Here is a 288,358-nt window from a genome sequence, read left to right on the forward strand (position 1 = left end):
ACATTTATAATAACCCAAGAGACTGGTATAACAGGTTTCAATGCCAAGAAGAAATGAGGAAAGAAGGAAGCTGAAATGCACAGTCAGGCTCAAGAGCTTCTACCAACAGTCCAAGGACCTCCTGTAAGTCGTTCCCCACTGAGGTTTCTCAGTCTCATGCATTGAGTCAATACATCCAAATATAGGTCATTATACTAAAACACACAAATGTAGATATTTCATAAAGTTATGAAAACGAAAAGTCCAATGTATTCAACTACTGGTGATTGGGTAAAGTAGTCTTATTTGAAGGAAATTTGCTGCTTTCATTATGCCTATTCCAATGTCATGTATTAAAACTACAAAATCGCTCAGCTCTCCAACTCACAAAGCCAATAAGGACTAAGGTCTATTGTCCTCATTTTCAGTAGTAAAACCGGAACCAAATGTACCTAGTCGATGTGTCTATTCCAAACGTTGTTTGAGCTGGAAATATGCAAACTGATGTTTTTACCTATGGTGCTGCAAACTAAATTTTGAAGAACCAATGACAAAACAGGTATGTGCTGAAAATCAAGAAGATGCTTCTCTTGAGTCATCAGGCCTCCAAATGGTTGATAGAAATGACCTGTACCAAAAACTCAGGAAAAAATAAAGCATAATTATTGGAATAAGGATGCCTGTATCACACGAGGAAAAAGGGAATTATGGGGCTATAGACTCCTATGAAGTAGGCATGGGTTGGATGGCAATACACACCAGTGTGTCAGGGTGCATTTGTGTAACAATGTACAGGAGTCAATCTGTCTCTGTGTCTGTATTTGTCTTTGTATATTTGTCTTTCTATCTCTCAGTGTATGTTTATTTTCTATCTTCTCTCTGTCTCTGTCTCTGTCTCTGTCTCTGTCTCTGTCTCTCTCTCTCTCTCTCTCTCTCTCTATCTATCTATCTATCTTTCTCTCCCTCTCTCTGGACCTTTATTTATTTTAATATTACAAAATAGAGAAATACAAAAGATATTTCTACTTAGCTCCAGGCATACATGGTGAAAAAGCAGGTCTGTGTTTATAGTGTTTTAACTATACCAGGAGGTCTAATGTGTACCTTCATTTAAAGATGATATCCAGTCAGAACTAGTGCCTCTGTTGGTTAGATTTAGTTATCTCTAAGCACTTGTCCACTTTAAATTTCTACAATGATCACCCAGTAGAATATTCATTTATTATCACTGAAACCATTGTTGCATTTTTAAAAAGGTTTGCCTATATGTTCTTTACATATGAAAAATAGCTCTCAAGAATAAACTCAATGTTGCATACTTAAGTATATGTGATACTAAGAGCATGTAAAGATGCTAGAAAACCACTTTCTTCAGGAAAAGCCTCCTTTTTTGCATTTTAACTTGACTTTGCTTTATATATATTTAATTAGTTATTATTTTGGAGTACAAATTCTCAGTTATACTTTTTTTGTTTTGGATTATATTAGTAAGAAATTGTTGTTCAAGTATAACTTAGAGTAAGTAAAAGTACATTGTGTTTCTTAACTCCTTGTAAAAACCCTTTTAATAAAATTTTACAGTTCATTAGTATTTAAGAATAACACCCTGCTATCCTCTAACATTAAAGTATCTCTAAAGAGTGTCAGCTACTGCATGAGTTAAGGAAAAATTACAAGTTTATTAGGACTCTAATATAGATTTATGGACTTTATTTAAGCCTTCTATTTCACAATGCCAGCCATGATAAATGCAAAGTGTGCTGTATACTTTTGTTATTAACTTGGTTCTTCTTGTTATCTCCATGTTCGTTATTAATAGGCAAAGATTATGCCTTTTATGTAGAGGGGTGGCTTTGTTGAATATTTAACCTAGGAAGAACAGAATCCCTTTTATTGGTATGTAGCAAACGTCAACTATTCTGGAGTGCATGTATTCACAGTATCAAATTCATCAGACTGCATGCAATGGGATACAAACTAATGGGAAACTCTGCATCTCCCCGGGAGAACAATGATGTTTTAGGAAAACTTGTGACTTGTTAATATTTGTGATAGGTATTAAAAGGTAATTCCAATTCACAATACAAGCACTGGTGAGACAGAGCCTTAACAGACAGCCTTACATTGTGAAGGCTTTATTGTTGAGTGTATATATCAGATCCTAATGAGTTCTGATACTTCTCCTTATGTCTTCTGCAGTAAGCATCTGTCAGTTTTGTTCCTTGTATTCCGAAATCTATATACTGTCTTATAAGTGAATTTTAGATGTAAAGAGTAATAATGCTCTAATCCACAGACTGGGAGGACTAAATAACAGGGGAGCTGCTAATAGGATGCATGCCATCTCCCTGGGAAAGAAAAAGAGAATACTTTTTTTTTTTTTTATGTGTGTGGGCAGACTGGGACAGGAACAGGAGGATCAGGTCCTTAGCTATGGATGGAGGGAGTACAGAGAGAGATGATATGCAAATGAGCAACAATAAACTGACTCAGCAGATCATAACTATGTATATGTGTGTGTGTGTGTGTATGTCTGTGCATGTGTGTGTGTATGTGTGCATGTGTGCCTGTACGTGTGTATGTGTGCGTGTGTGTGACAATAATACTGAAAGGCAAAGGGGCCTTACATTTGGGCAAACAGGTGGACATTGGAAGTGAAGGAAAAAAGAATAATATGATACAATTATATATTAATTAAAAATTAAAGCTCATTTCTACAATTAAAATGTCTATGACTTCATTATTTTTTCCATGAACAAATGTAATTATATGGATGTCTTACAATTATGTAGATATTTTAACTTTTATCTGTTTAAATACTGAAACCTCATGTCAAATCTCTAACCTAGAAAAAAACTCTTCAAGGAAGAATATTTGAGTGACTGATTAATATAACTAAAATATTATTATTGGAATATGTGCATAGTATTAGTATAAATATACTTCAAATAAATGTGTGCTTATGTGCACATTATTCGTTAAATGTGTATGTGTATATATTGTAGAGTAAATATATGTGTATGTTTGCTTATATTGAGTATAAATACTTAGATCTTTAGAAATATGCTTTTTTAATGAGACACTTTTCAAAACACGGATATATTAAATAATATTTGAAGAAATGAAGAACATAGGACAAAAGAAAGTAATCCTGAAAATAAATTGAACTTATTAAACATAGCTTATAAATTATCTTCCCATCAAGTAAGTGATAAATGCACATGGATGTTTACTTGTTCATTTCTCATTATATGCCTATTTTTATACATTCTTAATTTAAAAGAGGAAGCAGGCCGTATTTCACAAAGGATGCGACTTAAGCTGCATTCTCCCTAGGGATCTTTGAATGCATGATTTTTCTGAACAACAATCAGAGCAGAACATTTTCTTTCAAACATGCTGTGTGTTAGGTATCGATTTGCTACATTTTAATGAACTAAATGTTTTGAGGATATGTTGCTTTTTCTTAAGAATTCACCAGTGTGAATTATTTTGTAGTTACAGAAATTTGGATTCTAAAGGAAAACAGAGAACTGGGAGCTCATTGCCTTCGTATTGGGAATTCTTTCTTCATAATATCTGATAGTTGTTAATTCTGTGTGGTTTATGTTGAAACACAGTGATTTTATTCATTCTGTCTCTTATTCTCCTACGTCCCAGTTTCATTTCTCCAAGTGTTTAAAATTGTTATGTCTTTTAAACAGAAGCTAAATTTTACTCACTTCATGATGTTTGGAGATACACTTAGCTTATAGCTCACTGCCATTTTATGTTGGAAGCCAGGGAATAAATCAACCAGATTGAAGAGTGTGTAATGAATGTTACAAGGGGTCTGATCCACAGAGCATCGTGGCATTTTCTATACCTAACAAAAGGAAAATCTCAGAATGCTTTTCTTCAATTTCTTCTTCTACTTTATTAATTCCCTTTCTTTATAAAACAGAAGAATGTAAACCGCTATTAGTTAAAAATAAACTCTTTTTGATATGAGTTCTCATGGAGCTGAAGACATAAATTATCATCTTTGGCTTAAAATTTATCTTATAATAAAGACAGGCAAAGCTCATTACTATTTAAGAATAAACCTCAGGGTTTTTGGTTTTTGATTGCTTGTTTTGTTGTTTTTTTTTGGGGGGGGGTTGGGCTATACCTCATAAGTCACATTACCTCCACATAATTCTGGACTGCCTATTCGAGAAATGGCAATCATGTCTTTTTCTATTTCCAAAACAGTTTTTTTTTTATAACCATCTTGAAATTTTACATTGTTTCAAATGGTTAGATCGTCACCTATGACTACCTCATTTTGCCCACCAGAAAAGCATGTTTTTGTTTCAGGAGGGACTATCTCACCACACTTATGCCTTGCTCCATCAACCCAACTGATTTTTCCCACCAAATCCCTTTTTGCAAACCCCTTACACTTGCGTTATAAAAAAACCTAAATTCTTCACATTCAATGCAGACTTTGAGCCTCACATTAAGGGAAAACAAGATGTGTACATAAGTAAAAATGCTTGCTCAAAATAATAGCTTGCTTTAATTAATTTGAACATAATAGTTTTGTCCATGGTCCTTCTCCTTCCATGTTTGGAATTCAGAGTATTCCAGGCTAGTCTCAAACATGTTGTCATATCAATACTAGCAGTTTTCAACTTTCAGAATTACACTGATGAGCCTCAGCACACAGCTAAAACCTAATTCAAATTGTAGAATCTAATTTGCACTGTGGTAATATCTACACTTGAAATCTTCATGTTCTCAAGTTGTTGTGCTGGGGTAATCCAGAAGTGAATATACTGTGTAAAATGATATCTGTGTTATGTATTTTTAAATTATTTTTACACTCCAGACACACACACACACCACAGATGTGCACACATGTACACACACACAAACACACACACATGAATGGGACATATTTATATACTAAAATATATCAGTTAAATAGGAGATAAAATGAAATTTAATGGCCAAATAGGAAACTTTGTATATCCAGATGGAACAATACTAGACTTTCAACAATGGGTAAAATAAGAATTGAAGAATTTAGACTAATATAACAAATGTTAACTATATGAATAAAGCTTACAGAGGATTTCAGTCTATGTTTTCATGCACAACATTAAAGTTAATTATATATAGATTTTCCCCAAAAATATGATCACTTTTTTTCTTGTGCTTCAGAAGTTAAATAAAATGCTTAAAGCATAATAGAAAGTTAATATTTTTCTCAGGAAAGTGAAGCATGACGCCTTCAGTGCTGCTTGGACATTGGTACTTATTTCCCATGAAGAATGAAAAAGATGAGAGGAGAAATAGCAGAGTAATGCTTGCAAAACGCCTGAGCAGTTCTTTCCAATACTTATACCATAAACTTGTACCTCTGGAAATTTCAGAATACACATGCCTATGAAATAAGATTAGACTTAACAACTGTCAAATGAATGGAATCTTAAAAAATGGAAATAAGAAAATATCTAGAAAAACAATTTTTCAGTAAATCTTACAATCAGATACGTCGATTATGGATATATAGTCTTTGTTTTTATGTTAACACGGTGTATATCTACACACAGATGCAAATACATATCACACATACTCATAGAAATTTAGACACATGGTAAATTTTACACAAACATTCTTCAGTGTATGCATAACAGTAATTTCAATAGTCGAACAAAGCAGAGGTGTTCTAATCTAAGAAGAGGTCTAAGATTGAAGAAAATTAGTGTAAATCTGACTACAGAAGCATTTTGAGATTTTGTTAATTTTCAGATCTAGGGAGAAAATAAATTAGTCTTCAAAATCCAATACAATCAACTGTTTCCTCTCTGCTCCCCTGATAAAGTATGTACACAGCCATGATTTACAAAGCTAATGAGCTATGAAGACGGAGGCTCATTTTAAAACAGCCTTTGTACTCTGTCTAACTTCATTCCTAGGAGGATAGACCTAATATGCATGAAGAATAACCGATTTCCAGAAAACATGCTTACTAAGTCTTACTAAGTGAAAACAAGTTTATGGCATTTATTGCATTTATTTATAATTGTGACTATCATATGCTGTGAAACTTGGATATATATTTAACCATCCTCTGTCTATATATAAAGAATACCAATGATATAGAGTGTTTTCAGTTTTGAGTGAATTTCTTTTTTTTTTTTAAACTTTATTTTAAAAAACAAAGGTAAAAGAAAAAACTTGTAAATATTTTTGCATAAATGTATACAAATACAATTGTGTTAGTGCTTGGCTTTTTTTTTTCCTTTTTTATAAGGGTTGATATTCTGCATTAAGGTCTTGCTAGTTACAATGAGCAAAAAGTACATGTAATACAGGATGTAACCCAGAATTAGTCAATGTTTTCTAGGTGTGTAAGGATTGAGCATGACTTTTTGTGTGTGTGTGTGTGTGTTTTCTTTTCTTTCTTTCTTTCTTTCTTTCTTTTTTTTTTTTTTTTTGAACTTCACACAGTCTGTGAGTTGTTTCTGGGATAGTTCGAGCCTCTGGGGTTAGCATCCCACTATTAGTGACTGCATATTATGTCTGTTCTTTTGTGACTGGGTTATCTCACTCGGGATGATATTCTCTAGATGCAGCCATTTTCTTAAGAATTTGGTTAAGTCATTTTTTTTCTGATGGCTGAGTAGTATTCCATTGTGTAAATGTACCACAATTTTTGTATCCATTCATCTACTGAAGGACATCTGGTTTTTTTCCACCTTCTGGCTATTATAAATATTGCTGCTATGAACATTGTGGGGCATGTATCTATGTTGTATATTAAAGTGTCTCTGGGGCATATGCCCAGAAGTAGAATAACTGGATCTTCAGGTAGTACTATGTCTAATTTTCTGAGGAATCATCAGACTGATATCCAGAGAGGTTGTATCAGTTTGCAACCCCACCAACAGTGGAGAAGTGTTCCTTTTTCTCTGCAACCTCGCCAGCATCTGCTGTCATCTGAGTTTTGGATCTTGGCCAATCTGACTGGTGTGAGGTGGAATCTTTGAGTGAATTTCTAAATAGGTGTTTGTTAAAACAACTCGGAGCACATAATAAGAAAAGCAAAGACCATTTAACTCTCTGATATTACCACACTGTCTAGTGCTCAGCCACAACTTCTCTTTCTGATGATGTAATACAGTCTTAGTAACTATTTAATGTACTTTTAAATATTAGTTAGTCTTAGTTCTTTTATACAAAACTAGTTGTCTTTTTGACATCTTTGTATGTATTGCGTCTATGTGTGGATTATGTGTTTTACATATAAGTTTACATATACACAGATATAGTAATTGTTCTGCTCATATTATTTGTCCCTTCTACCATCCCACATTAATCCTTTCTTCAATTCAAAATGCCTCTTTTATCGTTTCATGTGATGAATATATATGAGATATGATATGTGCATATATAGTACTGTGAAAATATGCAGCAATTCTTTTTCCTATTATAAGAGTTTTCATTTAATATGATTTATAGTTCTATTTATGTTCCTAAAATAATATATTCATTTTTTCTTATAGCTGAATAAGTTTCAACTGCATATGTATGTAATGTTTTTCTACTCATCCATCCTCCCTTGGATATCTATGTTGTTCCAATATCTTAGATATCTTGGATATTGTAGCTTTAAACACACATGTACAAGTGTCTGGGGTATGCCCATTCTTGAACATAAACACATAATGGTGTATCTCCCTCGTATGGTCATTCTATTTTACTTGTTTTATTTTCCTTGCTGGGTTTTACAGTTTACATTCCTCTGATCAACAGCTTAAGAACAGAATTTTTCCCCAAATTGTTAAAAATCATTTGGATTCTATTTTCTTTAGATTCATCATTTTAAATTATATTTGCATGTGTTTTCTTTAAATGCATATATAGACACCATGTACATCACAATACTACATGTTAGCTACTACATGTGTGCTGAGAACTGGACCTGATCTTTTCCAGAAAAAGCAAGTGCTAATAATCAATTAGCATTCATTCCAGGCTACAATTTGGTTTCTTGATATCATTATCAAATGGTTAAGATTGAATGTTAAAACACTTTAAATTTGAATGTCATTGTAGATGCCATTGGAATATATATATGAAATAAATCACGTACATCTACATATCTTTTTAAACATAGGCAATTCATTTTTATGTATTTATTAGAAAGTGTAGGGTTTGCTGTTGTTGCTTTTGTGATTGTCTGTCTACTGTAGAAGAATAATGAGTAAGGTACACACTGATGTCCATATTAAAGGTCTAGGTTTACTTAGGACATTAAATCTGAACACATTCATCTGCGAAGCAGTTTCTAAAATCATACCAATTGAAAGCAAAAAGAAAACTATTGATGTCACCATTCTCTCACTGGTAGGCTAGACCTAACAAAGACAGAAGTGTTGGAAAATCACATTCATCCCCATGTTTTCTGACTACAGTGGCAATGTGACAGTACCTTCAGCGTTTGTTCCCATGATGTCTCTAGAATCATGGAATGTAATTTTAAACTATGAACCAAAATAATTATGAATGATCATGAATTTTTCTTCTTACATTCTTTTATTTTGCTATGAATTCAAAAGTCTTAATTTAATCTAAAGAAAAATTATTAGCTATATATATTCTTCTAGTGTACATTTTATTTTCACCCAATCTGTGTAATTTCCTTTTTTCATTTCTAATAAATTTAAGTCTTCTTACTTTGCTAATCCACTGAGATGATTGGGCTATTTCTGAGAACTTTCTCACATTTTAACGTAAGAAGTTGCACCTGTAACCTTTCCTATTAGACTTACTTTGCTCCAATCCAGCTGACCTGCTATATTGTGCGGTTGGTTTCCCAGGTCTTAAGAAATGTTGTAATTTCTACCCTAATATTTCATCATCAATGAGCACTCTGCTCAATCTCTATTTGTGTGGTATCTGTAATTCATCTTCCCATTTACTTCATGTTTTATTTCACTGTGCTCTGATAAGATGCAATGTTACTTTTATTCTTTTATATGATATACCTTAGAAAAGTTCCAAGGTACTAGTCCTCCACAAGTGGGTTGCAACTCTGTTGGAAGAGTTTAATAACCCTTACACAGGGGTCATATAATACTGTAGGAAAACACAGATGTTTGTATTATAATTCATAACAAATAGCAAAACTTCAGTTATGTGATTGGAGACACCACAACATGAGGAACTGTACTAAAGAACTAGGAAGGCTGAGAACCACAGCTCTCAGAAATCTGTGAAGAAGATATACAGCAACTATTGCATAAAATATTTTTTAAGATCAGAATTCATATTAATAATAAAAATGTTGTAAATTAATATATTTCTATAAAATTAAATGTATATATTTTTAATGAATTATTTCTTTTATTAATATATAACAAGACTTTTATGCCTTTTGATTAAGTTTGTCTTAAAACCTACTTACAGGATTACCATTTAAATGCTTTATGATCGGCAGAAAATTCAGTGAAATTGCCTATTTATATTAATCACTGTGTTTTGACCACTTATTTAATGATATTGAGAGAGCATTGCTAGTTTCTGTGATTTGAGGACTGCTGCATTTTAAATCTTCTTGAGCTGTAGCCATAACATTTTTAGTTTTTTATTTTATCTTTTTCTGTTTGAAAGTATTGCATAGAGGAATTCTATACCAGAAACAGGACTGTTCTGGCAAGGTATCACAACCATAAAAAAATAGTCTACTGGGATTGCAGACATACAATTGAAAACCATCTGATCTGGCTGGGATACAGAAAAGTTCTTCAGACAAACCTTTAATCCTGAACAATAAAGGTTATGTTCGTTCAAAAAAGAAAGCAGCCATATTTGAATTTGAAGGCTAAGTGAGGGGCAGACAAAGTGACGCATCAGAGAAATACTTGGCAGCATGAATCAGAGATAGGAAAAGACCAACTCACATGAGGACAGGACAGGTAGGAGAGGCTACTTGATAGAGAGAGGAAGGGAGTGATGTGTATGCATGGCAATTTTACTAGGAGAGGCTGTTTTTTGTCCCCTGAGGCAGGTTGCAGAGAGAATAAGCTAGACACAGGTGAATACCTAACAATCCAGAGAGTGGAAAGAACATGTTGCAAAAGATCGTATTGAGGCCAAGCATTGCATTTCTGGTAAAAATCTGGGAAAATGGGCCTGAACAAGTCATCTTGGAATCATAAACTGTATGGAGGTTAGAGGCTTCCAGGCCTAGGTTGAATGATAGATAAATAGAAAAAGATATGCCCTGGTCTAAGCTAAAGCTGCATAGTAAAACAGCTTGGGTAAAGATCTTACCTCATCTCTTCACTGAGGAAATAAAAGTGACATTTGTGTTATTGGATATTAGACTCTTTTTTATTTTGTTCCAGATAATCTGTTCTTAAAATACCAATGTTCTTTATGAAGTTCTTATAACTAAAACAGTCTCTTCTTTGGTGTTAACAATGTCTTTGGGGCTATTACTGTTAAATTGCTAGTGTTTTATCTGCAGCAAAAGCAATTTGGAGATCTATTGTAAAACCCAATGAATAGTATGAATCATGAGGATTGTTTTTGAAGAATAAATCAAAGGTATCCAAGTTTCTTTTCACTTCTCCCATTCAACCTTACTTCCTTTCTCTTTCTTGTTAGAAAAGAACAGGCTTCTAAGAGACAACAACCAAACATGACAAAATAAATTTGTACCATCAAATTCGGACATGGCAAACCAGCAGAATGAAAAGAGGCCAAAAGAAGACACAAGAATCAAACATGCACCGCTAACATAAAAGCTCAAATATATATTTGAAAGACCTGGTACAGGCCAGTGCAGGACCAGTTTATCCATCATACAGCTTTGTGTCTGTAAATTTATATGAGCTTTCTCAGTTGAGTTAGAGGGCCATGCTTTTTGATGCCTTCGATTCTCACAAACTTTTTATTAATTAAAATGTGTTTATTTTTTTTTTTCTTACAATCTTTTCTGTCTCTTTTTCTCATGGGGTTCTATTCTGAGCAATATAATAAGAAACTTGACAAAGGCATCAATTTTAGGGAAGAATGTTTCAAAGTCTCCAATTCTCTACATAATGCCTGGTTGTGTTTCTCTATATATTTTCTGTATGTGCTGCAGAAGTAAACTTGTCTGTTGATGGTTGAACAAGCAGGGATTTATGAATTTGACATAATATCATTAAGAATCATTTATCAGATTTTGTGTACTTGTATGTTCCTGTCTGTGTGCAAGTCCATGTGTGTGTGTGGTACTAATTGACTTTACCCATTCTACAGAATATAGAGTTGCTTGGTTACCAAACAATTATTAGGTAGAGGGTTCCATCTTTTTTTATAGTTTATGCATTTGCATTAAAATGTTATTCTTTTTCCAGGGTTCTCCCCTCTCTCATGACTCCTCCTCTGTTTCTTTGAGCATGGCCTCACTCCTATATACCCATTCTCAAGTCAACATCCTGGCATTCCACTACACTGGGGAAAGGAGCTGTCACAAGACCAAGGGCTTGTATTCCTGTTGATTACAGACAATGCAATCCTCTGCTACTTGTGAAGCTGGAGCCATGGGTACTTCTATGTGTACTCTTTGGTTGGTGGTTTAGTCCCTGGGAGCTCTGGGGCATCTGGGGTTGATATTGAGTTCTTCTTATGAAGTTGCAAACTCCTTCAACTTCTTCAGTTCTTTCTCTAACTCCTCCATTGAGGTCCTCATGGCCAGTCCCATATTTAGCTGCAAGCATCCTCCTCTGTATCAGTAAGGCACTGAAAAATCCTCTCAGGAAACATCTATAGCAGGCTCTTGTCAGCAAGCACTTCTTGGCTAGAGTAAGAGTAAATGAGTTTGGAGGCTGCATAAGAGATAGATCCCCAGATGGGGCAATCTCTGGATGAGCCTTTGCTTCAGTCTCTGCCCCACTCTTTGTTCTTGTATTTTCTTCTTTGAGTATTTTATTTTTTCATCTAAGAAGGACTGAACTTTCACATTTTGGTCTTTCTTCTTGAGCTGCTGTGGTCTGTAAATTATATCTTGGTTAATCTGAGCATTTGGGCTAAAATATACTCATCAGTGAGTGCATTCCATATGTGTTCATTTGTGATTAGGTTACTTCACTCATAATGATATTTTCTAGTTGTATATAATTGTCTAAGAATTCCATAAGTCATTGTTTTCATTAGCTGAGTAGCACTCCAGTGTGTAGGAATTTTCTGTATCCATTCCTTTGTTGAAGGACATCTGGCTTTTCGCTATTATAAATAAGGCTATTATGAACATAGTGGAGCATGTGTCCCTCTTATATGTTGCAACATATTTTGGGTAAATGTCTAGGTGTGGGGGAATTGGCAGTGAAGAGTAACCTGATTCTTGGTACAGATAAGTAGAAGCCCCATGACCCTAAGTGATGGCAGGAGTTCCCTAGTCTTCCAGGAGTCAGCCCCCACCCCCATGCAGCCACAGCCTTCTGTAAAGTAGAATAAATCATGCCCCAAGTCCCTACTGTGCATATGAGGTTGTGATTCTTAGGACAAAACCATCACATTCTAAGACACTCTTCTGCAGGCGAGATTATGACGACACATCACAAAGACTGAAGATAGAAGCAGGAACATACCCCCAAATATTTAGATAAATTATTCCCAAACCCTCAGGCCAAGCCAAGAGGAAGCAACATCCCAAAACAGTATATATGAGGCCTGCCTGAAATTAAAGGAGTGCAGGAATTATTCCATCGATTGAGAGCTTCTGTCATAAGAGCTATAACATCTTCACTTGGGTAGAGCTCTGCTCTTCTGAATTCACCATCACCGAAAGCTCTCCTGTGCACTTTACCATCTAGCCTGTGCCCTGCTGGTTTGGCCCAGTCTGTCATTTTGGGGCAACAGCAGAAATAGAGATGGGCATCACCAGCAGTGGAGGCAGCAGAAGCCATTTCCCCTTTCCTGACAACGGATCTTAATGTGGAGGCCTCTTGTGCGAAATCAAACACCCAGGAGTTGTATAGCTGGGTCCTCAGGTAGTACTATTTCCAACTTTCTGAGAAACTGCCCAACTGATTTCCAGAGTAGTTGTACCAGAGTGCAATCTCACCAACAATGGAGGAGTGTTTATTTTTCTCCACATCCTTGCCAGCATCTGCTGTCATCTGAGTGTTTTTTTTTTTTTTTTTTCTTTTTTAATCTTTGACATGATTACTGGTGTGAAGTGGAATCTCAGGGTTGTTTTGATTTGCATTTCCCCATGACAAAAGGTTTTGAACTTTTCTGTTGGTGCTCCACAGCCATTCAATATTCATCAGTCAAGAGTTCTTTGTTTAGCTTGTACACAATTAATAATAGGGTTATTTGTTGCTCTGAGGTCTTACTTACTGTGTTCTTTTTATATATTAACTGTCTATCGAATGTAGAGTTGGTAAATATCTTTTCCTAATCTGTTGGTTGTTGTTTTACCTTATTAAAAGTGTCATTCCCTTGCAGAAGCTTTCCAGTTTTATGAGGTCCCATCTGTTGATTCTTGATATTAGAGCATAAGGAATTGGTGTTCTTTTTGGGAAATTTTTCCCTGGGCCCATGTATTCAAGGCTCTTCCCCAATTTCTCTTCTATTATATTCAGTGCATCTGGTTTTATGTGCAGGTCAGTGATCTACTTGGACTTGAGATCTATACAAGGAGATAAGGATAGGTCAATATGCATTCTTCCATATGCTGACCCTCAGATGAATCATCACCATTTGTTGAAATACTGTCTTTTTCCACTGTGATTTTAGCTCCTTGGTCAAAAATCAAGTGACAATAGTTATGTGGGTTCATTTTTGTGTCTTCAAATTTATTCTACTGATCTACCTGTCTATCTCTGTACCAGTACAATGCAGTTTGTACCTTGATTGCTCTGTAATTATGGAGTTTGTTTTAAGCCAAGACAGAAGTTATTTGGTAGGGTTTTAAAATTAACTAACATAGCATTAATTTGAGTATTGCTAAAAGTGTCTTCTGGGAGTTCATAAACTGCTTTAGTTTATAACTCTCTCAATTATTTTTACTTCTCTAACAATTTTATGTATTTAGTTTTTGTAAGAATAGAATATTGGTTGTCAATTTTGTTTTTGCTCAAACCTGGTAATAAATTCTCTCATGCTCTCTTGGCTTTTAAAGTTAATTTCCAGAGGTATGGTTTTGTTCTAATGTGTTAATTCTTGTAGGTGGTTTTATTTTGTGGGTTGATGTTAAGGTTATAGATGTTTGGAAAGTGGAGAACTAGGTGTGGAAAGGCTAGGAAAACAGAGCAGGAGGAGAGGAGGAGGAGATTGCAGGAGGAATAAAAATGGAGACAGATGCTTATGATTCTCTCTGTGCATCTCTTCATGAATAAAATTGTAATCATTGTTTCATAAGGGATGGGATTTTCCAAGAACATGTGACATACAAAAGTTGCCAAACTATGTTATACCTGTTGAGTCAGAGTAGTTTGGTGTGTTCTTTGATGTAAATACTTGATTGAGTTCAGAGGGCATAGTGGCAGAACACATAAAGCCCACCATGGAGCTGGGATGTGTGTGTGTAAGGCTTGGGTACACATGCCAATGGGAAATATGTGAAAACAACATGCCGGAGTGGTTGTATCATCCAGGAGCAGTAGAGTGAACCACACCAGAGTTGCCAAAGACCCTGTAAGGCCACCAAGTTAGAGATCCCATGGGAGCTGGCACAAGCACGAAATCAAAGGTTAAAAGCCACGTATTAATATTTACCACAACAGTTTTAAAAGTCAATCTAAGAAGAATGAAGAACAACTAAAATAAAAAATCACCACTACCCTTTTGATTGTGTTTCTTGGTCGGAGAGTACATGGAGTACCAAGAGTCAGAGTGTATTACCACAGCCAAAGCTACTGTGACTATGAGTTAGGTTTTGTGTATTTCTTTCCAATTTTAAACAGCACTTTTTCACCATATTCTCTATTAACTACATTTGTTTGGTAGGACCTAACATATGCCAATATTCTCTTGATATTTTCATTTAAAAATACAGAACCATAAGTTTTAAAAATAAGAATGAAATGGAAGTCTCATCTTACAATATTTATTCTGTTTTGAATGAAAGTAGTTTTTGTTGTCACTGTTGTTGCTGTTGTTTGTTTAGCACCAAAATCCCTGTTAAGAAACAGGGTTATCACTCACCTTGTAGAAAGAAGGATTCTGCATTCCTGTGACTTCAACCTGGCTAAACCAGATTGGCTTATCTACTGGCCTTGGGTCCTAAACCTAAAAATCTAGCTCTTCAGAGGTATTTCCTTATCCTAAACATGTGATGTCCCCCTTCTCCCATCTACCACCATTCTTCACTTATACTATACTTCCCTCTCTTCCATCTGTGGAAATCAAACTCTAAATGTTTTGAAGAAAGGAAAACGCACTGGTCCTGCATTTGAATTTGTTTCTGGCCTCCTCTCTTTCCATTATGACCCCCACCTGTGTGGTGTGCTCACTAAAAAGACCCACAAGCTTCACCTCAGTGTGTTTCAACCCACACATCTGTTTCAGATTCAGATTACTTCTTTTACTGTGACTCACAGCATCTTCACCTTGCTAGTATATGGATGATGTGGTACTTTGAAATGGTAAAGAGCCAACTTTCCTCTTCTTCTAGAATAGCTTCATAGTTTCAACTAGAGTATTCCTCCCTCCCTCTTACTCACCCTCCCTCCCTCCCTCTCTTCTTCTCTCCCTCCCTCCCTCTCTCCTTTCCCTCCCACTCACCTTCCCTCCCTCCCTCCCTTACTTTATCCCTCCCTGCTCTGTGTGTGTGTGTCTATCTGTCTCTGTCTCTCTGTCTCTCTCTGTCTCTTACACACATACATACACACACATCCCCTCCTTTATTCTAGTCTGAGAGGCAGTCACAGCTTTAGTGAAAAATTTAGAAAAACATGAAGATGAAATTACAATATTCTGTATGAAGAATATGATTAGTTTCAAAAGAAAAGAAAAAGAAAAGAAAACCAAAGTTGACATTGTGTTTCCCATCACGTGCTACATAAAGACTCCTATGTCTCAAGTTTCATTCCAGATGTTTTGGACAGGTGTCTTGTTTCTGGCTCACAGTGGAGGCTGATGTATGATCTTCTGCCTTTCCTTTGATTTTTTCCAAAGCCATTAGAGTCAGTTGTTTCCTTTGTCAATATAAAACTCAATCTTGCTTTATCTGTCTCCTTTCTCTTTTTTATTGTTTACTTCTTTATTGTTTCTTCTTAATATCAATTGGCTGTAGACACTTTTTTCATGTTCTCTGAGATTCACAAAGACACAGCAGAATGGTGATTGTCTTCTCAGAGCATCAGATCATTTATCCTAAGGGAATGTGAAGAGGGCTTTATGATTTTAAAAATTGAGATACACACACAATGTGAATCTGAGGTACAGAGTTACTTTGCTGCATTCATATGATAGTGGTATTTGTAGAAAGTACCTAAGTATTTCTAGTCCTTGCATTGCAAAAAATTAAAAAGACTGTAAATATATTTGTTTCCCAAAAATCTGGCAGTTCTGGGAGTCTTTAGAATGCATACATTGGAAATATCCAGGATATAGTCTCCAGAAACCAGATATTCTACATTAAACTAATTGCCTTGCTCTTTTGGGGCTTGATAATATATAGCAAGTGATTCTCTTCCTTGTTCAAGTTTCTTATTTGAAGATAAAATAAAATAAATTTTTGATTATCTATATAAGTTAATCTTTATGAAACAATTTATTGATTTCTGGAAGTCAAGTATAATGTAATCTATGATTAACATTATACATTTTTCTTATTTTATGTGACTGAAATGAATATTTAATGTATTCACTAGGGAATTGCTAACAGAACAGAACAACAAAGCCTTCCTTTCTGCAATTTGTCCCATACTCAGGTGCATCTATTTTTTATGTCCTAGTGTATGGTCTGTTTGTCACTGATGATCCCTTCATCCTTGCCTTTCTGTATCTCTCTTGTGTAATCATCAGCTAGCTATTCTGTTGTATTCTGTTATGCTATGTTATTTTAAAGAATTCACAAAGTTTATACACACAAAGATTCTAAGTAATTCATATATTTTGGCACTTCAGTGTTGTTTACATTGCTTATTGTTCTTAAAATATTTCAATACCCTTGTTTCTCTCCTTAAATTTTAACTAAGTATTATAAAGACAGAAATAAATCTTCATAAACATCGTGTTTTGTAGATTGCATATGGAAGCTGAGTACTTAAAATTCCAAGCTAACATTGACTGTTAAGTCTTATGTTTGTAGTGTTAAAATCAAGAGACTTAGATATTTATTTAACCTAATTTATTGTAGCAATTATTGTTGATATGCCTATAAAATAATAAGTTATTGATAGTAGAGATGTGCTTTTCTCTGTTTATTGCTGAAATTGACAGAAATTATTGCTAGAATCTTTCAGATACCCATCTAAAAAGAGAGAAGTTCTGTTGTCTCTAGGCTGGGAAGATCCTCAAATGGCTTCGGCAATCAAGCTTTTTCACTACTCTGTGCTTGGAATTTGAAATCTCAAACACAAGCATGAAAGACAAGAATGAGGACTCATATTGAGATAAGGAAGAACTTTCTAGAACTGTCTAGTCTTTGTCATTCTCTTCCTCCCTAGTTCATAAAGACCTAAAATATTTTAATGCATACTGTCAATAAACACCAGAGCAATGAAACCAAGATTAAAGTGGATTTCACAATCCTGGGGAAAGATACCATGAGCAATATGTGTAGACAAGGCTCAGCCTATTCCAGACTAATTTGATGTCCCTATCATATTTGAGGATTCAATAACAATAAATGCAAAAATGTGTCACCATTTGTTTCCTATGTGCAAATGATTAAATTACTCACTTTTATTAATACACTCCTCTCCTTGATTCATGCTCTTGGTTGATAATGGCCCAAGGTGTTTTGAACAGGGTTAGATAAATGTTCTTATAAACCCTGTTGTACATTATCTATCATGATATAAAAATAAGAATAAATGTCTCAGTGTTTGGTAAGTAAGAATGATATCAGTATTTTAAATTACAAGTAATAAGCTATAAGTAGTATATAAATATATTTACATACATACGTAGTAATATAAAACCATTAGAAAAAAAACTATATTCAACATTAAAAATAACAGATAATGTGATTGAAAAGGAAATTGATAGGAGAAAAAGCCGTTGGTTCTGTGTAGGGGAATGCCAGGGCAGAGAGGTGGGAATGAATGGCTAGGAGTGGGAGCACCTTCACTGAAGCAAGGGGAGGGGAGAGAGGCAATGGGAGAGGAGAGAAAAGTGATTAACATTTGAGTACATAAAATATACTTTAAAAGATTTTTAAAAATGAACATGCAATTTTATGAACTAAAATTTTTATAATAATGTTACATCATTTACCCAATGAACGTTATACACTTTTTATTCAATGAAGTGATTTTCATAGGAGCACTATTCTGTCATTACAAAATGAAGGGCTTTGCAAATGTGATTGTCTTTTGCCTTAATGACATTTTGTTATCTTAAAATCAATATAATTGCTATTTTGTTTATAAATTGCTTTTTTTGTATTTGGAACAACCCCATTAGTATCAGTGACATACACTAAGATTCTTATAAACTTGAGTGTTTCATAAAAACGGGGTATTGAAACTTGTAAGCTCATGAAAGCAGATCTTCTTGCAAAGTCAAAGATGCTCATGACATGAATAAAGCCATCTGTATTTGGGATTGATTAATTTCTTTCTGTGTTTCATATCTTCTTGTAATGATGATCATATTTGTTTTAACCCCTTCTGCATAAAATATCCCACGACACATTCATATTTATATCATTCTTTGGTGTTAAAAGGATAAAAGGAAAACCCACACTGCATTCAGTGCTCATCTAGTATCATGGATACACTGTAAGTTAATTAAATGCCACCATAATCTAAAATACACCCTGAAGGATAAGGAAATATATGCCTTGTCCTTAAACAGTTTGAGAGAGGTTGACAGGCCACTGCTCCTGTCAGTATGTCAGCTTTCGTAGATTCCTGAACTGCATATAAATTAGTGTAGAAGCTTTGGTCTAAAAATCTATTTTGAGTAAAGACAGGCATTACTATGGTCTACAAATCAAACTTTTGAGAAAGACTCATTCTTTCATATTTGTTTTCACTTTAACTATATCATGGAAAACTATATACTATCTCTTTTAACAATATGTAGCTTCAGTAAAAAAATATTCGATTTATGTAACATGCTCGTGGACATTATTTCAAACAAAATGAGGTAATTCCTAGTAAATAATTTCTAAGCGATTAGAATCCCTCATTACTTTTATGATCACATAGTCGTCTCCCAAGAGACTCTAACTTTCAGAGGAAGGCAGCACGCAAGAGTGGGACAATTCAATCGTGGTAGTAAGCAAATTGACCAGGACAGCATATATCCATGCCATGTAGTACCTGATGGAATGTAAAATGAGCAATAAGAGGATTAAATGCTCGCACATTTCTGAATCAAATGCTTTATGGTTGAAGCATTACTTTGACCTCTATCACTCTTTGAAAACTCTGATGCTAAACATTTATCAGATTATTTGAGATTTGGTAATGTGAAAGTGGTATAATTGTCACCATATGAAATGACACAAGAAAGTTAAAACGTGTTTTCAGATAATCTCTGATAATTTATATATCTAGATTAGGGGTCTACATGTTTGATTTGATCAAAAGTATGGTATGTGCTATTGAAATTTTATATACATTTTTTACTGGATATAATGAACCTATATTAGGCAAATGATAAACCAAAGACAAAATTTCATTAGATTTTGGCTGATCCTTATAAGCAATCAGGACATTTTAAATATATCTTTAAGATATATATCACAAAGCAGAGTATCATTGCAACTTGATTTTTATTTTTGTACAGACTTTACCAGCTAAGATTTGTGATACAAGCTAATTTCACAAATGAAAAGTTTACAATACAATCATAGAATTAGAAATAGTAGAATCGTATTTGTCTGATAAACTTTGTTAACACTGAGAAAATTCTATTATTCATATTTCAGTGGGCCTAAATTCCACCCAAGAGACCTGATTCCATGGCAAGACAGACTTGCCAATCTTACACTTCCCTTTACCCCAGGAGATGTGGAATTACTTCTACATGTTGACTTTAATTCTAAATGTACTATCTCTTTATAGATCCAATTAGTTAAAATGTATGTCTCCTTCTACTTTAATTCACCTACAATACTAGTTAATTAGACCTGGTTATCTAAACATTACTCAGAACAAAAATACACTAGTAGTATTAGCCTACTTGACTACTTTATAAACCCTGTGATATAACCTTTAACAAAATTCTGTTTTTAATGTGATATAAGAGTAGAACACCTGTATCTGCATTATTGAGTAACTAAGGACAGTATTTTCATGAACCTAAATGAAAATAAGTTTCCAATGAACCAACAAATGACAATATTTCCTATGTTTCACAATTCATGGGATTTGCACTGTATATATTGATATTTTTTCTGTAACAAAATCAAAACATTCTAAGAAAAATAATGGTTTACTCAATTTCTCACACAACCCTTTCAAATAAATATTTACAAAGGTAACACATGCCATCTATATACCTATGGAACAAAATATATAATAAACCGATATAGAGTATCCACATATAAAATCTTATATTTTGTGTATAGGAGAGCTGATCAAAAGCATAATCATGTATCAAAAAACAGAATAAATGTGGTTCAAAATGTTGCATGTAGTAGTATAAGGCTTTGTTTGTAAATTCAAAGAGGACTCTGGACTGATATTATGCATTATACCAACCATTTATTTTCTGAAATAATACATGGTATAATTTATTACTTATGGAGCTTATACTTTGTAGGGACAAGTATAGGTCATAAGTTCAATTACCTATTACTGTATAACAGCACCGGAAAATTAAGTATTTTCACAGGAATGGCAAAATGATAATCACTTAATAGGCTCTTAAACATACATTTGGTAGGTTTTATAAAGAATAGTTCATATATTTTCCATGTAATTGAAGAAACATTTTTTTGACTGGATGTTGCACTTCTCACAGTGATGTACAATGTCTGGAACAAGGGTCTGACTTTGTCTTACAATCTTTCTCTGAAGCCTTCGTACGTTTCCTTGTAAAATGATGGCTACAGGTGAATTACAAGCACACCCCATTCCACCCACTGCCAAGCCTTTCCACTCTCCAAATCTCTTGAGGTGATGGTGCCTCTTCTCTCACTAAAGGCAGGCCAGGCAGTCAGTCCTCTGCTGTATATGTGTCTGGGACCTTGTTTGCTGCTTGCTTGGTGGCTCAGTGTTTGGGAGATCTCAGAGGTCTAGGTTGGCAGAGACTGCTGGTCTTCTTATAGGGTTGTGCTTCTCCTCAGCTTAGTCCAGCTTTCTCCTAAATCAACCAGAGGAGTTCCCAGCTTCTATTCACTGGTTGAGTGTACCTGCTTTTGCCTCAGTCAGCTGCTTGTTGGGACTCTTGGAGGACAGCCATTCTAGGCTCCTGTCTTTAAGCACACCATAACATCAGTAATAGTGTCAGTCCATTAAGCCTCCACTGAGAAGGATCCCAAGGTAGTCCAGGTGTTTAATTTCATATCTGAAATCTAAATACTAAAAACCTTACATCAGGCCCATTGTATTGATAAAAGTGGTTTGGAGTTTGGAATTATAAAACAATATCATCGAGATCATCTATATGTGTGGAATGCATTTTCCCTTTTGTCATACTGTCTCGTTTATCCCAGAGAACACTGATGCTGGATCATACCTGTTCTTGTTTACACTTCTTCCCAACATATAACATGCAGATTAGAGATTATTCATTCATTTTAAAATGATACACATTATAAAAATATTTTTTATTTTTATTAATGAAATAATTGACAGAATAAAATTTTATCTAATTAAGAGAAAATTTCACCAAATTAACTAAAATTGCTACATTGTGTTTTAATGTCAATCCATAAACCACACACATGATACAAGTAATCAATTATTTTTTTCAATTCTTTCTTTGGTTTGCTTTCAATCCATACATATCTGTTTAAACACATATATATTTTTTTCAATTTTATTGGATATTCACTTTATTTACATTTAAACTGTTATATTCTTCCTCTCCACTATTCTCCCTCCTCCCTCTAAACTTGATTCCATGAAGGTGCTCCCTCTCCCAATCACCCTCTCTACTCTAGTGACTTGGATGTTGATATTTTTCTTCCCATGAGGGTGCAAACCTCTCAGGTATTTTATTCATTTCTCTAGCTGTTTCTCTGGTGTTCCCGTGTTCAGTCTGATGCTTAGCTGCAAGCATCCTCATTGTTCTCTGTATGACTCTTAAGAATATATACAGAGTGTCACAAAAAAATTGAATATTTTGAACTTGTTAAAATATTTTCTTAAATTGGGCAAATTTTAAAATGTAGACAAATAGTAGAATTAAGCAATAAAATTAGTAATAAGTTAATCAATAAACTAATTTCATCATTTCTTCCTTTTCTTCTACCCATCTTATACCTTGCTCTCTATTCCCTCCTATAGTTTTGGACTACTAGTATATTTTTGTTGAATAGTTTATGTATTTACATTTGATATGTTATCCCCTTACCCCCTCTTCTCTTCTCCCTCCCCATGCTTCAGTGAAGGTGCTTTCACCCTCACCTTCAACCTACTCCTCTCTCTTCAACTCTTACCTCAACCACTTAGCATTCCCCTACACTGGGGAAACCAGCCTTAAGGGGACCAAGGGTTTCTCCTATTGATGGCAGACATTGCCATCTACGGCTTCATATGCAGCTGCAGCCATGAGTCCCTTCATGTATACTCTTTGGTTGGTAGTTTAGTTCCCAGGAGCTCTGGGGAGTCTGGTTTGGTTGATATTGTTGTTCCTCCTATGGAGCTACAAACCCTTTTAGCTCCTTCAGTCCTTTTTCTAACTCCTCTATTGGGGTCCCTGTGGTCAGTCCCATAGTTAGTTGCAAGCATCCTCCTCTGTATCAGTAAGGTTCTGGCAGAGGCTCTCAGGAGACAACCATATCAGGCTCCTCTCAGAAAGTACTTTTTGGCATCAGCAATAGTGACAGAATTTGGTGGGTGGATATGGAATGGATCCCCTGACAGGACAGTCTCTGAATGACCTTTGCTTCAGTCCCTGCTCCACTCTTAGTGTCTGTGTTGCCTCTAATGATTATTTTGTTCTCCCTTCTAGGAAGGTCTGAAGCATTTTGATCTTCCTACTTCCTGAGCTTCATATAGACTGAGCTTAATATGGTCTGTGACTTGTTTTTTGGGCATTCTGAGATTTGGTGCTAATAGCCATTTATCAGTGAGTGCATATCCTGTGTATTCTATGGTGACTACATGACCAAACTCAGGATGACCTCATAAAATTGCAAAGCTTATGTAAGACAAAGAATATTGTCAGTAAGGCAAACCAGCAACCAACAGATTGGGAAAAGATCTTTACCAATCCTGTATCTGATATAGGGCTAATGTGTAATATATACAAATAAGTTAAGAAGTTAGAGTCTAGAAAATCATGTAATCCTGTTAAAATTGGAGTACAGAGTTAAACAAAGCATTCTCAAAAGAAGAAGACTGAATGGCAATGAAGCACCTAAAGACATATTCACTAACCTTAGTCATCAGGGAACTGCAAATTAAAAGAACCCTGAAATTCCATCTCACAGCAGCCTCAATGGCTAAGATCAAAATTTCAGGTAACAGCTGATGCTGGTGAGGATATGGAGAAAGAGGAACACTTCTCCATTGTTGGTGGGATTGCAAGCTAGTACAACCTGTCTGGAAATCAGTATAGTGGTTCTTCAGAGACCCACTGAGGGTCCAGATATACTACTCCTGGGCATATACCCAAAAGATTCTCCAACATTTAACCAGGGTACATGCTCTTCTCTTTTTATAGCAGTCTTATTTATAATAGCCAGAAGCTACAAAGAACCTACATGTCCTTCAACAGAGAAATGGATACAGAATTTGTGATATATTTACACAATAAAGTACTACTCAGCTAATAAAATCCATGATTTCATGAAATTTTTAGACCTACTATCCTTCAAACAGTGGTGTAACATATACATCAAAATATATTATCTTGTTATACATTATTATTTTTTCTTTTCTTTTACCTCTCAAAAATACCCGTAACTTCTATTTTCTTAACATTCATTTCTAAAAGCTCTTTGAAGAAAAATTTGATGATGCCTCAAATGCATAAATCATCCATCACTAGAACACTATAGTCAAGGTCTTTGGACATTTGTAACAATCCAGAAATGTAAAGATAGAAATTGGGAAAAATTAAGAAATGCGTGTTTTGCAAATTTTCCATAAAGGGGTATTCAGGTCCTTTAATCCTAATTTCAGAAGCCAAGTGTTTTAAAATTATACTTTACTATTGTGTTCTTCCTAATTCAGTTTTTCTATCTTCTTTTTTATTTATATAACTTCATTTAAAAAACAGAGTAGAATATAATGATTTTAAAAGCATTTTTGCATAAAACTATATGAATATATTTTTGTCAGAATCTTACTAGTTACAATGAGCTTAGAGTACATGTAAAACAAAATTTATTTTATTCTTAGATGGGAACAATCATAAAGCCAGTGTCAGAGATGGAATTTATTGTACCAAGAAAACAGAAACATTACTCTATATGATGATGCAGACTTCATATTGCAGCTATTCATAAGAAATAAAGAGCCTATTATATAGCAATACAATGAACAATCTATGAAGACACAAAATTTAGAATCCTATATGTACAAAATCAAACAGGAAATAACATTGAAAATTGCATATGCCCTGGCAAATTATAATGAGACACCTAATTTCCTAATCGTTAATATAGATGTTATCTAGGTAGGTTCTCCAAATTGAAACTCAACACAACTATAATTTAGCTAAATTTTATTATAGATAAACTTGATTTAATGAATATTTTTGTAATATATTCAAGATGAAAGCAATATACATTCACATATATTACTATACAGGAAAATTACTCCAAAATTGATTATAGCATAAGGCACAAATTGTTTAATAAATATAAAAACATCTAGACAATTTATTTTATATTAAAATGCCAGAATGAAGAAAAATAGAAAATAAAAACATAGTGGTCATTATAAAGCACATAATTTCATGATGTGTGAATAATATTGTTTCAAATGAACAGTAGTTAACTGAGAAAACAAAGATTGGCTCTATGATAATCATGAATGAGAACTCAACTTGAAGTGAACAGATCATAAAGTCCCAGTAATACTAAGTCTTCCCTTGATACAGAACAGACTACATGTTGAAGTATATGGCAGAATGACAAGAAAATCTACATGTTTTGCCCAATGAAGTTGAGAACTACTCTTGCAAGGTTTGTAAAGAATTGTGTTGGAAGTTTGTTGGGGAGTAAATTGAATCTGTAGATTGCCTTTGGTAAGCTGATCATTTTTATTATCTTAATCCTACTGATCCATGATCACTGGAGATCTCTCCAACTTCTGACATCGTCCTCCATTTCTTTTGTCACAGACTTAAACTCCATTTAAGAGATAGAGAGTGGGCATCCTTGCCTTGTCCCTGATTGTAGTGGAATTGCTTTAGAATTATCTCCATTTAATTTAATCCATTTCCCAATACCTGCACTGCTTGGTTGAGCTTCAGTGAGAAAGGATGTGCTTTGTGTGCTCTATTTGTGAGTGAGTGTGTGTGATTGTGTGTGTGTGTGTGTGTGTGTGTGTGTTTCTGTGTTTTATGGTTCATGCCAATATGTCTAAACATAATGTGAAGCACTTCTTTCTTATAGTTATGAATTTGGTTTAATTCTCCTACTATGCTATTTGGGTTCCCACTATTACACTTGAATCCACATGTAAGATGCTGAGGGTTCCTGCTCCCAGTTGCTTCTGTTCATAAACAAAGTTTCCAGCATATAACGGTTGGCAGAGAGAGAGAGGCAAGACTTTAGGATTATCAGGCCAGGGAAATAAGATGAAGAAGGATTGAGAATCAGTATGGTAGGAAAGGACAAAGAATAAGCCAAAGAAGTATAGCACAGAGAGACCTCTAACATGTAAGGGTGAAGAAAGGTCATTGTCCAGAAGGGCTAAAGGCCTCGGTCTGGGGGTTCAGAATATAATCTAGGTTTTAGTACATAATAATGTAGGAATATTAGAGAGGAGAGTGTGTTAGATGTGTTGAAGATTAGAGTGGCCTAGCTATTTAGATGATTAAGGCATATTAAAACAGAAGCCTGCATTGGTGTGTGAGGCTGCATTGGTGTGTGAGGCTGCATTGGTGAGTGAGTCTGCATTGGTATGTGCCTTTTACTCAGGAATTCAGAACATTTTGGAAGGCAGCTAGAAACCCATGCTCTCATGCCACTGTGGGGGTGATTTGATGAGGATTAATCACCTACTGAAACAAGAAATAATCTAGAATATATAATATATGAATCAGATAACATATGACACTTTAGTACTTTCTTCTGTTCTCGTTAAACATCTGAATACTTAATGAAAATAATTTTAGATTGTGTTTGCATATATGTGTGGGAGACATGTCTGAGCAAGCAAGCTATTGAGAGAGGGGAAATGAAGGAGGGATGGAAGGAAGGAGAGAAAGACACAGAGAGACACAACACTCACACAGACAAAGAGAGAGAAAGGAGAGAGAGAGAGAGAGAGAGAGAGAGAGAGAGAGAGAGAGAGAGAGAGAGAGAGAGAGAGAGAGAGAGAGAGAGAGGGAGGAGGTGCACATACCAGAGTTTGACATGATCATTCTCCATTGTAATTTTTCAGATATGATCTCTCACTGAACATGGAGTTCACCAATTAAACAAGGCTGGATGTCTAGTTAAGCCCAAAAATTTTTCTGTCTAAATCACCACTGTGCTGGGATTATAAGTACCATTACTATGTCCAGCTTTTTGTTTGAATGCCTGGAATCGAGTCAAACATCCTCATACTTTTGTGGCAAATACTTCAATGAATTCATCTCCTTAACTCCTGACAGAAATAATTTAAAGAAAGATGAAAATAAAGAAAGGAGAAAAGAGGAAAGGAAAGTACAGCAGAAAGAGAGAACATTCTACAGAGAAAATAGCATTCAGTATACTTAACTCTATTTAATGCATTAAAAAATAATATAAACTGTGCACATTTTTAGTTCATGTACACCATTTATAAACCATCCTTGGATGAATATAGATATAAATATCATGATAATAAAATCATGTAAGAAGAGTGCTAGCAAAGCTAAGAAGAGCAATTAGGAAGAGAAAACACTAGGCAAAATATATTGGGGAGCAACACATGGAAGATGGCTCCGGTGGTATACAGAGTACCCCCAGTAAACCAATAGAAGGTATAGTGCTTTAACATACAGTCATCATTCAAGTATTATTAGTAGATGGACAGTTAACTATTTACATGTGCAAGTCTACAGTTGTATATATTTATCAAGTTTTCATGTGAAAATATTGTTACAATGGCACAGAGTACTTCAATAATGAAGTCTGTAGTATTGTAATAAAATTAGTTGAGAGGATTTTGATAATGTCTATGTTTATTAAAAGTTCAATTGGAAAATTTATAGAAAAACTTTCGTTTTTTCCTATACATAATGAGACTTTAAGATATTTTTAAACTTGACAGCATTATCTATAAACTTATAGACCATATGGCAAAAAGTCATTAAATTAAATTCATTTTATTTAGTTTATAAGAATTTATAATTTTTTGATTATTTAAATCTAGAGCAGAATTATAAGATTGTAAACCGATACATTATAGATAGAATCATGTTTCATAATTTTCAGATATAGCTGATTTTCTTCCTAAAATTTACAAAAGAAATAATGCTCTTTTATTAAAAGTCATTCATATGAGACAAAAATATTGATCCATATATTTTTTCAGTGAAAGGTATTTTACCAACTTTTCTTTACTCACTATGTTCCCCATCTTTCCCAACTTCTAGTAATTACCACTTTACAATCAAAATGACATATTTTAAACTTTCACATATGAGAGAGAACATGCAGTACTTTTCTTTCTGTGTCTGGTATATTCAATTAACATAATGTCCCCCAGTTCATCCATTTTGCTACAAATGAGAGGATATCATTCTTTTTTATGGCTGAATAAATTTTAATGAGGACACAAAACTTTTATTTTTAATGAGAATCACTAAAAAGTCTTGATGAAATGGACTTCATTAAGATTTTGAATTTATGTTCATTCATAGACACTACACTGTTAAGGAGTAGAAAAAGAATCCAGGCATAAGAGTACACACTTAAAATCTTAGAACTTAAGAGTTTGCAGAAGAGTACTGTACATGTGAAACCATCTGCAATATAGAAAAGGATCTTGTCTCAAAGAAGAGTGGTAAAATAGTAAGAAAAGCTAAATAAATAAGAAAATATTAATATGCATAAATCAAATTATAGCAAAATGATAAACCTAATTATATACAGAGACATTTTGTATTATAAAAACTTTGTAGACTACCATACCAACTTATTATCTAATAAGTGCTTACAAATGCAATAGTGGTATGCCTATCTTGGAGATAATCAATATATTTCTGATTGAATTTGTGGCCCAATCTCTATAGAGAAATATTTATTTTCAGGACTGTAGGCCTTGTCAAATATTTATATTTGAGTCAGTTTAAACATGAGGAATTATTTGCTAACCTTATTTTATTTTACAAAGAGATAGTAGTCAAACCAACATTTAAGTGTTTCTCTACCCATTGAATAGAGAAATATTCTCCTTCACTAAAAATATTCTTTTGATAGTAAAAGCAGTTAATAAAGAGAATCATGACTGATCAAATAACTGAAACAAATAATTTTTGAAATGTTTTCTAATAAATCAACTCTAAAATTTGGAAATGCCTTGGAAGAAGAAATAACGTTTGTAAGGAACAATTAAGTGACCTATGATATATAATTGCCTTAAGTGCATAACTGTAGGAATCATGAAATTACAACATCTGTGGTTGTCTGTATAGCAGTACAGGACTGATCTAGTAAATATTCAGCTATAGGTTAGGGATGGACTCATCGGGTCCTGTCTATACATACATTAGACAATGGTGATTTGGGGGTTAAAGAAGGCCAGAAGTTGGATGCCTCAGTCCCTTAGAAGTGAGAACAAAACACTCATGGTAGAAAATAATGGGACAAATAAAGGAACAGGGATTCGAGAAAAGATTATCTACAGACTGCTTCACCTGGGGATCCATCCCACATGAAGCCACTAAACCCAAGCACTATTGCTGATGCCAAGTAGTGCTTCCTAGCAAGAACCTGATATGGATGGCTCCTCAGAGGCTCTCCCAGAGCCAAACTGAAATAGAGGAGGATGCTTGTAGTTAACTATCAGACTGAACATGAAGATAGCAATGAAGAAACTAGAGAAAGAACTGAAGGAGCTGCCCAAATCCATCACAGCTCCCAGAGACTAAAACACCAGCCAATGAGTTTGCATGGAGAGACATATACAACGGAGGATAACATTTTCTGGCATCAATGGGAGGAGAGGCCTTTGGTTCAGCTGAGGCTCACTTTTCCAGGGTAGGAGAATGCCAAGTTGTTGAGGTGGAAGAGGATGGTTTAGAGAGGGAGCACCTTCATGGAGGCAATGGGAGAAGGAGGGGAAGGGGATTGGGGAAAGGGGATATCATTTGAAATGTAAATACAAAGAATATCCAATAAAAAGAAATTAAAAAGTAGACTTTGAAAAAGAATAAAAAGGAGAAAGAAAAGTAGAAAAACATGTATAATCAATTTAAAACTAGACAGTGCCATCTGTTGCTTAGAAACAAACAAACAAGCAAAAATTTAAATGCAGATCAACCATTGAAAAGTTACTTTATGTCAGGCCACTCATTGGCCAATTCTAGCTTAAATTACTATTATCATAAAGGGCTACTTGAAGTTCTTTTTTTCCTGCACATGCCTGCTGCTACAGAAAAAATAAATTCTATTACAGTTATTATGTAGGCTCTGAATATTAAAAATCACTAAATATGATGTTCTACAAAATGTAAAATATTTGAATCCCATGGTTCTATAAAAGGACAGTTGGAAAGAACACTTGGGATTATGTGTGCAAAGTTTGCTTGTAAAAGCTCTGATGATTAATATTATGGATTCAGAATTCAGTATAAATCAGCAGCACTGTAACCAAGCTGATTTTGGACTACTATAAACCTACAAAAATTATCCAGATGATGCTATCTACAAAACAGGAAAAGCACTTTCAAATAAAATGTTGAATCATATTAGGCAGACAACAGAGAGCACACTATTTTCTATCTATGTGAAATGTGTGTTGCAGGACAGTGATTACAATACAACACAGGAGAGTAATTTTATGTGAAGACCTTTTTTGATTCTCTTTTTTCTTTATGGTTATTAGAAAACATACGCTACCATTAGAAGCTATGTGGTATTTCTTGAATATTGTGTCCAGTATTAAGGCATAATAATAGATTACTTTAGTTATCATATTCATTGATTAATTTATGAGAATTTTCTAGAAGGAATCACTTCCCTCAAAGTGTGAACTTTCCATTGAGAGCTAAGAAGTTTGTAATAAACTTGTCTGGCCTTTAAAAGGTCTTCCTGATTTTACTCTTCCTATTGAACAATTTGCTATTTTGTTAATGAGTGCCACTTTCTTTTCTCTAGCACATATTTCTTCTGATTTACTCACTCAAAGTGAGATTAAGAATCAACCTGTAGAAAATTCAACCTGGGAATATACTCATATTTAAACAGTATCCAAGTGTTATATAATGCAGATTTGTACTAACAAAAATGTATTAAATATAACAAGCCAAGATTTTACCATATATTATAGTGCAAAGAAATATAAGTGTAGTTGGGAGCCAATTTTTTACACTTAACTTGCTTTTATGCCAATCTATAAGATGAATAGCATAGTCTGTTGAACTAATTAACAATGGTCTCTAACACAAGTTGGCCCAAACTCTGTGCATGAATGATTTGTTGTGATAATGTAGTAGTGAAAAAAAAATCGACTCTTCAGATATACTCTTTAATTTACCTATCTGAGATCTTGTAGAATACATAAAGCTGAAAAATGAAAGCTGAGAGCATAGCAGTTAATCAAACATCAATTTTATTTTATTTTTAACTAAAAGTTTTTGTTCCTTGCAATATGATTTCTTGTGGTAACCCACATTTTATTTCATTGATCCTTCTGAAAATAATTTCGAGTCTAGAATAGATGTTTCATTTTATAAAGAGTAAAAAATAAAACTGTTCAAAGTTCTGCAATGAATAGCTAACTTCATGGTGAACAATAAAGTAGATACTCAATTGAACATGCATTTGTGCTTACTCAAAAAAAATACTCTCATCAGGTATTTGTCATTACTAGACAGAGGCATGAGAGGATCAGGCTAAATAGCTTTTTAGAGAAATATGAAGCCCAGTGAAATACAGGTTAATTAAAAAAAAATCTAGCTTCTCTACCCAATATTTCTGTGCTGAAGAAATGAACATACTTATGTTTGTCATTAGCATATTATCTAATTTTATGCAGCTATTACCTACCAGGAAGTTGAAAGAAGTATTCCCATTAACTTATCTAGAAAAAATTACCTTTAACTGTTATTTTGCCAGCATATGGTCTACAGATTAGCAAATAAATGAACAATGGCAATTGCAAAACTCTTTAGACTGAAAATCCCAATTAGTATATGAAAAATGTTTACAAATAGAAGATGAATACGGCATGTAAAAGAAAATAAAATTTCTAGACTATTTTAATGTCTATATACCTTATATTAAATCTACAATATATTCTGAGTATGCTGTATATGATAGACAACAGGGAATTATCATAAGCCAGTAGCTCTTTCATGCTCACAACTTGCAATGAGATGTAGGAATAACATATTATTTCCTGTGCTGTACATAGAACTGTAACAATTTTAATAGCACTATCAGATACAGCTTTTTTTTCAGTTTTTTTGTTTTTATTATTGGATATATTTATTTACATTTCAAATGTTATCCTCTTAGCCAGATTACCCTCCAAACTCCCTATCCTACCCATCTCCCCTGCTTCCATCCACCAATTTCTTTATGTTTCCCAGCCCTGACATTCCCTACATTGGGACATTGAGCCATGGTAAGACCAAGGGCTTCTCCTCCCATTGATGCTCCACAAGGCCATTCTCTAGTACATACGCAGGTGGAGCCATGGGTTTGTCCATGTGTACTCTTTGGATGGTGGTTTACTTCCTGGAATATCTAGATCTTATTTAGTTGCAAACCTCTTCAGCTCCTTCAATTCTATCTCTAACTGCTCCATTGAGGACCCCATTCTTATTACAGTGGTTGAATGCAAGAATCCATATCTTTTTGTCATGTTCTAGCAGAGCCTCTCAGGAGGCAGTTATATCAGGTTCCTGTCAGCATGTACTTCTTGGAATTAGCAATATTTCCTGGGTTTCATGGATGTATATGGGATTGATCCCCAGATGGGAAAGACTCTAAATGGCCTTTCCATCAGTTTCCGCTGAATTTGTCTCCTTATTTCATCCTGTGAATATTTTTTTTCACCTTCTAAGAAGGACTGGAACATCCCCACTGTGGTTGTCCTTTTTCTTGTGCTTCATGTGGTCTGTGAATTGTATATTAGGTTTTCTGAAATTTGGGCTAATATCAACTTATCAATGAGTGCATACCATGGGTGTTATTGTTGTTGTTGTTTTTATTGTTTGTTTTGTTATGATTGGGTTATTTAACTCACGATGATATTTTTGAGTTCATTTGCCAAAAATTTTTGTGAAGTCATTGGTTTTAATAGCTGAGTAGTACGTCATTGTATAAATGGGCCATATTTTTCTGTATTATTTCCTCTGTTGAAGCACAGCTGAATCCTTTGAGCTTCTGGCTATTATAAATAAGGCTGCTATGAGCATAATGGAGCATGTGTCCTTGTGATATGTTAGAACATTTTCGGGTACATACCAAGGAGTGGTATAGCTGGTCCTCAGGTAGAACTATGTCCAGTTTTATGAAGAACATCCAGACTTATTCCCAGAATAATTGTACCAGCTTGGAATCCCAGCAACTAATGGATGATTATTTCTCTTTATCTACAAGATTGCCAGAATCTGTTGTCACATGAGATCTCAATTGTTACCATTCTGACTGGTGTGAGGTGGAATCTCAGGGTTGTTTTGAATTATAATTCCCTGATGACTAGGGATGTTGAGTATTTCTTTAGGTGCTTCTCAGGGATTCAATATTTCTCAGTTAGGAATTCTTTTTTTTTCCTCTGTCCCTCATCTTTAAAAGGATTATTTGATTCTCTGGAGTCTAGCTTCTTGACTTCTTTGTATATATTGGATATTAGGCCTCTTTCAGATGTAAGATTGGAAAAGATATTTTCTTAAACTGTAGGTTACCATTTTTGTCCTAATGACAGTGTTCTCTCTTTGCAGTTTTATGAGGTCACATTTGTTGATACTTGTTCTAAAACATAAGCCATTAGTGCTCTACTCAGGATTTTTTTTTTCCATTTCCAGTGCTCAGTGCTCTTTCCCAATTTCTGTTCTATTACTTTGAGTTTATCTGGTTTTATGTGGAGATATTCGATTTATCTTGACTTGAGGTTTTTATTGAGCAATAACAAAGAATCATTTGCATTCTTCTACATCCTGACTGCCAGTAGAACCAGCACCATTTATTAAAATATGCCACAGGTTTTTCTTTGGTTTAAGCTCCTTCGTCAAAGATAAAGTGACCATAGGTGTGTGGGTTCATTTCTGGTTCTTCAATATTATTTCATTGATCTACCTGCTTGTTTTTGTACGAATACCACATAGGTTTTATCACTATTGTTCTGTCATATAGCTTGAGGTTAGGGATGGGGATTCAACAGAAGTTCTTTGATTGTTAAGAATAGTTTTTTCTATCCTAGTTATTTTTTTTTCTTCTATTTTTGTTGTTGTTGTTATTCCAAATGAATTGCAAATTGCTCTTACTAGTTCTATGAAGAGTTGAGTTGTAATTTTGGTGGGGATTGCATTGAATCTCTATAGTGTTTTTGGTAAAGTTGCCAGTTTTACTATATTAATCCTGTAAATAAATGAGCATGGGTGATCTTTCCATCTTCTGAGATCTGCCTCAATTTTTTTTTTCTTCAGAGACTGAAAGTTCTTGTCATACAGATCTTTCACTTGCTTTATTAGAGTCACACCAAGGTATTTTACATCATTTGTGATTATTGTGGAGGATATCTTTGCTCCAATTTTGTTCTCATCATGTTTATCCTTTGAAATTTTTGGGGTCACAAAATTATGCTGTCATATCAACTGAAGATAGTGATATTTTGAATTCTTCTATTTCAATGTGTATCCCTTTGAAACACTTTTATTTTTTAATTGCTCTAGTTAGGATTTCAATTACCATATTGAATAATAAAGTAAGAAGAGAGTGGTCAGCCTTGTCTAGTCCTTGCATTTAATGGGATTGTTTCAAGTTTCTCACCATTTGGTTTGATGTTTGCTACTTGCATGCTGTGTATTTCTTTTACTATGTTTAAGTATAGACCTTGCATTCTGATGTTTTCAGGTTTTTAAGATGAAGGGGTATTGACTTTTGTCAAGTGCTTTCTCAGCTTTTAATGAAACAAAAATGATTTTTTGCATAGTGATTCCCACAGATGGTTTCTATTGAATAGAAGATCCAGAAATGAGCCCTCACATATATGGTCACTTGATTTTTGACAAAGGAGCTGTAAACATTTAATGCAGAAAGGACAACCTATTCAACAAATGGTGTTGGTCCAACTGGCACTAAGCATGCAAAAGAATGAAAATAGACCCTTTCTTATCTCCTTGTAAAAGACTCTAGTATAAGTGGATCAAAGATCTCCACATTAAACCATGTACACTGAAACTATTAGATGAGAAAGTAGGGAATACCTTAGAACACATAGGCATAGGAGAAAATTTCCTGAATAAAACACCAATGGCTAGTGCTCTAAGGTCAAAGATTGACAAGTGGGACTTAATGAGTTTGCAAAGTTTCTGTACGGCTAAGGAACCATCAAGAAAACAAAGTGGCAGTCAACAGAGTATGAAAAGATCTTTACCAATCCCACAACAGATAGAGGCCTAATATCCAAGGTATACAAAGAACTCAAGAAGCTAGAAACCAGAGAATCAAACAACCCTATTAAAAATGGGGTACAAAGCTAAACAAAAAGTTCTCAATTGAGGAATATCGAATGGCTGAGAAACATCTAAGGAAGTACTTGGCATCCTTAGCCATCAGGGAAATGCAAATCAAAACAACCCAGAGATTGCAACTCACACCAGTCAGATTGACCGATATCAAAAATTCAGATGACAGCAGATGCTTACAAGGATGTAAAGGAAGAGGAACACTTCACTGTTGGTGGGGTTGTAAACTGACATAACCACTCTGGAAATCAGTCTGGAGATACCTCACAAAAATGGTCATAATACTACCTGAAGATCCAACTATTCCACTTCTGGGCATATACTCCAGAGAAACTCCAATATACAACAAAGACACATGTACCAAAATGTTTATAGGAGCTTTATTCATAATAGTCAGAAGCTAGAAAGAACCCACATGTTCTTCAGTAGATGAATGTATACAAAAATTGTGGTACATTTACACAATGGAGTACTATTCAGCTACCAGAAACAATGACTTAACAAAATTCTTAAGAAAATGGCTGCATCTAGAGAATATCTTCCTGAGTGAGATAACCCAGTCACAAAATAACAGACATAATATGCAGTCACTGATAATAGGATACTAACCCCAGAAAGCTCTGAACACCCCAGAAACAACTCACAGACTGTGAAGTTCAAAAAAAAAAAAAAAAAAAAAAAAGAAAGAAAGAAAAAAAAAAAGAAAAAGAAAAGAAAAAGAAAAAAACATTATGCTCAATCCTTACACACCAAGAAAACATTGACCAGTTCTGGGTTACATCCTGTTTTACATGTACTTTATGTTCATTGTAACTAGTAAGACCTTAATGCACACTATTAAACCTTTGAAAAATAAGAAGCCAAGCACTGACAAAAATGCATTTGTATACTTTAATGCAAAAATGTTTAAAATTTGTTCATTTGTCTTTGGTTTTTAAAATAAAGATGTTCAAAAATATTAAATAAAAAATAAATAAAAAATTTAAAAAGTGTTTTTTGGGGATCTTTATTGTTTTGGATTTATAATTTTCTTATACAGTGGATTAAGTTGATGGATTTACATATATTATACCCTCCGTGCATCCCTCGGATGAAGCCTACTTGATCGTGTTGAATTATTATTTTGATGTGTTTTTGGATTTGGTTTTTGAGAATTTATTTGAGTATCTTTGCATCGACATTCATAATAGAAATTCTTTCCTTTTTTGGATATTTGTGTGGTTCAGGCATAATTTGTTTTATGAAGTCATAGTTATATTTACTAGTAACTGCTATTTTTCATTGTTCCAGTTACTATTAAAAGATCAGCTTTGGCAATGCTAATCGGCATATTTTGAAGAATAAAAATTTGCTTAAAAACCAAAATAATTTTTAATATGCATTTTTTGTTTTCATTATATTTTTGGTGTTTTGGTAGGAAGTCTGACACATTCTATACATTTTATATATACATATATAAAATTGGTTATTGAAATTATAGCACACAGTCCATGTTATTTAAGACTTCTGATGTCTAAATAAGAGATCTGAGAAACCTCTATACTCATCTTTCTTTTCTGCTACTTTCAATAAGACAAGTTGTAATTTTCTGTGACCTATTCTGTGACATACCCACATTGTGTGGATTATCACTAAATGCAGACAATGTTTTAAGGGCCCTTGTAACTTAAGTTGGATTTATGTGTATTCTGGCTGGGACCTTTTATTCAACTATTTTCATTACTACAACCAAATACTTAACTGAATACATCTGTAAAGGATAGGCACTTATTTGATTCAAGATATTCAAGGGTATGAAACCAGCATAACTTTGCCTCTGGTGAAGGTCCTGTAGCAGATATTATCCCAGTGGTGGTAATATTTGCAAGAAAAGAATGATAGGAAAGGGAAAGGCAAGAAAAACAAAAACTCGTCTTCTCCTAACAAATCAAACTCCTGAGCACTAAATATAAGTCTGTGAAGATCTATTAACTGTTCACTATGGCCTCAGACTCTACAGCGAACTGATCTCCTTGCAGTTTCTACTTAGAGATCTCATAAACTACAGCATCATAAAGGACCTGAATGCTAGATTATTTGGGAACAAGCTGTATGCAAACCAGTGTGTGTGTGTGTGTGTGTGTGTGTGTGTGTGTGTGTGTATGTGTGTGTGAGTATGTATGTGTATGTGTTTGTGTGTGTGTTAATGGTGGTGGAGGTGAAGTTGTGTTAGTATGCACACACACATTTGATCTTATATAGTGCATCATAGATGCTATGAACTATAAAGAGAGATAGATACAATGTACCCTGAATCTTGTTTAGAAACATGGATATTAATAAATAGCATCACCTATAAAACATAATCCTCAAGCTAAAGGCAGTTAAAGATGTTAAAAATTTAGTTCTTATCATTATATCAGATGTAGATCTAAGAAATTAGTTAGAAAAATGCCAAATTTATGAACATTGATATCTCTTCAGATCATTGAAGATATTTCCAAAAAGCATTCATGCTTCCTTAGAACCTGTACTTTCTGTTAATTCCCAGCATATTAAAAGGGTTAAAGATTGAAAACAGACCCAGAGCTAGTATCCACCAATGGAAAGCCTTCAATGCTTAAAAATGCATTGTAATTAAAATGTAATTATAAAACCCTGTAACTTTTTTTTCCTCCTTCAAGCCTCTCTGAATTCTTCTCATGAGGAATTCAATGTTACAGACTCTCTCTCTCTCTCTCTCTCTCTCTCTCTCTCTCTCTCACACACACACACACACACACACACACACACACACTTACTGGGCTTATTCGTGGGAAACCTCAATTCTACTGAATTGCACAATCTCAACAGCCATTACTTTTTTGTAGTTCTTTTCTAGGATAAAGCAAGTGTCATTTTTTTCTCTTCTACATTAACATATCTATTGATCCTATCATTTTTAGATGTATATTCTAGGATTAATGTTTGCACAGCCAATTGAGACTGATTTGTATTTTGGCTGTAATATTTCTTCTAGTCTTTCACAATATTCCCTTAACCATATTGCAGTAGTTCTGATGATTTGGTAATTTTAGACTCACCTTTCCCATAATTCATTGATTTCAGAATTGTGTGTAATTAGTTTTCTATGATCAACTTTATTGTCATAAAGTCTAGTTCCTTTCAAGAGAAATGATAGCTACACTTATCACTTGGAATTAGGAAAAACTTTGGAATGTAAATAGGGTTTACATTGGTCTATCAAAGTAGCAGTAGTAAATCCTCTTCTGTTTCATGACCCCACTAGCCAAACAAGTTGCTTAGTTATTAGTACCAGCCACAATTTTCCTCCTCTTGAGAGATCTTTAGTCCCCTTAGACAGATGATGGTTATGATCTTAGAGACACATATTGCATTTTTATGCATATTCTGCTTTTCTGGTCATTGCTGTAGTCCATAGGAGCAAGCAGCTGAATGGCAAGTTTAATGACTTCTCTTCTGTGGCAGCTTACAGAGCATTTTCTGGTACTATGAAGCACGATCACAGTAAGAAGGCTTTCATGTTAGATCAAGCCTGAAAACATTTAATCTCAATTTTTATTCTTCAGCATCATCAGGGAGCAAGGGATCAACCAATTCCACTAATGAATAAAAAGAAAATTGATAACCTACTTATGACAGTAGTCACAGGACTTTTTACAAGTGAACTCAATTAACAGGGAAAGCGTCACAGAGACAAGATATTTGATTTTGTAGTTACATCATGTGGCATTAATTAACTAGTCACATTGTGTACAAATAGAATGTTTTTTTTTTTTTGGCAAAGGGAAAATTTGCAATGGAATTTGAATTTCTATTCATCATTCTTTCTCTGAATCTCACATAATATATCAATTATTTTATCAGCAAAATGTTTTTATTTTTGGGTAAGAGTGATTAGTTTTATGCAGTACCAACCTATTTATTACTCTTTTACAGTAGATTTTAATAATTAATATTACCAACTTAATAGAAAATCTATCCAGAGGATATCTCATTTACTTTTCTTTGTTTTTACACTCCAGATTTTATTCCTCTCTCAGTCCACACTCCAAATGTTACACATCCCATATCTCCTCCCCACCCCCACCCCTATTACACCCCTGTCTCCAGGAGGATGTCCCAAGCCCCCCTACTTAGCCAGACTTCTAAACTTTCTGGGACCTCCAGTCTCTTTAGGGCTAGGTGCATCTTTCCTGATTAAACCCAGACCTCTGCTGGATAAGTGTTGGGGGCCTCATATCATCTGGTATATGCTGTCTGGGGAATCCAGTGTCAGAGAGATCTCAGGACTTGAGGTAAATTGACATTGCTGGTCCTCCTACAGGGCTGCCCTCCTCCTCAGCTTCTTCCAATTTTACCTAATTCAAATACAGGAGTCAGCAGTTTCTTCTATTCATTGGTTTGTTGTAAATATCTGCATTTGACACTTCTAGCTGCTTGTTGGGTCTTTCAGAGAGGGCAGTCATGATAGGACTCTTTTTGTGAGGGCTCCATAGTCTCACTAATATTTAGCCTATAGGATAATTTTTTTAATGTGCTCAAAGTTGTGGTCCTTCAATAGTCAAATTTGTGTTTGATCAACCTATTTAATATAATATTGAAGACAGATTCTTCCCTTAGCTCTAAATATTCTAATTTATGAATATAATATTTCCTTTTGTATTTTCGGGAGTGGGCAATTTTTATAAAAAGTTGTATAGGGAATCTCGTTAAATTATATACTGAGAGGCTTTTCTAGAGCTTGACCAATGGAGATGTTGATACTCGCAGCTAACCATTGGACTGAGCATGGGGATCCCAGTGTACATATTAGGGGAAGGACTAGAGGTCCTGAAAGAGTTTGCAACCCCAAAGGTAGAAGAAAAATATCAACCAACAAAACTAGAGCTCCCAAGGAACAACAACCAAAGAGTAGACATAGGGGGACCCATGGGACCATGTCTTCAGCTGTATATGTAGCATAGGATGGCATTATCTGGCATCAATGGGAGGGGAGGCCCTTGGTTCTGAGAAAGCTCAATTGCCCAGTGTAGGAGAATGCCACAGTTGGGAGGTGGCAAGAAGTGGGTATATGGGTGGGGGAGCATCCTCATAGAAGCAGGGTAAAGGACAATAGAATAGGAGATTTGCAGAGGGGAAACCAGGGAGAGGGAATAACATTTGAAATGTAAATAAAAGAAATATGCAATATAAAAATGCAAACATATCTAAGTTTGTTAACTTTCCAAGAAAAGCAGATCATTTCTTTTACAAAGACAACTAAAGCTTTTAACATTTAATCAAATTTATCAACTAATTAATAGTCTTATTTGTTTTTTAAAATATTTTTCTTCATTATTGCTGAGTTTTTAATCCTTAAATCTTGAGATATAAGTACATAATTTATGAACTATGCAAGTTATTTTAACAGTTAAAACCTCCACAGACTATTGTAGAAATAGGGTGAAAGGAGTGACTGCACCTTTGTGAAGGACACATTGAAGTGGAGGGAGAAGGAAGAGGGGTGGGAGAAGGGAATAACATCTCAAATGTTAATATAGAGAATATCCAATAAAAAATTAAAAATAAAAAGAACAATAAAATAAAATAAATAGCTCAGTGGCTAATATAATTTGATAGATAACCATAAGGACCTGACTCAAATATCTAACAGAAGCTGGAATTCACTTTTGGTTCCTGTATTACAGTACTGAGACACCAAGACAGTGGATCCTGTCCAGGGCCTGCTCACTGAGCAAAATGAAGCTTCATGGAGCTGTCTTGAGGGTATCTGACTAAATTCAAGTAGAAACAAAGAGCACTTTTCTTGTCCTCCACATGTGTGAGTTCATGAGTGTAAACACACATAATTTACAGGCATTTTAATAAAATTTAAGTGTGCTGTTGAATTAGTTAACATAAACACAGCATATATTATTCTCTGTCAATTTTTATTTGTAGAGAAGGATAATTTTTCCCTGAGCTCAAAATAATCAAATATCAAATATAATAATAATAATATATTTGATATATTATTATACCAAATAATAATACCAAAATAATCAAGAAAGGTTATCTACAAATTTGTTTGTGATCAACCTATTTTATATCATATGCAGGCAAATTTTGTGTGAACCATTTGATGTATATTAAGTATGGTGAGCCAAAGCAAGCTCAAAATTTCACTGGCTTTGCTATGGTGTGAATTACAGACTATTCAAAACTAATAGTTGAGATTTAGGTGGTTTGTGGAAGTATTTTAAATCAGTGTTCCTCTAGAAATACTTTTTTAAAAATTCCTAAGCAATCTTTGTTAGAAGTCAAAAAATAAATGTTCTCTGAGTTTTCCTTTTGTGTTCTATCTTGAGGCAATAAAAACTATAAACATAGATTGTGTATGTGGCAAACTGTTTAAAATGTTACCATCAGAAGATGTTTCCCTAGTGTTTACTTTGGTATTTACTCTGTAGCTAGTACAAACAAGCTGGCAAGAAATGATCTTGGATGGATTTAATATGAATATTACAACAGCTGTGCCAGGAAAATTACAGGACAGTGTTCTGACAATGCCTTCCAATTTTTACAGACAGAGAATTTCTGAAATATAAAATATAAAATCTCATACAATGAAATCAGTGATAGTAAGCATTAAATGCTAAGTCAAGTTGTAACTTTATCAAAGATTTGTAAATGTCTATGTCATGACATAATAGGCAATACTTTTGAGAAATTTATATTGTAGACAGAATAGTTCTAAGCAATTAGCATATGTCACTACCTCATTTGAGTTTCATAGAATTTATTTTTTTACGCCAGATAAAGGTTAGAAATCATGGTGGAAGCCACATAATTGAAACAAAAAGCCAATAATATTGTCTCTCATGCGATGGTAGTCTGCAGCTTCCTCTCCCTGTCCATGGATTTCACATCTGCCGATCTGAGCAACCATGAAATCCATCTCTCATCTCTCTCTCTCTCTCTCTCTCTCTCTCTCTCTCTCTCTCTCTCTCTCTCTCTCTCTCTCTCTCTCTCTCTCTCTCTCTCTTTCTCTCTCTCTCTCTCTCTCTTTCTCTCTCTCTCTTTCTCTCTCTCTCTCTCTTTCTTTCTCTCTCTCTCTCTCAACTCTGTGTGTGTCTCTTTTTTCTCTGTGTCTCTCTCTGTGTCTCTGTCTCTCTCTCTCTGTGTGTGTGTGTGTGTGTTTTGTTAAACTTGCTTAGAATTTGGATCTTGTCCTTTCTTTCTAAATGATACCATTTAAGTTTTATAACAAGTGGTCTGGAGACAATTTAAATATACGAGAGATAATATAAATTATATGCAGATAATTTTGTCAGTATAACTAGAGAATCCTTAGCTCTGCTCCTCAATGTACCCTGTAGCCATTTCTCTGGAGAAACTGAACAGCAGAGAGTATATGTCACCTCCCATTAGCTAATATAGTGATATTCATTCACACTCAGAACTAATGAATAGTAAGATGTTTTTATTAACTCTACTAATAAAAATTTTATCATACCTTGAGAATTTTAAACGTGGAGTTAACTATGACTGATTGAGAGTGAGACAATCAGAAACGAAGGCAGAAAGATGTGTTCTTATTCACGGGATTTCTCAATATCCAACCATTCCTGAAGAAGCAAGTGACTATTTACTCTTTTGTACTGAAAAAGCTGGAAATAATGAAAGTTAAATTTCAAAGGGGATCTTTTGCCTTTTACTGAAAAACAATATAGTAGCTTCATATACTTTATTTTACTTCTTATCATTTATGTAAATATTACATTTTCATTTTCTTTGAAATCCTTATCAGGTATATAAATACTTCATCCATCCCCTTTAAACATTTTATAGTTTATAATATCAGGAGCTCCAACCATATACATAGAGAACCTGCTACACAAACATATGTGCTCTGATTACAGCTAAAGCATCTGCTATTGAACTTTTGAAAATATACATTTTAATAGATTTGGATAACTCATCTGAGTTCTTTCCTTTTTGTGGACTTTTAGGTAGCAAATGAATATAAAAACAGCAATATAAAACTGTATTGGTATAACCGATTGTTAAATCAAACACCTGGATACCTGACATAATTGCAGAAGAGAGATTATTTCAATAAAGGCACACGATCTTAAAAATTGTGATAGACCATGACTTAGGTGTTTGTAATTAAATGCCATATTTCTCTTAAAAGAACAATACTCATCAATACTAATGAATATTAAAAATTAAGAGAGGAAAGCAAAAAAAAACATAATTTAACAAATAAAACATACTATATGTTGCTATAATTGTTTTGAAAAGAGTGAGTATTCAATTGTTCCTCATCAACTAAAAGAGGCACATAATACTTTGTTTTCTGTAAAATATAGTAAACTTTTATATTAAATGTAATTTTTGTTTTAATTAATTATTTCCTGTCCAAATATTGCAGGAAACTAAAGAATTCAGAGAACATAAATAAATAGTCTTTTGTACCAAACACTGGCACAAAACAACAGATCATTCCTGAGTACATAGATTCGATTAGTTTTAGGCTGAGTAGGAAATTAGTATTTGTTCTTTTTTTTTCTTTTCTATTCTTTTTCTTGATCTTAACACGGACTGTGAGCTGTTTCTGGGGTGTTCAGAGCTTTCTGGGGTTAGTATCCTATCATCAGTGACTGCATATTATGCCTGTTCTTTTGTGACTGGGTTATCTGGCTCGGGATGATATTCTCTAGATGCATCCATTTTCTTCAGAATTTCATAAGGTCATTTTTTCTGATACCTGAGTAGTACTGCATTGTGTAAATTTACCACATTTTTTTGTATCCATTCATCTACTAATGAACATTTGGGTTCATTCCAGCTTCTGGCTATTATAAATAGAGTTGCTAGGAACATTGTGGTGCATGTGTCTTTATTGTATGTTGGAGCTTCTCTGGGGTAAATGCCCAGAAGTAGAATAACTGGATATTTGGGTAGTACTATGTCCAATTTTCTAAGGAATTGCGAGACTGATTTTCAGAGTGGTTGTACAAGTTTACAACTCCACCAACAATGGAGAAATGTTACTCTTTCTCCACATCCTCAACAGCATCTGCTGTCTTCTAAATTTTAGATCTTGGCCAATCTGACTGGTGTGAGGTGGAATCTCATGGTTGCTTTGATTTGCATTTCCCTGATGGATAATGATGTTGAGCACTTCCTTAAACACTTCTCAGCCATTCAATTATCCTCAATTGAGAAGTTTTTGTTTAGTTCTGTACCCCATTTTTTAATAGGGTTGTTTAATTTTCTGGTGTCTAGCTTTTTGAGTTCTTTGTATATCTTGAATAGTAGGCCTCTATCTGATGTTGGGTTGGTAAAAATCTTCTCCTACTCTGTTCGCTGCCATTTTGTTTTCTTGACAGTGTCCTTAGTCTTACAGAAACTTTGCAATCTCATTAAGTCCCATTTGTCAATCTTTAACCTTAGAACAAGAGACATTGGTGATATGTTGAAGAAATTTTCTCCTATGTCTGTGTGTTCTAAGGTTATCCCTACTTTCTCATCTAATAGTTGCAGTTAACCTGGTTTAATGTGGAGATCTTTGACCTTCTTTTACTTGAGCTTTGAACAAGAAGATAAGAAAGGGTCTATTTTCATTCCTCTCCATGCTGAGTGCAAGTGGGACCAACACCATTTGTTGAATAGGCTGTCATTTATCCATTGAATGTTTACAGCTCCTTTGTCAAAAATCAGATGATCATATATGTCAGGGCTCATTTCTGGATCTTCTATTCTATTCCGGTGATCTATGTGCTTATCTCTGTACCAGTACCATGCAGTTTTCTGCACAATTGCCTTGTAATATAGCTTGCGTTAGGGATAGTGATTCCCTCAGATGTTTTCTTATTGTTGAGGATGGATTTCACTATTCTAGGTCTTTTGTTATTGCAAATGAAATTAAACATTGCTTTTTCCAACTCAAGAATTGTGTTGGTATTTTGATGGACATTGTATTGAATCTGTAGACTGCGTTTGGTAAGATGGCCATTTTTATTATGTTGATCCTTCCTATCCATGAGTATGGGAGATCTTTCCATTTTCTGAGATCTTCCTCGATTTCCTTTTTTAGAGTTTTGAAGTTCTTGTCATACAGGTCCTTCACTTGCTTCATTAGAGTCACAGGAAGGTATTTCATATTGTCTGTGATTATTGTGTAGGGTACCTTTCCCTAATTACTTTCTCCACATGTTTGTCCTTTGAGTAGAGGACAGCTACTGATTTATTTGAGTAAATTTTATATCCAGTCACTTTGCTGAAGTTGTTTATCAGCTGTAGAAGTTCTATGGTGGAATTTGTGGAGTCACTTAAGTATACTCACATGTCATCTGCAAATAGTGATATTTTTACTTCTTCCTTTCCAATTTGTATCCCTTTGATTTTCTGTTTTTGTCTAGTTGCTCCGGCAAGGACTTCCGGTACTATGTTGAATAGGCAGGGGGAGAATGGGCAGCTTTGTCAAATTCCTGATTTTAGTGGGATTAATTAAAATTTCCTACCCTTAAGTTTGATGTTGGCTGTTGGTTTGCTATATGTTTTTATTGTGTTTAAGTATGGGGCCTTGGATTCCTGTTCTTTCCAAGTCTTTTAACATGAAGAGGTTTTCAACTTTGTCAAATGCTTTCTCAGCATGTAGCGAGATAACCATATTTTTTTTTCCGTTTGAGCTTGTTTATATGGTGGATTATATTGATGGATTTTGGTATATTAAACCCTCCCTTCATTACAGGGATCAAAACCTACTTGATTTTGGTGAATGATAATTTTGATGTGTTCTTGGATTCGGTTTGCAAGGATTTTGTTGAGTATTTTTGCATCAATGTTCATAACTGTGATTGGTCTGCAGTTCTCTTTCCTTGTAGGGTCTTTGTGTGGTTTAGGAAGGAGAGTTATTATAGCCTCAAAAAATGTGTTAGGTAGTGTTCCATCTGATTCTATCTTGTGGAATAGTTTTGAGAGTATTATTTTTAGGTCGCCAATAAATGTTTGATAAAATTCTGCACTGAACCCATCTAGACATGAGCTTTTTTTGGTTCTGAGGCTTTTTATGACTGCTTCTATTTCTTTTGGTGATATGTGATTATTTAGATGGTTTACCTGGTCCTGATTTACCTTTAGTATCTGGAATCTGTCTAGGAATTCATCCATTTCCTCCTAATTTTTCAGGCTTGTTGAGTATAGGATTTTATAGTAGGATCTGATAATATCTTGAATTTCTTCAGGTTCAGTAATTATGTCTCCACTTTAATTTCTGATTTTGTTATTTTGGATACTCTTTCTTTGCCCTGTAGATAGTCTGGCTAAGTGTTTATCAATCTTGTTAATTTTCTCAAAGAACCAGCTCTTGGTTTTGTTGATACTTTGAATGGTTTTTTGTTTCTATTTGGTATATTTCTGCCCTACATTTGATTATTTCTTGCTGTCTACTCCTTTTGGGTGTATTTTCTGCCTTTGTTCTAGAGCTTTCAACTGTGCTGTCAGGTTGCCAGTGTATCCTTTCCCCGGTTTCTTTTTGGAACCACTCAGAGCTATTAGTTTTCCTATCAGTACTTTTTTCAGTGCATCCCATAGGTTTGGGTATGTCCTGTTTTCATTTTCATTGAATTCTAGAAAATCCTTAATTTCTTTCTTTATTTCTTTTTTAACCCTGATACTGTTTAATAGAGCATTGTTTAGTTTCCATGTATATATGGGCTTTTTTTGCTGTCTTTGTTGTTATAAAGACCAGTCTTAGGCCATGGTGAGGATGTATGGGAGTATTTCAATCTTATATCTATTGAGGCTCGTTTTGTGACTGATTATGTGGTCAGTTTTAGAGAAGATGCTGTGAGGTGCTGAGAAGAAGGTGTATTCTTTTGTTTTAGGATGATATGTTCGGTAGATATCTATTATTTCCAGTTGGTTCAAAACCTCCGCTAGTTTTACAGTTTCCTTGTTAAGTTTTTGTTTCCCTGATGTGTCCATTGGAGTGAGTTTGGTATTGAGGTCTCCCACTATTATTGTGTGGGACACAATATATTTTTTGAGCTTTACTAGGGTTTCTTTTATGAATATAGGTGCTTTTGTATTTGGAACATATACATTAAAGATTGGAGTTCCTCCTGACAAATTTCCCCTGTAATGAATAAAAAGTGTTTTTCCTTAACTTTTTTGATAACTTTAGGTTCAAAATATACTTTATTCGATATTAGAATGGCCACTCCAGCTTGCTTCTTGGGACTGCTTGCTTGGAAGGTTTTTTTCCCAACCTTTTACTATGAGATAGTGTCTGTCTTTGTCTCTGACATGAGTTTCCTGTATGCAGCAAAATGCTGGGTTTTGTTTATGTATCCAGTTCTATAGCCTCTACCTTTTTATTAGGGAATTGAGTTCATTTATATTAACAGATATCAAGTAATAGTGGTTGCTCTTTCCTGCCTTTTTTTTTTTTTTTTTTTTGGAGGTTGAATTGTGCCTGTATGTCTTTCTTCTTTTGGTTTACTTGCTTAGGAGTTTTCTTGTTTTTATTTGGATGTAGTTCCCCTCATAGTAATGGGTTTTCCACCTATAATTCATTGTAGTGATGGGTTCGTGATCAGACATTGTGTAAATTTAGTTTTGTCTTGGAATATCTTAGTCTCTCCATCTATGGTGATTGTGAGTTTTGCTGGGTATAGCAGCTTGGGCTAACACTTGTGCTCTCTTAGGGTCTGCATGATGTCTGTCCAGGCCCTTCCAGCTTTCATAGTCATTGTTGATAAGTTGGGTGTAATTCTGATTGGTCTGCCTTTATGTGTTACATGACCTTTATCCCTTACTGCTTTTAGTATTTTTTCTTTGCTTTGGACACTTCGCAGTTTGAATATTATGTGTCAGGAGGAATTTCTTTTCTGGTCGATCCTATTTGGATTCCTATAAGCTTGTTTTATGCTCATGGTCATCTCATTCTTAAGGGTAGGGAAGTTTTCTTCTAGAATTTTGTTGAAGATATTTACTGTGCATCTTAGTTGATATTATTCACCCTCTTCTATTCCTATGATCCTTATCCTCATTGTGCCCTGGATTTCCTGGACATTTTGGGTTAGAAGCTTTTTGGTTTTTACATCTTCTCTGATTTTTTTGTCTATGTTTTCAATGTTCTCTTTGGCCCCAGAGATACTTTCTTCCATGTCTTGTTGACTGTTGGAAATGCTTGCATCTGTGACTCCTGATTTCTTTTTTATGTTTTCTACCTCTAGGGTTGTCTCTTTAAGTGTTTTATTTATTGTATCCATTTCTGTTTTCAATTCCTTCTTCCATTCCTTCATCTCTTTGGTTCTGTTTTACTTTAGTTCTTTGAGTTCTTTGAGTGTTTTTCTTGCTTCCTTTTTCAAAGCTTCTAATTCTTTATGCTTTCCTCCCATTCTTGTTTAAAGAATCTCTATCATCATCTTGAGGTATGATTACAGGTCTGAGTTTTCTTCTTCTGGAGTGTTTTGCATGCTGCTGTTTGCTGTGATGGGAGATCTGGGTGCTGGTGTTGCCAGGTTTTCTTGGTTTCCCTGGGGTACATTCTTTTGCTTTCCTCTTGCCATCTTATTCTCTATGATTATACGTGATCTTGTTATCAGTGATTGGTTCCTGCCTCTCCCATGTACCTGCCCTGTGTCCCTGGATCTCCTACTTTCCAGCTACTCAGAATGCTTTTTCACTAGGCCTGTGTTTCTGCATCTCTGCTGTTGCTGGTGGCAGATGATCTGAGGGCCCCTATTTGTTCATTTTTAAATAGAAATGAATTCTAACTTATGTATATGGGAGTTACAACATTTAATGTGAAATATAACATGAATTTGTGAGATAACAAATAAAGATATAGAGGAGGCTTTGGTGAATAGAAAATAAAAGAGAAAATGGTGGAGCTCTATTTAAAATATCAAAAAATTAAAATATAAAAATTATTAATTTTTTTTCACAAGATTATTAATATACAATTGGCAACCAATAGATATGAATGCAGTGTTTAGTTGATATAATAAACTACTAAAACATATAGCATACATTTTATTAATGTATCATTTAATTTTTCAGACATATGCCCATATTAGTAACAAAAACTTATTATATAAGACACCCTAATTTTCAGAAAAGTTGGTGACTGTCCCTTTTTTCTTCAACTTTATTTTACAAAGATATACATGTACAAATTTGTAAAGCATTTTGGCATGACACTATATGGATATAGTTTGACAGCACTTAATTCTTTTTGGGGTGTGATACTATGAATTGAAATATTACTAATTACCATAAGCATAAAGTACATGTAGAAAAAGAATGTAACATGGAAACACTCAGTGTTTTCTTGGTGTGTATAGATTAAACATAATGATTTTTGAATACCAAAGTTGCCACAAGGCTATATTCTTAGCTCTAGAATTATAAATGATTTAAAGTCCAGGTATACCACACTCTGAGAGGGTGTTATATACTTATATTTTTTTCCTAAGAAGGGTTGAGGCTTTCACTCCATTCATCTACTAAAGGACAACTGGGTTCTTTCCAGCTTCCAGCTATTATAAATAGGGCTTCTATGATCACTGTGGTGCATGTGCCCTAACTGTATGTTGGAGCATCTCTGGTGTATATGCCCAAAAGTAGAATAAGTGGGTCTTCAGGTAGGACTATGTCCAATTTTCTGAGGAACCGCCAGACTGATTTCCAGAGTGGTTGTATCAGTTTACAACCCCACCAACAGTGCAGGATTGCTCTTCTTTTTATGCATCCTCACAAGCATCTTCTTCATCTGAGTTTTTGATCCTAGCCATTCTAACTGTTATGAGGTGGAATCTCAGAGTTGTTTTGTCCTGTATTTCTCTGCTGAGTAGGGCTGTGGAGCACTTCCTTAGATGCTTCTCAGCCATTCAATATTCCTCAACTTAGTAGATATTGTTCAGCTTCCATGTGTTTATGGGCTTTTTGTTGTTTTTGTTACTATTATAGACCAGCCTTGGTCCATGGTGATCTGATAGGATGCATGGAAGTATTTCAATATTCTTATATCTATTGAGGTTTGTTTTGTGACCAACTATATGGTCAATTTTGGAAAAGGTGTCATGAGGTGCATAGAAGAAGGAGTATTCTTTTGTTTTAGGGTCAAATGTTCTGTAGATGTCTATTAATTCCAATTGGATCATAGGCCCAGGGAGAGCACACTGGGAGTTCTAAGAGAGCAGACTGTTCTGTGCTATCTGGAAAAGGGTCTGTTTTGCCCTACAGAAATTCCCAGGTCCCTGCCAGTAGTACTGAGGACCTGTGGGCAAAAGGCTGAGTTACCAAAACAGCCTTACAAGTGCTCCCACACCCCAGCACGAACACAGAGCTGAGTCATTGCTACCAGAATTCACTGCTTGCCCACTAAAAGTCAAACACTCAGGAGCAATTTATTTTCCTGAGCCCACAGACCTTCTGATTCACAGGAGAGACAGGTGCCAATCACTGACAAGCAGACCATATATAATCACAGATAAAAAGATGGCAAGAGGCAAAGGAAAGATCTTAAGCAATGGAAACCAAGACAACTTGGCAACATCAGAACACAGCTCTCCCACCACAGCAAGAATGGAGTGCCAAATACTCCAGAGAAGGAAGATTTAGACTGAAATCACACCTCAAGATAATGATGGAGACCTTCAAGAAGAGTGTGAATAACTCAGTTAAACAAGTACAGGAGGACAAACATAAAAAAATAGAAGCTTATAATGAGGAAACACTAAAATCACTCAAAGAACTCAAAGAATAACAAGAAAACACAGCCAAAGAGATGAAGGAGTTGAAAATAGAAATAGAAAAAATAAAGAAATCACCAAAGGAGACCACCCTAGAGATGGAAAAACTGAAAAATAAATCAGGTGTCACAGATGCAACCATCTCTAACAGTCGACAAGAGATGGAAGAGAGAATCTCAGGGGCTGAAGATAACATTGAGAACATAGACAAAACATTCAGAGAAGATGCAAAAACTGAAATGTTCCTAATATCCAGGAGATCCAGGACACAATTAGAAGACCAAACGTAAGGATAATAGGGATAGAAGAGGGAAAAGAATATCAACTAAGAGGCACAATAAATGTCTTCAATAAAATCATAGAAGGAAACTGCCATACCTTTTAGAACAAGATAACCATTAACATAAAAGAAGCTCACAGAACTCCAAATAGATTAGACCAGAAAATAAATTCTTCCTGACACATAAAAATCAAAATGCTAAGTGTTCAAAACAAAGAAAGATTACTAAAAGCAATAAGGGATAAAGGTCATGTAACATAAAGGCAGACCAATTAGAATTACATCCGACTTTTCAACAGAGACTATGAATACTAAAAGAACCTGGACAGATTTCCTACAGACCCTAAGAGAACACAAATGTCAGCCGAGCTTACTATGCCCAGCCAAACTCTCAATCACCATAAATGGAGAGAAAAAGATATTCCAGAAAAAAAAAATCTAAATTTACACACTATATGACCACAAATCCATCCCTACAAAGAATAATAGATGGAAAACCCAACACAAGGAAGGAAACTACATCCTCTAAAAAGCAAGAAAGTAACTAAGGAAGAAAATCATAAGAAAGACACACAGATATAATTCTACCTCTAAAAGCAAAATTAGCAGGAAATTGCAACCAATATTCCTTAATATCTGTTAACAAAAATGGACTCATTTCTCCAATAAATAGACATAGAGTAACAGACTGGATACATAAATAGAATCCAGCATTTTGCTGCATACAAGAAACTCATCTCAGAGACAAGGACAGACACTATCTCAGAGTAAAAGCCTGGGAAAAAAACGTCCAAGCAAACGTCCCCAAGAAACAAGCTAGAGTAGCCAGTCTATTATCGAATAAAGTAGATTTTGAACCAAAAGATATTAAAAAAGATAAGGAAGGACACTTTTTATTCATTACAGGGAAATTTTATCAGGATGAATTCTCAATCCATAACATACATGCTCTGAATACAAGTGCACCCGTATTTATAAAAGAAACTATGCCATAGCTCAAAACATGCATAATATATATGCAAACACACATACACACTTACACTTCTCAAAAGTATAAATGAGTATAAATGACAGCTAACATTTCAATGGTTTTAAATGTGAATCTGTGAGAAGCTTCTTTCTTAAACTGTTAGGCACAAATTAAAGTACTAATACATCAAGATGGTGTGCACCCAGTTTCACAGTAATATGTCTGTGCTCTAGGCTGAGCAGCTATAATCAGGATATAGTCTAAAATAGAAAAATGAACATTCTTAAACAGGTATTAAGCTGCGGAAGAATAATTCAAAGAAGGTTAAACCTTGTCACTTCTTGTAAGAGGCTCTGAATAGAAATATTTTCACAGAGCACAGTTAATTTAATTTGAATTTAAAATCTTGACTTTTCATTGACCCCCTTACTCTAAAACAGATGAACTAAAGACTTAATGGATTTCTTTAAAGTTAATTAAAATCTGGTTTAAACCGGACACCCAATCTCAGAAGAAAAACTTTAGCAGGTGTTACAGTCAAATCCTTATTAAATACTGGATACCAGAGTAGAAATATTCTCCATACAAAGAATATGCACGACAGAACATGTTTCTTGCTCTTACTGCAGTTTCTAGGTTAGAAGACAAAGCTCCTTAAAACAAAAGTCTAATTTAATCTTATATAAATCTATATAACCTATAGGCATACAATATATGGATATATATGTGTGCAAATATATGTGTATACATACTTATATGTGTGTAATTACTACACCAAGAAAAATATCACACATCTAGTAATCACAGAAACTTGCAATTAATTAATATCTAAAACTTAAATGATAAATAAATTTTACAAATATTCCAAAGTTTGACTGTTTTGCTCCAAACTGTTTCTTTAATATCTTAGGTTTTCTTGCTCATCTTGAAAGGACATTTTCTGACTGGTAGCTAGGAAACATCACACGACTGCCTTATGAATGTTAATAGACTTAATTTTATTAACATTTTCTGATGCTGGTAAGTAATAAACTCATTTCCAAAATTCTAAAAAATATAATTTAGTAGGATAAAATATTCATCAGTAGTGCAAACATTGTGTCACTCAGCTTTCTGAGGTATATTGTGAGCATGTTATCCACAAATACAATTTTTAGAGTTCCCATGGAAAGACAGTGGGTTTCTCAGTTTCCATCAGACAATGCAGCATTGAATACCAATGAAAAGTTCCAGACTTCTGATCTGCTCTGGGAAAGGGTAAACCAAATGTACATTTCTCCCTCTTCCCTAGAGAACCACTGAAGTGTAGAACATTATTTTGCTTTTATACCCCCATCAGCTCAGGAGGCCTTATTACTGATCAGCTGTGCTGGCCATGGTCTGACTTTAACCTGTCCTTTCTCAAGGTTGTATTGCTTCTTTGGACATTAGAGTCCAAAATACTATTTCATACCAGAAGTAAATTCTACTTAAGAAACAAACAAACAAACAACAACAACAAAAATTGAATGGAAATAGAAAATCTAGGCAGAAAGTTTCACCTCAAACTAAGGGATCCATGATAGTAAGAACCTGAAAATCACATAGACTTTAGGACAGAAAGTAAAGACATTTTTCTTTTGAGTTTAGTAAATAAGCTCATCTGCAGGTGATGTTTAATCAGACTAGACAATCATTCTGAGGAAAAGGACCTGAGTCCTACATGACTGAATGAATTTGTACAACAGTTTAAATCTTTCTTCATCATTTTATAAAAATTTCTGTCTCATCAGTTGTCCCATACAAGAAACAAGATTTATTAGGTCATATAAGGGAAAAATCCCAACATTATTGTAAGTTTCTGGTTTGACATTAGGCTCTCTATTTTATAATGAAGGCTTGGTGTCCTTCACAGACCTGTGAGAACATCTTCTGTCAATGCCATCCTAGACTCAGCTTGGTTCTTCTCCTCTAATTTAGGACCGTGGCCTGTGAAAGGTTCCCTGAATCCCAGTCGAGATAAGTTGAAGTCCCCGGGTACCCTAACGGAAGGCAGGCAGCTTCCTAGTTTCCTAGGAGATCAGGTCCCTCTCAAGTAGCTACAATCCCCCACATACCCTGTAGAGAGGTTCGAGTCATGTAGTCACACATAGGTTTGAAATCAGGACCACACCCACAAATATATAGATGAAGCATTCCCAAGCTTTTAGGCCAAGACAATATGAAGTACCTGTTTCCAGACTCTGAACCATCCCAAAACTGTGTATAAGAAGCCTATCCAGAAATATTAAACATGTTTGCAGGAATTAATTATTTCATCGTCTGAGAGCTTCTGTCATAAGAGCTGTAACACCACGGACATTTGGGAAGAGATCTGATCTCCCATAATTGCTACCATAGAAGCTCCCCTGCACCCTCTCCCCCACTTCCCCATACCCCGCTGAGTGTCCTGCTCTGAGGGGAAGCATCAGAAGTGGAGGCAGCAGAAGGGGTTTCCCAACCCTCTCCAAGCTCTCGTCCCTTTGCCTGAACCCATGCACCTAGCCGGACCATAGATCTCCATGTGAGGCCTCCAGAATACAGGCACACACTTCAATGGTGGGACTTAGATTGTAGCCATTAAAGGAGATGTTTCTGGAGAGAAAGGAGGAAAAGAAATGAAGCAGAAAACAAAGGGTGTTTATGGAGAGGATGTAGGAATAAGAAATGGGAATGGAAGGAAATGGAAAGTAGAAGCAGAAGAAATGGGGCAATCAGGAATTTTGAAAAATGAAGAACACATAGTTTTCAATATTTTCACATCAGAAAACTAAAATTGTAGAAGCTAGGGTTCTGTTGTGAGCAGAATAACAACAACAACAAAACCTTTGAAAACTTCATGCACAAAAATAATGTTGTCATGTTCTCATCTATTTTATTATTTAAAATAAAGGCATAGAATGATGGTGTTTCAATACTCCAGTACATAAACTCAATAGAATTTGAGAAAAGTGTTCAGGTTTGATTTGAGCAATATTCAAGTACTGGCAATACTCACCAATATAAACTGTACTCTTGGTCTTTTATTAATTTGCTCGTTAGCTGTATAGGCTTTTCTTCAGTTATCAAGTTTCACTGTGAATCAAGTCATCCATATTCATTCCTTCCAATTGAAATGGTTTGATATACTTGTCACTATGAATATAAGTACTTAAATAAATAAAATATTCTTAGTTACTAAAGAATTATGCCCCACATTTCTTTTTGTTTGGTAAGGTTGATGTATTTAGTCTGACTAAATGTATGCAGGTATAATATAGATAAAATTTGGATAATCTTATTTTTCCTTTCTAAGTTAGTTTAAATAAATACTGAACATGTAAATGACCTTTGCAGCAGATCAATCACAGGCTTCCTTTGTCATCCACATCTATCACCATTCCAACTGTGTTCATGGCGGTGTAGTTGGCCTTGGCTCAAAGGTATTAGTCTCTCTGCTGGGACTCTGTGTTGACAGCATCCTCCTGTTGCTTGTCCAGTTGCTTTGCTTGGCAAATGTCCAGGTTCATGAGAAGTTATGTTAACATTTTTTCTCATACTGTGATCTGGGGACAAATCACCATGCAGACAGAATGGCAGGATGGGCTTTTCAATATATATATTTAAGCTTTATTGCTATATGAATCAGAAAGTTTACTTTTAGAGTATTGTATCTTGCATTCTTAGAAATGTTCATTTTACAATTTAGTTTCACATACAACCAGAATCTTGAGACTGAGAGCTACTAAACTGCAGTGTGAGTGAAGAAATGCTAGGTCATGCAGATGCAGAAATAACAGGTACACTTCTCCAGAAGTGCAGAGTCCATAATTTTCTGTAAAAATCCCTCATGCTTGTAAATTATCAAGTCCAAAACAATCTAGTGTTACTCATTGGACCGTTACTTATTCACCACAACAAGGCACTGAAAAGCTCAGATCTCGAAACACAACGATCAGGCTAAAATAATATTTTTTCAGAGCTCATTTATGTAAATTTCTTGGCAACATCAAACTACCAAAAATAAAAATCATTTTTCCCATATGAAATTTACATTGGCTTTAACCTTCTTAGGTGCAAAATAAAATTGCCAAGTATATATAGTAATATACAATTGCCGGTTTTTTTTTGGAGAAAAGAAAGTAAATATCTTGTTTTTACTTTTTATCTTCCAGTAATAAAGGCATGTTTGGCTCTGGAGAAATGTGTAGTCTTTCACAATTAAAAATGTTGATTAAATGTTTAAATTATAGCACCTATTTGTACATGACAACAGTTTGCTTATTAAGTTTTCCTCATGAACACCTTCCAATTCATATGTTATGTTTTCAAGTTTTTATAATTTGAACTTACGTTACAGCATAACTTTCTTTTATTATAAACTTCAAGTGACTTTGAAATTTAAACTGTCCTCCCTCCACCTCCCAAGTGCTACATTGATAAGCATATACATATTTAGCCACTGTATGCAGAGTTTGTGACCTATCTCAAAATAAGCATTTTATCAAGAAAGCTAATACACAGCGTCATATTTTTTACATGACCTGAGATCATTTAGGCTTTGGAGACAACATCCTTTTGTTAACTTACTGAGGACTTTATTAGTTGCAATGTCTAAAACATGGAGACACAGTCTATTATTTCATGTATATTTTCCTGATATCACATTGCCAGATACATCCCAGTTGATATGAGAACAATTAAAATACAACAAAAGATAAAAATTACTAGAAAATAAAGTTTCAAAGAAGGAAAGAAAGAACTGCATTGATATGTTATCAATTAATAATTATAAATAAAGAATAAAATGACAACTCACTTTCTATTTCCCTCCTAATAATTCATAAATCTGACAATGCTATATATTTTGGGTGGGGCATGTGGATAGAACAGCTAACGCTGATCATGGATGGACTATTCCTTATGAGATTGTGAAGAGTTATCTGACAATATTACCCCATAGTGCATCTTATTAACATTTCCAGAAGTCATATATATATATATATATATGGAGAGAGATATATTGATATAAATATATTTGCTGGAGCATATTTGTTGAGAAAAATCACAATATTTTATAAGCATAATAAAGAACATATTCATCATGAAATTCTATAACACAGCAGAAAGAAACACATAGGCTCTGTCACACAGAAGAACAAGGAATGTTGACTTAAAGAATACAAACATCAAAATTTTACTTAGCATTAATAACATGGCATCATTTACAACAGGGAGGAAGCCAGGGACACAATTATTGTATGCAATTATGACAAGAACAGTTTCAAAGCAGAAGGACTTTTTTCCTTAAAATTTATTTTAAAAAAGCATATACATGTACAGATTATTAAAAGAATTTTAGCATAATACTATCTGCATATATTTTTGTCAGTACTTGATTTTTTTTAAAGGTTTGATAGTGTGCATTGAAATCTTCCTAGGTGCAATGAGCATAAAGTACATGTAAAACAAAATGTAACATGGAAATAGTCAATGTTTTCTTGGTGTGTATAGACTAAACATAACAATTTTCAAATACCAAAAAGTGCCACAAGGCTATCTTGTAATGTCTTGAGTTACTTACTATTTAAGGTCTAAGTGTACCCCACTCTGAAGGGGTATTATATACACTTAATTTTTTGTTTTATTTTTTTAAGAAGGACTGAAGCTTCCACTTTTTTGCCTTTCTTTCTTTTTTTTTTTTTTTTTTTTTTTATGAGCTTCATATGGTCTGTGAGTTTTTTCTTGTTCACAGGATTAGAAGCATAAAGAAAGAAAAATTAAACTGAATAAATATTTTGCATATTTAATGAAGCACATGACTATTATAAGAAACACAGTATTTTTTTCCAAATTAAGATTAATAAGAGGAGTGTACCTATGCAAATTATAGTAACAATGTAATTACTAAAGAGAAAGCAAAATCTTAGAATCAAAACAGTTAAAATACATCTTGAAAAACTGGCAAAGACACTCAGAGCACGGCAGTAGAATATTTCCCTATGATTGGTGAAGAGAACGCCAAATGCTGTCAAAGTCTTCACCCTAATTATTCTGTGCAGAAAACACTGAAATGATCTTCAGTGAAGTGACTACGATAAAAGAAATTAGTGATGTGTGCTGGGGGACCAGTAAGAAACCCATAATTTGCCAAAGCTCTTTGAATTAGCAAGAGCATGAAGCCTTCCATTTCAATATGCTGAGGAGTCCATGCTACCCAAAGCCAAATCCAGACCATTCTTAAGGAAACTAGAATTACAAACAGGATGACTGAAAAGGAAAGTAAAGACTTTCCTAGATATGAAAGAAACCAGAATCCAGAATATTTCTTGGCACCAAAATTTTTATTGTTTTCACGGGAGAAGCTGTTTAAAGATAATCTATGGATTTTTATTATTATTTTGATATTTTATGTAGTTACATTTCAATTGTTATCACCTTGTTTTACTCTCCCACCCTATACCCTTTTCCCCTGTTTCTATGAAAATGCTCCCACTCCCACCCACCCCGACCTCAGTACTCTGGCATTCCCCTATACTGGAGAAAGTATTTGTCACAGGACCAAGGGCTTCTATTGATGCCAGGCACTGTCATCTTGTGGTACATATGCAGGTGGGGCCATCAGTCTCTTCAAGTGTTCTCTTTGGTTGGGGTTTTAGTCCCTGGGAGCACTGAGAAGTTTGTTTGGCTGATATTGTTGTTCTTCTTATGAGGTTGAAAACCCCTTCTGTTCCTTCAGCCCTGTCTCTAGTTCCCCCTTTGGGGTCGCCCTGTGAAGTCTGATGGTTAGCTGCAAGCATCCTCATCTATATAAATATGGGTCTGGCAGACTCTGTCATGAGGCATCAGTATCAGGCTTCTGTCAGCTGGCACTTCCTGGCCTCAGCAATAGTGATTGGGTTTGGTAACTGCATATGGGATGTTTCGCCAGGTAGAAGAGTCTCTGAATAAACTTTTTCTTCAGTCCCAGCACCAATTTTTGTTCCAGTATTTCCTCACTGAATATTTTGTCCTTCCTTCTAAGAAAGACTGAAGCATCCATATTTTAGTCTTTCTTCTTCTTGGACTTCATATGGGTTTTGAACTGCTTTTTGGTTATCCCAATATTTTGGCATAGTATCCACTTATCAGTAAGTGCATATCCTGTTTAGTGACTGGTTTGCCTCACTCAAAATTATGTTATATGGATCTTTTAAAGAGATATTTAAACTTTTAACATATTTGAGTTTTTAAAAATGGAACATTTAAAAGTTGAAATGATATCAAAATAATCAAAGTTTAATAAGATATTTTTAGTTTTTTATTTATTTATATTTTAAAGGTTATCTTCCTTCCCAGTTTCCCCTCAACAAACGCACTATTCCCTTCTCCCTCCCCTTGCCTCTATGAGGGTGCTTCCCTTTCCCACCTGTCCACCCACTCCCTCCTCAGCACCATGGCTTTCCCCTACTATTGGACATTGAGCCTTCACAGGACCAAGGGTCTCCCCTCCCAATGATGACACGTAAGGCGATTTTCTGAAATAATTCTTAATAGATAAAAATGAATCAAAAACAGTCTACAAAATTACCACTGATTTAATTTCTATTAGTCAGCTATTCTTGAATGTAGTACCTACCTTTAATAAACCCAGTTGTGCTTCACTGGAGAAGTCTGATTTATTTTTCTTTTGGCCAGCAAATTCCCATTGGATAATGTTTTTTGTTCAGATTTGGGAGCTGTTTCAACTGCTGACTAACCTGGGGTCCACTTTAGCATGAATCTGTGTAAGACTGTGCTCATTACCACACCTTCTGAGCTCAACAGTACAAGTGTGTCTGGAAGGTACTGATTCACTGCAGTCATCCTTCCATGCTGGCTCTTACAAACTTTGAATCCACTCTTACATAGATTCTTGAGGCTTGAGGGAGATGCTCGCCCTGCCCCGAAAGAAATCTATTTAGAATGGAGTACTCTAAAGTCTCTGAATCTCTGCACATTATCCTATTGTAATTCTATATGTTAGGACCCCATTCATTTGGAAAAGCTTCTGTCATAATGGTGGAGCAAAGTCCTGACCTACGTTTATAGCATTATGTATTAAGACTCATTTTATGGCTGTGTTTCTTTTTCAGAACCGTCATATTTTGTTTCCACCTATGCCGATGGTCTATCACTTCAAAAATATATGATCATCCTGAAGCCTGTGTTCAATTTAAAGAGTAGTCCATTACTTCTAAAGTATGCATGTTACTATTGCAAAAGCATATCTAGCAACTCACAGGGTTTGTACCAGTGGGGATGGTTACTTTTATTCTATGGTAGTGTGCAAAGTACCTTCTGATAGCATGAGCACCAGTCAGTGTTAGCAAAGCTTCTAATTACGCACACTGTCTAACAGACCATGCTTGATGGCAGACATAGATTATGGCGGGTTATCAGAAGCTTGTGAAGTGAAGGTTTCCCCAGGGAATCGTTGGCCATATTCTATTCCTGTACCTAAAAGTTATACTTAGCATCATATGGTGTCCAGATAGGGCACTGTCTTTCTTATTATTTAGTGCCAGTCATTTAAACTCCTTTTGTATACACATCAATTTTAGGAGGCTACTCCAGCAGTTTGTTTTTAAAAAGTTCTTCAAATGGCCTTTTTATTGGCTATTCTTCCATATTCTCATCTTTACCTATCCTTATTACCTAGCTTTCTCATTCTTTTATCATCCTTGTGTAGAGTTCTATGATTATCTATCTCTACTTCTATCTCTATCTCTATCCCTATCTATTTATCTATCTATCTATCTATTTATCTATCTAACTAACAAACTACACACACACACACACACACATACACACACAAACACACACACACACACACACACACACACACACACACACACACACACACACACACATATATATATATATATATATATATATATATATATATATATATATATATATATTCCACATTTCTCTTTGCCAAGCTCTTAACTTTTTATTTTCTAAGGCAAAAATATTCTCTCCTAGCATATGAATTTCCAACTTCCACGGTTCATCCTTCAGATTTACATCCCAAGAATCCAACCAGAACTAAACAACACTGATTCTGCTTTCAGGGCTTTTTGTTGGGGATGTGTATTCTTCTAGCAACGTGAAAAGTGATATTTTAAAACAAGAGAATATATTTACTTTCAGTTCTTGTTTACTGGGTATTTCCATCATTGTGAATAAAGAAAATGTAGATTTATTTGTGTGTATATTCTGTTGTAATTGTTTAACTTAGCTTTGTCTCATATGTGTGTGTGACAAATAAATATATGTGTATATGTATATGTATGCACATACATTATATTGTAATGTATACACACAATACATGCATATACTTATATATTACATTTGCCAAAGCATTTAAACTTTGTAATGATATTTTCTGGTGTAAATTCAATTTAAATAGAAATAAATGCAATTAACATTTAAAGTGGCTTGAAGTAGTCAATTCCAGTGAATATGTTTGATTTTTTTTAACAACTTTATTTTACAAAACAAAGATAAATGAACAGATTTTAAGCATTGTTTGCATAAAATTATACAATACATTTTTGTCAGTACTTTTTTCGGATTTTAAAATAATTTTTGCATAAAAATGTATGAATATATTTTTTAGTCAGTACTTGATTTTTTTAAAGGTTTGATAGTATGCATTGAAAACTTAATAGTAACAATGAGCATAAAGTACATGTAAAACAAAATCTAACATGGAAATAGTCAAAGTTTTCTTGTTGTATATAAATTTTTTTTTGTTTTGTTTTGTTTTCTTTATTTCATGGACTTCATACAGTCTGTGAGTTGTTTCTGGGGGAGTGCAAGCCTCTGGGGTTAGCATCCCAATATCAGTGACTGCATATTATGTCTGTTCTTTTGTGACTGGGTTATCTCACTCAGAATGATATTCTCTAGATGCAGCCATTTTCTTAAGAATTTCATAAAGTTATTGTTTCTGGTGGCTGAATAGTATTCCAATGTGTAAATGTACCACAATTTTTGTATCCATTCATCTTCTGAATGAAATCTGGGTTCTTTCCAGCTTCTGGATATTATAAATAGAGCTGCTATGAACATTGTGGTGCATATATCTTTGTTGTGTACTAAGGTGTCTCTGGTGTATATGCCCAGAAGTGGAATAACTGGGTCTTCAGGTAGTATTATGTCCAATTTTATGAGGCATCGCCAGACTGAGTTCCAGAGTGGTTGTATTAGTTTGCAACTCAACCAACAGTGGAGAAGTGTTCCTCTTTCTCTGAAACCTCACCAGCATCTGTTGTCCTCTGATATTTGGATCTTGGCCAATCTGACTGGTGTGAGGTGGAATCTCAGGGTTGTTTTGATTTGCATTTCCCTGATGGCTAAGGATGTCGAGCACTTCCTCAGATATTTCTCAGCCATTCGATATTCCTCAACTGAGAATGTTTTGTTTAGATCTGCACCCCATTTTTGATAGGGTTATTTGATTCTTTGGTGTCTAGCTTTTTGAGTTCTTTGTATACCTTAGATATTAGGCCTCTATCTGTTGTGGTGTTGGTAAAAACCTTTTCCCATTCTGTTGGTTGCTGTTTTGTTTTCTTCACAATGTTTTTAGCATTACAGAAACTTTGCAATCTCATTAAGTCCCATTTGTTAATTTTTGACCTTAGAGCTTGAGCCATTGGTGTTTTGTTCAGAAAATTTTGTCCTGTGCCTATATGTTCTAAAGTTTTCCCTACTTTCTCATCTAATAGTTTCAGTGTATCTGGTTTAATGTGGAGATCTTTGATCCACTTACACTTGAGCTTAATACAAGGAGATAAGAAAGGGTATAATATCATTCTTTTGCAAGTTGAGTGCCCGTTGGACCTGCACCATTTGTTGAATAGGCTGTCCTTTTTCCATTGAAAGTTTCAGCTCAAAAATCAGGTGACTATATATGTGAGGGCTCATTTCTGGACTTCTATTCTATTCCATTGATCCACATGCCTATTTCTGTACCGGTATCATGCAGTTTTCAGCACAATTGCCTTGTAATATAGCTTGAGGTCAGGGATAGTGATTCCCGCAGATGTTTTCTTGTTGTTGAGGATAGATTTCGCTATTCTAGGTCTTTTGTTGTTCCATATAAAATTGCACATTGATCTTTCCAATTCCATGAAGAACTGTGTTGGAATTTTCATAGAGATTGAATTGAATCTGTAGATTGCTTTTGGTAGGATGGCCATTTTTAAAATGTTGATCTTTCCAATCCATGAGCATGGGAGATCTTTCCATTTTCTGAGATCCTCCTCAATTTCCTTCTTTAGAGATTTGAAGTTCTTGTTGTACAGTTCTTCACTTGCTTAGTTAGAGTCACACCAAGGTATTTCATACATTTTGTGACAATTGTGAAGGGTACTATTTCCCTAATTTCTTTCTCCATATGTTTGTCCTTTGAGTATAGAAAGGCTACTGATTTGTTTGAGTTGATTTTGTATCCAGCCACTTTGCTGAACTTGTTTATCACCTGTAGGAGTTATCTGGTGGAGTTTTTGGGGTCACTCAAGTACACTATCATGACACTGGCAAAGAGTGATGTCTTTATCTCTTCCTTTCTGATTTGTATCCCCTTGATCTCCTTTTGCTGTCTAATTGCTCCAGCCAGGACTTCCAGTACTATGTGGAATAGGTAGGGGGAGAGTGGGCAGCCTTGTCGAGTCCCTGATTTTAGTGGGATTGCTTCAAGTTTCCCACCGTTAAGTTTGATGTTGGCTGTTGGTTTGCTGTATATTGCTTTAATTATGTTTAAGTATGGACCTTGGATTCCTGTTCTTTCCCAGACTTTTAACATGAAGTGCTGTTGAATTTTGTCAAATGCTTTCTCAGCATCTAGTGAGTTGACCATGTGATTTTGTTCTTTGAGTTTGTTTATATGGTGGATTACATTGATGGATTTCCTTATATTAAACCATCCCTGCATCCCAGGGATGAAGCCTACTTGGTCATGATGAATGATCGTTTTGATGTGTTCTTGGATTTGGTTTGCAAGAATTTTGTTGAGTATTTTTGCGTCAATGTTCATAAGTGAGATTGGTCTGAAGTTCTCTTTCCTTGTAGGGTCTTTGTGTAGTTTAGGTAGGAGGGTTATTGTAGCATCAAAAATTAGTTGGGTAGCATTCCATCTGATTATATCTTTTGGAATAGTTAGGAGAGTATTGGTGTTATATCCGCAATAAATGTCTGATAAAATTCTGCACTGAACCTGTCTGGACCTGGGCTTTTTTCGGTTGGGAGGCTTTTGATGACTTCTTCTATTCCTTTAGGTGTTATAGGGTTATTTATATATTTTACTTGGTCCTGGTTTAACTTTGGAATCTTGTATCTGTCTAGGAATTCGTCCATTTCCTCCAGATTTTCCAATTTTGTGGAGTATAAGTTTTTGTAGTAGGATCTGATGATTTCTTAAATTTCCTCAGTTTCGGTTGTTATATCTCCACTTTCCTTTCTGATTTTGTTAATATGGATACTCTCTCTTTGCCCTCTAGTTAGTCTGGCTAGGGGTTTATCAATCTTGTTGATTTTCTCAAAGAACCAACTCTTGGTTTTGTTGATATTTTTGTTATTATTTGGTCTATTTCTTCCCTAATTTTGATTATTTCTTGCCATCTACTCTTCTTGGGTATATCTGCTCCTTTTGTTCTAGAGATTTTAGCTGTGCTGTCTGGTTGCTGATGTAAGCTCCCTCCAGTTTCTTTGTGGAAGCACTTAGGGCTATGAGTTTTCTTATCAATACTGCTTTCATTGCATCCCATATGTTTTGGTATGTTGTGTTTTCTTTTTCGTTGAATTCTAGAAAGTCCTTAATTTGTTTCTTTATTTCTTCTTTGACCCTGCTATCGTTTAACAGAGCGTTGTTATTTTCCATGTGTACGTAGGCTTTTTGTTGTCTTTGTTGTTGTTAAAGACCAGCCATAGACCATGGTGATCTGAGAGGATGCATGGGAGTATTTCAGTCTTCTTATATCGATTGAGGCTTGTTCTGTGTCTAATTATGTGGTCAATTTTTGAGAAGATGCCATGGTGTGCTGAGAAGAAGGTGTATTCTTTTACCTTAGGAAGATATGTTCTGTATATATCTATTAATTATAGTTGGTTCAATGTCTCTGCTAGTTTTGCAGTTTCCTTGCTCAGTTTCTGTTTCCATGATCTGTCCATTGGTGAGAGTGGGGTATTAAACTCTTCCACTATTATTGTTTGGGGTGAAATGTATTTTTTGAGGTTAAGTAGGGTTTCTTTTATGAATGTGGGTGCTTTTGTATTTGGAGCATATATGTTAAGAATTGAGAGTTTCCTGACAGATTTCCCCTGTAATGAGTAAAAAGTGTCTTTCCTTATCTTTTTTGATAACTTTTGGTTGGAAATTTACTCTATTTGATATTAGAATAGCGACACCAGCTTTCTTTTTGGGGTTGTTTGCTTGGAAGTTTTTTTCCCACCCTTTACTCTGAGATACTGTCTGTTTTTGTCTCTGAGATGAGTTTCCTGTATGCAGCAAAAGGCTGGATTTTGTTTATGTATCCAGTCTTATAGCCTATGTCTCTTTAGTGGGGAGTTGATTTATGTTTATAGATATCAAGGAATAGTTGTTTCTTTTTTTTTCCATTATTGCTTTTGTGGGTAGAGTTGTGTCTGTGTCTTTTTCTTCTTTTAGTTTTCATGTTTAGGAGTTTTCTTGTTTTTACTAGGCTATATTTTCCCTCATTGTATTGGGTTTTCCACCTATAATTCATTGTAGTGCTGGGTTTGTGGTCAGATATTGTGTAAATTTTGATTTGTCTTGAAATATCTTCATCTCTCCATCGATGGTGATTGATAGTTTTGCTGGGTATAGCAGCTCCAAAGTTCTGTTCCTGGTCCTCGTATTAGGCAGGTTGGAGGGGCACCCTGCGTGCGCACTCCGCAGAAATCTCTCTGCTCCCTGGCTGCCCATATCTCCCACTCACCAGTCTCTCAACCTTATGATCTGGCATTCCGCGTGGCAGATGGGCTGGGCTCTCATGTTTGATGTTTTGAATAAATACAATCGGTTAATTATTGATTTATATTCTTATGCCCTGAGAAGAATATCGCCTATCAAGAAAAGATGAATATTTTTGCATTCATTCTGTCCTGATTGCTTAGTTTTTTAAAGCATTCAGTCTTTTAACATTGACACCTAACACAATTAAAGAGAAAGGGGAATGACTTCACTTAAACTTGTATTTTTTCATCAAATTTTGTCCATTTTTTATTATATTTTTTCCTCTTTATTTCCTATTTTACCTTTATGTGAAAAAAATTTGTTATTACCTCCTCATGTCTATCATCATATCACATAATCTGGTTTTTCAAATCTTGAGTACTATTTTACTTTAACATTTAATTCCATCTTTTTCTTTGAGTATTTTATTCTATCATTCTATTTGGACATAATGTTCATAGCTCTCTCATTTTCAAAGCTTGAATTTTATAAAAATATTCAATTGATAATTTTTTCATTTACAAATAATCATATTCTATATGTTATAAGGTATATTTATTCTTATTTCACCTATTTCTGTATTTTCCAGAGAAAGGTGAAATTTGAAAAGATTAATTTTCCAAGGAGACAGAGTAAGAATAGCTAGAATCAAGCAAAAAGAGAAACATAACTGCTCATAGTATTTTGTAGAAATACCCCCATATCATTGCTCTCAAGGAACAGGAGAATGAAGTGTGTGTGTCACAGAAAAAATGGCATCTTTCCATATGAACTATATTTTGGTGATTTAGTCCCTTGGAGCTCTGGGTGTTGGTTGGTTAATATTGTCCTTCTATGGGGTGTAAATCTCTTCAGCTTCTTCAATCTTTTCTCTAGATCCTCCACTGAGGTCCCTGTGCTCAGTGGAATGGTTAATTGCTGGCATCAATAGGAGGAGAGGCCCTTGTTTCTGTGAAGCCTTGTTTTTCCAGTGGAGAGGAATGACAGGGTGTTGAGGTGGGAGTCAGTGAAAGTGAAAGTATCTTCATAGAAGCAGAGGGAGGGGGACAGAGGATGGGTGGGGAGAGGGGATAACATTTGCAGTGTAAATACACAAAATAACCAATACAAAGAAATATCTTTCATTTACTTGTAGTTGTTTCAGAAGTGATCTCCTTTCCAGTCTTTCTCTCATCATCTTTCTCTAATAATTTTCCCTATGTTTCTCCAATAATGCTGCACACTTAGCTCTTTCAGCTGAATATAAAAGACACTCTGGATTCTCAGTGCCATTGCTGATGAATTTCAGCAGTCATAATGATTAATGACTCTAGATATTCCTTCTCTAATGCGGGAAGGAGTGAAGATTCTGTTTTCATTTGATAATTAAAGTTAGAACATATGGAACTACAGAACTTAATATTTTACTGTGAGTTAAATGTAACAAATATTTAAGATGTGGCATTAATTTTGTGATAGTGTAGTATCTATCTGATATGACTTAGCAAGGGGAAGTTTAGGCAGAGAATGGAAAATGGAAATGCTTGTTGCTGTGAACGTTAATTCAGGTCAGAAGCTGGGGAAAACTCAAAAAACAGGAAGTGTCATCTGTCCAGCTGGGAGATGTGCTATGTTATGCTTTCTGCCTCTGGTCACACCCAGGAAGATCTAGATGACTCCAAGAACAAAGTTTCCAGGTTCAGTTCACATTCTAAAGGCATGTGTCTCTATCTGCAGAAATAAATGTAACGTTATTGAGAGCGATGAGACGAAGATCAAAAAAGCCACAATACTCAAAAGTAAAATACAAAACCAGCAAATCAAGGCACATTTGCCTGCGGGGCCTTTGATTATGACACAGAGTGACTTAGAATGGTCTTCTCCAGTGCTTTCTCTCTAAAGAATGATTTATATCCTTGCCCCAGCTGTCATACATGCTAGTATATGATACCCAACTCTAAAAATATTAATCCACTGCCTCCTATCTGGGATTTTAGTCATGGGGCACCAACCTCTAAGGCATCTATGAGTAGAAAGTCTGTCTACTGCTGTAGAGCGGAAAATATTGATTAAAAATGCCACCAACATTTTTGGAGGAACCATATGAGCTTTGACTGAAAAGAGCAGAGAGAAATTCTAGTGAAAGAAAGGTTGAATCTGTGAGTTTTGTTTTTCCTGAGAAAGGCACTTTAAGCATCAGTCCTTCCAAAGCAGAGATGCTTTTGTCTGAAACATAAGCATGAATCAGTGGGGAAGTTGTAAGGCAAATGGGAAAGCAAAGAAATTCACAGGCAAGAAGCTCATCTGAATCAAGAAAATGACACCACATGCCCAGTTATGACTCAGATCTGGTCAGGATTGGATATAAATGCCCTCTGCTTCCTCTGAATCTGTGCTGCCATTGTGTTCTGAATGAGTGTGAACAGACAACGTGTCTGTTCCCTTAGGGACAGGAAAAGCCTTGACAAAAAAATGCAGCCAAAAGCAAATATCTCTATCTTGTCCTCATTTAGTTTAGAACTGAATTCAGGAACAAAATGAAATATTGTATAACTCACTAAATCCACAAATTTTTATTAAAAAACAATTGAAAGAGAGAGAACTCATGTCTTTTTGCTCTTGCTTGCTTTTGAATGTTTTCTACAATCAGAAGAAAGCAAAGATGGGAAGAAAAAATATACTTTTTTAATTTAACATTTAAGAAAATAGCTTATATTAAATTGACCAGGCATTTCAAAACAGGGGATGAAAAGACACAGTAAGCATTGGTGACAGAGGATAAGCATTTGTTTACATTATTCTAAACATGAGTTTCTTTTCCTCAACCATGAGTTTCAGTCAAAACCATCACCACACAGGCTAGGAAAATGGCAGGTTGTATATAAAGAATCTCTGTATTTCATGCAGACTAGCATAATAATCCAAAATATGTTTCACTTTTGACTGTGACTATGTCAAACTTCACCAGATAGAAACGGCATGTCTGCTGGTATAATCATTGCTTTTGAATAACCTTTATCCTGGTAAGAAATCCAGGTCTCGTTGAGAAATATCCCTTTTACCTCTCCACATAGAGAGGCAGGAAAAGAAGGATGATAATCCCAAAACTTTTTTTTTTTCCATTTAGAGTGATAATCCCGAGAATCAGTCATATCCACAGAACAGGTAAAAGGGAAGACAGGAAACTAGATAGTGGCCAAGCTGATGTTATAGAAATAGTAAATAGCTCTTGTTTCCTAATACTGAACCTTCAAATATTATTATCAAGTATTACTGCATCTAGAAATGTTCGAGCTCTCGCCATTTAGAATTTGTTTAATAATAAAATACCTACTTATTGCACTCTATTTTTTTTTTTAATTTTGACCTTCCTGTGTCCACTTCTGTCTGTGTGCTGACTCCCAGAGAATAACATTATAGTGGCACATTCTGAAACTGAAGCAGTTCCTGAAAGCTGACTTGCAGCTGCTTATAAGCCTCAGTCCAGGCATGATGGGAACATTATACCTGGAAACATTCTAACATGTAAGGGGACGTCCTGTCTGTACCCCCTTGGCTGAATGTGGTTATTTATTCACAGTAGGACCAAAACACTATTTGAAATATTGAGGTACTTTTATCTCCTGGCTTCACCCTTAATTATATAATTCATCTTCTTTCTCTGTTTTATATACAAGTATATTCATCTTTTTCTGCTTATGTTTTTGCTGTCTGGGCTCTGAGATTATTTAATTACAATTGTTAAACTCAAAAAGTTATTTCAGGAACAATGAGACTATAAAAATTCTCTAGACTTGGAAGATGTTATCAAAATGGAGATATCTATCTATCTCCATTGTAGCATACTACAGAAACATCTGCTGCATCAAACCACATTCAAGGGACTGAGACTTAAAACATTCACTACAAGAAGACTTTGATACCTATATAAAACTTCCACTCTGTCAGAAGAGGCAAGACACTGTTCAAGGAGCATGACGGGCTTTAATAAACACAATCAGTAATGCTGGAGTTTTATAAGCACATGTATTCACAAAATCCTTTCCTGTGCAGCATCTTATATGGTACATGGGCTATTTTAACAAGATAGTATCCCCATAATTCAACTTATCATTCAACACAAACCATAGATGGATAATTGATTAATATTTAACCTACAGTTGCTGAGTGATATTTATGTAAATGAACACTTTCGGCAAGCAAGTTCTTGACATGTAGAATACCCTTATATAATCACTTTATACTATAAAAGGATAGAATTGACTAATAAAAAATGAATGTAATTATAACAATGCGAAATAACTTTGGTGACTTTTCATAAAATAAACTTAATCAAAATAACAATTTCAGAGATGCAAATGCAGTAAAATACTAATATTTTAGTACAAGCAAAATGGAAAATTTTAGAGAGAATGTGCTTAGTTTTGGTGTGTTGTGGTGAACATTATGAGCTTTCCCCACTCATCATTTAAAGGCACTTCATTAAATTTGTAACTTATGGTACATGTCGATATCAGTGTCTATGTGAGATGCTTCAAGACAGGCTCTCTACAATCTTCCTTGAATAAGAACAAACAAAATAGATAATGTTGAAAACTCTTGTTGCCTCTGTCTTCAGGGATTCTAGGAAATACTTTTAGTTGGCCAGAGGATAATCTCTTTAATGATGGAGTAGAAATTGAAGGAATAACTAATAAAAGACACCCCCAACTTAAGACACATTCCATGAGACACAGTCAACCCCTTACACTATTAATGATATCATGCAATGCTTACAGACAGGGACTGTCTCTGGAGAGGCTTAGGCTAGCCATAGTTAAAAAAACAAATAAAAAAAGGTGCAGAACTAAAGCCAAATATCCTTAGAGCTAGAAGAGTATTGTTGAATAGTGGTGGGTTGATTTGAAAAAGAAGCCAGGGTCAAGAACACAAAAAGACATACAGAGTTTACTAACCTGGACCCATGGGACTCACAGAGACTGAACCACCTCCAAAAGAAAAAAAAGGAAGAAAAAAAGCACAAAGCAACTGGATCTGGGTCCTCTACACACCTGTGGAAGAAGTACAGAATGTTCTTCACGTGGTTTCCTGAATTTGGAACAGGGGTTGTCTTTGAACTTTTGCCTGCAAATAGATCTTCTTCCCCTAACTGGGCTGCCTCACTGGGCTTACTACTGTTTGGAATAGATGTCCCAAGATAGGGTGGAACTCAAGGTGAGTGTCTTATTAACTTCAGAGAGTGGGAAGGGTTAATAAGATGAGGCATTGGTAATAGTGGGGCAAGGAGGAAAGGAGAGATCAGGGCTGCTGCAGTTGATCAGGATGGAAAGTGAATAGATACATTAATGAAAAAAAACATGATTAGGTATTACTATTGATTATCATAGAGTGGTCAGGGATCATCCACTGGGCATGAGAAGAGATTTTTGGAAGAAAAGGTTAGAGTGGTGAAACAAATATTTCAAAATTGAAATGGAAGATATAGTTACTATTTTCTTAATTAAAAGACTGAGACATTTGAAGAAAATAAGAAATAAGTTGTATGATAGGAGAACAAAAAAGAAAAAAGAAAGGGAATTGTTTTATTGATACTGTATTTTCAAAATCTATTATAATGGCATCAAATTTAAAAGTGAATGTGAGTATAACTTTGGGAGAGATAACTATAGTCTTTGACTGTAAAATAAGATATATAGTAGGTTAAGTTGACATACATGTGACTGAGAATAACTACCCATTTTCTCTTGTGGATTCCATCTGTCTCTCTGTTCATATGGCCATAGCTAGTTCATGGTTCTGCTCAACAAGAATCATACAAGATGCACATTTCCCAACAGTTTTAAAGCATTACAGGAACCACATAAATTGCTAAGGATTGGAGAAGGAGTGTTTCTTCAGATGTACTGTGAGTACTGCCTATTAGCTGGGGGACTGATGAGAAATGTGTTCATGAATTAAGCACTGATAGTTGTATGGAATAAACAATTTGGAAGAAAGAAAGGAAAAAAAATATTATTTGACTTTGTTATTATCTGTTCAGGTACCAAAAATTTAATTTGTTATCAAGATCTTTTCTCATGAGGTTGGATTATTTATGTTACAGCTATTTTTCAATTCTGATAATGTCATCATAAATATCTTTGATACCTGGCACACTATTTATCCCAGTCTTCAGAAGTAGGGAAGCTCAGAAGCCTAAGCTGATTCCATGACAGGCTTCAGATAGGCAGTTTAGGATGATGGGCCTAAGAACTAGGCAAGTACAGGTAAACCCAGGCAAGTTACATAGCAGGAAAAACAAAGAAACAAAAGCAAAACAAAACAAGCTTCAGGCAGCTAGTCAGAAACTTCCTGGACATAATAATACCTCAGGAGCCAGTTATTTCACTTCTGTGCATATATCCCAGAGAAGCTCCAACATACAGCAAAGACACATGCACCACAATATTCATAGCAGCTCTATTTATAATAGCCAGAAGCTGGAAAGATCCTAGATGTCCTTCAGTAGATGAATGGATACAAAAATTGTGGTATATTTACACAATGGAGCTATCATTACTCAGCTATCAGAAACAATGACTTTATGAAATTCTTAAGAAAATGGATGCATCTAGAGAATATCATCCTGAGTGAGATAACCCAGTCACAAAAAAACATACATAATATGCAGTCACTGCTAATTGGATACTAATCCCAGAAAGCTCAGAACACCCCAGAAACAACTCACTGACTATATGAAGTTCAAGAAAAAAAGTAAAATGAAAAACCATTAAGCTTAATCTTTACACACCAAGAAAAAACTTTGACTAATTCCAGGTTACATCTTGTTTTATATGTAGTTTATGCTCTTTGTAATTAGTAAGATCTTAATGCACACTATCAAACCTTTAAAAATATCAAGTACTGACAAAATGTATTCGTATACTTTTATGCAAAAATGCTTAAAATTTGTACATTTATCTTTGTTTTTTAAAATAAAGTTGTTCAATTAAAGAAAAAAGAAAGAAAGAAAAAAACTGCCCTACTTTATGGCGCTGTCTAACAAATGGGCTTGAGCCATGGATTGGGTTAACAAGTTTCCAGACTTTCTCAGCTATTTCCTCAGCAACACTTTTTCAACTTTAGTTTCTAGCTTCCATGCCCCAGTAATGGAATGTTCCTAGAGATGGAGCAAGACAAATATCACCTAACTTGGAATCTGCTAATGTATTTTACACAGGCCTTTGAGTTCACTTGTTTGTATATCTATCTTTGTGATGAGAGATCTCAGCATGCTGGACTTTGGCACAATAAAATACTCTTTGTGGACCTTATGAAGCTCAAAAGCAAGGAAGGCCAGAATGTGGATGCCTCAGTCTGTCTTAGAAGGGAGAATAAAGCACTCATGGGAAGAAATACAGGAACAAATAGAGGAGCAGGGATTGAAGAAAATATCATTCAGATACTACCTCACCTGGGGATCCACCCCATGTGCAGTCACCAAATATACACACACTATTACTGCTGCAAAGAAGTGATTACTGGCAGGAGTCAGAAATGGATGGCTCCTCAGAGACTCTACCAGAGTCATACAGACACAGCAGTGGATGCTTGCAGCTAACCATTGGACTGAACACAGGGAATCCAATGGAGGAGCTAGAGAAAGAACTGAAGGAGCTGACACATCTGTAACTCTGTGGAAGGAAAGTAATTAACTAACCAAACCCTTCCGAACTTCCAGGGACTAAAACAACAACTAATGAGCACACATAGAGAGACCCATGGCTCCAGCTGCATATGTAGCAGAGGACAGCATTTTCTGGCATCAGTGGGAGAAGAGGCCTTTGGTTCAGTGAAAGTGCATTTTTCCAGAGTAGGGGAATTCCAAAGCACTGAGGTGGAGAGGGTGGCTGGGAGAGGGAGCACCTTCATGGAAACATGTTGAAGCAGAGGGGGGATGGAAGTGGGGAGAAAGGGTATAACATTTGAAATGTAAGTACTGAGAATATTAAATAAACATTTTTAAAAATACTCTTTGGGTTTACATACCATTTGAGTTTGGGCATCATTCTTAGGCAAATCATGGACCTTTACATTGCGAATGGTCAGACTTAAGAGTTACTCTTCTGAAAGGCTTATATGGCACAGGAAGGAATTGCATTGTATTAGAAACCTCTGCATCCAGAGACTGGAGAAATATGCATCATGTAGAACAGAGTAATTTGGGACTTTCATTAGCTCAAACTGGATACCAGTTTTGCAAACCTGATGTGAACACATGGATTGGTCCACATTTAGCCTGAGATTAGAAGAATTCTCTGGCAGAATTTCATGACAAATATTTAAACTAAAACAGAGGTTAACATTATCAAGCTAGAATTTGGGAATAATGAAACTTGATAGGTTAGGAACCTTCTGATCATACTCACCAAGGTAGTGGTAAAACTTGAAAATTAACAACTATAGATATAGTGCATAAAATGTAGCTTTATGTGATAAAACAGACAAAATTTACCTCTGGATCTAGTCCCATGGTTAGGTTTCTGTTTGTTTGTTTTTTTTCTTTTTATTTGTATTTATTTGTTTATCTTGCTTAGCAGCGAAGCATTCTTTTATTGTACCCCTTTATTCATGGGCAGAGTTCTTCACCTCATCCTCTCTCCAGTTTAGCTTTGAGAGAGTTATCTCCCCCAGTCCACCACCCTTGGGTATGCCCTGTCCATGGACATCAATCCTCTACAGGATATGTTGTGTATGCAGTTAGAAGCCTAGCATGGCTCTCCACATGGGCACTCTTAATATTCAAATTTATTTCATTTTTGAAGTATATATTTATAATACGTAATATAGCAAATGATTTTAAATATTGCATTTACCTATTTACAATGTGCACACATAAAATATACCAAACTTTCACAAAATTTTAATGTAATTCAGAATGACTAATTATCATATTAATACACTTTTGGCTTTAAAAGTATTGTTAATGTTCTTTTTAGAGAAATTTTGCAACCAACAGTGTCTGGGCATAAACTTTATTTACTACCTTTAATTTTATTTCATGTGTGAATATTATTCTTTTACCTTTTCATAATTTACAATAAGAAGAAGCTCATTTATTTTTCTCTCAAGTGTTATTGTGCTTTCTATAGTGCTTTGAGTCTATTGTAACTATGTGCTCTGTGTGTGTGTGTTTCCCATTGACTCAGTTAATAACCAACAATTAGTCATCAGTTTCATAGTTGGGTTTCTGTTAGGTTGAGCTGCTGTCTCTATGAATTGATTTGCATATCTCCTGGTATACAACGTCCAACATTCATAGTGTCAGTTCATCACTTAGAGGATTCTTCCTTTAGCTATTTGTTCCCTTTAATAAAAGGTCAGCTATGGTGTGTAAAATAATGTGTTTTACATGTTTATGATTATATCCTAGACCTACTAAACAATTAAGAATGAGAATATTTGAATTTATGATAGACATATCACTCTGACCTCTAGCTATAGATGGCAGAAGTGAATACAGACAAAGTCTGAAATACCTGTTGTAGAATTGGCTGTTCTCCTCCTAAGTAAAATTTTGTGCCTGAAAGAAAAGTTAGCTGCTGAAACTCAATTATTGTTTTTTTGTACATACATACATGCACAAATACATACACACACATACAAATAAATATACAGATAGACACAATTTCTAGTAAATCATCAGTGTTTATAACAATTGATTACATTCATATCTATGACACAAGATACCATGTTAACCACTATTTATTTTAGAGGAATGTCATAGCCAGATCACAGTGTCCAGTCTCATGTTATCATTCCTGTGCAAGGCTCAGATTCTTAGCCTTTGCTTGGATGCAGGGCTCTCTGCATCCCTGGATACCATGCATACCAAGCTCTTGATGTTCTTTAGTCAGCACTTTCTTTCTTTTATCATTTTCCAGGGTTATTTTTAAGTGCCGATTTACTGTCCTCTGAGCATGCTGGTCAGCACTTCATATACTCAATATGCTTGTCCTCACTACAGAAAAAAAAATCATTCAGCAGCATTTCTCGCTTCCTCTGGGGCCAAGTGCAATGAAAAACAGGGCAGCATGAACAACCGGATCTGTTAGAAAATAAAAACATTTCAACAGAGGGTTTTTTAGCCTTGCTTCACATTATGACATTGAGTGTTTTTCTGGCGCGCGGTGAAATTCCAATTTCATTTGCATGATTTGAAAGGAACCAAGTAAATTTGTATCTGATACAAGACAACAGGAGGTTTAGGGAAGAGATGTTTCTCAAGCCTAACCTTGTTTCCCACTTTTGAAGCTTTTCAAATGGATTAAAGTACATTGTATTTGACATACATAAAAATCACTACTGGAAATTTAGAATAGGTGAGTTGACATTAATATTCAAGTTTCTTAAAAAAAAAGATTTACCACAGATTTAAGTTCATGGACTAAGAAACACACACACACACACACACACACACACTTAAACACACACACACACACACACACACACTCACACACACACACACACACACACACACACACACACACGTGCAAAACTAAACAAAACTGGAAAAGGATAGTACACACCAAAGGCATGGATTCCATTTCTCAAAAGAATAGACTAAATTATGTTAAAAAATATCTCAGTACATAATTTTTCTTACTCTAAATAAATTCCTTAGAATTATTTTTTTAACTATAAAATTCACTTTTCCTCCTCATGGGAACTTTTGCTTTCCTGTGTGAATTATTTCATGGAATAATTCTATTAAAGAGTTATACTTTCTCAATTAACAACCTATGGAAATATTGCTTAGAGAATTTTTCTGAAAACTCTACATTTTGACAAAATAAAATATATTCCTTGAACTTACACACAGATATGGTAAGCATAGATACCTTTTAATCCTATGTAGACCAGACACATATGATAGTACCTTTCTATAAAAAAATAACCATATTAGCAAATCATATGTTATTTCCATTTTATTTTGAAAATAATATTAGAACATCAGGGAATGAGTTTATATAAAATACAGAATTGTAAAGTGGAAATTTCTGGTTTCCATGGAAACTCTGGAGTGTCACGTGATTTTATTTTTTTCTGGAAGCTCTCCGCTGAGAGATGATTTTGCTGAAGCAGACACGCGAGAGGGCATATGATGTTTTGCTGGAGAGGATGCTTGAGAGGGTGCATGATGTTTGGGAAAAGTATGTACATGGTACCCCATAAGCAGGAGAGGACACTCACATATTGCTATGCCATTCAAAGCTAGTCTGACCTTGCTGGTCTTCACTAGCAGTGCCGTGCTTTGCTGCTCTCTGGCCATTTCACTTCTTCCCTGGTTTTCACTTGATAGAGAGAATCACTGCCAAAAGTTTCTCATAATGTTGTCAGATTTGGTGGAGCCTTACTGCTTTATCAGAATCCTGCCCCCAAGGAACTGACTGGGGTTTGGTGTTTGCTATTGGACTGAATTGGTATCCGAACAATGGAGTGTGGAATCGCCCTAAAAAAAAAATACTTCTAAACAGCTCCACAACACTGTTTTCCTATTAACCTTACTTTGCCCCTGCCTCTGGTTGGTGTGCTAGAAGGATGAAACATTTGCAAACCCCAAAGGAATTAGATTTCGAAAAATCCAAGCTAACAGAAATTTAGGTCAATATGCAAATAATCACAGCCAACATGGATCAGCAGGTGCCTCAATATTAAAATGTAGAGTTCTTGTGAAGATGCCTGAAAGTGGTAGAGCTGAATCTTGTGGTTCTTTCAGCTATCTGAGGAACCTTAACAAGTGGGTGTTCCACTTTCCCTTCATGATCCTCAGCATCTGCTCTCGTTGGTTTTATTACATTGTGTCCATTCTGACTAGGATACTGTGAATATCAAAATGGGTTTAATTTGTATTACCTAATAGTTAAGAGTAATAAACATATTTTATGTTTTTTTAACCTCTCCAGTTTCATCTTTTGAGAACTATGTGATCATTATTAGATTTCATTTTTAATTAGATTATTTGTTTTCTAGGTATTCTGTTCTTTTTAGTTATTTGCATATTCTAGATACTACGCCTCTGCCAAATATGTATTTAGTAAAGGTTATACCCACCTTATAGTCTGTCTTAGCTCAAAGGGTAATATCTTTTGCTGCTTTGAAACTTTCTGCTCCATCAAGAACCAGAAATTGGGATAAAACACCAACCCACCCACATAATATTCAAACCAAAATTTTCTGGTCTAAGAAAATATCTATTCTGTAGAGTCCTGATACACAAAAGCAGATTTGGAAATATCTGTGGGCACCTACTCCGAGGAGAAAGGGGGAGGAATTCTGGGAGGAAGAGAGCAGAAGAAAGTCGGCATTTCAGATAGAAAGAAAAGCCATGCGCATCTACAAATAATAATAATAATAATAATAATAATAATAATAATAATAATAATAAATAGTAATTATACAGATGTTAGAAAGAGCATAGATGTTCATCAACTAAGGAACAGGTAATTAAAATATTATACAATTACACAATATAACATTGTTTCATTTTTAAAGAAATGAAACTTTCACATAAACCAATGGAGCCGGAAAGACCATTCTGAGTGACTAAGACCTAGACAAATAGAAGTTGCGTGTTTTCTCCTGTATAAGATAATCAGCTATAAGCTTTCATTTCATTCACTTCGTTTACTGAGATTTGTTAGTTAGTAAGGAGCCAGCAGAAGGAAAGGGACATCCCACAGAAGTGGAAATACATATCGTGTTATGAGAGATATAAAGGAAAACAGAATTACAAGGATGAATGGGCAGCATGGAAAAGTAGAATAGAAGATGGAGCTTCGGAACAGGTAAACAACAGACAATCACCAAATTTGACAGAGCATAACATTTCTAATATGAACACATATATCCTTATTTACATTTCTTCTCTAATCATTGCATACATATGTATGCTTTAGCACATGCAAATTTTGCCTAAGCTGATTTGAGTTGTGGCTTAATACATGCATATCTGATTTCAAACCCTGAGTAAAAACGGGGAATTTTGCCATACACCAATTTAGTTTTTTAAATTTTGTTTATTTTGTATGTTTCTTTTATTGATTGAATATATCTAGTGTTGATTTTTTTAAAAAGGTTGATATGAAGCTGTCCAATTTTGTGGGAGACAATACCTTTCTAGCTGTGCAGAAACTCAAATGCGACAATTTTAAAGGAGGCTGAAGGCAAATGTGCTCAATTCTCAAATTTAAACATGAACCTTCCTGTAATTCATGGCTTCTGGAAGAAAGATAATCATATTCTTCATGCAGTGATATTCCAACTATCAACCATACACCAGGGTAGTCTTAAGATTCAAGAGAGTAGTTGGTCAATAAAATTGGAATCGATTTTTTTTTTTTTTTGCTGTTTGTTTTTTGTTTGTTTGTTTAGTTGGTTTATTGGTTTTAGTCCTTTGGATCCTTCATGTCTTCTTTCTGTTTTGGTGTTTATATGAGAGGGAATGAATGGTAAATAGGACAGGAACAGAGGGGAACATCTATGGAAGAAGTTTGGGGAAAGAAAAATGTATGCTTAAAATATATTATGTTAAAATTTCACAAATTATCTGAATAATTAAACATTAAAAAAATAGAAAACGTCACATACTAACATTCTCAGTGTGCATATTTTCACTTATAAACTTATCAAATGAAGCACTGATGGTAGTATTTTATTCTCATGGTCATCCTAAATCATCTATATTATAAAATATGCCTTGGGAATTAACTTAACTAAGATTCCAGTGATTAAATTATTGGTGATTTTGTTTTTGAAATGAAAAATCACTTTCAGTCTACTCCAACAAAAGTAAATATGCATATACAGAATATGAATATACATTCATACACAAACACAAAAATTAAGCACATGATAATCTGTTTATTATATGCATATAAATTTGACTGATTATGCTTTTCTTTGCAGACAACAGAAACCATTTAAAGTTAATACTTTCCTGTAATTTCATACCAAAAACCTTAATAATAATGCTTCCGTACTATTTTCATAATTGAAAAATGAAAAATTATCATAAGGACTAATTACATAATCTATATTCAGCCCATATAGCTATTCAAGAATGACAAGCAATAGCTTTTATTTTACTATATTCCCTATTATAATACCATATTTTGAAATAAATATTGAGTGATATTTTTGTGATCTTGTTAAGTGTTGAGATTGATTACTTAATTATATATGTAATTTAATGTTTAGCACACTATATTATGAATATACAGGATAATTATTGAATGTTTACTTTACATAGCAATATACTTATCAAACTAGTCTAAACTTTGTCAATTATACTGTATAAATTTTCCTAGAATAATCATCAGAACAAACTCTCCAGTTAGTTGATTAAGAGAAATCAAACACATTAGGATGAATAGTTTGGAATTCTCTGAGATTTGAGTACTGAAGTGAAACATAAAAGCCAAATTTTTATAGATTTATCGGTCTGGTTTTGAATTATGTTTATGGGTGTGTTCATGTGCATATGTGCACAGAAATACAAATGTCTGTGGAGGAGAAAAGCATCAGTTGCCACTGATATGCAACTACAGGTAGTTAAGAGATAGCTGATTTGATGTGGATGCCAGGAACTAGCATCCTCAAATGCTGAGCCATCTCCCCAGCCTTTAGCCTTGTTATAGTGAAAATTAAATTAAGAAACTACATAAATCTGAAGTATATTGTACCTTAAAATCCTTATCAAGTCAATTAGCAGAATGTATCTATAAGAATGGGTTTGTCTGGAGAGCGCTAAAGTCCTTCTGGAATCTCAGAATCACAGATTTAGTAAATCTATACAAGAACATTAGGTACCCTTCAAAACCAAATAAATAACCACTGAATGCCATGATTATATACCAATACCAATTCATTTTCCATAATAAGTTGAATAACAGACTGAACTAACAAATATGTTGATGACAACAATCAATATATCATAGGAATTTATGATCAGACTTGTCTAAGCAGTTTGACTTCAGTTTATACTAGTTCTTTCTCAGTGTAAGAAGTTCTCAATGGGACACTGTTGTCTCCGAAAGAGAGGGTAGTTTTTGCTAGCAGTTGCTTATCTTATATAATTATGGGACAACCTGTAAATAGTGAAAATATGTTCACTACTCAATTTACTACATTAAGGTATATTTTGAAAATGGCTTGTTTGCATTAGTGAACATATGGAATTCATTATCTACAATATAGTAGCATAATTAAAATCTGCATTACTATACTGTAGGTTCAAAGATCTTTTTCAAAGTCTCCAGAAAATCAGTTGTTCTGTTTAGCAAGGTCTCAATGTGGTCTTCTGTGGTTGAGCTGGAGGTGTCTTCCCCAGTTGAAGACTTGATTACATCCAGGATCAGGAAAGGGGGGTAGGGGGAACATAGGAGGAAGGTCTGCAAGATCCACACAAGGTGGGGTCAGTTGGGAAGGAAGGTTCCTCCTGGTGATCTATTGTAGTGCTAGGTATTATCCTGATAATTGGGTCTATAGGGGAACATGGAGAGAAATATTTTAACAAATTTGATGCAAATATATATATATATATATATATATATATATATATATATGTATATATATATATGTATGTATGTATATACATATATAAACACAGATAACTAAAGCATATGAAACCATTTTCTTAATTAAATGTAAAAAACATTATATCAAGATAAAGACTTTGTTACAATGTTATAAAAGAAGCAAGTATGAAATCAAAATTTGTATTCAGTTAAATATGATTTGATACCAGATCTTTCTAAGTCAGTAACTGATTCTTGTCTCTGGAACTGGACAGTGCCCAACCATTGACCTATTTACCCTAATCTCTTTCAATCAGTATTGATAGAGGACCTTATTAAAATAACAAAGTTGATCTTTAACTTCAGGTCATCTTATATTTTAGGCAAATAACATGAAAGTATAAGATATTGCCAAAATCTAAATGGATAAGCTAAAATAGACTTTTATTTTTTTAAATTTTATTTCTCCTTGACTGAATTCATAGTTTACGTCACCAGAAGTAGAAAATTACTTTATAATAAAAATGAAGTCAATGAAAATATGCAGTTTCATTCTCTAAAAAATGATCCAAATTTTAATATCTAATGCAAATTCTGCAAATAAGTTCATTAAGCTACAACAGCTTCATACAGAATTAACAGGTTCAAAACATCCTAATAGTTTCCCCTGCTAGGAAGAAGAAAGGAAATATTTCAGTTCATTCAATTTCTTAAATTGAGGGAAATTTTAAGAGAGCTTAAAATTATTCACTAAAGACTTTAAAGGAAGATTGTTTTCTATAGAAGTCATTAAAGAAAAAAATGCACCAAGCAGTCAAATAACAGAGAATAAATGGTCCAATTAACAAATCAATCTTGGAATAAAAAGCATCTGTCAAAAGAAAAATTAGAGTAGCAGACGCAAAATTAAACATTTTTGTGACTGCATGTTAATTTTATCGCTAGTTACGGCTAATTAAATATTGAAACTTTTGAGAATGTGCATGTGTAATCTTTTTCAAGATAGGTCAGTTATGTAAAGTTTGATAAGATATTAAAATTTAAAAAGGTAATTATTAATAAAAACAATTATTATTAAGGCTGATAGCTATAATATAAAATATATATTATATGTAATATATATAACTATAATATATTAGTTTTTCAATCACCTTAGAATATAAAATATTACAATAAAATCGAAACCCCAAATAATCAATATTATTTAAAATATCAATAAATATTAAAAATTCAAATAAGTGAAATTATAAACAAGTGCAAGAAGATGATAAACTAATCAGAAATATGAAAGCATACTAACATCATACGCCATTACACAAAAAAGATATAAAGTATATGAACAAAACAATCAATGGCCAAAAAAAGGTTTAACACTACTTAAGGTATGTCTAAATAAACCTTACCACCCCAACAAAGAATCAAAGCCAAGCAACAGGATGGGCAACTATGTAATGTGAATATAGGGAAAGTTAAAAGTTGAATTGTTCATTGAAGACAAGGTATAGTTAATGAAGAAAGCATTCAAGGAGAGAGAAAACATCATTTTATATTGATACAAAATAGTATGTACAATAAAAATATCACAGTTATAAAATGTTATGAGCCATATAAGAGAGCATTAAAGTATATTATGCAGAAAGTGTTAGAACTTTGGAGATACAAACAAAGTATACTTGATTTTAACACACCATTATCTTCACAGGAAATGTAAAATTATAAGAAAATGCAGCCAACCAGGTTTGGTACTGTGCAGTAGCACAGATAAAAGTCAGATGAAAATTGGACATACAGATGTAAACTTTCTTTTTATTTTCTTTAATTCAATAAGAAATACCAGTGTAATGCAGTGGTTCTCAAATTCCTAATGTTGAGACATTTTTTAACAATTTTATTTTTAAAAGCAAAGATTAATGTACAAAAGTATAGGAATACATTTTTTTCAGTGCTTGTTTTTTTTTTAAGGTTTGATAGTGTGCATTAACATCTTACTAGTTACAATGAGCATAAAATGCTTCTCATATTGTGAGATCCTAAATACTTTTTGTTGGTATTGAATAAGTTTAATTTGAGTGCTGTCATGAGTTATAGTGGTAATATTTTAGACTCCTGATAGTCTTAGGTAACTCCTGTAAAAAGTTCATCTCCAAAGGGGTCATAAGGTGTAAGGTACATTTGGAGAGAAATCCTTACACACTAAAAGATCTTTTCCTAGCACCTGTATGCTAAACTGACTAGCATTAATCTAAACTTTAGTGTTTCAGTATGATATGCTAAAATACTAATATATAAATGATTAGTTTGTTGAGAATTATGTCTAACCAAATTTAGAAATCTCTAGTTCCACAATATAGAAAGATTTTTAAATCATAAATTCTCATTTTAATGTACATGAATAATTATTTTCTCCACAAGCTCTCCTAAAGCACAAAAAGGTGTTATGAAAGAAGTGTTGATCTTATATTCTCTGAAGCCACCATGGATATGTAGTACAAAAATCTTCTTACAACTTGTAGATTATCTATTACATACACCTTTGTATTTTGCTTTGGGGACATATTTATATGGAATTCATTTATGTATAAATATTCTCTGTAAGAAAATTTTCATGCATTGACACAAATTTGGATGTGTTATATTTTCATCTTTAATTATGTATTATTGGATTCTGCTCGATTTAACATGCGATAAAGCAAAGCAGTCTCTCAAGATGAAAGTTTTCTTCCTTCTTGCATACAAATGACAGTCTCCTCTGGATAGGAGAAGGTACTGTATTACAGATTTTCCACCCGCGCAAACATGCACATATCAACATGCATTAACACCTATTTTTCAGAATGGAAACTATGAAAGAACTATTTTACTAATGTCCAGTTTGGTGAACCAATCAAATTACTTTTTCATTGGAGTTAAAATAGGAAAATGGGTAAGTGTTTATTTAACAGAAACAGCAAAAAATCAAAAGAAGTTGTACAATTTAAAAGTCCATATAGACACAGATATGAGTGGCTTGTCACACACTGCAACAGTGCAACCTTTCAGGTTGCAGGCAGCTCAACATATAATATGAGAATTCTTCTGGCTAAACTTGTGATTCTGAGTGGCTCTTTTTTAAATGTATTAATAATTTTACTTGATTGCATATCAACTGTTATTGACCTACCTAGTCTTCCCTCCATGAACCCCCTATACCAGGGAATTTGACCCTGGGAGAGAGGAAAGTGTTTGTCACCTTCCCACTCACTCTTGCCTAACTCCTATAACATCCTCCTTCACTGGAGCATCAAGCTTCCACAGGACCAATTACTACTCCTTCCATTGATGCTGGATGAGGCAGCCCTCTGCTACATATGTAGCAGGAGCCATGAACTTACCAATGGATAGTCTTTGGTTGGTAGTTCAGTCCCTTGGAACTCTGAAGGGTTCAGTTAATCTATATTGTTGTTCTTCCTATAGGGTTGCAATCTCCTTCAGCTCCTTCCGCCCTTCCCTTAACTCTTCCATTGTGATCCCCAGGCTAAATCAAATAGCTGGGTGTATTTGCAACTGTCTTATTCAGGTGCTAGCGAATCCTCCCATAGGAAGCTATACCAGGTTTCTGTCTGCAAGCATATCTTGGCATCAGCAATAGTGTCAGGGTTCGGTGTCTGAAGAAGGAATAGATTGCATGGTCAGACAGGCACTGGATGGCCTATATACCTCTGCTCTATTTTTGTCCCTGTATTTACTTTAGAAAGTGAAAATAACAGGTTAAAAATTTTAGATGGATGGGTGGCCCCACCACTCCACTGGGCACCATGTCTACCTACTATTGGTAGTCTCTTGAGTCTCTTTCTCCCTGCTGATGGGTTTGTAGTTGATGTCATCCTTGTTGACTACTGAAAGCCTCTCTCATCTCTGTTATTTGCAACTTTCTAGTGGATTCACAATTTCCCTACCCTCTACTGCTATTTATTTCTCTTAATTCTCTTGGCCCTCTGAACTTTTCTCCTGTCTCTCCCCGTACCTGATCTCCCCCACCTATATTTTCCCTCTCCCACCCCTCTCTCAGCGAGACACCTTCCCTACATACTCCCGAGATAATTTTGTTCTCTAGTCTACCTGGGTATGAAGCATCTACACTTTGGCATTTCTTCGTTTTAAGCTTCATATGGTCTGTTACTTGTCCCAATGCTAATCTGAGATTTGAGGCTAATATCTATTTATCAATGAGTATATACTATGTATGTTTTTTTTGCATCTGGGTTAGGTCACTTGAGATGATATTTTCTAGTACTATTTATTTGCCTACAAATTTCATGAAGTCTTCATTTTAAATAGCTGAGTAGTTTTCCATTGTGTAAATGTACTACTCATTTTTTGTATCCATTCTTTTGTTGAGAGACATCTGGGTTCTTTCCAGCTTCTGGCTATTATAAAAAAGGCTCCTATGAACATAGTGGAGCAATTGTCCCAGTTCTATATTAGATCAAGTTTGGGTATATGGCCAGAAGTTGTATAGACAAGTCTTTTGGTAGAACTATTTTCAATTTTCTAAGGAACTTCCAGATTCAGTTTCAAAGTGGTTTTACCAGCTTGCATCCCACCAGCAACTGATGAGTGTTCATTTTTCTCCACAGTCTAACCAGAGTCTTCTGTTAATTGAGTTTTTTTTTTTTTTTTTTTTTTTTTTTTTTTTTTTTTTTATCTTAGCCAGTCAGATTGGTTTGAGGTAGAATCTCAAAAACCTTTTGATTTTCCTTTCACAGGCAACTAAAAATGTCAATCATTTCTCAGGTGTTTCTTGACCACTCAAGATTCCTCACTTGAGAATTACTTGTTTTTCTCTGTACCAATTTTTTTAATCGGTATATTTGATTTTCTGGCATCTAACTTCTTGAGTTCATTGTATATTTTGGATATTAGCTCTCTCTCAGATATACAGCTGATAATGATGTTTTCCCAATCTGCAGGCTGCCATTGTGTCATATTGACAGGATCCATTGCCTTAAAGATTTTCAGTTTTATGAGGTCCTATTCATCAACTGTTGATCTTAGAGCCTGAGGCATTGGTGTTCTCTTAAAGAAATGTTCTCCTGTGCCAATGTGATTAAGGTTCTTTCCACCTAATCTTCTATTAGATTCAGCATATCTGGTTTTATGTGGAGGTCCTTGATTCAGTTGAACTTGAGATTTTTACAAGGAGATAATGGATCCTTTCAGTTCTTCTACATGCATATCTGCACTTAGACTATTGCAATTTGTTGAAAATTCTGTCTTTTTTTCCACTGTATGGTTTTGGTTTCTTTGTCAAATATAAAGTGACCATAAGTGTGTGGGTTTATTTTTGTGTTGTTATTCCAATTTAATTTGAGGATTGCCTTTTTAATCTCTGTAAAGTATTGAGTTGAAAAGTCGATGGTGATTACACTGAATCTTTAGATTGATTTTGGTATGATGGACATTGTTAATGTGTTAATTCTAAGAATTCATGAGAATTGGAGATCTTTCCATCTTCTGAGGTCTTCTTTGATTTGTTTCTTCAGAGATTTGAAGTATTTTTCATACAGATCTTTCTGTTGCTTGATGAGAGATAACCAAAGTATTTTATATTATTTCTGATTATTTTTGGAGAAAGGCAGCTTGTTTTTTAGTTAGATTTATATGTAGCCACGTTGCTGAAGTAGTCTACCATGTGTAGGTGTCCTCTGGTAGAATTTTAGGTTTACTTATGTTTACTATCATATCATCTGCAAATAACATTAGCGTGACTTCTTTCTTCCTGATTTGTACCTCTTTGACCTTTTTTTATTGTCTATTTGCTCTAGCTAGAACTTTGAGTACTATATTGAGTAAATAGGGAAAGAATGAGAAGCCTTCTTATGTCCTTGATTTTAGTGGGATTGCTTTAAGTTTCAGTTTAATTTGATGTTGACTGTTGGTTTGCTGTACATTGCTTTTGTTATATTTACATATGAATCTTGAATTTCTGATCTTTCTAAGACTTTTAACATAAAATGGTGTTCTATTTTGTCAAAAGATTTTTCAGCATCTAATGAGATGATCATGAATTTTTTTTTCTTTAAGTTTATTTATATAGTGGATTATGATGATGGATTTTGTTATATTGAATTAGATATCCATTCATCCCTGGGAAGCCTACTTGATTATGGTGAATGATAGCATTGATGTGCGCTTGGAGTAAGATTTACTCCACCTCTGGAGACTACTGGCAAGTTCCCTCAGGAGTTTTCCAAGTTTCTCTTCTCACATTCATGTATCTCAGTTTACCTTCTATGTCTTATAAAAAAATCTTAGATGGGATGCTTCAAATGGAAAAAAAACTGACTAAAATAGAGGGGTTCAGTGTTTTTATCTCCATAATAATATCTTCTTTGTGGTTCATAAAATCACTAGACCTGGCCTTTCTATCAATTATTTATCATAATTTAAGAAAAAAGTCATTAGTTTTTATTCATTTCTAAAAAATATATTTTGAATATATTTATCACAGTATCATCTCTTATTCCCACATTTTCTTTCTTTCATTTTCTTTTTCTCTTTAAAATAATTCATGACCAATTTGCAGCCTAACTTTTCTTCAATGTTTCTTGTTCCAGTGGAGAAAATTAAATGTATAGAGAATACTGTCTTCCTTCTCTCTATACCTACCAATTTGCAATAGTTTCACACCATAGACTTGGATTATTTTTATAACACCCAACTTCTTGATGAGATATAGTAGGATTGTCCTTTAAGAAATCTCTTTAGTTTTACTTTATGAAAAATTAGTGTGATAGTGTGTATATGCTTGACCCAGGAAGTGGCACTATTAGGAGGTGTACCTATGTTGGAGTGGGTGTGTCACTGTGGATGTGGGCTTTTGACCCTCACTTTAGCTGCCTGGAAGTCAGTCTTACACTAGCAGCCTTCAGATGAAGATGTGGAACTCTCAGCTCTTCCCTTACCATGCCTGACTGAATGCTGTCATTCTCTTGCCTTGATGAAATGTACTGAATGTCTGAACAGGCAAACCAGCCCCACTAAAATGTTGTCCCATATAAGAGTTGATTTGGGCGTGGGGTCTGTTCACAGCAGCAAACCCCTAATTTGTTACCAGGAGTGGGGTATTCCTGTGACAATCTGACCATGTTTCAGAGGACTGTGGAAGGACTTTGAAACTTTGGGCTAAAAGAGCAGTTGGGTGTTAAGAGCTCTGTGTAATGATCTGTAGGAGCTTAGAAGATAATTTTGAAAACAGTGCAAATGATGAGGGTCTGGCTTGTGAAATTTCAGAGGAAAGATTAAAGACTCTTACCAGGTTCATTGCTCTTTTCATTGTAAAATATCTGTGGTTAGCTGGGCTGAAGAATCAGCTGTGATTAACAAGATACCAGAACTCTTAAAGTGAAACATTTGCATCACTGGGACTCTTGATGTTGTTTAGCTGGACTAAGAAATTAGTGGTGCTTAAGAAGAGACATGTACTTTATGCTCATTGTACCTAGTAAGATTTTGAGGCATACTATCAAACCTTTAAAAAAAATCAAGTACTGCCAAAAATGCATTCATATACTTTTATGCAAAAATGCTTTTAAAATTTGTACATTTATCTTTGTTTTTTTAAATAAAGTTATTCAATTAAAAAAATAGAGACGGAGTCATTGAGGTGAAATCTTCTGAGAACAGTTTTCTGAGAGCACAATGAGGCTGTGTTCCAGAGACTATTAAGGTTGTATCTCATGCTGTGGCTAAACTTGGTTAAGTGTAAGAGTTACCCAGGTGGTATTGGTTTTGAAGGTATAAAGGGTCATGAAGAGAAGCTGAGGCTTGGCACTGTGAGAGGCCATGGAAAGCCATTGATGAAGGTTAAGGCTCAGTTACAATTTATGGCCCAGGACTGAAACAGTCATGCAAAGGAGTTGAAGCTTGACACCATAAAGTGTTCCTGTGAGAGGCTATTGGAGAAGCCTAGTAGCAGCAGAAGACAGCAGTGTTTTAGAGATGCAGTTACCCTGAGATGACCATCAAGAGTATCAGCATCAGTGAAGATAGGCATCTGAAGCTTAGAAGAAAAGGTATGTGCTACAAAGGGCAGAGCTGAAGAAGTGATTCAAGCCCATGAAAGAGTCCAGAAGATAGTGGATGAATCTCAGATGTTTGTCAGCTAGGCTTTGATTTTGATTTTGATTGTGACTGTTCCTTGATATTTATTTACCCACTTGAAGAAAGAAAGTATTTTAGTGGAGCCCACAGTTAAGACACTTTTCATTGTAAAAATTTTAAAAGAAGGTGGATAGTTTAAAGGGATTAAAGTTTTAATGTGCTAGAGTTTATAAAGACTGTGGAACTCTTAAAGTTATTTAGATATTAGGAATGATTAAGAAAGTAAGAGTTGAGGCTTACTAGTGATTTATTTGTTTATCCAGTTGACAAGGGGTCAATTGTACTGACTGGCTTTGTGAGTCAACTTGACACAAGCTGAGTTACCACAGAGAAAGGAGTCTCCCTTGAGTAAATGCCTCCATGAGATCCAACAGTAAGGCTTTTTCTCAATTAGTAATCAAGGAGGGAAAGTCCTTTGTGGGTAGTACGATTCCTCGGCTTCTATCCTTGGGTTCTATAATAAAGCAAGCAAGTAAGTAACATTCCTCCATGGCCTCTTCATCAGCTCCTGCTTCCTGACCTGCTTGAGTTCCAGTCCTGACTTCCTTTGGTGATGAACCTCAACATGGAAGTTTAAGCTGAATAAATGCTTTCCTCCACAACTTGCTTCTTGGTCATAACATTTTGTGCAGGAATAGAAACTCTGAATAAAACAAGTTAGAACAAGAAAATGTGAAGCTCAAGTTGATTTGCAAACCCAAAGATATTACAGATATGAGCTCATTGGAGGAGCCAAGGAGTTGGATGTGATAGTTCATATATGCTTGGCCCAGGGAGTGGTACTGTTTGGAGGTGTGGCCCTGTTGGAGTAATAGTAGCCTTGTTCAAGTAGATGTGTCATTGTGGGTGTGGGATTTAAGACCCTACTCTTAGCTGCCTGGAAGACAATATAGCCAATATTTTGCTAGTAGCCTTCCGATGGAGATATGGAATTCAGCCCTGCCTGAACCATATCTACCTGGACTCTGCCATGTTCCATCCTTGATGATGATGGACTGAACTTCTGAACTTGTAAGCCATCCCCAGTTAAATGATTTCATTTATAAGACTTGCATTGGTCATGGTATTTATTTACAGCAGTAAAACCCTAAATAAGACAGTGAGCGAGCTTTCTATTGATAAGCAATAATCAGAATATGTATGTGAGAAATATATCTTTGTAGTGCCCTCTGGCTTAAAACCTGAGTTTGATGAAAAGATTAAAAACAAGCAATTTCACTAAACAAACACAAAAACCATCTTAACTGAAAAGATTACTATTTCAGATATTCTCTGGAATAAAATGACTTAAATGTGATAGAGCAAGTAGCCCACTTAGCATTATGAAATGAGAAAATTCAGTACTCTTCTTCCATAAAAAGCATCTCCAGTTCGTCTTATGTGGTCTGATGTCAAAGTGTTCACAATTAATGACTGAATGTAAGGTAAAATGAAAGTCTTGAACAGTTGCTGATATGTGCACCATACATAGATCTCTGGCCTGTGTGGACAGGAGCGTTCCAGCAAAAGTAAAAGGGCACAAGCAGGAAGGTAGAAATGACACTTCTGCCACCACTCTGGTGCTGCTGCTGCTGCCCTGGTTGCTTCTGTGACCCTGAGTTGCTGCATTGCATAGAGCTGAGCAAGCAGAAGGCTTGCCTATCAAGTAGAGGTGCAGTGGAGCTTCTACTGGCCAAACCTACTAAAGAGCATTTTCTAGCCAAGAAGTGCTATAGCTCTTATAAGACAGATGCTCTTAGGTTACAGAGTAATTATCACACTCTGGATAGAATCTTATATACAGTTTGGGAGTAGGTTGGGGTCTGACAATAGGTAATCCCTATTGGCTTTACATGAGATACCAGGAATGCAATATCTACATATAGAGGGCCTTGGGAACACTGTCCCTATGTCACAGATTTATGAACAGATAAACCTCCTACCATCCCTGCTGGGTCCTATGGCTTCAAACCCAGCTCAACCTAACCAGGCTTCCTCTCAAGGTCCACTGCCCTAGAGGTCTCAATACTTAGCATGTGGAAAGCTAAGGTTGAAAGATTGCTGCACTCAAGCATAGCTTGCTCTACAAAATTATTTCAATTCCATTTGAGCATGCACAGTAGAACCCTACTACAAAAATAAAAAATACAGGAAAAGCTTGAATGTGCTTCATGTGTGTGTGTGTGTGTGTGTGTGTGTGTGTGTATGTGTGTGTGTGCATGTATGTATATGTCTATGGACTAAAATATATTTTCTCAAAACAAAATACACTGAGCTCCCAATGCCACACATCACTAAGAATGTTTGTATTATCTGACAGTACCTGTTTAGAAGTCGTTCATATTAAATGAAGTAATCAGTGCAGGACCCCATACAGTATTATTATTGTCTGTTTAACTTTTGTGTCAGTTCCTGTTACAAATATGCTGATGTAAGCAATCTAATGCAGAAATAGTTATTTTTGCCTATAGCTCTAGGTCTAGTCCAGCATGGAGGGAGTCAGAACAAAACCTCAAGTAGCTATTTATCTAATGAGGACTAGTTTTCTCCTGTCTTAATGTTTAGGACACTCTGTGCTGTATAGTTAATTTCACTGCCTACAAATAGGCATGGTCTATGAGCATTTAATAACAGCAAAGAATGGCCCTTAGAGTGGCCTCCGTCAATATTCTTTAGTTCATTTTTAAGACATTTTTTGGTGCTTCTAGACTGTAGTAAGCTTACAGTTAAAGCTAATCTGTAGAGTGTCCCTGTAGAAAGGAATAAACAGAACTCTGGACTCATCTTTGCTAACATATTGAGAAGATAATTTTCTGTACAACGTGAACAGATCATCTATCCAGGAAGCAAAAGCTCTGGGACCAAGGACCCTGTATCTCAGTACAATAAACCAATAGTATTTATGGCAGGTAGTGTGTGGTAGTTTTCTTGTTACTGAAGATAAGCAATATATGTAGTCATGCATATGTTCTATAATTATGTTACACTAATTTGCATGTATATGTATAACAAAAGTTTACTTTTATATAAATAGAGATTTCCTCTGACTTACCCAATGCATAATGTTATATTAACACATGTTTAATCATGGTTTTTTTACAAGGTCCACAGAACAACAACAACAAAAAGCCTAATTACATAATTACTTCTTTGCTAAACTCGAAGACTTGAAATCACTGTAGAATGTCTTTCAATTATTCTTATTTGATTTATTTATAAGTGTATAGGCAGTAACTAAGGAACTTTAGATAGGTTTCCACAGTGCTTATGACCTACACATTCCATGCTAAACATCTTAAATAATATTCCTTAGAAATTATAGTATTAACAGATTATTTTAAAATATAAATTTTATTGGGTTCAGAGTTTTATTCGTAAGAAGTCATATAAAAAGATTATTTTATATCATAATACATTTGCATTGAGTATGCTATTTTCATATACTAATCTCTGTCTTTATTTAATATACTCATTCTGAAAAGTATTTCAGCATGTCCAGCTTCTTAATTTCTAGGTATGTGTGTAACAATACTGGGGAAGAGGATTTGGGAAGCAGAAGGTTGGGCTCAAATGATGTTAATACATTACTCACATATGAACTTCTCAAAGTAACAAAATAAATATTTAAAAGAACATAGGGATAGCTATAAGCCTCTCCAGCTTCTTTGTTAATTTTGGTAGCAGTATTACCATTTTAAAAGCATTAAGAGCTAGCAATAGGACACATCGAAGCTCAGAACATGGCCGGGCAATATGAATCATTACTTAAAAGTGCTGACTACCAAGATAGAGTATCTGAGTTTCATGACAAAGCCCACTTCTTTCAATTAAACAGATAGCATGCTACAGCATACATCCATCTAAGCAGCACACGCATTGTACAAGCTGGTTTTGTGTCAACTTGACATAAGCTGGAGTTATTACTGAGAAAGGAGCCTCAATGAGGAAATGCCTCCATGAGATCCAGCTGTAAGGCATTTTCTCAACTAGTGATCAAGGGGTGAGGGCCCAGCCCATTGAGGGTGGTGTTATCCCTGGGCTGGTGGAGCTGGGTTCTATACGAAAGGAAGCTGAGCAAGCCAGGGGAAGCAAGCCAGTAACCAACATCCATCTATGACCTCTGCATCAGCTCCTGGTGTCTGACCTACTTGAATTTCAGTCCTCACTTCCCTTGGTTATAAACAGCGATGTGGAAGTGTAAGCTGTTCTGAGCTTCGATGTGTCCTATTGCTAGCTCTTAAGGCTTTTAAAATGGTAATACTGCTACCAAAAATTAACAAAGAAGCTGGAGAGGCTTATAGCTATCCCTGTGTTCTTTGAGATATTTATTTTGTTACTTTGACAAGTTCATGTGTGAGTAACGTATTTACATCATTTGAGCCCAACCTTCTGCTTCCCAAAGTGTAACTCTTTCCTCTCCAACTTTCTACTTGGTCATGATATTTTGTGCAGGAAGAGAAACCCTAAGACACCCATATAAACAGATAGATAACTAAAAAATCAAACAAAAACAAACAAAATTTTAAGAGCACAAGAGAAAAGAAAATTCAGATTCTATTTTTCTATTTTGTGGCATTATTGCTCAAAGAACTCCCACAGATGAGACACAGCATAAACTCTGCTAAATGGACTGAAAATTCGTAGGAACACAAGATTAGGGAGTTTTCTGTGAGACTGTCTCCCAGAAATGTCTATAAGCCCATAACCTCTCGCTGTCACCATGCCTGAGATTATCTGAACAATGACAACACACACATCAGAGTGGAGGGAGAAAAGTCCAGGAATAAGGCTTTTGACCCACAGAAAGCATTAAGGGCATGTAAGGAATCCTGAGAATAGGAAAATAGTCCTACTCTTTACTAGAATATACAAATTGCTGTGCAATACCAACTTGTCATCTCAGAAAAAGATGTATATAGAAAATAATAAACACACTGAATAGATTATATTTAGTAATAGACATGTATAAACATAAAACTAATAATAATTAATGAAAAGTATGGCCATAGATTTGAAAAAGATTAATAAGGTGAAAATATGGGAAGTTTTCGAGGGGGGAGGAATAATTGTATAATTATTCTGGTTTTCAAAAATAAAATAACAAAATTATATATATTATAAAGAGTAACTGATAACTGATTTAAATGCTTGGTTTCTATTTTATTATTCATGTTTATCATGGTGCTTAAATGAATTCAATATTTCTTTGGAAATCTCCATGACAACCTGCATTATAACCCTGAGAACTCACATGACAATAGGAAAAAAGGGAAGAAATAACTTTCAAGATGATTCTCTTACCTGTATTTGCATCCTGTGGCACTCAATACAACACAGGGCTACATATAAACTCACATACTCAGACACAAACACACTAACTGCAAAAATTAATTCCACTATACACATATACTACAATTATAAAAGTAATTTTCTAAAACCAAACTTTTCTGCTTTTAAGTTGAGGCTTCTAATGAAAAGAAAAAGGTTGTGAAGTAATAATTTGAAATATTTACCATGATTTTTAACATTCTTCAATTAGAGATTCCTCCTATTTATTATTTTTATTCTGATTTCAGAACTGATTTGATGAATTTATCAACTGTTGCAATTATTTTGTAATCAGAAAATTGCCTTTTTTCGGTAGCAGAAATAAAATGTGCTCATTTGAATCTCCAAAGGATAGCACCAATATTTGATCTATTCAGGTCTTTAGATATGCAAAATACTTTTTGTAATAATGTAAGTTCTTAAATATTTGTAATGTTTAGACTGAACTTATCAACCCATATTATCTGCAATGATCCCTGCAAAGCAATAGCAACGTGATCCAACCATGTGTTCGTACACCAAAATTTATCTGCCTATAGATATCATGTGAGATAATAAGTAGTGAATCACACAGAATACAAGTAACTTTACACTGAAGTAAAGCCCTTGTCTAAAATATAAGAAAAAAGCAGGACCTTGTCCCAAGGCAGATACTGAGCTTTCTATTTTGGGAAGTCTTTAAGAGGAAGAAAATTGTAAAGTGCAGAGCTGTCAGCCTCAACCCTTGAGTGGAACAAACAGCATCTGCCAATTGTGCTTTATTACATAATCAAGAATTGGAATTTTCCTCAGAGGACCCTATGCTGCAGTTGCTATGGATACAGTTGAGAAATAAAGGGAAATTTACCAAATTTCAGGGAATTCGTATTTACATATGGAAAGAAAAAGAAAGTCAGCCCACAGTTAGACTCGAATTTTGCCTCAGAGGGAGCATTCCCAATCAATGTGAATTATTAAACTCAAACTGAGTCTTCACATTATGACTATCAATATCACCAAATCAGCAGCCAATGTTGCCCTCCCATCACATACATGTTTAATAGCTCACAGATATAGGCAAAGTTTCAAAGGCAATTACAGAAATTAGAAAAATCTATAGAATATTTTGAATAAAGGTTTTGAAGGTAGTCTAATGAAACACATTTTGTTCAATCAATACAAACTAGCAGGGGCAGAGTTATGTAGTGATTCCCAGCTGTAAGTTCTGATATAAATAGTGGAGTGTGCAGTGCAAAGCCTTTCTTAAGTCTTTCCGCTTTAAAGGAAAACAAGCTAATAGGACTGCTTTTTGTTTATTGGGTTTCTTATGAAAATGACAACTAAAATGGCATATATTAACTTCAGAAAGAGAATACAAATTAAAATAACTATATAGTTGAATTGGGAAACTGACTTTAATATGGGATTAGAGTTGGCCCTTTGACCATAAACATTGTAGACATTTCCATATAAATGTCATTATTTAGTATTCAATTATTTGTATTCATTTTAAATATCAAAAATTTCTCCTGAATAGCATTTCATTCTTCATGAGTGTTACTAACATCCCACAGCATGTGAAACATAACTCTTTTGAAAATGCTTTTGTTCAGTGAGCTGCATTAAGTAGGAGGAAGATCAGTTGGAGAGGAAGAAATTAGGCACTGGATAAAAGAGGTTCCAAGAGGATAAAGGAAAGGAGACATGCATTACCATAATATGTTGCATGGAATTTTTAATAACCTACATTCCTATTTCTCCTCCACCTATCCTCTTCCTGTATTTACCTATAACCTTCCTTGATATAGCCTACAATTTTTCTTTCTCCCTACCAGAACACTTTTATCCTTATGTCCCTTTACATCCCACTCTCTGCTTTTCCCTTTCTGCTTCTAACTTCCTCCATTTCCCTAAAGAGAACATCGTTCATCATTTACTTGACCAAACTGCTTAAAAATAACTCAGTAAAAGTGATGTCATGCCTTGAACTGAAAACCAAGATAATGTCTTATTAGTAGTGAAATCATGGTTATTGCAAAAGACTCTACGTCTACTAAATTACTAAACCAGTATAATACCCCAAAATAAACTCTAAACACTTATCTTTCTACTCATGCATGAATTCAGTGTCATCCTACATCAAGGGAACACCTCTTGGTAACAGATGGAGACCATTATATAAAACCAAAACCAATGGAACTTGACAGATGTGGAGCCCAGCCCAATTGTATATACCTTCACCACATAAGCCTCAGGTAACACTGGAGAAGAAGGGGTGGAGATATTATAAAAGCCAAGAGTTTCTCAGGTAGTACTATGTCCAATTTTCTAAGGAACAACCAGACTTGTTTCTAGAATGGTTGTACTAGCTTACAATGCCACCAACAATGGAGGAGTGTTTCTCTTTCTCCACATCCTCACCAGAATTTGCTGTCACTTGAGTTTTTGGTCTTTGCCATGTTTACTGGTATGAGGTAGCATCTCAGAGTTGTTTTGGTTTACATTTTTCTGATGACTAAGGCTGTTGAACATTTCTTTAAGTGCTTCTTGGCCACTTGATAGTCCTCAGTTGAGAATGCTTTATTTAGCTTTGTTCCCCATTTTAATAGGGTTATTTGATTCTCTGGTGTCTAACTTCTTGAGTTCTTTGTATATATTGTATATTAGCCTTCTATCAGATGTAGGATAGGTAAAGATAATTTCCTAATTTGTTGGTTTTCCTTTTGTCCTATAGGAGTGTATTTTGCCTTACAGGAACTTTGCAATTCTATTAGGTCCCATTTCACCAGTGTTGATATAGAGCATAAGCCATTAATGTTCTGTTCAGAAAATTTTCTCCTGTGCTCACGTGCTCAAGGTTCCTCCCCACTTTTTCTTTCATTAGTTTGAATTTATCTGGCTCTATGTGGAGGCTCTTGATCCTACTGGACTTGAACATTGTATAAGTCAGTAAGAATAGATTGATTTGAATTCTTCTACTTGCTGGTCTCCAGTTGAACCAGCACCATTTGTTGAACATGCTGTCTTTTTTCCCGTGGTTCGTTTTCATTCCTTTGTCAAAGATCAAGTGACCATAGGTGTGTGGGTTCATTTCAGGGTCTTCAATTATATTCCATTGATCTACCTTCATTTCTCTGTTCCAACATCATATAATTTTTAATCACTATTGCTCTGTAATCCAGATTGAGGATAGGGATGGTGATTTCCCTCAAAAGTTCTTTTATAATTGAGAATACTCCAACATGTAACAAGGACACCTGCTCCACTATGTTCATAGCAGCCTAATTTATAATAGCCAGAAGCTGGAAAGAATCCACATATCCTTCAACAACAACAAAAAAAAAAAAATGGATAGAGAAAATGTGGTACATTTACATAATGGAGAACTCATCCAGTATTAAAAACAGTGACTTTATGAAATTCTTTGGTAAATGAATGGAACTATAAAATATCATCCCGAATGTTGTAACCCAATTGCAAAAGACCATACATAGCATTCATTCAATGATAAGTGGATATTATCCCAAAGGTTCAGAATATTCAAGACACAATTCACAGAATACATGAATCTCAAGAAGGTAAACCAAAGTGTGGATGCCTCGATTCTTCCTAGAAGGGTAAAATAAATAAATAAATAAATAAATAAATAAATAAATAAATAAATAATCTCACAAGAGGAAATATGGAGACAATGTTTGGAGCAGAGAGAGTGGAGAAAATGTCATCTAGAGACTGCACTACCTGAGGACCCATCCCAGATACAGTCACAAAACAGAGACTATATTGTGGATGGCAAGAAATGCAGCTGACAGGAGCCTGATATAGATGTCTCATGGGAGGCTCTTCCAGAACCTGAGAAATATAAAGAGGCAGATAATCACAGCCTACCATTAGATTAAGAATGGGGTCCATAATGGAGGACTTAGAGAAAGAACTGAAGGAGCTGAAAAGTTTTGCAAACCTATAAGAAGAACAACAATATCAATCAACCAGACCTCCCAGAGCTCACTGTGGCTAAATCAGCAAACAAAGAGTATATATGGAGAGTCCCATGGTGCCAGCTTCAAATTTAGCAGAGGATGGCTTTGTTGTGCATCAGTGGGAGGAGAGAACCTTGTCCTTGGGAGGGCTCAATACACCAATGTAGGGGAATGCCAGGGCGGGGACATGTGACAGAGTAGGTGGATGAGGAAGTACTGTCATAAAATCAGGAGGGATGGGATAGAAGGTTTCTGAAGGAAAAACCAGGAAAAAAGATAACATTTGGAATATACATTTTAAAAATCCACTAAAGAAAAATAGAAAAAAAAGTCAAGAGTTTCAGGGGCTTCATTGTGTGAATGTGTCTATTATTAGACACAATACCATGGGTGTTATTACACCTATAAAGTATTACCAACATAATAACATAAAGATGAGCTCAATAAAGGCATCATCAATGGAGACACTAAACTGGACTGCAAAAGACCTTGAGGCCTCAACCATATCCAAAGATGTATAAACAAAACTAGACAAAATTCAGATTAGGAGAGGCAGTCCTACCCAAGAAAGACAAAATCAACTATGTTTTGAACCAAGTTTTCTGCTCTGAAATTATAGGTATATGTAACATTTTAGGAACTTGGTATGTTTTCTTGTGAATACGTGTGTGTGTGTGTGTGTGTGTGTGTGTGTGTGTGTGTGTGTGATGTATATAACTGTAGTCCTTGAAAAAGAAGACATGAATATAAATCAGAACTTGGAAAAGAATATAAAAGGATTTTAAGGGAATAAAGAAATAAATGTTGCAAATAAACCACAATCTCAAAAGGAAACAACAAAATGTTTTTAAAATGAGACTTCATAGAAGATTAAAAGTCGAAGTCTTGTCTCTTGAAAGTCTTTAGTACCTGTTTTAATCCTGGAGGCCCTAAACCACAGCATATACTAGCATGCATTTAATCTCATAAATGATGCTCTCTTTGTCTTTATATACATATATTTGGCAAAAAATAATCAGACTAGCTTATGTATTTTTTTCTTCATGTCTTTTCATGAAAATATGTTCTGATCTCCAATCCAAACCAGCCCCCTTTCTGTCTGTAGATTACAAAACACCAGATCCTTCAGATGCCAACAAAATATCGAATATGTTTATTTGTCAGTTAACCTCTGTTTTCTTGTCATGTACATATATATTCTTACAACAGAGTAATAATACAACCTATAAATAAAATGTAGGTCTGAAGAAAACTTGTTTTTCTACTGTATGCCTGAAAAAGGTTTTCATTGAAAGGGCCAGCTTGTCTTTTGGAAATGATCAAGAAAGAAAAGTATTTTGAAGAAACAAATTACATTTTAGGTTGAGTCTCATAAGGAATATCCAGAGAAGACTTTAAAGATGTTAAAAGAGCTCATTAATTATCTTCCATGTTTTAAAAAGGAGAAAATTGTGAACATAAATCAAAAATATCAAGTCTATTTCTATTAATATACTTCAGGTAAATTGTGTTTGGTTGTCTTGGATAGGATGCAAGCAAATTTCTTAATTTTTTTAATTCCAAGTTTTTGTCTTATCCCAACTAATTATAAACTTACCATTTTTAAAATAAAATGCTAAATTTATCAATAAAACAAATAAATAAACATTTAAAAGTATATTGTAAAAATGATATAAAGCAAAACTTACATCCTTCTCTATCTGATAATTGAGCATAAACCTGAATCAAGAAACAAAAAAAAAAAAATGGTCTGAGCGTTGAGTGAAATTCATGAAGCATCATATCTTTGTCCTGAAGTCAATGAGGTCACTTTTGGCAAGGTTTGGATCATTGATTTGCTGTCTGTGTCTGCCAGGAAAGGATTTCAAACCCATGTTTCAATTTTAAGGTCATCTGAGCAAGAGTAACCTTCTGTAGTTTTCTTCAGGCTTTCCAAATATCTGTAGGTTTCTGTCTGCACATAAATTAAATGGAATTTGCATAGTTGTTCCTCTTAAGCACTTTTAATATGGCATCATCCAACCATGGCCAGAGGAGTGTCCCCAGTGATTACCTACTGCACTATGATTTCTCAGCCTTTTCTTCCTTCACTTTTATAAAATGTGACACATATAGCAGACTTACACTTGCTTTTGCTCTTGCTTTTTGCATGTGCATCCCCTATTTATTTCAAAACTGCTGTGGAAGGAGACCTTAGTTTTGAAAGAATGAAATTTCTCCTATCTTTTGAGTATAATTCCTTTCATCATATCCTCTGATTTGCTCTATTAAACCAGCAAACCACTTGTGCTTGGGAAACTGTGTTTTTCCTATCTGTTCTTACAAATCTCCTTGAAAAGTTGTCATGGTTTAGCTGGAGACACAATTTCATGTTGGATACAACAAAAACAAATGTACTTGAGTCACACAACGGTGTTAATCACGACAGAGTTGTGATTATGCTCTGTTGAAACAAATGTGCCCTCACCAAATGGGGTATTTCGATCTTCAAAGAGTCTATAAAAAACACATTAGTTGTTAATAAACAATCCAGTATCATAAAAGAAAGAAATGCTTATCTTTCCTCCCACCTGAGCTCATAGTCAAGAAAAATCACAGGCATGGGCTCAAGCTCATACTAATAGAGAATAAATTATCTATCATGGTAGATATCACTGGCCAATTAACTTTCGGGTTTAGTAGGAACCTGGCCATCTTTAAGAAGAACCATCATCATATAAAGAAAACAACATATTATATGATAGATTTTTATGCAGCTAAATTCCATGGTTTTGTTCATAGCTTTGTTTTTGTTTTATTTCCAATGTGATCCAAATCCACAAAGTATCTGAGCACCTTACAAGCTGAATGTGTTTCTTTCTTAACAATGTGATGGGCAAATATTTTGTCCTCTGAAAAGTCTATGTTTTCATAAAACCATAGCATTATTGCCTCAGTCTGCTACTTGCAGCTATGAGAACTCATTTTCCAGTTTAGTTGCTTTTGCTTGGCTGACTGTACAAAATACAGCTTTATTTACTTTAACTTTAATTGTTAGATTTTTAAAATTTATTATGGTCATTTGAAGTAAGCAGCATTTTGTTTGTATTTCAGTGTGCATATATGCTTATGCATTTACAACAAAGAAGGGCTCTGGTTGAAGGAGATGTACATTCATAACCATGAAACAAAGGTACATCTTTATACATCTAACATACTTAATACAGTTATATACACCTATTATGTTGAACATGAAACTTACATAAGGTGAAAAATACCTATAAGAACTATAGATACTTGGGAGAAAATGTTCTTTGAAAACTTAAGTAGAGGATCCTAAATATACTAAAGTAGGTAGTATAAAGAATTAATTATGTTAACAGGTTTTAACTACTAAGAAAAAATATGCTAAATACAACAGTGGCCATAATAATAAATATCATAAGGCCTGCATCAAAATAGATGTCAGATCAAAAATAGATAAAACAGTCAACAGAAGCAGATTAGAGAGAAGGGAGAGCACACCAACTATGACTCAAAGGAAGACATTTCGAATTTTGCTCTTGAGAATACTCAGAGAGCACACAGTGTTATTGGCTGGTGCCATGGAAACTAGTAAGAATCAACTGATGAAAAAATTAAAAGTTAACAAGAGACTGGTTGACTCAGACATATTTTGGTACCCAAACATCATTGAACCAAAAATCTGTATTTTTACAATTTTAAGAAATATGTTGTGACTTTTTCTGTAACTAAAGGCAGTATTAATGTCTGGTGCTAACACTGTGGTTCCCTGGCCCCTAGAAAAATATATAAGCCTCATGAGAAAAATAAATATGATGTTTCCTGATTCTATGCACATTGCTCATGTACTATCATTAGAAGAAATAATGAGAAGAAATAAAATCCATGAAAAAATACCACTGCTTTACAGAGATTACAATGCTCATTATTAAATAGCAATTTGGTTAGATTTACTAAGGTCTGGATATAATAAACTAAGGAATATAGCAAATCACAAGCAAAGAGAAAATGGCAATATTTTTTTGTATTTATATAACCTCTCTCTCTCTCTCTCTCACACACACACACACACACACACACACACACACACACACACATTTTCTTTTAAAAAAAACCTACTAAAAGATGTTACTAATTATTTTCCAGTTTAAAACAAAGAACTAAGTGGCTAGAGTAAAAGGAACCTATAATGTTTATTTTTTGGTTGTCAACTTAAAGTCATTAATAACAAATACCTCTTAAAAATGGGATAATTTTAGGTAATAGGACCCACCTTAAATCTGAGTCACACCTGAAGACAGCCTATATAAAAACAATGAAAAAACAAACAAAAGAAACAAAACAAAATAACAACCAAATTGCAACCTGACTGTTCTTGGCCTGCCTACTTTTTTCTTGCTGCTAGTCAGTTCACTGGCTTTAGAGACAACATCCTCTGGATACTGGTGTATACGAGAGACAAGCTGTGACATCCGGCCTTATGACCTGAAAAACTACTTGGTTATTGAACTTTTCATTGGGAGAGAGCCATTGTTGAGATAGCTGAATCACAGGTCATCGGGATTTTCATTGGGAGAGAGCCATTGTTGAGATAGCTGAATCACAGGTCATCGGTATTTTCATTGGGAGAGAGCCATTGTTGAGATGGCTGAATCACAGGTCATCGGTATTTTCATTGGGAGAGAGCCATTGTTGAGATGGCTGAATCACAGGTCATCGGGATTTTCATTGGGAGAGAGCCATTGTTGAGATGGCTGAATCACAGGTCATCGGGATTTTCATTGGGAGAGAGCCATTGTTGAGATGGCTGAATCACAGGTCATCGGTATTTTCATTGGGAGAGAGCCATTGTTGAGATGGCTGAATCACAGGTCATCAGGATTTTCATTGGGAGAGAGCCATTGTTGAGATGGCTGAATGACAGGTCATCGGGATTTTTATTGGGAGAGAGCCATTGTTGAGGTGGCTGAATCACAGGTCATCGGGATTTTCATTGACTCAGGTTTATCCCATTACAGATCCTTGCCTAATAACAACATTGTCTGATTGGTATTTTCTGAATAATTTATATTATCAAAATATTTTCACAAGAGCCCCATCTCCCTTCAGAAAATCCCCATACCCATGGTTCCAATCTCAAAGACCAAAACCACTGATATTCCCTCCTGCTCACTGTCTACCCAGGCTGCTATGTCCCTGTATCAGTAGATACTAGCTTTTAAGATGAAGGCCACCACAGTGAGGAAAGGTGCAAACCATATCAGTCAGAAGATAAAAGACCCTGCTGCTAGAAGGAAGGCTAAGCTACCTGCTAGGGGTTCAGTCTCAACTCTGATGGAGACTTACTGGAGGCCCAAAGGTAACGCTAGACCATAGAAATGCAGTCCAAAAAGACCAGAAGAACAAGGAGTAAACAGAAACCAAGGAAAATAAAACATTCATGCATAAAAATAAAAGCTCAGAAATTCAAATCTATATCTATATTTATATTTATCTCAAATCCAGATGCCTTCAAAAGCATATAAAAATTCAACCAGTATAAGAATACCATGAAAAAATGAATCACTGAGGGTTCCACTTTTTGACATTTCTTTATATGAGCTACATATTGTCTGTGAGTTTTTTTTTTTTTGGGGGGGGGGGGTATTCAAAGCTTTCTGGGGCTAGTATCCAATTATCAGTGACTGCATATTATGTCTGCTTTTTTTGTGACTGGGTTATCTCATTCAGGATGATATTTTCTAGATGCATCCATTTTCCTAGGGATTTCATAAAGTCATTGTTTCTAATAGCTGAGTAGTACTCCATTGTGTAAATATGTCACAATTTCAGTATTCATTCATCCCTCTTAGAAAAAAAAAAGGTGTATAACACCCTCTCAGAGTGGGTACACATAGACCTTAAATCATTAATAACTGAGAGCTAGGAAGATAGCCTTTTGCCGATTTTTGTTATTTAAAAATCATTATGTTTAATCTATACACACCAAGTATACATTGACTATTTTCATGTTATATTTTGTTTTTCATGTACTTTATGCTTATTGTAACTAGTAAGATTTTAATGCATGCTATCAAACCTTTAAAAAATCAGGTACTGACAAAAAATATATTCATATAGTTTTATGCCAAAATGCTTTTAAAAATTTGTACATGTATCTCTGATTTTTAAATAAAGTTGTAAGAAACAAATAATCCCTAAAATATTTAGTAAAACTCAAACAACTCAGAAAAAATGAATAAACACCCTAAAGAAAATATAGAAATCCAAAAGGGAATAAAAATGTAAAAACAGAGGAATTGAAATAAAACTGATCAATATCTGAAAATAGAAATAGGAGCAATAAAGGAAACACACACTCATGAGTCCTGGAGACGGAAACCTAGGTACACAAACAGAAACTACAGATAAAAGTATCACCAACATAATACAAGAGATGGAGGACTAACAACCAACATATATAAAGAACTCAAGAAACTAGACATCAACAAACCAAATAAGCCTATTTTAAAAATGAGATACAGGTCTAAAAATAATTCTTTATAAAGAAATATCTGATGGCCAAGGAAAACTGAAAGAAATGCTTCACATTCTTAGCCATGAGGGGAATTCAATTGAAAGAACCCTGAGTTTTCATCTCACTCTCATCAGGATAGCTCAAAAACACAATTCGGTGGGGCAAGAGGAAGACTCTTCCATTGCTGGAGGGGGTACACACGTGTAAAGTCATGTTGGAAATCATTATGGTAATTTCTTAGAAAATTGGAAATGTATCTGTCTTAGACACTGCTATATAACTGAGCATATACATAGAAAAAAAAAGACACTCCATCTTACCTAAAGATCACATTCACATATATGCTTCTTGCAGCTTTATTTATAATACTCAGAAATTAGAAACACCTAGATGTCTACCATCTGAAGAATAGATGAAGGAAATGGGGTAAATTCACACAATGTCATATTACTCAGCTGTTTGAAGAAGTAGTATCATGAAATATGTGGTGAATAGATAGGACTAGAAAAAAAGTCATCTGAGTAAGGTAAACTACAACTAGAAAGATAAACTTGGTATGTACCCATTTATAAATGTATATTAGGTGTAAGGTTAAGGATAACTATGCTACAATTGAGACAATACACACATTCCCAGAGGTTAAGAATAAAGGAGAGAGAGGGGGAGATTCATGAATGTCCCTGGGAAGGAAAAATATAATGGGTTTCAAGAATTGGCTTGGGAAAGGTGGGAAGGGAGCTTATGTGATCAGGTGATGGGAAAAAGAAAGTCCAGAGAGAGATGACCAGAACTGGGGAGAATTTTAGGGTGAACTAAAAGCCTAGTGCAATAGAAACTCCCAGAAATCTACAAGAGTGACCTTATTGAAGTCTTATAATATACACATACAGATTATATATGCTAGTATGCCTATACAGAGCCTGAAACAGGCAACGTCTTCAACCAGGCTAGATTTTCAGTGGAAGATTTGCGGCACCAACCTAGCTATAAAACCTTCTACCTACATTTTTTCTGTCTACAAGATGTGCTGAGGTAAACGTAGCACTTGTGGAAATGGCTCACCCATGCTGGCTCAGCTTGAAAGCCATGATATGAGAAAGGAACCACAGATGACACTTCCTGAAGGATCAGAAACTAGAAACCAGGATAGCACCAAACAAAACCAAAGACAAAACAACAACAACAACAACAAAAATAAAACAAAAGCAAAACAAAACAAAAAGTTCAATGAAATGATACCCAATGATACCTTGCTACACTTAATGGCCATAGCCTAGCATGTTTTTTATTAGAGACCCATAGCCAAATATCTGATGGAGCTGGGGGAATCCTGCAAAAGAGGACTCATGTCTACAGCATAGTGAACACTATAATATATTTTTTAAGTCATTAGTTGAACTTAAGAGTACTATATATTTTGATTTACAAATTTATTCAGATCTGTCTCTATTATTTCCTAGTTAATATTCTAAAAGTATTAGCAAATATGTATTGCATTTTTGATGCTTGTATAAAATGCATTATTTATTAGTCCAGAGGAATTAAATACACTAGAAAAAAAAGCAACAACATCCTTATGAAGAAAACCTCACAGTCATCTGTGTATTCACTAAAAACCAATAATGCTGAATGTACATCACATTTATATAAAATTTTCATTGTATAATATTTCAGCATCTGTAGAGATAGTTAATTTTGTAATGTTTTAAAAAGAAAGACTGCCTTAGTATTTTCTTTAAATTAATAAAGACTCATGACTTAGCAAAAATCTTGCTAAATTTCCACTTTAAAAGTTGAATGTCTTTATGTTTTAGTTTAAATTTATACTATACCTTTCTCCATTTCATCACAATAATGCCAATATACTCCTCTTTGCCTTCTCAAATTCATGGCCTTATTCTCACTGATTGTGGTTACATGCATAAATGCATATTCATACACATACATTTTAAAAATAATTTATTCTAGAATGATGTTACACACCCACACACATATCCACATGGCTGAGGATTTGGCATTTGATAACCAGTTTGATATGATAACCAATTTAACCAATTACTGTGTTTTTTTCTGGAGAAGAATCATCTCCCTATCTGAGCCTTCCTTAGCTGCCTCTATTACTTTGTTGAGAAAGGAGGCTACATGATCCATTATACTTATTAATTAACAATATCACATAGGTGTATAATTCATCCTCATTACACACAGATTTTACCTCAGAAACCCTGTCACTCTCCTTTTCTGAAAGTCTCTTCCCATATTCAAATACTTTAGTTTCCGTCTATGTTTCAATTAGTTTAACCAGGTTCTTCTGTGTGGAACTGGTTAGGGATGGATACCCTGGCAATTGGAACACAGGTGAAGAGAATGACTGTTATTTTCCGGAATCCAATCAGTAGCAAAACTTTCAGGAGTGTGTTAAGCCCCAGGAAGACCTCCCTGTTCTATTATTTATTCCCAATAATCCTGCTCATGAGCATGCTCAGTGTACCCAGCTAAATTTGTTATAAGATCACGATTCTAATGCCTTTGTCATGTGTAGAGAAGCACATCTATCAGTTCAATCTTCATGCTCTTGCATGCCTTCTTCGCTCTAGGGAGAGTTGTTACCTGAACCTTTCCTAGTAGTATAGAACTTCAGTTTAGGATTGAGAACTCAGCAGCTGCTTGAGCAGTCACATTAGCCACAACAATGAGAAGCTTATCTAAGTAGAGCTACGAGTAACATTTGCCCGAGTCTAAACATCATATCTAGAAATTACTTAAGGTATAAAATAACAGTAAATTTGTCACCAATGCCAAAAAAATTCGTGGCTATGGTGTTTTGACAAGGCTGATGGATACAGATATAAAATATGAAATGTGTCACAATACACACAGAAAATGTATCCTCCTGTAGAGAAAATTAATTTATAGAATCTCTATCCAAGTGGATGCATATAAATATATTATACCTAGAGAAAGACAGTTAAGGACAGAAAAAGACAATTACCTGCTCTCTCATATGTGAATTCTGTCTCACAATTATTAGATTTGGGTGTTTAATTTTATTATTGGTGGAAGGTATCGTGGAGTGAGGGACACATTAGGAAATATTATTATCCTAGAGCTTATGACTTTGACCATGATTTTTAAAAAATGCACCTCCATGGAAACAAGTTGTGGGGGAGGGGAAAGATGAGTGGGGGGAGAGGATAACATTTGAAATGTAAATACAAAGAATGTCCAATAATATTTTTAAAAAGTCATTTACTTATTCTTATTTGATTTTGGCTTTGTGTATGTCTGTTAACCACATGCATGCCCAATAAATGTAGAGCCATTTTCAAGACTGGTTTGGCTATATGGAATAGTTGATGCTTCCCAATTATCCTGTTTGGTTTCTTGTAAAACACATACAAGCTAAAGTTATCTGAGCAGAAGAAACCAGAAATTAAAAATATGCTTCTACAAGATTGACTGTTTAGTCAAGTCTGTGGACCATCTAATCACCCCTTTCTCTCTCTCTCTCTCTCTCTCTCTGTGTGTCTCTCAATCTCTGTCTGTCTCTGTCTCTCTCTGTCTCTCTGTCTCTCTCTCTCTCTTCTTTCCTTCTTTCATTTTTGTTTATTCACTTGATATCCTGCTCACTGCCACCTTCCAAGTCCCTCCTCCTATAATCCTTTCCTAAACATCTCCCTTCCCCTTCTCTTCTGAGAGGGTAGGGGATTTCTCTGTAGAATTGAATTCCTGCTTTGGATACCCATGCCAATGGTTATTGAAAAATATAAGAATATGAAATAAGAGTAATTGTAAAGGACAAGTAAAAATGCTAGTTTCTATTGGGTTCAAGAAAGTTCAACATACTGTGAGGGTTCAACAAACTAATTTTCATTTAGTTCTAATATTTATTTCATTCTTTAATTTATCAATGATCCATCAATCATTCAAATGTGTGTTTATTCAGTCTTCATGACTACCTGGGTTTTTCTGTAATTTCTGCTGTTACTGATAATACATATATATGGTGAATCCTATTTTTTTAGGAATGATATTGATTTTTTCCTTGTATTTTATAACAAATATATAATATTTTTTTCTTTGTGACATGGTTATATTTTGTGTTTTGATGTATTTTATTTTGTAGTAACAGATTTTGAGTTCTTTTAGTCTTATTTTAGGTCTAATGTCTTTAGTTTGTTTATATTCATTTATATTTAATATATTATCACCGTTTATTCTATGCTAATTTTTGTCTTGTTCAAAGTATTGTATGCTTGAGCTCTCTCTCTCTCTCTCTCTCTCTCTCTCTCTCTCTCTCTCTCTCTCTGTGTGTGTGTGTGTGTGTGTGTGTGTATGTGTATGCCCATGAGAAGGGTGTGAGTGAGTGTATTGCTTTAAGATATATTAATATATGAATTGTTTGTAAGTTGCTTTGTTTTCTATAAAGCATCCAGTCATGGTGTCTGTGGATGCTAAGAGTGCCTTATAACCATAGAACTAAAATCCTGCCTTCATTTTTTTCTTGCTTTCTTTTAAAATTATTTTTATATTGCTTCCTTAGTAGCAAAACCACATTTTAAACTATCTTTTTATTTAAAATATTTTTCCATTTTTATTTTTAAAGACTTATTTATTTTATATATGTGAGTATACTGTTGCTGTCTCCAGACACAACTGAAGTATGCATTGGATCCCTTCCTTTCTATAATAGATCCAACTACACTTTTCTACTGCTCTTTTTTTGGTCTTACTGCATTTTGTTTGTTTGTTCCTTTGAGTTTTAGCTGTGTTTTGTTTTAATCTTTTAGGTAAATTTTTAATTATCTTCACAGACTGGATTTGAACCCAGCTTGTACCTAGGCAATATATGAACTTGGAGCTTGCATGCCTCAGATTTCCAAGAAGGTAAGATTGATATTACCATTCAGGATTTGTTAGACATTTTAATGAAATATAGGACATTGATATCTTTAGTAATGAAAATCTAGAAATCCTATATGCAGTTATCTTGTAATGAACTGTTAAGAACTAATTTGGAAGATAATGCATGTCTTGGTCAGGGTTTCTGTTGCTGCACAAAATATCATGACCAAGAAGCGAGCTGAGGAGGAAAGGGTTTATTCAGCTCACACTTCCACATTGCTGTTTATTACCAAAGGAAGTCAGGACTGGAATTCACAAAGGGCAGCAACTTGGAGGCAGGAGCTAAAATAGAGACCATGGAGGTATGCTTCTTAGTAGATTGCTCCCCCTCGAATGCTCACTTTCTCTTCTTATAGAACCCAGGACCACCAGCCCAGAGATGGCACTACCTATAGTGGGCCCTCCCACTCTTGATCACTATTTTGGAAAATGCCTAACAGATGGAACTCATGGAGGCATTTCCTCAGCTGAAGCTACTTTCTTTGTAATAACCACAGCTAGTATCAAGTTGACACACAAATCCAGCCAGTATAATGTAATTGTAGTTTGTTAATCTTAAAGGCTTATCTAGTACTGAATTATAACAGATTGCTAAAATCATCCATGAATTCTTTAAGTAACCAAAAATAGTGTATATTTCCAGTCTAAACTTTCTATTTTCAGTACATCATTTAAATTTTACATCCTTTGAATCTGTACAAGATCCTATTTTATTATTATTTTTTCACTATACCTGACTAGAGTTTTTTTATGTGAATAATGTGAGCAATTCTTATTGGTTATGGTTTTTTCATTGCATGATAAACTGAGTATTTATCCTCAGTGTTATTTTTCTTTCAACAGCATAACTGCTAAGCCTCTAAAATGTCTATACTTTCCTCAACTACTATAAAGCAACTCATCCTGCAGCATAGACCTTATGGCCAACGTCTGTTTGTTTCTGATGAGAGACTTCTATGAGCATCGTGGTCCAAATATATTACAGAGTCTTGGCCTGTGTGTGAAGGTCTGGAAACACAATTGGCTTTTCAACGTATTTACGGAATAGAAGTTTGATTTTCATTTTTTTCTCATTTTTTGTTTTTGTTTTCCATGTTTTTTGTTTGTTTGTTTGTTTGTTTTGCTGCAATCCAGTTGCAAACAAACTAATCACATTCTCCAAAAAACTATATTATCATTCAAGGTAAGATAAACATTCAGAGCCAGTACCTAAGTTTCAGGGAGATCTCACCTCTTACAGGTTTTACTCTTCTCAGCCTTGGCATCGCTAGACTCAGCCCTGAGGACTCAGATTATAATTTTTGTGAACACATGCTTATTTTCTGCCATTATTTGAAATTTTAAATTAAAATTCATGTAAAGATTATTGAAACAATTATATTTATTGTCTATATTTATGTTAAAATTAAGAATCATTTAAAATAATTTTATATTTATATGTTTCAAATTATAAGGTATGACAAATTTTCTCTTATATCCGAAAAGTCCAGGAGTCATATCTTTATTTTATCCTATCATTTTAGGACTACTAATAATCAACTGATTAATCGATATTTTATAACTATAAATATCTGCTGTTACCTTAGACAACTGAAGGCTGGTAAGAAAGTTCAAGGCTTAAGGGCGTTTGATGCCCATCCTAAAAATCTGATATGTTTATATAAATATTCATATTTATTTATAACTGTGTACAATAAGTGTTTGAACAATTTCTACAATGTGTTCTAATTGCATTAATCTAATTGCACGACCAGTGCTCTGTAGATGCATGTTCTTCTCACACTCACCTAGGTTATCATCATCTGGATACTCTTTCTTATCTGGGAGAATGTGTACTGTTGAATTATTCATGGATGCATATTCATGCTCAGTGTATTTCAATTCACACACTGGAATGAGTGGCCAACTTATAAAAGGGGACATCTTAGAGAAAACTGACCTCTACTCTCTCAGAAGCTTCATGGGATACGGTTGAGACTTTGAGCCCAATTCCCTTCCCCATAGGGGAATTTGACATGGGTGTGACTGACATGTGGGGCTGCATGCCAGAGGCCTCAAATGGAGATCTCTGGTGCTAGGTGCTCAGGTTCAAGTGAAGGGAGAGAGCTCCAGCAAGGTTGGGGGGAGATATTTCTGCTACCTCAGCTGCTTGTGCTGCCCCTCCTTTGTTTACATCACAGGAGATTCCAGCTGGGGGGACAGGGGAACTTCTGGTGGCAGCAATATGGAGAGAGCATATCTCATCCCTAGAAGTGGTGTTACAGCTCTTATGACAGAAACTTTCAGATAATGAAGCAATTCCGGCAAACCATTAATATTTCTTGATAGGCTTCTTATATACAGTTTTGCAATGGTTCAGAGTCTGGCGTCAGGTACGTTCTATTGGTTTGGGCTGAGAGCTTGGGAATTCCTCATCTTTATATTTGGGGGTGTGGTCCTGCTTTTGACATGAGCCTATGTGAAGTGTGGTCAAATCCTCACCTGGAGGAGGGACTTCAGACTTGAGGTGATCTACTTGACTCAAACCTCTCTACCGGATCTGTGGGAGGCTGTAGCTAAATGAGAGGAGCCTGATCTCCCAGGAAACTAGGAAGCTTCCTACAGTCCTTTAGGGTCCCCAGGATTTCAGCTTTTCTAGACCAGGAATTAGGGTACCCTTAACAGCCCCACAGACATAAGCCTTACACATGCTGCCAAGAATACTGAAAGTTTTTATGTGCAGCTTCCAGGCTATATCCAGAAGACCCCATTTTTTTGTAATCATCCACAACCTCTAGTATCTATTCCCTCTTCTGCCACATTTACTCTGTCTTCTAAGGATGAAATGCATTATATATGTTCTATTTAGGGTATCCTATAGTCTCTTATTCTGTATATTTGGGTATTTGTGGGTCTCATTGTTAATCAACACTATAAACAGAATCTTCTCTGATAATTTTTGATGAATGAATTAATTCGTGGCTTTGTTTATAACTTATTATTAATTGGTTTAATGTTATATTCATTGATCATGATAATGATAATGATAACAACAACAGTTTTCTATTTTCTCCTCTAGGGAACTTTCTTCTCTACGTGTCTAACTGTAGATACTTTTCAGAAAAAAAGATACCATGTTGGAATTTAGTCTCGTTAAGCAGGACTTAGAATCAGTCAGAGAGTTATTGGCAAATATCTTGACACTTATACTACTTTTGTCAAACCAATCATTACTGTAGCTCACAGATTTATGACTGGGTAAGAAAGAATATTTTCTTTCCTCTGGTAGTATATATAATGCCATCAAGCACTATGAAAGCTAGACACCAATGATAACACTACCAGGTAAGTAGCAATTTGGTCTCACCATTTTTTTTTTTTTTTGTATCAGTTAATCTCCTAATTTCTGAGGTGGTTGTGGTGGTGTTGCTGCTGCTGCTCCTTGTTGGTTTTGTATTCATTGTGTTCTACAACAGTATTATACCTAGTCCAGATTAGGTTTACATTTCTTATATAACACAAGCCAATATTATACTCCTGAGCCTTTTTCTTCTATCTCTCAAGTTTGGTTCCTAAAAGTATGAGACAACCCAACCACAAGAGTATGTTCTTGTAAAAAATTAAAATAAATATAATACTATTATTATTATTATTATTATTATTAATATACATTTTGATTCTTTCAATGGGCATGCATCTACAATTCTCTCACTCTTTCTAGGACTCTTTACAATAGAAAACAAAACATCATGAGTTAATTTGAGTAAATATAATACCACAATATTAATACCTTTGTCAGGCCAATTATATGTGAAAATTTATAACAGTGACCTTCAGTTCATATATATAAGTACTTATTATATCTCTGCTATGTATTTGGTATTTTGTTTAAAGCTTGAAATTTATTTTTATCATTTTATTAAAATACTCATTGACTTCATCATTACATTTTATGTTTATTAGTCTAGTTATTATTCACAATATTTTATCTAAATTAGTTACTATTCCCATAAAATACCATTTGTTATATCTTATCAAAAGGCAAATGGTTAACTCTCTGATATTAAATGGTGTAGAAGTCAGAAAAAATTCAATACACTAGATTGAATGACAAATGTTAACAGAGATGGAGATTTGGCAAGGTATTACATTCTAAAAACTGTGATTCTTGTTCCTTTTTCTTTTTCTTTGTTTTTACATTTCCAAATGTACTATGAAAAATTATCAAGAAAGGACAGCTTAGGACATCGCTAATTTGTCTAGAAGAGAGTTTATGCCAAGCTGATGTATGGAGCACATAAATATTTATAAAATCAGTCATCGAAGGGGATAGAGGAATTAGCTTTGTATTGATTATGCCTAGTTATCCGTTATGTGTGTGACAATATGAAAATGGGCACAAACTACCGCTATTGATTTACTGTCCAATAAAAAATTACAGTTCATTACTTATTGATTATATATTTCCATTTTCATTTCACCTCTCTCTTAGTGGGGATATCAGTGTCAACTTAGTGCCTGAACAATTTATGCAGAAAAATATTAAAAGTCAGTTTCAAAGACAATATGCACTGTCAAATACTCTGTATTTGGCTTACATATCTGTTCATGACCAAAAGATGGATTGTTCTGGTTACTAGCATCAGAATCTAAAATATATTGAGTGAATCTCACCAACTCAGCAATAGAGTGTGTTTTGCTGCTATATGAGGTTTTAAATTGTCTATATTTGAGAACATAAAAGAGAATACCTGGAAGAATGTTGCTCAGGGTCTATATTGACAGATGGGAATGTGGCTAAAAGGGCAGAATGGGTCATTTAGATACTGCCCCATTAATCTCTGTGTGTCTATATTGCTGTTACCGGCAAAACCCTTTAGAAGATAAAACTATTGTAACTCATTTTTGATAATGATGGGAGATAATATCATCAATGTCTTGTATCCACCAATAGACTATGTTATATTTAAAGTGTTCATAACACCCATGCATATATATTACTTGATATCATTATGTGTGGAATCATACAAATAAAAAAATTAAAAAAACACAATTATAGAATAATAAACAGAATATTAATGGCCAAAAAGGAAGACAATGAGCATGAAGAAAATTTATTTGAGTTTTCATGCTGTCCAGATTGGAATGGGTAAGGTCAGGGAATCAAATGCTATCAAAGACAAATGGGAAAGGGAACACTAACTCACCGTTGCATGGATTGTGAAGAAATCCAGCCACTGTGTGACTGAGTGCAGAGAAATCTAAATGAAGACCTGCCATATGCCATATGACATGTCTGTGGCGTGTTTTACAAAGGATTTGATATCTCACCACTGTGCTATCACACAACCTTGTTTATTGCTGCTCCATACAAAAATGTGAGGAAAGAGAAACATCAATCAACTGAAGAATAAATAATAAAAATATGGTTCATATATACAATGGAGTATTTTCAGTGGGAAAAAAAAAAACAATTAAATCCCAAAATTTTCAGGTAAATAGATGAAAGTAAAAATATGAGGCAGGTGATCCAAACTCAGAATGACAAATTTTGCATATCTTCTCTTATATTTATATCTTAGTTCTGTGTCTGATCTGTGAACATATCATGAAGTTGCCACAATAAGCAAAATATAGAAAATATAAAGAAAGGAACAAAAACAAGGAACCAAAAACAGAAACAAACGAATAAACAACACAAAAATAACGCAGTACCAGGTGTGGGTATTCCTCTGTCAAGTCAATGGTCAGGGAACTGAAGTGATTTCTAAAACCACAGAATTAATTCCACAGCCCATAATACCTCCATTTAGAAGACTCACTTCTATCGCACAGGAGGATGTTACACAACCTGCTAAGGAAGAAATTTCATCAGTGGTTGTTTTATTTAGTTTTTGTACTGTTCAGTTAAAATATCATTACCATGAGCAATTTTTGAGGAAAGAGTTTATATGTCATCTATATCAATGTCTGTTGTTGAAATGAGTTAGGGCAGAGACCTTGGGGCAGGAGCTGGTGATGAAATATTGATTACTGTCTCCCTGTCAAAGGTGTGTTCAGTATACTTTTTATAGATTGCAGGAATACCTGGCCAGAGATGGTACTACCCATAATAGTCTATGTCCTACCACATCCATTACTAATAAGACAAAAGTCATCAGACTTGCCCACAGACAAATCTAGTGGAGGCAATTTTTTGAATTGATGATCCTTCTTCCTTAGATGTAGAATTTAACATAATACTAGCTAACCTGATGACCTTACATTGAAGCACATCCTGAAAAGCCCAGCAATGATGGACAGAACCAAACAGAATATTCTCAGGAGTCAATAGCTACACTTTTAACTTTGAGGTAACAAATAACTGAGCAATAATACACAAGAACAGCTAAGTACAAATAAATTCATATTTGCTATTGTAAGGCTAGTCAGCTGTCCATTAACTGGAAAGAATCATAGAGACTAGAAAAGATAGCATAACATGACCAAGGCAATTTACAACCAGAGGGACTTAAACCTGGTGGTGATTACAACATGTATCTTTAGTCCCAGGATTTGGGAGGCAGAGGCAGATATAGCTCAGATTTCAAGCCCAACTTTTCTACAGAGTTGGTCTCCATGATAAGAAGGGATGCAAAGAGGAACCCTGTCCTTCAAAATAAACCAACCAATCAAAACAACAAAAGCAAACAACAATAACACACAACACAATAAAACAAGAAATGATGACTGAAAGGAAAGATTTGTTTGGACTTCCAGTTCTAGAGGAATCGGAGTTCATCAAAGTGGGGACACAAGGTAGCAAACAGCAATGCTGGGAGATGGAAAAAGAGTTGAGAGCTTGTGTCTTAAACCACAGTTATGAAGCAAATAAAATAATCTACAAATGGAATAAGCCTTTTAAATTCTCTATGTCTACACACAGTGACAAACCCTCCTAAGTTATAGCCCCTGAGCCTCTCCCAATTAGTGCCACCCACTGGTAACCAATAATTTAAGCATTCTAGATATAGGCTACATCTCATTCAAATATCCATGGGTTCACTTAGTTATTTCACTTAGAAAACTATTTTTATAAGACTGGTGAATTTTGGGGACATGGGGCAGGGTCTAGATAAACCCAGTGTCCTGCTCTTTAACCTTTCATATTATTTAGCTTTTGGTGACAAAACCTGGCCACATGGACTCCAAACGTCTTTCGTTTTGTGTCTGATTTGAGATTCTAATCTGCCTCTATGGAGTGGGAGGTTTGCTTTGTTTTTGTTGTTGCTTAAGTTTCTCTGATTTTATGTAAGATATAAACAGTTGGGTTATCAGTCCTTGGAGACTCAATGTTGATATTTGACTTTTTAAATATGGATGATTCCAGGTTAGCATTAAGCAAAACTGCACATAAATAGGGCAGATATCTGGATCTGCTTATACTGATATGCAAGTTTTTCCTGAGCTGTGCCAGACTGTGCAATGACAGTTTGGGTAAGTCAGAGTCTTAGCAACTTATCAAGACATGATAGTATACAGGCTGTATGTCCAAGGCTAGGAATGAGAGTTGGGGTCTGCATGAGCCAGTAAGGTTGAAGCACATAAAGGATAGGTTAGTGCACAAATGTCACACCTGGGCCATTTGTGTAGGTTGATAATATACAGGTATGCTTGAGTCTAGGAATAGACAAGCAAAGAACGTTTGCGAACTGGGCATACCTGGAGTTTTGGAACCCTGCAGGTAGGAATTATGAGAGTAAGTAGCTTGTGATGGATGGATGGATGGATGATGGATGAATAGGTAGGTAGATAGATAGATAGATAGATAGATAGATAGATAGATAGATAGATACATAGATAGTTCTATAGATAGATAGATAGATAGATAGATAGATAGATAGATAGGTAGGTAGGTAGATAGATAGATAGATAGATAGATAGATAGATAGATAGATAGATAGATAGATGGATAGATACATAGATAGATAGATAGATAGATAGATAGATAGAGAGATAGATAGATAGATAGATAGATAGATAGATAGATAGATAGATAGATAGATGGGGAAAGTATTATATGTATATATATATATATATATATATATATATATATATATATATATATATATATATATTCATGGATATTGTCATCAAAACTTAGTAAATAGACTATTGTGATGAAGAAATACTTCAAAGATTTATACTTTTTATTTCACTTCAACTTTAAAATTTTCTCTTTCTTTAAAAGTATAAGATACTTACAATATTTCCCATTACTATTCATCCATCCAAATGTTCTCTGTTAACACCTCGCTAAAAGGTTTATAATTATGATCATAGATAAAGTTAGTATATATTTTAACATAAAATATTAAATCCCATTAAACCTTGAGATTATACTATAACCGATAGATAAAGAAGATGTATAACTTTTGTTGTTCTCAATGAAAAAAGGAAGAAACCGCTTCCATCAGGAATTTCTGCAACTGAAATTTTGTAGTATTTCTCATAGTGAAAAAGAAGTTTCAGTCAGAAAAGGTGCTTAGATTGTTTTTCTCTAGAAAACCTAAGTGTCTGTGTCTTTAAGTGAGCATTTAAACTGTATAAAGAAAAGAATGGATGAAATGAAGAGGAGGAATACATTTGAGAGAAAACATAAAACAAAGAGATGGCATAAATCTATTCATTGCAATGTTTTAAGAGTGACATAAATCACTCCCAGTTTCTTTCTTGGAACATATTTACATGCTCATTAAAGACAGATGAAAATTATACTTCATTATCAACATTATAATTCCTAATGTCACACCAAATAAAAATAATCACTCCAGAATTATATGAGACAATAAGGTAATTTCTTCCACTTACTGAGGAATTTGCATTGGACAGTGTAAATAGTATCATTTTCTCTCTTGTGAATAAATTGTGAAAATGGGGCCACACAATCATCTCCAAATTTTTAACCCAGAATTGCTCCTCTCTAAAAGAATTATAGTAACAAAGTATGGAGACTGAAAAAAAAGTCATCCAGAGACTGTCCTTCATCGGGATTAATTCCATATACAGACACCAAACTCAGACACTATAGTTGATGCCAAGAAGTGCTTGCTCACCGAATATTGATATAAATGTCTCCTGAGAGGCTTTACCAGAGCCTCACTGATACAGATGAGGATACTTTAGGCTAACCATTAGACTGAACATGGGGTCCCCAAAAGAGACATTATAGAAAGGACTGAAGGAGCTGAAGGGGTTTGCAACCCATAGGAAAATAAACAGTATCAACCAACCTACCAGTCAGAGCTCCCAGGGACTAATCCACCCACAACAGAATACACATGGAGGGACCCATGACTCTAGGTAGATATGTTGCAGAGGGTGGCCTCATCAGGCATCAATGAGAGGAGAGGCCCTTGGCCCTGTGAGGGCTCAATGCCCCAGTATAAGGAAATGCCTGGGAGGTGACTTGGGAGTCGATGGGTGGGTAGAGGAGCACCCTCATAGAAGCATCTGCCTCTGTATTTGTCAGGCATTTGCAGAAATTCTAAGCTAACATATATATCAGGCTCTACTCCAAACGTTGACTCCATATTTTCTCCTGTGAGTATTTTCCCCTTTCTAAAAAGAACTAAATTATCCACTCTTTGGTCTTCCTTATTGTTGAACATCATGTGGTCTGTGAATTGTATCTTGGGTATTCTGAACTTTTGGGCTACTAGCCACTTATAAGTGAGTGAATACCATGTTTGTTATTTTGTAATTGGGTAACTTCACTAAGGATAATATTTTCTAGTTCCATTCATTTGCTTAAGAGTTTCATGAAGTCATTAGTTTTAATAGTTCAATAGTATTTCATTGTGTAACTGTACCACATTTTCTGTATACATTCCTCTATTTAAGGACATCTGGGTGTCTTTCAGCTCCTGGCTTTTATAAATAAGGCTGCTATGAACATAGTAGTGCATGTTACTTTGTTATATGTTGGAGCATTTTTTTTTCAGTATATGTTCAGGAGTGGTATAGCTGGCTCCTCAGGTAGTACTACTTCCAAAATCAGAAGGAACTGCCAAACTGATTTCCAGAGTGCTTGCACCAGCTTGCAATCTCACCAACAGTGGTGGAGTGTTCCTTTTTCCTCACATCCTTGCCAGCATCTGCTGTCATCCCAGTTTTTATTCTTAGCCATTCTGACTGGTGTGAGGTGGAATTTCAAGTTTGTTTTGATTTGTATTTCTCTGATGACTAGGGATGTTGAACACTTTTTTAGGTATTTTGTGGCCATTTGATAGTCCTCAGTTGAGAATTATTTTATCTCTGTACCATATTTTAGTAGAGTTATTTGATTCTCTGGAGTCTAACTTCTTGAGTTATTTGTATTTATCAGATATTAGCTCTCTATCAGATGTAGGATTGGTAAAGATTCTTTCCCAATCTGTTGGTTACCATTTTGTTCTATTGACAGTGCCTTTATAGGAGCTTTATATGAAGTGCAATTTGTTGATTCTTGATCTCAGAGCTTAAGTTATGGGTTTTCAGCTCAGAAAATGTTCACCTGTGCCCATATGTTCAAGGCTCCACCCCACTTTCTCTTCTATTAGATTTAGTGTTTCTGGTTTTATGTGGAGGTCATTGACCCATTTGGACTTGAGCTTTGTATAAGTCAATAACCCTGTTTTCCTTTTCCCACTCTTGACTCAGTTCCCATTTATTCTCTTTTCTTCCTTAAATATGTTTCACTTGAACTCTAAAGCCATATATTTATGTAGTATTATACATACACAAATAATTACATGTGCTTTTCTTAAAAAAAGAATGGAGTGATTTACATTCTTCTACATGATGACAAACAGTATAGCTAGCACCATTTGTTGAAAATGCTGTCTTTTTTTTCCCACTGAATTGTTTTAGCTTTTTATCAAAGATCAAGTGACCATAGGCATGTTAGTTCATTTCTGGGACTTCAATTCTGTTCCATTATTATACCTGCCTGTCTCTGTACCAGTACCATCCAGTTTAGGAATACTGATGTCATGTTGAAAAACCAATTTTCTTGTCTAGCAGCATATAACTAGGGAGCATTTCAACAGTATCTCACTAAAGCTGTAGAAATTATTAGACAACATAGAGCCTGCCTTTGAGATAGATATTTCCACATGCAGGACACTTAATGATATTTTTTTAGTGAATTAGCAAAGACTAACTATCACAAAAGCCAAAGTAGATTACCCTTTAGAAAATACTCTGTGCGCACTAAGAATACAACCTATATTACTTGATTATCTAGTTCTCAGAATCAGCATAACACAAAAGAAAAAAAAAAAGGCCATTCCATTTAGCAGTTAAAATTATTACAAATACCACATGAACAATGTATAGTCACAAGAAAGTCTATGAGTTAAGAAAACATTTTATATTTAGTGCCTGGATTCTAGAGTCAGAGTCCTTCCTTTTTCAATGGATTCAAGTGCATCCTATTTGCTCTCTTTCTGATTAAGGGTATCTGCTATCACACAGAGGTCTTAGGTCAACTTGGAGATGAATCTTGTTCTATGTTGGCAAGGGTTAATGTGTCTCCCTTTTTGACATGAAATCATTTATTTTTATTATTTAAGAATTCCATACATGAACTTTATGCATTTGGTTAAACTTGCTCACCAGTCTCTCCACTACAATACCCTCAATGCCTTTTATCTCATCCCTTCTTTAACTTCATGTTACTTTAAAATCTACTCAGTCTATTTAACTCTACCTGTATGTAAGACAGTAAGCCAATTTGAAAATAGATATTCAGAACGATTACAATCAATATTCCTGTCTGTACATAGTAATTACTTTTTTTCCATGATTATTAATTCTACTCTGAATTTACTTCTATTTATTTAAATTCACCTTCCCATACTTGGATACAGATGCATAGCCTCTTCTCTGGTTCTTCTTAACTTCGGTATATAAATGTCCAATTTCATAATTTGTTCTTTATCTCATTTTTTAAATCTCATATCATTGAGGTAAAATATTCTTAGTCTTTTTTTTTTTTTCTAATTGACCTAGGCTCATTTTTATCTTGAACTGTTTGATCTCTTGTTGCACCAGTTTCCAGTAAAATTGTGGCATGTATATACTTTGTTGTTTTGTACAATGGTATTTCTATGTAGCCTAAGCTGATCTTAAACTCATGATCCTCCTGCCTCTGCTTCCCAAGTGTCTGAGTGCCCAGATTACAGGTCTGTACCATGCTGCCCAGCTATGTAGAAAATACAGAACCTCCCACTTATGCAGATCTTTGAGGCAGTGGCCCTGAAGTTTTAATTATTAACACAGCAATTTTGTTACAAAAGTTCATGTCCTGATGAGCTATGGAATCATAGCAACACATACAAGTTTTCTAAAAACTCTGAGCTTCCTTTGAAAACTTTGAATCTTGTCACTGGCAGCACATTCTGCCACTTGTTTCGCATAAAGGAGTAGGCTTTATTTGATTTTGTGAAAATGTCTGTCAATTATACCATCCTAAATAGCTACAGTTCACCTGCCAGTCAGTCTTTTAAGTAAAGTTGTGGTTCCTTGAAAAAAAAAAAACATGGCTCCATCAGCTTCCTGCTCAATAACACCCATGCTGAACTGGGAGACAAACATTCTCTGCAGGTATTCAGCAGAGGTGTGTTTTGTGCTTCTCATTTAGTCACAGGCAATATTAAAAAAAGATGTTGCTCAAAAGTAAAGATTAAATAAAATTATATTTTTAATCCTTCACCAAGCACATTGTTCATCTAAGCTGACTTCTTAGAGATTGGTTGTGAATGCGAGTAGTGAGGAGCACAGTGATCAATGGCTAGCATGGTGCAGTGCCTCTGCCTAGACTTTTATTTAGATACTTTATGTATTTACATTTTAAATGTTATCCTGCTCCCCCACCTCCTATATCTGCTTTGCCTCCAGTGGTCTCCATGAATGTGCACTAGCTCCCAATCACTCTCTACACCCCAGTGCCTTGGCACTCCCCTACATTGAGAAGACACTCATTCACTGAACCAAAAGACTCTTCTCACATTGATGCTAGACACTGCTGTCTTCTACATATGCAACTGGAGCAATGGGTCTCTCCAAGTGTGCTAAGTGGTTGGTGTTTTCATCTACGGGAATGGAGCAGGGTTTGGTTGGATGATAATGTTGTTCTCCCCATGAGGTTGCAAACCCTTTCAGCTCCTTAAGTTATTTCTTTAACACATTTATTTGTGTCCACATGTTCATTCTGATGGTTAACTTCAAGCATGCTCAGCTGTATCTTTATGACTCTGAAAAAGCTGCTGAGGTGTCATGCATATCTGGTTCCTGACAGTAAATATTTATTGTTATTAGCAATAGTACTTTGGATTTGGTGGCTGCATGCTGGGTGTATCCCAAGGTGAGGAAGCTTCAGAATGATTTTTTTTAATTAAATGCCAGCTTCTCTATTTGACCTTTTATTTCCTGTCTTGAGTCTTGTCTTTCTTAGAAGGGAAAAGAAATCCATATTTTGGCCCTCCTTCTTTTTGAGTTTGATCAGGTTTGTGAATTGTTACTTCGGTATTCAGATCTTTCTGAGGCTAGTATTCACCTATAGTGAGTGCATACCATGTGTGTTCTTTTGTGACTGGGTTAAGTCACTGAGGATGATAGTTTCTAGTTCCATCCATTTGCCTATGAAATTCATAAAGTTGTTGTTTCTACTAGCTGAGTAGTAACCCATTGTGTAAATGTACCACAATTTCTGTATCCATTCATTTGTTGAAGGACATCTGGGTTCTTTCCATCTTATGGATATTATAAAGAAGGCCCATATGAACATGGTGGAGCATGTGTTCTTGTAATATGTTGGAGCTTCTTTTGGGTATATGCCCAGGAAGGAAATAGCTGAATCTTCAGGTAGTACTATGTTCAATTTTATAAGGAACTGCCAAATTGATTTCTAGAATGTTTGTATGAGCTTGCAATTCCACCAACAGTGAAGGAGTGTTTTTCTTCCTCCTCATCTTTGCCAGCATCTATTGTCATCTGAGTTTTTGTTCTTAGCCATTCTGACTAAAGAGGGTACTCTTCCCAACCCCTTCCCAGATACCCTTTCCCTGGCATTTCAATTATCTACAGGATTAGATGAACGCTCTCCCACTGAGACCAGACAATGTCATTCTCTGATACACATGTGCTGAGGGGTAGAATACAGACCAGCCTATGTAAATACGTTTTTAGTAAAAATTACTCTTAAATTTTTATCTTAAGAAGTAAGTGCCAAGTTTTGTTGTAATAAGTAGGACCTCAAAGAGAAATAACTTGTTAAACAACATCTTTGAATAACATTATTAATAGAATATTCATTTGATTTTTTTTCAAAATCATGTTATATTATGGAATATTTACAAATTATTTGCTTTCATCTCTTATCCTATAAACAAGTTTTCTAAAATACTTACATGTTATTCCCTAGTTACATTTCAAAACATGCAAAATAGATTGCTTTTTTGCAATTTTAATGCATTCTTTGTATAGTTTCACATTTCAGGATAAAGACTTATTTGACAGCCATTCCTTTTCTGTAATTAACAAAGTATAATTGTTTGCTGATTTCATCAGTTATAAACAACTACACACAAAACTTAATACCAGAAAGATGAAAAATAAAATTTAATGAGAAATACGATCTCAAGAATGTTGTAAAAGTAATTGAACTCTGCTTTAATTATTTACTGATGGAAGCTACAGATGGTAGGCTCCTTAGCAGATATACTTCTGATAGGGGAAAAAAAGTTGTCAATACCATTGTTTATTTGGTCTTTGTTAACAGCGCATTAATCTTTATAATTTTATCTTGGAGAGACTTGTAAACAAACAATGAATATTAGTTAATCCTATTTATGGATGACCAGGTAGAGAAATCATAAATGTAAACAATAGAAATTCTTTTCATCCATGATAAGAAGCAACACAATTTCAGGAGAGTATATGAAGATCATAATTTTTAGTGAAATAAGGCAGATTCAGAAAGAGATTCATTATTTACCCTCTTTATTTTATTGAATATATTTTATTGACATTCCAAATGTTAACCACTTTACAGTTTCACCTTCATAAACCTCCTATCCTATCCTCCTCTCCTTGCTACTATGAAGGTGCTCCCCCACTCACCCACCCTCTTCTGCCTCCACACCCTGATATTCCTCTACACTGGAGCATGGAGCCTTGGTAGGACCAAGGTCTTCTTCTCCCATTTATGCACAATAAGGCCATACTCTCCTACATACGAACTCTTGTACTCTTTGGAAAGTCCTTTAGTGCCTGGGAGCTCTAATTGTTTTATATTGCTGTTCTTATTGATTGCAAAGCCTTTCAGCTCCTTTAGTCCTTTCTCTAATTCCTCCACTGGCACCTTGTTCTCACACTGAATATGTGAGCAAACAAGGAAATGAAAATAAAGGGGAAATAGAAGGCAGTGGTCTAAGAGTCACAATTACAAGAAATTATGACAGTGAAACATCTCAAATTTTACAGTTAATATCAGGTAATTAAAACAAGCCACAAACCACCTGACAAAATCTATAAATCCCCAGGAAATGCTGAACATAGAAAGCTATGCAGAAACTTACAAATGTTTACTTTCTTGCCTTGTGTGCTCAAACAAGAACTAATGTTCAGTGTGTCCATAAAACACATTCCTCAGTAACAGAAATGTTGAGTAGTCAAAAAGTATCTTTTCATTCCTAGCACAACAATATAGGGTTAGAATTTGCTTGCCATTTATTTGGGTGACAGACCAAGTAGGGGGGTTTCCAAGAGACACACATGAATAGCTTTCCCAGGAGCCTGCAAATGCAGATGTTTTCCTAACATTGGGTCCAAGACCTTAGCATCTTGGTAAATAAAGCCACATGCCAACTGAAAAGTATTACTAGCAGGGACTTAATAAGTTATCAACAGGTAACAAAAGAAATTTAGATATGTGAATCTACATAATAATGACTCTTAAACCAGTACTCTTGATTTTTCTCAAGGAATCTTGTATAACACCAGTGTGTCTTCAACTGGGAAATTCTCTCATGATTCTTTAGAGACATGGGTATAATGAAGAAAGACAAGTATGAATAGTCATGTGTTCTCAAGTTGAACAGATGCAAGCAAGCATGTGAAAAGAGTGTACTACTTGTAATCATTGGGTATAACATAGGATAATTATGTACTTGTAATGATAATGACCAAGCAGTTTGGCTTGTGTTTCATGCAAAGTGCTTTCATTTAAAATCATGTTGATGTATATTGGAGTGTCTCTGGGGTATATGCCCAGAAATAAAATAGCTGGATCTTCAGGTAGTACTATGTCCAATTTTCTGAGGAATCGCCAGATTGATTTCCAGAGTGGTTGTATCAGTTTACAACCCCACCAGCAGTGGAGAAGTGTTCCTCTTTCTCCACAACCTGGGTTATCTCACTCAGGATGATATTCTCTAGATGCAACCATTTTCTTAAGAATTTGGTTAAGTCATTGTTACTTATAGCTGAGTAGTACTCCATTGTGTAAATGTACCACAATTTTTGTATTCATTCATCTACTGAAGGACATCTGGGTTCTTTCCAGCTTCTGGATATTATAAATAGAGCTGCTATGAACATTGTGGTGCATGTATCTTTGTTGTATTAGAACACATAGGCACAGGAGAAAATTCTCTGAACAAAACACCAATGACTCAAGCTCTAAGGTCAAAGATTAACAAATGGGACTTAATGAGATTGCAAAGTTTCTGTAATGGTAAGGACATTTTCAAGAAAACAAAACGGCAACCAACAGAATGGGAAAAGATCTTTACCACCTCCACATCAGATAGAGGCCTAATATCCAAGGTATACAAAGAACTCAAAAGTTAGACACCAGAGAATCAAACAACCCTATTAAAAAATGGGGTACAGAGCTAAACAAAACATTCTCAATTGAGGAATGTGGAATGGCTGAGAAACATCTAAGGAAGTGCTTGACATCTTTAGCCATCAGGGAAATGCAAATCAAAACAACCCTGACATTCCACCTCACACCAGTCAGAGTGGCCAAGATCCAAAACTCAGATGACAGCAGATGTCTTTGTTTTTTAAAATAAAGTTTAAAAAATCTTAAAAATAAAAAAATAAAATAAAATTATGTTAATTTTCTCAAAATATAATTAAAGTTTACTTAATTCCAATAATTCAGTTTCTACTAAGGCATAAACTGATTTCTAAAGGTGCAAATATTATCCTTGAAGAAATTTAAAAGTACTTTTTATGTAAAAAAAGATGTGAAAAAGTTCATGTAACTGTCAGTCCTTGTTTTCAGTGGGGTTAGGAAGCAATCAGGATGCATGGTCACGAAAGTTTCTAAAGTACACATGGCCTTCAACTACTTCTCTAAGTTTACTACACATCACCCTGTACTAGACAGCAGATACTCAGGGAGTCACAACTGTCAGGAAAGACAAGAAGCAGGTGCAATGTTGAAAGCAAATTCTAAAACATTTAAGGAGGACTTTTTTTCAAACCTGCCAACTTAATAATCTAAATAATTTAACTGTCAAAAGTGATATTTTTAAATCGCTAATTTTCTTCAAAATGTGTTTACTTAAACTGACTTATTCGGTACAAAAAAGAAATTTTTCTCTTCTTTTTATGTATGCTTGGTAAAAATATACAAACATGATTATGAGTTTCAATTAGCCAATATCCTTTTTCTCAGACACATTAATAAATTTTTAGAAAATTCACAGCTAAGTGATATAAATCTTCTTTCTTAATTTGATTAATGCTGTAGTCACTTATACTATATTTGAAAGGAGGCCTGCAGTTTGAGCAAAGAATCAATTTTTTCTTATTTTCCTATAAATACTTTTTATAGGACCATAAAAATACTTTGAGATTTTTCTTTAAAACATGAAAAAATTGTCAAATTTGAATTGTTTCACAAGTAAAAAATTAGTCATTAGATTTTAATGGGCTCACTTAACATTGTTTAACTATTAATTAAGCTGTTAATTCTTAAGATTTAGAAGATATTTCTTATTATATCATCTTCCTTTCTGGATGGTAATATTTTTATTTAAGTCCCATATGAGCAGATATGGAAAGGAGAGGGTTTTGAAGTGCTGTTGAGAACAGTAAAGATGTAACCAGAAAATCTTTAGTCTGATTTTTCACATTATTTTCATTGTCCTACATTTGACTATGCTGCTCAAAAAAAATTTTTTTTGGTAATATATTTACAGGATTGTTCACTAAAGAAAAGTAATGATATTATTTTTCTCCTGGCTCTACATATTCCTGTCCCATTAAAGTAAGTCATAGATCTACATTGCATTCTCAAACCACTGCATTGCCATAAGCCAAAGATAAGTGGCAAATTTATCTGACAAACGCATGATAGAATTTCTACTACCAAATGGTTTTCAAATCACGGCATAAAAAGAAGCCTTGGGAAATGAGTCTACAGATTTGGGAACAACTCTTCAAAAATTGCCAGGGTAATCTTCTTCATAGCCCAAAGCAAGATGTAAATTAAGAAGCAATATACTATGTGTGTAATGGAGCATGTACTTAGAAATTCATGGTTCCATTCATCTCGTGTAAACAGCTCCCACAATGTACCTCCCAGGAACAATTATACAACACTAAAGGCTTCTAAATTATAAATATTAAGGCAGAAAATTTTTTCTGTTCATTTCTTTACAGAGAAGTATGGAGAGGCAAAGGAGTATAATCTTTAATTGTCAGATTGCTTTTTAATTGTGCACTTTGTACAGTGAATACTAAAAAAATGAAATCAGTAGGAGAAATCCATCTGTTGGAAATGACTCTGCTATTTGGTTGGCATGGTAGCAATTTGTTGAATGACCAGCCATGCCTTTAGCATTCAGTAAAGGATATGAAGGTGCTTGAGTTCATATTGCTAAAAGCTGGACTCGTTATATAGGTAAAATTTGGTCTCTTCAGAGAGATCACTACTTTCCTTTGTGTATCAAGAAAATATTTGCTATCAACAGTTAATTTGAAATATCAAAGACATCTCTTTGATGAGATTGTAACAATTTTGAAAGTCAGAGTGTGCTTGAACTACTGATTTTATTATCAGGACCTTAAAAACGGTAATTGACATTGTCTTTAAGTAAGTAAATACAGAGTTAGGAGGCTGATGGGCTTAATATGCTCAAAAGACAGGGGGAAGTTGGAAACAGCAAGATACAGTGATCTTCTGGATCATCTTAAGAGAAAAGAACAGAATGAAATCTGAATTGCTGTAAAGGCATACAGAATTCTCAGGCTCAGGGAAGACGTGTGTGTGTGTGGGGGGGGGAGGGTGGGGACAGAATGTCCAAGTCTGGAAATAATCAAGCCAAGTGTCTTCAGCCATATAAAAGGCCAAGATCTTAGATGTAACCATCCAGTCTCAAAATTAAAACATTCATTGTTTGTGATTCTTAAAAGTGTGAAACTCGATGATTTGAAGGTACTAGTTTCTGAATCCTAATTACCTGCAATACTGAAGCAAGAGCTCCAGTTAGGAGCTGATGTTTGGAAAGGGGGATGCAGTTGGTTCAACTGGCAGTCAGCATTCAGAAGAATACAAATTGATCCTTTCTTATTACCTTGTCCAAAGCTCAAGTTCAAGTGGATCAAAGACCTCCAAATAAAATACTGAAACTACTACCAGAATAAGTGGGGAAAACTTAGAACACATAAGCACGTGGGAAAATTTCCAAAACAGAACATAGAACATAATATGTAATTTTCACCAAAATATTTACCTTTTTTCTTCCCTTTAAAGATATTGACTAAAATCTCTATTTACAAAATAGTTACTTAACAGAAAAAAATACTATATTTAAGAAAAAATGGTGTTTTGTTTTGTTTTCATAAAACTTTATACAATTGGAAAGTATTGCTGTCAATGAAGCCCCAACTGAAGTTGTATGCCTGGAAAAAAGCAGTGTTTTAATGGGCTCGAAAGAGCAAGTTCAGCTAATGCATAAGGAAATCAATACAATGAAGGAACTGATATACCATAGGCCATTAAAGGTCATTTTGAAAGGATGTTTAACAGGATAATTTGCCAAATTCCAATAAAGAAAATGGAGTGTGTTTTAAAACTGTTCAATGAAAAGTAACTGAGAGGCAGGCACAATGCCTGGAAGAAAGTCAAGTTAATCACATCAAGGAGAGAGAAAGCACTCGCACTGACCTCAGACAAACACAGTCAATAACTAAATTCTTGGAGCCCCAATTCTGGATGTATTGATGTACCAATGACCACCACAACAAACTACTCTTTAAATGTTTTTAAAATATATCATCCTGTATAATATACTAAATTAACGTGGCCTTATATTAGCATAAAAGAACAACTTTGGTCTTTAGTACACATGAGAGTTTATCCATCTTCACATTTATCTTTTCACACCTATGAAGCACAAACAGTAAAACCAGCTTTATTTTTTACACTGGTGTATGCAATGTCAGAATGAGAAAAATCCTGCTTCATAATGATTCAGCTTGTTCTGGTTTTGGGATATGAAGACACAACATTTATTGAAATATTACAAAGATCTCTCTACACAACTGCAGACAATTTTCCCCAAGAAAAAGATACTGTCTAACAAAATTAATATGAAAACAGAAGCCTTTATTCTGTAACATACAAGAAACATGCCTCAACAGTAAAGAAAGATATTTCTTCAGAGTAATGGGAGTTAAAAAAATGTTTTCCAAGCAAACAGACACCCCCACAAAACAAAAACAAATACAGAAAAACAAACAAAAACAAGCTGGAGTAGCTATTCCTGGGTCTAATAAAATAGACTTTCGACCAAAATTTATTCAAAGAGAGAGGACACTTCGTACTCATCATACTACTGAAATGATATCTAGATTCTGCAAATCCCTGCTCAAACCTCAAAGGCACATCTAATCCCACTCATTAATGATGGGAAACTTCAATACCCCATCTCACCAATGAGCAGATCATCGCAAGAAAAACTAAAGAGAGATATATCAAAACTAACAGACTTTATAAATAAAATGAACCTAAAATGAACCTAAGAGACATTTTTAAAACATTTGAACCAAATGATAAAGAATATATTTTCTCAGCACCGAATGTGTCCTTCTCCAAAACTGACCATATACTCAGTCATATGGAATTCTCAAAATATACAAAAAAAAAAAAAAAAAAAAAATGAAATAGTGCCTTTCATCACCTCAGAATACCATGAATTTAAGCTGAACTTCAATGACAACAGAAACAATAGAGAGCCTGCACTTTCATCAAAATTTAACAACTCTCTATTCAATGATCTCTAGGTCAAGGAAGAAAAGAAGAATGAAATTAAAGACTTTCTAGAATCCAACAAAAGTGAAGAAACAGGATACCCCAATTTATGGAACACATTGGAAGCAGTGCTGTGGGGAGTGTTCACAGACTAAGTGCCTCCGTAAAGAAATTAGATAGTTCTCATACCATCAATCAAAAACTGCTCTTGTAATATCTTAAAAGGTGGAGGAGGAGGAGGAGGAGGAGGAGGAGGAGGAGGAGGAAGAGGAGGAGGAGGAGGAGGAGAAAGAGGAGTAAAGTCAACAGAAGCAGCACATCAGAAAGTACACTTTGAATTCAGGAAGTAATCAAAGGCAGGACTGAAATCAGTCAATTAGAAACATAAAAACAATACAGAAAATCAAGGAAACCAAGAGTTGGTTCTTTGATAAAATCAACAATAGAGTCAATCCTTTAGACAAAAGGTAGCCTCTAACCAAAAGACAGAGGATAGATAACCAAACAAAAGCAGAAATGAAAAGAGAGATATAACAGACAATGAGGAAATTTAAAGAAGCAATGGTCTTATTTCAAAAGCCTGTACCCCACAAAGTTTGAAAATCGTCATGAAATGAACAGTTTTCTAGATAAATGGATTTCCACTTACAAATTTTAAATCTAGATCAAATAAACTATTCAAATAACCTCATAACCCATTGAGAAATAGAAGCTTTCATCAAAGATGTCCCAACCCAAAATATTCCAGAGCCAGATAGTTTTAATGTCAAATGTTACCGGAATTTTGAAGGGCTGATACCAATACTCCTCAAACTATTCTACAAAACAAAAACAGAAGGAACATTACTAAATTCCTTCAGTGAGTCCACAGTACCCCTATTACTCAAAACACAGGAAGACTTCACATAGGAAGAGGACTACAGACAGATTTCTCTTATGAGCATTGATGCAAAAATACTCAATAGAATACTCACAAACCAAGTCCAGGAACACATCGAATACATCACCCAAAATGATCAATTAGGCATGATTCCAGGAAAGAAAGGAGGCTTCAATCAATCAAAATCCATCAATGTAACTTAGCATATAAATCAACTGGAAGAAAAAGGACACATGAAAATTTTATTGGATGCTAAAATAGTCTTTGACAAAATCCAACACCCCTTATGATAAGAGTATTAGAGAGATTATGGATATAAGTAACATACCTAAATATATCAAAAATATACACCAAGCCAGTAGAAAACATCAAGCTAAATTCAGAGAAATTTTTAAAAATCCCACTAAAATCAGAGCCAAGGCTACCTACTTTCTCCCTACATATTCAATTCATGAAGTTCTATCCATGGCAAAAAGTCAACTGAAGGATATCAAGAGGATACATATTAATGAGGAAGAAGTCCAAGTATCACAGTTTGAAGGTGATATGATGTCATATGTATATATGTATGTATGTATGTAATATATATGTATAATGTATATGTATATGAATTCTGCAAGAGAACACCTACAGCTGATAAACACCTTTACCAAAGTGGCTGGATACAAAGTTAACTCAGTGAAATAAGTAGCCCTGTTTTATACAAATGATGAAGGGGCTACAAAACATCCGAAAAATGCTATCTCTTATAATACCCACAAATAATATAAAATATCTTGGTTTATTTATAACCAAGTATGTGAAATATGTGTATGATAAGAATTTCAATTTCCTGAAGAAAGAAATTGAAGAAGATATCAGAAGATGAAAAGATCTCCCAGGCTTCTATACAGGTAGGATTAACATATTGAAAATGGCTACTGCACCAAAAGGTGTCCACATATTCAATACAATCCCCATCAAAATCTCAACACATTTTTAATAACCAAAACAATCGCAAACATCATCCTAAGGGAGCAACCATCATCCCTGATCTCAGGACAAACTAAACTGCAATAGTTATAAAAAAACACATAATATTGGTACAGCAAAAGACAACTTGATCAATAGAATTAAATTTACAACCCAGAAATAAATCAACATAATTATGGTCACTTAATTTTCAAAAAAAAAAAAAAAAAAAAAAAAAAGAAAGCTGAAACAAAAAAGTCACACACAAGTTGAAGCTAAATTTTTCTTTCTGAGGACCATGCACTTTAGATATAGTTTTCAGAGGAGCCTGACCTAGAATTGATTTGCCTGACAGGTTGCTCTCCTAAGATGTCCTCTCATGGTACCAGACTGCTTCATGGAAGCTTCCAAAGGAGGGAAAAAACTAACAGTCCCATTCACAACTAACACCTCTGAACGAAATCAATTATGATCCTGGCAAAACTGAATAGTTTAGAGGTGGCATACATATGTGGTTTGTGTTTGTGTGTGTGTGTGTGTGTGTGTGTGTGTGTGTGTGTGTGTGTGTGTGTGTACCTGAGTGTGTATGTACCTTTTTTAATTTCTTGGATTTTTAAAATGATTATGGAATGTTCAGGTATAGGTATGAGGACCCCAAATAAAGTAGAGCATGAAAGCTTAAGATTAAAAAAACAACAAAAAAAAAAGAACAGTCTACTATGTGTGTGAATGTGTGTGTGTGTGTGTGTGTGTGTGTGTGTGTGTATGTGTGTACACAATGAGGAGAGGAATAGGAGCCAAGTGCTCAAAAAGTCAATCTGCACTAGAGATTGATTCAGAAATCATAAAGGCAATGACAGCCTGGAGCTTTGTTTAGGCAATTTTACAAACAAAACCCACTCTGAAAGTACTCAAAATATAAAAATTAATAAAATGAACTCTTAAAGAAAACTTAGTAGGTAATATTAACAATGTAGCAAATATGTAGAAGCTCTATTGGTATTAAAGCTGTTATAAACCATTGGACTTTCTAGAACAAGTTTATTTTTATATTTACTTGACAAACTGAAGTGTAATAAAAGAAAATAAACATTTTCAGGAGGATTTAAATACTTGTAATATAATAAATAAAAAAGTGCAATGTAGATTGCAAACACTTTTCATATACAACAAGACAGAACAGAAAATAAATAAATAAATATACTTCCACCAATAAATAAAATAAATCAAATAAACAAAAAAGCAGACAAAATATCTCCCGCTAAAATCCTGGACCAATTCTCAAGAGAATAGGTGACTAATATCAAAATTAATGTAATCCAGATGTTCATTTATTAATGTCCATTAATGTAGATATCATTACCATGTCTCAAAGTTACTAAGGCTCTTCAACTTTAAAAAATTGTATAAATATTTGGTGGGTAAGTATAAATGACCTCTTAGAGTAGACATGGTTTTGAGATTGAAAATAGAAGGTTAGCAACATATATATAAGTAAATGGCTCAATGGCTGAAGGATAGTAATAGGAAAGGGAAATGACTTTTAAAATGGAACAATTAACTTGACCTCTGAGGAAAAAAATGTTAAATTAGTGGTCTTTAATAGGTACATGGTAATATTGAAAAATACAAAATCTGAATATCCAACATACTAAATGTACATTGAAAGAATAATGTTCTCTCTGCATTAGATTATTTTATTATATGTTTAACTACTTTCAACTTATTCAAACACATTCTTTGACAATCATAAAATTAAATCCTTTTGCATCTTCTCTTCTTTTTATTATTTTATTAGATACTCTGTATTTACATTTGAGATGTTATCCCTTTTCCCGAGATCACTGAAGAAAGAACAAGTAATATTTAATGATTCAAATCTAAGAGTTTACTATCTCTAGTCTATGTGCCCAGTATACACACACACACACACACACACACACACACACACACACACACACACACAGTTAAATAATAAAAGTGCTTTTAAGGTTCTGTCTGATGATGAATAAGTATAAATAGACATGCTAACTAGAATATGCTGAGGAAACTTTGCCTAAAGTTAAGCAATTCAAGAGACCACAGGTGACAGGAAATTGTGAAATTCTACTGTGTATGAATTGTAAAATATGTCTCACTGCTTAAAAGTTCTGCAAAGAAAACGTTAGTTATAGTATTGTAAATGTTTGATGATCTTCAAAGTTTCTGAAAAACGTTTCTTCTAGATGTCATTTTTCCTTTCAGTAGTATTTGAGTTACAACACAGGCAACATCCAGTTTTCTTACATGGAAATTTTTGAATGAATTAACTGTCAACACCCATTAGTCCAGGTCCTTGTTATCATCATGCAGATTGCTTTAGTCTATCTCTTTTTAGTTTTTAAAAATTCATCTGCTCACAAAAGATATTCCTATTGGTTTATTTAAAGTACAATTAAAACACCAAATTGATTACTCTCTGGAGATCTGGTTTGAATTAATGTTACTTAAAATTAGGGTGAGATGTAATGGCTTATTCTCTTACTCTGAGGCAAAAAAAAAAAAAAAATATTTTCTAGAAGGTGATCTGCAATTCTTATATTTATATTTTTAGTTTACCCCTTATCCAATTTTTCTAGTATTTTTTCTTATAATGGACAACATTTAATTGGTTCAGGGATGCAGGAACCCTTCATTGGGCTGTCTGTTATCAGCCAGAGGCCTGTGCATACAGAATAGATGGTTAGGCCATCTGCCAACAGAAACACGTGGAGATCCAGGGACAGAGGCCAGGTACAAGGGAGAGGGAGAACCAATCGCTGACAATAAGATCATGTGTAAACACAGACAACAAGATGGCAAGAGGAAAGCAAAAGAATGTACCACAGGGAAACCAAGACAACCTGGAAACACCAGAACCCAGCTCTCCCATCACAGCAAACAGCAGAAAGCCAAACACTCCAGGAAAAGAAGACTAAGACCTGAAATCATACCTCAAGATGATGATAGAGATCCATAAACAAGAACAGGAGGAAAAGCATAAAGAATTAGAAGCTTTTAAAGAAGAAACAAGAAAAACACTCAAAGAACTCAAAGAATTAGAGGAAAACAGAACCAAAAATATGAAGGAATGGAAGAAGGAATTTAAAACAGAAATGGACACAATAAAGAAAACACTAAAAGAGACAAGCCTAGAGGTAGAAAACCTAAAAAAGAAATCAGGAGTAACTGATGCAACCATTTCCAACAGGCTACAAGAGATGGAAGAGAGAATCTCGGGGGCTGAAAACAGACAAAACACTCAGAGAAGATGCAAAAACCAAAAACCTCCTAACACAAAATGTCCAGGGGATCCAGGACACAATGAGAAGACCAAAATAAGGATAATAGGAATAGAACAGGGCAAAGAATTTCTACTAATAGGCACAGTACATATCTTCAACAAAATTGTAGAAGAAAACTTCCCTACCATTTTTTTTTCTTGTCATAAAGAGAGTACTTCGGGCCCCATAGACTCATGTATGTAAATCCTTGGCTATGGAAAGTGACTTTATTAGGAGCTGTCTCCTAATAAAGCAATTTGTGTGGCCTTGATCTAGAAAATGTGTCACTGCTGGGTTAGGCTTTGCAGAAGAGTCTCTCCTCATGCCTTTGGAAGCCAGTCTACTGGCTGCCTTTGAATCAGGATGAACTTGCAGCTCTTTATTCTAGCAACATATGTTCCTCAGACTCTACCATGCTTTCCAACCTGAAAATAATGGACTGACCCTCTGAAAATGTAAGCCAGGATAATTTAAATGTTGTCCTTGATAAACATGGCCTTGGTCATGGTGTCTCTACACAACTATGGAGACCTAACTAAGACAAACCAGTTTTTGTAATTTAATACAGTTTTGGTTGTTTTTTCAAAAGCATGGGTAAATCTGACCCTGACTACTCCAATTTTTCTAAGTGCCTTGATCATTTATTCTTGTGAATCAAGAGCTTGACAGCAAAGATAATGATTAAGGACACCAAAGTATAAATATGTCAGCCTGGAAGCATTTCTATTTGGGATCAAATCTACTGATTCACACCCAGAAAACAGAGAAAGAGCAAAATATAGTTGGAAACTGAAGAGATCAGTTTCCACAGAAGCTTGACAACAATTGATGTTGCTTTCCAATTAAGGAAACTCTGTTGGATTGGCAAAAAGTTAATGACAGCAAACCTGTCAACCAGCATCCACACTCCAATGTTTCTTGACAAGCTGCAAAAATGGAAGAAAAAAAGAAGAGAAAAAAAATATGGAGGGCTAATTCTTGTTGAACTGCAGATTCCATTATTTTCAGATCATAGGGAAACTCATCAATGGTCATTTTAATATAATCAATATGATGCTTAAATTGTTGTCCCCAATATTAAAGCTATTTCTGCTTAGGAAAGCTGCAAGGCTGTCTACGGAGGGTGTATTAAGCATGAAATGCAAGGATTAATATTCTAAATATTCAGGTTTTATGAAAAACATAAGGATCTGTTTTCTATGGTGCTGATATGAGTTATAACTGATAGAGAGTGAGCCTGGTACTCCAGGGAATCATTTCTAAAAACAAAGGAGAACAGATGCCATCTCAAAGAAGCAAAGGAAATTTTAGAAAAATACATTAGAATGCAATGATCCAGGAAAATAACCATAGGGAATTTTAGGAGAGAGGTTATTGAGTGTCACGTGGCTTCATGTAAAGCACATGACAATTATAGCACACTTAGAGCCTAGCATGATGCTCATATACCACCAAACTACAGAGACACCCCTTCTTACAATGCTACTAGATAACTGGCTGTTTAGTTCCTTGTAGTCACTCTGCTACAAATAGAGAAGGCTTGAATCAAAGTCTCAGGATGAGAACACAAAAGAAAAGTAAAGCAAGGATGTTGAGGATCTCTCAAAACTATCCTCAAGAAAAAATAATCATAAAGTAAATTATAGTTTTGTGGTTATACTTTATTACTGAAGTAGGGCTACACAAACATGACAATACATACGCAGAAGCATAGATAGGCAGTTGCTATCTGCCTTATAAATATATAGTTATATTTGTATGGCAGGTTTCTATTTTGAATAAAAATATTATGCAATGAATATATATATATATATATATAGATATAGATATAGATATAGATTAGATAGATAAATAGATAGATAGATAGATAGATAGATAGATAGATATAGATAGATATAGGTACAGATATGTGTGTGTGTTTGCATTTGTGTATGTGTGTATCCAGAAAGCATCTTCATATAATTTTTCTGATTATTACTGTTTGAACATTAATGTCTTCAGTGGTAAGAGAAAGGGCAGACTAGAGGTATAGTCACTCTAATACCAATGATGTTTTAGGCTATGTCAGTGTCTCAGGACTGCATTTAATAAGAAGCCAAACTTGCCACCAGCCAGTATCTTATATGTAACAATTAGTAACAATTTCAAGGAGAGTTAATTATTCAACAATGTCAGTAGAGGCTACTTGGCAACAAAGCTTGATGTGAATTATTAATGACTGCTAGCATCCCGAATCTGTAACAATAAATGGGTAGATCAGGAGAAGAACTGAAAATGTCTCTGATACTTCATCAATGTCTTGTACTTTTTCTTGTCTTGATCTGTGAATGTATCTACTAATGAGTTCTAAATACCACAAGCCCATCAGTAGCTTCCAAAAGAAATGCAGAGGCTTACATGGGTGTTCCTGCTGTCCCATCTTTGCTAACATGTCTTGTTGATACTAAATGTGACTTCCTAATACCTTGGGTGATCTAATTTGACCTTGTCAAGGACTGCTCAATGAAGGTTCTGCTTTGTTACACTCACTATTTCAAAAGCACTTAATACAAGTTATTTTCCCAAGAGTAATCTTTACCAGTCAGAAAATGCCATATGACAACTTGGTCCTTCTTTGGAAGGATCAAGAATACAAGATGAATGTCTAATAGCAGATTGCAGAGCAATTAATGAAAGGGAAGACACAGGCAGATTGATGGTCACCTTTTTGCTGTTACATTCCCTGTTTTTACTATAATACAAGTGAGAAGAATCAGGAAAAAATGGGAAATACATCTTTCAATATTTCCAAACTTATCTCCAATGAAGTATATTCTAATTTTGATAGATGTTAGAATGAGAAGTTTATTGCCTACTAGTCAACTTTCTAGATTTGATCCAAAATTATTTTTTTTTCTCTGTAAGATTGAAATTGCTAAAATTCACATGTTCCAGACAGGGGGACAGGTATGTGGCTATAAAAAGTAGAACAAACAAACAAACAAACAAAACCAACAACAACAACAAAAAAAGCTGAGCAATTACTTGGAATGTTTTTGATTCTTAGAATATAGAGACACTAACCAGTTGTTTTCCTTACAAATTCATCTATTATACATATCCCTATGAGGATATTTGGAAAATGTATGCACATTTAATTGAAATAATATAATTTGGATTTTTTTTTCTTTTTCAGTTCATATTAAAAGTATTTTATGTCCTGTAGTTAACATTCACTAGCAGTCTAAAATGCAGGGACTAGTTACATGTGTCAGTAGGGAAAGGAACTTGCCTTTGAGACTGATGGCCTGAAACATATCCAAGAAGCCACATAATGGAAGAAAAGAACCAACAGAAACCAGAACATGTTTCTCCATCACTTGTTTTGGAGATATTGACGGTTGTGACACCCCTACCCCCTGACGTGGGTTCTGTGAACAGAACTCATTTCTTCTGCAAGAACAGTGCATACACTTAACTCCAGAGCTCTTTCTCTAAAATTATCTTGTACATTTCAAAAGATTGTGAATGGGATTGAGGTATATCATATTATGATTAAGGCTTCTGTTCTTACGAAAATCAAAGGCAGGAATGAGTGTTTGGGATTAATAAGGAGTAAATTTCAAGTTGTCTGTGAGTGAACCTGTAATGATAGTCTGATGAAGTAGTCATATTGAGGAAATGGGAATTCTACTTAACATTCATCAATACAATCTGAACTGAATACAGTGATACAAACTGATCACACTACAAATTAATTCATTTAATTAAGCAGTGGCTGTTTCAGCAAGTTAGTCCTTGAACAAGTGCTTTGTGGTACTACAGAGATTTTTTTTTCCAATAATGTGGTTAAGGTTTAATTAACCTTAATTATAAAGAAACATAGTATGCTTTTTTCCTTCTAAGGTGCAAAGTTCATTTATGTTCAGCTAATTTAACTACAGCATTGTGTGGACATTGTAACTACCTTATTTTGAAAGGCCCCCGAATTGGGGAAGCCCCTCACTCAAGTACAGGGAGAACTCTAACCCAAGAATGCATGATGAGTTTAATCTTGCTGCAATCAGGCAAGAGGTTTATTTAAGCCAGAGCTCTGGGGAAGACATGTATCTAATGCAGGAGATAAAGGAGTCAACCCTGAACTCAAATGGGGAGTAGTTTAATAGGGAAAATCACATAAGCAGTTAGCAACAGGCACATAGCAATTCCATTGTTTCATTCAAATTGGCACACTCTGTCTATTTTGGACAAGATTCAACTCTAGGCCACTCTAATGTGGGGCACACTGACCTTGTACTTGTTTTTCTCAGGACTGCAAAGTCAGACCTAATCTAGTCTAGATGGACTGGGGTTGGGCCATTTCTTTGAACATGTTATTTTGTTCTTAGCCTTGAGACATACTTGTCCTCAAGGCAGGGTTGGTAGGGACAACTTAAAATATTAATTCTTTCAACTTCATATATTTCTATAATCCTGTAGATTTATGTTAAGTCAATACATGATTTGACAGGGAGAGGAGGTGGAAAAAAGAAGAGGAAACAAAAGAGGAGGAGCCAGGGAGTAAAACAGAAGAGGAGTCAAAGGAGGAAAAGAAAAGGCAGGAACAAGAACAGGAAGGTGGTTAATGGCAAGTTATAATGGATCTGCTAAATGGGGAATAGAGAATGTAGTCATAAATCTGCTTAATATAGACACACAGCTTGTGTTCCTAATTACTAAGTTGTGTTTTTATTAAATGGGTTTATTTGGGTTGCAGACGATTTTTCAACAAATTGGCGATTTGGGTCTAAGAGGATATTGCAACACAACCCTCCAAAATCTATTTTTTTCTCATATCAAATTCCATAGAATACCTGTAATTTAGTAATATCTCTGATACTATCAATTTGTCTGCTCTATATAAGAGTAATGAGCACATCATGGTAATAGAATATGTGGCTTTTCGTTTTTGGTTCTCTTCACACAGAATATGAAGTTTGTGATATGGTCTGCATTATTATTTATTTCTGAGAATTTTACTAATATCCACACATAGGCTGAGCATTGTTTGGCTACTGTATTTCATAAATACTGTGAATATTAATATGTTTTACTTAGATTTAAGCATGTGTTCTAATCACTTAGACTGCATTATACATATGTTACCCATTGTGAGAAATGACTTTTCAAAATGTGTGTGTGTGCATAATTTACTGTCTGTCATGGCTTGAGTCTGTAGTCATGTGTTTGAATTTCAGTTGCCTCAACAAGTAGCCCAAAATTAAGTTATAAAATCTTGACCCAAACTTTTATTTCTTTAAGTTGTTTTGGTCATTCACTTTCTTGAAAAAAAATGAGAAACAAACTAAGATGTTTACACCAGCAAATTCTAAACATTCCCATCATCACTTTTGGCTTTTTGTCTATCTTTATTTTTTATCTTCTTTAAAGATTTAAGTGGTGTTTGTGTGTGTGTGTGTGTGTGTGTGTGTGTGTGTGTGTGTGTGTGTGTGAGTGCCTACATTCAAGTACACATTGACATGTATATCATATGTGTATAGTACCCATGAAAAACAAGAGGAAGAACTGGAACTACAGATGATTTTGGTCCATCTGGCTTGCCTGTTGATATTTATAAGAATGATAATAAGTTATCAAATCAAATTCAGAACTTCAAATATTAAGCAGCAATTTAAAAAATATTTAGAAGTCTTTATTTAAAAATAGTTGATAAGGCAAGTATTTGTTAATATCAAATTGCTGTGATCCCAGTATATCAGCATTATGACAATTTTGAAAAAAGAGAAAAGAAAATCAGTAGTCTCATATTCACAGCAGTTTTGTGGTGTGTGTCGCCCTGGAGAAGGCAGAACAGATTTGGAGATGTTACAAAACACTTCTTGTTTGTCCTGCCTGGTAGTTCTTGTCTGGAATTTTTAAATTGTTTTAGTTTAGATCATTTCCACAGTAAACATCTGTTTTCCTTGGGAATTTTAGAAATTAATCAATAGTGTTTAACATCTCACTGATTAGGGGTCAGTGCACTTAGAGGTCAACAAAAAACCTTAACCTGAAAATTATAATGTCCATAAAGCACTTAGAAAAGATGAGCTACATCCACGATACTATGCAAGCCATGTTTATGTGTAGAGTTGTACAGATACATAGCAATTTCCCAAGAAGAAAATAATTATTCCTCACTGGCTTACACTTATGCTTTCATAAGAAGGAGATCAACATTAAAACTGAGTTAGAAACTACCAGCCCAAATAAAGAAGACACACTACAGATGAGCGCCCAAAGTATAAGCTAAAGTGGAAGACACCTTTCAGAGAGAATCTATGAAGTCTTTTTCCATTTGTTTGTAGCAAAATATGATAAGTGTGCAGAGACTAGGGTAACACAGGGCGAGGGATGTGGACAATACAGAATTTTAAAGTATTGAAATAAGCTGCACCTGCAGCAGAAAGGAAAAAATCAACAAGAACTTAGTATCAAATCTTGGAACCAGGTTCTCTTAGTTTCAGCTCTTAACTCTACACAGCCCAGCTTTCCCTGAGAGAGTCTCAACTTTGGGGATTCCATAATCAAATTAGGCTGGTTTTTGAGTGTTAATTAATATCATAGCCCAACAAGTACTTTTGGCGATTCTCTTACTGATGCAAAAATGAATGTCTCCATGTATATTAACTCTTAAAAAATAGTTTAAATTATATAGTGCACAGAAAAATGTAGCTCCAATATTTTTGTCCTGATTCTATACTGAAAATGTTAATCAGTTGATTTAATTTGTACCAAATTTATTTGTAGTTCACAACTAGTGAACATTAGTCTACCAAGGTCAAGCCCCTAGTATGTAGCCTAATGTGTTGTTTTTTTTTTTTTTTTTTTTTCAGATTTCTTGAGTTTTAGAACTTTGCTTAAAATGAAGAAATATGGGTTACCAAGATGGTTTCATGGATAATAACAAATGCTGATCTATCTATTAACCTAAGTTTGATCCATGGACCTCTATGAGAGAATTGCTCTCCAAATATGTCTCATGGTAAGTATGTGTAAACACCACACATATACACTCACCCACGTGCACACAGGAAAAAGATACTATAGAAAATATAAGAAATATAGAAACATTGTGTCCTGGCTGGTTGTATGTCAATTTAACACAAGATTGAGTTATAGAAAAGGGAGCCTCCTTTGGGGAAAAAAAATGCCTGCATAAGATCCAGCTGTAAGGCATTTTCTCAATTAGTGATTAAAGGTAGGAGGGCTATCCCTGGGCTGGGCTGGTAGTTATGCATTCTATCAGAATGTAAGCTGAGCAAGTCAGGGTAACATGTCAGTAAGTAACATCCATCCATGGCCTCTGCATCAGTTCCATTTATTGTGACCTGCTTGAGTTCCTGTTCTGACTTCTTTTGGTAATGAATAGCAATATAGAAATGTAAGTTGAATAAACCTTTTTCTCCCCAAACTTAATTCTTGGTCATGATGTTTTGTGCAGAAATAGAAACCCTGACTAAGACACATAGCCTCTTGGGTTTAATGAAAATTGGCTTTTATAAGTTCTGGCATGGTAGTATTTCAATTCCAAAAGATTAAAATCCTCTTCATGACACTGTTTAGGAAGGTTTATATTACATGCATTTGTTTGAATAAACATCACTGAGTGTGAGATTTGAGATTAAAAGATGTACAACTCTTCCAGTTTGCAACCTTTTCTTTAAGCTGTCATTTCAAAACATGAGCTCTCAGTTTCTGCCTCAAAGTTATTGCACCCATTTTCCATAAAAAACTCTTCTTTTGTATGAAATAGCAAGCCCAAATGAGCTCTGCTTTTTTGAGTGGACTTTGCCATGGTGTTTTATCCCAGCAGAAGAAGAGTAGCTAATGCACATTATAATTAGATGACAGATTTTTAAAAGAAAGATAAAGGGAAGATATCCTACACTAAACCCATTTTACTTTTCATCTTTTCTAGTTCTAATTTCATTAGTTTGAAATTTAGAAAAAGCTATTTTCATGATACCATTGAACAGAAAGAACTGATTTCATGGTTCATTAATAAGGAGTCACCTCATTGTAGTGGTTTGGTAAGAATTGCTGCTATAGGCTCCTATATTAGAGTTTTTGGTTCCCACTTAGTTTACCTGTGTTGAGAAATATTAGGAAGGATGAACTAGTTGGAGGAGACATGTCACTAAGTTTGAGTTTTGAAGTTTCAGAAGTGCAAACCAGCTCTGATCTCCTGAACCTGCCTCCGGCTTGTAGATTAGATAAGATGTAAACCATCAGCTACCGCTCCATTGCCATGTCCTCGTGCCTACTTTCAGGTTCCCTACCATAATGATTATGAAACAAATCTCTCAAGTTGTAAGCAATCTCCCAATTTAACTCCATATTTTATAAATTGACTTAGACATGGTGTAGCTTGTAACTTTTGCAACATTCATCCCCTTAAGTCCTAGGCACAAGACTCACTACCAGCTTCCACCCAGTTTCCAGTGGACTCATAGATAAAACAACAACAAAAACAACAAAAACAAGGAAAACAACACACACACATACACACACACACACACACACACACACACACACACACACACACACAAGTTAATCTTTAAAATACCTTTGATAACTCAATGACTGAGAACTCTTAAGCCTCCCCAGCCACCCCAAGAATAATCCAATAGAGTCCCCATTCTAACTGAAAAGTTCCATGGCTGATTGGCTTTATCTCCTACAACTACTCCTTCTTCTCCTTCCCCAGTTCTATGGCATCTGCTAGCTTGTGTGAGGGAACCTGTAAGTCTTCCCTATTTCACTCATTTCATTGACCACTAGCATCATTATGGATGGAACAAAAACCAATTGGAGAACAGGATCTTAGCATTAGACCCACCTCTTACATCATGCTGTTTCTTCATAATAATAAAAAAAAAATAAGAAAAACACTCACAGTCTTATCAGCTTTTTACATGAAGGTACATGTGTCTTGAACTGAAGTGTCTTTTAATTTCCTTGTCACCCTTTTCAGATTTCTATAGGCAAGGTCTCTCTCCTCCTCTGAGTTAATCTCTTAAGTATTTCCTTTTCTGCCATTTCTCAATTCATACTTTCCAATGTCTTTGCACATGCTAGGATATAAAATTTAAGCAATGTGATACAGCATGATAGGAATACATGTGCTTATTAAAAATCTATGACTCAAAATTGCCTAAGTAGCAAAATCAGGCCTATCACAAAATATCCCAGTGAAGTGGCTCCAAAATGCTTGATCACTGATCTATTTTCATCCAATGTAGACCAATGGTTATCTGGAATAATATATAAAATTTATGCTATGGAGCACATGCTTACACTTAGAGTGTCTCTTTCTCAGTATGCAAACATTGGCCTAACTAGTATTTACTTTTCTCATTGCCATTTCAAAATAAATGCTAATGTATAGTAAAAGAAGTAAAGGGTTATTGTTGCCCACATTCTGAGGCTTTTGTGACAATAAAACAGAGAAGTTGTGGTACAGCTGAACCCATGGGTTTACACTTAGGACACGGGGAAAAGGAATGCTATTACTCAACATGTATACTTGTGAGTTTTGTTAACTAAATGCACAATTAGAGTCACTTGATTAAATGTAAGATCAACTGAGGAATCTTCTCCATTGGATTTGCCTACGGGCAAAACTGTGGTGCATTTTCCTGATTCATGCTTAAGGTTGGAAAGCCCATGCCACTCTGGGAGGTGTCACACATGGGCAGGTAGTTCTAAGTTGGGTAATAAAGTAAACTGAGCATGTCATTGAGGGAAAATACAGTAAACTACATTCTTCTATGGTCTATGGTCTATCAGTTTCTACCTCAAGTTTCTTCCCTTGAATTCCAGCTCTGACAACCCTAAATGACAAACAATTATGTCAAAATATAATTGACTTATACTATTTTCTGGAGTTGCTTTTTGTCAGTAGAAAGAAAACAAAAATAATTTATTTTATCCATCTTTAGTCAGTCCAGTCATGAAATGGACTGTAGTGATTTGAATATTCTTGACACATGGAAAGTGGCAGTATTAGGAAGTGTTGGAGTGGATGTGGTCTTGACTGAAGAAGAGAATCACTGAGAGATGGGCTTTGAATCTCTGTGCAATGTGGAAGAAACACTTTTCTTGACTGACTGCAAAAGACAGTCCTCTCCTCTATGTCTGTGGATCATGTTGTAGAACAATCAGCTCCTCACCTAGTACCATGTCCTGTTGCTGCCATGTTTCTCACAATGATGACAATAAACTGAATCTCTGAAAGTGTAAGTCAACCCAAATTAAATTTTATCTTTTATAAAAGTTGCATTGATCATGGTTTCTCTTCACAGCAATGGAAGACAAAGTGTCCCACTCAAATTCTAGGTTTGTCTGTACACTTTAATTTTTCTAATCCAGATAATTCCCCATAGCTATATAGAATAAGAATAGTTAGTCCTAAAAAAATCTCAAGTAGAGGTCCATAAACCATAATACCCATCAAGGTCAAGTTTTGAAGCTCATTTTGCCCATCTGCAAGAGGAGATTAATTTCGCTCCTCTCCCATGGCAGCATAAAGATTTAATGACATAATGTGATTATTCAGCATAACGAGAGCCACATAGGACTTTGGGTTTGACATAATCATAAATAATAAATATGCTTCTTAGTAAATCATCATTACTTTAATTCTTTAATTATTATACTGAAGTTTCAAGGAGCATTCCATTCCATGTTCTATGTATCTATTTCTATATTTTGTGTGGTAAGGGAAAGCAAGCATATAATGCTCCTTTTCCATGGTGTTTCAAAGAGTTTGGGACAGACTAGAGATTCTCAGATTACAACTGAATATATATGGATAACAATAAGATCTACTTTCATGTTAGGGGACTTAAATGTATGTATTTTTCTCTGAGAAAAATGTAATAGGAATATTTAAACAGAAAAATATTTTTTGGAACTAAGCCTTGTGATGTAGTGGGCTGAACTTATAAACTGCTCTTATTTAATATTCATAACTTCTTTCTAAATTGTTAACCAATTTATAAGATGACAATATATTGATTTGAGGTAATCAGTCAGAATGAACATGATCTCTGTATTGTTCAGTGCATTAATATAGTATAGATTATAAATTAACTTAGTGGTGTATGTTCTTTTAGGAGGAAAAAATCCTTAGAGGTCATTTCTGAACTAATTCTTACAAAAGCAGACCAACTAAATACAATGCTATAGTACATCTCAGTAGAACTTAGAAGATCAAGGTTAGTAGTCATTTTGATGTATTCTTGGATTAGGTTTCCTTGAATTTTATTGAGTATTTTGGCATCAATATTCATAAGGCAAATTTTTGGAAGCTCTCTTTCTTGGGTGCAGGGTATGTTGGTTGACCTTGTAACCAGAGAGAAGAACTGGTAAGGTTGAGTGAGCTTAGACCCCTGTAATCTGAGAGACTCAAGACTGGCAGAAATCAATATATTCTTTACCTATTTATGTACCTGCTCTGGAACAAATAAATCATGAAACCCTACTGAGAGGATCAAGGACAGTCAGGCACATAATAAAACATCTGGAATCCTTTCCCATGCAAATAGAGCATCACTAACATCTCAAATTAGACAATAGGAAACATCTACCCCTAAGATGCACCCCACTCCCCAATTATTATATAATCCCTATTTACATCTGAGAATGGTTGATTTGCTCAGCTATAACATTTTGAGAAGAATTGTTTTTCTTAAAGCCTTCATCATTGAACTTTAGACCACCTGACTGGCCAGGCTTACTTTACCAAGACCACTGCCTCTCCCACTGGTGCTGTCACTGATGTGGTAGATGATGAGAAACCCAGGATCTTGGTACCTGCCAAATGCAGGTAAGGTGTCTCAATCCTGCTAGTGTCTCTTCTAAGAGCTGTTATACACCAACATTCCAGGCAGGATAAGAGCCACTTGAAACCTACTCATCTTGGCTCTGCTTTGCTCTCTGGGTGAAGAGGAGACAACAGTTGGGTAATATTAAAATGGAAAAATCCTCATTATATTTCAATACACTCATTTCTAAAGATGAATAAAAGGGATTAAATTACACTATAACTGTTAATTTTGTTCAGTGAATTTGTAGATAGTGTCAAATAAGAAAATTGTACTAATATATCTAAGGAAAAAACAGAGCATTCACTTACTATTATTTGTATGTACATTCTATGTTTGTGCTTCTATAAGACATTCCAGATAACATATTTCCTATGAATATCCCAGTATAAATACAAGCATTTTCTGAAAGTTATTTCGAAAACTATAAGAAAGCTTTATTTCAGTCAAAATATTATGTTATTTTTTCATCTCATAATGTATATTGGAGCTTGGAGATACAAAAACCTGAAATAAAGAATCCCAACGTAAACAGGAAAAAAGATATTTCTTTGAAAATGTTACATCAAAATAAAGATTATAATATTGACAATTCTATGACATTTTCAGACTGCATTTCAGAATAGCTAAAAGTTATCATTTCCCATAAAATTGTGTATAACCAGACTTTAAGGATTCATTATTCATCCTGATATGTAAAAAAAAGTAATTTACAAGGTTATAGTAGGTAATGAAATTTAAAAGTTATCCTGTTTATGCATGAGAAAATAAGAATAACTTATCCTTCAATGTGTAAGTTTCAAAGAGAAATAAGAAAAACTTCAGTATTTGAAGATGCATATTCACTTGTTTAAGTTTACATATAGATGGATAAAATAACCCTATTATTAAAATAATATTTGATAACAAATGGAAAAAGGACACTCTATACTTCAAAAATGCTACTCTTAAGGACATTGCTAAGGATCCTGTTTAATAAATTTAGTTTTTTATGGATGATGATGTGGTATTGAAATTTTGCTGATCTTTTCTTCTTCCTCACAGCCTAAATGTGTAGAGATTTTTGTAAGTTGCTTCAAATATAGAGTATCCTCTGAGTTACATTAAAAATGTGTAATGAATGCAAGAGTTAACTAAATAGAAACAACCAGAAAGGATGTTTTTCTAAATCATTTCAGTTATAGTGATAGATGTTCTGAAAAACTGAATGTTGAGCTGTTTATTCTGGGACTATAGGACTTATTCAGGAAGTTAAATAGTATGCAGAAACTCAATACAAATTGTCAAAACTAATCTTTATGTTTTATGACACAAATAACTGGCTATTTTGGTTTGAATAGAAAAGAATTTCGGGAAAAGAAAGTACAGAACAGGCCCAAAGTGGGATTCATCTCAAGGGGAGGCCCCAAGGCCTGACACTATAACTGAGGCTATGAAATTCTCACAAAGACAGATTTATCATGACTGCCCTCCAAAACACTCAATAAACAGCTGAAATAGTCAGATGCAGATATTTGTTTCCAACTAAGGAACAGAACCTGCTGATGCCCGTAGTTAACTTAGAGAAAAGGTGGAAGAGGCTGAGGAAGATGGTGTCCCTGTAGGAGGACCAGCAGTCTCAATTAACCTGGACCCCTGGGATCTCTCAGACACTGGGTCAACAAGCAGGCAGCATACACCAGCTGATATGAATCCCCCAACACATACACAGCAGAGGTCTGGATTCAGTCAGAGAATATGCCTCTAACCCTCAAGAGACTAGAAGCCCCAAGGAGTTTAGAGGTCTGGTGGGGTAGGTAGAATAGGGATATCCATACAGAGATAGGGAAGGTGTGTGTGGGGGGGGAGATATGGGGCATGGAACAGTCAGAGGGTGAACTGAGAGTGTAACAAAATCTGAAGTGTGAAATTTTTTTATTGAAGAACTTTATTTAAAAAAAAACAAAGATAAATGTACAAATTTTAAGCATTTTTGCATAAATGTGTACGAATACATTTTTGTCAGTGCTTGGCTTTTTTTTTCCAAAGGTTTGATAGTGTGCATTAAGGTCTTACTAGTTACAATGAGCAAAAAGTACATAAACTAATACAACCACTCTGGAAATCAGACTGGAGATTCCTCAGAAAATTGAAGATTCAGCTATTCCACTTCTGGGCATATACCCCAGAGACACTCCAATATACAAAAAAGGGCTTTTTTTTTAAGTTTGATAGTGTGCATTAAGATCTTACTAGTGAAAATGAGCATAAAGTACATGTAAAAAAGGATGTAACCTGGAATTAGTCAAAGTTTTCTTGGTGTGTAAGGAGTAAACATAATGGTTTTTTTTTTCTTTTCTTTCTTTCTATTATTTTTTTGAACTTCACACAGTCTGTGAGTTGTTTCTGGGGTGGTAGAGATTTCTGGGCTTACTATCCAATTATCAGTGATATCAGTGACTGCATATTATGTCTGTTCTTTTGTGACTGGGTTATCTCGCCCAGGATGATATTCTCTAGATGCATCCAATTTCTTAAGAAGTTCATGAAGTCATTGTTTCTGATAGCTGAGTAGTACTCCATTGAGTAAATGTACCACAATTTTTGTATCCATTCATCTACTGAAGGACATCTGGGATCTTTCCAGCTTCTGGCTATTATAAATAGAGCTGCTATGAACATTGTGGTGCATGTGTCTTTGTTGTATGTTGGAGCATCTCTGGGGTAAATGCCCAGAAGTGGAATAACTGGGTCTTCAGGTAGTACTATGTCCAATTTTCTGAGGAATCGCCAGACTTATTTCCAGAGTGGTTGTACCCATTAAAAATAAAATAATTTAATTTTTCTACATTAGCATGATCTTATTTAAAAAATACATTGTAGATAAGAACAAAATAAAGTAAGTAGGTTTTTGCATCCAAGATTAGTATTTGAAAAAATAATTGAACTCCTATATCCCCAAATAGGCAATGTTTGGGAGATATGAAAATCTTGAGAGAAATAAAATAAACAACAGGTTTTAACTTTAAAGCACAGCAGCATCTGGCAGGGGAAGACAGGACACGTCGGGTATCATCAGTAAGAAAGTGTCTCCTTAAGAACACTGGCATGTCAAAGAAAGGATGAGGTCAATGTTCAAGGGTGGATAATTGAGTATAATAATAGATTTTTTATCTAGAATCAATAATATAGTGGGGGAAATATTAAGGAATTTGACTGTATTTGGTAGCATGATGCATTTCTATATCATGTCATTTGAAGCAATATAATAGTTTAATAGATGGATTTGGTATATGTCTTTCTGTTTTTATTTTTTTTAAATGACTTTATTTTGCAAAACAAAGATAAATGTAAAGATTTTAAACATTTTTTTGCTTAAAATTATACATTTTTGTCAGTACTGTTTTTTCAGACATTAAAATAAATTTTACATAAAACCATGTGAATATGTTTTTTAGTCAGTACTTGATTTTTTTCAAGGGCTTGACAGTATGCATTGGAAACGTACTAGTTGCAATAAGCGTAAAGTACATGCAAAACAAAACGCAACATGGAAATAGTCAAAGTCTTCTTGTTTTGTGAATATATGTATATTTTTTTGTTTTCTTTATTAAAAAACTTTATTTTTTAAAAAAACAAAGATCAATGTACAGATTTTAAGCATTTATGCATAAAAGTATGTGAATACATTTTTGTCAGTACTTGGTTTTTTAATGGTTTGATGGTATGCATTAAATCTTACTAGTTACAATGAGCATAAAGTACATGTAAAACAAGATGAAACTGGAAATAGTCAAAGTTTTATTGATGTGTAAAGATTAAGCATAATGGTATATGTCTTATAAGAATTACTTGGAGACCATTGTAGTAAAGTTTACAGCAGAACACACTCATCATTAATGTCTAACATTGGCATAAATCTATTTTATTAAGCTCAGACTTCTAATCATTTCTGATATAAAAATACCTATTGTTTTTTTCTTTATATGAACTAGCCTTCAAAATCAGGAATTTCTCCAGTTTTCCTGGGTTCAAAAAGCAGGGTAGGTCTTAACAAGACATGCTACTTAAGTGTTTTCAACGTAAAAGTGTTGAAAACAACCCCATATGATGGCATCTGTGAAACACCTAGAAAGAGAAATAAACTAGAAAATCTAAGAGATAGTTAGAACAGAGAAGGAAAAACTCTAGGTTCAGTCCAAGCCATGTGTTTGCATAGGTATGACTCTCATATCACCCCTCCATTTGAGGGAATACAAACGACATTTTCATGTGACACACTATGTGACTGGGGAAGTAGAATTCCCACAAACATTGCAGAAAGTAGAGGGCGTCTGACAGAAACATTAAAGAAGACTAGAGACATCTGACAGAAAGTTTCAGAGAACCTCCCCTGAAATTGTCTCTAGAGAAAGAATCAATTATTTGCCTTTGGATGGATGTCCTGAGAGACTGGGAGACTTTCAGAGCCACAGGAGCCTCTGATACATTGAATCACAATGAACAACCCAAAAGACTTTTTTAATTATATGCACAAACTCTTCCTGCATTAAAATAGTATACTTTACTTCAGTTGCTTGAAGGAAAGGGTAGGACTTGAGGGAATAGAAACATTACTTGAAAACTCCATCAATGCATTCATCACAACTGTGACCCCTGAAGTAAACACTTACTGGCTTTCAAATGCAATCTTTATGTATTTCCTTTCAAATATTGTGAATAGTACCTGGACAACATTAACAATTAGCTATGATAGTACAAAGGTTTGAAAGGCAAAAGACAAATGAAGTAAGTGAATAGGAATTGTTTTATTGTATACCTATGACACCTAATCAATTTTTGGATCAAGGGAGATGGGCTCTTGAACCTACAGTGCTATTTCTTAATAAAATTGAAGACAGTTGACCACCTCCACAAGCTTTCCCTGTTAGCCAGCAAAAAATGCCTGGAAAAGGTAAAATTTCACAAAATAACCAACTAGTCAGGAATCATTTTAAAATACAAGATCATAATTATTTTAAATAATAAATTGTAACTCATGGAATGTACTTGCCCTATGTGAGACAGATGATAACTACATAGTCTAGCCAAAACAGAATATCCCCTAAGATTGGAAAAAGCTGGCAGCAGCTAAATTAGAAGCAGGTTCTCAATTACAATGGTTGACATGATGTCAAGAAGAAGCTGTAATTATGGAAGATCATAATAGGTCTAAAGGTGTTAATATGGTAAAAAATCAATTGTTAGGTGAAAGTCAATATGGTGGTTTATTAAAGTAGATGCAACTTGATGATTATATTATACAATATACTTCCTTGTAAGTATAAGTGCCTTGGATAAGGGGATAAGTGGAGTAACAAGGACAAAAATTCACAAAAATTATGCAAAGGCCCAGAGAAACTTTTAAACCTTTTCTTACATAGACTAACATTCATTATAAATAGCAACATACAAGGTCTAGATGTCAGGCAAATATTAATTGAAACTTGCACTTTTGTTAATGCAAATGCACAGTAGAAAATTGTTCTTAGATCTTCAAAGCTTGATCAGCAACAATGGATGAATGGATGCTAAACTGGTCCATTGTTTTATTTGTGAGGACTAGGTTATTTAAAAAGAGATTGTAGGCAACACATTCCTAGAGTCTTTTCTGGAAGACTTTAACTATCTCTGATTTGTGTCACGTGTGGTAGGGATTAGCATTGAACTAATGAATCCAGATCAGCAACAGATGTGCAAGATAATCCCTTGCCAATGGGAAACTCTCTAGAAGATAATCTTCTAAATAAGCCAAACTTCCTCGGGGGAGTTGCTTGTACCCTGGCAATAAATGACATCAGCAAAGTATCATCTGTCAGCAACCAATATAGAAACTATAGAGACTAAGTATTGGAGATCTGATTAATGTTGTAGAAGGAAGTAATTTGCTAAAAAAGGCCATGAGTAAAAATATTACACTACCACCAAAAATTCAATGTTATAAAATATCCACTGGAGTTCCTGGACCTCTGTGTCCAAAGACAGTAGGAATGGTTGTAGAAAAAAAGTGGACTAACATCTCAACGATTCATTTTTCATCCAAAAGTTAGAGATGAAGGTTTCAATGTAAAGATTAAAATTATGGTTTACATAAAAATAGACAGTTATCATGGGAGATGGGTTTATTTAGCCTCCAATGTTTCCATATGTCAAATCACAACTGTCCCAAATCAAAGAACAAGATTTAAAATTAAAATTAATACTAAATGTTATTGAAATCAAAGATTTATTGGTCATAGGGGCTGATAAAACTATAATCCCATGAGAGTTTTGGAATCCATATTTGCCTCTTCAGAAGATATCTACATGGTTTGTTGGGATAAGAACATAATTATTCCAAATAAAACAAAAGGTGAGACAAATTAGTTTGTGGAACCTGAAAGTCAAATAGGAAGATTGAAGCCTTGTGTGACAGATATAGCCATAAACCAATAGGGGAGAGGTCTACTATAACAATCAGATTCAGATTCCTTCAATCTCAGACAACAAATACACATCCCAACAGAAATTGTATATTGATATATTATGTAATGTGGGCATGGTTATGACATATTATGTAATGTGGGCATGACTGTTTCTGTATTTAAAAAGTAAGAAGCTTGTTTTTATTTTTTTTTAATTTTTTATTTTATTTTATTTATTTATTTATTTATTTTGGAGCTGGATACAGGATCTGTGTGCCTAATTCTCTAGTTTTTGTTTTTTTTAAATAAAATATTGTATTTACTTAGAAGCATTCAAAATTTAATTGTCTAGTTTTAAAGATAAAAATTACTAGCTCCTGAGATGAATGAATTGCAAAAAATATACTTCAACCTTGGTAAACAGAAAAGGCAAATGAGAGCTCCCAGAAATAGATTGAATAATTTATTAACTTTACATTTTTAACTAGTATTGACACAGGGACAAGAGTGGCTGAAATACACTGTATTGTAGATAAGCTGCTGAATTAAGTCAATCTGTATGCTTTAAAGATGGTTAAATATAAGACTGTACGTCAGGGAATATGTTATATTGGGAGATAATTTTTGCATATATTTCCAAAGGTTATGAAAGACCATGGGTTCCATTAAAATTGATAAAGAACATATCTGAATAACAAAAATGTCCATATAAAAGATACCGTTGTGTTTTATGAAAAAGGGAGTCCATATTTGCTAAAAGTTTGGTGTGGTGAGCTGGGGGGGATGCCTCTGCTGGCCCATTCTGAAACATACCTTCCTTCTGTTGTACCAGCCATAAGACTGATTTTGTATAGAATAGTTTACATAGGACATGGGGGGTGGAGGGGAGGAGCTAGTAGAGATGGAGAAGGGAGAGAGAGAGAGAGAGAGAGAGAGAGAGAGAGAGAGAGAGAGAGAGAGAGAGAGACAGACAGACAGACAGACAGACAGACAGACAGACAGACAGACAGACAGAGACAAGGAGACAGAGAGGAAGACAATGAGGTACAGTCAAAGTAATGTATCAGAGAAAGAATTGTCAGAATGAGACATAGAATACCTCCACCTCACATAAAAACAGCACAGAAAGGAAAGGCTACTTAAGAGGAATGAAAGACAAAGAGATGTGGAGATTATACATGAGGCAGCTGTGTTAGGACTGATTTACAGAGACAGGTTACAGGTGAAGACAGAATGAGTCAGGGAATGAGAAGGAGCCAGAATATTAGAATATACTGTCAAAGTTAGTATGAGGCCAAACAGAGCAATGGTGTCAAAGATGAATAAGGCCACATAGAATCAGCCAACCTCGAAGATAAAATTATGTGGAAGCTAGAAGGTCGCAGGCTTAGGCATAGAAACATAGAAAAGAAAGAATTGTGGTGGGCTCAGCCCACGTCATATATTTACACAGCTTGGCTATGGCTCTCATCTCATCTTTATATCCAAGGAAATAAAGCAACATTTACATTTTACCATGATAACACAAATTAATCTGAACTCAGTAAATTTATGGAGAAAAAAAACAATAAAGAAAATAAAACAACTTTCAGCTTGATTAATGGTTAAAATATAGGCTATTGAAACAAATGAAAACAAAACAACAAACATCAAATATGAAGAAATATCAGTAGTGATCCCATGAACCAACAAATAAACAAAATGATGAGTGTTGCATTTTATAAAAAGAGAGCTGGGATGTGTTTTGTAGAGGTAGTTATGGTGAGGTAGAGGGGTGCTTCTGTAGGCTCATGCTGTGACATCCCTTCCCTCCGAATTACCAGCCATATGAGAGGTATAGTGTAAAATAAAGTTTATTTAGAAAATGGGAGAGAGAGAGAGAGAGAGAGAGAGAGAGAGAGAGAGAGAGAGACAGAGACAGAGAGAGAGAGACAGAGACAGGCAGAGACAGAGAGACAGAGACAGAGACAAACAGAGACAGAGAGAGACAGAGACAGAGATCGAGAGACAGAGAGAGACAGAGAGAGAAGAGAGAGAGAGAGAGAGAGAGAGAGAGAGAGAGAGAGAGAGAGAGAGAGAGAGAAGAGAAGAGAGGGAAAGTGTCAGGGAGAGAAGAGAGTAGTAGAGACTAGTAGCAGAGAGAGTGAAATAGGTCAAACATCCCCTTTTATAGAAAGCCAGGCCTACCTGTCTGTTGCTATTTAACTGTTGAGCAAAGCCTAGAAGGAATGCTAACAATAATCAAATACTAATACAAGCCTAGTCAATAATGTAAATACAATCCACCAATATAATTCACCAATACTCCATGTCTCCTCTGTGACATTTTAAGACGTTTTCAATGTTATTCATTTATTCTAAGTAGCTGAGAATAAGCATATTACATTATATTACAGAACAGTATCTAATTCAGTTTTTCTGTGTATTTCATTTCAAAAAGTTGATAGGAATTTATATAAAAAAGCTCTTATTTCATCAAACTGTGTTCAATGCTTATATTAATGGTATCTGATGATTTTTAACATAAAAATTAATCAAGTGGTTATTATGAGGTCTTGAGAAAATATTTTATATTATTAGGTGATTTACCAAAAAAAATTCAAAAGAAAATATAAGGGATGTTGTATTTTGGAATCTCAACAATAAACCTATTTTTTAAATATTTTTTTAAAAAAATGTATTTATTTTATGAGTACACTGTCACTATCTTCAGGCACACCAGAAGAGGGCATTAGATCTTATTAATGATGGTTGTGAACCACCATATGGTTGCTGGGAATTAAACTCAGGACCTCTGGAAGAATAGTCAGTGCTCTTAACCGCTGAGCCATCTCCCAAACTCCTCATTTTACTATTTTTGTCTTGCCAGTCAACAAAGATAAAGCAATATAAATATTTGCAGTTTCAGTATTACATGATAGAGTTCATATTTCCAGAGCCTATAGTATAGTAGATCTGGGTAGAGATCAAGTAAGAGACTGTAGCATTGACCGTGTAATAAAATCATTGAGAAACATGCTAGGTGCTGGGCAGAGGAAAATATGAATTACATTAAAGAAAATAAGCCAGATGAGTGAGCACAATGAATTGGAATTAATATAGTGTTTAGAGACTCATAGAGATCAAAAATACTCTGAATTTCGTGCATGGGTAACAATCTAGGATCACTAGAAAGTGTTAACAGGATGAAATGCAATGTGGTCAGTTAGAGAAACAGAAGAGGTCTTACATGAGACAAATGATTATGTTGGACACAGAATACAGTTGTATAGATCACTGCATTTAAAAATACGTGCTTTTGATTATTCCAGGCTTTTAGTAAAAAAGTAAGATTGTACTTGGAGTAAATGCTGCTTGCCAATTGCAAGAAAATACATTATATTTTATAAGAGGGGAAGGTACTTCGAGTCATGTTGTAGAAGATTTAGAAAATGTTGGTATGATCCCATATGATGCTATGGAAAGTGGTGTCAGTACATTTCTGAAAACATTAAAAGTTCAGCCCTTAGTCCTTTGAGGGCTCATTTCCATATATTACAGGAATGCCAAGATTATGAGGTGGGAGTGGGTGGATGGGAATGGGAATATCTTCATAGATGCAGGGAAGGGAGAGAAGAGATGGGTCAGGGGGAAATGGGGATAACATTTAAATATAAATAAATAAGGTATCCAATGAAAAATGATACAAAAATAAAACCGTTTTGAAGGCACAATTGTTAGCATTCATTCTAGGTTCTGCCCCACAGTTACCAGGCAATAGCCAGGTAGACCTGGATGACTATCAAAGGGGATATTTGAACTCTTTGGTCTTTTACTCTCCCTTACCCTCCTCACCCTGAATCATTTCTCCCTCTCTCCCCTTTCCCCTCCCTCCTCTCTGCACAGGTTCCTGGCCAGCCTGTACTTTTCTGTCTCCTCTTCCTTCCTCTCCTTCTCTTCCTTTTCCTCCTCTCCCTTCCCTTCTCCCCTTCCCATGCCCTAAATAAACTCTATTCAACACTATAACCATCTTGTGGCTAGTACCTCAGGGGTAAGTATACCTTACATGGGCCCTCAGATGCACCCTCTCCCACTGCCCCACTGCATGATATCTGGATCTACCAAAAATATACTTGGTTCTTTCTTTCTTTCTTTCTTTCTTTCTTTCTTTCTTTCTTTCTTTCTTTCTTTCTTTCTTTCTCTCTCTCTCTCTCTCTCTCTCTCTCTCTCTCTCTCTCTCTCTCTCTCTCTCTTTCTCCCTCCCTCCCTCCCTCCCTCCCTTCCTCCCTCCCTCCCTCCCTCCCTCTCTCTCTCTCTCTCTCTCTCTCTCTCTCTCCTCCACTATCACCACCAAACACCCTGCATAATGAACATGCATAATGGATAGGAATATGAATAATGAATGTGGCTATGTAATGCAGCAGAGGTCACCCTAGCATTGTTTGTCTATGTGGGGTTATTTGACTTCCCCATGGCCGTGGACACCCTGCACATGCATAATTTCACACTATGCAACCAATGAATAATGTCAAATGTACTTTCAATGACTACTTAGTGCTCTAACAGAAACACAGTAGTTTAATGAAATAAAACTAGGAGGAAACAAAAGTAAAAGACTTAATTGTGTCTGCCACTATAGCTCAGCAGCATATACTTGACAAATTTTAAGTAACTTTCAGTTGTATTGTGTCAGAATTTTGATTTTTGTTGTTGTTGATGTTTTGTTTTCTTTTCTTTTTGAGTTACTGTTTAAATTGTCTTTTAAGAGTTCATTTAAAAAATCAGTAAATGTATTTTTAGTTCTGATTAAGAAAGAAATATTTAAATTGACCACTAAATATTCTGTACCACTTTTACAGTACATAGTTAAGCAGAATAGCATTGCCCACACTGAGAATTATGAATAAAAAAATCATGAAAGGAAGATTGTTTTCAGTAGCAAATATTTATCTGGGGTGTAAAAACAAATGAACACCTTATTACCTTAATATAAAAATTTGTCATTTTTTCTATATCTATATATACATCTATATGTATCTACATATGTAGATATAGATATCAAAATTATGTAATTTTTATTTTGTTTTATTTTTAAGATTTATTTATTTTGTTTATGTGTGTTGAACTGGAGTTGCACAGAGTTGTGAGCCAACTACTATTGATCTCTGCAATGGAACCCAAGTCCTCTACACAAGCAGTAGTGCTCCAACATGTTAGGCTATCTCTGTAGCTCTTTTAAATCATTACTAGCAGAAAATTTTAATTTGTATGTTTATTTATATACTCTTATACCAGGGCTGATTAAAGATATTTTAAGTATACAGTTTCATAAATGGACAAGGTTTAACAGACCCTGGCTGTAGAAAGATTTTGGGGCCACTTCTAAGTATTTGCCAGTAATTTGACATTGGGCTAGGACAAAGAAGTATGTGCAAGGTAAATGTAGCTGAGGAATGCATTGCATGTCTTGTATCTTGGGCAATCTGTAGTAGTAACCAATGAATTTTTTATTCCTAGACATAGTGACCAAGGAACTTTTTGTTTATTGCCTTACGTATTTCTTGACTATTTTATTTATGCCTTACGACTGACCATATTCTTTGCACATATCTATTACAGTATAAAAGCAGATTGTAGAAAAATAAACCCATTTCAGCTTCAGCCCTGGCTGAAGTCATATTACAATGTTGTCTAATTGTCTTTTTCTTTTCAATCTTTGCTCCCTCCCTTGAGACCTTGTTTGACTGACTGAACTATCTTGTTTTCTAAATTAGAATAAAAAAGCATGATTGGTAAGCAAATATTACTGTTCTTATCATTACTTACTTTAACCATATTGTATGAGACTTACAAAGATATTTTAAATGATCTTTATAGAAATTTATATAACAGAGAACTGTTGTAATGATTCCATTGAACAAGCTGCAACTGAACAAGTATAATATCAAAGGGATTAGAAAAATAATTCCTTTTAATAAGACATAGTTTATCATAATGTTATTAAGTTCAGAGAGAAGCTTTAGTAGGAAAAGATGACTATGGTTACCATGCAAATCAGGTAATCTTAGCTCATATAAACATAGAGAGTCTATATTAAAAGCATAGCTTGCACACACACACACACACACACACACACACATACATACACACACAAAAGTAATAATATTATATGTAGTCTATCATATATTTTTTTATTTTAAGAAACAAATGACCAAATTGAATTCTTCATCATTTATGTGAAGTCAAGGAATTTTCTTACAAGAAAGCAGACCTGGACATAGACTTACTGGTACAGAACTTGCCTATCAAGCACAAGACCCTAGGTTTAATCCCCAGTTTGTTTTCAAATAAATAAAACAAAGGAAACAAAATCTTATTAAAATTGTATTGTTGTGTCTTTGTTGAGCCAGTACAAACTAAGCAAGCTATAGATCTCCTTGATAGAGAAGACTGCTGGTTTATAAACAACGTTTTCTTAAATGCTTGCATAAACTTCAGAGATAATTTGAGAATGTTTTACAACAGATTTTTTTCTCTGACAAGTGTAATGGCAAGTGCATACAAATGGTATCTTATAAAGCAAAAACCATAAAGTGGATATTCTACCTCCTGTGGCACAGGCAAAGCACATCATGCTTTAAGCAGAGGAAGGCATTAGCACTTCCCATAATGTACTATTGAAGGCTCTTTATATTTTGCATAACGACAGTGTTGACCATAAAGTGAGGTGTATTCCTTTTACTATCATTTTATGTTGTAAGTAGTATGTTTTATTAGGCTCCTGGGTAGCAAATTAATTTGAAAAATTCTCTTAAAGTGTGTATGTGCTTTAAATATTTGAGTGGTTTATTTTACTCTCCTTAATGTTGCCTATTTACATTTTTGCCATTTTGTGGAATTCAATTGCTTTTTCAGTAATAAGGATTCACACTATTTTTTAACATAAATGTAATGGAAATCCAAGTTAAAATCACAGACAGCCATGACTTAGAGCTGAGAAAGTGAGCAGCTCTCCTACTGAGATGACTATTAGAGTTAATTTTTGCATTTGAAAATGTAATCATGCAATCTACCCTAAATTCATTCTTTTCTGAATAATGGAATAATAAAATGTTACTCTGGAGACACATTGATAATTTACCTATTTATCCTTACTTATCAAGTAAATATCAATTTTCAAAGTTATTTTCAGAAGAATAAAATTATCCATTTTAAAATAACATTTCTTACCTAGGTTTTTCTGCCTTTTCTCTGAATCAAAGCAATAGGAAGTAACCGGGTCATGTAAAATATACTGAGTAGCCCTGAAACAGAAAACTGTTTGTAAATGGCAGCAAAGATTGTGATATTGTTCATTAGAATTTGGTGAGCCTCATTTTTTTCATTTAACAAATATTTAACAAACATTTTGAATAATTACCATTTAGGAAAATAAGTAGAGAAATACAGAAAGAGAAACAGATAAAGACACACACACACACACACACACACACACAGAGAGAGAGAGAGAGAGAGAGAGAGAGAGAGAGAGAGAGAGAGAGAGAGAGAGAGAGAGAGAGAGAGAGACAGAGAGAGACAGAGAGACAGAGACAGAGAGACAGAGAGACAGAGGGACAGACAGAGACAAAAAAAAACACAGAGAACAGAAAAGAGAACAGTCTTTCGAATATATTACCAAACTTATATTTGCAGTTATCTGAGAAACAAGGGTTCAGTTGTCCTGTTTTCATACCTGAGACACTCCTTAGTCTTGTGAACAAAGTCCCATGCTTTACATGAAGTCCTACTTTAAAAATATTGTCCCTTTGTTCTTGAAATTCCTAATTATAAAGGCTTCTTCCTTGTCTTAGCTCTATTAGCTGGATGTGAGAAACTTGAAATGAGAGTCCTTAGATGCACTATAGGTGTGGGCTGTGCCATTAAAGTGGACAAGTATAATCCACTTCCCTGTCTTAGCAGCCACATTTGACGCATTAAAGGGACATATGATAATTACAATTCTTATTACAGCAGGCTTTCCTTAAATGGACTCAAAACTATGGACCAACCAATTGTGGACTCAAAACTTCAAAAATATAAACATAAATGTAAAACAAAGAAAATAGACAGGCAGAGTCTGTGGTACATTTACACAATGCAGCACTACTCAGCTATGAAAAACAATGAGTATGTGAAATTCCTAGGCAAATGCATAGAACTTGAAGCTATCATTCTGTGTGAGGTAACCCAAACATAAAAAACACTCATAGTTTGCACTCACTAATAAGCAGGAACCAGACCAAAAATATCAGAATATCTAAGAAACAATTCACAGAAATTATGAATCTCAAAGAGAGCGAAGGTCAGAAAATATATTCCTCGGTCCTTCTTGAAGAGAGAACAAAACACTCATGGGAGGAAATGGGACAAATAGAAGAGTAGGGATTGCAGGAAAGATCATTCAGAGACTTTGTCACCTTGGCATCCATCCCATGTGCAGCCACTAAACCCATGCTCTATTGCTGATGCCAAGTAGTGCTTACTAGAAGGAATCTGATATGAATGCCTCTTCAGAGGCTCTGCCAGAGCCATACAGATACAGAAGAGAATCTTTGCAGCTAACCATCAGACTAAAAATGAGGACCTCAATGAAAGAGCTAGAGATAAAACTGAAGGTGCTGAAAGGGTCTGCTACCCCAAGGGAAGAATAAAATTATCAACTAAACAAACAACTCCCAGGGACTAAAACAGCAACAGATGAGTTCACATGGAAAGACCCATGGCCCCAGGTGCATATGCAGCAGATGATAGCATTCTCTGGCATCAGTGGGAGTAGAGGCCTTAGTCTTGCAAAGGCTCCTTTTCCTAGTGTAAGGTAATTCCAAGGCACCGAGGTGGGAGTAGGTGATTGGCAGAGGGAGGCAATGAGATGGGTAGGGGGGACTTGATTGGGCAAAAGGGGATAACATTGAAAATGTAAAAACAGAATATCCACTAAAAAAAATACCTCTTTGCCCTTTCAGTTATTCTAGGTATTAGATACAGTGGAGGGAAGGTGACTAAAACATATGGTTCCCCACTAGACTTTACAATAATAGTGTTTTGGGGATTCTTTGGAAGGGAAAATCAAGACTTCCTTGTATATCTGAATTAAAATAAAGCAACAAAGAACATGATATTTCCTACAGGAGCTACAGAGTATGACCATTTCACTCACTTATACTGAGAGAAAATCTTACACCGCAATCACAGAGGCACAAGTAAAGGGAGCACTGATGTCTACACAGCAGAAGAACAATGGGTTTAATATACTTCTCAGTATCCACTGCATATCTTCCATCACATAGTTTGCTTACATCAAAGTCTTGGTGTACTGCTCCTGGATTCAAACCTAGTGACAATTCGAGGTTTCCTCCATTATACCTTTTATTCCTCAAATTATTTATTTATTTATTTATCCTTCCTAGTTTTCTATGTACATTATTTGTATGTGCATTGAAGGAGTCAGGTATTTTCTTTGGTTCTTTGAATAAGATATGGAAATCACTATAGTAGTTCTCAAATTGTAGCTGAAAGCATTTTGCTAATTGATCTGTTTTCTACCCAGCAGGCAAATTACTTGATTGGCTTCAGGAAGCCTGAATCATCCCCCTTTATCCATGGCATCTCAAAATCACTTCCAGTTTTAGTTGCTATGCACACTCATATATTTGCACTCACAAACAGACATTGACAGGTGATTACACACATATGCATGTGCACCATTAAAATGTTTAAAATATTATTTAAAAATCCAGTAATCCAAGAATACCCACAAAAAATTATCCAGCACAATCAAGTAGACTTTATCCATAGGTACATAGATAATGCAACAAACATATATAAATAAATTAATAAAACATCTATCATATAAACAGATTGAAATGTAGATACCACATCAGTATCTTATTAGATAGAGAAGACCTTTGGCAAAATCCAAATGTCAGTTCTTTATAAAAGTCCAAAGAGACTAGGAATACAAAAAGGACATTTTTTATCTTAATAAAAATACTTTATCACAGGAAAGCAGCCAATATAAACTTAAACAAAAAGAAACACAAAGCATTCACACTAAAATTAAAAAAATATTAAAATGCCCATTCTCCTCATACTTGTTCAATATAGCATTTAAAGTTTTAGCTAGTGTAATAAGTGAATTATTGGAGATCAATGGTATACAGGAAAGAAATGAAAAGTTCCGTATCTGATAAACTTTTTCAACAAAGTAGCAGTACACAAAATTAAGACAAATAAATTTGTAGTCTTCAGATATACAAATGACTTATATACAAATTTAGAGATAAAACAATTTAGTACATTTACCAAATCGAGTATTTTCAAACCATTAAAAAAATAAATAATTGAGCACTCAGGTAATTGAATAGAACCTGAAAAAAAATATTTTTTGTCAGGAGAAATACAGAATATATTTTTTATCTGTGGATTTTAACTGTTAAGTTCATAATAATCAAGTTGTAATCTAAAGTATCACAGAAGTAAAGTTTACAATAAAGAGCTATGGGTTAGAACAGTTAGATAACCTTAGAAATGGGAAATAGAATGCATGGTTATGAAGTGATAGGTGGAGCTGCAAATGGAATGTTGTGTGAGGAAGTAAGAGGAATATGGGGTATGGGGACAAGGGAGACAGTAAGAGAAGAAACAACTAAAAGGAAGAGCTATTTAAAGGGTAGTCAGAAAACTTAATACAGTAGAACTATCCTAGAACATTTACATGTATGAAGAAGATCTAACTTGTATTGCAAAGTATTGGGTGACTGATCTTCAAATGGTCAACTCCAGTCAACAAATGAAGTTTACAACCCTTGGATTAGATTACTTCTTATTGAGTTCTTGGCCAAAGGAGTCCCATGGGAATCCCCAAACTACCAAGGTGCTTGCCAAGATTTTAAGTTACTCTCCGCAAAGAGAAGGCAGGGCCCTATTTCTGAAGACTCACAAGAAGATTTCACTGAACTTACGAGATCATGCTGTGCCAACATAGAATAGTTATATTTATAATCTGGTACTTAAAATGGTACCCAAAGAGAAATGCAAACAGGAGCTAAGCCTCAAACACTTTTGTTGACAGTGGTGCCCTGCCCACAAGTTATGCCAGTGCAATGTTAACACATAGCATGTGTGATTAAACAACTTATATCCAATATTATGTAAGACCAACTACACAAAAAGGAACCTATATCTGACACTACTTGGATGACCAATACATGAGACTAGAATGTTTTTAAATTTATGATTCTCAAAATATGTTCAAATATTTATACATTGTAAAATGGCTGTCAAAATAATAACCTTAATGATCTGATGTATATTGAAATAATTAGTTAGCATGTTATCGTGATTTGGGTTAATTTAGTTATTATACAAAGTCTGTGTCACCAAGGCACCTGTTTTGTCATAGTTCCAATGCCTAATTTATATCCTAACCACTTCTCTTCAATTTCTCAGGGATTATTCAGATAATAATAAGCAAAGGGATGAATCAACAGTCATAAGGAATTAAACGCTATGGCCTGGAAATAATTCAGTCTTTTATAAAACAGCATAATAGCGGGATTTCATCAAATGACACTGTTCTACAGGAAAAAGTTTACTGCTGAGTGACATTAAAAGAGCTGAACTGAGATGAGTTGATTTAACAGAACGCCATGTAACATCCTAAAGTAATGATATTTTAGGTATATTGAAATGCATTTCAAACAATTCATTTTTATCATATTATGTTCATTATCTTTGAGCTAATATGACTTTTTCCTTTAAACAGAATTAAATAAATAAATACACAGAAAATATATTTTAATGTTTATTATGTTTGGGGATCTTGATATCCAATTTTCAAATACTATCTCACTTAAACTCAACAAAGCATGTACAAATAATATATTAATAAAATTCTGCATAAAATTATCATTTAAAAAGACACAGACAAGCTGCAGTAATATCTCCAATAAACTTTAGCTAAGAAACTTAGAAATGTTACCTGTAGTAAATGTAATATTAAAACTAAGATTGTTGACCTTATTCCTCCCATGTTGCCAATGGTAGGACCAAAATCAACTACTTGAGAAATACTCCTTATTACCAAAGTCAATATGAGGAACCAAAAATTTTTGCAGTAATAAGAAACCAGCGAAATAATATAGGGCAAAATTTCAGGTTGAAACATAAAGTAAAAATATGCACTTGAAAGAACATTTTGGATGCTCAGCTACCTTAAACAATGGAACAAATAAAAATTCAATGTATCAAACTGTCATAATTTCTCGTTTGATTACTCATTCATTGAATATATTCATGACTTAAATATTCATGTATAAATATTTTGGCTGGCACTCCACCTGCTATTGACGACACAACTGTGAAGAAAAGGATGGAGTCAAAGATGTAAGGAACCAAAGAAGGGAGAGAGCAGTATCTTCCACTAGATTAGGAACATTTCCTTTTGGGGGAAAAAGTCCTAGTAAATCCTAACATATAAGGTTCAGTAAATACTATTCTAAGGAAACAGAACCAATGAGCAGGCAGTATTTCCAGAGACTGGTGAATAATATACAGTGATTTAAGAGAGTATGATCTGATCATCTAAGTGCACACTAATGTAGAAATCTAGAATTTATTCTCTGATTCTGCCAACAGGGTGAGAGAAAGATGAAGGAAGAGGCTGTGATTTCCTCTGGAGCTCAGCTAAGAAAGCAGCAGAGCTGCCTTAACACATTAAGCACAAATGAAAGTGACAGTGGAGCATTTTATCCCTCACTGGTACTGTAAACAAGAGGCTGAAAGAGAGAAAGCCACTTCCTTGTCTGCCCTTCCATTTTCTCCACAGGCACTGCACACCCCTAGGGTCAGATATGTCAGTACAGATGCTGAGAATTTGGAACAAAAGACTTCCACAATTCTTTCTGTTCCAGGCAAAGAGAGATATAAGAGAGTGGTGGGAAGGATCTCAATGAAAACAGGGAAGTGTCCTTTCTGTTCTTCACCAAGGTCCCAGTTAATGAACTAAATTATATTAGAATATATTTAAATTATATCTAAAAAGTCATGTTGGCAAATAAACCTGGAAAATGATTCTGTGAAAGGATTCCAGTTATACAACCTCTGAAGAGAAATAGGTAAGAACAGCTCCTGTCGTGAACTGCAAAGTATGAGCTACATTGCTCAACAAGGGGAGGGATGATTCTCTACCAAAAAGATCCTTTTGTTGTTTTGGTCCCTGAAATAAGATTACAGGGGCTTTTAAGCTACATGATTGAATTCTTAAATATGTAATAATTTCAAAATTTGTCTAAAGAGATATAATTTGATTTTTTCCATAAAAAATAACAGAAAGTACACAGATTGTTGATAATGATCTCTTACCTATGTAAGATTTAATGAATAGCAAAACGGGGTTGTGAAGATTCTGTAGCCAGAAAGAAAATGTTCTCACCAAATTGTGTTATAAGGAACACAGCCTGGAGGCCAGAAGTCATGTCAATGAGAAGAAAGTACAATTTGTGTTTGATCTCAGATCATAAAAATGGGGCAAGGAGCTCATAAAATAATAGAAAAACTAAAGAAATAGTACTGAAAACTTTTGAAGAAAAAGTAGTACCCTTATTGTGTTTTACTCTAAACACAACACCCATGTTTTTTAGTTCATTTTTCTTTTTTAAGTAAAAGAATAAAGCAAAAGATTTATATACATGTTGTTTGTGGTTGAATTTTACGTCAAAAATACTTATCGTTCATGTGCAATGTTGCAGCCATGGAAAATTGTTAAAATTATAAGAAAAAAAAAGTAAGCTTATTTTAATAGTAAAAGGCTTTTATGTATTTGTAGAAATAGCTCTGAGCATGGGAGCAGCTTGGAAGTAAAGAGTCACAGACGCCATGAATGTGGATTTTTCACATGCTTTCTGTACACATAAGTCCTGGGCTGAATTCTTTGCCTGAGTGGTCTGCAATATCTGTACACTTGAGCTCTTCATGCTGTAAATGGAGAAATGGTTTCTGCTCACCTAGGTGAGCTTAAATTTTGGGAAAATTTAGAGTACATTCATCAACATGCAGTTATTGGCAGTTCCTAGATAACAGTCCTCCCATTCTCATTTGAAGCATGGGATTTTTAAATCATGGAAAATGATGATAGACAGCAGTCCTACAAGGGCAATTGACTTTTCTTCTTTTTAATAATATTTGTTCACAGACTCAATGAAACAGCTAAAAAGTGGTGTATGTACTTGATTTTCTCAAGTGAAACATCAAAAACACCAAGATAAGTGAGCCACACTGTCCATGTTTATCTAAAAATAGGTGTGATCTCTACCCAATAGGAACCAATCCAAATAAGTAGTGGTGGCAGCCCTTGTGACAAGCTGTCTACTGGTCCTGAACTGCAAGTGGAAGGAAAATATAAAGGATACAATGGGATGGGATGAAAAAGAGTTAATCGTGACCAACTGTAAGAAGGCAGAACTGTAACTCAATAAAATGAGACAGATGGAGAGAGGATTTTCCAATTAATTAGTTGTGGGAAAGAGAAAGTAGTAAATATTTGTTCAAAGCTTTCTTAACAAATTGTGCTATCATTGCTCCATAGAAGTACCTCTATTTGCTGAGACTCAGCTGACCATGGATTTCTTTTATCTATTCCAAGCTTCAGCTGAGTCAGTTTACACTCAAGCCAACTGAGAATCATATAGCACAGGGAAAATTAAATGAAAAGAGGGATGCTGGGGAACTAATGTGACCATATTGCATAGAACTAATTTTGGTGTCTGTTTGCTTTCCAGGATGGGGATATTTGGCTTTTATCTAGAGCACCATTTTCTTACTGTTGGGTAGGCAACAAGTGATGAAATTACAACATCAATATTTTAAACAGCAATGACTTCAGTATTTTCTAAGTAAAAATCATGCCAGTTTCTAAAGACTGGGGAATTTTGCCTCAGAGATATTAATCAAACTTCCAAGTTCACAAAGAAAATAGCTATGACACAGAGAGATTCTTTTTAGGCAACACATACAGCTGAATGGAAGCTGTCCTCATCAAAACAAAGGTGTTTCCATGTTTAATAACCTAATCACTGAATGTGCAACTCTGTTCATTAGTAGTATGGTAATCTGAGGGACAATTATGGTAATCAATTCTTTTTTCATGATATGCTTCTCAGATATCAAACTCACCTCAGTAGAATCAGTATAAAGCATATTTGATCATAAGCCAGCCCTGGAGGTCACTGTTATTGGTACATACTATGTTAGCTATGCCAAAATCAGGTTCATTTTGAAAAAGTCCCATGTGACTTGATAGTTTCATATCAAACTACTCTGCTATTCCCCTTTATATAGCTTCTGTCTTCTTAGTGGTCCATTATTTTGTGCAATGTGATGGATATGAAGCTATATTTATTCAGACACATGTAAATCAATATCCAGTAATTTTATATCACTTTATATCCAGGTTTTCTTTTTCTCGTATTTTGTGCAGTGTGATGAATATGAATCTATTATTTTCCTAGTGTTTACAAATCAATGTCTAGTTTCTTTTTGACATCACTTTTTGATCAGGTTTTCTTTTTTTTTTTCTGTTAGTATTTTAGGAAATAAGCTATTGTCATACTTCCAAAATTATTGGTTTTTTTATCAGAATTCCCTGGCTATTTATTATGCCTGTCCTTCCATGTAAATTTTAGAATTGATATATTCTATTTCTATAAGTATTAATGCCATTAATATTTTATGGATATTGTATAAAACTTATATAATACTTTGATCATTTGTTAATTTTTAGAATACTAACTAAGCTAATCAATGAACATTCGGGGTATATCTTACTGTATAGTCTTCAGTTTCTTTGGTGTCTAGAGTAGTATACTTTGTAGTGTTATTTCCCTTATGGATTTAGGTTTATTTTTAAGTATGTATTTCAAAATCTTCTGAAATTTCTGTTTTTGTTTATAGTATGTACATTATTGGTATGCAGGCTTCTTTAATAATGAGAAACTGATACTGATGTGGAATGTCTTTTATCCTGTGGACTTGGAGAATGACATGCTCTGTAGCAATAGAACCAGGCATGTCCCGTGTCCAGCCAAAGGGGTGATTCTTTCTAGCATCACTGTAGGTAAAGTAAACACCGCTGAGTTCTACACTGGAGATGGTTGAAGCATCTGTAACTCTGCATTATTTGGCATTTCCATATAATGATGAAAATAAACTACATATCAGGAGCAAACAGTGTAGTTCATAAAGAGAAAGTCTACTGGACTTGTGGTCAGAACTTTCAGTCATGCCAGTCAGCAAAGTGCATATCACAAGGGGGAAATGTAAGAAGCCACATATTCCTAATTTTTTATGCATGCAACACCTAACCTCAGCAGTGAAACACAAGCAGCATGGCTTGAACCCCAATAAAGACGAAAAATGCCAACTACCACAATGGCTTACATAGCTTGAATTCATATTTGCTGAAATATTTCGGTAGGCCTACATCCAAGCCAACACCTCTCTACATGCCTTTATTTTGTGGCAGGTTTTCCAATCAAGCATGAGGACAGGCTATAGTTACATTTCATGACCTGTGATTGCTTTTTATTTTCAGGGTCCCAGAGCATCTTTACTTTACATTATAGGACTCTTCACAGGATGGAACTGGATAATAACATTCTGACATATGACGGAGGTACAATTGATTTTCTCCCCTTGACAATAGCTCATGACCCAAGAGTCAGTATCAGATAAATTCGTCTGGCACCCTTATCTGCATTTAAGACTTGAAGGACTGTGGGAAAGTTCTGCCTGTATGCCACATAGTTAGGTATAGTCCTCAGGAATACTTTGTGGTAAAGTTAAGGCTTTTTATTTCAATGCAGCAAAGGTTTGCTTTTGAGCTGATTTCTGTTTCTTGCCTAACCTATCCATTTCTTTAAATGTATGTTTATCTGCTAATCTCTTTCTGGAATTTTAATTTTTTTCTTTTGCCTTTTCATAATGTACTCTTGTCACTTTGGAAAAACATTGAACTTTCTATCTTACACTATAATTTATTTTCTAGATCATATAATCTTTATGGTAGCCCTTATATTAAATATTTACTTACATAAATGAAATGGTTTTTTTTCTAAGAATTAGGTACATTTTCTGTTATTTGCCAAAAAATAACTTTTATTAATATTATAAAATTCTGCATAAAGTGAGCAGTAAAGACACACTGGTATGATTACTTAAGGTTACCTGACCCTTTACTATGGCATAGAACATAACTCTAGTTGAATCAAAGTGAAACAGTTACTTTGTCTATTAAGTATACAGGAACTATAGGCTTAGAGTTCTCAAAACCTTATAAAAATACTAATTTCCAGATACAACACCTCACTAAGATGACTATTTAATAGTACCTGAGTAAGTATAATAAAAATAGATATGCTAACATGACATGGGTATATATCATGACACATTTCCTTCTTAGTAAAACTAATGGCAACTCAGGAATGTGGGGAGTAAGAAAATAGTCATTCTCAGGAGTGGGAGTGTTTCTGTATTTTGTTGCTTAATTAACCCTTTCCTCTCATTTTTTTTGTAGCCATGACATTTCATCATAGCAATAGTAACCTAAAGTGACAAACCTGACTATAGTATTTTACTGAAAATTGTAGAAGAATATTTATTGTCCTCAATGAGGATATTGGTACCCAATGGCCTCAATCTCAAAATTCATTTTATTTAATAGCCTGACATATTGGGATTTTAGGAATACAATATCACACCAAACACCCCCTCTCCCTCTACATCTCCCTCTCCTCCTTTTCCCCTCACTCCCTCACTCTGTGTGTGCATCTCTCCCCCCCTTTGTGTGTGTGTGTGTGTGTGTGTGTGTGTGTGTGTGTGTGTGTGTGTGTGTTGAGTAAGTACTATGAAAATTGCTTCTGGATGAGTGAAGTACCAGTGAAGATACTGCTGCCCTGAAGCATACAACTAACCATGCTCACCATGCTCATTCTAGAATGCTTAAAACTACCCTAGTTATGTTTTGAAGGACAAAGGACTGTGGTCCAACAAGGTTCTTATAATTCAAGGTTTATCTTCTATTGTCCAAGCTGTATTCCTTTCTGCTTCTCATTTGTGTTGTGACATAGCTAAATACAACCATTCAACCATTAAAAATAGGGCAACTCCCCAGAAGAGGGTAAGAATTTTAGGACACAGAGGTGGTGGAGGACATGAGAAGAACATGACCCACTTAATCAATTAGGTCAGACCTGTAAGAGCTCACAGAGCCCAAAATGACAACCATAGGACCTACCCACCATGTTCACTGTAGATTTTGTCAGTAACAAGGTTGATGATTTTATGGCACTCCCAAGAGTGGAAACAGGCATGTCTGTAATACATTTGCTTGCTCTTTGGACTCTTTTTTTTCCCCTACTTGATTGTCTTGTTCAGTCTTGATATGAGGGCATTGGTTTTTCTTACTGTATCTTCTTTTGCTGTGCTTGGTTGTTGTATTTTGGTGGTCTCCTATTTCTTGAAGGAAAACAGAGAGAGAATGAAGGGAAGAAGGAAGGTGGGGAAACTGGTAGGGGTAGCGGGAGGAAAAACTGGACAGGATGTATTGTATGAGAGAAGCATCTATTTTCAAAACAAATTAATTAATATACTATAATATTCTGTGTTGTGTTTCTGGTCAGCTATATACATGAAAGCAGCACTTATAACAAAATGTCGAGCAGTGACTGAAGGAAAGGCCATTCAGAGACTGTCCCACCTGGGGATCCACCCGAATGCAACACCAAACCCAGACACTATTTCTGGTATGAACACATTTTCTCTCAAGATTCTGATACTGCCTGTCTCCTGAGAGGCTCTGCAAGATCCTGACCAATACAGATGTGGATGCTCAAAGCTACAGGGACCCCAATAAATGAGTTAGGGGATAGTGAAAGGACTGAAGGAGCTGAAGAGACCTTATCTGAGATCACCTGGAGGGATGGATCTTGGTCATCTGAAGACATGATTCCTCAATGCAGAGGAATGCAAGGAAGGTGAGGCTGCTGGGAGTGAACGGGTGGGTGGGAGAGCATCCTCATAGAAGCAGAAAAGGGGGAGGGATCGGGGGTTATATAGGAGAAACCAGGAAAGGGGATAACATTTGAAATATAGATAAATAAAAATATTCAATTTAAAAAAATAAAAAGTAACTGAAGAGTAAATTATCAGAACAAATCTGAGATTACATTTTTTCACTATGTCTTCCAGTTATGATTAAAATGAAAAACAAAAGAGAAAAACATATAGAAATAATAATCAAAGAACTTGCAATGTTATCTGCATAGTTATATCCCAAGGAATGAAGATAACTTTTCAGGAGCAAACACCACATCAAGGCACTCTCAGAGATCTCTTGGCAAACATTTGATAAAGTACATATGAACAGTACCATGGTTACTTTTTTATTGCTTTGATAAAACAGAGTTCAAGGAATCTTATAAAAGTCAGTTTTAATTGTGCTTAGAATTTCAGAATATTAGACAAGGATTCCAGAGAAACCACACAGTGTCAGGAAGAGCTGCAAGCCTACATCTTAATCCCTAACTGAGAGGCAGAACAACAACAAAAAAAGAAAAAAAAAAAGAAACTGGAAGTCATTGAAATTTAAAGCCTATACCCAGTGCCATATTTCTAAATCCTTCCCATATAATCCAACCAACAAGGATTCAATACTCAAACATATTAGTCTATGGGGGCCAATCTCATTACAACTACCTGAAATAGAAACATAATGTCATTCTCACTCTAGAAAGATGGCTCCTAAAGAATTTTAAATGTCTTTTTGAGGACTGTATCTGGTAGAGCCTGTTAGGTCCACAAACTGGAAAGATATAGTCTGCCTGATGGAGTCAACTGAACCCAGATGCAAAATACACAAACTGAGTAATGCTACTTCAATCTAGGTTTCAGATGCTGCTAAAGAAGGAATTGATACTCAGACAAGGAAGTACTACAGAGACAGGACAATTGTAAATACCTCTTCTACTATAACATACAGAGACATTTGAAATCATGGCATTGTAATAAACTCCATAAAGTATGATATGTAAAGATTTACATGACAGGTCAGTACAGAAAGCTTGTAGTATGGTCAAACCTCTGGAGCTGTGAAGTTGGAAGCACCTGTGTCCTGTTCTGATGCCTGTAATTAGTTTTCACTTCAGGGAGACAGATTTAATAATCCCACCTCAATATGTTTTACTGATCACAGTATAAGCAATAATGCATATTTAAATATAATTTATTCTATTTCTGCAATATTAAACATTGGCATTTGTTGAAAATACTCATCTAAAGGCAGAAGTATTTTTACAAAAGGAAAAGTGAATTGTATCTACAGTTATCTAAGATACAAATTCGGTTCAATATTCAAAGATATGGAGAAAGTCAAGAAAGATTGACCAGTTTCCAAAACCTAACATATTCTTTATGCAGCAAGCACTTATGGAGTTTTTAATTATTCCTGAGAGACATTAATGAACTTCTATTTTAATTGTAATGTTTGCCTTTGGTTTAATGAGTTGGTTTTTTAATAGTGTGCACTGTGGAAGACATTCATTTGTCTAACTATGAATCAACAAATATATGGAAAGCATCTCCAGTTTAGTAGTTTCAATAAAATATGTAAAATCATATCCACAGAAGTGCTTCATCAGAAATAATCACAACACATTGAATTTTATTTGTGCAGTTTAATCATGCTGTTTAACGACTCTATTTTGACAGCTAGTGTAATCTTTCACATGTGCAAAAGTGTTGAATGCTATAATACAACAAATGTTTGGTAAGCATTTAATGAAAGGACAAATAAGTAAATGGTTAGATGAATAAAAAAATGCTTTCAGAACTGACAGATAAAGAATAGCTGTGTCATTGTTTAGCAGAAATAAACCTCTGAGTAAATCAAACACACTGTTTTCGTTCTCAGCCACAGTGGAATATATGTGTGTTGAGAGATAGTTCCCTCTGTACCTGGCCATCCTCCTAAGAGAGATAAATAATGGAGAGAGCCCTTTCTCTTTGCCTGTGTCCCATTTCTGACCAGAAAAGCTGTCACCTTGATCTATTAACATTGTGGATTTCTTTCTTCAGTCCAAGTGACAGGATGGCTATTTTTGAAATAAATTCTTTTTTTTTTTTTTTTTTTTTTTTGTTACCGGCACAATGAATGATTAAAGGTTTCAGTGCTGAAAATTACCAACCTTTGTCTAAGAATATAGGCGATCTTAAAGTTGACTTATTGTGATAAGAAGAGAGAAGAGACATTTCACCCCATCTGTCTGCTCAAAATGGACAAGATATGATATGATGGGTTGTAATGAAAGGCAAGAGTTATTCTTTTTCTACTTTCAGTGGAAATTTCTTTTATGGAACTGAGAAGTGCATTACCCCAAGTCTAATTCCTAAAAAGAAAGAAGATAAATCTAGGGTTGAAGTAAAACCTAGTCAATCTTGTCTCACATGAAATTGTGAAATCTATCTGGATTTCCTCACTATATTTAATGTAGGGCAACCATTTCACAGCTCTGGTAAAAAGTGAAATTAGTACTTTACATACACACACACAAACACACACACACACACACACACAGAGAGAGAGAGAGAGAGAGAGAGAGAGAGAGAGAGAGAGAGAGAGAGAGAGAAAACACTAAAATAATCAATAATCACTGTTTCTATGAAATACCCCCAGTAAGATAATTTATTTAGCTTGTAATTCTTTCATTTTGTGGTCAATGGATTTTTTTAAATACCATCTAATAATATGATGTTGGCAGTATAATAATCGTGTTTAAGATGAAAGTGTGCAAATACTATTATTTGAAAAATATGACTTTAAAATTATACACCTGAATGAAAATATTATTGGCCATCAGAATGAGATTATCAAGCAGCGATGCTAACAGTAGTCACAAAACAGAAGTCTCCTAGATACAATAGGAACCATTCCACAAAACTTTAATGATTTTTAGATAGATGTAGAAACATTTGCATGGTTGTAACACATATTATCATGCATGATACTCCTATAAGTATGAGAAATATGATCGCTCTCTCTCTCTCCCTCCCTTCTTCCCTCCCTCTCTCCCTCCCTCCCTCTGGAAACCTCTCTCCTATTCTGTCCTGGATACCTGGAGAAGGAACCTGGCACCTTACACATGCTAAATAATCCCTTTTCCACAAATCCTTAGTGGACCCATTATTATTTCATTTTAAGACTTTACTGTAGTAAGGTGGAAGTTACTGTATAGTCTAATCAGGCCTGGGACTCCAGTTAATCAAACTTTCTCTGTCTTCCATTTGTTGGCTCTCAAGAAGTCCCCACATCCAGATCACAGATGTGTTTTGTTTAGATTTTTGTTTTTCAAATAAGTTTCAGATATAGCATTATTTGTCTAAAGTGGGCATAAGTAAGCGTTATTCAACTTACATACTGAAAGACATTTATATGTGAATATTACTAACATTAAAATGGAAGAAGGGTTGTTGGGAGAAGTGAGAATTAAAGCCATCTGCTTATCTACTGCACGTTTCCTCAGTGTCAGCCCAAAGACTTATGAAAAACAACCTAAAGAAAGGTCAGAATAATTTACTAAATTTGCAATATAAGTTGTTTTTCTGAAAAGGCATGTCAATTCCTGAGTATAATGGGCATGTGATCCTTTCATAGGGTAATTCACAAAAGCATGTGTTCCAAGTCTTGAAATACTTGTGGTTTTTCATGAAGAACAAAAGAAAAAAAAAATAAGAAATAACACACACACACACACACACACATACACACACACACACACACACAGACAGACACACACACATAAACACACACAAAGACACAGACAAAAGACAAATTCTTAATTCTATTTCTTTGTGTTTGTGTTTGAATTTTCCAACCAATAAAATGCAAAATAAGGGTTATTATACAATTTACAATATTCTCATTCCTCTGATATAACCTAAAAATATTTCTGTGTAGACACCACTGCATTAGAAGCTTAGAATGATGCTAAAATCCATCCAGGATATGAGCCTGCACATAAATTAACTATATAATCATGAAATAATTACAGGCAATATGAATAACCTTGTGCTCTATACCTGTCTGTGCTGTGAGTTTTGGGCTGTGTGTGTGTGTGTGTGTGTGTGTGTGTGTGTGTGTGTCTGTGTGCACTTCTATGTATGTAAGTAAAATAGAGATACAGAAAGACAAAGAAAGAGAAATGGAGAGAGAAGAAGGAGGGAGGGAGAAATGGAGAGAGAGAGAGAGAGAGAGAGAGAGAGAGAGAGAGAGAGAGAGAGAACAAAACTGTGGCAGCATAGCAGGCAAGCATGTTTTATGGTGGTTTCTTTGTTTGCTTGCTTTTTACTTGTTCACTTTACATGTGCCCACTGTCCCCTGGCAGGTCAAACCTTCCAAATTCTCCCCTCCCAGTCTCTGGGAAAGTAATGATTCCCTTGGTATTACCCCAACCATGGCACTTCAAGTCTCTGAAAGTTTAGGTGCTTCCTCTCCTGTTGAGGCCAGACAATGCAGCCCAGCTAATAGACCATATTCCAGTACAGGCAATAGCTATTGGGATAGTTCCAGCTCCAATAGGTCAGGACCCACATAAAGATGAAGCTGTGTATATGCTACATATATGTGGGAATATCTTGGTCCAGTCCATGTATATTCTTTAGTTGGTGGTTGAGACTTGTCAACCCACTCACATTCAACCCAAAATGGATCCTGTTTACAAGTAATGCAGGCACAGGGAATGGAGCAGAGACTGAAAGAAGGGCCAACCAATACCAACCCAAGGTGAGACCGATCCCATGGATAAGAATCGATCCCAGAAACTATTAATGATACTCTGTTATGCTTGAAGTCAGGAGCATGTTGTCCTTTGAGAGACTTTACCCAACAGCTGACTCAAACATGTACTAACACACAAAGCAAGCAGTGGATCTAGTTGGTGACTCTTATGAAAGAATAGGAGATAGGATTCTGGATCCTGAAGGGTAATGTAACTCCACAGGAAGACCAAGAGGGTCAAATAACCTGGGTCCTTGGGGCTCTTAAGGTATGAACCACCAACCAAAGAACATATACAGACTAGATCTAGGCCTCCCTGCTCATAGGAAGCAGGTGTACAGCTCAGTCTTCATGTGTGTCTGGCACACTTGGAGCAGGGGCTATCCTAAGAGCTGTTGGCTCTATGTGGGAAATGATCTTTTAGTTGGACTGCCTTGTCTGGACTCAGTGGGAAAGGAAGCACCTGGCCTTGCAAAGACTTATAGTTCAGGGTATGAGGGGTCCCAGGAGGTTCCCAGGAGCTCAAAGCAGAAAGGGGATAAGGATTGTAAGGTGACCTGGAGAGCAATGAGTTGTAAAGTGAATAAATGAAAAATTAAATTAAGTTTAAAACAGTGTTCCTGTGAAATATTGTTGTACTTGCCTTTGCTTCTACCTTTCCTCTGCTTCCTCTTCTCATCTATGCCTCTTTCATTCTTCTGCTCTTTAATTATCTAGCCCAAGTATCATCAGCTACTAAATGAATACCTCAGTCACTAAGCATTGGGAACATTATAGAGATCTGATGTCCAATTCTTGGAGCAGATGGGAAACACACAGCTTGCCTAGAAAGACATTACTGAAAAGACTCATTTTCCATGCATCACAACCCACTCTCCTGTACATGTCAAACGAAAGAAAGCCACCCAAAACCATGTTGAGATACACCTTATTTGGCAATTATTTATTCCAAAAAATTGATTTATAACACATTTTGTTTTAAATCTCTAAGTGTTTTTTCCTGATGTCTTTTATATATTTAAGATTGTAATATGATTATATCATTTTCCCTTTCTATTTCTTCTCCCAAACACTTCTGTATTGCCTTTCCTGTTCTTTTAAAATCTATAAGCTTTGTCTGCCTTAATTATTGCTATCCAGATATATGTATAGATACTTTCCTTGCTAGGTTGTTTTGATCATGGAGTTTCTTCACAACAATTGTAACACTAACTTGGACAACTCCCTTCCTGCTCTTCTCTCCAATATGTCCCGTGTCTCCTTTACTCACTCTAAACACAAATTTTTCTTAATTAGTGAAACAGAAATACATAATTATATAAATATTTCATCCTCGGTTAATGGGGCTTAAATATAAGGTGACCATGGATGTGATAAAACAACCTGACCATATATGACTTAGGAAAGAAAGGGTTAATTTTACTCAGTCTTTCCCATAATTGTTCACCATTCAAGGCAATGAAGACAGAAACCCAAACAGAGGCTGTATCAGGAAGCCAGAGATAAGCTAGAAACTATGGGAAAATGCTACTTATTTGCTTGCTCAACCTTAAATCTTGAATAATCTAGGATTAATATTCAAAGAGTGACTCCACCGACAATAGGGTGGGTCTTGCACACCAATCACTAATCACAAATTTAAAAAAATGAACACCAAGTGTATCTACAGACAGATTTTACAGAGGCATTTTCTTTTCAGCTGAGATTCTCTCTTTCCAGATATCCTGTTTTTAACTTGACACACAAACACATCCCTTGTTAAATGTAACCTTTCCTTCCTTCTTGGCCATAAGATCCCACATCAATATTTATATTATAATATAAAATGTGACAAACTTCAAAGTCCCACAGTCTTTAAAAATTCAGATGTTTTTAAAGTTCATTCTCTTTAAAAATCCAAAGTCTCTATTAAAGTCCAAAATCTATTTTTAAAAGTTCACATCTCTGAATTGCAGGCTCCAATAAAATAAAAAAAGTAAATTAAACACTTTCTTCTTTGAAAAGAGATAAAGAAAGCACAGCACAGTGAAGCAGAACAAGATTCCAAATGCACAAAGTTAGTGGCCAGTGTCTCAGATTTACTCACAGTACTTGAGGTTCCTCCAAATGCTTTACCACCATAGACTTGGTTTTTCTCATAGGCTCATCTGGCCTCAAGTCCACATTTGTTGTTCTTCAAAGCCTGGGGGATGGCGGTTGTCTCCTACTTTAATTGGGCTGCACCAATAAGCTGCCCTGTTGTTTTTCTGGTAGCAAGCCTCAAGTGTACCCAATGACCACTGCATAACTTAAAAATCTGTAGGACAAGAAAAACTCTTAAGGAAGCACAAGTTGATAATGCAAGGTGCTACCTTAGCCACTTAAGTAAAGCCTCTGTGTTGATTCAGAGAAAATACTTCCCGATTCCACTGTAGTGATGCTGATTCCAACCGTTTCATTGTTTCCTTGACTGCAGAATTTTTTCATGCAATATGTTTAATTGCAGTTCCTGTCCCCTATTCTTTCTCACATCATCAGAATCCTCCAACAATGCAAGTCACATCTTTTCTTGGTCTCTCTCATTAGAAAACGAACAGGAATCTTTAAAAAAGGAAGAAGAAGAAAAAAAAAATGAAAGGAGCTTGAGATAAAAATGAAAACAAACAAACCTGAATAGGACAAAACTTACACATGCATGTAAAACACACACACACACACACACACACAGACACACACACACACACATGGAAAATGTACAAAAACAAAAACAAAACAAAGAATAAATTCCACCACAGTGCAATATTTACATATTGACACAGACAGAGTCACATATTAAGGCATATTCAGAAATCCCCTAAGAACACAAATTTGGAACCATAAGATATAAGCAAAAGGCTTTCAAGTTAGTAAAAAAGAGAGGGGGGTGGGGAGGGAGAGGGAGAAACAGAGACAGAGAAAGTGGGAGTATTTATAAGACAAAGTATTTGTAAGTCAAACAAACAGTTTATTCTGTATTTGAGATCTAATTCATCAGATGGGGCATAGACCTAAGAGAGGTTTGCATATCCATTGAGACTGTTAGAGAATACTAATTTTTCCATTCATATGTGATAATCTGTGGAGGTAGCATGTGGGTTAGCAGTAGGCTCTTAACTCTACCTCCACTCACAGCACTGGGACTACATCAGGCACAGATGTCCATGCAGGGCCTGTGCATGCTGCTATGACTTCTGTGATTCATGAACATCAGTCCAGCTGTGTTCAGAACTTGTTTCTTAGGTGGTACCTCAGTAATGGCCACTAGATTCTCACAGTCAGCATAAGTCCTTTATCTTCAGTGGTGTTGCTATCATGAATTTTTGGTTTTGGTTATTTTATTTATTTACATTTCAAATAGTATCCTCTTTCCAAGTTTCCCCTCCAAATACTCCTATCCTTGTCCCCTCCTTGCATCTATGAAAGGGCTCCCCCCTCACCTACCCATTCCACTTCAGGCCTAGCATTTGCATACCCTGGGTCATCAAGCCCACACAAGACCAAGGGGCTCTCCTCCCACTGATACCAGATAAGACCATCCTCTGCTACACACTGGCTAGTGCCTTGGGGCTCCCACTGTGTACACTCTGGTTGGTGGTTTAATCCATGAGAGCTTTGGGGGTTTTGGTTGGTTGAGGAGGCACCATGACCAAAGCAACTTAAACAAGAAAAATTTTAATTATGCCTTGTTTACGGTGTTGGAGGGTAAGTCATGTTCATCATGTCAGGAAGCAAACTATTAGATAGCCAGGCATGGTACTAGAGCAATACCTAAGAAATTACACATTGATCCAAAAGTTAGAGGCAGAGAGAGAGAATGGGGCTGGCATGGTTTCTTTTATTTTAATCATTTTTATTGGTTATTCTCTGTATTTACACAATTGTTATACCCTTTCCCTTCACACCCATACGCCCTCCGCCTCCTCTTGAGTCCATGGATTCTTGAAACCATACAGCCTGTCACATGTTCCAACAACTCCAAAAAAAAAAAAAAAAAAAAAAAAAAAAAAAAAAAAAAAAATCCAGCAAAAACAGAGCCAGACAAAATTAAATCAAACAATTTGCTGCTATATAACAGAAATGCTTTTTGATTCAGGTTCCAACATTATATTCTTTCTGTCCTTTTGAGATTTTTTATCATAATGAACTTATAGTGCACAAGTCTCTTAGCATTTTGACCAAAATCACTTAGGCAATATAATTGAGGCCTTTTCTAACACTCTTCTCTTCTTATGAACCCTCATTATAATCACCATTTATAGATCATGGAAAATAACATACACTTTACATGCTGATTCTTCCAGAATGTTTCCCTTTACTCTGCATAAAAGCCATGTTTACATCTGTGCTGTATTTTTAACAGCACTTCACTTCTGCAGCCAATTCCTTTCTCTATTTTACTAGCACTAACAAGATACCACATACCGGTAATTTATAAGCAATAAAGTATACTTTCCAATTGCAGTAGCGGATCAAAGCACCATCAGATTCAGTGCCTGGTGAGGTGTCTCTTTTGCTTCAAAGACTGTCTTCATGTCACATCCATATATGAAGAAAGACAGGTTAAGGCACCACCCTTTAACCTATACAAAGTATTAATATCTTTCATAAGAATGGATCCCTCAGGGTTATTAATACTTCTAAAGTACAAACTTTTAACACTATTTTTTTGGATATACCTTCTGAAATATAAATGTGCAAAGAGTACTGGATTTAGAATAAAGAAAAAGTGTGCTACAACTTAATTCCTTCACCATACATTATTTTATTTTATAATTTATTTTAATAACTATTAAGTTTATATTTTAATATATTATATTATAATTAATATATTTAAAACATTTACAAATTATTTTAAATATGTAATTTTCCTGACCATTTCTATGACATTTTATGTTTGCTTAATGCTAAACCATTCATATATTTTCAGAGATCACACTGATAATAACTGAAAATATTAAAAGCAGGTCTCCAACTTTAAGTGCAAAACACTTTCATTGTAACTGATCGTGTTCAGTTATAGGACAAATATTGAAACATACAATAGTTGCACAGTAAATGAACTTACTTTTCATTAAAATGGATAGGAAGTAAAAGCATACCTTTTGTATACATCTATATGACTATTAATATCTGGGTTTAGGTGTATTTTTATCAGTTTGTCAAAATCAAGACTTAACCTGAAAAAAAATGTTCACAGAATATATCTGTGACTCTAAATGCTTGTGGACAGCTCAAATTTAGAACAGAATTTAAGACCAATATCAAATTATCTAAAAAATATTGCTGTGAAACATACATACAACTTATTCTTCATAATATTTATATGATGTATAATAAGGACAGTGAGTAGGAAGTTCCTTCCCAATCTCTGTCATGAAGAATTATGAAGAATAAACTATTTACTTCTTTGCTGCTGCCTAACATTGAAAATCATGCTATTCTATTTCAAAAACCTATATGAAATGATTTAAAATTTCTGCAAAATTTTTAAATGTCTTTTCACATTTACAAATCTCTTTGATGATAGATATTTAAGACATTAATTTATTATTAATGAAAAGTCATTAGTGATAACACTTGATATTGATAAATAATATGAATTATACATTATGTTATTTTCCTTTTTAATTTATTTGATTGTATATTTTGATGGGTCTCTTAATTTAAAACAATATTTAGCTTTTCACCATTGTTCTTATAAAGATATATATATATATATATATATATATATATATATAAAGTGACTCTTATGATATAAATTATACTAGTGTAATAGGTCACATCAGCTATATACACTAATTTCAAAGTTAACATACTTATCAGCATACCTACATATAACAGTAATTATTAAGTTTTCTCATGAAATTCCTTAAATTTTTTAATATTTCTTTATTTCTCACTAATTGCCATGAAGAAACTATCTTTCCACTGTCAGTGAATATTTAATTCAAATTCTAAGAATACACATATAGCTTAACATAATTTCACAGAAAAAATATGGCTTTCAAAACTTCAGGGGAATTTTAATATAGCAACATGAGTGGTCTGGCAATGTATCATGTACAAAAACCTAAGTAGATATGAACTGTCTGGAATACAGACATGCTCTTAGGTCATACCCTTAATGCCTAAGAATGAAGTTAAGGTTAATTTTTAGAAGGAAGTAGCCATGTTTGAAAGTAACATCTAATTGAGGCAGACAAAATGATGAGTCAGAGAATAATTTATTCGGAGGATTATTTAGTCAGAGATAGGATAAACCCAACTCACAGGAGAACTGTAGATTTATGTAAGTTGATATATGATTGGACAGTACAAAGGTAGGTAGGGAAAAGGCTAGGAGAATGGAAGAGGAGGAGATTCCAGGGAAATCAAGATGAAGCTGGAGAAAGCAGACCTATATCCTGGTGGCCGTAATTGACAATAGTTAGATATGAATATTCTTAAGGGATTCTATACATCATTTTATATATACAAAAGGGCAGTTTGTATCTTTTCCCATTACATGTAATCTTATTATATAGTTTGTGGATTGAGAATTCAATACATAAACCTACAAGAAAAGCTGTCAGGCTTTGGAGTAATGTTTGTGGCATGCAGTGGAGGAAAGAAATCGCAGGGGCGGTCATATCCACCCAGGACAGAATCAGCAGGGTAGCTAGAGTGAACCATGTGGGAAAGGGATCCTCAGGAATGGGCGGCTTATGGACCAAGTGCCAGAGTCCGGATGTATGACTCCATACTAGAGCAGTGTCTGCAGAGTGAGTATGCAGGGGCCAATAAAAAGATGAGCTATCCAATTTAATATTAAGTACAACAGAGAACAGCAAAGAAAAAAGAGGCTGCATAAGAGCAGGGGAGAGAGAGTGGTTTGTGGTGTTTGGTGTGTGGTGTGTATGTATGGCCCTTCTTTTATTTGCACAGTTTTGACAGATTGCAGAGAGAGCAAGCTAGAGAAATGCAAAGGCGGAATGGGCCATATACTAAGAACTAACCAGAACATTAGGATGTATTGCCAATGGTAGTATGAGGCAAATCAGAAGCTTAGAGAAGACAGGTTGAATTAATCTTCCAAAAATTAAATTGAGCACAGGCTAGGAGCTTCTGTATCCTGGATTAAGAATAGTTAGGTCAGAGAAGGAAACACTCTGGGCTCAGCCCTCCCCATGCATTCACACAACTTAGTAGGCCTATTATCATTGAATGAGAGGAGATAAAGGTGTCATTTACACAATATTCATAATATGAAAAAGTAATATTCATGGCTGGAGAGATGTCTCAACAAATACAAACACTGGCTTGCATATGGAAGAGGGAGGATCTGGATTTGCTTCCTAGAACTCACGATGTTGGCTCACAACCATGTCCACTCCAGTTCAAGTGATCTATTTCCTGGTTCTGATGTGTGCAGTGCACCAGGCAAGCACATGACAAACACACCTTCACATGTGCAAAATATACACATAAAGTAAAGAAAAATATGTTGGATTATTGATGATAATTGCATTGATTTTGTAGATTTCTTTTGGTAAGATGGCCATTTTCACTTTGTTAATCCTTCTGATCTATCGAGTATGAGAGATCTTTTCATATTCTTTTTTTTTTAACTTAAGGCTAAAATTTACTAAGAAGATATTAGTTGTGAATATGTAAATTACCAAGTCACATACTGAAACAATTTACAGAGAAAAACTAACAGAATGAGTAAGAAGAAATATAAAGTTGTATATTAATAAAGATATGATTTTAACATCTTACGGACATCAAAGAATATTCCTGTGGGAAAATATGGTATGTATAGAGTAAACCTAAGGAACACAGAATCAAGGTTATCTTGGAGACAGACATTCAGAGCTGTGATACCTGATACTAGACAGTATATTTTTATTTCAGATTAATTCAAAACACATAGGGACTTGGGCCACATCTAAAGCTATTACATCATGGAGCTAACTGCACAGACTGTAGTGACAATGAAACTTATTAATGTGTTCAATTAATATAAGCAAGGAAAATATATATCACTTTGCATATAAAATAAAATTGCTCTACTATAAATGTTTGAAATTTTATTGACAAATATGAAGATCTGGGCATTCAGGCCCTCATCATTAGTCAGTCTAGAATTTAATGAGAACTTAATGATGGTGATTCTGATGATACTAAAAGGAAATATGAGAATCTGTAGCTAAAGACATTGCTGGAGAATTTTAAAGCATTATATACCCATATCAATAATAATGAAAATAACAGAACACATATTCACAAGGAAAGTCAGATAAGTAACCAGAACATAAAGTAAGAGAACACAAACACAAAGAACAAAGGTAAACATGATTATAAATAAATTCTGCAAACAAAACTGCAGTGAAGCTTTATGCACAAAGAAAGAGATAAACCATGGGTGGGACATTATTTCAGAGGCCATCAACCATCAAATCCAGCAAAATAGCTAAACTTTCATCTTAATAAATCAGAATCAACAAGAAAAACAATGAAACCCCAAAACTCTGGGAAAAGAAAGATAATCTTAAAATTTGGGGGCTCTAAAGACACAGAAAGAAATGTTGAAATCAAGGAAAGAAGAAACATTGTATCATCAAGTGTACCAAACTACTAACACCCCCAAACCCTTGTCAGGACCACTACCTAGATGTATAGGTTCTTGTCTCCAGGCTTAGGGGAATCTTTTTTTTTTTTCTTCTCTTTTTATAGACCCTTTATTCTTCAGGTCTTTCATTTGCTTGATTTCAGTTGCACCAAGATACTTTATATTATTAATGACTATTGCAAAGGGTTTTGCTATCATAATTTCTTCTGTGTCCAGTTTATCTCTTTTTAAATATAGGGCTCCCAATTTGGTTGAGTTATTTGAATCCCACCAGTTTGCTTAAGGTGTTTATCAGCTATAGTATTCTCTGATTGCATGTTTGAGTTTGCTTCAGTATGGTATCATAGCATCTGTGAATAGTGATACTTTTCCAATATGTGTCCCCTTGATTTCCTTTAGCTGTCTAGCTAGAACTTCAAGTATTATATTGAAAAGATATAAAGAGCATGAACAACATTATCTTATCCCTGATGTCAGTGGAGTTGCTTCAAGTTTCTGTCCATTTAATTTGATGCTATCTATTGTCTTGCTCTATGTTGCTTTTATTGTGGTTAGGTATGCATGCTTTATCCCTGATCTCCTTAAAGCTTTTAACATGAAAGAGTGCTTGATTTTTTCCCCCATAGGCTTTTTCAACATCTGATGAGTAGATCATGTGATTTATTCTTCTTTCTGTTTGTTTATATGGTAGATTACATTGATAGATTTTCATACATTTATCCATCCCTGCATAACAGGGATGATACCTGCTTGACCTAGTTGGATGATGATTTTGATGTGTTCCATGATTTGGTTTGTCAGTGGTTGGTTGAGTATTTATAAATCTATGCTCATAAAAGAAACTGGTCTGAAATTATCCCTCTTTTTTTGAGTCCTTTTGTGGTTTAGCTACAATAACATCAGGTGAATAAAAGTTGCTTTTATAGATATCATATAATAAGTTTCATTATAAAAAGCTAATATAAAAGCAAAAATAAATAATGTGAAGAACAGTTTTAAATTTAAACCAGTCACTAAAGATACTTTATAAAATTTGATAGGATATCTTGAAATTATCTATTGAGATCACAAATTAAGAATTGGGTCATATTGTGCAATATTTATATATATTTCCCTCTCTAAAACAACCATTGTAATTAAAACAATATCTACAGAAAATGGATAGCATCTAAATAACAAGGATGAGATAATTTCTAGAAGTATTATGAGAAATGTTTTGTACATCATATTTTTGTATTATATTTATTTGTGAATTATATAGTTATAAATTCTAAAAATTTTATTTCAAGTTTTAATATATTTATTTCTCTGCATTTGTTTTATTTGAAGTTATAGAGATCTATAAATTAGGCTCAGGATGCTCTGTAGGCTAAACAAGTATTCTTTTACTTAAGAACATCTCGCCACTGTCTGATAATTTAATTGAAATTCACTTCATGTTTATTTTCATAGGAATATTTCAATGAAGACAGTAATTTCAGCTATTTATTGAATTAATCTTTCTTTTGTATCACTGAACATCTCACTTAAATTACTCAATTTCTAATGTATTGTTTCACTAATGAAATGAGAAGATGAAATACGGACTTGCTTTTAAGAGATGAGGCAAGACTTAGAATTTCAATATTCCTAATAAAATATTTAATTCGAAGCTACTGGGTAACATAAAATTTTTTACTTTTTTCTGCTAATGGTTGTCATCTGAACTTATCAAGAAAAGAAGAATATTATCAGAGAAATTTCATAGGACTAAGTGTCATTTTGCATCAGCCTGCTGTTTTCTTAGCTGTGTGACAAATGGCAGGATCAAAGCAGTGACCAAGTAGTGACCTTTCTCACTGATGAGTACTAAACATAGAAACTGTTCAAAATGGTATTGATTTACTTTCAGTCAAAATATACCTTATAGGGAGCACTTGTGCATTATCACAAAGCCTGAGCAAAACAAATACACAATAAAAAATACACTGGATAGTCTGAATAGATAGCTCAGCAGTTACAAGCTCTTTCTAATGATGTAGGAGACCAAAGCCAGTTTCCTAGTAACCACATAAGATAGATTACAACTGCCGGTTCCTCCCAGTCCGGGGGATCTAAGGAGTGATTCTGACCTCTGTAGGAACATTTAGATATATGGACATAACATCACACACACTCACACATATACACACATACACACACATGCACACACAAACATACACACACAGATACAACACAGACACACACAGAGAGATACAACACTGACACATACAGATTCTCTCTGTCTCTCTCTCTCTCTCTCTCTCTCTCTCTCTCTCTCTCTCTCTCTCTCTCTCTTCTCTCTCTCACACACACACACATACACACACACACACACACAAAATTAATCTTTTGTCAATACTTTGATGGATGAGTTCATTTATAACCAACTCGTAGTACTTTTTAATTTATTGTGTCTTTTTCCTATTCATATTAATCAGATATTAATTTATTACTTAATTGTATGTGTACAGTTCTAAAATATTTTAAAGGAGTAGACCTTGGAATCAAGAGAGATTGTTTGGTGGTTTGGAGCACTTGTTATTTAGCAGAGGTCTAGAGTTTGGTTTGGAGATCCCAAATTACATACCTCACAACTACACTTAACTCTATTTTCAGGGTATCCTATACCTTCTCTGGTCCCAACTGTAACCTCACTCATGTACACACACCCACACTGAGATACTCATGTACAAAAACCAAATTTAAACAGAACATACCACAATTTAAATTTATGTTGTATTTGAGCACTCACAATCAAGAATATTCTACCCATGTAAGCACTCTCCTGTGCTACAGAGTTTTTCTTAAGCAGGAATAATGTAAAGGCTCTTCCCCTGGGGTATTCTGGTGATGCTAATGATGTCTTTCTTTCATGTAGATGCTTAGAATTTCCCCATCAGCCTCAGTGCTACCAATTCTCTTTTCTTCCTCTCAGATGTAAAATAACTTTATCAGCATCAGTAAAGTTTTCTCCATAGATAGTGGAGAATGATCCCATCAGCCAATGGCCAATGTGTTGTATTATTTTACCATGGCATAAAAAATGTCATATTAGTTTTCATAATGTTCTATCGACAATAATCACAAAGACCCTGAGATTCCACTTCACACCAATCAGAATGGCTAAGATGGAAAGCTCAAGTTAAAACACATATTAACGAGGATGTGGAGAAAGAGGAACACTCCTCCATTGTTGCTGGGATTGAAAATTCACACAACCACTCAGGAAGTCAATTTGGAGGTTCCTCAGAAAATTGAAAATAGAATTTCTAAGGAACTAGCAGTGCCACTCTTTGGAATATAGTCAATAGACAACCCACCAGAGGGGCACATGTTTTACTATGTTCATAGTGACCTTATTAGTGATAGCCAGAATCTGAAAATAACCCAGATATCCCATAATGGAAGAACAAATACAGAAAATGTGGTTAATTTACATAAAGGAATACTGCTCAGCCAGTAAGAAGGAGAACATCCTGAGTTTGCAGGCCCGTGAATAGAACTAGAAATTTTCATCTTGAGACGTAACTCAGAACCAAAATGATATGCATGGTAGGTACTCAATAATATATGGATCTTAACCAAAAAGTACATAATACCCTAGATAGAGTCCACAGGATTTAAAAAGATGAACAAGCTGAAGGACACAAGTGAGGAAACCTCAGTCCCACTAGGGAGGAAGAAGAAAGCAGCCACAACGGGGGAGGGAGAAAACCTGGAGGGAAAGGTGACAGGATGGCGGAGAAGAAGATCTGATACAGGGTGGTAAGAAAAAAACTAAAGCCCTGAAGGCCATCAGAAAGAATAGAAACGGTCGACCTTGGGATATAAGATGTTAGGAAGAATCTCCAGAATATTACCAAAGATCTTGGATATAATAAACCTTCAGGACTCAAATAGGGTGGACTAGATGAATGCCTTACATTGGGGAGAGAGCTTGTGTAGCCCACTTCTAGCAGAAAGGCAGCACATCATGTGAGGGAAGGGGTTGCTATCCCACTGTCAAAATTCTGACTCAGAATTGTTCTTATCTGGAAGAACTGCAGGGAAGATAAATAGAGAAAAGCCTGAGGAAAAGAATTTCTAGTTCCAGGTCCAGACTTAATGGGAGGCACCAAGGCCTGTCACCTTTACTGAAACTCATAAAAACGGACCTAACATGAGTGCCCCTCAAATAACCCAACAAACAGTTGAAAAGGTCAGATTTAGATATTTGTACCCAAGCAATGAACAGAAGCTGATGACCACTGTGGGAATTAAGGAAAAACTGGAAGAGGCTGAGGAGGAGGACAACCATAAGAAGGACCAGCAAGGTCAACTAATATGGACCCCTGAGATCTCCCAGACACTGGTTCACTGACCATGCAGCACTCACCAGATGATATGAGGCCCCCAACATGGACAGAGCAGAGGAATGCCTTGTCAGGGTTCAGTCACAGGAGATGCTCCTAACCCTGAGGAGACTGGAAGCCACTGGAAGTTTAGAGGACTGGAGGGGTGGGGACATCCTTGTGGAGATAGTGGGGCAGGGAGAAAGTATGGGATGTGGAAAACTAGGAGGGTGGTCTAGGAGGGGAATAATATACTGGCTGGAAAAATAAAATAGTATATGGTCACCTGATTTTTGACAAAGGAGCCGTAAACATTCAATAGAAAAAGGATAGCCTATTCAACAAATGGTGCTGGTCCAACTGGCACTCAGCATGCAAAAGAATGAAAATAGACCCTTTCTTATCTCCTTGTACAAAGCTCAAGTGTAAGTGGATCAAAGATCTCCACATTAAACCAGATACACTGAAACCATTAGTGAGAAAGTAGGGAAAACCTTAGAACACATAGGCACAGGAGAAAATTTTCTGAACAAAACACCAATGGCTCAAGCTCTAAGGTCAAAGATTAACAAATGGGACTTAATGAGATTGCAAAGTTTCTGTAAGGCTAAGGACATCGTCAAGAAAACAAAACAGTAACCAACAGAATGGGAAAAGATCTTTACCAACTCTACATCAGATAGAGGTCTAATATCCAAGGTATACAAAGAACTCAAAAAGCAAGACACCAGAGAATCAAACAACCCTATTAAAAAATGAAGTACAGAGCTAAACAAAACATTCTCAGCTGAGAAATATCGAATGGCTGAGAAACATCTGAGGAAGTGCTCCACATCCTTAGCCATCAGAGAAATGCAAATCAAAACAACCCTGAGATTCCACCTCACACCAGTCAGATTGGCCAAGATCTAAAACTCAGAAGACAACAGATTCTGGCAAGGTTGTGGAGAAAGAGGAACAATTCTCCACTGTTGGTGGGGTTGCAAACTAATACAACCACTCTGGAAATCAGTCTGGCGATACCTCAGAAAATTGGACATATTACTACCTGAAGACCCAGCTATTCCACTTCTGGGCATAGACACTTTAATACTCAACAAAGATATATGCACCACAATGTTCATAGCAGCTCTATTTATAATAGCCAGAAGCTGGAAAGAACCCAGATGTCTTTCAGAAGATGAATGGATACAAAAATGGTGGTACATTTACACAATGGAATACTACTCAGCCACCAGAAACAATGACTTAACCAAATCTTTAAGAAAATGTCTGCATCTTGAGAATATCATCCTGAGTGTGATAACCCAGTCACAGAAGAACAGACATAATATGCATTCAATGATAGTGGGATTCTAACCCCAGATTCTCACACTGCCCCAGAAACAACTCACAGACTGTATGAAGTCCAAGAAAAAAAGAAAACAAAACAAAACAAAAAAAAAAATAGTCATGCTCAATCCTTACCCACCAAGAATACATTGACAAATTCCGGGTTGTACCCTGTATTACATGTACTGTCTGCTCATTGTAAAAAAAAAAAAAAAAATTTTTTTTTTTTTTACACACCAAGAAAACTTTGACTAATTCCAGGTTGCATCTTGTTTTACATGTACTTTTTGCTCATTGTAACTGGTGGGATCTTGATCCCACTATCAAACCTTTAAAAAAAAAACAAGTACTGACAAAAATGTATTATATACTCTTATGCAAAAAATGCTTAAAATCTGTACATTTATCTTTGTTCTTTAAAATAAAGTTGTTAAAAAAACCAAGTACTGACAAAAATGTATTTGTATACTTTTATGCAAAAATGTTTAAAAACAGTACATTTATCTTTGTTTTTTAAAATAAAGTTGTTTAATTAAAAAATTAGTACATAAATAAGGTTAAAAAAATTTGAAACACCATCCACAGTAACCCAGTAACTGGAGCTATAAACATTTCAATGTATACTCTCTCTCTCTCTCTCTCTCTCTCTCTCTCTCTCTCTCTCTATCTCTCTCTCTCTCTCTCTCTCTCCCTCTCTCTCTCTCTCTCTCTCTCTGTGTGTGTGTGTGTGTGTGTGTGTGTGTGTATCTGTGTTTCTGCACATGTGTGATTTGTGTGGTGTAAATTTGTGTGCACGTATATGAAAGTGCATGTCCATGACTGTGCACATGAGGACATGATTAGATTTATGATATCTTACTCCATTGCTTCATTTCATAGTCTTTACTTTTATTTATTTATTTAAATTATTTTAATTTAATTTTAACTTTTTTATTTATTTGAGGTGTATATATTTTTTTCTGTATGTATGTATGGCTTTGTATCACATGCATGAAGTGCCTAGCAAAATAAAACAAAACAAAAATCAACAACAACAGGAAAAAAAATAACAATGGTTTTTGGAAAAGCTTTCCTGGTAGATTAATAAAATGCTTATCTAAGTATACCATCTGCTAAATAAATTTTAGCATGCTATTAACAAGAATGTCAACCTATTATTTGAGAGCTTCTGTTGATATCATTGACTTTCAACACAGGTGCATTGAAGTCATGTCTGAATTGAGCCCTATAAAAATCTGATCTTGGCATTCTTATTCTCAGAGGCTTATGTCAAGTTTTGGTTCTTCTATGTTGTAGAAATTTGTATAATCTCAGTTCTCGGTGGTATATAAAGGGAGACCATAATTTGGGAGAAGTGAGGGCAAAAGGGAGTATGGATCTCTAAAAGTAAAGCTAGGTGCTAAATATGACAAAATATACTCTCTAAACCCCTCAAAGAATTAATAAAAATAAAAAAAAATTGATAGAAACTTCTGTTAACATGTGGCAACAATTTTTATAAAGGCTACCTATTGTTGGCAGTGCACTTTTTATTCAGTTATAGAATTTATTTTTCCTATGGGTGTATGTCTTTCTATGAATTACCTATAGTACTGAGAAAACTAAAAAATGATTTGGTTTACCTATCCAGAGTGTTCAGTTTCACTATACAAATATCTATTTTTTTTTTTTTTTGAGGCAGATTTCTGTGGTAAGCCAAGGTCTGTACACTCAATAACAAGACAATAATGGGTTGTTGCTAGCACTACATCTATCTGTTAAAAGAAAAAAATCTTCCCATAAAAAGAAGTTTAAGATCAAATACCTTATTTGATATTTGTAAAGCATTAATATATTTTCAAACTAGACAAAAATCTACCAATAACATTAGAAAAAACATTTTCATCAATTCCTGCTAGAGCTTCCCTATATAGTCATATTTGTGTTCATGGTACATTGACTTATTGCCCCCACTAGATTTCATATAGAATTTACACTAAACAAATGTCATCCACCATGATCAAGTTTCTTATTGCAATGGATGATTGTTACTTGGACATTCACAACTGGTCAAAGAATAGAGAATAAGTAATTGTAAAGTGATCATTTAGAAAGTTGATATCTGTATCATACCTCTAAAATATCTTGGAAGTAAGATTTTAAGGAACAACTGTGCAAGGAGGAGCTAAAGCAGTGTCTTCTGGACATGCCAAGATCACTTAATTCATGCAATTACAGTGACTATGGCTGTTGGGGATCATTCAAACATGAGGAATTTTGTAAGCTGACAGGATTAGGAATGTTAAGAACCACTCTTCTTGAGAGTAACCAAGAGCATAGCAAATAGTCTCTAATCTAGTATTTTAAAATCTATGGGACCTCTTGTCAACAATGCCAAACTAAAATCTATTTTCTAACACAAAACTTAAAAGGACAATAATAAAATTATTTGTTTCCAATATTCTTTTCATATCCTATACTTTCTCTTGTGACCATTTGACCCTTTTGGTTTCATTATTCTTTCTTAAATCCTTCATACCAGTGTGTTGTTCCATTTCAACTCCATAAAAAGTCCTTTCTTGTTGCTCCTTAGAAATTTCTTGACTTCATTTTTGGGTATGGGCCCAGGAATGAAATAACTGGGTCTTTAGGTAGTGATATATCCTGTTTTCTGAGGAACCACCAGACTGATTTCAGAGCTTACAATCCCACCAAAGTAGAGGAGTGTTCCTCTTTCTTTACATCCTCACCAGCATCTGCTGTCACCTGAGATTTTGACCTTTTTCATTCTGACTGGTCTGAGGTAGAATCTCAGGGTTGTTTTGATTTGTATTTTCCTGATGACAAGAGATGTTGACCATTTCTTGGACATTCAGTATTTCTCAGTTGAGAATTGTTTGAATCTGTACCTCACATTTTAATAGGACTATTTGATTCCCTGAAGTCTATTTCTTGAGTTCTTTGTAAATATTGGATATTAGCCATCTATCAGGGAGTTTTCCCCTTTGGTCTAAGCTCTTCCACACATTCTGTTCTATCAGTTTCAGTATAACAGGTTTTATGTGGAGGTCTTTGATCCACTTAGACTGGAGCTTTGTTCAAGGAGATAAGAATGGATTTGCATTCTTCTGCATGCTGCCTGCCTGTTAGTTGTACTAGCACCATTTGTTGAAGATGCTGTCATTTTTTTATTGGATGTTTTTAACTACTTTGTCAAAGATTAAGTAACCATAAGTGTGCAGGTTCCTTTCTGGGTCTTCAATTCTGTTCCACTGATCTATCTGCCTATCTCTGTACCAATACCATGTGGGTTTTTTTTTTTTTTTTTTTTTTTTTTCATGATTGATCTATAATACAGTTTGAGGTCAAGGATGGTAATACATGAAGTTCTTTTATCATTAAGAATACTCTTTACTATCCTGGTTATTATGTTATTCTAAATGAATTTGCAAATTGTTCTTTCTAACTCTATAAAGAATAGAGTTAGAATTTTGATGGAGATTGCGTTGAATCTGTAGATTGCTCTTAGCAAGATGGCCATTTTTAGTATGTTGTTCCTTCTAATCCTTGTGCATGGGAGGTCTTTCCATCTTCTGAGATCTTCTTCAATTTCCTTTTTCAGAGACTTAAAGTTCTTGCCAAACAGATCTTTCACTTGCTTGATTAGGGTCACACCAAGTTATTTTATATTTTTTTGACTATTGTAAAGGGTGTTGATTCACTACTTTCTTTCTCAGCCTGTTTATCCTTTGAGTAGAGGAGGGCTACTGATTTGTTTGAGTTAATTTTATATCCAGCCACGTTGCTGAAGTTGTTTATCAGGTTTACGCTATTTTGGTCATTGTGACTAGAACAATATTGAACATAGATGAGGAGTATATCTGCAATAAAATATGGAGAACTTTGATACATAACCAAGAGTGTTACCCAGGATCATGAAGCACAACTACCTTTTATAATCTACAATTCCTTATAGCTGCTGCCCCAGTGTGTGCTCACACATGCAGTGAATGTTTATCTTCCCTCAAGTCTATGCCAGTCAGTTATATCCTTTGTCTTAGTCAGACTCACCTTTCTGTACCATAATATAATTTTAATTTGCACTTCTGTAGTATCTACAGAAGGAAAGTATTAGGAAGGTCTTCCTAACTAGTGCAATCGAGTTAATGGGAGGAGAAGCATGATTGATATACTTGGTATGCATGTATAAAATTCCATAATGAAGTCCATTTGTTCCATTTGTTACAATTCAGAGATTCTCATTCAGTAAAAGAATGTTTGAATTGTGTGAATACTAATAATAATAAAAATAAGCCAAAAACTTCTAATAATTCAGAGCTAAAGATATTGGTGAAGAGAGTGAAAGAAAAAAGAAAGGAAGAAAGAAAGGAAGTAAGGAAGGAAGGGAGAAAAGGTGAGAGAAAGAAAGAAGAAAGAAATAAATAAAAGAAAGAAAGAAAGAAAGAAAGAAAGAAAGAAAGAAAAAAAGAAAAAGAAAGAAAGGGTAAGTGACACTATTTAATATAACTTACTACTTGCTGTCCAGTAGTGTCAGTAAATTTCAATGAGGGACTTAAATTATCCTGAAACAAAGAACATGTAAGATACAACCTCCACAATTCCTGGGATCCAGCAATGGTGTTATAAACAGGGAAGTTGGGGCAATGGATGAAAGTCCATCCTTGAAGATTGAAATAAAGCTAATGAAAAAAACTATTGCATTCTATGAAATTTGAAAAACGAGTATAAACTGAAATTTAAATTAGCACACAGATAGAATTACTGAAGATTAAAGTGGAAGCAAAAGGCAGAGACTGAAACAAAAAGGAAGGTTAATAATGTGAAGACATAATCTTTAAGAGTAAGAGGCCACCTTCTTATCTGGATTATAAAGGCAGATGGAACATTCTAATAGAATAAGAAGTAAAAAGTACACCATTACTCCTGAAAATATAGAAACACAACATATCAGTGATTATAATCAATCTCTCAAAGCTAAAATTATTGATACTGTAAAGACAGGTCAATACTTCAACAAAATAAACTTTAAAAGACTGAATACAAAAGAAACAGCCAAGAATGCACTGATAAAGCTGACAAGATTCACCCAGTTTCAAAACCTTTTTTTCTCAAGTAAAAGTCAATCACCATGTAGCACCACCATTGCTTAGTTTTACCAAATATGTAGAAGCAATGCCACTTCTTACTAGTCCATAAAATAGAAGAGTAGGAGATGCTGTCAAATACATTATACAAGGATTGAGTGACTCTCATTCCACAATCAAAGAAAGATGTTAAAGTGGGTGGAAAAATAGAAAAGGAAAAAGCAAAGAAAATCACCAAAGAAAATAAATCTACAGTAGAGCAAATGAGTGAATTACAGGTAGTTAGTAAACAACTCCACTTGACACATGCATTGATGTATTAATTGGTTGTCAGTCATAAAGACATTGCTTGGATGGTTAATGTCCCTCAACATTTTTAAAATCAAGGTTTTTTTTTCCATGCACAGCAAGATAGCTAACAAATTTCTACCAATGCTAGCATTCTGGAATATGACATAAGAAGACAAAGACTTTTGTAAGCATGTTAAATTGTCTTCAAATATAGATCATGTAATATTAAAAGTGAAGTTCGTTCTAACAGGAGACTAAGCCTAGTGATATTTTAAAGAGGGGACTATGTGGATACATATAAGCACAATTTTGTACAGCTTAACACACTTGTTGATAAATGTACTATATTAAATTAAATTTTATTATTTTATCTTTGACAATATATTAGTCTGGTTAAATATCTGTATAAAAAAGTAACCACACACTTGCTTCCTAAACCATGGAAATTCCAAGAAGTACATTGATATAAACATATAAGGAGGTTTTATGAGCACAAGATGAGAAAACAGGGATATATTCCCTTCAGTGTATCCTTTTTCTGTGCACTTATTTAAAGTTGTTTTTATAAATACAACAGTAGTCATTTGAAGATGTTGTAAGTCAACATAGAAGAATCAATTTTTTTTTAGAAATATGTATAAGCTTCCTTCCAACTAGATCAGTCATCAAAATTTGTGAATTATCAAAAAATATTCTTACAATTTTTTTAGTTTGTTTGTAATTCTGAGTTTTGTGGTCTTTTTATTTGATTGTTTGCATAGTTGCTTATTTTCTGAGAGACAGGTAGGAATATTGTGGACTGAGCCTGAGGAAAGAGGAAAGAATTGGGGGGAGCACTCTCATAGAAGCAGCATAAGGGTAGGGGGAGTTAGGGGATTTGTAGAAAGGAAACTTGGAAAAGAGATGGAATTTAAAATGAAAATAAATAAAATATTCAATTAAAGGAATTAAAAAAGAATACTTATTGATTTGACAAGAATTCTGTTTTGTTCCCCAGAAATATCATTAAGAATATAGTATGATACAAATGGGATATAATTGGGAATACTAAGGAAATGTCTCTACATTTAAACCTGACAAAGATGTTCAAAGTGCATCCAGCTCACAATCTCCCAGCCTTAAAAAAATATATACCAAATTTTCTGAAGTGACTCATTCTGTAAACAGACTCAGGTAATATTACCTCACTGTATCTGTATCTATCCTATACATATAATTATACCTGTATTCATATATATATATATATATATATATATATATATATATAATCAATCATCTATCTACCTACTATCTATCTATCTATCTATCTATCTATCTATCTATCTATCTATCTATCAATATAGTTATCCATCCTCTGTCAATCTGTCTGTCTATCTACCTTCTCTCTTATTACTACTTGTATAGTAATAATTCTTTCATTTTATCTCTAAGCTACCAAGTAAGTACATTAATAAGTTGATGTCAGCCTGCATGCACTTCCTTATATATGAACACTTGGTGAGTTATGCTTCTCATTCTGACACATGTGCAGATCACTTTTAGATATAGTTCTACCTAGATTTTCAGTTTGAGTGTTGGGATCATTGCAGAGAAAGATCAGTAATTGTAATGAAGATCAAATAACAAATCCTTATATTTCATGCTATTTCATAGTTTGTAGCCCAGTTATATTTGTAGGAAGGCTTACAGATTAGATCTTTGTTAATGAGATGCCATTTCAGGACAATTATCTTTACTGTCATGAAGGGAAATCTACTTTCATGTTAGTGAAGTATATATTAACGAATTTGATATTGTTTATAAAACAGATTATGTTTCCCTTCTATATAATCTTGCTTTTGCTAAAAAAATATTCTAGAAAAATGGATATGAAACACTATGATCAGGATAGTTATAAAAGTTTGCATGTTTGAAGTAAATTTTTGAGTTTTCTTTGATTATTGTACAGTTTTTCTTTTGAAACTGAAAATTTAAACCTTTAATGTTGATCACATAAAGCATCACTAAGGTTACAGGCAATAATTTCATCAAAGGAAAAATAAATAAATATTAGCCACATTTAACAAATGTGTAACTAAATCTTCTTCCAGAACAAAATGTCATTGAACAAAATTATTAAAATCTGTCTCACCCTTAGAGAGTGTGGCTACCTTAAAGAGTGAACGTTTCATTGGTAAAATTAAGACCATATATGAGTTGTTATGAAATTATGCTTGTGACAAACGAGAGAGTAAAAATTCTCTATATAAATAAAATTGTAAAGGAAAAAAATCGTTAAGGCTTTTTCTGTTTTTAAACTGTTGACCAAAGTTCCAAACACAATAATCATTGTTTGGGTTTTAAATTCTACATTCATTTAGCTTCTTGAGTACCCTTTCTGGATGCAAACCATGCTACTAGCCTCTCCATAGTGATGGTTGATTCAGTTCAATATCCACTTACCTAACCTATATTGTACTCAACACAAAGAATAAACACTGTAGCGAAGTGTTTCTAGTGATTATAATGTATCTTTTACTTTACTAAAACATATTAAACAGTGTGGTACAGGTTGATTTTAAAAGTGAGGATATAAATTCATGAATAAGTGGGCCACTGGTTATTACCCTCATAACTTTTCAGTAAACCAAAACTATTTAAAAATAATTAAATCTTTAGGGGGATACTTCTTTGTTTAGGATCGCCATTCCCACTGGGCATGCCCTAGTTTCAGAGCATGCTTATCTTTCAGAATTCACAATCCACATTTGGCTTTGATGTGTCAGGACTGAACTCTCTCTGCTGATAAGCTATATTTTAAAATCATCTAATATTTTATTAACTTTATAGCTAAAGGGGTTTTGCAATATATGAAACTTCTTATTTTTAAATAATGGAATTTCTAAGTATTTTATTTATAGATTAACATTTTGGACCTTGGCAGGGTGCTTTGGTTCTCAGTAGAGGAATGTCAATCAATTCAAATCCCAGTATTAACAGAATAATATACCTAGTAGAGATGGAATCTGTTCAGATGTTGGGGTAATCACATACAAACAATATATTTCCTTACTTTTTTTCACAGGTGAAACTTTGTTGCTAAGAAATTGAAGGTGATTAGAGACCACACTCATAGAAAAAGAGTACAATGGATTGAGTGTGTTTCTTTAAAGTCCATGTCTACCATGTACTGAGATGGGACCTCATATTTAGTCAGAATCTTTGAAGCTGTAATCAAGATAGGATGGTGATGTGCTCATTCTGAAATAGCAGAAGTATTAAATCTAATTAGACTATCATTTTAATAAAGGATTAAAAAAGCTGCTTCAAAACCCTAAGAGAAAGACCTTGGCATAATGTGGAAAATATCAGGATTATTCTGCCACAAGAGAAAGTATATCAGTGCTCCAAGAACTGGAATAGAGAAGGTTCCTCCTTAAAATCTTTGTAGGACTTGGCTATGCTGATACCTGGATTTTTGGTTTTTAGGTATCATTCTTATTCCCTCATTCTATACGTATTGTTAAAATGTTTGTTTATTTTATTTTCCATACGATGGTTTTGCCTTGGTGTATACACATGAATCATGTACATGCCTGGTGAATACAGAGTCTGTCCTTTGTATCAGAATGGTCTGGATCTAAGTTTAACAAGAACCTTTCCTTCTACAAACCAGTACCCTGAACAGAAACCTGCCCTAGCACAGAATCTGTCGCAGCAGCCCCCCCTTCCCTTTCATAAATGCTTCATAAACATTGGCCATAGTTTCTCACGAGACAGGAAGTGAAGAAAAGGTCTGGGGGATGCTTTGGCAACAGGCATAGCAGAGTCATTCTCTCAACTTCTCTGAGGAACAGCAGTCGCCTCCTTATTCTCCCGGTGCATTCTGGGTGTGCCCAAGAAGTGGTGGTCCTGGCATGGGAGGTGCTTGTATCTGAGAAGGAGGAACGGATTGTGGAGGAGGCTGCTGCTGTGAAGAGGCAGCAGATGTGCCATAGGAGTGGGATTCTTCTTTATGCTGCTTTTATGATTGCTTTTCTGCTTCAGAATCATCAAATTTCTCATCATCATCCTTCTCTAAAACTTTCTCCACTTCTCATCCATCCTCAGGGGTTTCCTGACCTGCCCTTTGAAGCATCATAGCTTGAAGGAGAGTCATCTCCTTCATGTTCCTCTTCACTGATTGTCCAGGCATATCCGCAAATCTGACACTCAGAACTGACTTTTCCTCAGCATTGTGTGTTCATTGTCACCAAGGAGCCCGAACTCATCCTTATCACTCTGCATCAGGTCTGTCAGTGTAGCTGTCCTCAGTCCTGTCGTCATTCTTATCCGGATCCATGTCCTCAGGATAGTGGTCGTCTTTACTGGGACTGGACACATCATCATCACTACACAGCTGAGCCAGTTCTGGTCTATATAGCAAGTCTCCATATTGCCTCCGAGTGGAAGGGTCTAGAGCAAAGACCAGTTTACAGCAACACTTCTTCAGACCTTGGGGAAGTGGTGAGTCAGGTAGAGGGCAGGATGTTTTCTTGCCAGTGGGCAAATGTGGGGCATTATGTTCCAGGACAGAAACTGCTCAAGTTGGAGGTCAAGGTTTTCATTGGGATGGAGGGTGTCTGGGCACCAGGAAACAGGATGTCTTGGATCAAGATATCTGAAGGAGAATACAGGATGTCTGATAAAGAGATACTATCTACTTCTACATACTGAGCGTTCATGATGACATCAAGGTATTGGTTCTAGTAAGCTCTAGGCCATTCTTTTTCTATTTCTAACATGCTCATTTCTTTCTACATATCAGCATTTTCCTTGTCATAAAGTCTTAGAATTCATTCAAAAGTTTTCTGCAGCCTTTAATTGCTTGTCTTTTAGTACTTTTTCATTTAACAGTGGCTGTTGAACTGGGTTAAACTCCATTTCATCCAATTTCTCCATGCCATGGATGATCGTTTGGGGGATCTTTCATCTTCAGAACCATCATGCTTTGATTTTTGTTGGTTTTCAAATGTTTTCCAACAGATGTGTCAGCAAGCAAGCAAAGAAGACTGAATCTTCCTTCTCCAATGTCCTTAAGTGGGCCTCCAGCACAAGATGTGACCCAGATTAAAGGTGTGTGCCACCATGCTTGGATCTGGAGCTTGCTTTGTCTCAGGCTGAACTTGAACTAAAAAATCTGCTTACCTCAATCTCCTGCGGTTAAAAGTGTTTGTTACCTTGCCTGGGCCGAAGCTTTTTATGGCCAATATGCCTCAAGATTTCCAGGACAAGATCCAGCTCTGAAGCCTCTGACTTCTATCCTCAAAATCTGGATCTCAAGGGTGCCCTCCATTTCTGGATTGTAGTTTATTTTAGGTGTAGTCACTAGATAAGCAGGAATAGCCATTGCAAGGTTAAATAAAACAGGAATGGGATAACGATTGTGACTTTGAGGCCCACAGGATGTCAAGAGACCAGCTATGAGACACTCCCAAAGTAATTTCTGTTAAAGGGCCTTCACTTGGATTAACAGGCATCATGAAACCTCACTTCAGATATCTTTTTAAAGGTTAATTCTAATGATTCTCGGCATAGCTCTACCATTTGATACTGTCTTTCATAAAATGGTTCAACTTAAGTTTATTTTTATCCAAATATTCTTTCCAGAATGTAGTGGTTCACTTGGATTGCAAAATTTATTAATTGATGAACTCCTATGGCAATAGCTATGCACATTTTTGAATGTGTCAATAGGGAACTACTCACAGCAGAAAACACAGCCTGTATGTGCATAGCCCATCCACAGCTGGGAGCCCATATTATGTATGAAATGGAGAAAAGTTTTAAAGCAAACTGGGTGTGTGCATCGCTATTTTTGAATTTTCTGATAACAAAATGGAAACAGGCTTCTGATTCCAATCAACAGAAGCCTCTTTGCAAAGCCTTCCCCTGATTTGTATCTCCCCGACCACAGAAAAAAATACCCTCCGCTATAAACATGTTAGTATGCCTTAACAATTCTGTCAATAAGAAAAATGCAAATAGTAAGTGGGCATATTATACTCTTCAACTCACCGGATAAAAATCATCTTTATCATTAACAATGCTCAGCTAAGAGGATGCAATGCAGTGTGTATGTTGACAGGCCTTTCAGGTACCAGGAAAGTAACTTACAGTTCACCTTGACCTGCAGATCGTTCAGATCATTAACTCACACTGTACAACTAGATGACAACCACCTAAAGGCTGAGAACAACTTCACTTCACTTATGCATATGAACACAGTTGCACATATCATTTCAGGACAAAAATACTACAGTATAAAAGGGGCTAAAATCTATATAAAGTCTGTAGTACAGTTAGCATCTTATAAAAATTAGTCCTAAGATTGATTAATGTGCCAAAAAGGAAGAATGCAATGTTAAGCTTACAGAAAAATCTGTAATGTAGTATCAGCTTTTGAAAATTACTACAAAATTACTACAAAATAAAAATTTAAAATAGTGTTGTCTGAAGCATATCCACATTCCTGAGTACTTTTGGGGATGAACAGCAATATGGAAAGTGTACATTGAATACGTCATTTTTCTCCCCAACTTGCTTCTTGGTCATGATGTTTTGTGCAGGAATAGAAACCCTGACTAACACAATGCCAAAGACACCCCAGCCAAAAAAAAAAAAAAACAAATAAAAACGAGTAACCTAAAAAATAAAATAAAAATAAAGAAGATAAAAGGGTGAGTAGGAGATCTGGGCAGCCAGGAAGCAGAGAGAGCCAGAGAACAGCCACAGAAATGCAAAAAACAAAAAGCTCCTAACCCAAAATGTGCAGGATATCCAGGACACAATGAGAAGACCGAACCTAAGGATAATTGGAATAGAAGAGGGAGAAGAGTATCAACTAAGAGGCACAGTAAATATCTTCAACAAAATCATAGAAAAAAACTTCCCTACCCTTAAGAATGAGATGACCATGAGCATAAAAAAAGCCTTCAGAACTCCAAATAGGTTGGATAAGAAAAGAAATACCTCCCGACACATAATAGTAAAAACATCAAGTGCCCAAAGTAAAGAAAGAATACTAAAAGCAGTAAGAAAAAAAGGTCAGGTAACATATAAAGGCAGACCAATCACAATCACATCCGATTTCTCAACAGAGACTATGAAAGCTAGAAGAGCCTGGACAGACATCATGAACACCCTAAGAGAGCACAAGTGCCAGCCCAACCTGCTATACCCAGCAAAACTATCAATCACCATAGATGGAGAGATGAAGATATTTCAAGATATATCTAAATGTTACACAATATCTGGCCACAAACCCAGCACTAAAACGAATTATAGGTGGAAAACCCAATACAATGAGGGGAAATACATCCTAGAAAAAACAAGAAAACTCCTAAACAAGAAAACCAAAAGAAGAAAAAGACACAGACACAACTCAACACACAAAAGCAATAATAGCAGGAAACAGAAATAACTATTCCTTGATATCTATTAACATAAATGGACTCAACTCCCCAATAAAGAGACATAGGCTATCACACTGGATACATAAACAAAATCCAGCATTTTGCTGCATAGAGGAAACTCATCTCAGAGACAAAGACAGACACTATCTCAGAGTAAAATGGTGGGAAAAAACTTCCAAGCAAACAGCTCCAAGAAGCAAGCAGGAGTGGCTATTCTAATATCGAATAAAGTAAATTTCCAACCAAAAGTTATCAAAAGAATAAGAAAGGACACTTTTTACTCATTACGGGGGAAATCTGTCAGGAGGAACTCTCAATTCTTAACATATGTGCTCCAAATAAAAAAGCACCCAGATTCATAAAGAAACCCTACTTAACCTCAAAAAATACATTTCATCCCACACAATAATAGTGAGAGACTTTACTACCCCACTCTCTCCAAGGACAGATCATAGAAACAGAAACTGAACAAGGACACTGTAAAACTAACAAAGACTTTGAACCAACTAGAATTAATAGATATCTACAGAACATATAATCCTAAAGTAAAAGAATACACCTTCTTCTCATCACCCCATTGCACCTTCTCAAAAATTGACCACATAATTGGAAACAAAACCAGCCTCAATCAATATAAAAAGATTGAAATACTCCCATGCATCCTCTCAGATCACCATGGTCTACAGCTGGTCTTTAACAATAACAAAGACAACAAAAGCCCACAAACACATGGAAAATAAACAATGCTCTGTTAAATGATAGCAGGGTTAAAGAAGAAATAAAGAAAGAAATTAAGGATTTTCTAGAATTCAATGAAAACAAAAACACAACATACCCAAACCTATGGGATGCAATGAAAGCAGTACTGAGAGGAAAATGCATAGCCCTAAGTGCTTCCAAAAAGAAACTGGAGAGAGCATACATCAGCAACTTGACAGCACAGCTAAAAGCCCTAGAACTAAAAGAAGCAGATACACCCAAGAGGAGTAGATGGCAAGAAATAATCAAAATTAGGGCAGAAATAAACAAAAAAGAAACAAAAATAACCATTGAAAAAATCAACAAAACCAAATGCTGATTCTTTGAGAAAATTAACAAGATTGATAAAACCCTAGCCAGAATAACTAGAGGGTAAAGAGAGAGCATACAAATTAACAAAATCAGAAAGGAAAGTGGAGACATAACAACAGAAACTGAGGAAATTCAAGAAATCATCAGATCCTACTACAAAAAGCTATACTCCAGAAAGTTGGAAAATCTGGAAGAAATGGACGTATTCCTACACAGATACAAGACCCTATAGTTAAACCAGGACAAAGTAAACCATTTAATAATACCATAACACCTAAAGAAATAGAAGAAGTCATCAAAAGCCTCCCAACCAAAAAAATGCCCAGTTCCAGACGGGTTCAGTGCAGAATTTTATCAGACATTTATTGCGGATATAACAGCAATAGTCTCCAATTTATTCCACAAGATAGAATCAGATGGAATGCTACCTAACTCATTTTTTGAGGCTAAAATAACACTCGTTCCTAAACCACACAAAGACGCTACAAGGAAAGAGAACTTCAGACCAATCTCATTTATAAACATTGATGCAAAAATACTCAACAAAATCCTTGCAAACTGAATCCAAGAACACATCAAAATGATCATTCACCATGACTAAGTAGGCTTCATCTTTGGGATGCAGGGATGATTTAATAAAATGAAATCCATCAAGGTAATCCACCATATAAACAAACTCAAAGCAAAAAATCAGATGGTCATCTCACTAGATGCTGAGAAAGCATTTGACAAAATTCAACACACCTTCATGTTAAAAGTCCTGGAAAGAACAGGAATCTAAGGCCCATACCTAAACATTATAAAAGCAATATACAGCAAACCAACAGCCAACATCAAACTTAACGGTGTAAACTTGAAGCAATCCCAGTAAAATCAGGGACTCTACAAAGCTGCCCACTCTCCCCCTACTTATTCAACATAGTACTGGAAGTCCTGGCTGGAGCAATTAGACAGCAAAAGGAGATCAAGGGGATACAAATCGGAAAGGAAGATGTAAAAAAATCACTCATTGTAGATGACATGATAGTGTGCTTAAGTGACCCCAAAAATTCCACCAAAGAATTCTTAAAGCTGATAAACAAATTCAGCAAAGTGGCTGGATACAAAATTAACTCAAACAAATTAGGGAAAAGGTACCCTTCACAATCGTCACAAAAACTATGAAATACCTTGGTGTGACTCTAACTAAGCAAGTGAAGGACCTGTATGACAAGAACTTCAAACCTCTAAAAAAGGAAATCTCAGAAAATGGAAAGATCTCCCATGCTCATTGATTGGAAGGATCAACTTTTTAAAAATGGCCATCCTACGAAAAGCAATCTACAGATTCAATGCAATCCCCATCAAAATTCAAACCCAGTTCTTTATTGAGTTGGAAAGATCAATGTGCAATTTCATATGGAACAACAAAAGACCTAGAATAGCAAAATCCATCCACAACAATAAGAAATCATCTGCAGGAATCACTATCCCTGACCTCAAGCTATATTACAAGGCAATTGTCCTGGAAACTACATGGTATTGGTACAAAAATAGGCACATGGATCAATGGAATAGATTAGAAGATCCAGAAATGAGCCCTCATGTATATGGTCACCTGAGTTTTGACAAAGGAGCCATAAACATTCAATGGAAAAAGGACAGCCTATTCAACAAATGGTGCTGGACCAACTGGCACTCAGTATGCAGAAGAATGAAAATAGACCCTTTCTTATCTCCTTGTACAAAACTCAAGTGTAAGTGGATCAAAGACCTCCACATTAAACCAGATACATTGAAACTATTAGAGGAGAAAGGAGGAAAAACCTTAGAACACATAGTCATAGGAGAAAATTTTCTGAACAAAACACCAATGGCTCAAGATCTAAGGTCAAATATTAACAAATGGGACTTAATGAGATTGCAAACTTTCTGTAAGGCTAAGGACATTGTCAAGAAAACAAAACAGTAGCCAACAGAATGGGAAAAGATCTTTACCAACTCCACATCAGATAGAGGACTAATATCCAAGGTATACAAAGAACTCAAAAAGATAGACACCAGAGAATCAAATAACCCTATTAAAAAATGGGGTACAGAGCTAAACAAAATGTTCTCAATTGAGGAATATCGAATGGCTTAGAAACACCTGAGGAAGTGCTCCACATCCTTAGCCATCAGAGAAATGCAAATCAAAACAACCCTGAGATTCCACCTCACACTAGTCAGATTGGCCAAGATCCAAAACACAGATGACAACAGATACTGGTGAGGTTTTGGAGAAAGAGGAACACTTCTCCACTGTTGGTGGGGTTGTAAACTGATATAACCTCTCTACATATCAGTCTGGCGATACCTCAGAAAATTGGACATAGTACTACCTCAAGACCCAGCTATTCCACTTCTGGGCATATACCCCAGAGACACCTTAGTACACAACAAAGATATATGCACCACAATGTTCATAGCAGCTCTATTTATAATAGCCGGAAGCTGGAAAGAACCCAGATATCCTTCAGAAGATGAATGGATACAAAAATTGTGGTACATTTACACAATGGAATACTACTCAGCCACCAGAAACAATGACTTAACCAAATCTCTAAGAAAAATGTCTGCATCTCGAAAATATCATCCTGAGTGAGATAACCCAGTCACAGAAGAACAGACATAATATGCATTCAATGATAGTGGGATGCTAACCCCAGAGGCTCCCACTGCCCCAGAAACACCTCACAGACGGAGTGAAGTCCAAGAAAAAAGTAAAACAAAACAAAACAAAACAAAACAAAAAGTCATGCTCAGAAAGAACACATTGACAAATTTCGGGTTACACCCTGTATTACATGTACTGCTTGCTCATTTAAAAAAAAAGAAAAAAGAAAAAAAAATTCTTTACACACCAATAAAACTTTGATTATTTCCAGGTTACATCTTGCTTTATATGTACTTTATGCTCATTGTAACTAGTAATATCGTAATGACACTATCAAACCTTTTAAAAAGAAAACCAAGTACTGACAAAAATGTATTGTATACTTTTATGCAAAAAAATGCCTAAAATCTGTACATTTATCATTCTTTTTTTAAAAAAGTTGTAAAAAAAAAAAAGAAGATAAAATATGCCACCAATCAAAAACAAACAAAAAAGTACACAATAAATCATGGGGTGTATTTTGGGTTGGGCAACTACTCTTAACCACTAAGTATACTGTTGAGCATACTTGAACTTCCAGTGACATTGCATTGGTGGAAGTGAAGTTCCCCCTTTCTATCAGGCTTGATCAAGCTGCACATCAATCAACCACTGCAAAGAAGCTTCTTTCAGTGGATCATAATGTAAATCATGATGAAAAAATAAACTAGAACATGTGCAACTTTTGAGAGACGTTGGGACTAAAGCCCCACTTTTATAGTCACACCACTACGGCATTTAAAAGGAGTCAAATAAAATAAAATCTACCAATATCAAGATAATGCCATCCTTATATTTTTGGTTGTGATACTAAACTTCTGTCTGTATTTTTTAAGTAAAAACAAAATACAAGGGCTTTCTAAATCTTACCTCTAGGTGTCATTAATAGAACGACCACAAGAAATGAGATTACTGGACACAGGACTCAACTGTCAAAGATAGTTTCTAGATGTTCAATGAACAAATATCAATTTAAAATAAAACACTGCTCCAATGTGTTTCTGGCTATTCTTATTTATGCATCATCATTGGCCATTTTTGTACTCCTAGTTCTGAAGACACACTTATATTGTACTGCACATGTGATCAGGCACAAGTTATCACATGTGATTATGTCACATTTACCCTTGGATAAAACACTGAATGTAGTCATCACTAGTGTATGTTAGATGCAGGGCTTACAGGGACAAAAGGAAGGGTTTCAAATTTATAAGTACATGATCATTTGTTTAGACAAATATTGGGCTTATAATATGTTTCAATTTTCAATCTTCTTGTGTATCAAACACTATAACAGTTGGACTCAATTTTAGTGAAATATATGGAATGAAAATATAAAAGCAAATGAATTTTGGCTCTGAATTAGAACAGAATTTTTTGTGTGTTTACTGACACATTACTAAACATACTTCTCATATTTTTACTATATATTTATGAAAAATGGCACAACTGTACTGACAATTATTAAATCAATATATCAACTCCCTGAAAAGCTTTGAAGTTCTTTTACTCACTGGTATATCAAATATTTGGAAAACTTTGGAATCTTTAAAAGGTAAACATGTAAATCTATCTCCTGAACATGCAAATTCTGTCCTATTTAACAAGGAAGAAAATTATATTTATATAAATATTGTTTTAAAATGATTATATATGATTCCTTATGAGGAGTGTTAGATTTGTATAGCTATTTTATAGGCCTATATACAAGATATGCTTAAATATTTGTCAGGTAAAAAGAAGTTAGAAGTAAAAAGCTCTAAGTTTACCTTTCCTAGAATAAACAGATGAAGGTCTGTAGTAAGTAACATAGGGAGACAGAAATTAAGAATTTGTGTGGTCCTTTCTAACTTTTGAGATGCTTCAATTTCCTTCTTTAGAGACTTGATGTTCTTGTCATACAGATCTTTCACTGCCTTGATCAGGGTCACACCATGTTATTTTATATTGTTTGTAACTATTGTGAATGGTGTCATTTCTATAATTTCATTCTCAGCCTGTTTTTCCTTTGAATACTGGGAGGCTTCTAATTTGTTCAGGATAATTTTATATCCAGCCACTTTGCTGAAGGTGTTTATCAGCTATAGAGGTTCTCTGGTGGAATTTTTGAGGTCACTTAAATATACTATCACATCATCTGCAAATAGTGATACTTTGACTTTTTCCTTCCTGGCTTGTGTCCCTTTGACTTTTTTCTGCTCAATAATTGCTCTAGCCATGACTTCCAGTACTATATTGAATAGGTAGGGGGAGAGTGGGCAGACTTGTCTAGTCCCTGATTTTAGTGGGATTGCATCAAGTCTATAACCATTTAGTTTGATGTTGGATACTACTTTGCTGTATATTGCTTTTAATATGTTTAGGTATGGGCCTTTAATTTCTGATCTTTCCAAGACTTGAGATGAAGCAGTGTTGAATTTTGTCAAATGTTTCTCAGAAACTAAAATGATGATAATGTGGACTTTTTTTGTCTTTTAGTTTGTTTATATAGTTGATTACATTGATGGATTTCCACATATTAAAACATCCCTGCATCCCTGGGATGAAGTCTACTTGATCATTTTGATATGCTTTTAAATTCAGTTTGAAAGACTTTTATGTTTTTATCTATTTTTGCATTGGTGTTCATGAGGGGAATTTGTCTGTAGTTCTCTTTCTTTGTAGGATCTTTGTGTGGTTTATGTATGAGCAATGTCATGTGGCCTCTAAGAATGAGTGCTGTAGAATTCTTTCTGTTTCTGTTTTGTGGAATAGTTTAGAGAGTATTGGTATTATGCCTTCTATGAAGGTCTGATAGAATTTATCACTGAACCTATCTGGTTCCGGGATTTTGATGACTGCTTCTATTTCATTAGGTGTCATTAGACTGTTAGGTAGCAGAAGAGGAAACGGTCTTACATGCTCATGGATTAGGAGAATCAACAAATAAAATAAAATGTTCATCTTGCCAAAAGTAATCTCATATTTAATGATATCCCCATCAAGATACCAACTCAATTCTTCATAGAGTTAGAAAGAGCAATTTGCTATTCTTAACAAGAAAAAAAAAAAACTTTTTAGGGAATCACTATTTCTGACAGTAAAATGAATTACAAATAAAAGCCATATGATATTGGTACAAAGACAGGCAGTTGGATCAATGTAACAGAATTGAAGACCCAGAAATGAGCACACACACTTGTGGTCAGTCTATCCTTGACAAACGAGCTAAAAACTTTCAATGGAAAAAAAGACAACATCATCAACAAATGGTGCTGGTTCAACGGGCAGTCAGCATGTAGAAGAATGCAAATCAATCTATTCTTATCTCCTTCTACAAAGCTCATGTACAAGTGTATAAAAGACCTCTACATAAAACTAGGTACCCTGAAAATAATAGAGAAAATGTGGAAGAGCTTAAAACATATAGATACATGGGAACATTTCTTGAACAGAACACCAATGACTTATGCTCTAAGATCTTGAATCTACAAATGGGACCTCATGAAATCACAAACTTTCTGTTAGGCAAAGAACACTGTCAAGAAGACAAAATGGCAGCCAAGAGATCGGAAAAGATCTTTACCAATCCTACATTTGATAGTGTGCTAATATCCGATATTTACAAAGAACTCAAAGGTTAGACTTCAGAGCATCATATACCTCTATTTAAAAAATGGAATACAGAGCTAAACAATGACTTCTCAACTGAAGAATACAGAATGGCTGAGAAGGGCCTAGAGAAAGGTTCAACATTCATACTCATCAGAGAAATGCAAATTAAAACAAACCTGAGACGACACCTCACACCAGTCAGATTGACTAAAATCAAAAGCCCTTGTGATAGCAGATTCTGGCAAGGACGTGGAGAAAGAGGAACACTCCTCCATTGATGGTGGGGTTGTAAACTTGTACAACAACTCTGGAAATCAGTCTGGTGGTTTCTCAGAAAATTAGACATAGACTACTTAAAGCCCTGCTATACTACTCCTGAGCATACACCCAAAAGAAGCTCCAACATCTATTGAGGACACATACTCCACCATGTTCATAGCAGTCTTATTTATAATAGCCAGAAGATGGAAAGAACCCAGATGTCCTTCAATATAGAAATGGATACAAAAATTGTGGCACATTTACACAATGGAGTAATATTCAGCTATTAGAAACAATTACTTTATGAAAATCCTAGGAAAAGGGATGCAATTAGAAGCAATCATCTTGAGGCAGGTAACACGGTCACAAAAAAACATACATGGTATGTACTCACTGATAAGAAGATGGTAGCACAAAAATCTCTGAATAACCAAGGAAAAATTCACAGGCCGTATGAAGCTCAAAAGGAAGAAAGGCCAGAATGTATATGCCTCAGTCCTTCTTAGAAGGTAGAAAAAAAGCACTCAAGAATACATGGAAAAATAGAGGAGCAGCTATTGAAGAAACAGTGATTCAGAGGCTGCCTCACATTGGGATCCACCCCATATGCATTCACCAAACCCAAGCTGATTTCAACAAGTGCTATCTGGCAGGAGCCAGATATGGATGCCTCTTTAGAAGCTCTGCCAGAGTTCTACAAATTCATTTGAGGAGTTTTGCAACTAACCATTGGACTTAACATGGGGACACCAATGGAAGAGCTTGAGAAAGGACTGAAGTAGCTGAAGGTGTTTGCATAGTAACTGCAAGAACATTATCAACCACCCAAACTCTCCAGATTTCCCAGTGACTATAACACCAACTATTGAACACACATAGAGAGAATCATGGCTCCAGGTACATATGCAGCAGAGGATAGCATTGTCTGGCATCAATGAAAAAAGAGGCCTTTGGTCCAGTGAAGGTAAGTTCTTCCAGTGTAGGGGAATGCCAAGACACTGATGTGGAGAGGATGGTTAAGGGAGGGAGCACCTTAATGAAAGCAAGTGGAGGAGGAGGGGGACAGGAGCAGTGGAGGAAGGGGCTAACATTTGAAATGTAAATACAGAGAATATCCAATAAAAAAATAAATTGTGAGGTTACTCAAATGACCTAGTGCCTCTTTGCACCTTGATTTAGGACTTTGTTCCCTTAAGTTTGTCAATAAATGCTCAAGTGGGAATTTTAGCCTGATACTGTATGATGTTTGCAACTAAAATTCCAATTTTACCACCAATATTAAATAGTCTTTAATGAAATTTGTAAACCATATTTTGCATGTACATGTTGCATTATCTAGACACATGAACAGAATTGGAGATATTTGGACAAAGGCCATGAAGTTGTGTTTTTGAAATTGGTTTAGAGAGTGATATCATTCTGCTGTGTTTATAGGAAGAGCTATGTAGTTACTAAATAATAGAGTGTTTCAGTTATGAAACATAATAAGGTATAGACATTTTCTTATAATATATTTATAGTTAAGATAATTATATAATATACTTTAAAGAGTCTATACTTTATGTCCCATTATTTTAGACATATACTTGTTTATTTTGAAAACAAACTATAAAACGGGTGTTAGAAATAAAAATGTTTTTTTCCTAATGACTAGATGTTAGTAATTTTGTCTGTCACAATTATTTATCAATAAACATATATAAACGTTATTTTACAGTAAAAATAACCAATTTAGCTTAATGTCCTGTCATAAGTACAATCCTATGTAGCAGATTGTCCTGAATAGTAGAGCATAGCAGCACATACACACAAACAGACACAGACACACAGACACACAGAGACACACACACACACACACACACACCTGAACTTTGACCTGAACATATCTATAAGCACAGTCTGATCGCATGCCAGTGCTATGCTTTCTTTTAAAAATTTCTATCTCACGAATCTTACATTTCTTTCCACTTGTAAATTATTTTATGTTCAATGAAGATAGACTTTTTTCATCTACAAAAGCTTTTTAAAATATATCATGTTCTTTGATGTTCATAGCATATAATGACTTAAGACCATAAGCAATGAAAGTTTTGCAATATCTGCCAGACTTTTGAAAGGAAGAATGATAATACATATCTGAAAGGCATTTACCCCTAATAGTTAAATCTGTACATCAAATAAGACAACCTTGGGAAGCAGTGATAATCATCTTGAAATCGCCCCCCAGAAAATTGCTGAAGATCAATTTGTTGCAGCTCTGTAAATATCTGTCTGGTTGTTAAATTCAAGCCACAGTACAGGACTTAGTTAGATAAACTAAGTCTCTAATAGCCCTAATACTCTACCACATTGTGCTTTCAAGTGATAAAATATAATCGACTCTTACTGAATGTAAAGTTTACCATTATTATCTATTGTGCTGTAGCTATTCGGTTTTTTTGTAAAGTTTTACTTTAGAATTTTTGATTCGTAGGTTAAATATTTTACCAGAATAAATTTTTAATACCTATATGTTAAATAAGTAGTACTCATATCTAAATGTTCGACTTTGAGAAAATAATTTATCTCTGTTATAGTTGATAACAATATTATAAACAATTCCTTTACATGACTTAATCTCACATTTCAAATTTACAGTAATTTATAGAGATCACTCATTTATATTTTGTAAACTAAAAAATATAGAAATAAAAGCCATATTCTGTGTCAGAAGTAGGAGAGACTTGAAAGAAACAAATGGAAAAAGAACATTTATTTGAGATGCAAACGCAAGAGGTCTATTTTCCAGCAGGTTGGTGTTGACCCTCAGTCAGCCCTTCGTGGTGAGTGACTGAAAGGCAACCAACACGAAACATATTACATTTCAAAATATAGTTTACAGGAAACATTGGAATTTCACTGAAATAGAAATGCCATTACTTAGGAGTAAGGGATCAGCTTCAATCAAAGTCTTCAAATGGAAAATGTATATAAAACTGTCACAGTATTTATCAAATTCGTTATTTCCAGGGGACCTCTAACTTTACCAATTCAATGCATGCTATTAAACCTCTAAAAGAATTAATTACTGACAAAAATATTCATATAGTGTTATGCCAAAATGCCTTTAAAAATCTGTATATGTATCCCTCTTTTTTAAATAAAGTTGTAAGAGAAAAAATAAACAAATATAAGATCTATATGTATATAATACAGACACAGTCATGTGTCTGTCATGTGTTCTATGAACACCCACTCTCCATCTTTAATACTTCGCAAATGACTAAAGGCTTGCTTTTGCTTTTCACTGCAGCCCCAATTTATGTATATGTCTTCAGTTGTTTTTTTTTTTTTTTTTTTTTTTTTTTTTTTTTTTTTTTTTTTTTTTTTTGGTTTCAAGAGAACCTGCACAGAACCTCACCATGATGTATCTCATTATAATAATTAGTGAACTGAAATTAGAAATCCATACTGCTGTCAGACATGCTTATGCATGCCTTTAGTTCTAGCAACCAGAAGACAGAAAGCTTTATTCTTCTAATTCAACTCTGGTTTTTTTATATGGAGTGCTTGATATCTGCTGTGGTTATATGTACTGTCTTAGACCTTCCTGCAACCAAGTAGTATGCTATCCTGATATAAACATTTGTAGTAAGGAGCTCGTACATTTTTTAAAGGAATTGCTGGTGGGTTCAAAATGGACTATGTAACAAGGAATCTCCCATTTAAATTAAACCTTCCAATATGGATGATTGAAGAGCAAAACCCTGCTGTGTGCTTAGATAAGTTTGAATTTCATTTTATATCAGCTGTTGTAGAGTTTTAAGTTTCTGTATAGTCATTAGGGAACCTGAACAGCAATCTCTATTTACTTGAACTTCTTATAGTCTCCACACATCCCTAAACTGTCATTTTATCCTGATCTGTTGGTAGAAATTACCTGCTCTAAGGTTATCACTCTTCACATTGGATTGTCTATTTACATATTTAAATAAGAATACCAACATCAAAATTCATGTATCCCTTTCTACACATGGCATAATATTTCATATTTAGTAAGAACTCTATTGCAGAGGCAGAATTTTATATTCTTATTACTTAAAACCTATTAGGACTTCATTTCAATTTTTAGGTTATATTTTTAGAAAATAGTAATCTCAACTAAAAATAGACTTCACATGAAGATGAACTTTAATAGTGATTCCATTTTGGTAAAACAGTTTTATTTTGAGATAATGAGTTTCATTGTGTGTATGAATATAACATACTTTGATCACATCCTCTTTTACTGTACCCACTTATACTGTTCTTCCCTACATGGGTCTTATTGTTTTATAATAATTGCCTCCGGACATTTTCCTGCCTGCCTTCAGAATAGGAAAGTGAGGAAGCATGAATTGGTGTATTCCAATATCACATTACTTTCTTCAATGTGTCATCTCCAGTTCTATATATTTTCATGTGAGTGGGAGATTCTTCTTTTTATACTGACTAAATCATATTTGATTATGTGAATCGTGGCAGTATTTTAGCCAGGGTAGACTTTTATAAGCACAAGTTTGGTTCACTGGCTTCGGAACTGCAAATAGTATGATGGTCAGCAAGCACATGAAAGGATTTCTGTTGCATGTTAAAAATTGATTCTGGTTTATAAGTGAGCATTTCACTTTCTCTACTCCTTCATTAATATTTCTTAATTTCGCCTTTATTTCTTTGATTGCCTGCTTTTTTGTGTATCATAGCTACTCTTATATAAGATAATAAATCAACTAACTTTTCATTTGCACCTACATTACAGTTTGCATGTTGAACCTGTTTTTATACTTAATGGTCATTTTATTTTTCTTGAACCGTTTTGTGGATACTGGTTGCTCTAATGTTCCACTTTTTCTCTAACACATGAGATCCTGTTCTCAAAACTGCCTTGTGTCCAATGCTCCCATTCAGTGCTTTTCCAGTTTCAGTCTTTTGTTAAGGTAATCAACAATCTATTCATTTTGAGTTGCATTTTGAATGAGGCTAGTGATCTAGTGTCTGTCTTCTACTGCACAACTCTCTCAGTACTATCTAGTAACAAGCCAGTCTTCTCTCCAACATCCATTTTTATTTACTTGAAGGTGAATCACATAGCTCCGAATATTTATCTTCCTGTCTTTTATTGTATTCCATGTGGGTTTATGTCACGTGATGTTTAATTGGTTATCTAGTCTTACTTGTATATGCAGAAAGCAATCAAGCTGACACTTAGTAAGGCTCTGTTTGTGGAAGAGCAATCTCTCACTTTATCCATGGCCATGCCTAGTACTGATCCCAAATCCCTGACAAGTTTTGTATGAATTATTTTTGGGTTGCATTTTGGACTTACAGAAGTGGCTAAGATGTTTCCTTCCCTCTTAGTATCTAGAATACATATAAAAAGGAAGAGAGAGAGTAAGAGAGGTGGGAAAATAGTTTGTGCACTTTTACATAAGTGTGTACGCATGCATTTGTATAAGCATTTGTGTGTGTGTGTGTGTGTGTGTGTGTGTGTGTGTGTGTGTGTGTGCGTGTGTGTGTGTTTGAAGGGTCCCACACCTATTCTTTAAAGTCTGAGGTGGTAGGTTTGTGCTTTTATCTGATTCTAAAATTCATACTTTTCTTGTATTTTATCTAACAGAGTTTCTTTGGAGATAGCAGAACTTTCATAACACACCAATAGCTTTCCCATTTGTTACTCACCATTGTGGATCAAACTGGTGGAGATACAGTGGGCAAATTCTGTCTATTTTGTCATTTTCTTTCCTCCAGCTCTAAATGTTTTTGAAAGAAAGTCATATGTAGGTTAAAAGAAATGTAAAATAAACTTCAAGTCTAAAGGTATTTATCTTAGAGGGAAACACGATTGAAATTGAAAAGCAGTTGCTAGAAAATTTGACCCCATTCTCTTGTTCAATTTTAGAATTTCCATGAACAATTGTAACTTGTAAACATCCTTTAATGACTTTAATGTATTCATGACAAATTTCTCCCAACCTCAGAAATTAGAGCTACACCCTTTGTGTCATAAACTTTGGCATTTTTAGCTTTGATTGTGAAATGTTTATTTGTGTTTTGTGACATGCATTTTATTGAAGATGAATATGCATTGTTACCTTTATTATCTAGAACCCTTAAAGCTTTGGGAAAATTGGCTGGGTCTTGAAATCATATTTTTCTTTAAACAATGCAACTTTAAATTGTTAAAATGATGTCAACGTGCAGGTATAAGCGATTAAGATGTTTTTATACACAGTTAAATTGTAAGAGAAAAAAATTGATAAAATTCCTGAAAGAGAACATTATTCAGCCGTCAAAAGAAAAGAAATTTTATGTGTTTGTCAAACTAGATGAACCTAAGGACACTGGCTGAGTAAAGCATTTAGATGTAGAAAGACAAATAATTCCTGATTGCATTTTTAAGTATATTTGAAAATATTCAAAATTGAAGTTAATAATATAATGCTGTTGTCATGGGTTGATAGGAAGGGGACAATTAATATGTCATGTAAAATTAGTAAAGTCCAAAGTGCTGACATTGAACAGACCCTGTGACTATATAATAATTAGCAATATTATAGGAGGGGCACGGGACAGTGCTTAGTGGGTCAGCATGTTTGCTATGCAAACATAAGGACCAAAGTTCAGACTGTAAAACACATACAGACTCAAAAGCAGTATACATGCTCACATCTGGGATTCTACATTCCTCAGGGATGAGACAGAAGCATCCCCTGAGCTTACAGCCTGCAGCCTCACTCAGGTTAGGTTATTATCCCTTCATCCAAAGAAATAAAGCAGAAAATGATTATGCACAACATCCTAATTTCTCCTCTGGGCTCTGCCCATTTGTCTACACACCCCACACATCAATGTGCATTGTCCCCACATGTGTATACACATCACACACACACAAAAATTATGAAAGTAAATAGTATCTTAAATATCTGGTCATAATAATAGTGAGGGTGATATTACATTTAATTTTTTTCACTTATTTACAGATCATAAGCACATGGACTTATTGCAAAGTATTAACAAAATATTAAATGACAAATCAACACAGTAAAATACATAATAGTACTCATCTATGCACTGCATCTGTGCACCACTTTGACCTGTTTATCAGACACCAACTCTAAACATGGATCAAAGGAAGGCCTTGCACTAGCTACCATACTCACCCTGCTTTCATAATATTTCATTTGAATTATTGTCAATTGAATTTGAGGGTCATTTCTCATGGAACGATTAATAGCAATAAACTCAGCAATCAAGCAAACATGCTCATTCTAAGTAGATGTTTAAAAAATGAGCTGAAAAGATAGGTATTCGTCTCACACAATATATCTCCACCTCCCCTCTTCCCCAGATGCACTCCCCCTTTGTTTCCCTTCAGAAAGCAGCAGGCTCCATAGAGGCACTATTATTGACCTCTCTACATTTCATGAGTTATATTCAGGCTGCCAGGTTGCCAACAGTGACCCTACATCCCAGCATCAGTCTGGGTTCCTTAGGGATCACCACAAGACCCACTTGACCAACAATTCAACAAAATATACCTGAGTCATAACACTGGAAACCTTACCTGGCTATGACCTGTTTGGATTCTGTATTCCCTATTACTGGGAGTCTTCCAGAGGATCTTCATCATAGATTCCGGGAATTTTCCACTCCATGGGGTTTGCACAACTACATAATGCCTTCCAATTCCAGATGTTTTTGCCCACATTTTCTTCTCTGCTCTCTCCAGATGGTTCTTGTGTCTCTCTTGGTAGGTCCCAGCCCATCTATGTGATCTATTTAATGTCTGCTTCCCAGGAAGAACCACGCATCACCCTAGAGGCCTCTTCTTTATTTGACATCTCCGATTCTGTGGATAATAGTGTGATTATCACTTACTGAACAGCTAATATCCACTTATAAGTGAATACCTACCATATTTATTTTGAGAACAGCTTCAGAATCTTCACTAACAATAATAGTGTAATTTTTTCATGCTCTAATACAACTAAACTTCAAACACCCTCAACTTCAATAAAATTCTCATTAACATAATTTGGGAAAGACATATTACTATTGATTTCAACACATATTGAAAACTTTCCCAAGATCCTGAATAGAAAGTTCTGAAAAGCAAGATTCTAAAATGAATAAAATTTAGTCCAGACCATAATCAAAGGAGAGTGGAGAAAAGCTATTTTTGTACTCCATTCATTTCTTAACTCTAAATCATACAAGCTTCAATTATTAAATATTATGTGGGTTAATGTTTTGAAATGAAGGATTTGCCTCTTAATGTGAAACGTGCAGTTTATCATAGGGTTGATGAAGGAAATGTCCTTGGCTTAGTTACTCTCCCGAGAGGATGGTTCCTTTTTAAGTCTATGTTCTTGGCACATAAGATGAAAGAATAAAAACGAGCGAATTTCCCGTATGAAAATATGGCAGACTATTAATAGGATGAAGTAGTGCTATTTCTCATAAGGGGTTGAATTTCAAATATTAATCATTTTGCTGGAAATTCAAATACTTTCAATGGAATATATTTTATGTTTTCTAATACTATAAAACTGAAAACACATTTTTAAAGTAAAAGTCAACAACTGAACTTCATAACAACAAAATAGTCAAAGAATATAACCATAACCATTAGGAGCTATATAATAAACACTGAGAACACAAACATAAGAATCCTTAGATTCCTGTATATGAGATAGAATGTTTGAGATTGAAAGGACATTGATATTGTGATCAGGGTTTAAAGTTCTAGTACACATGTGCTATTGTTTTGAAAATCACCATATCTTTGTTTTTTAAATAAAGTTGTTCAAAAAAAAAGAAAGAAAAGAAAAGGTTATCAGTGTGGTTAAAAAAAAGAAAGAAAGAAAGAAAGAAAATCACCAAAACTGAATAATAATAGATTATTCATTATGTTCTCTCTTTCAGGAGAAATGCTGAGATATAATTTTAATAAAAGAACATAAAAACATGTTAATTTTGGCCAAACAATATGCACCATTTAAACTAAACTATTAAAATATATTGGGATTTTATAAATTTTATATCCCAATTGCTATCCCCCATTACAGTCCCTCCCCACACACCATCCTCTTCCCCTCTAAGAGAACACCCCTGGGTACCTGGGTATTTCCCCCACCCTAGCATACAAAGTCTCTGAAGGCCAAGGCCCTTCTCCCACTGAAGTCAGGCAAGGCAATCGAGCTGTGAAATGAATTCTCTAGACAGGAAACTGTTTTAGCTATAGCCTCTACTTCATTGATCACAACCCACAAGAAGACCAAGCTGCACACACACACACACACACACACACACACACACACACACATACACACACACACTCACATACACACACACACACACACACACACACTCATATACACACATATATTCACTCTTTGGTTGGTGCTTCAGTCTCTGAGTTAGTTGATGCTGGTTCGCTAAGCCTTCCCCCAACTATCCATATGAGTTCCCAAGCTTCATCCAATGTCTGGTGGTGAATCTCTGCATCTGTCTGAGTTGGCTGCTAAATGGAGCCTCTCAGAGGATAGCCAGGCTAGACTCCTCTCTGGAAGAATAACAAAGTATCATTAATAGTATCAGGAATTGGTTCTTGCCATTGGATAGGTCTCTTGTTGGGCCAGTAGTTGCTTGGCCATCTCTTCAGTCTCTGATTCATCTTCCTTCCCTACATTTCCTGTAGACAAGATAAATTTTGTGTCTAAAGTCTTGTGGGTTAGTTGGTGTTCCTATTGTTCCACTGGTTTTCCTGCCTACCTACAGAAAGCATCCCATTCAGATTACATATTCCTATTGTTATTCTCAGCTAAGGTCACCCTCATTGATTCTTGGGAGCTTTCCCTATCCTAGATCTCTTGCACATGGGTCTGATGCCCCTTATCTCTCCACTACCCCAGCTTTGGATTTCTGTTCATTCTAATGGCCATCTAGCCAACTCCCTGTCCACACACCTAACTCCGAAAGCTCCTCCCCTTTCCTTTCCTCATTCCCTTCTCCCACCTAGTTTCCTTCTTCCTTCTGCCTCCTTTGACTATTTTATAACCTCATTGGAAGTTAAATTCAAGCTTCTTCACCTGTGCTTTCCTTCTGATATAATCTTCTTTGTGTCTGTGGAGTGTAGGAGGGTAACTGTATTTTATGACTAATGTCCACTTAAAAGTGAGTACATACCATGCATTTCCATTTGGGACTGGGATACCTCATTCAGGAACATGTCCCCAAGTTCCATCTTTTGTCCTGAAAAATTCATGATGTCTTTGTTTTTAATAGCTGAATGGTATTTCATTATGTAGTTGTACCTCATTTTCCTTACCAGTTCTTCAGTTCATGGACATCTATGTTGTTTCAAGTTCCTGGATATTGTGAACAAAGCTGCTATGAACATAGTTTAGCAAGTGTCTTTCTGGGATGCTGGGGCATCTTTTGGGTATATGCCCAAGAGTGGTATATCTCTGTCTTGAGATAGAACTATTCTTAGTTCTCTGAGAAAATACCAAATTGATTCCTAGAGTTGGTGTAAATGTTTCCACTCCCCTGCCCCAGCACTCCGCTTGCTCCACATATTTGCTAGCATGTGTTGTCTTGAGATTTTGATCTTAGCCATTCTGATACTTGTAAGATAGGTTTGCAGAGTTGTTTTGATTTGCATTTCCCTGATAACTAAGGTCTTTTAATATTTATCTAAGTACTTTTTTGCCACTAGAGATTACTATGTTGAGAATTCTATGTTTAGTTCTGTACCCTATTTTTATATAGGTTATTTGGTTTGTTGCTATCTAAATTCTTGAGTTCTTTATAAATTATGAATATTAGCCTTCTGTAATATGTAGGATTGATGAAGATTCTTTTATCAATCTCTAGGCTGCCATTTTGTCCTAATGACGAACCAAAGCGTTTTAGTTCTATGAGGTCCCATTCATCAATTGTTGATATTAAAGCCAGAACCATTCATTGGTTTTCTGTTTGTCTGTGGCAGTTCCCCAGCTGTGGTTCTATTAGGTATATTGTATCAAGTTTCAAATTCAGATCTTTGATCCACTGGGAATTGAGCTTTGTGCAGGGTGATAGCTATGGATCTGTTTGAGTTCTTTTATGATCAGCTATCTAGATAAACCAGAACCATTTGTTGAAGATGCTTTATTTTTTTTTCCATTGTATGGTTTTGGCTTTCTTTTTCTTCTTTTCAAAAATCAAGTATCCATAGCTATATGGGTTTACTTCTGGGCATTTGATTTGATTCAATTGATCAACCTGTTTGTTGATATACCAATACCATGCAGTAGAAAATATAGTTTATGAGGAAAGCCCCTAGAGACTAGTGCCCTTGTCTTCATTAATTGTAATCATAAATAACAACAGCTAGCTACATCACCAGCAACCACAATTCAAAACTGAGGGGATGGAGGTAGCAGCAGCTAGCTAGGAAAGTTCCTTAGGTGATGTAGGGTGGGTACTTGGAAGCCAATAGCCAACCATAGACTTGATTTGTTACAGGGGGTGGTAGTATTTAGGTTTGTGAGGAGAAACTTGTTATAAAGTGTTTCTGCAGATCACCGTCAATTTGGAAGAAAAATTTAGCAATAGCTACATCCCCAAAGACATAGTTAAATTGTAAATTAAAATGTCCTTAAAAATGAAAAAAATATAGTGTATGAAAATATTGATTTGTTCATTTAATTTTGTTTTGTTTTATTTTTCTTTCTAAATTTTTTAAAATTAATACATGTTGATAGAAAATAAATACAATAAATTATAATTAAATATGAAAACTATGATGTGTCATGTTGGGTGATTACCATGGGAGGTCTGCCATATTCTGAAGATATAAGGAGGAGGAGAAGTGCAAAGGGGAGGTTACAGGAAAGGGGAAGAGACATGGAGGGATGCAGGGAGGATGTTAAATATAACAACAATAATAACAACAATACATAAATAAAGTAAAAATAAAACACCATTCGTGCAAGAATTTACTGAGTATTAGTAATCAAACTTATGGCCTTGCATATACTAGGTAAATGTTCCCCAATTATGTGTAAATATCAGACTCTTTTTATTTGCCACCATATTTTTATTTATTGTTCCCTGTCTTCTGTCTGTCCTAAATTCTGTTCTTCCTTCCTTTCTTTCCCTTTTTTCCCCAATGAGAATCTCAATATTTAATGCAGGAGGGTGTCAAACTTAAGATCCTATTGCCACAGGTTCTTGAGTGCTTGCGTAGAAGTTATGCAACGTTATACCTCACTATAATTGGAAACAATTTCATTATTTTCTTTATATAATATAAAGGTAAATATTTTAATTGTTTCAAATTTTCTAAATAGCTCATTTTTTCATTGTGTTTTTTTTCCTGATTTTGTGCAAATAATTTTCATGTTTCCCTCATTATTCATTCTGCCCTATAACTATCGAAAGAAGGAATGCCTAATCCCAGATTGAAGCATGGATTTTTATATTTTCTAATGTTGTATTTTATTGAATACTTTGGCTTTTCTGGTACTTGAACCACTGAATTAGATGAAGCATCGTTAGTGTTGTAAAGAAGGGGGAGCAGAAAAATGGTTTGATGTGGCCTAATATACTCATCTGAATGACAAGATTTATATAATTAACTAACATATTTCCATAGCCACACTGCCTCAAATGAAATATATGTCATTGAAAGCTATATTTATTTTTGTAGAAGAACCTTTTATATTTATTTACTACTTGGATTCATTGTGATGGGAACTTAGCATGTAATCAAGACATGCTCTTTATTACTTAAATAATGGTACCTAAAGCAATCAAGTTGTCATTATGCCTAGGATCAGCTGGGTCCAGTAGATCTATACGAAAAGTAAAAATATGTGTAATCTCCTTTGACATCATGGTGATATGTCTAGTGAGATTAAAAAATAATAATAACTAGTATTATTGTTGTTATTGTTATTTTGGTTTCTTTAAATCAAGTTTCTCTTTGTAGCCCTAACTGTCCTTAAACTGTGTTGTCCAGACAAATATTAACAACGTAATTATTTGCGGTCTTATCAATATTTTAGTTATCTATTTCTCCTTCTGCTTCTGTACTAAACTCCTCCATCATCCTAAGTTAGAACCTCCCTCCTATTATTCCATGTCATTCTTTTTTTTTAATTTGTAAATAAATTTTTAACATGAATGTCAAATCTTATTTTTATCATTTTATTAGATATTTTCTGTATTTATATTTCAAATATTATCACCTTTTCTACCACTTCCATATCCCCCTCCCCTTACATTCATGAAGATGCTCTCACTCCCAGCCACCCTCTCCCACCTTAGCCCCTTGGCATTCCCCTAACTGGGTAAATGAGCCTTCATGGGACAGAGGTCTCTGCTCCCATTGATGCCAGATAATGCCATCCTCTGCTACATGTGTGCTTATTGGTTGGTGTTTTTTCCCCCTGGGAACTCTGGAGAGTTTGGTTGGTTGATAATGTTGTTCTTCCCATGAGTTTGCAAACCCTTTCAGCTCCTTCAGTTCTTTCTCTAACTCCTCCATTGGGGTCCCTATGCTAAGTCCAATGATGACTTGCAAGCATCCTCATCTGTATTAGTATGACTCTGACAGTGTCTTTGAGGAGACATCCATATCAGATTCCAGCCAGTAAGCACTACTTGGCATCAGCAATAGTGACTAAGTTTGGTGGCTCCATATGGGATATATGTATGCATATCCCCATGTGAGGCAATTTCTGATGATGCTTTTTTTTTCAGTCCCTGTTCCTCTATTGGTCCCTGTATTTCCTCCTGTGAGTATTTCCTCCTCCCTTCTAAGAAGGACTGAGGCATCTACATTCTGGTCTTCCCTCTTTTTGAACTTCATAAGGTCTGTGAATTGTTTCTTGGGTATTCAGAGCTTTTTGTGCTACTATCTGCTTACCAGTGAGTGCATACCATGTTTGTTCTTTTGTGACTGTGTTACTTCACTCAGGATGATTACTTTTAGTTCCATCAATTTGCCTAGGAATTTTATGAAGTCATTGTTTATAATAGCTGAGTAGTACTCTATTGTCTAAATGTACCACAAGTTTTGTATCCATTCCTTTGATGAAGGAAATCTGTGATCTTTCTAGCTTTTGGCTATCATAAGTAAGGATGTTATGAACACGGTGTGGCATGTGTCCTTGTTTCATTCTTCATATCATCTATATCTTACTATTCTCTTCCAAGCCTACTCTCTATTCATGATTCTTTATACTTGTTTATTTTCTGTGGTTGCCCTATTTGAATATGCAAATCTGAAGATTTGGACCTAGAATCTTCATATGAGTGAGGAAAAATTGTTCTTATCTTTCTTGGACGATTATCTCAACAATTTGATCTGCTATACTTCCATTCACTTATGGCCAATTTCATTTTTTAACACAAGAATAGTATTCTACTGTGCATATTTACCACCTGTTTATTAACCATTAATCAGTTAAAGTACATTTAGCTTGTTTCTTTTCCTGGCTATTGTAGGTAAGTCAGTAATGAACATGACTGAGTAGGATATATGGAGTAGGATATGAAGCTCTTTGACCATGTGTCAGAGAGTGATATATCCCGGTCATTTGCTATACCACTATGATTCTTTTACTCTATCTGAAATCATACCTTTATACCCACAGAGATGTATAGATACCACACATCATCAAAGATACTTCTCTTCAGAGAAAATAGAGACCATCATGGAAAACCATAAGAGTGCACAGTGTAGAGACCAAAGGATTGGTATATGGGTGTATATGTATATAAGTATACATGTATATCAACCAACCAGAGATTCTAGGGACTAAACCTCTATCTAAAGAGTATACATAGATGGACCCATGGCTCCAGCTACATCTAGCAAAAGATGGCTTTGTTGGTTATTAATGTGAGGAGAAGGTCTTGGTCCTCCAAAGCTCAATGCCACAGTTTCAGGAAATGTCTGAGGGGGGAATCTGGAGGAGTTGGGTTGGTAGTGGTCACCCTCATAAAATCTGGAGGAGTGAGGATGGATAGGGCGTTTCTGGAAGAGAAACTGGGAAAGAGGATAACACTTGAAATGCAAATAAAAAATATCAAATAAAATATACTTGAAAAGAGGGGAAAAAAATCCTAAAATATGTACGAAGTAGAAAAGGCCTTCGTTAGCCAAGCCAATCTAACAAGCAAATATCTGAAAGGGTTTTATTATTTGTATTAAATACATTTAAGTAAAAAACTTTCATGTCTAAATTTAGGTGAATTCTTTTGTCTTTTACTATTTATTTATTTATTTATTTATTTACTTACTTACTTACTTATATTAGTACCGTGTCATTTTAAATCCCACTAATTTCCTCCTCCCAGTCCTGAAAGGCTGGAGTTGGGGTTAAGGAAAGGCAGCTACTTATACATGAGATATGTTCTTCTAGCTGAGCTACCCTGTACAGCCTCAGTAGGAAGGTAATACTCTTAAATTCAAGAAGTATTATAGAACTTTGTTTGGCAGACTATATGAACGTCACCAAAACAGACATTTAAACCAATAAATATAAGACTCAAATAAGAGTGCCAAAAAATTACAGACATCTGATATTTGCCAAGAGACAAAAACATATACAGGGGAGAAAAGTGCACATCTTCTACATTAGGTGCTTAGAAAACTGGATGTCCACAAGCAAAAGAATGAAAAGTACATCTCTATCACCCTGCACAAAATTTAGATCCAAGACCTCATTTTAATTCTGAAATAGTAAAACTGCTAGAAGAAAATTTTGGAAGCACACTACTAGCTCTAGGTGTAAGGATATTTTTTTGAATATTTTATTAATAAATTATGTACAGGAACCAACAACTTACGTCTTATAAAACTAACATAACACAGTGGGTACAGAAGTTAAAAAATTACATATAAAAATTGACATATATAATTGTCAGTCAGTCTGAAAATTTCATAAAACACCTAAGCAGAACAATAGCTTCTCTAAGATACAACTGATTGAGTTCTTGAGAGATCAGACCGTAAGGTTAATGTTTAACAAAATTACCACAGTTAAGACATTTTGTTTGAAATTCAGCCTGAACTTAAAACTTCACAGTTTAAAGCCATAGCTTTCTGACAGGTTTTCTGATTCATACCTACAATATTTAATATTTTGGAGCTTGCAGAAAGAATATTTCCAAGGGTCTGTACTTCAAATAAACTAAGCTATAGTGTAAAAAGTCTGCTGAAAATAATATTAAAACAAAAAGATATCTCTAAATCATACAATCTTTGTAAGTAGTGTTGTCTTACAAGTCTAGTGTCTTAATGGCCTAAAACTGAGGAAGAAGTTATTACCTATTGAATAAGATTTGAGTTATAAGATAAACGTAAGCTTTTTAGATATGCATTTATTGACTGGAAATATAAGTGAGAATCCTCTGTAAATTCTGGAAAAAATAATCAAATATATTGTAGAACTTCTTGTGTAAAGGCAAGCAAATTTGAGGATTAGGGTTGGGAGTGGTTGCTAAAAAACAAAGAATAATTTTGCTACAATAAAATGGTGCTTGGACTTTAAAAGTTAAGAAATACTCGGGTAGAGACCAATGACTGTCTGAGTTTTCAAATTACCTCTCTTTTCTCAAGAAGATCTTTTTATTGGTATTTGATGGTTATGGGTTATTCTCAATCTGCCTAGTTCTTTAAAATTTTATTTGCGACAAAGTTCGGAGGAAGTGGCATCTTTTTCCTCTTCTTAAGCGACAAAAGTTTTAAGTACAAATAAAGGTCAATCTGTTCAACAGCTATGACAAATATTATTGGGACCTTCAGTTGCCACATTTTGGCAGGATATTAAAACAGGTTAAAGAGAAACAGGAAAGGGTCTGTATTTTAATTTATCTGGCTCTGCTTGGCAGATATGTTGCATGACAATTGTCATAGTCCAAGATAATCATGACTTTGAGGGACTCTGATAGCTGGCAAAGTGAAAAGAAAACCAACCTGATCTGTTAGAGCATTTAGAACATAAAAAGACTGTTGAAAAACTCAGGTAGTCAATAACTAGTGAGGATAAAGCATAATAGTGTTATAGTTAGTAAGTTCTGCCTTATCATTTGGTAGACGATGCTGATCTTAATAAAATCATGTTGGACATGAAGGTTAAGTGCAAAGGGAAGCTTAACAACAGAAAATCATGTGCTAATTTATATGTCTCCACAGAGGTAGTTTGTGTATCAAGGGATTTTAGTGGTGAATGTTATACATACAGAACAGAGTACACAGTGCTCAGGAGATATGTCATATGCTAAGATGAGTGTTTTGCCTTTGGAATTTCAGTGATTTTATGGCAAACGACTGTAGATGTTCCCATGCATGCATTGTTGAGATGGATATATCTTACTCTGGTTTGTTATTTAAACAATTCTTAGGCTGGTGTCATTTCTTTTGTAATATCTATAACTCTTTACTAAAGAGTTCTGTGGACATTGTGTTAAAGTTTAGAAGGAGGTGCTGAAAGTTGTCTACTAGTCATGATTTTATGCTGTAAGAATTAACATTTTATATTTTGAAAATGTAATTTCTTCTGCTAAAGCATTGTCTATAAATGGGGAATTAGATGAGAACTAAAGAAATGAACCCAGAAGCTTTTGCCACACCTATTCTCAGCCAGGCTAACCAGAGCAGAGACATGGATAGTAATATGCAAAATTCCAGGTAACTGCTCTACATTCATTCCACACCATTATGGCCTTTATACCTCTGGCCACTACAGGGAATAGAGTCTGAGCAAGAATTTGAGGTACAAACCCCAAGGAACAGTCCTAGTTTTAGGAGAATAAAAACTGCATTGTGAATAAACACAGATTAATAGCCTTGGAAAGAAAAACTCAATTATTTTTCTGCTTCAAATAAACATACCTCAATTTTAACACAAGTTATATTTTTAGGATTAAGGGAAAGAAGGGATATTTAAAGCAAATGGGAAAAATAGACGGACAAATTATTCTAATACCTGAACAAATTAAACTTCAATTAACGGGAATGTCCTTAAATAGAAATTATAATTCCAAATATTAATGCAACAAACAGAGAAAAATCTTAATTTTAGAAAGTACTATTATTGAATTAAAATGCAGAGTGAACACAACACACTCATAGTAAGTTTGCTACCCTACTCTTACCAATATGTATAATATTTAAACAAACATACATATGGAAATTCTGATGTTAAATGTTATTATGAATCTAAATATATCTAAGATACATTTATAGGACATTCAAACCTGGCACAAAAGAATGCATTCTTTTCTTAACACATATAATACTTCATACAAAACTGAACACAAATTTAGATACAATGCAAGATCACCAGATTTAGAAAAATTGAAATAGCATCCTAAATGATATAAGACCACAAAGGAAAAGAAGCTGAATTTTTACAAATTTAGAAAATGCAGACATTTTGCAATTAAAACAAAACTCGGGGGCACAGACCAGGGAGCGGCCCATCTTCCACCTGGACCAGCAGTTCCCAAAGGATTAAAGACTGGTGAGAAGGAGATCTGAGCAGCCAGGGAGCAGAGAGATCTCTGCCTAGTGTGCACTGAAAGCATGTCCCTGCCCTGCCTGATCCAGGGACCAGGAACCCAGCATTGAGACTGCTGTTCCCACATGGCAGCTTTGGGGTGCAGAACAGGGCTCGGACCTTCTGCCACATGGAACAGTGGAGATCTTGGCACACAGACCAGGTACAAGGGAGAGGCAGAACATATCAGTGAAAACAAGATGGCAAGAGGAAAGCGAAAGAGCATATCCCAAGGCAACCAAGACAACCTGGCAACACCAGTAACCAGCTCTCCCATAACAGCAAACATTGGAATGCCAAACACTCCAGAAAAAGAAGACACAGACCTAAAATCTTACCTCAAGACGATGATAGAGACCCTTAAATAAGAACAGGATTAAAAGCAAAAAGAATCAGAGGCTTTTAAAGAAGAAACAAGAAAAACACTCAAAGAAGTCAAAGAACAAGAGGAAAACAGAACCAAACAGATGAAGGAATGGAAGAAGGAATTTAAAACGGAAATTGACACTATAAAGAAAACACTAAAAGAGATAACCCTAGAGGTAGAACACCTAAAAAAGAAATCAGGAGTCACAGAAGCAAGCATCTCCAACAGACAACAAGAGATGGAAAACAGAATCTCGGGGGCCGAAGACAACATTGTAAATATAGACAAAACAGTCAGAGAAGATGCAAAAAAAAAAAAAAGCTCCTAACCCGAAATGTCCAGGAGGTCCAGGAAACCATTAGAAGACCAAACTTAAGGATAATAGGAATAGAAGAGGGACAAGAGTATCAACTAAGAGGCACAGTAAATATCTTCAACAAAATCGTAGAAGAAAACTTCCCTACCCTCAAGAATGAGATGACCACGAGCATAAAAGAAGCCTACAGAACTCCAAATAGGTTGGAACAGAAAAGAAATACCTCCCGACACATAATAGTCAAAATACCAAGTGCCCAAAGCAAAGAAAGAATACTAAAAGCAGTAAGGGAAAAAGGTCAGGAAACATATAAAGGCAGACCAATCAGAATCACACCTGATTTCTCAACAAACACTTTGAAAGTTAGAAGAGCCTGGACAGACATCATGCACAACCTAAGAGAGCACAAGTGCCAGCCCAACCTGCTATACCCAGCAAAACTATCAATCACCATAGATAGAGGGATGAAGATATTTCAAGACAAATCTAAATTTACAGAATATCTGACCACAAAACCAGCACTACAATGAATTATAGGTGGAAAACCCAATACAATGAGGGGAACTACATCCTAGTAAAAACAAGAAAACTCCTCAGCAAGAAAACCAAAAGAAGTAAGAGACACAGACACAATACAACACACAAAAGCAATAATAGCAGGAAAGAGAAACCACTACTCCTTGATATCTATTAAGATAAATGGACTCAACACACCAAAAAAGAGACATCTGTCAGACTGTATACATTAACAAAATCCAGCATTTTGCTGCATACAGGAAACTCATCTCAGAGACAAAGAGAGACACTATTTCAGAGTAAAAGGGGGGGGGACTTCCAAGCAAACAGCCCCAAGAAGCAAGCTGGACTGGCTATTCTAATATAAAATAAAGTAAATTTCCAACCAAAAGTTATCAAAAAAGATAAGGAAGGACACTTTTAACTCATTACAGAAGAAATCTGTCAGTAGGAACTCTCAATCCTTAACATATATGCTACAAATACAAAATCACCCACATTCATAAAAGAAACCCTAATAGAGCTCAAAAAATACATTTCACCCCATACAATAATAGTGGGAGATTTTAATATCCCACTCTCACAAATAAACATATCATAAAACCCGAAACCGAACAAAGACACTGTGAAACTTGCAGAGACTATGAACCAACTGGAATTAATAGATATATACAGAACATATTATCTTAAAGTAAAAGAATATACCTTCTTCTCAGCACCCCATGGCACCTTCTTGAAAATTGACCACATGATTGGACACAGAAGGAGCCACAATCGATATAAGAAGATTGAAATATTCCCATGGATCCTCTCAGATCACCATGGTCTACAGCTGGTCTTTAACAAAAACAAAGACAACAAAAAGCCCACATACACATGGAAACTAAACAATGCTCTGTAAAATGATATCAGGGTCAAAGAAGAAATAAAGAAAGAAATTAAGGATTTTCTAGAATGCAATGAAAACCAAAACACAACATACCCAAACCTTTGGGATGCAATGAAAGCAGTACTGAGAGGAAAACTCATAACCCTGACCGATTCCAAAAAGAAACTAGAAAGAGCAACTTGACAGCACAGCTTAAAGCTCTAGAACAAAGAAAGCAAATACACACAAGAGGAGTAGACAGCAAGAAATAATCAAAATTAGGGCAGAAATAGAACAAATAGAAAGAAAAAGTACCATTGAAAAAATCAAAAAAACCAAGAGCTGGTTCTTTGAGAAAATCAAGAAGATTGATAAACCCCTAGTCAGACTAACTAGAGGGCAAAGAGAGAGTATACAAATTAACAAAATCAGAAAGGAATGTGGAGACATAACAACTGAAACTGAGGAAATTCAAGAAATCATCAGATCCTACTACAAAAGCCTATACTCCACAAAGTTGGAAAATCTGGAGGAAATGGATGAATTCCTAGACAGATAAAAGATCCTAACATTAAACCAGGACCAGGTAAACCATATAATAATCCCATAACACCTAAAAAAATAGAAGAAGTCAACCAAAGCTTCCCAACCAAAAAATCCCAGGTCCAGATGGGATCAATGCAGAATTTTATCAGACATTTATTGCGGACATAACACCAAGAGTCTCCAAACTATTACACAAGATAGAATCAGATGGAATACTACCTAACTCATTTTTTGAGGCTACAGTAACCCTCATTCCTAAACCACACAAAGACCCTACAAGAAAAGAGAACTTCAGACCAATCTCATTTATGAACATTGATGCAAAAATACTCAACAAAATCATTGCAAACCGAATCCAAGAACGCATCAAAATGATCATTCACCATAACCAAGTAAGCTTCATCGCTGGGAATATAATGAATCCATCAATGTAACCCACCATATAAACAAACTCAAAGCACAAAATCACATGGTCATCTCACTAGATGATGAGAAAGCATTTGACAAAATACAACACCACTTCATGTTAAAAGTCCTGGAAAGATCAGGAATCCAAGGTACATACCTAAACATAATAAAAGCAATATACAGCAAACCAACAGCCAACATCAAACTTAACGGTGGGAAACTTGAAGCAATCCCACTAAAATCAGGGACTCGACAAGGCTGTCCACTCTCCCCCTACCTGTTCAACATAGTGCTGGATGTCCTGGCTGGAGCAATTAGACAGCAAAAGTAGATCAAGGGAATATAAATTAGAAAGGAAGAGATAAAAACCTCACTTTTTGCAGATGACATGATAGTGTACTTAAGTGTCCCCTCAAATTCCACCAGAGAACTCCTATAGCTGATAAGCAAGTTCAGCAAAATGGCTGGATACAAAATTAACTCAAACAAATGAGTAGCTTTACTACATTCAAAGGACAAACATGTAGAGAAAGAAATTAGGGAAAAGGTACCCTTCACAATAGTCACAAAAACTATGAAATACCTTGGTGTAACTCTAACTAAGCAAGTGAAGGACATTTATTATAAGAACTTTAAACCTCTAAAAAAGGAAATCGAGGAAGATCTCAGAAAATGGAAAGAACTCCAATACTCATGGATTGGAAAGTTCAACATTTTAAAAATGGCCATCCTACCAAAAGAAATCTACAGATTCAATGCAATCCCTATCAAAATTTCAACCCAGTTCTTCATTGAGTTGGAAATATCAATGTGCAATTTCATCTGGAATAACAAAAGACCTAGAATAGCGAAATCCATCCTCAACAAGAAAACATCTGTGGGAATCACTATCCCTAACCGCAAGGTATATTACAAGGAAATTGTGCTGGAAACTACATGGTACTGGTACAGAAATAGGCAAGTTGATAAATGGAATAGAATAGAAGGTCCAGAAATGAGCCCTCAAGTATATGGTATATGGTCACCTGAGTTTTGACAAAGGAGCTGTAAACATTCAATGGAAAAAGGGCAGCCTATTCAACAAATGGTGCTGGTCCAACTGGCTTTCAGCTTGCAAAAGAATGAAAATAGACCTTTTCTTATCTCCTTGTACAAAGCTTAAGTTTAAGTGGATCAAAGATCTCCACATTAAACCAGATACACTGAAACTATTAGTGAGAAAGTAGGGAAAACCTTAGAACACATAGGCACAGGAGAAAATTTTCTGAACAAAACACCAATGGCTCAAATGCTAAAGTCAAAGACTAACAAATGGGACTTAATGAGATTGCAAAGTTTCTGTAAGGCTAAGGACATTGTCAAGAAAACAAAATGGTGGCCAACAGAATGGGAAAAGATCTTTACCAACTCCACATCAGATAGAAGCCTAATGTCCAGGGTACACAAAGAACTCAAAAAGCTAGACACCAGAGAATCAAACAACCCTATTTAAAAATGGGGTACAGAGCTAAACAAATCATTTTCAGTTGAGGAATATGGAATGGCTGAGAAACATCTAAGAAAGTGCTGGACATCCTTAGCCATCAGGGAAATGCAAATCAAAACAACCCTGAGATTTCACCTCACTCCTGTCAGATTGGCCAAGATTCAAAACTCACATGACAGCAGATGCTGGTGAGGCTGCGGAGAAAGAGGAACACTTCTCCACTGTTGGTGGGGTTGCAAACTAATACAACCACTGTGGAAATCAGTCTGGCGAAACCTCAGAAAATTGGATATATTACTACCTGAAGACCCAGCTATTCCACTTCTGGGCATATATCCCAGAGACAATCCAGTATACAACAAAGATACATACACCACAATGTTTATAGCAGCTCTATTTATAATAACCAGAAGCTGGAAAGTACCCAGATGTCCTTTAGTAGATGAATGGATACAAAAATTGTGGTACATTTACACAATGGAGTACTACTCAGCCATCAGAAACCATGACATAGCCAAATTCTTAAGAAAATGCTTGCATCTAGAGAATATCATCCTAAGTGAGATAACCCAGTTACAAAAGAACAGACATAATATGCAGTCACTGATAGTGGGATGCTAAACCCAGAGGCTCGGACTGCCCAGAAACAACTCACAGACTTTGTGAAGTCAAGAGAAGAAGAAAACAAAACAAAACAAAACAAAACAAAACAAAACAAAACCAAAAAAATGTCATGCTCAATCCTACACACCAAGAACCCGTTGACTAATTCCAGGTTACACCCTGTTTTACATGTACTTTTTGCTCATTGTAACTAGTAAGACCTTAATGCAGAGTATCAAACCTTAAGAAAAAAAAAAAAAAAGCCAAGCACTGACACAATTGTATTTGTATACATTTATGCAAAAATGTTTAAATTTTTTTTCTTTCATCTTTGTTTTTGAAAATAAAGTTTAAAAAAAAAGAAAAACTAACAGTGCATTTCTAGAGGCAAACTGGACAAAGGGAGAAATCAACACACATACATATACACACACACACAATTTCAACAATTGAAAACACATAAAAAAATATGACATATCAATATCCATGGAACAAACCACAACAGACCTAAGGAGAGGTTTATAGCAATAAGTTTACAGAAATTCTTATTATGTCAAATATTAATTAGATTGTTTCTTATTGCAAGTTAAATCTGTATTTGTCTTACAGGTCTATCATGTCTAAGCTTGACACTGCATAACACAAACAGGTCCAGAGATTCAGTCTTAGTTCAGCATATCAGCATGGCTAGTTCTTTTGAACTGGAGATGTTTGCCTTCTATGTTTGTTTTTCTATTGTTGTTCTTTGTGAAGAAGTATTAAATTTTCTTTCTTAATAGTGTCCAAGACATTAAAGTTGAAGAAACATTAATGACCCCATTTGAACTTAATCTCCATGGTCAAATATCTGTCTTCAAATTAAAATTAATTCTGAGGTCAAGGGGGAATTAATCTCAGGGTTTTTAAGGAACCTAATTTAGTTTATAACATTGATGATTGTCCTTTTGAATCTGGATATTTTACATACAACCATAAAATTAAGAGGAGCAATCTATCTACAGTTATAAGGCTCTTACTGCTATCTGCACATACTTTGAATATTTTTACCTCTTATAATCAAAGTATATTATACACTGTTTTTAATGTTTTCAGCTAATAATTTTATGAATATTGAAAAACTACAGCTTATAATGAAAGCATGATATATGGAATTGTTCATTAAATTAATATTCAGCCAGAGAGCGTGTGTTTCAAAGAAAAGATTATATTTAATCTTACAATCAGTGTGCTGACATCTTGCTGAATCCTGGGAAAGTGGATCACTGTTTCTAGAGCCCCATACATATCAAACTTTAAGATAAGGTAGGTCCTTAAGTAAAATATCAGAGCACTTGTATGTAAACCATGTGTAAACTATGCATAGTTTTCAATATAATTCAAAGTATTCTTAGATTATAATTCATTATATAATGTAGATGCTAAATAAATAATTGCTATTTTGTATTACCTAAAAAATAAGACCATAAAAATATTAAAATAAAGTAACTACAAATGATTAGCGGAAATACTTAAAGAAAATGACCTCCAAATTATACATTTCTTGCATAAAAGTATATGAATTTTTAAGGTTGTAATTAAGTATTTGTGGGTACATATACATACACATATGTATATATGTAACAATAATATTTGTTTTTTTTTAAATAAAGTAAAAATATGCTTAAAATTATACAATTCTTATATAAATTTATATATTCAGGAAATTTGAAAGGTATCTATGATATTTTTATCAAAACATCCTTTAATTACATATCATCAGATGAATGTAGAAATATATGAAATAGTTATGAGTCACGCATCATGAGTAATTTCTTAAAAAGCAAAAAATATTCTTTGAAAACTATTAAATACAAAACTAACATTTATCTTCTCCTTAACATGTTAGAAGAAAATCTTAAAAAATTCTTTATGTTCTTCAGAGAACAAAACTGTTCTCAGAGGTTTTGAAGAGTAAGTCTTTACAAACACTATACCAAAAATAACTGGCCATGGTATAATAAACACAGAACACTCAGGGCCTCATTTACAGAGATTTTTAATTTACAAACTATTCAAGCATTTGGCAATGATTATATATATTTAAAAAATGTTTTCGATGCTTTAAAGTAGAAACAATAATTTCAAAAATTCATCCACAAAGGATTTATCTGCAGAAAAATAAACATCCACAAAGAATTTTAAAGGAAATATAGTACTCTTCTAAAGTATATTTGTAATTAAATGTAATATTTTTATGATTATTTGCTGGTTTATTTATACAATTAGGTAATGTGAGTTGAGTGCATGTATCTGTGTGTGTGTTGTGTGCATGACTCTGTGTGCACATGTACCATTACAGGCACATGAAGGCTGTCTTAGTTACTGTTCTACTCTTGTGAAAAGACATCATGAACAAAGCAATGCCTAAAAGAGAAAATATTTAATTTGGAACTGAGGGATCCAGGGTTAGTGGATCCTTTGTGACTTTGAGACTGTCTTGGCAGAAACACACAGGTATGAAATTGGAACATTAGCAAAGACCTTCATAGCCTAATTCACAGAGAGCAAAGAGAACATCTGGTCCTGACATGGGCATTTGAAACCTTAATCCTCATTTTCAGTGTCATACTTTCTCCAACAAGGCCAAATCTAAGCTTCTCCAACACCTCATAATGACCATGTGATTAACATGCACTTTAATATATTAAAAATGGGGGATGTCTTAACTGGTTTTGTGTCAACTTGACAAGAGTTGGAGTTATCACAGAAAAAGGAGTCTCAGTTTAGGAAATGCATCAGTGAGATCCACCTCTAAGGCATTTTCTCATCTACTGATCAAGGAAGGAAGGCCCAGCCCATTGTGGGTGGTGCTATCCTTGGGCTGGTAGACCTGAGTTCTATAAGAAAGCAGGCTGAACAAGCAAGGGAAGCAAGCCAGTAAGTCACATCCCTCCATGGCCTCTGCATCAGCTCCTGCTTCCTGACCTGCTTCTGTTGGTTCTAGTCCTGACTTCCTTTATTGATAAACAGCAATGTGGAAGTGTAAGCTGAATAAACCTTTCTTCCCCAACTTGCTTCTTGGTCATGATGTTTTGTGCTGGAATAGAAAACCTGACTAAGACAAGGGAGGAATTTTAAGTCAAACTACCCAGAGGGGGAAAAGCAATTCATAGGAATGGTTCTCCTCTTCTACCAGAGGGGTTCTGAATCAAATTACTGTTAATCAATGTTGGCAGAAACCTTCCTTAGTTATTGTGCCATTGGTCAGCCCTCAAAAAACATTCTTATAACAATAGCTAAGTTGCAACTAACTGTGAACTCTAAATTGCATAGGAATTTTATTGAGGCAATTTCTGAATCTTAGTAATATTTCTCTATACTTAAAAATAAAGAAACCTTAGACAAGTTCAAATTGAGACACAAACAGACAGACATACACACACAGAGAGAGACACACAAATAGATTCATGAACACACAGAACTTACTATATGTAACATTTACATTTTGCCCTTTAGAATGTAAAAAATTATATTCTATTTTAGTTTTCTCTGAGAATTTAAGCTCTCTACATAATATATAATTAACTGTAAAAAATTTCATACCTGTCAATGTTATTTCTACTGTTATACCATGGTTAAAATATGTATATCCCTAGCCAGACTAACTAAAGGGCAAAGAGAGAGTATCCAAATTAACAAAATCAGAAAGGAAAGTGGTGACATAACAACTGAAACTAAGGAAATTCAAGAAATCATCAGATCCTACTACAAAAACTTATACTCCACAAAATTGGAAAATCTGGAGGAAATGGACGAATTCCTAGACAGAGACAAGGTCCCAAAGTTTAACCAGGACCAAGTAAACCATCTAAATAACCCTATAACACCTAAAGAAATAGAAGAAGTCATCAAAAGCCTCCCAACCAAAAAAAGCCCAGGTCCAGACGGGTTCAGTGCAGAATTTTATCAGACATTTATTGGGGATATAACACCAATATTCGCCAAACTATTCCAAAAGATAGAATCAGATGGAATATTACCCAACTCATTTTTTGAGGCTACAATAACCCTCGTACCTAAGCCACACAAAGACCCTACAAGGAAAGAGAACTTCAGACCAATCTCACTTATGAACATTGATGCAGAAATACTCAACAAAATCCTTGCAAACCGAATCCAAGAACACATCAAAACCATCATTCATCATGACCAAGTAGGCTTCATCCCTGGGATGCAGGGATGGTTTAACATAAGGAAATCCATCAATGTAATCCACCATATAAACAAACTTAAAGACCAAAATCACATGGTCATCTCACTAGACGCTGAGAAAGCATTCGACAAAATCCAACACCCCTTCATGTTAAAAGTCCTGGAAAGAACAGGAATCCAAGGCCCATATTTAAACATAATAAAAGCAATATACAGCAAACCAACAGCCAACATCAAACTTAATGGCGAGAAACTTGAAGCAATCCAACTAAAATCAGGGACTCGACAAGGCTGCCCACTCTCTCCCTACCTATTCAACATAGTACTGGAAGTCCTGGCTGGAGCAATTAGACAGCAAAAGGAGATCAAGGGGATACAAATCGGAAAGGAAGAGATAAAAACATCACTCTTTGCCGATGACATGATAGTGTACTTGAGTGACCCCAAAAATTCCACCAGAGAACTCCTACAGCTGATAAACAAGTTCAGCAAAGTGGCCGGATACAAATTTAACTCAAACAAATCAGTAGCCTTCCTATACTCAAAGGACAAAAATGTGGTGAAAGAAATTAGGGAAAAGGTACCCTTCACAATAGTTACAAAAACTATGAAATACCTTGGTGTGACTCTAACTAAGCAAGTGAAGGACCTGTATGACAAGAACTTCAAACCTCTAAAGAAAGAAATTGAGGAGGAACTCAGAAAATGGAAAGATCTCCCATGCTCATGGATTGGAAAGATCAACATCTTAAAAATGGTCATCCTACCAAAAGCAATCTACAGATTCAATGCAATCCCCATCAAAATTCCAACCCAGTTCTTCATGGAATTGGAAAGATCAATGTGCAATTTCATATGGAATGACAAAAGACCTAGAATAGCGAAATCCATCCTCAACAACAAAAAAACATCTGAGGGAATCACTATCCCTGACCTCAAGCTATATTACAAGGCGATTTTGCTGAAAACTGCATGGTACTGGTACAGAAATAGGCAAGTAGATCAATGGAATAGAATAGAAGATCCAGAAAAGAGCCCTCACGTATATGGTCACCTGATTTTTGAAAAAGGAGCAGTAAACATTCAATGAAAAAGGACAGCCTATTTAATAAATGGTTCTGGTCCAACTGGCACTCAACATGCAAAAGAATGAAAATAGACCCATTCTTATCTCCTTGTACAAAGCTCAAGTGTAAGTGGATTAAAGATCTCCACATTAAACCAGATACACTGGAACTATTAGATGAGAAAGTAGGGAAAACATTAGAACACATAGGCACAGGAGAAAATTTCCTGAACAAAACACCAATGGCTCAAGCTCTAAGGTCAAAGATTAACAAATGGGACTTACTGAGATTGCAAAGTTTCTGTAAGGCTAAGGACATTGTCAAGAAAACAAAACGGCAACCAACAGAATGGGAAAAGATCTTTACCAACACCACATCAGATAGAGGCCTAATATCCAAGGTGTACAAGGAACTCAAAAAGCTAGACACCAGAGAATCAAATAACCCTATTAAAAAATGGGGTACAGAGCTAAACAAATCATTTTCAGCTGAATAACACTGAATGGCCGAAAAACATCTGAGGAAGTGCTCGACATCCTTAGCCATCAGGGAAATGCAAATCAAAACAACCCTAAGATTCCACCTCACACCAGTCAGATTGGCCAAGATCCAAAACTCAGAGGACAGCAGATGCTGGCGAGGCTGCGGAGAAATAGGAACACTTCTCCACTGTTGGTGGGGTTGCAAGCTAATACAACCACTCTGGAAATCTGTCTGGCGATACCTCAGAAAATTGGATATAGTACTACCCGAAGACCCAGCTATTCCACTTCTGGGCATATACCCCAGAGACACTTTAATACACAACAAAGATATATGCACCACAATGTTCATAGCGGCTCTATTTATAATAGCCAGAAGCTGGAAGGAACCCAGATGTCCTTCAGAAGACGAATGGATACAAAAATTTTGGTACATATACACAATGGAATACTACTCAGCCACCAGAAACAATGACTTAACCAAATTCTTAAGAAAATGGCTGCATCTAGAGAAGATCATCCTGAGTGAGATAACCCAGTCACAAAAGAACAGACATAATATGCAGTCACTGATAGTGGGATGCTAACCCCTGAGGTTTGCACTCCCCCAGAAACAACTCACAGACTGTATGAAGTCCAAGAAATAAAGAAAACAAAAAATATACATATATTCACAAAACAAGAAGACTTTGACTATTCCCATGTTGCGTTTTGTTTTGCATGTACTTTACGCTTATTGCAACTAGTACGTTTTCAATGCATACTGTCAAGCCCTTGAAAAAAATCAAGTACTGACTAAAAAACATATTTACATGGTTTTATGTAAAATTTATTTTAATGTCTGAAAAAACAGTACTGACAAAAATGTATAATTTTAAGCAAAAAATGTTTAAAATCTTTACATTTATCTTTGTTTTGCAAAATAAAGTCGTTTAAAAAAAAGAACTTCTTTTACGTTTATTTTGTGTGTATGTGTAGTGTAAAAAAAAATATGTATATCCTAAACCTTTATTTCATTAATTATACTTTATTCAGTTATGAATAGTTAAATACAAATTTCTTACTACTCTTGAGGCAATTTCTTGCAATGTTTTGTCTTTTATCATCTCATTTATTTAAATGTGATAGAATTGGGGTGAAACAATGAGAATTTACTACATAGAGCTATAAACTATTAATTAAAATATGGAATGATAGATTTAATATCAATAAAGAATATACTCAACATTTATTTGTCTCAATTTATTATGCCTAAGGGTTTGATGGGGGAGCTCCCATAATCAATTTTATACCAAGTCAGTATCCACCTTCAGGTTACTCATGTATTTATGTGCTCTGTGTGCTTAAAAGAATGAATTGAGTAGTGTTGCCTCTTGTGTCAGAGGAAAACACAATTATAAAATAATAGTGAAATGTAACCTGATACTTAAGTAAATAATCATAAATGCTCAGCATATAATAGCATCCCTTCACATCATGTCAAACATGCTGTAAAAGAAGAAAAAATAGAATCAGGCTACTCATTGTCTTTTTTTAGAAGCTGTTCTCTCTCCAAAGAGTCAAGTGATATTCATTTATATCAGGTTGAGTTGATATGCAAAGATTCCCCCAGAAGATAGTACAAATTGTCCTAGATATTGATGGTTCTTTGCAATACCTATAATATTAGTGAGTGTCTGGTATTGCTATGACTCTTTTTATTAATATTGATTTAGGTAGGATAGTATATAAGCTAAAATTTCTATAGGCTAATAAAAAAGATATTTTGAATTCATAGATAAAAGTTTTTTGAAACATGTATCCAACTGTGTTGTGGAACAGATGATTAAGGATTTACAAAGTCTAAAAATTAAAATAAAAGGAATTCAATAACACAGGTAACAAAATGAGAGAATGTTTACTCAAAACCAGTTTTGTCTCAAACTTTTGTTATTTTCTGAAACTTTTAACATTTTGTGCCAGTTTATGTTAAACCAATTAGCAATATAGTAATGGTATTCTGGATTTGAACTTGAATAGTAATCGATTTGTAACTGGTATTATTTTGTCTAGATTTGTAGTGTTATACAATTATTTTAAATGAGGCTTACACATAAACAAATTCAAAATCCGAGTTTAAAAAAATTTCTAAGTATAAGCCATCCCAGTTGTTCAACATTATATAAAATTTACATTAAATATAATTATTGGCAGTTATAAATTTTACTGTATTACAAATAAACAGAATACATATTAAGTTAAATTTCAGATGTAAGAAATATACTTTTATATTTTATTTATTGATTTTTTGTTGTTTCAATTTTCACTATAATAGATAATATCACATCACATGTGCTTTTTAGATTATAGATTTATTTTGTATATTATTAGCTACACCTTGTCATGCTTAGGGTTCTTGTTGCTGCATCATGACCAAAATCAATTTGGAGAGGAAAGAGTTTGAACAGACACCATGACCAATGCAAGCCTTATAAAAAACAACATTTAATTGAGGCTGGCTTACAGGTTCAGAGGTGTCCATTATCATCAAGACAAGAGCATGGCAACATCCAGGCAGGCATGGTGCAGGAGGAGCTGAGAGTTCTACATCTTCATCCAAAAGAAGCCAGGAACAGACTAATCATCCTCAGGCAGCTAGGAGGAGTGTCTCTAAGCCCACCCCTAGAGTCACACATTTCCTCCAACAAGGCCACACCTTCTCCCTGGGAAAAGCTTATGCAAACCATCACAGAGTTTATTTGGTTTGCACTTCCAAATCACAGTTCATCATTGGAAGAAGTACAGGAATGCAAGCATTCTGAAATCCAGAAGTTGTCACTAACACAGAAGTAGGGGTTCTGCCTACTGGCTTATTTCTCATGACTTGCTAGGCCTGCTTTCTCTTTCTTCAATCCTTTTTTCCTTCCTTCCTTCTTTATTTCCTTCTTTCTTCCTTGACTTTTTTTCTTCTTATTCTTCTTCTTCTTCTTCTTCTTCTTTTTTTTTTTTTTTGGTTGCTGGTTTTTTTGTTTTTGTTGGATATTTTATTTATCTAAATTTCAAATGTTATCCCCTTTCCCTGCCCCCCCATTCCCCTTCCCCGTATTTCAACAAGGATGCTCCCACTTCCACCCACACACTCACATCTTACCACCCTGGTGTTTCCTTGCACAGTGTTATCTAGCCTTCCCAAAACCAAGGGCCTTCCTTCCCATTGATGCCAGACAAGGCCATCTTCTGCTACATATGTGTTTGGAGCCATGGTTCCCTCCATATGTAGTCTCTGGTTGTTGGTTTAATCCCTGAGAGCTCTGGGGGTAGGGGGTCTGATTAGTTGATATTGTTGTTATTTTTACAGGACTGAAAACCCTTTCACCTCCTTCATCAGGCTGGACCACCAGCACAGATCTGACAACACCAACAATGATCTGGACACTGCCCCGTTGATCACCGAGGAAATGGCTGACAGCTGGATTTTATTGAGTCATTTTCTCAACTGAGGCTCCTTCCTCTCTAATATCTCTCACTTGTGTCAAGTAGACAGACAAAACCAGACAGCACAGAACTAAATTTCAGAAATTCTGAAGTAAAAATATTTTGTTCATTGGTTTTCTTTTAGAGTCAAAAGGAGTATCGTGTGTGTGTGTGTGTGTGTGTGTGTGTGTGTGTGTGTGTGTGTGTTTTAAACAAATGGTAGAAAATACAATTCTAACAATCCATAGAGAATCTCAATTGTGTTCTAACACCATCCATATAGTAACAATCTGTCATTAGAGATTCTGTTTGGTTATTTGAGGTCCCATTACTGGAATTAAAGAGATGTATTCAAATTAATTCTCACAATCACAAGGGCTCCTTTAATTAATTTGTTCTAGATTTTGAGACTAGCTACTTACAAATGCCTAATATTTTGGACTAAGGTATTAGTTATTCAAAGACTGTAGTCATTGCATGTGGTTCCGTTATTTAAAATACATTTTCTGCACACATATTGAATCTTGGCTGGATCTACAGTCCATAAAACAGTATCTGCTTTGTTTATTAACACATTGTCGTTAATAAGTGATAATACCCTACAGAAGTCACTTTCGAAGTGTCAAATGGCATAGTCTATTTGGATAGAAATTATCTAATTTAAATGTTCTTTGCATGTATATCTCCCAAACTGCATTTATGATAGTAATGATTATATGTGAGAAATAGTCGTGACCACTAAGTAGTGTTTGCTTACCTAATCTACTTTTACATACGTCCCACGAATTCCATTGAACCATAGCTCCTGAGAACATAGACAGATAATGGTCCTTTTATGTGGAGTATCCTGATGAGCACTGGGCTTTCCTACTATGCATGTCTAATCCATAGTATGGAATGAGATATGAAGGAAGAAAAGGCCTTTTAAAAATACAGGTTTCAATCACAGAATTGGCGGAAATGCTCTCACATCACTTGTTGTCATGTTCAAGTGGATAGAGGGAAAGATGGTTCAGAAGCTGTCCCAGGACTTATCTCTGCTCTTCTTTGTTTGCTTCAATGATTCTAGTTCACTTTCCTCATATCCTAACCCACACAAGGTATTATGAAATACCCATAACAGAGATAACATCTATGTTGTAGGTTGTAGAAAAACAATTATCTCTTCAGATATTTTTCTGTCTTCCTAATTCATTCTGATATAGGAATAAGAAAGAACACTCCCCCTGCTGGGATAAAGAAGAAAATATAACATAGGTGTACTTCTAAACAGATAGTCTGCAATGATGTCCTTAGCCCCACATTTTGTGTAATAGCCACTCTTGCTTAAATTCATACTTTGTCTCTATTTGCCTCAAATTTTGTACCTGCTGCTCCTTCATGGGAGTACTCTCAAATGTACCTTTGTATAACAAAAGAGTTTTCAAAGCGCTTACAGCTATAGTTTAAAGATAATATGTAGTTAGACTTTTTTTTTTTTTTTTACTTTTTATTTGTAATATTCTGAATTGAGGTGCATGTGAACTGTTCTATTGTCAAGACATCATACAGATTCCTCAATTTATTTGCTCTTTTACATTCACCTGCATACACAGAGTGAATGAAAGTATACTTATCTCTCTCTAGACTAAATACACTGCATTGCCCTGGGCTGTTAATAAAATCTTAGTAAGCCAAATAAAGACAAGTTCAAATGAGAGGAAATCTTCCTGGTCACCATTCTAAACATATGTGGAGCCTTCATATCTCCATGTCTTTACAGGTTTGTGGAAAAAAGAAATACATGACATTAGAAAATGCTCATTATGTTTATTTCAGAATATTTAGAATAAAAATATATTATGAAGTATCACACCAGACAGAGGTAAAATTTTCTTGTCTATTAGTCTTACAACAGGAAAGATAAACCTCATAGCCAACCTTCTCTATACTTTACATATACCAAAAATGAATAGCAACAGCATTTTAATAAAATAAAAAAATATTTATACATTAATAATGTTCATTTACTTCATATTTACCATTCTATATAATATGCAAGGGTTTGTGTAGAATTTTAGTTCTTTACATCTTCATATGTACATACACATTCATGACAAGTATACACAAAAATAAAGTAGATAATAAAATATTATTAGTTAATGTATTTCAAATGAAATAAAATTTTAACAGAAACGAAAAAGTCATTTAAAGAAGATTAGAACCTTTGTCAATCAGAAGATATAACACTAAAATGCAAGAACAGAAATGAGTTCCTGCTATAGACTGCAATATGGTAATTATACTAAAAATCATGTTCATAAAATAAATCATACAATACCCATTCTAAATTAGCTAGATGAAAGGATTTAGAATGGTCTTACATTAAACAAATTTTTCAGTTGCCTCTAATTACTGGTATCAGCTTTGAATATACTGGTATGACATTGATGAAACCCTGATTCTCAGCTACTAAAAACAATGACTTCAAGAAACTCATAGGCAAATGTTTGAAACAAGAAAATATCATCCTCAGTGAGGTAACACAATCACTAAAGAACACACACTGTATTCACTCACTGATAAGTGGATATTATTCCCAAAACCTAAATTACCCAAGATACAATCCAAATACCACATGAAGCTCAAGAAGTTGGAAGACCAAAAAGTGGAAACTTCAGTCGTTCTTAGATGGGAGAACGAACTATTTGAAGGAAGAAATACAGAGACAAAGGATTGGGCAGAAACTGAAGAAAAAGCCATCCAGATACTGCCCCATCTAGGGTTTTCAATGCAAATACTGTCACTAAACCCAAACAGTATTGTGGATGTCAAGAAGTGCATGCTGACAAGAGCCTATATAGCTGTCTCCTGAGAGACTCTGCCAGAGCCTGAGAAATACAGAGTCTGATGCTTTCAACCAACTGTTGGACTGAGAACAGAGTCCTCGATTGAGGAATTAGAAAAAAAGGACCGAAGGAACTAAAGGGGTTTCCAACCCCATAGGCAAAACAACAATATCAACCAACCAGACCCTGTTCCAGAGCTCTCAGAGACTAAACAAGCTGACAGAGAGTACACATGGAGGGACCCATGGCTCCAACAACAGATGTAGTAGATGATGGCTGCATTGGGCATGAACCAGAGAAGACGCCATATGGCCCTATGAAAGCTCAATGAGACTCTGTAACGGAATGCCAGAGCAGAGTGTTGGGAAGTAGTGGGTGGGTGGGGGAAACTCTCATAGAGGCAGGAGGATGGCAATGGGATAGGATAGGGCGATTCTACAGAGGAAACTGAGATATGGGGTAACATTTGAAACATAAGTAAAAAAAAATTATCTCCCACAAAGAGAAAAGTCCTATACCTAATAAATAAATAAATAGATGGATAGATAGATGATAGATAGATAGATAGATAGATAGATAGATAGATAGATAATAACAGTAAGTCAAAGCACTCATTTCCTGGACAAGGTTTTGTAACCTGAAATTTTTCCCACATCTGTCTTCTTTTTAAAAATAATAAAATTTTAAATCACATTATTCTATTGTAGAATTATTTAACACAAAAAATTTATTGCTATGCATAAAACAAAGTACTGTTTTCAGAAGTGTCTTAAAGGAAAAGAATGTTTACTAATTTAGCTGGAGTTTTGGTGTCAAGTTTAAATGTGTAGTGGTACAATGATTTCAGGTTCAAAATTTCCACAGCAGCTTTTAATGTCACTTGCTTTGAATCTTTCTTTGCTCTCTAATTTTCCAGATAATCTTGAATCTATCAATTGATCCAAAACTAATGTGCTGATTATATGTTAACCATCTTTTAAAATTATTTTGACCCCAGAAAGCTCTGAACACCCCCCAGAAACAACTCACAGAATATATGGAGTTCAAGAAAAGAAAAAAATGAAAAGAAAAAAACATTATGCTTAATCTTTACACACCAAGAAAACTTTGACTAATTCCAGGTTGCATCCTGTTTTACATGCACTTTATGCTCATTGTAACTAGTAAGATCTTAATGCACACTATCAAACCTTTAAAAAAACCAAGCACTGACAAAATGTTTCATATACTTTTATGCAAAAATGCTTAAAATCTGTACATTTATCTTTGTTTTTTAAAATAAAGTTGTTCAATTAAAAATATAATTTGAATGTTCCTTCCTTTCCTTTTCCTTTCTGACAACTTTATCTGATATAAGGACAGTTTTCTCTCAGAAGTGATATTGTAATTACATTTACTAATTTAACTGATTAGATCCTCACCCGGTAAAATGTTTCTTAATAAATATGCCTTAAAATAGGATTATTTAAAATTAATGGGTAGTAAAATCTTCCTACTTTTAGTGAAATAACCACAAGATGAAGCATGAAGTAATAATATATTGTAGATTTCTCTTTACATTCACCTTATCTCTCTCTCTCTACATCTCTATCTATGAATCTATCTATATATGTATAAAGAAATAGACATAGATATATAGAGGGATATAAATATAATATAGATGTGGATATAGATATAGATCACAAACATGGAACACAGATATATATTATATAATATTATATATACATATAGATAATAAACTCTCTAAGATGGTAATTTAATCTGTCACACACACATACTTTGTAATAATGATATGTAAAGACAGTTTTTAATTCTAAATCCACTTTTTTATATTTTGATATTTTTATAAGACAACAACCCATTTTGCATTAAACAGTGCACCCCCTGAGACGTTCATATGTCCCATAGCTCTTATTGCCAATGATATAATATTTAGATGAGAACCTGTGGGGCGCCGCCCACACATTCCCACGCATTCGCCATTACAAGATGGCGCTGATATCTGGCTGGAGTTAGCAGTAAACAAGCCATGTGCGCACAGGCTGGGTAACTTCCGCTTCATGAGTTCCGCCTCTTCAGTGGTGTCATAGGGCCTGGTGAGTTTCAACCAATCAGGGGGCTCCGCGTCCAAGGCAAGGACTGATCCCTTTATAAGGGGGCGAGCTGGATAGCTCTCTCTCTCTCTCTCTCTCTCTCTTCTTCCTCTCTTTCTCCCGTTGGTTTTCGGCCGTCTCGTGGAGCTTGTTCGTCCTGTTCGTCTTCTTGGATCTCTTGGTTTTCTCCGTCTTTTTCGTCACGTGAAGCAAGTACTGGTTTTCCAGAGCAATAAAGTTTACCGCAGAAGGATTCTATTTTGTGTGCCGCGTCGTTCTTGCAGGCGAGACGGTTGCGCGGGACAAGAACCAGATTTCACTTACTTCCCTGTTTCTAGGGGAGATATCAATCCAGCTTTTTTCTTAGTTTCAAGTGACTGTGAAGATTCCTTGGGTTGTAATTGCAATATTATAATTCCTGTTGCTTGGCTATATTGATGCTTTTATTCTGTTTTCTTCCCTATGCGTCTCTTATAATTTTTTTTCTGTTTTATTTGAAAAACATATAACTGCACTAAAGGATCTTTGGTATAATTTAGTATAACCCTTGTATAAAGATATATAACTTATTAGAATGTTGTCTAAGACACTAGCCATTGATTCTAGAGGTGAGAATATGGTTATATTTTATTCTGCATTATTCATCCTAGTTCATTTAGATTTATTTTACAATATATAATTAAATAAGAAGTCTCGAAATTAAACAAACTAGTTTATAAAAACAAGGCTATTTGTTCTTGATTAATTAGCTAGTTTCAAAGGCACACAGCTTGATCCTATTGATTCCCTTAAACAACCTTTTCATGAGTGAAATATTACTTACATATAAGAAATATATAATTTTCCTATATGTCAGCTCTCTATTCCTACACTCTTTTGAAATAGAAAGAAAAATGATGATTTTTGGGGTATATCATCATGTACATTTATCTTTCCCCAGATATGTTCTTTATGATACTCAAACTTATTTATGAACAACTTTTAGGTCAAAGAACTTTTCTTTACTGATATATGACCAGTCTATCTAGTAGTATTCTATAATAACATTTAGAGAAAGTACAAAGGAATATCAGTTTTCTCAGAGATAAATGCAAAGTACAACTGGTTTGTACTGAAAAAAAAAAATGTCTTTACTTTCCTTGGAATGTTTTAAGTGCATTTGAATCTTACATTCATTTTACAGAAAAAAAAAACAAAATATCTAATGAATATTACAAAATAATCAAGAGGAGGGTCAAAGGCAAGCCCAGACAAGAGCAAAATGCTCTGCCAGTCACACGTGCAATAATTACTTGAAATAGATTACTTTCAAATCATAAGACATTACAAATCTTTCTTCTATATTATTATATGCTACTGTATTCAGCTCTTAATTTTCTGGCATCAGCTTAACATATATGAAAATACAAGCCATAGCCTCAATGATGTGGATTTTTGGTATGTTTTTTATTTGTATTTTACATGAGTATTTTTAAAATGCAAGGTTGTTTTCTTCTATTGCTATTTATTATCTTGTTTATTTAGTTATTACCAGTCTTTTTTTACTTGAATCAACACCAATTTCACTGAGTTAATACTATTTTGAAAATATGAAAGCTAACTTTTCTATAGAATATAAATTGATAGTGAACAATAATACTAAATTAGCTTCAAATATTTTCAGATACCATCAACGCACCTTTTTAATCAAGACCTTCCTTATGACTGTGTTCTTGACAGTAGCAAAAATCATGCTCACTTTCAGCACAGCAGGTTTGATAGCCCTGTAGAAATCAGAACATCATTACTTCAGGCAAGGTGAGATGGGTAATCACTTCCTATAATTCATATTTTAGTGCCCGAATACCATCGAGGAAACATTATGTCCTTGGTTACTACACTACATCATCTGCCCATGAAAAGGCACTGGGAGAATTACTAGAATGACTCCAGTTTAAAGTAGTAGCATTCAACTTTTGTCAGTTTCTGAAAACGTTGTAATTCAAAGTAATACTTGAATTGCTAACATGCAATATCGAGTTTATGGCTTACTTGCAGTAGCAAGTAGCACTGGTAGTCCGGAAATCTGATAAGATCTTTTATCTACACCTTTCTTTTTCAAATAAAGAGGTGCTGGGTGAGAAAGGACTCAGAAGCAGTTTGCATATAAAGTAGAATTTTTTACTTTTTATTTCTCAAAACTTTGAATCCAGTGAATACATTGTTTTGTTTCTTCTCTTTGAGTTCCAAATGTCAGTTAGAGACTGGTGACATTTTACCTCATAGTATCTTAAAATATTGTGCTTCATTAATATTGAAATAAAGACTTTATTAACAATATGGTATTTAATTGCATTCTTTAATATATTTCAATGTGCGTCCATTCAAATATTTTTAAATACCATACAAGTATACAAGAGGTTTATTGTGTTTCAAAATTCATTATTTTATTTATTTACAACCCAAATGTTACACCCATCTCCTGGTACCCAGTCTTAGAGTTCTTTACCCTACACCACTCCAAGTCACCTCTAATAGAGTGTTCCCACCCCACCCCAGGGCATCTGCCTTCCATGGGGCATCAAGTCTTTACAGAATTAGGCCCATCTTCGCCAAATGCATCCAAAATAGTCAGAGCTCTCTCACTTTTGTTCTGGGGCCACCCTCAGACCAGACTATGTATCTTCATTGGTTGGTGCTTAGTCTCTGAGAACTCCTAGGTGTTCACCAGTTAGCTGAGATTGTTGGTTTTCCTATGGGGTTGCAAAATCCCTCACCTACTTCAATCCCTCCCCTGACTCTTCTATAGCAGACTCCCTTGATTTGAGTCCAATGGTTAGATGTAAGTGCATCAATCACAGCTGCTGGTAGACATTAGCTGGGCACAGTCATGCTAGGGTGTAATAGATTTTGTTTGTTTGTTTGTTTGTTTGTTTTAAAATGGTGGTGATCAGTGACACTTATCTGCATCTAGGACAGTATTACCATGCAGATGATTTATGCCATAATGTAAATATGTCATGCATATTATAGTGTGTGCTTAGGAAGTCACAATTTTCATCATTTTTCTTCTTTCTAAAAAAGGTAATAATCAGAAAACAACTGCAAGAATCACTATCCCTGACCTCAAGCTATATTACAAGGCAAGTGTACAGAAAACTGCATGGTACTGGTTCAGAAATAGGCATGTGGATCAATGGAATAAAATAGAAGATCCAGAAATGAGGTCTCATGTATATGGTCAACTCATTTTTGACAAAGGAGCTGTAACCATGCAATGGGAAAAGGATAGCCTATTCAACAAATGGTGTTTGTCCAACTGGCACTCAGCATGCAAAAGAATGAAAATAGACCCTTTCTTATCTCCTTGTACAAAGCTCAAGTGTAAGTGGATCAAAGATCTCCACATTAAACTAGGTACACTGAAACTATTAGATGAGAAAGTAGGGAAAACCTTAGAACTCAATGCATAGAAGAAAATTTCCTGAACAGAACACCAATGGCTAGAGCACTAAGGTCAAAGATTGACAAAGGGGACTTAATGAGATTGCAAAGTTTCTGTAAGGCTATAGACACTGTCAAGAAAAAAAAAATGGCAGCCAACAGAGTGGGAAAAGATCTTTACCAACACCACATCAGATAAAGGCCTAATATTCAAGGTATACAAGAACTCAAAAAGCTAGACACCAGAGAATTAAACAACACTATTAAAAAATGTGGTACAGACTTAAACAAAAAGTTCTCAATCGAGGAATACCGAATGGCAGAGAAACTTCTAAGGAAGTGCTCAACATCCTTAGCCATCAGGGAAATGCAAATCAAAACAACCCTGAGATTCCAACTCACATAACTCAGATTGGCCAAGATCCAAAACTCAGAAGATAAAAGATGCTGGCGAGGATGTGGAGAAAGAGGAACACTTTTCCACTGCTGGTTGTAAACTGATACAACAACTCTAGAAATTAGTCCGTGGTTTCTCAGACAAATGGACATAGTACTACCTGAAGACCCAGTTATTCCACTTGTGGGCATTTATGCCAGAGACACTCCAACACACAACATGCATCTAGAGAATAACAACCTGAATGAAATAACCCAGAGTCACAAAAGAACAGACATAATATGCAGTCACTGATAATGGAATACTAACCCCAGAATGCTCTGAACACCCCAGAAACAACTCACGGACTGTGTGAAGCTCAACAAAAAAAGAAAGAATATATTTTAATTAAAATAGAACTGTATCACATCCTCCTTTCCTCCCTATAGCCCTTCCTTCCTAGTCTCTCTCCTATCCCCTCAAATTAATAGCCTATTTTCCTATATTATTGTGACATATATATATAAATATATATGTGTGTGTGTGTGTGTGTCTGTCTGTGTGTGTATGTATATGTACCCACAAATACTTAAAAATTATATACTTACATTCTTAAAAAGTATATCTGAAAAAAAATTAAAAAATCAATGTAAACCAAAAAAAAAGGCAATAATCAATAGTTTACATATGTATTAATACTTTTCTTAAATCAGAATCTCTTCTCTAGTTTAATTGAGGAATGAAATTGTTGAAAACTCTTTAAATTTAGTATAAGGTCTCTATTAAATTGTATTATTTAGAAACATATTTTTTGTTTTGTTTTGTTTACGCTCTTACAAATATATTTTAAAAAGGATAATACATATACAGATTTTTAAAGGCATTTTGGCATAACACTATATGAATATATTTTTGCCAGTACTTAATTCTTTTAGAGGTTTTATAGCATGCATTGAAATCCCACTGGTTACCATAAGCTTAAAGTACATGTAGGACAGAACATAACATGGAAACAGTTAGTTTTCTTGGTTTGTATAGATTAAGTCTAATGATCTCTGAACACCAAAAGTTGCCACAAGGCTATATTCTCAGCTCTTGAATGATTTAAGATCCAGGTGTACCCCACTCTGAGAAGGTGCTATACTTACATAATTACTCTTCTTGGAATTGATAAGGAATTTTCTTATCTAGCATAATGTTTTTAATTTTTTTATTTATTTTTATTAGATATTTCCTGTATTTACATTTCAGATGCTATATTTTCTCCCACTCCCATCCCCCATTCCCCTCCAATTGCTTCCATGAAGGTGCTCCCTCTCTCAACCAGCCTTGCCTACTTCCACACATTGGCATGCCCCCACACTGGCAAAACGAAACTTCAATGGACCAAAGGCCTCTCCTCCTATTGATATCAGATAATGCTACCCTCTGCTGCATATACATCTGGGGCCATGGGTCTTGCCATGCAAACTCTTTGGTAGGTGGTTTAGTTTCTGTGAATTGTGGTAGGTTTGGTTAGTTGATCATTTTGTTCTTCACGTGTTTACAGACCTGTTCACCTTCTTTGGTCCTTTCATTAGTTCCTTCACTGTGGTCTTCATGTACAGTCTTGTGGATAGCTTCAAGCATCCTTCTCTGTATTAGTTTGGCTCTGGCAGAACCTCTGAAGAGGCATCCATATCAAGTTCTTGTCACTAAGCACTACTTGCTATCAGAAATAGTACATGGGTTTGGTGGCCACATATGGGGTTGATCCCCAGGTGAGGCAGCCTCTGAATTATCTTTTCTCCAATCTCTGCTCCTCTATTTGTCCCTTTATTTCCAGCCAAGAGCGTTTTCTTCTCCTTTATAAGAAGATCTGAGTAAACAACATTCCAGTTTTGCTTCCCTTTGAGCTTCATAAGTTCTGTAGATAATTTCTTGGGTATTCTGAGCTTTTGGGCCTACTGTCTGCTTGTAAGTGAATAAATACAATGAGTGTTCTTTTGTGAATAAGTTACTTTACTCAGGATGATAGTTTCTAGTTCCATCTATTTGCCTAGGAATTTCTTCAAGTCATTGTTTTTAATAGCTGAGTAGTACTCCATTGTATAAATGTACCACCATTTCTGTATCCATTCCTCTGTTGAAGGATATCTGAATTCTTTCTAGCTTCTTGCTACTATAAATAAAGCTGAAATGCAGTGGAGCAGGAGTACCTATTAGATGTTGGAGCTTCTTTTTGTTATATGCCTAGGAGTGGTATAGATGGGTCTTCAGGTAGAGCTATATCCAACTTTCTAAGGAACTGTCAGACTGAGTTTCAGAAAAGTTGTAAAAATTTATAATCCCAACAGTAGTAGAGGAGTGTTCTTCTTTCCCCTCTTTCTCCTCAACATTTGCTGTTATCTGAATTTTTTATCTTAGCCATTCTGACTGGTGTGAGGTAAAATCTTAGGGTTGTTTTTGATTTGCATTTTCTTGATAACTAGGGATGTTGAGCATTTCTTTAGGTGGTTCTCAGCCATTTTATATTTCTCAGTTGAGGATTCTTTTTTAGGTGTTTACCACATTTTTAATAGTATTATTTGATTCTCTGGAGCCTAACTTCTTGAGTTCTTTGTATATATTGGATACTAGCCCTCTCTGAGATGTAAGATTAGTGAAGATTTTTTTTCCTAGTCTATTGGTTGCATCTTCTTTCTTACACAGTGTCCTTTGCCTTACAAAATTGGAAAATGTAGAGGAAATGGACACTTTTCTACACAGATAGCAGGTACCATTGTTAAATCAGGATCACATAAACCATGTGAACAGCCCTATAATTCCTAAAGAAATAGAAGCATTCATTGAAAACCTCCCAACCAAAAAAGCCCAGGATCTGATGCAGAATTCTATCAGACTTTCACACAAGACATAAAACCAATATTCTCCAAACTATTCCACAAAATAGAAACAGAGGGAATACTACCCTACTCATTCTTTGAAATGGCAATTACGCTCATTTCTAACCCCCTCAAAGATCCTACAAAAAAGAAAACTTCAGATCAATTTCTCTCATGAAAATTGATGCAAAAGTACTCAATAAAATTCTTGAAAACTGAATCCAAGAACCCTTCAAAATGATCATTCACCGTGCTCAAGATGCAAGGATGGCTCAATATACAGAAATTCATCAATGCAATCCCCTATATAAATGAACTCAAATGAAAGCATTTGACAAAATTCAACACTCCTCCATGTTAAAAGTCTTGGAATTTAAGGCTCATACTTAAACATATAAAAGTATATGTTTTTATATATAACAATACAACAGCAAAACAATAGCCAGCATTTATTTTTTGGTTTTTGTTTTGTTTTGTTTTTTTAATTCTAGGGTTTGAATTGTTTCTAGGTCAGGAATGCTAGACAGAGTTGGTATACTCTAATCAGTGACCACTATATCTTTCCCAAACCATTTCCACATTAAAGATAGTAGGAGTTCTTGTACTCAAAGGGTAAAATATCAAGGGAGATTATAACATCTGTAGCTGTAAGGAGGATTAATTATTCACTGAAATTTTCCAGTCACTGAAATAAATTGTGTGGAGACAAAACTTTGTACTAGCCAAGTCTGTATTCTTGTTAGGTGATAAGCCCTGTAACAGAGATGAGCATAAATTAAATACATAAAATAGTAAAACAAAAGTTGGAGGTCCAAAAACAAAAGGTCAGCCTTGTAGACAGATTTTCCTTAAAATTTACGATTCTTAGCAGCTAAAAATCTTAAAAAAGTTCTAATTTGCTTTCAGTTGCTGTTATAAACATTAAAAGCAGAAAGCAGCATGGGAATTAAAGAGTGTTCATTCATTTATTTATTTATTTACTTACTTACTTACTTACTTACTTACCTACTTACTTACTTATGGTCAGCTTACAGGTTACTGAGTAAAGCCAAGGCCCAAGACAGAGATCCACAGGCAAGAACTGAAACAAAAACACAGAAATGTTTAATATTGTATCTCCTCCCCTTGGCTCAGAGATGTTACTTATTAAGTCCTTCCCCACATGCTTAGGGATAGAAGCACACTCAGTGAGTGGGATGGGTTCTTCCTCATCAATCAGCAAACAAGAGCATGGCTCACAGGCTTGCCCACAGGAAACTCGATGGATAAGTCCTTAGCAGAGCTCTCTCACACTTTGGTGGTTATAATACAGATGCTGTGATTTATTCTGAGACACTTCTCTAGCTCTTGTCAGGTATTACCCCTCATACTTGCCATAGGAACTGGGACTTTACTCTGGATCATTAGAGTATTAAGAAAAGTAGATTTTGTTTTTTATCTTTTTATCACACTGATGGTCAAATCCAGATAAAAGCACATGTAAGGCAAGAATCCCTCCATCCATGGACTTACACACACACACACACACATACACACACCCACCCACCCACACACACACACACACACACATTTATACACACACACATATATAAATATACATATATATACACACATATATACATCTATATACATATATGTATATACATACATGTATATATGTACATACAGACACACAAGTATATATATATATACATATATGTATATATTTACACACACAAATACACACATACACACACACACACACACATAATTGACCTGCATCACAAGCTGACCATCTTTTCTCTACGTTGGTCTGAATCAGAAAAACTAAAACACATTGCATCTTCAGCCATCTTTTGTCTCTGAACCTCACTGCTAACAAGTCTTGCTGGGAAATTAGGCTCATCCTACAAGCTTGTCAGACATCCTGTATGCTTTAGTACCTTTGCCTTATTCTGTTGTTTCTTGAGAAGCTTTATAGTCTATGGGTTGAATTTCTAATTCTGTCCTGTGGAAAACTGATTTATACATGGAACCCATGTCTACTATCAACAGGCTAACCTGTACCAAAGCCACACTTCTGAGAAAAGTGTAAATGAAGTGAGGATGTATCTAATTACATGGTTCTATGTTGCTCGACCTGACACTGACATCAGCTATTCTTGGAAATTGTCATTTCTGATCTCACGATGCCTCTTTGCTGCTCTTTACTGAGTCCAGCAGGAGTTTGAGAGCTGCAGCCGCATAAACCATGCAATACATGGATGGAATGGCAGAGCTGTTGCAGAATACATTATGAAATAGCTCAAGTCAGATGTGAACTGTAGTAAATGTAACATTTTAAAGTTATTGAATTACAAAGGGCAAGAAGAATTATATGTAAGTGTCATACAGACATGTATAAAATGTAGAGATATATGGATTTTAATAATTTTATAATCCAAAATTTATGTACCTGCTTTACTTGAAAATAGGATAACGTTTTAATTTGTCTTGTTTTTAAGAAGCAATTTAATTTTTTTGTAAAAAAAATGGATTCTAATTTAAAACAGCAACCAAAAACTGCCAACAATGTAGAAATTTATAATAAAAGATATAAATATTTTGGCTTCTTATATTGTTCATAAAAACATATAAACATAAAATAGAAAATGATATAAGAACTTGAGGATTATCAAACCAATATTTAAAATCAGAAATAATTTAGTAATTTTATTCAAAATAAACAACAATAATACTATTTTATGATGATACTATTTATATATTGTATAGGTAGGGTAGCAAATATAGGAATGGTAGTTTTTTATGTACATGGTAGTTTTTATTAATGTTTTCAGCTAAGGATTATCCAAAACAATAAGTTTCGTCATGACATTTCATACATACATATCATTATATTTTGCCCATGTTTACATCCACATTGCAGTCTTCTCTGCATTGCCATTCATTCTATATTAACAAATTAAATTTAACTGAATATACACAGAATATTATACATTACTTATCTCTCTAGCCTTCTTTTCTCTGTTGGGAAAATTACTTTTCTTAATAAATAGGAATCACAACAGCACAGAAGAACAAGATAGCAAAGCATATCATTTATAAAATCTACAAAATATACATTATTACATCTCATTTTTGCATCTTGTATGATTAAATATTATCTATAATTGAGGAGTTAAGAACTATCTCTGAGTACCTATGTCCAATTTCTAAAGGTATGCCTATATTTTATATCATTCTTTTTTACAACAGATGTCACACATGGCCACTTCTTCACATGTATAATGTTTGTGGAGAAAAATGTAATTTCTCTTTAAGGTGACATCTATTAAAACCATCTTGGAATATAAAGTACCTAATTGGTAATGATGTGGTATTATCAGGGATTTATTAGCACTAATAAAAAGTTCAGTCAGATATCTATCTATGAGGAGAGGTTCCACATGGAATGATATGAACACTTTATGTGGCTATGGGAAAATGATATGTTTGTGGGGGGGGGATACTCAATTGTAAAACCAAATTTCAGTAGTTACAGTGGTAAAAATTTATCATTGGCAATTAAACAAATATTTCAAAAATCTGGTACATTTTAAATACATGACTGGAAAGGAAGGAAATGAAGAATGTGAAGAAAAAGAAGAAGAATTAAGACTATATGAGACAACGGATTAAAAATAATAATAATAAATAACAGTAATCTCAAAATCCCAGACTTGCTCCTGTCTAAAGGAAATACAGGAAGAAAAAAGAGGAGCAGAAATACAAGAAAAGTCATCCAGAGACTGCCCTACCTTGGGATCCATTCAATATGCAGCCACCAAACTCAGCCACTATTACTGATGCTAAGAAGTGCTTGCTGACAGGAGTCTGACATGGATGTCCTTGGAGGCCTCTAAAGAGCCTGACAAAAACAGGCAGACACTCTCTCAACCAGGAAGCTATTAGGAACCAAGTCAAATGTATTGCATTGATTGCATTGACAAAACCAAAAGGAGTGAACCACTGAATACTTGAAATGTCCCAATATGGAAAAAGTTGGATAAAAAGGCAATGAGAGGCAAGAGAAACAGGTAAGGACCCCTGGATATGAAAATAAGGGTGAGGAGCGGGAGGAGGTTAGATGAAGATAGAAGGTGGGGTAGACATTGTGAAGCTAATTATAATAGTAAAACATTGTAACATTTTTACAACAAATTGTACAAAATCTGTTTATGGGATACAAATGTAGAGCTGTGGTTTTCAATCCATGGCTCATGATGCCATTTGAGGCAAAATGTCCTTGTTAACAGGGTTATGGCTCAGATATCCTAAATATCAGAAATTAAATTTGCAATGCAAACCAATAGCAAAACTACAGTTATGAAATAGTAACAAAATGAATCTTACGCTTGATCACCACAACATGGGGAAGGATATTAAGGGATCACGGGATGATGGAGGCGGAGAACCAGTGTTGATGTGGCAGTTTGTAGGTGGCAGGGGGAGCATCCTCATAGAAGCAGAAGGAGGGGAGAAGGTGAGACTGGGAAATGGATGACATTTGCAATGTAAACACATAAACCACCCAAGTAAAAATTACAAAATAAAAAAAAAGGAATTAATCATATTCACTGCCAGAAGAAATAAATAACTAAAGGGTGGAGCAGAAAATCACAGTTTCCGGGTCATTTCTTGGTGCTGGGTTTGAGCAAATGGTCGCTTATGCTTTTCTAGTTCATAGAGGATGAATAAAGTTCTTTGTGTGTATTTCATTTGTTACCTAATATCCAAGTCTTCGTGATAATAACTCCTATATCTCATGAGAGAGCATTACTCTGCATTTTCAAACATTCAGTATCTTAAACATAAAAGTGCATCCTGAATTACCACTGTGTTTTTTATCTATTACTTATGGCTTCCACTAAGGAAGAAAATATTACTTTTTTTAGTTTCATTAATAATTAGATTGAAGTTGGGAATATTATTAGAATAAACTCGGCTTACATTTTCTGTGCAGTGTGGTGTTTCATCTCTTGATAACAGGATAATTACTGACGGCACACAAGTATCTGTTCCTAAAAGTGAATGAAAGACAAAACTGTCTTAGAGAATAGCCTGCCGATGGTATTAGGCAAAGATACAAGACATTTCTCTCAGTACTTCTTGTAAAATCTATTCAGAAGAGAATATTTCAAAGTAATTATATAGCCGAGCTGCTAGTACATTCATTTCAGCTAAGAATACACACAGCGATTATTGTACTTTTATGTCTCCCTTCGTCTTTTATAATGTGTTTAAATATCTTTAAAAATGATGGTCAAAATTACCAAACATTCCCACTCGGAAGTTTTATTCTTTTATTTTACACTCTAGAACCGAGCCCAGGAAATATCTGCATCCCCTCAAAAATTACACTACATTTTTAAGAATTATGTTATTTTGCAATTGAGAAAATTTCTTGAAATTTTAAAGACAAAAATCTTCATTATGTTTTTTATAGAAACCTTTAAAATAAGTAGTTTTAAAAACAGTCCAAGATGGAGAATGTATGTGTCTATAGAAGTCATAAATCAGTAGTTTATAACAATAGAAACAAGATGTCACACTACTTAAAAGTAGAATAAATTACTTCAAACATAAATTATTTAGCTGCCAATGAATTTATTTTATTGTGTACTTTTACTTTGTACTTTTAAAGACAAGCCTAACAGTTCATTTTTAAAGTCTCTTAAACATACAGGTGGAGCCTGTATTACCAAACATTATATGGAAGGAAAATTAACTATTTAAATAGCTGTATTCTCATTTGTTTGAAATTATTAATTATAGCAGGATAATTTCTTTATTCAAATTTATTTACTTGTAAGTTTGGTGAGCATCCCATGGAATGGTATGTTTGTTCTCTTGAATGTGTTTTAGAGTTCAAGATATTCACTGATACTGTTTCACTAATACATGTATAAATATTCTGTTTTGACTTTCTGTCTTATCCCCATAATTTGTCATTCTTGGTTTTATCTGTTGATACTGTATTATTGATTATTGTTTCATTTTCGAAATTTCTGTTTAGTTTCTTACTGAAATTTGCCTCAATATTTTGAATCTCCCTTTCAAATTATCAGTCCCTTCCTTCACTTTGGTAACTGTTTTGTATAGGTGTTCAACTGATTTTTGTAAGTTGTTCATCTGCTTATTAGATCCATTATATAGCAATGGCTCATTTCTCTTTTTTTTTTTCAGGGAAAAAATCAGACCAAAATATGATTTAATCACAAACACAGTGAGACCGCTGTTATGCTAAACAAAACAAACAGATAATGCATCTAGACCAACACAATTCTTTTGATTTTAAAAATAATGATAACAATGAGATTAAGATGTTTCCAAATGCAGGCTGCTGAAGGAGACTTTGCTAGTGCAAGAACAAGTCCATGTGGAAGCCTGTACAGTCACTTATTTTCATTTATATATTGTATAAAATATTATCATAGCTGACAAAATTTGTTACATAAAAATATGTAATGAATAAACAATTTTTTTTTCTTTTCTTTTCTAATAAGGACTGAGACTTCCCCATTTTGGCCTTCCTTCTTTTTGAGCTTCATAAGGTCTGTGAGTTGTTTCTTTACTATTCAGAGCTTTCTGGGGCTAGTATACAATTATCAGTGACTGCATACCATGTATGTTCTTTTGTGTCTGGGTTACTTCACTCAGGATGATATTCTCTAGATCCATCCATTTGCCTAGGAATTTCATAAATTCATTGTTTGTAGTACCTGAGCAGTATTCCATTGTGTAAATGTAGCAGAGTTTCTATACCCATTCCTCTGTTGCAGGACATCTTGTTTCTTTCCAGTTTCTGGCTATTATAAATAAGGCTACTATGAATATGGTAGAGCATTTGTCCTTGTTGTATGTGAGATCATTTTTGGGGTATATGCCAAGAAGTGGAATAGTTGAGTCTTGAAGTAATACTATGTCCAATTTTCTGAGAAACCACCAGACTGATTTCCAGAGTGGTTGTACCAGTTTACAACCCTACCAACAGAGGAATAGTGTTCCTCTTTCTTCACATCCTTGCCAACATCTGCTGTCATCTGAGGTTTTTTTTTTTTTTTTTTTTTTTTTTTTACAACTTTATTTTAAAAACAGAGAGATACATACATCTGAGTTTTTTTTTAATTGAAGAACTTTATTTAAAAAAACAAAGATAAATGTACAAATTTTAAGCATTTTTGCATAAAAGTATATGAATACATTTTTGTCATTTCTTGACTTTTTTCGGGGGGGATGATAAATCCATTTATTTCTTTGGATCTAAGTCACATAAATCTCACAGTGTACATGGTACCTTTTTGTTTCATATATTTCTAGCGCATTATATAAAAATGTCTTTTTTTAATAATTTTATTTTACAAAACAAAGATAAATGTACAGATTTTAAACATTTTTTGCTTAAAATTATACATTTTTGTCAGTACTGTTTTTTTCAGATTTTAAAATATTTTTTCATAAAACTATATGAATAAATTTTTTAGTCAGTACTTGATTTTTTCAAAGGCTTGACAGTATGCATTGAAAACCTAAACACCACATCAGATAGAGGCCTAATATCCAAGGTATACAAGGAACTCAAAAAGCTAGACACCAGAGAATCAAATAACCCTATTAAAAAATGGGGTACAGAGCTAAACAAAACGTTTTCAGTTGAGGAACACCGAATGGCCGAGAAACATCTGAGGAAGTGCTCGACATCCTTAGCCATCAGGGAAATGAAAATCAAAACAACCCTGAGATTCCACCTCACTCCAGTCAGATTGGCCAAGATCCAAAACTCAGATGACAGCAGATGCTGGCGAGGCTGCGGAGAAAGAGGAACACTTCTCCACTGTTGGTGGGGTTGCAAACTAATACAACCACTCTGGAAATCAGTCTGGCGATACCTCAGAAAATTGGATATAGTACTACCTGAAGACCCAGCTATTCCACTTCTGGGCATATACCCCAGAGACACTTTAATACACAACAAAGATATATGCACCACAATGTTCATAGCAGCTCTATTTATAATAGCCAGAAGCTGGAAAGAACCCAGATGTCCTTCAGAAGATGAGTGGATACAAAAATTGTGGTACATTTACACAATGGAATACTACTCAGCCACCAGAAACAATGACTTAACCAAATTCTTAAGAAAATGGCTGCATCTAGGAATATCATCCTGAGTGAGATAACCCAGTCACAAAAGAACAGACATAATATGCAGTCACTGATATTGAGATGCTAACCCCAGAGGCTTTCACTCCCCCAGAAACAACTCACAGACTGTATGAAGTCCAAGAAATAAAGAAAACAAAACAAAAAAAAATATTTACAAAACAAGAAGACTTTGACTATCTCCATGTTGTGTTTTGTTTTGCATGTACTTTACATCTGAGTTTTTGATCTTAGCCATTCTGACTGGTGTGAGGTGGAATCTCAGGGTTGTTTTGATTTGCATTTCCCTAATGACTAGTAATATTGAGCATTTCTTTAGGTGCTTCTTGGTCATCCAATATTTCTCAGTTGAGAATTCTTTGTTTAGCTTTGTACCCCATTTTTAATAGGATAGTTTGATTCTCTGGAATCTAAATTTTTGAGTTCTTTGTGTATACTAGGCGTCTTCCTTCCTTCCTTTTTCCTTCTTACCTTCTTTCTTTCTTTCTTTCTTTCTTTCTTCTTTCTTTCTTTCTTTCTTTCTGTCTCTTTCTTTACTGATTTATTAGATATATCTTACTCACATTTCAAATTTTATCTCCATTTCTGGATTTCAGTCATTATCCCCTCTCTCAGCACCCTTCCCCTCACTTCTATGAGGTGTTCATCTACAAACCCAACTTCTCCAACCTTCCTATCCTGACATTTCCTTATACTGGGACATCAAGCCTTGGCAGGACCAAGGCCCTCTCCTCCTCTTGATGCCCAATAAGGCTGTCCTCTGATACTTATGTGGTTGGAGCCATGGGTCTGTTGAAGTGTACTTTTGGATGATGGTTTAGTTTTGAGGACCTCTGGGTTGTCTGCTTGGCTGATATTGTTGTTCTTCCAATGAGGTTGAAAACTACTTGAGCTCCTTCAGTCCTTTCTCTTAGCTCCTTCATTCAGGACTTCATTCTCAGTCCAGTGATTTGCTGAGTGGATCCACCTCTGTATTTGTCAGGCTTTGGCAGTCTCTTAGGAGAGAGCTATATCAGTCTTCAGTCAAGATGTACTTCTTGGTATCCTCAATATTATCTGGGTTTGGTGACTGTATATTGGTTGGGACCCTATGTGGGGAAGTATCTGGATGGCATTTCCTTCAGTCTCTGCTCCAAACTTTGTCTCCATAATTCCTTCTGTGAGTATTTGATTCCCCTTCTAAGAGGGACGGAAGCTTTTGAATACTTTAGTCTTGTTCTTGAGCTTCAATATGGTGTGTGGATTGTAGTTTGTGGATTCCAAGCTTTTGGGCTAATCTCCACTTATCAGTGAGTACTTACCATGTATGTTATTTTGTAACTAGGTTACCTCACTCAGGAAAGTATTTTCTAGTTCCATCCAATCGCCTAAGAATTTTATGGACTCATTGTTTCTAGTAGTTGAGTAGTATTCCATTGTGTATATGTACCACAATTTTTGTGTCCATTTCTATGTCGAAGGACATCTGAGTTCTTTCCAGCTTCTGCCTATTACAAACAAGGCTCCATAAACATAATGGAGCATGTGTCCTTGTTATGTGTTGGAAGGTTTTTTTTTTTTTTTTTTTTTTTTGGTGTATATGCATGCCCAGGAATGGTATAGCTGGATCCTCAGGTAGGACTAGTTCCTGTTTTCTGAGGAACTGCCTGACTGATTTCCAGAGAGACTGTACCAGCCTGCCATCTCACCAACAATGTCAGAGTGCTTCTTTTTCTCCACATCCTCACCAGAATCTGCTGCCACCTGAGATTTTCATCTTAGCCATGCTGACTGGTGTGAGGTGTAATCTCAGGGTTGTTTTGATTTGCATTTTCCTGATGACTATGGATGTTAAACATTTCTTTAGACGCTTCTCAGCCATTCAGTATTCCTCAGTTGAGAATTTATTGTTTAGCTCTGTACCCCACTTCTTAATTGGGTTATTTGATTCTCTGGAGTCAAACTTCTCCAGAGTTCTTTGTATATATTGAATATTAGCCTTCTTTTGCATGTAGGATTGGCAAATATCTTTCCCATTCTGATGGTTCCAATTTGTCCTAGTGGCAGTTTCCTCTGCCTTACAGGAGTTGTGATTGTTTATGAGGTTACATTTGTCTATTCTTAATATTAGACAAAAGTCATTGGTATTCTGTTTAAGAAGTTATCCCCAGTGTTCATGTTACACTAGGAGTGCTCCTGCATTTTTTTTCTTTCAAGCCAACTTAATCTCTACTTATAATGTATGTATGTATGTATGTATTATGTATGTATGTATGTGTGTGTGTGTCTGTAATTTTGTGTGTGTTCCAACATCTTGTCAAGTCCTCTAGAAGAGCTACAGAGAAATAACCTACAGTTGTTTAAACTTTCTCTTGCAGACACAGACACTTCTATAGGAACTGTTTCTTCAGACTGATCCTCAAATGATTCCACAGACCCTGGACAACAAAGAAACTGCCAACTCTAAGACTGGACAAACATCCCCACTCTTACTTTTCCAGAAACGTCAACCCAGAGTAAATGTGAAACAGTCAGAGATTACAATGATCCTATTTCTGCTTTACCATTGCCTTTAATTTTTCTTATTAATTAAACCAAAATGAAAGAATGTTGGGCTTCTATAAACCCTGTACCACAGTTATTTGGCAACAACCAGGTATACTCCACCCCTGCCCAGTCACTTGGTAAGAGCCAGGTATGCTCTGCCCTACAGATACCTGGCACTATATATGGGACTGCTTGACCCCTCTAGGCGCTCTTATTTTCTTGCTTCTCTCTTGCTCTTGCTTTCTCCCCCATTCCCCCCTTCCTTGTGATCATGGACAGCCTCTATTACTCCTCTTCTCTTCTTCTCTCTCTTGCCCCTACTATCCTCTTAACTCCCTTCCCCATGCCCTAAATAATCTCTATTGTATACTATTCTATAGTGTAGCTGGTTTCTCAGTAGGAAGAGATGCCTCAACATGAGTCTGCCAACTGCATACCCTTTGCCCCCATACATCATCAGTCTTCCACAGAATATGTTCCACCCTTTGCTCTCTTTATTTTTCTTCTAACATTGGTACTAAAACCCAGGGCATATCTTTTCTTTGTCTTATTTTTAGAAACACAACACATGAGTTCAAGGCTCTTCCCCATTTTCTCTTCTATGAGTTTGAGTGTATCTGGTTTTATGTAGGGGTCCATGATCTACTGGGACTTGAGTTTTGTACAGGGCAATAAGAATAGTTTGATTTGCATTATTTTGTATGCTGACTGCCAGTTGAACCAGCACTATTTGCTGAAAATGCTATCTTTTTCCAGTGGATGGTTTTAGCTCCAAAGATCAAGTGACCATAGGTGTATCGGTTCATTTCTGGGTTTTCAATTCTATTCCATTGATCTACCTACCTGCCTCTGTACCAATACCATACAGTTTTTTATCATGGTTGCTCTGTAATACAGCATGAGGTAGAGGATTGTGATTCCACCAGTGTTGGACTCTATTGGGCCTATCTGGACCTATTGGGACCATTAAGAAATGAGACCTAATGTAGCTTCCTGCACCTGACTCAGAGTTGAGAGACCTGTCTTGAACCAATCACTTTCCACATAGGAGAAACTCAGCACAATCTGCTTAAAACTTTCTCTGCCCAGTTACTGCTGATGTGGTAAAACATTATTGGCCCATCTCCCATATCCCATTCTTCATGTCAATTCATACCTCTCTGAGATCCAGGCCCTCTGTCCCATTTCTATATAGGCAGGAGACTGATGCAATAAAACAAGTTCCTGCTCTGACAACATTACCAATCCCAAGCTCTATTGCTGATGCCAAGAAATGCTTACTGGCAGGAACCAGATATGGATGAGTCCGGAGAAGCTCTGCCAGAGTCTTAAGGATATAGTTGAGGATGCTTGCAAACTAACCATTGGACTGAACACAGGGACCCCAAAGAAGGAGCTAGAGAAAAGACTGAAGGAGCTGAAAAGGTTTGCAACCTCGTGGGAAGAACATTATCAACCAACAAAACCTCCACAGGTCCCATGAACTAAAACACCAACCATTGAGTACACATGGAGAGACCCATGACTCCAGTTGCCTTGTCTGGCATCAGTGGGAGAAGAGGCCTTTGGTTCAGTGAAGGTGCATTTTCCCAGTGTAGTGGAATGCCAAGGCACTGAGTTGGAGAGGGTGACTGGGAGAGGAAGCCCCTTCATGGAAGCAAGTAGAGGGGTAGTGGTGATGGAAGCAGGTGAAGTGGATAACATTTGAAATGTAAATATGGAGTATATTCAAAACAATTTAAAAATAACAAATAAAAATACTTACCACAAAAACAAAACAAAACAAAAACAAAAGCAAAGACAAAACTCCCAGCTAGGTGTGTTTCTTTTGGGCATTCAACATCCACCATCCCACTCAGCCCCTGAGAGACCTGGCCAGACCAGATTATTTTTCCCTTTGCCTGGACCTATTGGTCAAAAGCAAAGAGCTACACACCAGAAGTTCTTTTATTGTTGAGAATAGTTTTTGCTATCCTGGGTTTTTTTGTTAATCTGAATGAATTTGCAAATTGCTCTTTCCAAATCTTCTCCTCTCTAATACCATTTAAACAATTCTCTTCCTAAGTGTCCTCACTGCTTAGACTTTGTTGTTTTGACAGTAGCTATGTTAACTAGAATGAGATAATATCTTAGTGTATTAAAGTGTTAATTCTCCTATTTGCTGAAAATAATTTAATATTATTTTTATAATTTTGTTAGTCCTTCAACATCTAGTTTATTGACTTTTCTATTAAAATTGTTCCAAGATCCATAGTTTAATTATTTGTTTATTCAGTTTTAAAATTATAGTCAACCTTCTAGGAAAAGACATATATCAGAAAGATATAGATAGACTGAGAAGAGGCATATATTTATCAAACAAAATTTCCTCAGTGATATTAATAATATTTGTTACAATAATAACAACTAGTTCATGAATGCATTGCTTCCTGGTACTATTAAGAAAGTCTTTTATTGATGTCTCCTCAAAGGCTCTGCCAGAGTCATAGAAATAAAGATGAGAATACTTGCAGCTAACCATCAGGATGAACATGGGGACCCAGTGAAAGAGTTAGAGAAAGGACTAAAAAGCTAAAAGGTTTGCAGCCTCATGGGAAGAACAACATCATTAACCAGCCAAGGCACTGAGGTGGAGAGGGTGATTGGGAGAGGGAGCATCTTCATGGAAGCAAGTTGAGGGAGAGGAAAGGGGGGAGTGTGGGGAGGGTATAACATTTGAAATGTAAATACATCACATATCCAATAAAATTGAAATAAAAAAGAAAGTCTTTGAAAGGTAAATGCTAGATATGCTTGCCTAAATATGTGTATTTTACATATTCATACATCTCTATATCAGTTGTGAACTAAGCTTTTGGAAATATTTCAGCATTATATAATTTATACCAGTTTTCAAAACATTCACATGTCATGGAACATTTCCTATTGAAACAGCAAGAGTTGGGTTCTAACTATATGTATTTCTGGTAACTTCAAATGAAACCACAGATTATGTGTACAGTGATAAAACATCACTTCTGCTTTCAAAGCTTAGACAACACTGGAATCCCCACCAATTACTTTTAATAGATATTCATATTTAAGTCTTTAATTGATTTTAACTATTTAGCCATTTTGTAAAATATTTCCTGAACTTATTTGAATTGACAATTGGTTGATTAAATAGAGGTTTGAAATACATTAAGGGGTGATAAGGCTTTGCTTTTAAGGTCTGAGTAATGTGCAATTAATATATGTTTTAGGGTTGTTGGATTTAATTTTTTCACATGACCTTTCATTGTATGTATCTGAGTCAAGAAAACAAGTTCTGTTCTATTAAAATAACCACATAACTGCTCAATATGAACATTACAATTCAATGGCTCCTTAGATGTCATTTATATAAATGAATTCAGCTTGAAGTTTTGGGTGTTTTTATGTTTGGATCCACCTCAGAAAATTCTGAATAACTGGACATCATGACTCGGAGCTGGCATGGAGTTAGAGTACCTGGCAAGCTGTTTTCCTGTAACCTATCTATTAAATCAAAAGTCACTATCCTTCAAAGGCCTTTCTATATCTGTATTTGCACATTTATTATGCAGACTACCTTCTCAGAGCTCTTGATATTGTCAATAAGAAACTCTCAGTGTGACTGGATAATGGCTCTGTGAAATATTAATCAATCCAATTCTGTCTGCGTGTTCCTCAAGAGATTTGGGCAATTGTGAATGTGTGTCTTTACCGCATGATTCCTGTGTGATCAAGTGTGTTGGACTAGGCTCACTTTTTTGAAGATTTGTGATCCCTCATAAAAAATAATGGCAATAATTATTTCATTTGAAAAAAAACATTGCTTTGTGTAAAAAATAATCAGCAGGTCCCTTCTGGATCAACTGTTGCTCTCAAGAAGCCCTATAACTACAGTTTCTTGTGTCAATGTAATTATTATTCTCAGGATTTTTATTATCTTCCTGCATCAAGATAATTATATAGTTAGCCATTCTAAGAGAATAAAGATAAATCTTAAATGAAAAGATTATTTTGTTACACCTTATTAATAATGCAACCTGATTACAATGTTAGTGTTTTTCGTCATTTGGGTTACATTTAGTGTGCATCTAATCTGATTTATCTGCATAAATCACATGGCATCTCTAGCAAGTGCTTCACACTAGGAAAGACTTAACACTAAGGAAAAATCAATTCATCCAAAAAAGTGCTTATGTGCTACATGCATTCTAAATATGAAGTTTAAAGTATATATTAATATTTATAACACGGCTTCATTTCTTCTGCAGATTCTTTCTCTACATTGTGTGGTAAAGGCAGAAGTTAATCATCATAAAATGTTATAAATTGAAACACAAATATTTGCCACCTGATTTAGCCAATATATAACACATGTGTATCTTGAATAATTCCAATACAGTATTCTAAAATTTATAGATTAATTAAAACTAAAAATTATTTTACCATAAGGAAATTAAGAAAAATAATACATAATATTTACATGATACGTCAGGCTGGATTTTAGCCAAATATGATATTTGAATCTTATAAGTACACTTGGCTCCTACATATATTTGGAAAATAGTACAAAATATGCAGGTCTTCTTGAGAAAAACACATGTAAATAAATTTGCAAAAAAAGTAGTACTTTTTTATTTTGTTCCAAGACCTTGGAAAAGTTAATACAATAACCTTAATTTGCATGAATTTTACTCTTTTTAAATTGGATATCTTTTTAATTTATATTTCAAATGTTATTCCTTTCTTGGTTTTCTCTCCAGAGTCCCCCAAACCCATCTACCCTTCCTTTGCCTCTATGTGGGTGCTCTACCAACTACCTACACACTACCTCTCATCTACGCAACCTTGGTATTCCCTTACACTGGAATCTACATAGAGACTTCAGAAGAACAAGAGCCTCCCCTCCCACTGATGCCCTATAATATAATTTATTATTTTCAATATTATACAATGAAACCTGGTGTTGAGATTTTCCTGTTCATTTTTCATTTCACTCTTGTTGGATTTAACTTACTATAAGAATAGTGCTTGTCTGATTTTCTGTCTTACATTTCCTAAATATCCATGGGTTATTAGGATGGTTATTCTAATTTCTATCTTTGCTGTTCTACCAAAAAAATGACTGTTAACTAAGATTACAAAATTACCAAGCAGCTTTCAGTCTACAAGCATGTAACTACTTTTGTCTTTACCTGAATCTCACTAAGTAATGTAGAAGTGCAATGATGACCCTGGCAGTTATCTTCCTGTTGGATTATTATAGTGCCCCGTGGAAATTTACTACTGCATTTGCCTCCAGTGACTTTATGTTCCTAACCCAATAAGAAACCTCCAAAATATAATGAATGAATTTTAATTGAAGTTTTCTAGGCCATAGGTTGAATCTCAGCACTGCATAATCTATGTACTATAGCATACTTCTATCACTCCATCATTCAGTGGGTTCAGGGGTCAAAGGTCGTGCTCATATTTCAAAAGACTGATCAGATAGCTTACTATCCAAAATTAATTTTATTAAATATATTTAGATGATGATCATAAAAATACTAAAATGAATAATTTATATTGACCTGTGTTTTGCTTACGTTTTTAATAATCCCAACCTCTTGGAAGAGTGCCCATGTTAAAGTGGAATAATTACATAACAGTGTGTTAGTCCATAAGATTCAGTGTGTTGTGAGGATGTATGTCTGTGGGATTGGAAACTAAGCTAGCATCCTCTGTCCAAGGCAATCTTTGTTTTACAAATATCCTGTGGTTTCACTGAGAAACTCCTTCACTGTTAGCTAAATTTTAATGAAAAACTGCTGTGCTTAAATAAGTGATTTATTTTCTATACACTATAAATCGTTAAGTAATAAGAAAAATTTGTTGGTAATGTCCACAATTCCTGTTGTAAACTGAAAATTTTTATTGCAGAATATTTTATAGAATTTTGTAAAGTCACTCAGGCATTCTCTGAGGTTTTAACTTTTCCCTTTCTTCCTATCTTTTGTGGTGTGTGTGTGTGTGTGTGTGTGTGTGTGTGTGTGTGTGTGTGTGTGTGTGTCTGTATGTGTGTCTGTAGTGCATGAACAGGAATATAATGTGGAATCCTCCTAAGACATATGACCACCATTGGGGCATATTCCCAGCTCTGGTTTTTCATCTCTCTTGATTCAGGATCTCACTAACTTGTCCTAACATGACCTGAATTTACTGTATAGCTCACAGGGATGTTTAATATGTGCTGTGCCTCCCTCAGGCTCTTAAGTACTGCTGGGATTACGGTTCTTTGCCAACAAAATGGGACATTTTTATTTCTAGCTTTATAAGGTGTTCTTTGGTAAATATTTAGAAAAACTCAGACACTCATTTGTTCTTTGTAGTAATAGAGACTGAATTTCCTGTGAAAGAAATGCTCCTTTTTATGTAACAACAGTGCATGTGTGTGTCTGAGTGGGGTGTGTGCTTGTATGTGTATGTGTACATGTGAGTGTCTCTCCATATGTTTAGGTATAAGGATGGATGAAAAACCTCACTGAAAGGGTGGTAACAGCCAGCCTAACCTGTATTTCTTAAAAATAAGAAAATAAACCTGTCATTAAGCAGAATAATTTAGAGAAGCATAAATGTCATAAAGAGTAAAAAAAAGGAAGCATCTCTTTCAGCAAGAGAGAAGGAAATTCATATTTAATGTTGCGTCTGTGGTTGAACTTTGAAGACAGAATTACAGAAGGGGAATTGGAAGCTTAGATTTCCTCCACTGATAAACTTGAGAATGTGTGATATATATCACATATATATTTGCAAAGTATTTGCAGAAGGTTATAAAAATATTAGAATTTTAAGCTAAAATAACTGAATGGATTGGAAAATTGATAAAATCATGGTAAACAGAAATCTGTGGCAGGTAGGGGACATCCCTAATTTGTGCCAGACCTGGGATAAGGGGAGGTCTGATGGAGCCTATGAGGTGACCTTAGCTGAGACTCCTAGCAGTGGGAGATATGGATCCTGAAGTTGCTACCTCCTATATCCAGGCAGGACTTCTAGTGGAGAGATAAAGTTAACCCACCCACAAAGGTATTGAGTCTTGTTAATTTTAATTTTTTTGAAGCATTTAACACATTACACAAAATCAATTATTGGTACATTATATCATTATCAATAGTTTTGTATAATTCTTACCACTGTCTATTTCTGAGGCCTATTTTCTTCTAAACCAGAAGAAACCTGTTCCCAATCAAGACATTATTTGGAAAGGGAGAGTAGCACCTTTACTAGCCTTTGTGTTGATTCAACTGATGAGAGCAAAGTAACACTTAAGGATTTTCTTACTGCAGGAAATACAGAGTCAAGTGTGGAGCAGAGACTGAAGGATAGGCCATCCAGAGAATACACCACCTGGGGATCTGTCTTATTCAGGGTTTCTGTTCCTGCACAAAACATCATGGCCCAGAAGCAAGTTGGGAAGGAGAGGGTTTATTCATCTTACACTTCCACATTGCTGTTCATTACCAAAGGAAGCAGGACTGGAACTCAAGCAGGTCAGGAAGCAAGAGCAGAGGCAGAGACCATGGAGGGATGTTACTTACTGGCATGCTCCTCTGGCTTGCTTGGCCTGCTTTCTTATAGAACCCAGTTCTACCAGTCCAGTTGATCACTAGTTGAGAAAATGCCTTACAGCTGCATCTCATGGAGGCATTTCCTCAACTGAGACTCCTTTATTTATGGTAATTCCAGCTTGTGTAAAGTTGACACAAAACCGACCAGTACATGGCCCTTCCCATAATACAGTCACCAAACCCAGACAATATTGTGGATGTCAAGAATTACATTCTGAGAGGAGCATGATATAGCTGTCTCCTGAGAGGCTCTGCCAGAGCCTGACAAATACAGAGGTGGATGCTCACAGCCAACCACTGGACTGAGCAAAGCATCCCCAATGGAGGAGTTATAGAAAGGACTGAAGGAGCTGAAGGGGTTTGCAATGCCATAAGAAGAACAAAAATGTTAGCCAACCAGACTCCCCATAGCTCCCAGGGTCAAAAACACGAACCAAAGAGTACACATGGGGGGTACTCATGACTCTAGCCACATATGCAGCAGAAGATGACCTTGTGGGGCATCAGTGGGAAGAGAGGCCCTTGGTGCTGTGAAGGTTCTATGACCCAGTGCATGTGAAAGACAGTGCAGGAAGGCAGAAAAGAATGGGTGGGTGGGCGAGCAAAGTCATAGAGGCAGAGGTAGAATCATGGGAGAAGGAAATTCCAGAGGGGAATCTCAGGAAAGGGGAAACATTTGAAATGTATATAAAGAAAATATCCAATTAAAAAAGGAAACAACTCATGTAACATTAAAATAAATGAATAAATAAATATAAAAGGAGATAAATTTCCACTTCATATCACTCTTTCTATTAAAATAAATGTCTGTTTTTCTAACCTTAACAATTTCTAATAATTATAAAAACCATAAAACTATAACATTACACCACACTTTAAATAAATAGTTTATAGCTTATGTACAATATGTTACAAAAAACCCTTAAATTTCTATGAACATACAATAATTCAAACAAAACAACTTTAAATCTCTATCAGTATACATTAATCAACTTTATTTTGTTTCTTCTGTGATCACAACAAATTATAACCTACCACACTAGATAACAAACATAACACATCAAATAAGCAAAACCATCCACAGAACTTAAGGGAAAAGGATGCTGGTTGGTCCTTTTATAATTGGGGGAAAAATATTGTTTGATTCACGAGGGGAAAATGGTTAATGGTTAGTCTGTAAAAAAGCAAGCTGTCACAATTGATGTCCACTCTTTCTTTTATTCCATCTCAGTTTCATCTGGTCTCTGTGCTGCCTGTCCAGTTTCTGTATTATTTGCGGAGTCCTGTGTGATAAATGAGATGGGCTATATCTCTCTTGAAGTTGATCTGCATGCGTATTTTGGAGAAATCAGAACTGAGACAGAGTGTGAGAATAAACCTCCTGAAGTATTTGCTTTGTGAAGATGTGCATGTCTCAGCTGATAACAGGATTTTCCTGGTCAAATCTAATCCTTCTAAGTTTTCCTGGTAACTATGTTTTTCCATTCTCTGTAAATACATAAGCATAACCATGTTCCCATCTTGTAACTATCGCATGTTTCTATTCTATTATCAACATATCTTTATAGTATATTCATTGGCCTAAATCCTCCGTTTTTTTGTTTGCTTGTTTTAATAATCCAGTGTCTCTCAGCTGTTGTTTTTTTTTTCACCAACATTTAGAGAATTCAGTACTAACAAAGCATTATTTACTCTGTCTGTGGGGGAATTTACTCTTCCATTTTTTCTCAGAAGAATCTCCTTTAATGTATGATTGATTCTTTCTTTAACTGCTTATCCTGTGGAATTGTGTTGTATTCAAGTAGCATGCTTTATATTGTAATGTGCAAATGATTGCTTCATCTTATTGATTACATATATGGGAATATTATCAGTTTTAATTTGTCAGGTATCTTGTTAATTGCCACTATTTCTAATAAATGTGTAAATGCACAATCAGGCTTTTCAGAATTTAAAGTAGTTTTGCTTTGAAAACCTGAGTATATCCCAATGGTATGGGGTATATACCTTTGTTTTCTAGATTCTGCAAAAAGATCCATGTTCCAGATGTCATTTCGTTTGGTACATCTTGGGTTACTAACAGCAAATATGGCAGTATTGTATTATAGAGATCATGTAGGACATTTTGTTATTTTTTTCTATGGTTACAAAGTAAGAAAAAAAATTTTAAACCTTTTTTATAAATATGATGTTTATTAGAAAATTTTACTGTATGAAGTCCAAGAAATAAAGAAAACAAAACAAAACAAAACAAAACAATCTTTATACAACAAGAAAACTTTGACTATTTCCATGTTACATTTTGTTTTACATGTATTTTATGCTCATTGTAACTATTAAGTTTTCAAGGCATACTATCAAACCTTGAAAAAAATCAAGTACTGACTAAAAAAAAATATTCATATAGTTTTATGTAAAAACTATGTTAAAATCGGAAAAAAAGTACTGACAAAAATGTATAATTTTAAGCAAAAAAAATGTTTAAAATCTGAACATTTATCTTTGTTTTGTAAAATAAAGTTGTTTAAACGTTAAAAAAAAGAATATTCCACCATAATAAAGAAAAGGTAAAACATTTAAGTTAATAGTATAATAACTGGTCATAAAATATATACTATACGATTACTTGGGAAAAAACATCTTTTGGCACAATGGGGGTCAAGGAAGCTACAAGGATTTACACCAAAACAGAGATGTTTCAAGTTAAAAAATAAATAAAAGTAAACTTTGTTTTCATTTCTCTCTCTCAAAAAAAAGAAAATTTTACAGTTTCTAACACATTCTCTATTAGCAATTTGTCAGTCACCTAATTTCCTTGAACTAATGGACTGGGCAAACCTTTATGAGCAGATTTTGAGGAATATATAATGGATGGTTTCTACCTTCTAATGGCCTGCTACAATTGAATAAGAAAAAATTTAATTCTGAGTCATCAGGTACAAATTCAGCAGACTCTATATAAAAATCAACTTTTTCTGCATATAAAGAACTAGTAATTATGCTGAGAAATTCAGGATAATTAATAAGTACATAAGGAATAGATAAAATTCTGAATTTTGAACAGAACTATATAGACGTTTGATCCCCTTGTTCATTTGGTCCGACTTGTACCTTCCATTCCCATCTTGTTTGCATCAGGAAATAAAATTGTTGTATCTGAAATTGGTGTTCACTTTTCAATCCATGAAAGAATACAATTAATTCTTTTATAGACAATATACGTTTTGATATTTGTTATTAATTTCACCCAAATAGTTACTAGAAGCTCTTTGTCAGTCTTTATTGATCACCCACAATGATGTAATCTCAAAGAGGTATTAAAATTTCAGCTGAATTGTTTCTTGACACTTAGATTCATCTGCCTTTGATAATTAATTTAGAAATATTTTCCTATATTCCTTCAGTGTTTTACTTTGTTAATGAATGTTGAAATTCTATTCTATAATTACATCTCTCCTTTCTATAATGATTCCAGTAGCAGAAGCAATTGAAGGCAAAACAACCAAAACTGCAATCAATATAGGTTGCATTCGGTCCATGAATGTATATTGCAGTCTGTGCTCTACAAGAGTTAACTTTTTTCTGCTTCAGCTGTTTGACAACTTGGACTTGGACGGTTTAAATATAAATCTCCTTGTAATGTTTGAAACAAGTTACTTAATTCATATATAATTAATGAATTTTATCTCAGCAAATTAATATATCCTATTTATTAATCCCCATAGATCTGTACCTTTTGCAGTCAGATTTTAGGTTGATTGCATCATTTAAATAACTAAAAGTATCTCTTCTTTTGTATTTTTTCTGGAGCAATCTGTAATCCCATGCATGGTAGAAATTTTTTTTATCTTAAACATATTCTATAAAGCATCTTTGTCAGAATCAACTAACAAAATGTAATATGTAGCCCAGGCTGGCCTCGAATTCGTCATCCTCCTGCCTCTGCCTCCTTCAGCAAATCCTACCTAAAAGAATTGCCAAAGTGCTTGTAAAATATGTACATGTGTTTTTCTTCTTTAAATAAAGTTGTAAAAAATATTATATGTAATAATATTGTAACATTTTTAAAAATGTTGAAAATTGTTATTTTCTAAGCATATAGACAAATGATATTCAATAACAAGAATGCTTTTTGGCATAGTGTGATTTATCTATATTCTTGGTAGTTTATGGGTATATAGTTTTCCTGTTTCTTTTTATTTTAACTTTAATTATTTCCTCAACTTAATAAAATTATAATATGATTTTGTCATTTTACCCGACTTTCCTTCCTTTTAACTTCAACATATGATCCTCCTTGCTTTTATCCACCAATTTATAGCCACTTTTTACATTGATTGTTAGTACAAATATGTATATATTGCTAGATGAAAAATTGCAGCCTATCCAACCTGAATAATACTACCTATATGTATATTTTCACAGTTAACTCGGTGTAATTAGATAATCCATTGGTGTGGTAAATTTTTGAAATGTTAGCCAATGAAAGAAATACCTTGTGATTTCTTACTTAGGCTCCTTCATAGATTTGAGTCTCAGAATGCATGGTGTATAATACAGACTTAATAAACTGCCGTTGGGAGAATATATAAAGAAAAAAATACTTCTACAAGAAGAATTTTCAAAGTTCTAGTGAAAATTTTCCATGTTTTATGAATTTTTATCTTCTGCCTACCTTAGAAACACTTTTCTTCTTAACTATTATTACACTATTGTAACTCTAATCATGCTTGGCCTTAAATTCTCCCCCATTAGTTATAGTTAAAACCTTTGATATGTATGATAAATCATTTCAATACCCTTCATTTCTATGTGGCAAAATTAATATTTAAATCAACTTAACAATTAATGTTTATATTCCCTTGTTTTTCTTTATAAATAATTCTTAAAATACTAAATTTTAAAGAATAACTTTTGATGACATTCATCCAAATATTTTGTGTGGGCACATATCTGCATGTTTTAAAAAACTGTAAAAAACAACAGATTTTACTCTTTTCTGTAGCTTAATTTAGTTTCTTTATAGTCCTTATTTGCCTGTGATGTAATTAGCGAAGTCATTTGATTTTTTTCATATTTTCTTGTAATGATGGTTTAGTATTTTGAATTTGTTGTCAAAATGTAAGTATGCATTAGACAGCGGGGGGGAAAGTATATATTGAGCATGAGGTTGTTCAGATTCATTTATACTATATGACACATCCCAAAATTTTTAGTGCATAAATGGGTGTGAATCCACTTGTGTTGGAAACAATGGTATCTTGGACCTTTCTAAATTCATGCTTAAAGAAATAGTATTAAATGCATATTCACATTATGTGTTGTTGTGAAGCACATTTCAATATATTAAAAGTTTAAAAGCCTGTACAGAAAATGTGTGGAGTTTAGTAAATGAATTATCGTGTTTTCATAAGAATAATACTTTTTAATTTATTTTTTTAATTTGATATTTCCTTTAGTTCCTGGTTTCCCCTCTGCAAACCCTATATTTCATCACCTCTTATACTGCTTCTATGAGAGTGCTTCCCCACGCACCCAACCATTTCTTCTTCACTGCACTAGCTTTCTTCCACACTGGGACATCAAGCCCTTAGGAGATCAAGGGCCTCCACTCCTATTGATGCCAGATAAGGCCCCATCACCTCCTTCAGTTCTCCTACTAACTCGTCCATTGTGGTCTTATGATCAGTCTGATGCTTTGCTTCCAGCATGTGCATCTATATTGGTCAGGACCTCGAAAAGCCTCTCAAGAGATATCTGTCTCAGGATCCTGTCAGCAAGCAGTTCTTGGCATTAGCAATAGTGTATGGGTTTGATGTCTGTATGTGGGACAGATCCCCAGGTTGGGTGGTCTCTGGATAGCCTTTCCTTCAGTATCTGCTTCATTCTTTATCACTCTCAAAAGGGTTTTGACAGGAGCAATTCTAGGTTCAAATTTTGGAGATGGGTGGGTGGCTCCATCCCTCAAATGGGGGTGTGTGGGGAGAGCATGCATGCCTCACCTTTGGATATGGTTTCTATAGGTTCTCCTTCCCATTTGTGAGCTATTTCAGCAAATGTCATCCCCGTGGGGGTTCTGAGAGTCTCTTGCTTTCTTGGCATCTGGGACTTTGTTCTTGCTACCTACAGTAACGCCCCCCATTGTTCCATACCTCTGTTCAATTTCTGACCCTACTTATATGTCCTCCATCCCTTCCCATGCCTGATTTTGTCCTTCTTTTTCACCTCTCTCTCCTTTCTTTCTTCCAAGTCCCTCTCACCTTCCATTTCCTTTGATTATTTTGTTCCCCCTTCTACATAGGTTTGAATCACCCACTTTTTGGTCTTCCTTTCTCTAGAGCTTCATGTGGTCTGTGAATTGTACCCTAGGTATTCCAAGCTCTTTGCCTAAAATTAGTGAGTGCATACCAGGTGTGTTCTTTTGTAACCTCACTCAGGATATTCCCTAGATTCATCCATTTGCCTGAAAATTTCATGAAGTCATTTTTTTTTAGTAGCTGAGTAGTACTCCATTGTGTACATGTACCACATTTTCTGTATCCATTCCTCTGTTGAGGTACAACTGGGTTGTTTCTAGCTTTTATGTCTTTGTCATGTAGATTTTATTTCCTCAGAAGAGTGGATAAGATAAGAACCATACCCAATCTGTACAGATGCCTGTCTCAGGCTAAGCCCAGAGCATATTTTCCATTCTAATTATCCCCATACCTCTGTCTGGAAGCTTCTAACCCCCATTCAGTCCAGGCTTCTACAATCATGAACCTTGAAAGCTTCAGCTTTCAGCCTGCCTACTAACTTAGGCCTAGAATGTTTTCCCCACTGAGAATTACTGCTGAATAAACACACCCTTTCTAGCTCTTTGAAAGCTAAGGCTGGTTGCTTCAAGTCAGTTGTTCTGGCCCAAATTCCTCTCCAAGCTGAAAAAATTTGGCAGAGAATGAGACAGAAGAATAGCATATATTGCCAAAGTTTATATGAGCCCAAGCAGAGCAATGCAGTCAGAAGCAAAGAGAAGCTGGTTGAATCAGGGAGGTTGCAAAGATAGGGTACAAAGGGTTGAAGCTTCCAGGCATAGTTCTGGGTATAGTTAGAACAAAGAAAGAAGCACATTGCCCAAGTGACATATATACATGGCTCAGGTATGTCTCTCATCTCATCCCTTCCTCTGAGAAATTAAAAATGACTTTTACACAAAGGGGTAATGACCACATCATGGTCATAGGACAGCTTTTACACAATAAATGTAGGCATTTAAATTGTTTCTTGTCCCATTTCCTATATTTTGCAGGGTATTGCATATGTCAAATAAATCTTTGATCTGCTCAGCTATAAGGTTTGGCATTTACATTATTAACATAAATTTTCTTCTTTATTCAAGCATGACTTAAACAAATGTTGAAAGCTTTACCCTACATGAGGGACATGCCACTCTTGCAATGTTAGGAATATCTTGGTCAACATTTTGTTGTAACACAAAGTATCTGTAGCTGAGCTGGATTGTTGTGATGACAACTTGTCCTGTGAGCATGTATGACATTCTTAAAGTTATTCAACAGAGAAGACACTTAGACCTGTATACCCTGCAACAAACTCTGAGGTGTCTTCAGCAACCAGACATTACTATGTAGTTATTGTAGGTAACAAATAGTAATGGCCAAAGGTTATACTGCTTGCATTTCTCAGGCATCTTACTGTCCACCAATTTCTAGGGTTATAAACCATCCCTCAAACCTGCATTCCCATTTAATAACTTTATGACTTTTAGTAGAAACATCTTTTCCTCATATACAGATTATCTTAATTTAAAATCTTTATACTTGTTCAGATTTTATTAAAAAATAGATTATTTTTTTCCCTTGATGTTGATGTTCCCAATAATTTTACATGTATCCTTCTACCCTGTGTGAAGTGATTTTCTGTCCTTTCTCCTTTAGGTGCCTATATGTCATTCAAATGCTTTTCTAAATCTGTAATCATTAAATAGATTATCATCATAACAAGTAGAAAATGAAATATTTTTCAGTGAGTAGGCAGGCTCTCTGAAGTTCTACTGGTAGGCATTTTGAGACAGTACTGGTTGCTTTTAGGAGGCAATGAGTAAGTTTTGAATTAGAAAGTTATTGAAGAGAAACTCCAGTTAAATCAAAGAAAAATTTTCATTACTTGTATTGTTTTCTCAAAAGATCGATATTGAATGTAGTGATGTGGATATGAAACACACTCCTTAGCCATTTTTCATGTGAAGTCCTATCTTCTCACCCTGCGATGTCCCTACAGTGCTGTGAGGCATCTCTCTCACTCTAGATTACTTGGTAGGATTGGGGCTGTCACTCAAATTTATGTTCATCCTAGGAACAAAAAGGAGAGTAGGGATATGCTCACATACACAATGTGACACAGGCTCCCTAGTGCAATGCCTAGAAGTAATTCATTGTCACCTCTTCATTGACAAACCTCTTGGTTTAGTGATTGTATATCACTCTCATGATGTACCCCTGTGGGAGGTAAATGCAGGTTCCTTACTCATAGGAAATAACTGTTCTGCAATAATCCTAGTATTTTTGTCCTGCACTGCTCTGTAAATTCTCATTAAACTTTTGCTCAGATTTCAAAGTCTTCCAGATATCCACAGGCATGGATTCCATTTTTTGTCCTCCTTTATTCCTTAGAAACTAGATGGATAAGAATAGTATCCCATTTGCCTTTGACTAATCCTGGCAGACTCTTTTGAATCCTTGTACTTTTTCCCTCTCATTTTTGATTGCTTAAGCACATTTGCAACCTCATTTACATGTGAGTCTAAATCATTCAGGTCTGTCAGAGCCCTTTCTAGATAATGAACATCATATCCTACTACAAGGTTCAGCAAAAAAAAAAAAAAAAAAAAAAAAAAAAAAAAAAAAAAACTCAAGATTCCATAGCAACCCCCCTTCAGGTCCCTGATGAATCAACCACTTTCTTAGCTTTCATCCAAGAATATCCTGCTCTGACTTCATAAGCTGAGCATCAAATACTCCTTTGCTCATACCCAGTTAATTTTCTAAAGGCCTATGCATTTTCTAACATAGTCTTCTAGTACTGGGTATTCATGAAGACTTGTGCTGATGTTAACCAACCAAGTAGTCCTAAAGGTTCTTAAGACTCAGTCCATCATGGACTTATCTCTTTTCTGTTGCTTTAGATTAGGGAACCTCACATTGTCTTAAGGAGGAATAGATAGATAAATTGCTTGTTTAGTGAGCTTCCACAGCAATGATGCTGATTCTATCTGCTGCCCATATTCCAAAGTCTAATGAGCACTCAGTTAGAGACCCTTTAATTTCATCTTGAAAACCCTTTCACAATTTAAACTGTTCCAAAGTAAACTATTATCTGATAATCACAGAACCTAAATGCATGTTGTGTCATTGATTTTGCTTTCTTCTCTATTAATAGGTATGCCTAAGGTGTATCTGCTCTCCAGTGCTTCCTCTACATTGTCCAATTATTCCCCCTCACACATTTTTAACCCCAGAATTGGTCATATTTTTTTTTATTTTCATATATCCCCCACTTCCTAGATGTAAAGGGAAAAGAATAGCAGCACTTCAAAATAACTCTTTTCCTTTTTTTAGTTACTGATTCAGAAGTTCCTATAAAGGATTTCCATAAGTTCTCTCTTATGAGGGTGAACTCTTTCTTCATGGACAGCTCCATGTCAGTCACAGGGGTCATGTGGCTGGTATCACAACCACTTTTGATTCCATCTCCTAAATATCATCCAGGAATTATAATGCTTTTTCTAGTCTATCAGTCATTTGGGGGTATCCGTATACTTACATTTTAAATTCCATATATGAAGGACAGCCACTTTGTAACACAAAGAGAAAAGTAGCCATCCTTTCAGTCTATGCCTCTGGCATCAAACAGGACAAAACAGTCTATACTGCCCTTCTGTAGAGACAATGAAAGAGTGACTGAACGAGTAGGAAGACATATGTGTACATAAAATATGGTGAAGGGGGCCATTACAGGATTTCCTGTGGATATGTTACTGTTCAAAGTTTAGCTTCAGCTGCATCTTTCTTCACCCATACCAGCTTTCTTTCTGTGGTTCCCTACATTTAGGTGCTAAGGTTGATACATACTTTTTTTGAGAAGACAAAATAAAGATTATTCACATCTAATAAAGCACCAATGCCAAAAAAAAAAAAAAAAAAGAAAAACAATTCTAGCAAGCAGAGATTAAACAATGAACTTAATTAAGGTTCCTTGTAAGAGTCATTTGTTACACTTAAGAGAATGGGTCATATAGAGGCAACAAAAACAAAAAAGGAAAAAAAAAATTCTCAGCTGAGCATAAATATCTGTAGGAAGACCTTGCTTTCAGAAGCCTCTTCCTTGTACAACAATTGCTCATTGTCTATAGATGTCTAATAGAGTTTCCATTAAAAGCCTTCTCTCCTAATATCTATTAACCCTCCATAAATCTTGGGGAAAAGGCATCCATGAGAGTGCTTTATCTCACTTCCATGGTGGAAATATTATGTGCCAAAAGTCATAGAATTCAACTTAAGGCAATCACAGCTGCTGACTGTTTAATAGGACAAGAGCCGTGCCGTGTCCAGTGGTTAGCATTCCACATCTTTCCATTCATTAATTCTAGGTTCTTAAGAAGGTATAAAAGAAGAGAATGGGAATTTATTGGCAAAATAAAATGCACTAAACTTCACTTACCTCATGGGAAGCAGTGGTACTTTTCCAGTCTCCCACTTTCAGGATTCTAAGAAATCGTGTCCCATTTCATTATAGGAAAGGCATACAAAGCATTAAGGTTGGGAGCTAGTTGCCTTGATGAGAATGAGCATTAAAAAAAAATCTCGATTAATGTGAAAATAATTCACCAATTCAATTACCTGTGGAAATGAAGACAGGAGTTTCCCATGTTATTGATGACAGTAATGGAAAGGAGAAAGGGAACAAGAAGTTTAATTGAGTGTATATAGGAAGACAAAGCTCCAGCTTCAGTAAAAGAAAAGGTCAAATAGCAGGTTCTGACCAATGGTAGACATTTTAAAGGACTCCATGAAAGAGACATGCAACTCAGAGGTGTAAAATAACCCCTTCCAAGGAAAGGGAACGATGATTAATCCAAGGTTATGCAACTCCATAAAATACGTTACAATAGTCCATAAAGTAGTACATTTTGTTTGTGATTTGTGAGTTAATAATCTGTTACAAGCTTCTCTTCACTACATTTGACTCTCATTCATCAAGTTTCTATTTTACCCAGGGGACTAACTGTTCTTTTTGGCAGTAACCACCTTAGTAGTTTCACATCGGATGCTAGGATTAGCTTCAGGAACAAATGCAACCGAAAACAATTTAGAAAACAATCACATGTAGTTTTTTTGTCCACAAATTTCAAAGAAAATAAACCAGACATTAAAATTAAGACTTGCATATTTATTTTAAGCATATTTAAATATTCCATCCATGGAGCATTTTTTAAAAATTCAACTTTGTAAGCACAGACATATAGTCATTGAAAATTTTAGCATTTATTCTTTGTATGGTTTCACTGAGTTTTACAGGAATATAAGTTAATGACAAGTAGTAGATTATAATATTTATGTCATATGTGTTATTTGCATTTTCCTTAATTATTTT

This window comes from Micromys minutus (genome assembly GCF_963924665.1).
Source record: "Micromys minutus genome assembly, chromosome: 5".
Taxonomy (NCBI): Eukaryota; Metazoa; Chordata; class Mammalia; order Rodentia; family Muridae; genus Micromys; species Micromys minutus.